Source organism: Denticeps clupeoides, chromosome 18 (genome assembly GCF_900700375.1).
Source record: "Denticeps clupeoides chromosome 18, fDenClu1.1, whole genome shotgun sequence".
Taxonomy (NCBI): Eukaryota; Metazoa; Chordata; class Actinopteri; order Clupeiformes; family Denticipitidae; genus Denticeps; species Denticeps clupeoides.
Window position 1 is genome coordinate 4990630 of NC_041724.1, and position 234159 is coordinate 5224788.

At 44.8% G+C, this 234159-nt stretch overlaps 19 protein-coding genes and 1 non-coding gene across 37 annotated transcripts; 9 read left to right on the plus strand and 11 right to left on the minus strand.

Moving 5' to 3' along the window:
* Window positions 1-26174: 26174 nt before the first annotated feature.
* tmem271 (transmembrane protein 271) lies at window positions 26175-27806 on the minus strand. Its single transcript, XM_028960679.1, has one exon. The coding sequence runs from the start codon at window positions 27702-27704 to the stop codon at window positions 26934-26936; it is 771 nt and encodes a 256-aa protein (XP_028816512.1). The 5' UTR covers window positions 27705-27806; the 3' UTR covers window positions 26175-26933.
* Window positions 27807-37018: 9212 nt separating this feature from the next.
* fnta (farnesyltransferase, CAAX box, subunit alpha) lies at window positions 37019-43484 on the minus strand. 2 transcript variants are annotated; one of them, XM_028960305.1, is made up of 9 exons: window positions 43212-43471; window positions 42459-42544; window positions 42224-42338; window positions 42045-42149; window positions 41342-41468; window positions 40602-40750; window positions 40410-40472; window positions 39653-39830; window positions 37019-37594 (listed from the first exon to the last, which is right to left on the minus strand). In XM_028960305.1, exons 1-9 carry the CDS (start codon window positions 43343-43345, stop codon window positions 37445-37447), a joined length of 1107 nt encoding a protein of 368 aa, XP_028816138.1. In that variant the 5' UTR covers window positions 43346-43471; the 3' UTR covers window positions 37019-37444. The 2 variants fall into 2 exon arrangements, with proteins under 2 accessions (XP_028816138.1, XP_028816137.1); XM_028960304.1 differs by lacking the exon at window positions 42459-42544 and having other exon boundaries at window positions 43212-43484.
* A 310-nt stretch (window positions 43485-43794) lies between these two features.
* Window positions 43795-46185, minus strand: gstp1.2 (glutathione S-transferase pi 1.2). The gene is made up of 7 exons (XM_028960242.1): window positions 46059-46185; window positions 45547-45582; window positions 45126-45232; window positions 44799-44886; window positions 44593-44696; window positions 44405-44506; window positions 43795-44324 (listed from the first exon to the last, which is right to left on the minus strand). Coding segments are annotated over exons 1-7 (627 nt in total). The 5' UTR covers window positions 46060-46185; the 3' UTR covers window positions 43795-44135.
* Window positions 46186-50113: 3928 nt separating this feature from the next.
* On the plus strand, window positions 50114-55110 carry cox18 (cytochrome c oxidase assembly factor COX18). Of its 2 annotated transcripts, none has more exons than XM_028960409.1 (7): window positions 50114-50248; window positions 50761-51172; window positions 51823-51923; window positions 52460-52626; window positions 52765-52877; window positions 53018-53125; window positions 54715-55110. In XM_028960409.1, the coding sequence occupies exons 2-7, from the start codon at window positions 50801-50803 to the stop codon at window positions 54880-54882; spliced, it is 1029 nt and encodes a 342-aa protein (XP_028816242.1). In that variant the 5' UTR covers window positions 50114-50248; window positions 50761-50800; the 3' UTR covers window positions 54883-55110. The 2 variants fall into 2 exon arrangements, with proteins under 2 accessions (XP_028816242.1, XP_028816243.1); XM_028960410.1 differs by having other exon boundaries at window positions 50119-50248; window positions 50800-51172.
* A 581-nt stretch (window positions 55111-55691) lies between these two features.
* On the plus strand, window positions 55692-61289 carry igfbp7 (insulin-like growth factor binding protein 7). Of its 4 annotated transcripts, none has more exons than XM_028960493.1 (5): window positions 55692-56121; window positions 58183-58292; window positions 59680-59781; window positions 60023-60158; window positions 60532-61289. In XM_028960493.1, exons 1-4 carry the CDS (start codon window positions 55707-55709, stop codon window positions 60155-60157), a joined length of 762 nt encoding a protein of 253 aa, XP_028816326.1. In that variant the 5' UTR covers window positions 55692-55706; the 3' UTR covers window position 60158; window positions 60532-61289. The 4 variants fall into 4 exon arrangements, with proteins under 4 accessions (XP_028816326.1, XP_028816327.1, XP_028816324.1 ...); XM_028960494.1 differs by having other exon boundaries at window positions 60535-61289; XM_028960491.1 differs by having other exon boundaries at window positions 60023-60149.
* A 323-nt stretch (window positions 61290-61612) lies between these two features.
* Window positions 61613-71435, minus strand: polr2b (RNA polymerase II subunit B). The gene is made up of 25 exons (XM_028960489.1): window positions 71300-71435; window positions 70757-70829; window positions 70496-70646; window positions 70155-70267; window positions 69779-69998; window positions 69483-69641; window positions 68322-68486; window positions 67659-67855; window positions 67439-67558; window positions 67140-67326; window positions 66847-66990; window positions 66251-66390; window positions 65941-66052; window positions 65688-65842; window positions 65278-65476; window positions 64958-65126; window positions 64669-64765; window positions 64488-64582; window positions 64057-64307; window positions 63866-63955; window positions 63466-63573; window positions 63150-63263; window positions 62744-62904; window positions 61962-62157; window positions 61613-61865 (listed from the first exon to the last, which is right to left on the minus strand). Exons 1-25 carry the CDS (start codon window positions 71316-71318, stop codon window positions 61776-61778), a joined length of 3525 nt encoding a protein of 1174 aa, XP_028816322.1. The 5' UTR covers window positions 71319-71435; the 3' UTR covers window positions 61613-61775.
* A 183-nt stretch (window positions 71436-71618) lies between these two features.
* On the plus strand, window positions 71619-76602 carry noa1 (nitric oxide associated 1). Its single transcript, XM_028960819.1, has 7 exons — window positions 71619-72877; window positions 74363-74515; window positions 74797-75005; window positions 75093-75224; window positions 75325-75441; window positions 75623-75740; window positions 75951-76602. Exons 1-7 carry the CDS (start codon window positions 71689-71691, stop codon window positions 76178-76180), a joined length of 2148 nt encoding a protein of 715 aa, XP_028816652.1. The 5' UTR covers window positions 71619-71688; the 3' UTR covers window positions 76181-76602.
* On the minus strand, window positions 76581-84435 carry rest (RE1-silencing transcription factor). Its single transcript, XM_028960818.1, has 4 exons — window positions 84308-84435; window positions 81162-82078; window positions 80965-81048; window positions 76581-80137 (listed from the first exon to the last, which is right to left on the minus strand). Exons 1-4 carry the CDS (start codon window positions 84409-84411, stop codon window positions 78186-78188), a joined length of 3057 nt encoding a protein of 1018 aa, XP_028816651.1. The 5' UTR covers window positions 84412-84435; the 3' UTR covers window positions 76581-78185.
* A 2812-nt stretch (window positions 84436-87247) lies between these two features.
* Window positions 87248-102680, plus strand: b4galt1l (DP-Gal:betaGlcNAc beta 1,4- galactosyltransferase, polypeptide 1, like). Its single transcript, XM_028960651.1, has 6 exons — window positions 87248-87548; window positions 89333-89568; window positions 95280-95467; window positions 97470-97592; window positions 98701-98805; window positions 100413-102680. Exons 1-6 carry the CDS (start codon window positions 87254-87256, stop codon window positions 100546-100548), a joined length of 1083 nt encoding a protein of 360 aa, XP_028816484.1. The 5' UTR covers window positions 87248-87253; the 3' UTR covers window positions 100549-102680.
* Window positions 102681-109615: 6935 nt separating this feature from the next.
* On the minus strand, window positions 109616-111486 carry exosc3 (exosome component 3). The gene is made up of 4 exons (XM_028960565.1): window positions 111071-111486; window positions 110517-110666; window positions 110196-110347; window positions 109616-110117 (listed from the first exon to the last, which is right to left on the minus strand). Exons 1-4 carry the CDS (start codon window positions 111284-111286, stop codon window positions 109910-109912), a joined length of 726 nt encoding a protein of 241 aa, XP_028816398.1. The 5' UTR covers window positions 111287-111486; the 3' UTR covers window positions 109616-109909.
* Window positions 111487-111671: 185 nt separating this feature from the next.
* LOC114767779 (probable pancreatic secretory proteinase inhibitor) lies at window positions 111672-112613 on the minus strand. The gene is made up of 4 exons (XM_028959492.1): window positions 112382-112613; window positions 112251-112282; window positions 112037-112149; window positions 111672-111881 (listed from the first exon to the last, which is right to left on the minus strand). The coding sequence occupies exons 1-4, from the start codon at window positions 112431-112433 to the stop codon at window positions 111836-111838; spliced, it is 243 nt and encodes an 80-aa protein (XP_028815325.1). The 5' UTR covers window positions 112434-112613; the 3' UTR covers window positions 111672-111835.
* Window positions 112614-113719: 1106 nt separating this feature from the next.
* Window positions 113720-118141, plus strand: nipsnap3a (nipsnap homolog 3A (C. elegans)). Its single transcript, XM_028959491.1, has 6 exons — window positions 113720-113856; window positions 114798-115005; window positions 115249-115410; window positions 116124-116273; window positions 116644-116730; window positions 116844-118141. Exons 1-6 carry the CDS (start codon window positions 113791-113793, stop codon window positions 116918-116920), a joined length of 750 nt encoding a protein of 249 aa, XP_028815324.1. The 5' UTR covers window positions 113720-113790; the 3' UTR covers window positions 116921-118141.
* On the plus strand, window positions 114526-114607 carry trnas-uga (transfer RNA serine (anticodon UGA)). Its single transcript has one exon. It is a non-coding gene; the product is annotated as a tRNA-Ser (tRNA).
* On the minus strand, window positions 117667-145797 carry abca1b (ATP-binding cassette, sub-family A (ABC1), member 1B). The gene is made up of 48 exons (XM_028959490.1): window positions 145593-145797; window positions 144530-144636; window positions 142558-142651; window positions 140631-140772; window positions 140245-140363; window positions 137188-137309; window positions 135938-136129; window positions 134491-134580; window positions 132017-132260; window positions 131790-131929; window positions 131577-131693; window positions 131291-131485; window positions 130740-130945; window positions 130477-130653; window positions 130171-130393; window positions 129822-130043; window positions 129401-129719; window positions 129027-129201; window positions 128401-128532; window positions 128171-128310; window positions 127931-128068; window positions 127635-127855; window positions 127445-127520; window positions 127092-127318; window positions 126958-127009; window positions 126751-126870; window positions 126262-126410; window positions 126051-126175; window positions 125871-125969; window positions 125581-125770; window positions 125388-125482; window positions 125257-125289; window positions 125063-125168; window positions 124893-124973; window positions 124635-124804; window positions 124298-124475; window positions 124064-124179; window positions 123833-123977; window positions 123595-123718; window positions 123380-123509; window positions 123169-123289; window positions 122530-122592; window positions 122321-122427; window positions 122051-122192; window positions 121668-121802; window positions 120778-120881; window positions 119396-119732; window positions 117667-119285 (listed from the first exon to the last, which is right to left on the minus strand). Exons 1-48 carry the CDS (start codon window positions 145720-145722, stop codon window positions 119130-119132), a joined length of 7026 nt encoding a protein of 2341 aa, XP_028815323.1. The 5' UTR covers window positions 145723-145797; the 3' UTR covers window positions 117667-119129.
* Window positions 145798-149269: 3472 nt separating this feature from the next.
* On the plus strand, window positions 149270-168666 carry slc44a1b (solute carrier family 44 member 1b). Of its 3 annotated transcripts, none has more exons than XM_028961073.1 (16): window positions 149270-149466; window positions 151890-151979; window positions 153455-153597; window positions 157023-157159; window positions 158145-158238; window positions 159047-159216; window positions 159362-159451; window positions 160086-160243; window positions 160566-160752; window positions 161022-161190; window positions 161605-161761; window positions 162714-162797; window positions 163632-163769; window positions 163874-164110; window positions 164352-164438; window positions 165257-168666. In XM_028961073.1, the coding sequence occupies exons 1-16, from the start codon at window positions 149410-149412 to the stop codon at window positions 165278-165280; spliced, it is 2022 nt and encodes a 673-aa protein (XP_028816906.1). In that variant the 5' UTR covers window positions 149270-149409; the 3' UTR covers window positions 165281-168666. The 3 variants fall into 3 exon arrangements, with proteins under 3 accessions (XP_028816906.1, XP_028816907.1, XP_028816908.1); XM_028961074.1 differs by lacking the exon at window positions 149270-149466 and adding an exon at window positions 150029-150316; XM_028961075.1 differs by lacking the exon at window positions 149270-149466 and adding an exon at window positions 150702-150857.
* tbc1d2 (TBC1 domain family, member 2) lies at window positions 167052-184340 on the minus strand. 2 transcript variants are annotated; one of them, XM_028961071.1, is made up of 15 exons: window positions 184256-184340; window positions 183498-183728; window positions 182469-182877; window positions 179946-180060; window positions 176912-177035; window positions 175397-175530; window positions 174972-175180; window positions 172945-173322; window positions 172062-172172; window positions 171740-171912; window positions 171153-171653; window positions 170007-170127; window positions 169719-169904; window positions 169398-169519; window positions 167052-169010 (listed from the first exon to the last, which is right to left on the minus strand). In XM_028961071.1, exons 3-15 carry the CDS (start codon window positions 182871-182873, stop codon window positions 168770-168772), a joined length of 2820 nt encoding a protein of 939 aa, XP_028816904.1. In that variant the 5' UTR covers window positions 182874-182877; window positions 183498-183728; window positions 184256-184340; the 3' UTR covers window positions 167052-168769. The 2 variants fall into 2 exon arrangements, with proteins under 2 accessions (XP_028816904.1, XP_028816905.1); XM_028961072.1 differs by lacking the exons at window positions 176912-177035; window positions 179946-180060; window positions 182469-182877; window positions 183498-183728; window positions 184256-184340 and adding an exon at window positions 176540-176869.
* Window positions 184341-184404: 64 nt separating this feature from the next.
* On the plus strand, window positions 184405-196879 carry elp1 (elongator acetyltransferase complex subunit 1). Of its 2 annotated transcripts, none has more exons than XM_028959858.1 (37): window positions 184405-184568; window positions 185410-185559; window positions 186225-186377; window positions 186898-186979; window positions 187064-187144; window positions 187282-187367; window positions 188164-188263; window positions 188527-188617; window positions 188775-188898; window positions 189019-189112; window positions 189200-189430; window positions 189765-189935; window positions 190124-190205; window positions 190300-190452; window positions 190878-190984; window positions 191083-191186; window positions 191282-191335; window positions 191414-191519; window positions 191590-191705; window positions 191815-191888; window positions 192344-192422; window positions 192497-192576; window positions 192856-192993; window positions 193140-193225; window positions 193430-193575; window positions 193663-193786; window positions 193865-193962; window positions 194063-194264; window positions 194534-194595; window positions 194678-194740; window positions 194820-194880; window positions 194982-195095; window positions 195179-195290; window positions 195609-195736; window positions 195911-196062; window positions 196431-196509; window positions 196647-196879. In XM_028959858.1, exons 2-37 carry the CDS (start codon window positions 185410-185412, stop codon window positions 196712-196714), a joined length of 3951 nt encoding a protein of 1316 aa, XP_028815691.1. In that variant the 5' UTR covers window positions 184405-184568; the 3' UTR covers window positions 196715-196879. The 2 variants fall into 2 exon arrangements, with proteins under 2 accessions (XP_028815691.1, XP_028815692.1); XM_028959859.1 differs by lacking the exon at window positions 184405-184568 and adding an exon at window positions 184654-184673.
* On the minus strand, window positions 196792-214221 carry jakmip1 (janus kinase and microtubule interacting protein 1). Of its 9 annotated transcripts, none has more exons than XM_028959863.1 (21): window positions 214016-214221; window positions 210761-211029; window positions 208586-209086; window positions 208321-208491; window positions 208120-208236; window positions 207504-207650; window positions 206762-206923; window positions 205677-205736; window positions 203560-203697; window positions 203326-203451; window positions 203157-203240; window positions 202100-202162; window positions 201473-201571; window positions 199909-200004; window positions 199231-199284; window positions 198800-198865; window positions 198303-198371; window positions 198155-198232; window positions 197759-197971; window positions 197260-197325; window positions 196792-197136 (listed from the first exon to the last, which is right to left on the minus strand). In XM_028959863.1, the coding sequence occupies exons 2-21, from the start codon at window positions 210902-210904 to the stop codon at window positions 197086-197088; spliced, it is 2505 nt and encodes an 834-aa protein (XP_028815696.1). In that variant the 5' UTR covers window positions 210905-211029; window positions 214016-214221; the 3' UTR covers window positions 196792-197085. The 9 variants fall into 9 exon arrangements, with proteins under 9 accessions (XP_028815696.1, XP_028815698.1, XP_028815695.1 ...); XM_028959865.1 differs by having other exon boundaries at window positions 203578-203697; window positions 208312-208491; window positions 214016-214220; XM_028959862.1 differs by having other exon boundaries at window positions 197759-197962; window positions 208312-208491; window positions 214016-214220.
* Window positions 214222-216202: 1981 nt separating this feature from the next.
* wfs1b (Wolfram syndrome 1b (wolframin)) lies at window positions 216203-221261 on the plus strand. The gene is given in 9 exon segments (XM_028960129.1): window positions 216203-216309; window positions 216768-216971; window positions 217062-217135; window positions 217485-217629; window positions 218020-218193; window positions 218303-218377; window positions 218459-218616; window positions 218967-220328; window positions 220330-221261. Coding segments are annotated over 9 exon segments (2709 nt in total). The 5' UTR covers window positions 216203-216305; the 3' UTR covers window positions 220843-221261.
* Window positions 221262-224226: 2965 nt separating this feature from the next.
* On the minus strand, window positions 224227-228513 carry rtn4rl2b (reticulon 4 receptor-like 2b). The gene is made up of 3 exons (XM_028960307.1): window positions 228382-228513; window positions 226695-226921; window positions 224227-226212 (listed from the first exon to the last, which is right to left on the minus strand). The coding sequence occupies exons 1-3, from the start codon at window positions 228428-228430 to the stop codon at window positions 225118-225120; spliced, it is 1371 nt and encodes a 456-aa protein (XP_028816140.1). The 5' UTR covers window positions 228431-228513; the 3' UTR covers window positions 224227-225117.
* Between the last annotated feature and the right edge of the window lie 5646 nt (window positions 228514-234159).

The following is a 234159-nucleotide window of genomic DNA, read 5'->3' on the forward strand; positions in this document are numbered from 1 at the left end:
CACCAATTTTCTCTGCATTGTCTGCATTGTCTGCAGTCCAATAATTCTGTCCCAGAGCTCATGGTGCTAATGCTACATCTCACTAATAGTAGCAGCTTTGTTTCCTTTAACCTTGAAATTGTGCAAAATGAATTAAAAAAAATAATAATTCTATGCAAAATTTGCTTATTCTATGCAAACTTTTTTTTTTAAACTTTACATTAATGACATTGCATATCATCGTTAAATGGAAGCATTGATGTTTCATATAAGGCATTTAGAAAACATAACTACTTTGAATTGGTAATGCACCCATAAACCAGAACAACCATATTCCCACCGGGCTTGACTGGTTTTTATTTTCAACTTTTGAACCCTAAAAAAACACCATTCCTTTTGTGCATTTTTGACTAGCTCTTTGTTTAACACAAGCATTTTCCTTTAGCTATAAGCTCCAGTTCTCTGCTGCAATCTGGACTTGCTGTACAACTTTGTCCAAATAATATGACTGCTCTCCCAACTATTGTTCTTTAAAGTAATTACTACTCAGTCAATACGGATGATATATAGATTGGAATACGCGGGCAGAGCGGGGCTCTTGTCTCACTGTTGTACGAGCGTCTGGCTGAAGGAGCAATTTGTCCTGTGAAGCCATTTAAAGACCAAGATGGATGAGATCCATTCAGATGTATTGTTCGGCGCAACAGTTTAACACGGGAGTAAGCCGAGGGGATTCACAAAGAGACATAAATCACAAGCAGGAATGGGGATCCAGGCAACACGAGTGTCACAATTACGCAGAGAGCTAAGAATAAGTGAAATTATTACTCAAAATGCTGACATTTGCAATTTAATTACACTTTCAAATGTTGCAAATGTTAATATCCAGTAAAAAATGGCACACCTTTTTCAGCCAGGATGTGGTAATAAATTTTGTTATTTTATCTTATAAAATTAAATTTTTTCTTCTATCTTGGCTTATAAATTTATGAAAAATGAATGACGAACACATCTATTTTGTTTTTGTTGCTGCATTCATTTTGTACGCCGCTGCAAAATGCTAAAAACTTTGAGGCTGACGATACAGCCTGTTTATTCTCAGGGTTTTCTTTTAACCCATCAGCATGGCATCTGCAATGATGAATACGCTGCTGAGGTACTTTCATGTACTTATTTATTTTTTTGCAGAAATGGTGTATATCTCATAGAAATTTGCTATAGGCCATGCATTAAGAATGTCCCTCCCCTGTTTCCATTCATTCTTGCACAACTAGATATCTCTTAATCCATGCCCGCTGTAAACCAAGCTGCAGTAGAGCCTTTGTCCTCTGTGTCCTCCGCTTTTAGCCATCACCCTTGGTGAGCACTGGGTGCATGGGGAGCAGTGTGTGGGGACGGTGATTTGCTCAGTGGTACCTTGGCAGGTCGGGATTCTAACAAGTAACCTTCTGATTACAGGGCCGCTTCCTTAACCGCTAGGCCACCACTGCCCCATTAATAGATGGCTGTGACAAAAAGAAGAAGCAACCTTTGGACACTTTCTTTACAATGAAGCAGATAAAAAAATGGATGTAAAAGTACTGGAATGGATGTAAAGTATTCTTGAGTCTATAAGGTAACAACAATATAACAATAAGATCATTTTAATAGGGAATATGAAATAGTGAGTTTTACTAACAGAAAATGTTGTTTTTGTCTATTCTCCTAGGTAGTAGTACTATATTGACTGAGTTCAATAGAATTGCATTGCAAAGAAAAGAGATTGAAATAAAAAAAACTATATTAGAATTAGTCATCCTTTTCATTGACTAAAACAAGACTAAAATAGTAATGGATAATTCTGAGTAAAATAAGACTAAAATGGTCAGATTTTTAGTCAACTGAAACCTGACTAAACCAGACTAGACTAGGCTGCCAAAAACAAGTATACTTCCTAGCAAGAGCGATGATGGCGCCTCATGACATGTTGGAGTACCTCTGTCTCCTGCAGGACCGGCATTGATGCTTGTTTGAAGCAGTACAGAATCTCTTGGTTATTGGATTAGGCCCCGCCGAGTGGACGCATGGGAGCCGTTCCGAACACTCTCACATCGGCGTCTCTGTGGACGCCGGCTCAGCGCTGGATTTGTGCAGCAACAACTAGCGGGGGCGTCCAATCCCAAATGGCCCTGCCCAAAGACAGAGGGGTCTTATTGAGTTACAGCAGCCAGGCAAAGTTAAATCTGATGGATTTAACTAAAGGGCCATCCTCTCCGACATGCCCACACCACCCACCCAATAAACCCAGAAGAGCCGAAAAGCTGTCAGATGGGATTTCCTTGTAGTGCGGAAAGCTCCATAAAGTGGACGTGGACAGACAGACATGCAGCGGTTACAAGGAAAACATGCAGCGGCGTGCGTTACTCAATGCTCCTGCATGCATTTCAACTAACTTTTCTATTCATGAGTCACAGCGAGATGACAAAACATTCCACCAATGTGCACCCACACCCAACAAGTGTTTGCTGAACAAAATAAAAAATGCAAAAAAAATTTTTAATTAACTGACTTATGTCTTCAGAAGTGCAACAAGGAGGGACTTAATAGAAAATATGGTAAAGACAACTTCATAAAAATTCATGTGTGAGATTGCATGAGCTTTTCAACCTTGCAAACCAGCTTTCTTTCTGCTATCAACCTCTACATCTGAGTACTATTCTTCAGTGTCTCCTTGCGGGACTGGTGGAATTCCATTGAGTTTTTTCTTCCTTTTACACACTTCTGTTTCAGTAGCTAAAACTGCTGCGCCACCCACAAACTATAAAAATAACTATATTTTCCCATAAAATGTTTTACAACGGACTCCCCTGGAGCAGCTTCGCTGTGAGATCATTTGCACCTCTGAAGAGCTCACCTACTTGTAGGACTAGGCATGCTGTCCTTTGAATGCTAAATAGCTACAGCAGCGTGTTCAGGAAAGTCTTTCAAGAAATCCGGGACCTGCTGAGTTATTCAAGAGGCCGCTCATAACCTTTTGCAGTGGCATTTAGTAGAGATGTGCGTCTTCATAGAGTTCACGATTCAATTAAGTTTCATGATTCTAAGGCTGCTGATTATTAGTTAAGAATTTTAACTTGTCAAATCATGTCAAATTTTATAATGTCAAATCTAGTCTAAAGAATGGCATGCATATAAAGAGAATCTAACCGTTTTGGAGCATTGAAGATATGCAGATAAATATACAGAAGGTTAGACTAGATTGCAGAGGGCTAACAGGGCTGCACGATTTCAGCTCTGTGCTAAGTGTACAGAATTTGCAGTGTTTGGTAATTATAATGGTGCATTTGCAAGGTTTAAGACAGCGGTGTCCTAATGGCTATGGAATTGGACTCGATACCAAAAGGGTCGCGGATTCAAATCCTGAACTATCAAGCTGCCACTGAGGTGCAACTGAGCAGGGTACTGTCCCCACACACTGCACATGGCTGCCCACGGCTCAGTAAGGGTGATGGGTTAATGCAGAGGACACATTTCGTTGTGTGTCACCATGCACTATGCATCACAATGGCAGAAAACAATCACTCACATTATTTAATTTAAAAATGCTGTTCTATCTTAAATTGATTATGTTAAATTATTTTCTTTTTCTGCATTCATATTGTAGCATCAAACCGTTTTGCAGTGCAATTCACCTCACCTTTTGCACTGTTGGTGTTGAGCGATATAAGCCTGACCAACAAGTGACTGCAATTGTTGGGTGTCATCATCGCCGATGCATCTGCCAGAGAGTGATGCCCATCGCAATCCCAAGCTCCAGCGCAGCTGGTTCATAGCCCCAGGCGACTCCCAGGCCGGCCGCCTCATTTCCCACCATGGATGCTGTCACGGGGCTGGTGGGGAGCTTCTGTCAGCTCGTTAAAAGGAAGATTGCCAGTGGCTCGTCTACAGCTGGCGCTCGTGCCAGGCCTGGTCCGATATGAAATTCAAACACGGGCCCGCAGCGGAGATCCAGTTGAGACCCAGGCACCGGCGTATTCAATGTTCTCTAGGAAGTTCCTTGGGGATGGGAACTGTGATTATGCACAGGTAAACACAAGAAGGGTCACATGCTCTTTCTTTTTTTAAAAATCCCACAGTGGCCCTTGCCCCTTTGTTAAAAAATCAAAATTTTTTATTCATTAATAGTCTCATAGGCTTTGTCTCAATTGAAAAGGCCACAAATCTATCAGAACGCATTCAAATAAATGTCTCCTGGCTCGGGCAGATCAGAACTGCAATGAAAGGGGGTGTTTCGCGTAAATCCGCCTGTGCCACCATGGTTGAGCCCATCTCCCGGAGGTCTCCCTCCCGTTTCTTTGATCCTCCAGGAATTGTCTCGCTGCCAAGTCGCTGGCAGCTGGAGCCAAGTCAAACAATTTCAGGGAGCTGGAGAGAGCGTTCTAAAAATACGGGGCGGCTGCAGGAGCTATTGATTAATAGGTGTCTAGTTTGGGGACTGCGGGGTGCCTCTCCGCAGGACTCGGAGCCGAGTCGGCTCTGTGCTCCGAGCTGTGAAGTGCACTAAGGAACCCACCTGGGACCCGACTCCGGCTCAGTTAGCTGTGAGTTAGAATCAGAGATGAGACCCCTGATTGGTGGCATGTGGCCGTCACCTGCCTGTGGTGGGGTCCGACCCTGCTGCCGGAGCCCCGGGGTGCTTAATGCTTCGCGTCAGGACGCGAACGCTGTGCTGTAGCCAGCCCGGCTCACACCAGATGCTGTCCACCCTGCGTCAGGTCAGAAGGTCCGCAGCTAACCGTGAACGGCCTTGCATGAGAGAAATGAGAATCAGTGTCACGAGACATGACGTCATCGCCATGGGCCAGGGTGCCATCTTGCTTGTGTTTATCAAAGCAATAAGCCACAAGAGGCCGAGATTTAATCACGGCGATGGTGATGATGTGATAAAATCTCTGCACCTTGCAGCCCCAGGCGGCTTATTGCTTTTAAGAAATGGTTTCAGCATAAGCACAATTAAATACAGTAATGCCCTATAAATCATATCCTTTATTAATAAAGCAGTGAGACATGAGATTTTATCATGGTTAGGAGACCGTGTTATGCAAACCATTACTAAAACTGTTCTAAGAACAGTGCAATCAAATGCATTTAATTGTAATAAATTCAACCAATTCCTCTCCTAGGCAGTTGCAGTTACAGTAACTCACACGTTATAATAATTTGTGGTATTATAAAAAATTATATAAAGACTTATATAAAGAAATCTATGGCATCTGTGTAATGCCACAGGGTGAGGGAGAAACACGTCAAATAACAGCTGACTTTAATAAAAGAAAAGAAAAGGGTCACGGTGGCCAAAACACAAAACCCAAACCAAAGCATGCAGCGTACTGGCAGTATGCAAACAACTACAACCAAATATGGCACACTATGCTGCACAACGTCTGTCATACGAAGGGTTCTAATCACCCACACCAAATGAGCAGAGCCATGGGAGACTAAAACCCATGCATGCCTGTGAATTGGTGCCATGGGCACCTAGACATCACAGTTTGAGGTACGGCGAATACCTTTTTTAGTATGTGGTTTCACAGACTCAATATCATTTTAGCTCCTGATAAGAAAGCATTTGCATAAACTAAATGAGCCTCATCACAAATATGGTGGTTGTTTTGTTATTCCGTTGACCTTTGCTTGACCAACCAGATTAAAAAATATATTTTTGATCACATTTAATAATTGCTTTGTTCATAATCTGTAAAACTTTTACTTTTACCATTGCATGTGGCCAATGGGGTCAGTGAGTGTTGTGCATTAAATCCAATTTCAGACAGTTATTTACAGACAGACAGTCTTTAACACCTCCAGTAGAGCACGAGTCGAACTGGAGCTCGGCGGGGGACTTTTCTGACCCTGGCAGCCACTGGACGATTCCGCCGTGCTCTTGCCATGGTGACCAATGTCACAACTACATGCCGCTCCCTCCCCAACCCCAGCACACACACATCTCAGGTGTTGTGCTTCTGATCAATATGCATGGCACTGCTCTGCGTGGCAGTTAGTGCCAGACACCGATGCACGATACAAAATAAAAAAAAAAAAAACACAGAACCAGAGGACTGACATTTCAGAGTCTGCAACCAAATCAATCGATGAGGAAAAAAAAACAATGGAATAAACATGCTGCCGAGGGGGGTTGCGTGAGAGCACGATAAGTATCAAGCCTGCCATGTCTGTAGACAGCTTTAGATGATCCATACAGCAATTCTGTCCATTTCTTTCAATCATAATTTCAGAAACTTTAGGCAGAACGGATTTTTTCTTTTTTACCTCTGTGTTCCATGGTCTGACACAGACGCCAGAAACGTTCACATCTGTACCGACTCCTCCTCTCCTGACGGTCGGTGTCGGTGTCTGCGTATCCTGTTGCTCGTAGCCGCGGGTTCCCTGGTTACCTCTCTCACACTTCCGGGTTGTGGGTTCCTGATCACGTTCCCTGCCCAGGTCCCATCGGCACAGATAGTGATCCTCCCCGGAGAAACAAGCGGCAGGTGCAGCTTGTCGTGACTAATCCACCACCCTTCATAAACCCTGTGTGATCCAGAGTCTGCAAAGCCGTTCTCCAACACGACTGCTGTGCTGTGCTGTGCTGTGCTGTGCTGTGCATGTCAAGGTCAGAGAAAGGCCTTCTCCACTGTTCAGCGTGTGACACAGTGACTTCGTTCTCATTATTTATAAACTCTGTTCCTATTGCACCCTTGGCATCCATCATTCCTCTCCCTCCCCCTCGGGCGTGACAGTGGCATCCTTTGGCCCGGCTTTTCACTTTCTCTTCTTCGTCATGTTTAACTCCCACCCACAGAAGGACTCAATCTCAGTGTCGTGTTCGCAGAGAACAACTCAGATCACTACCAAATATGCAAAACACTGACATGAAACCTGCCTAGAGGGACACGAATGAATTCATAATTGATGCTAAATATTTTGGGTTTTTTTTTGTTTCACTCGCGCTTCACCCGTTTCCTGTGTTCTGAGCAGCCCATTAAAATTCCGCTCTTATTTGCATGTTAAATGATCTTTCCATCATTTGATGTGGGAAGCGCAGCTGCCGCAGCCGACGCACACTTCGTCCTCCGACCCGGGCGCCACTTCCGCGCCCTGCAACTTTCATCTCCCGCCTTCACCCTCCACTTGAAAGGAGCGACGGCAACAGGCGGAGGGCCGGATGAAGCGGTGACGTTTCTTTCATGGCTGCCTTCGCAGAGTGGCGGGGTGTCGTTCCCGCGCTCATCAACGTGTGAATTTTTATTTGCTTTTTTTCCAGCCCAGGGAAGATCTCGGTTCTGTTTACCGTAGGATTTGCGGAAGCACGCAAACACACGGTGGCCGGCGGGTTGTAAATAAAGAGCGGTGCGTCGTTCCCACTCTGCCACCAGGTCTGGAGTGCAGCTATTAAATATGGCACTTCAGAGGCTTTTCAAGTTCCGAGCTTGTTTTCAAAGGCCTTGGAACGCCGTGGAATGCAGAACTCTCCAAAGGTGGACAGATCCCTCCAGAAACAACCCACCATGGTAAAAAAAAAAAGACAAAGATCTCATTTGAATCTGTTCTTTGCCGTTCCTTTTCTGTGCAACACATCTATGCTGTGATGAACGCAGTAACCATATGAAGGACCCACTCGAGTTCTACAGCCCTTCACCGCCATTGCTGTTGTTCCCATTCTCCTGCAGGCATTTCCACGCTCGGTCGGGGAGGTTCTCCGCTCACCGAGGCATAATCCCACCATGGAGATGAGACAGCGAGTGGGGGCCGGCAGTCGCATTAACGTTTGTCGCATGAAATGATTATTCGTCGGAGCACTTCACTGTGCCCGGCAGGGAGGGGGCTGTGAGCCGGTGACCCCTGTTACCCGTCTGCTTTACGGATCTGGTGGCCGCCGCAGAACTGTCATTTCGGAGGAGTAGTGAGACGTGGCTGCTTTGGAATTCTTGGTGAAATTGTCCGTGATGCAGGTAGGCGGTGTCACGGTGGTTGAGGCTGGTGTGCGGTGACGGAGGCCCGGTGCAGGCCTCGGAAAGACCGCTTTGATGTTCGCCAATCTTGCCTTCAGCCCCAGGCGGATGCATTATGCACGTGTCTCTGTCCTGACGGCAGTCCTGCTGACTCACGAACACTCTCATTTGGCCAGCGATTCCTTGGCATCCATAATTCACGGCAAAAGTCTTCATGGTGGCATTCCCTGCAGGCAGGAGTTGTGAATGAATGCGCCTCCCCGAGGCTTCTTAGGAGTGACTCCTCTCTCGCACCATAAATGAGTCTCCAGTTTCCTCCAAGCATCTTTAAGCAGAGCATTACGTATATGAGTAATGAGTAAAGTATGGAGTAATGAAATAATAGCATAATCACAAAACCACTGTCAGGCTTGACTGCAGCTGGGCTCATCACCTGTACCCAATCCTGACAGTGCATAAAAGCCAGAGATTTCCGCTCCTTCGGAAGGGACGGCATTTTCGTGAACTCTGTGCACGAACTTGACCTGTTTATGTTTCACGTGTGTTTTTGAGTTCTGGTAATCGCCACACACTGCGGGTTAGTTTAAGTTCTCCCCTTTGTTTAAATCGTTTTTGACCACCGTGGCATTGTTTTTTTGTATTTATTGTTTATTTTATAATAAAACCCCTTCCCAGCATGTCCTTCTTCTGCACTTCCCTTCCCCGTCAGCACGCAGCTGTGACAGAATGCCGGAGATTCCGAAGGGGGCAGAAATCTGCGGCTTTTATGCGCTGTCAGGATTGGGTACAGGTGATGAGCTCAGCTGCAGTCAATCCTGACAACCATCCATTCACAAAACTAGAAATGGCCTGCAGCAGACTAGTTGTTCTTCAAGATACAGATAACTATTAAGCAATTTTCTCTTGTTTTATGTAGTTATGTAAATCCTGAGGTCGACTTTCCTTACACTATTGAAAAAGCCCCACTCAGATCAAAAGCGATCAGTCCTAAAACCGTATTCTAATTTTAGTTTTCTGTTTGTGTTCTAATTAACTTACCTCCAAACTGTGAAAAAGAAAATGTTCACTCTCTTCCTTACAACTGATACACGACTAATGTATAGAGCTCATTCATACACACACACACACACACACACACACACAAGTCCATATTTAATTTATGGAGTGCCTCGCTGCCTGACAACATTTGAATTTATTTGCTTTCTAACCCAGGGTTCCTATACATAAGTCATGAGCTCTGACTTATTTTAAGGAGTTACGAGTAATTTGCAGATAAGCCTCATAAGGGTTTGCCTTGGATGCGGGGAGGTGTGAAAGCAGGGAGATTTGTGAGCTTTGTGACAGACGCTGTCCCCTATTAACAAACTGTCTGTTAAGAAGGGTGGATATTTGAAAAGCAGGGGAGGATATGAAGTCTGCCTAACAAAGAGAGCACGGCGGGATCTGCTCTGCATATTCCGCTGGTTAGAAGCACCCCGGTGCGGTGATAAGGAGGGACAGCTCTAACCTTTTAATATATGCGGCCCGGCAAACGTATCACTCTCGTGCAAAACAAGAAAAACCCTTCGAAATGTTGACACTCCATTAGAGGAGAGGCCAGCCGTTAATTCCCAGAAGGCCGCTCTCCAAACAGAGGGAGGTGTCCGATCTGATGGCTGATTCGCCGAAACAAATGTGGCAGAAACGCAGGAGACCAGATGCCTCCAATTTGTTTCGGCATGACTGTCCTCATCTTGGACACATTTTGAACTAAGACACAATGCTTTTCTTTGGTGGGTCGTGAAAAGAACTCCTTACCAGCTAACCATCTTCAGCAGCCATGACAGGCGCCCCGGGGAGCAGTGTGTGGGGACGGTGCTTTGCTCAGTGGCACCTTGGCGGATCGGGATTCGAACCGACAACCTTCTGATTACGGGGACCGCTTCCTTAACCGCTAGGCCACCGCTGCACCAGGAGTGCGAAGTGGGTCAGAGGCGATGATTTTAGATGTTTCAGATAGTCTATTAAATCAGTTTGAGCTCCTAGACAATCACATTTCCTGTGGCACAGAGGTAAAAATGTCAGTTTGTTCGCTTCTGACAACACCCGGCTGTCCTCTCTTTTCCCATTCAGCTTCGCAAAGAAGCCCAATGTCAGTGTTTGAAATGAATGATCTATGACTGTGCGTTCTCGCCGCCGACTCATTTTCCACCTAAAGACATCCTGAGCAAGGCTGCCTAGTTTCCTTCTGAGAGGCATTCTGCTAAAGAACAGAACAATGAATTATAGATTTTGTGTATAAAGAGTCGCTTGGAATAGTTAAACAGGCGGTGTCACGTCGATAAAGTCATAAGTGAGATCTCCCTCCTCTCGTTTTTCTCTCAGTCTAATGTTCTTCTCTGCCTTCTTTAAAAAGCCTGCGGTGGGGTTGACTTGGTTTTTTTGACTTGGGGTTTAATTCTCTCTGTGTGCCCCTCACCCCCTTCTACAAAACAGGCCAGCAGATTGTCACAGGTGCCGTTTGTGAGTTTTTTTTGTTTTTTTATGCAGTTGCTAGATTGCACTGCCACAGAATGTAGCTGAATATGATGTTACGTGGGCAATCAGTGAAATGGGCAGTGGAAGTTGTGTGTGTTCAGCATATATTACACGTGCATGCAGAGGGGTCCAAAAATTCCATGGAAGTAAGAGATTGCCACAAATTCCATGCTATTGATACTGTCTGTTAAATGAATGCATTATCACTGCAGTTCATTAAAAATATGTGACGTGTTAAATTAAATAATCACCACTAAGTGTTGTGCATTGTAAGCTACTGTAGGAGCTGTAAGTGGTGGCAGGGGCCTAGCGGTTAAGGAAGAGGCCATTGAGGTGCCACTGAGCAAAGCACCGTCCCCACACACTGCTCCCACTGATGGTTAAAAGCAGAGGACACATTTCGATGTGTCACCGTGAGCTGTGCTGCAGTGTTTCCCAATGACAATCAGTTCATTTTCACTTTTACTATGTATGTGTTGTGTCAACACTTCAGAAAGAAAGTGAAGTGATTGTCATTGTGATAGACAGCACAGCACACAGTGCACACAACAAAATGTGTCCTCCGCATTTAACCATCATCTTGGTGAGCAGTGGGCAGCCATGACAGGCGCCCGGGAAGCAGTGTGTGGGGACGGTGCTTTGCTCATTAACCTCATTTGGTGCCCATACTGTATGGATACATGACATGCGAATCAGAAATATCAAGACAGGAATAAATTGAATTAGCTAATGCAGTCACATGGATTCGGAATAGCATTGTGCTTCAGGATTTGCGGAGGTAGCCATGGCTACAGACCGAACAGATTTTTTTATTTCTTACCAGATGTTCCTTCTTCTTAATGGAGTAGCAGGTTTTTCACTTGGTAATGAACGTGTTGCTGTCCTGATGCTTTCATTGCCATAAATAAACCTGAAGATGACTGGCGAGAAAGTGCTTCTTTTGAAGTTGACATATTGTGGCATAAACACGGAGGATGAGGTTTTTACTTCCACACCCAAACACAAGTACTCGTGGTTTTATAAAGGTTTCCTAGAAACCATTTTCATCGCACTTCTTTGCTGGTGATGCTGGTGGTGATAAGTGCTGGTAAGCGGCTGCAGGAATGACGGATGACCATCCCTCCCCATCTGGCTCCAGAACGGTTTCCATCATTTACAAACTTCATCCAGTCTTGTTTAATATGACAGTCTTGATTCTAATGAAAGTGAAAGTAACGTGATTGTCATTGTGAAACACTGCAGCACAGCACATGGTGACACAATGCGTCCTCTGCTTTTAACCATCACCCTTGGTGAGCAGATGGCACCCATGAACAGTGGGTGGGGACAGTACTTTGCTCAGTGACCACTGATCCGTGCTAAAACCAGCATGTGTTTTTTGGACAATTGTTGTTAAAAAAAAAAGTTTAATACCACAGAATATATATATATAAAACTTGGATTTCTGCATTCAAATCGAACACAACATAACGCACAGTTTATTAGCACAGTTTATTAGTCTACTGCTTATTTGTTCTCATTATAGCACTGAAAAAATTGTACAACATCTCAGTCCGGACATGTTGCTAAATACAGTAAATACAAAAAAGGCAAATTGCCCATTTCTTCAGTGGATGGATTTGGAAGCCAGTTGTTGTTAGTTTGGTCCACAATCATCTATTTGTAACTTTCAGCTTTACCCAAGTACATGCCAGGGGCAACCCATCAGGTTCCAAGGGCTCCTCCGCTTGGAATAATACTTCAGTTCTTCTTGTCCTTTGACGGGTTTGTGTCCTTGTTTGAAATATTCATGCGGCTGTTTCACATGAATATTAGTGACACACATGACTAGAAAAGACTGGCCAATCAGCACACAGCAAGAACATCCAGCTCCTTTGTAGATTACAAATCCCATCCTACCTTAAAGTGTGCTCTCTGAAATGGATTTGGTGGCTAGCCCATTGAAGTTCTATTAGATAGTAGCTGGATTCGATCACCTCATCTGAATTTTGACCTTGTAAACCTTATTGCAAAAGTGTCTCACAGGTTTATATTATGTTTGCATTTGATTTCCCATTTTGGTCCAGGTCATTATCAGGCAAGATTTGCGGTTCTTACATGCTAATTAAACTGAGGTTGGCCAGATTAGAGTTGCAGTTTTGTCGGTGGGGCAGTAATTGAATGAACTTCCCTCGGCGAAGACTGAGGAATTAGTGATCCTGTGATTGCAGCCCACCGTGGTCCCAGTGCTGGATGAATTCAGATTAAAGGGGCTCTAAAAGGCGCCTTGTCATTACGAGCGGAGGTGACATAATCACCGGGGATAAAGAATCAATCTTTACCTGGAGGAGAGGGAGGGTGAAGTGTGACTGTGAAAGGAACAGTCAACAGAAAGGGGGATTTTATTCAGAAATGTGGGATGCGGTAGCTGTGAAGAAAAAGCAGGAACGAAAAACCGTGTGAAGCTGTGAGCCTGAGGAAGAAAGAAAAACAGCTAAATCTAACATTCAAAAGAGTAATATTCATAACACAATGATGAGACGGCGTGATGCGCTCATGATGAAATCATTCGGCACGATCGTTGTGATTTCAGTGATAACCCTGATTACGGATGCACAGAACCACAGATCTGAGGCGAAGCAAGCTGCATGGCAGCCAAGGCTGGGAGGGATGATTGCGGCGGGATGATATCAGGCCCAGCCAGCCATTTCAGCCAAACCTCACTTATTTCAATTTCCAAAATGCCGACTGGACATCTCACATATATTCTACATTCCATTGTTTTCCCTCAAACACTTTACTTTACTACTTCTTTCCTAGTTAATAATTAATTATGTTACATCAGCTTGTAAATTGTTTAACATTATGAATATAAAGCGTATTACATAATCTCCTACTGGGTGACAACGACTGGTTTTGTTTGTAACTTCATTGTAAACAGGGTTTGGTGAAATGCCCTTGATATAAAATTATTATTTTACATTTACATTCATGGCATTTACCAGACGCCCTTATCCAGAGCGACTTACAGTCAGTAGTTACAGGGACAGTCTCCCCCCTGGAGACACTCTGGGTTAAGTGTCTTGCTCAGGGACACAATGGTAGTAAGTGGGATTTGAACCTCGGTCTTCTGGTTCATACGCAAGTGTGTTACCCACTAGGCTACTACCATGCTCATCAAAATGCTCATCAAAAATTTTAAGACAATTTGGCAGCAGATGATCAGTCATACCTACTGATGTTTACACTGCTACTGGCAATAAAGATGTTTTACCCTGCAGTTTATGACAGAACATACAATTTTAATACTGAAATAATTTGTGCCGTTAATATGGATCCCTACTGTGTGTGGGATAAAATGGTGTCAGACTTCACGCAAAAAATATGTAACTCCCTACTGTAGTATACCGTGTTCGTATGTTGTTGTTGTTGAGGTGCAATCAGGAAAGAGCAATGGTTCCGTCTGAAGTGGCAGCAGGGTCAGCGGGATCATGGCTCGGGGCTGCTCATCACCGGAGTCGGGAGGCTCGGCAAAGCTCCGATGCCACTAACCTTTACTGCTGCTTTGTATTCAGGGGGAGTCCGTTCGGCGCGGGCCGCTCAGGTGCTGCTGAATGCATAATCCGGGCCGTGTTGTTATTTACAAGGCAAGATCCGCTCATTTGTAAAGTCGATGGGAGGACTGTTTGCTACCGAGGCTTGTTCAGGGTAATTCAGCTGTCACAAATCCCACTTTAAATGGCTTTGTTCCTGCCTGCACCTTTTTCTTTCTTTTTAAAAAAACTGCCTTCAGTGGGTATAAAGTTGTAATACTTATGTCGAATTGATAGAGAGATAGATTATTGATTTGAGCTTCTACCCGCTCTGTTTATGTTAAAATCTTCATATTTGCCTCATATAAAACAAATACATGGCATCACGGCGCCAGGAGACGTTGCTGATGCCGATGCGCCCCACTGTGAGGCCTGCAGCAGGATGCAGTCGGAAGTGATGCCGTGCCAGTCCTCCATTCACCATCTAGAGTGCGGATCTGGCCCGGTGCTGCAGTCTACCAGCCAGCTCCACGGCAAAAAGATCCACATCTTTTCAGCAGACAGATGTGGTTTGGCCACAGCTACAGATAATGCCTTTGACAGCATTTCTCATTACATCATTCATACACACTGTGTGTATGATGTGTTTTTTTTTTTCTCAACGTAACCATTTGGAATTGGAAATTCTTCGTTTCAACCCCAGGCTTCCGCTGGACAGTGTTTGGAGAGCTGGATGTGGCCCCTTAGCTATTTAATCACACCGTATTATTGTACAAGAATTCCCATGAATAGTAATAAAAGGGGAAAGACAGAAGAAATGCAAGTATGATCCTTTCTTCAAAGAAGTTTAAGGTCAGAGCTCTGACAGGCAGGCGCATTGAGAGGTTTAACTCAAGCAGGAAGTGCCATCACTTCTTCCATCTCTGATTTTTAAAAAGCCAGCACTGCGTATGCCAACCTGCTAGATTGATTTCCAGACAAGTTTATATTTATGAATTTACACTCATTAGATGCTGCGGATGTAAAAATTTCTCCTCGTGCTTCTGAGTTGAGCAGGGCTTTCTTGAGGGAACTGACATGCATTTAAAAAGTAATGATTGCTCTTGGATAATTGGGGAGCCAAGGCCTCATCTTTGCCTCATCTTTAATTGAGTTGAATGTACTGCATGACAGATCAGTCTAAAGACTTTACCTGCCAGGAAAAAGCCCAGAATTACAAGCTGCCACATGATCTTTCTCATTATTAGCTCCTTCTCTTGCTCGTCCTTTCAGTCCTTGATGTTAAATTTGATGACTTGCAATAATGTTTTACGTCTTAATATGTTACATAGAACCATACCATGTCCAGTACACCACACTGTGGGATAGTAGTATAATAACAGTGTTTAATCATTATACCTTCAGTAAAATCTGTGGCTTAGTGAAGTGTAGGGGAATAATAAAAGTATGTAATACATTAAAATAATCTGCATTTCATTTAGCTCCTTTATATGGTCTGACGCAGATTCATCCCAGAGGTGGACAGTGAAGGAGTTACGTGGAATTATCTTTTGAATTTGGGGGTCCTCATCCATATTGAATCTTCCAAATCTGTTGCAGGTTAATGTTCCACATTTGTGTCTCGATGTCCCTCAAGGTTCCTTTTCTTCTCTGGGTGTTTTGAGAAAAGAAGATCCTGTGAAGCTGCATTTTGATGATGGCCATTCTCAGATACACAATACCAAAATGAAACGAAATGTGAAATCGTGCGATCTCTACTGTTAATTAAGATCCGAGTTTGAGGAGAAGTGCCCTCTGCAGCGGCCACTTGCTGTCTTGCCGCCCACAAAACCCCCCCGTCATCAAGAGGTCCGCTCAAATTAAGACTTCATTTGAACTGTCGTCGGGAGAGATAAGCACATTTGATCTGAGTGCGGCTTCAGCCGAGGGCCGTGAGATACAGTGGTGCTGAGTCAGAGCGCAGCTGAAAGTCATTATTGTTTGTTGCGGATATTTCTGCCACAGCGGCGGCCCACTTCGCTCTAACCCGTGGTCACACTTTGATTGCGTTTTACAGCTAATTAGAAATGCAAATTATAACATAATGAACACCTTCATCTCAGCAAAATCACTGTTTAATTGCAAAACTGGCATAAATTTGACCCTTTTCATGTGGAAGGGGGGCTGCCTGGCCTAAAAAAAAACTGTACTGTTTTAACTGTACAGTTTCAGAATAATAAGTGATAATCAGTGATTGTGCTTCGCAGTTGAGAGTAGCAACAGGTGCGTGATATACGCACTGGGCCATGATCAGCACAAAAAAGTGTATTTAAATTGATCTACTTTTCCCCCAAAGGAGTCAATCCTTTTGATGATACGAATGATACCTTTGTTGTAAGATCTTGACAGTCCTAGGGTTTCTCACCACTGGTCAGAATACTGCAGCTTACTCTGATAATACAAAAAAAAAAAAAGAACTAACTCTAACCTGGATGATGGATGGATGATTTACCTTGTTCCCACTTTGTTATTTCCAGCAGCCAGTTCGTCGCAATGAAGGCCGGCTGTCAGCTAAACGGAGGGAAATCATTTAAGGCTCACGTGGTCCCCGGCGAACCCCTCTCCAAAGTGGTAAAATGTGATTTTCTGTCCCCGCACCCGTGTGTAAAAGGGGCTGGCAGAGGGAAGTGGCAGGCTGCCTGTCTGTGGCACATTTACACCAGGGTGACATACCTGCCTGTTCAACATGCTGTCGCCTAGCAACCTATTGTCTCTCCGCAGCTGTCACTTATTACAGAGAATTGCTTATCACTGCAGAGGCACCGGCCACGCCGCAGAGGAGCAGACACGCTTTTCAAAATTAGAATAATAATTAGAAAGAAAGAGTACATCTTGGGTGGTTTGGGTTTTTGCAATGCATTGCTACATATTACCTGCAGCTGGTAATTTTCAAATATTAGATATTTTGGCGTTAGATATTGCACACCGCCAGGTCAGCTGACCTCTTATTTCCTGTTTATATTCTATGGGCACACGTGCACAATAACTTGTGTTAGTCATGTAAATAAATATTATAATAAAGGAGGGCGATACTAGTCATGGACAGTATTTTTCTCCATTTCTCCTCAGTTTATGTGATATAATTTTTTTTACAATTAACAATAATTAAAATAACAGGACAAACATTTGTGCCAATATTGCCTACCACTAGGTAAGGCTATATCAAAAAGATTTAACAAAAAAAAAAAAGTGAAAGTCTCATGAGGGGAAGCTAGCATTCACTAAAGAAGCCTGGAGGAGGTGTGATCCAGGTATAAAAGACTCCAGCTGGCTGCTCACCCAAAAGGTTGTTTTAACATTTGTTCCAGTTAAAAAATTGTACATGAGAAAGCACTTCCTTTCGCAGCGTGTAGTTAGAGCATGGAACTGTCATCCTGAAGATGTAACACGAGCCAAACCCCCAGACTCCTTTTAATCAGAACTTGACAATTTCTAGCTCTAATACTCTGAAGTATTACATTTATCCCTCCATGGGATGGCCCAATGCTCTTCTCTCTTATGTTTTAATCAAGTACATGTTTTCTTACTTCAGATATTTGTCTTGACCACTGAAAGAATAAAAAAAAAAAGGAAAGGAAGACAAGGGTGGAGAAAGTGCTCCTTTTTCTGTAATATCCTGTTGACTCAGGTACCTGATTGTCACTGGCAAGATCTTGAGATAAAACAATCCAGCTCTGAGAATCACACCAGGTATAATTGGCATATAGCTCACAGTAGGCCACCGCTCCCCACTGGCTCTACCAGGAAAAGTGGCTGCTTGACGAGACTCTGGCTTAATCCGCCCCAGATAAGTGGCAGAGGAGGGCCGCCCCTGATGGGAACGCTCTAATTGCTGAGTAAGGGCTGGTCTTCTGTAGGCTCGCCTTGAACCCCCTGCTGCAGTGATGAATGTTCTGGGCCATTCTGGGACAGGGGACCAGCAGAGGAAGAGGAGGATGTGGGTCCTGTACTACGCCACTAGGACATGGCTGGATTTAGATCTGCACAGCGGGAAGAGCTCCGAGGTTCTAGAGCACAGAAATAGGATCATAGGCACCATGCCATCCGTTGAGGTTCTTCATTCAGCTATTCAGTTCACCCTGGCTGTGGAAAAAAAGTGTTGAATGACTAGTGTACCATCTTCATCATCAAATCTTCTTCATCCTCATCATTACCCACATTAGGGATTCTGTGTAAAAGAGCCTGACATCTGGCTAAATGATCTGATGGAGAAAAGTGCTTCGCTGCCTTTCAGCCCTGCGCAAGGGTCTCATGAGCTATCTCTTAACAGCTATAAATAATAAATTCTGGGAGTGTTTCACTTCTGGAAAAAAATTCGGTCTTCATGGTGCCGGGGCCCACAGATCCTCCAATTGCCCTCCTGACTGGCCCCACAAATGCAATTTCCATTGGAGGGTTTCCAGTTCATCTAATACAGAAGCGCACCGTCTGCAGCCTGCAAAAGGATAAATCGAACGTGCAGCACTACACAAGGAAGCTGTGTGTGTGTGTGTGTGTGTGTATATATATATAGATATAGATATATATAGATAGATAATTAGATATGTATGTGTGTGTATATGTGTATATACACACACATTGGGTCCCCAACCACTTACACGTATGAAAGATTAAACAGCGCAAATGGGAGTTAAAGTGCCGGAAAGACGCCGGCAGTTTGTTTTGGGCCCTGCAGGGAATGTAATGAATGCTACACTGGCGCTGGTGTCGTGTGCAGATGGTGGAGAAGATGATTTTTTTTTTCCGTTGTTGTTCTTGCTGTAATTGGTGATGGGATTCAATTCATCTATCTCAGGAGAACCTTCCAAATGTTTTTATTTCCTTGCATTTAATCAGCGCCTTCAAAATTGCATTATGAGATCTGGCTGACCCTTTTTCATTATTCTATTTTGTCTAAATAAACTCTTGGTGCCTTTTTTTTATTTTGCTTCCCTGTAATGAAATGAAAATGAGGGAATGTCATACAGTATTTTTTCTGGGTGCTACACTCTGGCTCGGGCTGGTGCATATGCCGCTGCAGCTGCCAGGTTAATTATTTCCAACGACTTCATCAAATAGAGTCACCATGTGATTTGCCAGCATGCTGAGCGCGCTGTCCATGTGTTTGTCTTGCGTCTGACCGTCTGTCAGCTGTGCAGGCAAAATGTAGCTGATTTTGCACCAACCATCGGAGTTTCAAAATCAACCAAAAAAAGTTGTAGGAAGACACATGTAGATGGAGGCATGCCATTTTGGGATGGCAAACCACATCCGAGTTTCAGCATAAAACATCAAACTCTGTTGCAGTAACTGGTGTGGCTCCCAGCCATGCTCGGAGTATGAAAAAAGAAAAAATTGATCAATTTTGGTCTATTACTAATGGGGTTTTTATCTTTCAGGACAACGACGGGGCTTCAAAAATAGCAGAAGTAGTATATATGGTCTTGGTGAGACCACCTCTCATGAAACATAAAAAGCTCTATGCACTCCAACGCAATTAATATACAGCTATATGTCCTCAGTTCTTTTTTTGTATATGGGGCAGTGGTGGCCTAGCGGTTAAGGAAGCGGCCCCGTAATCAGAAGGTTACCGGTTCGAATCCTGATCCGCCAAGGTGCCACTGAGGTGCCACTGAGCAAAAGCACCGTCCCCACACACTGCTCCCCGGGCGCCTGTCATGGCTGCCCACTGCTCACTCAGGGTGACGGGTTAAATGCAGAGGACAAATTTCACTGTGTGCACCGTGTGCTGTGCTGCTGAGTATCACATGTGACAATAACTTGAATTTAAAAAAAAAGTGTAAATAGGCAAATATAGCCTGTATGATACACTTGTGTATGATTTGCTTGGAGATTTGCTTGGATTTACTTCAAATACAAGCTTTGCTTTATGCGGGTAGGCAGCGAAGCATTAGCATTAGCAGTAATCAGGATGATGCCAGTTCAAGGTGCCACTGAGTTCCATGCCAACACACTGCTCCCCAGGCTCCCCAACCTTTCATGGCTGCCCACTGCTCACTAAGGTGATGAGTCAAATGCAGAGGACACATTGTGTGCTAATCGTTTTCATAAAACATACTGAGCCATTCATCTCATCTGTGGCAGGCAAGATGTTGTACATATTTTACATATTTTAGCTGATACCCATTACAAGTGTGATGTACAAACATTAATTAAGTCAAGTCAACTTTATTGTCAATTCTGCCACATGTACAGGAGCAATTCACTGTGTTAATTACCAAGGTTACCAACCAGGCTTCCAGTACCCTTGTTTTTCAGTCTAAGGATCGACACAGTATTATTAGGCCATACATGACATTTAATTGTGTTGCCATTATTTGATTATTACATTGCATCTTTGACAAGGCCTGTCACAAAATTTGTGAACTGCATTTCCTGGACCAGTTTTCCAAGTGATCCGTCATCCGATCAATCAGGAAAATAAAAGGTTAATTGTTTCCTAGGACGGACCGAGCTAATCCACAGTTAGCGGCACTAATTGCTTTAATAAAGGTAATTACGGGCCGCTGTATGAGTGGGATTAATGAAGTCTCGCTTGCACTGCAGTGCTCCACAGGCCTCTGCTGTTCCTTGCGGCTTTATTCGCTTTCAACAAAGCGCTCTCCTGCCGTCAGTTCTCTTTCCTCGTATTCAGCAAGAAAACCCCTCCTGTGAAATCACTCCAACTCTTCGACGTCGGCGGACAGGTGAGGAAACCTTGTTTTTTCTGGAAGCTTACAGATATGAAACGGGTCTCAAATGCACAATACACACAGCATGTGTTAAAAGGCATAATGGTCTGGATCAATATTTAAAGAGGACAGATGAATCTGAGCTGAAAGCTCAAAGTCCTTGACTTGAAACTCTGACACACGTTGGAGTCCCACGAATCCTTTGTGACGGCGGCGCAACAGAAGGAAAAGCAGAGTGAGCCTTTCGTGATGAAGCAATGCGGATCAGCTAAGAAAGCACTTATAGAGAGAGCTGCTGACACAGACGGAGACCCTCAGAGCACGGAGGAAGAGGTGGGTGGGGGTCCCACCACGCTGCGTGCGTCACCGTTATTCAATTAAGCTCTGCATTAAACTTGCTGTTTACATGCAGGTCCTTATAAATTCCAGCCATGACCCGCAGTCCTGCCTGTTTTATTACTGAGATGGACGGCTTGTACATCAATTTCTCGCTCTCTCTGGCTGACGACCACTGAAACATCCTCTCAGTTCTCTCTTTCCATCCCAGATTTAAAAGCCGATGCGAGAGTGCAGGAAGTGCTGGAGTCTCCCTGGTCATCCCTTCCAGCACCCCCATCCCTGTCATTTACAGCATTTACAGCATTTACAGCGCTGTCACTCACCATGACCTCATCTCCCTCAGTAGGTACCACATACTGTAAACTCTCCCAGCGGATCAGAAGCTCCAGGCTCGCCGATATGGGAAGAGAGCAGGACTGTACTTGAATGATGTCGTGGTAAATCCGGAAATGCCAGCTGAACCCTATAATCTGGTCCACAACACTCATTAAGACACAACACCCTCCTGCTGTCTCACAGCTGATGCACTTATTCCATTACGGTCATTACCGAACGAAGAGCCTGAATATGGAAGGCGAAGGCCTTCATGGACAGGTTGCTAAAAAGGCTTTTATGGGTCCTGGGAAGAAAACCACTGTGACAGGAATTCAATTAAACCTCTTCCAGAGTCACGTAAAGACCAGAAACAATTTCTTATAAAACAGAGCTGGACGAATGCCCTTCTGTAAATACCAGCCAGTCCCAGCATTTGATCAGTATTAAGGCTCCTTTTGGGATGCACTCGATAGGGACATGTTCTGCTCTGTTTTTGGACATTTCTGCCAGCTTTGGAGTACGTGGGGCTTTGCTGCGGTGTGTTGACCTTTCGCTCATTCACACTGTGGCACTAATGATGCTACCAGCAGATACCAGCAGTAACATGGTCTGTTTGGCCAGTGAGGAAGGCCAGTGTGAACCGACGGTGTGGCTTTTTATTCCCTTCCTGTTATTCAGGTGACTACGGGAGGAGTGCATTCCCACAGCTTCTGGAAGAACTTCACTGCTGGACTCAGAGAGGATGGAAGAGATTTTTTTTTTCATCTGTCATCTTTTTGATCTGATCCGTGAACAGCATTTTCATTTTCAGAATCTGACCAGGAAAAAAAGAATAAAACAGTTGTCAGAGTCCTCAGGTCTGATGCTGCGGCCCCCAGATATGACGCTGGCTCCTCGTCAGATATTTATAAATGGCTTTACATCGGCGTTATTCTGCATGTTTCATGTTCGCGAGGGAAACGTTGGTTTCGGCGCACGCCTTTGGTTCACTGAAGCCATGAATTTAGGATTCAAACAGCATGCTGTACCTGCAAAATCAAAGAAAACCGATTTGTTGTTTTGTTGGCCTTTGTTCTCCGACTTTACCACCTGCCTGGAGAAATCTTCCGATTATTTCAAGCAGGTCAGTGGAGGATTTAAGAATAGAAAGTACTTTGTAGAAAGTTTGTTAGAGCTGAGCAATTTTAAACGGTTATCAAACACAAATGGGACTCAGAGGGAGCTTCTGCTTACGCACTTTTTGCAGACAGTCAACAGATGCTCCACGGGTATTTTCTACGGCTGATGGCATGTTTTACTGAGATTTCCCGCACTGATGCGTGTTATATTACATATTATATCAGCAAAACCAGGTTTACTAAAATGAAATGAAATTAAACAACCAACAAAGCTAAATAGGGAAGCTACCAAGAGACCAAGGGCAACATTATTGGAACATTATAAGGGTGGTAGTAGCCAAATGGGTAACGCACTCGCCTATGAACCTGAAGACCCAGGTTCGAATCCCACTACCATCGGGGCAGTGGTGGCCTAGTGGTTAAGGAAGCGGCCCCGTAATCAGAAGGTTGCCGGTTCGAATCCCGATCCGCCTAGGTGCCACTGAGGTGCCACACACTGCTCCCCGGGCGCCTGTCATGGCTGCCCACTGCTCACTCAGGGTGATGGGTTAAATGCAGAGGACAAATTTCACTGTGTGCACCGTGTGCTGTGCTGCTGTGTATCACATCTGACAATCACTTCACTTTTATGATGTTATGTTATGAACACTGATGACTGATCATACAGAGCAGGTCTTCAGCAGAATGGAAGAGGAGCTTTCATTCAGACACACCTAACAGCTAAAACATTTTCTGTTCCACGAGCAGGGGGCACCGGAAATACTTCACACCAGATCACGAGCAGAACAACAGATCACGAGCCCATCACCTCTATCACACAAACAAGCCACGAAAAACACCCGGACTCCTGTCACGGTCACCAGGTCCTCCTGTCCATCCTTGTTTAGAGAGAAGCTGGCAGGAGGTGTACTTCCTACGCACAACATGACTGAGGAGATTGTTATCCGTGTCGTGCTTCCAACTGATGCAACCCAGAGATGTCTGGACCAGCGCACCAGTAAGGATGCGGGCGCATGTCAAACACTGAGACTGCAGTGAGCATGAGGTTCTCAGATTTCACCTGTGTACCACATCACAGACCTTTTGCCATTCATTCCTAAGCTATGTGACAACAGGCAGTGGTGGCCAAGCGAGTCAGGAAGCAGACTCAAACTTTCCACTGAGGTCCCCTTGATCAAAGCACCGTCCCCACACGCTGCTCCCCGGGCGCCTTTCATGGTGCCCACTGCTCACTAAGGCTGATGGTTAAATGCAGAGGACACATTTCGTTGTGTCACCGTGTGCTGTGCTTGCTCTGTATCACAATGACAATCACTTCACTTTCACTTAAATAATACATCAAACACTGCTCAAATATCTGAGGCAGGAATATAAAAAAAGGCACAACAAACAAGAGTTCAGAGCCAGGCCTGCTACTCTCTAACAGAAAGCCGAAATTAAAGACTTGAACAGTTCAGTTCAGCGATATGAAGCACAGCGCCAGCTCAACCAAGAAATGGCTTAAGAAAAGATCGAAGTCCCGGAATGACCCTCTCAAAGCTTTATTAAAACCCAGGGAACGGATTAAAGGCGTTCAATCTTGAGTTGGGAGAAACTACAAAATGCACTGGAGAATGTTTTTTTTTTTTTAAATGAGTTTTTTTTCAGTCTTTAATTGATGCCAGTCTTTCATTTCAATTAAAGCTGATGTTTCTACACGGCTCTATAGGCTGCGTTCGATTTGCTGAATCTATCGTCTCCCACGCATCTTGAGATTCTGAGCACCTTTCCACGCTCCCGCTGCAGGCAGCCAATCGCTCGTCCTCTCAGCAGATCACACAGATAACAGAGGCCGGGCTCCTGCTCATCCGGCTCCGAAGCGCGTTCCCACACTCCGAGGCCTGGAGCAGGCTGTCTGTCACCCGGCGACATGCGGCAGCCGCAGCGCAAGTGTCAGGAACGCTGGACAGGGGCCACGGCTGTCGGGAGGGCTCCGCGCACGTCAGTGCCGAGCCACAGGCCTTTGTCAGGAACAGTTTCGAATGTGAAGTGCCCAAAAATTCAACAAACAGCGAGGCAGTGGGGACAGCCGCATTAAATTATTACACTGCTGTCTCCCACTGAAACGCTGACAGCCTCTATAAAATAGCAGTTCCCCTGGACAGGGTGACGGGTTGTGGTCCTGCATTTGCTGGAGAGTGCTCTCTGTTTTGACCCTATTGGCCGCACTTCACTTCAGTGGAAGAAAACATTATGTCCTTGTAGAACTCCCCGTGGGTGCCTTTCCAACGAAAAAAAGTTTCCCTTGACATGCACTAACACGTAGGGAACTGTTATGGGTGAGGAATGTGTAACCATCCACTGAACACAAATGTCCTAACACCCCTATTATTTATAGGCTGAAAACGAGGCCCGGGTACAGCGAAGCCATCCGTACAGATATTGCTGAAGAAGGTCGCAGTATTTGCATATATTACATTTTGGAAAAGTTCGTGAAGAGCCAACCTCATTGCTACATACAGATTGCACACAAAATGCTGCAGTGTTGCCAGATATGTGATTGTTTCAAAACCAGAATCCTGCAAGAAATGCACGCAACACAGTCGAAATAATCTGATACGTTTTGTACCTTTCACAACTAGTTAATGTAGCATACTTCGATAGGGAAGGGGGTTTCCAAATACATATTCTTGACAAGATAGTTTTCCTGAGACATCGAACGAAAACCACCCAATCTGGCAATGGTGCTCAGCCTGAAAACACAGTCATGTCGGTAATTTTTTGGGGTTTGATGTGATCCTTGCAAAGTAGAATACATTTAAGTTCAGGCAAACGTTTAACCATACAAAATGACTTAAAGCATGTTTGAAGAAAAACAAAGTATGCTAAAAGAACACCTATTATCATATGAAATAATATGGATGCATACTAGAAGGTGAACACGTTTGATTCGCAGTTTGCTAGCCTCTGGTCATGACCCTTTAGAGCGTTAATTGAAGAGCGAACCGAGAGTTTGCTTAAGTGCCACATAATGACTGGGGGAGACCCGGTTTCAGAATGAAGGATCCTTCAATCGCCTGGAATTCAATTGCTCTCCATTAGCGAAATGAAGCACGGTGTCATATGTGCATAAAGACAAAGTGTAAAGTCAACAGGACAACAGCACGCAGGGCCCCAGCTCTCCGTTCCTTATCAATCAAGCCGCAGCATTTACTGCGTTCTCCTTCCCTCCACAGCATCATCATGCAGAGTGCCTCAGCAAAATGTTGGCGTGCTGTGTGACCCAAAAGAAGGATAATACGGCCCTCAGTTGAATTGGATGCCACGGAACAAAAAAAAAATGATCGTGCCAAAGTGTGACAGAGATAAGGACATTGCTGGGAAAAGAGCACGGAATGTGAACAAGAGCAATCCAACAAACGCTTAATGGATTAAGAGCCACGACTTGTATGTAGCATGTCTAGATTGTTCACTTTCATCTGTTTAGTGTGAATTTTGCTGAAATTAAAAAAAAAAAAGCAAGAGCACCGGTGGCCTTGTATCCCCACAGGCCCAGTCTTTCATCCCAATCTCTACCCCTGGTACACACAACAACAGACAGAATGAAGGCCAAAAACCACACAGCTCCGCCAAAGTCATGATGAAGCAAAGCTGAAATTGATTTTTTATTTAATTTTTTATTTTTTTTTAAAGGGAGCCGTGGCGAAAGGCCAGAACGCATTAGATAATGAATGTGGTGCTGAGGGGAGGCGTAGTCTGAGCTCAGGCAACACCGGAAGAGGAAGCCGCACTCAGTTCTGCTGCAAACATCATACCAGCGCCTTTCTGTTCCAGGAGATTTGTTTCAAAAATAATTTAAATAATTTATGTGTACATTGGTTATATTTACAGATATAATGTTGGACTCAGGGTACAGTTAAGGCCATTTGGTGCAAAACAACTAAAAAGAGCGTGTCATCATCATCCCAGCTTTTTTTTTCACATGCATCATTTTAAGTTTTCCGGTCGGCGTTGTTTTTTTTGTTTTTTTCAATTGAATCTGTGTGCTTCACTTCAGAGTAAAGTCTTTTTTTTTATTCATTTGCTGCATGAAGGCAATGTTTCAGGGAACATTAAAAGGACAACAGACTACATGGGCATGAGACGAGATAAGACACAGTCTTTCCGTGTGAAAAACAGTTGCATCGTTCATAGTTCAAGTCCCTCTTAGGCAATTTTTTTTATTGTGCTGGAGTAACGCCAGTGCCACTTTGCTGGCAGCTTGTCGTCAAATTTAATACGCATCCTGCCAGGGGACAAAAATAAAGATATAGATATATAGATATAGATATATGGATGATATTGGTGAATTGACTGTAAGAATAGTTGCACGGTCGCCCCAGCAAGTTCAGTGATTGTCACTGCAGGATTTAGAGAACCACGTTTAAGTTTTTTCTGTTTCTGACCCCCCCACTCCCCCACTCCCCCCAGAGACTATTTGCTACTTGCTTCTCCGGGGAAAATGTCCTCGTAGGCGGGCGGCAGCTCGTTGGGGAGCGGGTAGGAGAACGGGTACGAGTGGTTGAGCTCCGGGTCCGAGGGCGAGTAGCCCGGCAGCTCGACGGACGGGTGGCCCCCGCACTGCACCTCCACGCCGGCCTCGTCGAACACGTGGAATACTCCCAGGTTGATGTAGGACACCGGCTGGAAGTCGGCCGCGGCGAAGTCGCGCTCCTCGCGGAAGAGGTGCCGCCGCCGCCGCCGGTAAAACTGCGCCGCCTTATAGCGCTTGATGACCACCAAGTTGACCAGACCCAGCAGGCACTCCAGGGTGTTGAGCACGGTGGAGACGACCAGAGCCCGCTGATAATCCCTCAGCCGCTCGCACGCCGGGTTTACATCCACCGAGCCCTGGCAGTAGCGGGAGTACTTCCTGTCCACCAGGGACACGGCGTCTCCGTCCACCACCGCGCCCGAGAAGGCGGTGAGGACGCCCAGCAGGAACACCAGGATCCCCAGGAGGAAGAAATTCCTGCAGCCGGGCTTCCCCTTGCAGCAGAGCAGCGCCAGCCCGAGCAGCGCCTGCCCGAGTCCCACCAGGATCCCCGAGTAGAAGGCGCCGGCCGCCGCGCCGAGGTGGAAGTGCGCCTTCACCCCGGCGCCCAGCGCGACGCATCGGAGTCCGGCGACGGCGGCGCCGACGGCGCAGGCGAAGAGCAGGCAGCTGGAGACCACGGTGCACAGTCCTTTCCCGCTCAACTTCATTATATCCCTCCTCTGCCTCGCCCGCTCCCTCGCCCTCCTTCATCCTCCTTGGTCCTCCTCGGCAGCCCTTCTCCAAGTGCTGTCAGGCTGGGACATGATTCACCGATGATTGCTCCTCAAAAACGCGAGGATCTCCGGAGCCACCACCCCCCTCCCCAGCCCACCCTGCCCTACCCCCCCCACCACCACCACCACCACTTTCCCGCGGCTTCGGAAATGGATTAATTATTGATGGGCAGCGCGAGCCCAGGCAGATCCACCTTCGCGACCCTCGCCGCCCATCCGAAGCCCCGATCGAGGAGGAGGAACTCCGCGAAGCCGACCGCAGAGAGACCATGTGGCCGCTGGCGAGGACGAGGTCGCGTTATTTACTCACCGTAACTTTTCCAGCAAAGTTCAGCACAACACACACACACACACACACACACACACTCCGTGTCCACAGTGGCCATTCTGTTAAAAGGAAACTCCCGTCAACTCCAGTGCATTGCTCTCCAAACTCAGAAGCTCAACCCATCTCTAAATCTAACATCATGTATGCATCATATGTAGTTTGGCAGCTCTGACACCATAAGTAGAAGTTGGAGTGAACTGTCCATGGTGCTGATGTGATTCCCGTTAACCAGTAGTAGAAGTTAACCAGAAGTAGGAGTTGGAGTGAACTGTCCATGGTGCTGATGTGATTCCCGTTAACCAGTAGTAGAAGTTAACCAGAAGTAGGAGTTGGAGTGAACTGTCCATGGTGATGCTGCGGTTCCCGTTAACCAGAAGTAGAAGTTGCAGTGAACTGTCCATGGTGCTGCTGCGGTCATATTGTTCCGGAACAATATAAGTTATAAATATCATGTTCACAAACATGGCAAATGTTATAAATAATATTGTTTTTCCAGTTTTTGTTAAATGGGTTTGAATATAGGAAAAAAAATTATCACTGACAAAGTTCAGTGATACCACTGGGGTGGTAGTAGCCTAGTGGGTAATACACATGCCTATGAACCAGAAGACCCGGATTCAAATCCCACTTACTACCATTGTGTCCCTGAGCAAGACACTTAACCCTGAGTGTCTCCAGGGGGGACTGTCCCTGTAACTACTGATTGTAAGTCGCTCTGGATAAGAGCGTCTGATAAATGCTGTAAATGAAATAAGGATGCATTACAGTGAATTTGGTCCGTTTTATTGGTGTTTTTTTTTTTTTTTATAAATGTTGTAATTATATTTGGTTTTGAACAGTAGAGCCTGATTAATTTTTGTGACAAGGTTGTGCAGGATGGACTTTCCCTTAAAACAGCTCGTGGTGCTGAACGTCACCGTGAGAGACTGAACAAGAAGGATGGAGGCTTCAGAAAGTTTTACTGAAAGAAGGCAAAATGTTGGTGACGGGAACATCCATAACAAATAAATCAACCCCCGAATAATTATATTAAGAAGAATTATTCTGCGCGCCGAGTGACGCCAAAAAGGAAGTCGATCAGCAACAAATTTCCGAGCTCACTGATGGAATATGGGGCCAGGACTGGCAGCACAAACAGCATTTGGATTCATATAAATATTCCTGGTGGTGGTAGATGGTGAACGAAGTCCCTGGTTCAGACCCCTCTTCCTACCATTGCGTGCCTGAGCAAGACACTTAACCCTGACTGTCTCCACAGGGGGGGGGACTGTCCCTGTAACTACTGATTGTAAGTCCCGTATCTAGACTTCAATGGGCAGGGTCACAGAGTATATAAGGAGTGGCCTTTTCTATGAATGTATAGAAGCCAATGACACGAAGAATGTTTAATCGCCCCAGACAAGGCGTTATGTGAACCCCTGTGCTAACACAACTTAAAACCAAGGTTTGAAAATCATTAAACACTAAATATTAAAAAAAATAATAATTCATGTTGACCAATCAGATGTCATGGCTGGCCGGTGTTAATAAATGCCAGAAAATGTAAAGTAAAGGGTAATCCGGACTTGTAAACATATGCTGGGGTAACACCTTGTGATGTTCATTCCACTTTGAATTTTTCTTTTCACTCTGTTCAGCTGAACGAACTGCATGGAGAGTGAGGCAGATCAGATCAGATCAGGCTCCTTCAGACTCCGCAGAAGGTGTCACAAATCATACGAAGAGTCCCTAGAAGAGATCATTGTAATCTGAAGTAGGAGCTGTTTTCTCGTTTCAGATCAGGATATTTTGATGTGTTTTTATATTTCCAGCCTGTGAAACCATCAATTATCTCCCACACGCAGATAAGAGCTGCAATTCTCTTTTGCAGTACATACCAAGTCGGCCTGTTTGCAGCCTGGGTCAGGTGGCATGTTGGCACTAATGTCCTAAAGATTACATACTGTAGAATGTAGAATGTATACTGTATAATATTTATTAATCTAATTTATTGGACGTATCATGCTCCCACTCAAGAACAAGAGTTTTTCTTTTGTTTATTGTAACAACATGCAAACTTAATGCATAACAAAAAAATTAACTTTATTTGTTTTAAGGTCTCATTTACCATTTATTGGTTAACATAAATTAACATGCCAAATAGGGGCAGTGGTGGCCTAACGGGTAAGAAAGCGGACCTGTAATTGTAAGGTTGCCGGTTCAATTCCTGAACTGCCAAGGTGCCCACTGCTCACCAAGGGTGATGGGTTAAAAAAAAAAAGAGGACACATTTTGCTGTGTGTAGTGTGTGCTGTGTTTCACAATGACAATCACTTAACTTTTCAAATGCCATAATTTCTGTCAATCTGGCAACACTAGCTCCAACTATTGTATTGGATGCGGTCTTTGCCTAGACCCTGAATGAATGATGACACCCCTTTTAAATAAAGGATATGTTCAGTCCAGTGCAGTACATTGTTTAAACTTCGTTCAGATTCTCCTGTTAAGAGTCCCCAAAGGCAAATCAACCAGTCAGGTTCTCCACATAATCGTTCCTGACGCAACCCTCCCTAGCGGTTAAGGAAGCGGCCCCGTAATCAGAAGGTTGCCGGTTCGAATCCTGATCCGCCGAGGTGCCATTGAGGTGCCACTGAGCAAAGCACCGTCCCCACACACTGCTCCCCGGGTGCCTGTCATGGCTGCCCACTGCTCACTCAGGGTGATGGGATAAATGCAGAGGACAAGTTTCACAGTGTGCACCGTGTGCTGTGCTGCTGTGTATCACATGTGACAATCACTTCACTTTATTTCCCCGGGCTTGATACTGGCATGGTCACGTGCATCTCCAGTGGCTGGGCTAGCGCGTTGCTCAGTGCTAAATAAATTAAATAATTCAGAGGTATTATGCTTGAATTAGATTAAATCTTACAATTGCTATGGTTATGAATTGTTTATTTTCTGGGGGTGAAAGAAAACTACCATCTGCACTGTTTGTGTTATTTTTCTACACTCCTGGCCTGAAAACTCAGCCTTGCCACAGATGAGATGGGACCATCTCAGAAACTAACACTGCCTCAGGAGATTTGGCTTGCTACCATCAGGATGTTTGACTGCGGAGAACAAGTGTCTTGCTACAGCAGAGGGCGATACGGATGGAGCAGGATAGGCCGAGGCGCTGCGGGAGAACCCGTTAAGCCTCTTGAAAAAAATTGCTCACTGTTCAGCAGGGGCCGAGGCCAACGCTGGAACGGCCCCTGCCTCCGCCCAGTAGGAGCAGACCTCAAATAACATTAAAAAGCTGTGGCCTTTTTTCGAAAGCTGGCTGATCCACTGCCCAAAACAATGCGTGCACAGATGGAAGATACATCAAAAGCTAAAAGCTTATACTGTGGCCCAAATGCCTCTCGCAAATACTGATGCATTTGTAATTAGCTATCCATGCAAACAGAATATGAGATAAAAACATGAAAATGTAATAATTTCTTTATTTCCACTATCAGTGCTGTGGGATGAAAGGACAGAACTAAATTAGTAATTTCTTATATAGACTAATGAGCATTGATCAGGCTGTTGCTGGATGCTGTTTCTCAGTTTTATCTGAACAATAACAACAAAACACAGAACATAAGAAACACACTGTCGTTTCTGCTATCGTATTTTATTCATTGTGGGGCTTATCTCCTCATTATGCCTGGGGTAATATGGCAAAGTGGTGAGAAGCTGTAACTTCGTGGATCCAGCAGACACGGGCACAACTCTGTCACGTTCTCCACCAGTGACGCTAATTAGAGCAAAACCAGACAGGAATCTGAGAGTCTGTGTGGTGTTAAAAAAAAAATTTAATAACTTGACTGCAGATTTCACACCGATCACAGTGACGGTTTGTAAAAGCACATATGGGCTGTATGACGTGATGCTGCACCGTCTGTAAACAGTTCGCTTCTGCTGATGGATGTTTCTGAACCAATCATCCTTTCCCAAATACAAAGTACTGCAAGGAAAGGAACTGTTTTTGAAATAAACATGAAAGAACGGCAACTGTTCACATATTGCAAAGGTCATAATGCCAAAAAAAATGAAATATCAGCTAACATGGCAGCATCACACTCACCTCACACACACAAGAATCTGGTTAAATGAGGCACTGCACAGATGGAAAGTTCACGCCTTGCAGCGCTGAAAATCCTGAACGCGGCCAGAATTTGCTCACAAAATTCCAGAATTGTATTTGCAAGACAGAGCATGTCGCAGGATCATTCAGACACATTGCAGACATTGGAATAACAGATCAATAGGCATCTCTAAGTGTCCTTCAGTTTGCACCTTGAGAATAAGCCATCTCCACCTAGTGGTGCTTTCCTATATCACACAAAAAAAAAAACATAAGCATTGGCAGTACAGCCTGAAAATTGCATTTTATCAGAAGCACAGAAAACGCACACGTCTTTCAGACATATATTCTGCTAACTAAAATCTGTGCAACTTGACCCGTACATATACTCAGACAAATTTAATGCAAAAAAAAAAAAAGTGTGCAGTTAATTTTGTGTGCTCCTAAAGCAGGAGGGGGCTGTCAGCCTGTAACAGAGTTGGCACGTCTCAGCTGAGTAAAATATTGAAGCTGGTTTGAATGACTGCCGGCTGAGAAAGTTTCAGCTGCACAGGGGAGCTCAGCCGCCTGAATCCGTCTTCTTTTACAAACTGGCCCGCACACCAGCACCATCACAGAACCGTGTGATCCACATGTTACCCCAGCATCACTTAGCAACAGCCACCCCGGTTACATTGTTCCCATATGCGCAAATGTGGGCTACTATGATGTTGTGGAAGGGTATTTATAACCCATGCGCAGTGGTACACTGGCCACACACTGCCTGGATTGAAGAGGAGAGAACATTTATTTTTTTTAAAAGAGCTACTCTCAGTTTTCACCTGTAGTCAAAAGCACAAAAAGCAGGAAGCAACGGCGACCCACATTTACGTCATCTGTGGAAAGGTCTGAAGAAACCCAATAACATGCGGCCGCAGTGTACAGAGAAGGCACATCTGAAGTACACTCTTCTCCAGTGAGTTAATGCACCATCCAGTTTCGTGATTTGGACATAATTGCTGCGGGTCTATATAAACCTCTGAAGCACACCTCTGTAAATGCACATATGAATCAAGGCAAGGTTCAAAAAAAAAAAAGAAAGAAAATATCTGGACTGGATGAACTTTGTAAAACTGGTCTGGTTGAGAATTTCCCTTTTTGACATTTAATTTCAAGTATTAGCAGGATGAGGTACATATCTTTAATTAAAGCATGCACATTTAATGGGTCAGTGCTCTTTGCAGACTTGCAACACAGCATTCATAAAATTGTCTTAATGATAAATGGTTGCATACACCTGAAACAAAGGTTCTGTGTCACTACCCAGATCCTGATTGATTATCTATTTAAGCCGACATTGACAAAATGTCTTTAAAGCTGATCTGAGATTAAAGTAGATAAAGTACTTACTTCATCCAGATAAAGCACACCGAACAGTCTGAAATTTTGACAGATTTCTCCTATCGGGTTCCTGCCCATACAAACGTCTATCTATTTCCCATTGGGTTCTCAGTTCCCATACAAACATCTGAGCCAAAGAGTCGATCCCAGATTCCCCCCCACATGCAAGCAGAGGCATCACACAATTAACAAGGCCTTTCTACTGGCCTGACATGTTGTTAAACAGAGGCTAAATGGAGAATGCAGGCCAGTACCTTGCGGGCCGGCCGGCTGGCGAGTCGGACAGGGGTTATGGGTAATGAAGAGATACCGGGAAGGCTGGAACTGGGGGGCTGATTGTGTGCTTGTCGCTCAGTTGAAGAGAAAATTACTCTTCTCTTCAGCCTCCATAAGCCTCTGAGGCTGCGGTTTCCAGTTCATTGTGATCTCAGCAGCATTGTGTTGGGCCGTCTCCCGTCCGGGAAACCAGAGCACGGGCATTCAGATCTAGAACCTGCTGGCATTCTGCAGACAGGTAGCTCAATCACATTCAGACACAAAGGCACAGGGCAGCAGCACCAGCAGCATGAAATCCTCAATAAACCAAGAGCTCACAGTGTGGCATCTGCCAGCACTAGTTAATGATGAATGATGGCGCCTATAGATTATTCATGTAAATACACAGCATAGGAGCCATGCCAGAACAGGAGAGCCAGATTCTTTTTGGATCCATTTAGATCCTTCATAGATCCATGTTTACGTTGTTTATATTTTTCTCATTTCAGGTTTGGGCCCCTGTTGCTTCACCCATTCACTCCCACAAAAGGATTTAGCAAAATTGTTGTAGATTCCCTGACAGTTTGAGATCTAGCCAACATATTTCTATTGTGTTTAGGTTGGGGGACCAAAACCTTTGGTATTCCATTTTCATTTTGAGAGGTTTTTCTGACATTTTCTGACACGTTTTTCCTCAGTTTAATTTTATACACAATCTGTGATGTTTGCTTCCAGAATTTTCAGAACTACTGATTGTAAGGCATTCTTTTAATTAAATGTCACAAATGTAAATGTTTCCTCATAATCTGCTGGTGATTATTTGAATCTATTTTACCCTCTGTCTGTGAAATTATCTCCTGCTACTTGCTGCCATTTTGAACATTGTCAGTCAGCCATTAGACGTTCATTTGCAAATGAAGGTCAAATTTGTCCAGGTGTCGCTGCACAGGAGCGAGGTATTGAATGGAAACTAAGTCTTCTTAATTAGAAATGCTACTGGGACATCCCAGCACATTCCCCTCCAAGGAAATGGGAGAGGGTCTCTTTTAATTAAGTGTATGCCTAAAGGCACTTCAACAAGGTTTCGCGTTGGAGGTTGCATTTTCTTTTTTACTTTACACATGCTCTCCTTGGTCTCTATTGGCATAGGCATCAGTCATAAATGTATCTAAAATTTTAATTTTAAAAAGTATCTGACATATCGTACTGCGAGTTTTTCCCCGAGACTGGTCAGATCGTGAACCGATTGGCCACAGGAGTGTCCCCCGATTTTATCAGGCCCATATTTCTCCTAATGAAAGCGGTTGGTTCTGCACCTCTCGCTTGGCCTCAGACTAGAAACGGGGCCGTTTACGAGCTCTGATTAGAGCGAGCATAAATTAGTTCAACGGTATAAATTCACAGAGCTATGCTCCCCATAAAAACTAATGAATGAACGCAGGGATGAATTATCTCCCGCACAGGCAACAATATATAAATAAATAAATGAAACCTCATCCGAGCAGGGAGACATTGCATGAATTCACTGATCGTCACTTTTACAGGGGTGACAAACTCAATTCCGGAAGGGACAGCAAGTGTCATTTCCCGCTCCAGACCAATTCCCCTCATACCAATTTATCCCATTAGTCACTTCCCAAATAATATCCAGCTCGGCGTAACAGGGGAAGATTGCATTAGACACCCAACGCTGAGGTCAAGTGACAATGACACTCTGAAGCTGAAATAAACAAATAAATCCAAACCAAATCAACCCAGAGTGGACTTGTCATATGGTGGTGAGACAGAACAAGCACACCCCTCAAGAGCATCTCCAAGAACATCTCTTCACTGCCGCACCAGTAAATAGTAAGCACAGGTAAATACATGTCTACGGTTACCATGGCAAGGTGTCTACAGATCTCCAAGACAGAAATGTAACTTCATCTCTGACTAAAATACCCTTTTAAAAAAGAACAAAAATTGGCCTGTTAGCTTGTTACAAAGCTACATTTCCATGTAATGAATGATCGGCTGCATGGAAATATTTCATTCTTTGTGCCCGACCACCTCTTTTAAGAGGGTAATTTAGTCTAATTTATTCCAAGAGGCAGCCCCTTCCTATCTGCAGTTGAGCGTCTGAAGAACGCTCTGTAGAATTTTCCCTGGTAGCTCAGGAATGTGTGCTTCTGGACGTCTACTCACTTGTTGTCATCAATGCCCTCTGCAAAGATCAAATCTTTAGTATAAGAAGGTGGTGGGTGAAAGACATTTCAGGTTTGGAGGAGTTGGAAGGTATGATACAAGGTATGATATAATGGAAGCACTGGTTTTATTCTTATTTGAACATGTTAAAGTTACAAAATTCAAATCTGATACATAAAAGGTATACATTTTTGTGTTTGTGTTGTCTTTTTCACTTTTCATTGCACACTTTCAGCACAATTTCTCAAGCCATCAAAAGGTTTGTACACAAGGTGGATTCATGACTGTGGTGTGTACACTCTTGTGTAGTTGATAGTGAGTTAGTGAGCATATAATTCTATAATGTATAATGTACTTGTCGTCTTGGCAATAACTTCAATCCACCTGAAATGGCTTATTCCCTGCTGTCTTCATCGATTGCATGCTGTTCATTTTAATCACGCTGTCCTGTACTCTCTATAATCTCTGCAATTCAGTCTCTCTGTACTTCTCCTAGCTGAGAAGTCTTTGACTATATATTTGTGGAAATTAATTTCAGGCTGTGATTTTCCTCCCAGACTTTATTTTATCTATGGTCAAAATCGGATCAGACAACCGTCTATCCTTATAATAACCTACAGCTCTCTGCACACGTAATGTGCTTCACATGAACCAGCAGATCAGCTGGCAGCGTGGCATCTTCTGAGGTGAGCGCAATACAGCAGGAGATTTAATTACTCATACTTGCCTCTGATCGTCCCACCTCGCCCCCGAAACTCGCCCAGCGGCACTATTGGGGGAGACGTTTCATTACAGGATGCGATCTGCAGCGGCTGGGCCGAGACGGTAGGCTTCCGCCGTTTTTACAAACATTAATATGAGGTGGCAGGTCCATACCAATCGATTCCAGTCAACTGATGCCTGGAGTTAGGGTGTGTGTGTGTATGCAAAAAAAAAAAAAAAAAAACACTCAAAGACCTGGGAGGGTAGATACCACATTTGTTTAGTCTTGAATTTTATAATACAAAAAAAAAAAAAAAACTACATTGATGCCAGTTCACGAACACGCTGCAACCTACAGTACATTTTTCAGAGCCATAAAGGAGGGAAGAAAATGTTAGCTGTGTGGTTTAGCCAATCCTTTTGATTGCTGTAACATTTTAGGTTGACATGTAGGGTAATTATTTATATTGAGCATTTAAAATGCATGTGAAAATGGCTCCTGCAAATTAGAGAATCACAACAGCAGCAGACCTGATCCACAATTCAGGCATCACTATGCTCCTTCCATGTTTAGATATTAATGTTTTATTTTAGATTGTCTCTTTGCATGTAAGCACTAGCACTGGGCATTGCCCATGCAGAATCTATGGCTTCGCCAGGGACGTCCGTTGTCCTCGGGGCTTATCGGTGTCGTCCCCCGATAATCGGATCAATCTGTGGGCAGGCCAGTTGAGGTCAGTCGCTGGCGGGTGTCGTCTGTGGCTCCGTCTCGACTGTTGGGACACTGGGGTCTCCAGAGCCGAACCTGGTCTGCAGCGAGCGTGCCACGTATCGCCAGTACTCCTTCCTGATGGTGTCCGTCTCCCGAGCCAGCAGCTCACACAGCTGAGAGAAGGATGCAGACAAGAAGAGAGGCTGGGAATGTTATATTCAAAGTATGCTTGAGTGAAAGTCACTGTGAAACACTGCACAGCACAAGGAAACATGTCCTCTGCTTTGAGTGATCACCTTAGTGAGCAGTGGACAACCATGAAAGTTGCCCGGGGAGCAGCGTGTGGGGACGGTACTTTGCTCAGTGGCACCTAGGCAGTTCGGGATTCGAACCGGCAACCTTCCGATTACAGCTCCGTATCCAGAAGCGCTAGGCCACCACCGCCCCTGAATGCTACATACTATAAATGTATGAAGATGGACAAAATATTTTGGAAAAAATTGGGTTGGCTGGCAATATCGGCATAAATGTACTCTGTAACGAAATTATTCAGAATACATGTTAAAATGTGTGTGGAAAACAGTTGTGCTGCATCGTTGTTTGCAAATTTGTCATTTTAAAGGGTCCACAAGACTACCTGATTCAGCATTAACATTTGAGTGACCATGCTTTTTCACACCAGATGTATTATTAAGTACTGTGTTCCAAATTCTGCATTTGAAAATAATATAGTAATAGTTTAGTAACTAAGTGAGAGGAGGAAAAAAAAAAACCTTACATATAAAAAGGAAAAAAGGAAGGGTGAAGCATGCGAAAATAAATAAATTAATAATAAATAAAGTCTTCGTCACGCTGTACGTCCTGAAGCACAGAATAAAATTCACAGGAGCACCAATAATAAAAAGTATTACTTTTTACCAGCATGGAGAAATTAGATCTTCATGTCAATCTTACAGCCTCATAAAGTCTCAATTTGCACTATTTCGGTTTTCATTTATTGCTTTCACAGTTCCTCACTCCACAGTTCGAGAAGAAAATGAACTTTTCGAATGAGTCTGTCCTCCACACATCTATAAAAAGAGATTTTTTTATTAGCATAGAAAGAAAACCCTACATGCAGGTCGTGCACACCGACAAAAACCTTTAAAAAATAAATGAACAGGAAACAGTGAAGTCAGACAGCTCCACAACAGCTGAAATATGCATCAGGGCAGCTACATCGCCGCTTCCTGCTGCTGAAGATTAGATGCACAGGCCAGCCTCAACCAGACAAACTCAGGCGGTGAAAGGTCTCTCTCCCAAGAAAGCTCATTAACTTCAACACAGGCGGCGCACCACAGTATTTAGCAGCTGAAAAGCACGGAAGCATATGGTCTGCCACTCATCTGTCAACGTGGCAGCCATTGGTGAGCGAGCATGTGCGCAAAAACAAATCAGCCAAGAGAAGATGAGAGGGAAAGAGCATGCAAGCATCTCAGAATGTGAACGAACCGCCCTGTAACGGCTCCCTATTGACGAACCATTCCAAATGCATTCAGGAAAATGGAAATTAGCGCAGCCTTCCTCCTTAAGTCCACTCCACAGGTATCAACATCAGTTTTAAAAGAGGAGGACAAGCAAAAAACAAACAAGACAAGTGCAAAACTGGAAAAACCGAACACATAAAACAATATAGAAGGAGAAACGTAGTGAGATCAAGGTTGCTGTTTGGGGGACGGGAATTACAGAAAAATCCCAATTTATGATTAAAATATTGATATGTTGTCCAGCATAATAATAATTTAACAGTAGTGTCAATTCTGCCATACTTGATCAATGGCAGAATAGTTTCATAATGCAAAAACCCGAATGTGATACATCATGTCATACATCGCCGTATTCCTTATTGTGTCTGGCGGGTTCCTCTCATCAATAGAGGATAGAAGCATATTGATATCACCAAAGGAAATATGACAATATTCTGCCATTTTAATTTTTGGTCCAATACCTGGCTGTTATGAGTCTGTTAGAAGTGTCAGCACATTCATATGAATTAGAAACAGAAAATGAATTCCCATCATCCTAAAGACAGCTACCAATCAACGGCTCAATGTCAGGACCATAAATTAGTGAATGTTTATAACCTTGTGAGTGGGGGGAAAAAAAATTCTCAAAGCTCAAGTGATTAGAGGAGTATGCATTAATATGTGCATATTAGTGAGTCAGTGAGAGTGTGTGCATGTCTTCCTCACCACTAGGGCTTTGCTCAGAGGCTCTTCTTGACCCTGGCCCCCGTCCATGCTTTCCAGCATGTCCTCATAGAGATCCACCAGGAAAGCAATGAGGTAAGGAGAGCAGTGGGTCTCCTTCAGCTCCAGCACCTGCTCCAGAAGTCCCGGGTGGGAGGACAGACCCCGATCCTGAAGGATCCTGAAAGGCAGAGGAGAAAAAATTCCTGACATTCTGGATTTAAATATAAATCAAATCCATTCCAGTCTCTTGAGCTTTGACGCCTTTGACTGCAACATGTGTCTTATGTGAACGTGATTGAACACATTTTTGAATTGCCACTACACAGCAGCCAAGTGATAATTAGAAAATTAAGCACTAGTGAGACAGATGACTTCATCAATACATGAGTTACATGAGAATGGGCTCCAAGAAAAGATAAATGAGCCATGATAGAAATGTTTAAGGAAGTCACATGGCCTAATTATGTTATGATTTGAAGAGTGAAAGGCCCATTAGAGAGTACAGACAATGTCAAAGTCTTACAACGCGACGTGGACAGACGCTGCCCTCTGCTGGGCAGACCAGCACTGCTATAGATTTGTTACAGAGCATCCTAAGCATGGTTCTTCAACTCAGTGCCCTCGAGGCCCATGTACTACAGATATTTTAGCTTTCCTCAACCTGCGAGTCTCCCTGTATGAGTAACTACCTGGGAGAACTGAAAACAGCCGTTTTCAAAAAGTTGAGCGTATGAAAACCTGAATAAGAGAAACAAACCCTTTTAAGTAGTTCCAAGCACTTTCATTGTGTGGAGCTTTTTTGATCTGCTTCAGAGTGTACCTAAAACGTAACAAAAAAAAACACTTAAGAGTTCAATGATCCAAGCAAGTCATTCCAGAGACCAATAAGGAATATCAGGACCGACTATATAAAACATCCGACAGTCTGGTGCAGCGAACAGCCACTCACTGGACTTCCTGTTCCAACACCGACGGGTCAGAGTACCCAGAGGTGTGAGAGACAACAAAATGCCTCTGGTTCCAGGCGGAGTTGTTCCTGACATCCTCCTCCAACAGCTCCTCAACATAGTCCAGCTCCCCATCCCACAGTTTATACTCCTGGGATTAAAGCATATGTGCACAAAAATTATTTAAACTTTTGAGTTTATTGTCAAAATTGTATTTGGAATTGAGGGCATGCTTTAGTTCTAAAAGGCTATAAGCAAAAAGATGTCCTCTGACAATCATGTTCTAGTAAATAAAAATACCAATAAAAGGCAGAAGTATTATTGTATAGCCTGTGGCGGCGAGCTGGGAATACTTTCCCCGGCAGAATGTAAATGAACATATGCAAATTGCTCCGAATCATTTTCATCGTGGCAAATCTGGAGTTGATAATGGACTCAAAATGAGTCACTGAGCCTAATGTACTGTAATCTTTATGCGATTGAGCTGTCAATCACGCCGTGGACCGGCCATGTGTGCTGCTGAAGCTGCTGCGACATGGAGATAGGAGCAAACACAATATGACAATGGAGCAATGAGAAAGTCGGTTAATAAAACAGACTTCAAATAAAACTATTTGGCAAGAACGTCTGCTGCCTTCCATAAAAGTAATACACCTCTCATAAAAATAACAAGGTTTTATTACATAGCAGATTTGTGGTGAAAAAAAAAAAAAAAAAACAGAAGATGCCAAAATCTTTTTACCTGGATGACCCACTGCCGGTGTTGCCAGGCGTGGTAATTTTTATTATCCTGGCTGAGAATTTCAGCAATGAAGTCCAGCTCTTCTGAGGGGTCGTTCAGCCACTCCACCACCATGCGCCTGTGATGCCTACAGTCACAACCACGACTTATTTTCATACAGAACCATCCTGTCGGTCAACTAAACAAGCATTTAACGTTTCATTTGTTTTAATTATCGCTATAAAGTTCGATTGCTGGGTTTCTACTGGGTGCTACGGTTGGGACAATAAGTGCAAATGGGTTTGTGAACACATACGGTTTCTAGCCACCAAATTATTGTACCAGCTTACAATCTGCACTCTGTTGTACTTGAAAGTGATACAAAATGAAATCACACAATGCACACGACAATGCGTCCTGCGCATTTAACCCATCGCCCTTGGTCAGCAGTGGGCAGCCATGAAAGGCGCCTGGGGAGCAGTGTGCTCAAAGGGAACCTTGTGCTTTCTGATTTGATTTACTGACATGCCTTGTTTTATAAAAAAAACAAATGAAGCAAACAAAGCCACAGGCAGCATATATTTGCAAATCATTGTTACCCAGATCTCTGTGCACATAGATTGAGCAATACCCCAAGATGTTGGACAAAGTCAAGTAGAATCTGACCCAATATCAAAATTTCTGCAATCAAAAAGGACATTTTAGGATGTCAGCAGCCGTTTACCAGACTTGGTAGTTCTTGGGTTGGTCCTCGATGATCGCAGTGATGTATCTCATCTCCTCTCTCAAATCCTTCTGCAGGGCCTGCAGTAACACCCTCCGATAGTGCCTTCACACAGAGGAGGTATTAATGCGAAACTGGTATGTGTTTTGGAATCAGGGCCGGAAATATGGGGTTCTTACCACACTGTGTAGTTGGCAGCATTCAGTTCAATGGCTTCAGTAGTCAGCGCGAGCGCCCGTTCGCTTTTCTCATCTTTCTTCAGCAGCGCTCGGAAGTAGTCGAACACGTCTGTGACTGTTGGGAGGGCAAATTTACATCGGCGTGAACAAACAAAAAAAAAATATATGACAGAAGACAAGATCTTAACAAAAAAAAAAAAAAGTGTATTTATAAAAAGATTTGGAAGGCCCTTACACTTATCAGAGTAAGCTATTTTGACTACGGGGTTGGGCCCATCATCCTGCGGAACAGGTTCGAGATCGGCCCACTCCTTCCGGTCCCTAAAACCACAGTACGCCGGATTACTAACCAAGTCAGTCAGCACAGACATGAAACCGCCTTTTGCACTTTTGGATGTGCTTTACCAACCCTAAGCACCTAATATTTTGTTCAGGATACAACTGTTCAATGTTGGAAATGACTCTCTAGCTAAAAATTACTTAATGGTGGAATATCTGCATACATTTGTTTTTGGAAAAACCTTTTCAATTAGTTTAGTACAACTGATGAATGCTGCAGTGATTAAAGAAGCAACAAGACTGGTCAGTGCATCAGCAGACACCATTTACATTTAAGTGTCTTGCCCAGGGACACAATGATAGTAAGTGGGGTTTGGAGCTGTGACTTTGAGGCCTTCCGGTTTCATATTCATATGTTCATGGATTAATTTCTAATCAAACCGCATTTCATGTTCTCCACCCCACCTAAAGTTTTGAATGGTAGTGAACATGTAGACGTTATTTAAGGTGTTCCTGGAGCAATGAAGTGATTCATATATAGAATGAATCACACTTACAGTACTACTGTACTTACGTAATATTTCAAATTGACTGTGTGTGCACATCTACTTTTTTCGTAATACACATTTTGAGGGGCGTCCACGTTCGTCTACACATATAAAGTAATTGTATCATTAAACAAAAAACTAACTACATGTGAAGTAGCTACCGGTAAAACACGTAACGCCCCTGGACGGACTCCTCGAAGCCCATCTCCGGCTCGCCGTCCACCTCCTGCTCCTCCTCTCCTTCCTCCTGCCGCGCGTCCAGCCGCGGCCCGGGGATCTCCTCCAGTCCGGACATCGTGGGGGTGAGAAGCGGACCGCTGGGGCAGATCTGGCGGAGGAGGCTTCGCAAGTTTCACCTGTCGCAGCGGCGATAAACCTTAAGTCGGTTGTGGCCGAGCAGTCACCCCAGTCGCGCCGTTTAGACGTCATTTCCGGTAGAGGGAAACACGTCATTAAACAGAGACGCGCTCATGCTGACCAACTTTATTTTTCTAAATGAATAATTATGCTCCTAATCAACTTTTATTAATAACCTGCATCTATTATAAACTTTTTAAATAGCTGATTAACAGACTAACATAATCAATGTATAAATAAATGTTTAAAAAATGTATAGCTATAATGTTGAGTTCACTTATTGTATTCAAATCAAATGCAAAAAGGTTTTGCTAGGAATGTAAATGCACTTGTGTCTAGATTCAATTATATTTTGTGATGGTCACCAAAACCAATAAAAGAACAAGGTAGTCTGCTGCTTTTTTATTTTTACCCATTGTACAGGTTTACAATTGCAGTTCCATTGAAATCACTTCTAGGACCACAAATTCAAAACCCACATGGCAGAAGTATGAAATACATTTAAATCAGAGAGTAAAAGCATCTGCAAAAGTAACTGCTACTAGCCATATACAATATCCTGAAACAAATCATGATATTATAAATGTGAAGACGCCATTACAAAAATATTACAAGTTGTTAAAAATACCTTCTTTTGTCTTGAGCATAATGTAAAAAGCTAGAAAAGTACAAGATGTCAGTATGGAAGTACTACATATTCAGATCTTCACAGTACAGAAAAATCTTTCCTACTGCTTTCCGTTGCCATTGATGGGCAATTTTTTGTAATCATCGGAGTCAAGGAAGGCCTTGATTTTTGGACGGGCGGACATCGTATCTACAAAGCTCTTAAGAGCTGGGAAGGAGTCCAGACAGGAGGAGCACAGGACCCGATGGTTTAACAGAAGGTCGAAGAGATTGTAGTCAGCGAATGAAATCTGCATGAGCAAAAATGATCATTAAAACAAAATAATCAAATATATAAAAGAAGAAAAAAAAATGTATGTATGTACTGCACCTTATTTCCAACAAGGAAACCAGATTTGTTTTTCGCAAACACAGCCTCAAACTTTGAGAGGTGGTTGGGCAGATCTTTAATGTACTGCTCCTTGCCAGTATCCTATGAAAAAAAACAAATATATAAGATATTGTGGCAAACAAAAAAAGAAACAGCTGCACATTCATATGTATTTATATAATACATACATATTCCTGGTAGATCAGTTTTAAGTATTTGAGACGAAGATCTTCCACTCCATCATTCATCATGTCAATGAGAGAAGCTTGAGTGTCATTGCTGCCATAGGCACCTTTACAAAATAAAATAAAAAAAGAATTATACAACTATAGCATAAAAAGGTAGCACTTTAAATGATTAAAGCATTATCCTTGAAAATGCAAAGAGGACTCACCAAACTTCCGACCCAGGTGTCTCAGCATGGCATTCGACTGGTACAGGACAATGTCACCATCTTCAAACTTGGGAAGTTGATCAAAAACCTAGAAAGAATATGGTCCCATGGAAAGCTGTAAACAGTGTTTTCACTAGAATACCCAAACACATGCTTGGTCTGTACCTCACAATGAACCCCCCCCTATTATTTACATTTTAAAATGCAACAGGCATCTGCTCCCTACACAGGTAACAGATGGATTAACTGAGTACAATAAATAATAATAATAATAAAAATAAAAAATAAAAAAAATCACAATTTTCCACATAATCCCGAACTACTCACACAAGTGGCCTTCAGGTCCCCTTTCATCCAGTCTTCAAAGTTCATCACGATCTCCTTCCACTCCTGGCCCTGGTCTGACAGCATGATCCTCAAGGCCCCACATCGTCCTGTCTCAAAAAATAAATTAACATTAGACACAGTATTACAAGACAATAAATAAAGCAAAACAATAAAAAAAATAAATAAATAAAATAAAAATCACAGTGAAGGAAACTGGAAATGGTTTTAGGACAAGCCAGGGCTTCGGTATTTAGATCTGGCATGGCTACAATGAGTCCATTTTCTCATGCAAAAAAAAAAAAAAAAAAAAAAAAAAAAGTTTGGTGAAGGGCTGCCAGAGGACCATTTTATTTCCATCAGCTGAACAGACAATGCAGTCAGATGCATGAAACGTACATGAGATGCAAACATGTGTACATACCCCGGACTGCGAAGTAAGTGATGGTGAAGGGAGCCACTACAAAAAAAAAATACACAAATAAAAAAGGTTAAGTATATTACGCGCGATATGAAGAGATAACACCCTGGTGAACAAAAGGGCGGCCGTGTCGAGGACCGCTGTAACAGTTCCCCTTAGATACGATAACGCCTGTGCACACGGACTGCGGCATTGTTCACATGCAATGATTTAAAAAAAAAAAAAAAAAAAAAAAAAAACTAGAAAAGTTGTGCAATAACGTGGCACGACGCCGAACTGCCGTCGAAGACGCTCGGTCTAAGCCGCTAGGCGGTCGGAAATTAAGGAATTTGCTCGATCAAAACCGCGAAGTGCAGCGGAATTTTTAGCGCGTTGTTGTTGTATTTTTGTAAGCGGCTGTGCACGCAACGCGCGTATAACGCTGCGTGCTGCGCGTATAACGCTGCGTGCTGCGCGTATAACGCTGCGTGCTGCGCGTATAACGCTGCGTGCTGCGCGTAAAGAGCGATACTCACTCTCGGTGGAGGGCGCGGTGCTGTCGGTGGTCGGTGGTCGGGAGTCGGTACGGACGGACGGAGCGAGTGCTCGTGTCCCCGGCGCGGCCGCGATTTATAGCGCGCTGCGCGTTTTTTGATGAGTCATTCTGACGCCCGCGTCGGTCGCGTCGCGCCGCGTCCGCGCGTCTCGTTATTTTTTTCCGAGGAGGCATCAAAAGAAAAAGAAAAAAAACCTGCGTGTGATGTTTTTGTAAAATAGCTAAAATAGCGACGGAGCACTTTGATCTGCCAAAAAAAAAGAACTCTTTTGTTTGTTGGGGTTTTTTTTTTTTATTTAAACGGACGCATCACATGACAACGTTTTGCTAAAAGCAGTGTACTGTTGCACATCATGCCCGCCGTGCAACGTGATGCTGGCTTCCGTCCTCGGGTGCCAGGTGTCGTGAGGGGGGATGCAGGTGTCGCGTCGGCATCAATAATTTGTCGCGATGACCCAGGAATGCTGCCCTCGATTCGGGGACCACTCGACACGCAGCTTATAAAGGGGCTTTAATCTGGCGGTCACATGAGCCAGGGGTCGGGGGGTCACGGTGACCAAGAGGGCACCTCCAGCTTTTGTATTGGTTGTGGTTGCTGCGCTCCTCGGTTTAACGGTGGCCAGGAACCGGTCTGTCCTGTTGCACCGACTTTGCGCAACGAGTGTTCACATAAAGTTAACCTGACTGCAGCAGTCCATTAAAATTTAACCCGTAGTAATTTTATTGGCTGAAAGGGTAGGATATCAGAGATAAGAATTGTGCGTTCAAGCTGTCTAACTGGAACGGCCTGCTCCCCTGTAAAGAAGCACTGCCCTTCTCTCACTTTATTCAGACGTATAAGCTGTCAGTCTCCCTTCAATGCAATAAGTAGGTAAATACAGTAGATAAACGTCGTTTGCATTCATTGCAATGCTTTGCATGCTCTGGTGTCTCCATGAAACCGTCTTTATTCTCCCCTGGGCTCTTATTAGGATGCTTCCCCTATGAGAGTTTGCAGACTTTTTTTTTTTTCCAGAGCCACAATGCTGTTCCCCCACCCTTCTCGCCCTTCTTTTGTGTCACTGACGAAGTGCCAAATGATTTCTGGCACAAGAAGACGCGCGTTTGTAATTTGTAAATTAATGAGAGGAAACTTGTTTTCTGGGGCACGAACCCACAGACCAAGATGCTGTGCTTAGTTTTAAATTGTCCCTTTTCATGCTGCTAAAAGTGACTGATGTGGATATTGGCGTCTGTATCATGGCCCGGTATGGTGTATGGTAAATAATTCAGGCCTATACGTGCCACTGAACAAGAACATGCCTGAATAGGAGGAGCAAAGCACCCTGTTCATTTGTACTTCTTTTAACAGTCTCCCCTTGTTAACACGACTTTGTGTCCATGGGACACTTGCATGTAAGCACCTGTAGGAACCCGGTCCCCTCCCATGACAGGTTTACACCTTCTCTACCTCCAACCAGCATACGGTCCCTATCTTGAGTACCTATATGCTTATGAAGATTGATTGATAGTTCGGAATCACAGGGTGCCAAGCTTGTCTCCTCTCCTTGTGCACATTAAATGTAGGTGATTATCAGTCCCTGATAAGAGTCTGCTGTTTGGTGTCACAATCTACACTTCTGTTGCCAATTTTGTGCTTTTGAGCTGCTGCAACCATGATCTTCAGCACGTTGCGCGACAAATGCTGCATTGAGGGAGCCACGGGGCCACATGATGAAGTTGTAGTCACTGATGTGGCAACACCCGCCACATGCTTTCGGCTTCCCAACAACAGTCCCTCAGTCTCCCCTGCTCCCAGGCCGTTCTGTCTAGGGATTAACAATGTCTGCATTTCACAGACATTAACATCCACAGGAAAAATTTTGGAGGCCACTGGCTGCTCTAGTTTCTGACCTCATCTTTCCACTTTGCGCTGCAATACATGCAACAAAAGGCGGTGGCTCACCCAGTTTGCCCACTTTGTCTTGCCGACTGTTTGGATTGAGATAATAATGGGTCCTGCTTTGTGGCAGATGCACACATTGTTATACAGCTCAGCTCTCATATCTGAGCTCATATCTCATATATTTGTGATTTGGGACAGTGCTTATATGATAAAGTGAGGATTTTAGGTGTAAAACCAACAAAACCTCTTCTACCTGTGGGCAGTCAAAACTCTCAATGCATCAGATCACTGACATTGTCCCATATAGACATCCCACTGGCAAATGTGCAATCGGCAGTTTACTCAATAGTGTCACTCATTCTTACTAACCACAGGCCTACCCTCCTTATATATTATATATATTTTATTATATTTATAATGCCCTTGTAGATACACGCCCCAATGTCTCCTGTACTGACTGTCTGTACTTGTACTCTTGTATTGTATTTTCGAGGGATATGTTACATTCCAGCCAGGGAACAGCAATCTGGTTTAATCAGCATTTATCGTCTTATACCTCGTCTCTCATCATTGTCAGGAAATGCAAATGTCAAAATGTATTGGAGCGCTGGAGGGTGCATCCACCCCAAAGTGCGTCACAATGACATGGAGCTATGTTGCCAAGCCACGGTGACTGAGCAGAATGAAAATGTGCTGAAAAGAATGGAAAGATAAACCATTCAAAATGATATTACTTACATTATGTAATTTAGCAATCCAGTACATAAAAAGAGAGCTTAGAGATTCAGAAGAAAAAAAATGAATTTGATGAAAATAGTCCAGCTGTAGCTTTGGACAAAACACTAGTTCACATCTGCACAGTTCAATACATATGCAGAGCATAACATACGAACATTCAACACCATGTTTAGCCAAGTCTCATCACCAAACATGACTCTGTGTCTGAGGGTCTGAGTCATGTGCTCGCCAGGCCTGAAGTCCTGTTCACTGGCCAGTCTTGTTCTTACCCCATGTGATGGCAGCACTGCCTACTAGCAGTACGTAGTTGCTGGTACTGTGTAACGCTCGCCAGTTGCATTCATATAAGCTGGGTTCTGACACAATCTTTACAGTCTGCACTGATTTACTGTGATAGTGACACTGCCACAGACCTGTTAGGTGGAATGTGTCACACCACGCATGCCTCCCAACCTCCCCCTATTTTTCTTTCTGCTCACACAATAGATAGACCGTTCAGGGCTGAAATATCTGACCTTTTTAGTTGAAAGTATTCATAGAAAGTGTACTCCATGAAATGGTCCTATGAGAAACACACTAGATGAATTTACATATGCAGTATAAAATATTTGTTTGCACAAATATTTTGCACAAATATTCTGATATTGGACACTATTACCAATGGTGCCAGACACAGAGAATGCAAAATCACAACAGACTTTGCATTCTGCATTCTCTGTGTCTGGTGCCATTAGTAATAGTGTCCAAGTTAATGTGAAAGTTAAATGAATAAAATCCTATAATCTCTATAATCTCTAACTAGGATAAGAAAACTAATTGTCAGAGACTTGTCTAGCCATCGGCGTTCACATGCATTCACATGCCAAACAAATCTCGGTCGTGTCAGGAACCGCATGCTTTCCATGCAGTTTAAATTAATCGTTCCTCCCACTCTCTCACGGGCGTGATTCAGACGAACATTCATCCACAAGATGGCGCTACAGATAACAGTGTATTATTTTAAAATATCGGAATTGTCAATGTTAAAAGATTTTCTTTTTACAGCTTTTCATATAAACGACGTGCAACACGCTTCCTGGTTGTGTCACGTGATATACACGAAGCCTCTGATTGGACAAGAAGCTGAGAAGCCGTTCGAACAAGCAAAGTGTATTTCTGCGTAGTCTTTAAATGAACATGAGGGTAAATAATGTATAAAAAAATACTCTGATGCAGATGTGTGTCTCATTAACTATGCAATACCTATTCTAACAGTGTTTACCGATACCGAGCTGACTTTTTGATTTTTACACATGATCTTGGCTCTTATTTTGGTTTGGTTGGAGTTAATACGGAGTCGTCAGACTCGACCCGGAAGCTTCTTTGTCTAAACATAGCCTACGTCGCAGGGTGATGTCGTCATATTTAATCGACTTTCATTTTTTATAGAGTCGAGGTATTGGAAATATATCGTCCGGCCTTCATTTACGTTGGCTGGTGTTTAGATGCTTTAATTTTCTTTCTAATATGTAGTTTCGTTTGGGCCTGATCCTGACAGTGTTCACAAGGTGAGATTTTTAAATGTTCTTTAAAAAGGGTGAGATGTATTATCTTATTACCATGTATCCTTAAAGGTCAGTGATACTAATTATAGCTATATAATTATAGCAACTATAGCTCAAATAAAATGTAAGTAAAACAGAACAGAAGACGGTAGCTATGCGTTCTATTCTCTAGTGTAGTACAGTAAGCTGCCTGTAGGCTTCCTGCTGAGATCAGGCTCTCCCGCTAGGTGTCGCCACACCGTCACCAAGAAACACGCTGTCACTTTCGTCCTCAGTTGCGGGGTCGATGCAGTGGGAGTCATTTTCACTAACATGAACCACAGCAGTTCATAATTTTTTTTAATCATTAAGAGTATAATGACCTTGGATCAGCACTTTGCTAAACAACCTGCCTGTTGCATTGCTTACATTTACATTACATTTAAACCTTAATATATTCATATATATTAGAACAAGCCTAGAATCTAATGCATGAATAAAGGTGATTTCTGTAATGAAGTTGTACTGGTTACCAGTGTGCAAGGGTCTGAACTGTGCTGCGGTTCTTTCGAGAGGATGCTGTGGTGCAGACTGGCCGTGTCCGCTGAGACACTGTTCATGCGAGGGCACCACCAAACCAGCAAGATCACGAGGCCACTGACGGCGGGCGCGCCATGGCCACCTCTCAGCAGGCGTCAAGCAATGTGCCCCACCCCTCTGTTGCCAGGGGCGACGTTGGTGCCCCGACGGAGCGTAACCACGGGGACAGCGGGCTGGTATGAGGGCCTGGCGGATTCCTCAGCCGTGCACCTGACTGAAGGACTGCTAGTGTCTGCGCAGAGCGCCACGGGCCTGCCATGGTGGGCCAGCATCGCCGTCACAACAGTCGCACTGAGGACGGTTATAACACTGCCACTTGGGGTGTACCAGTCCCTAATCATTGCAAAGGTCTGAACCGTCTTGTCTGTGAACCACAATATCTTTATATCATTACATTATACACAAACATACACGTAAATGTCTGCATAATCACATCTTCTTCAAGAAAAAAATCATTAGTGCAGCCCGCAGCAAATTATAAGAGAATGCAGCTCGGGGAGTAGGAGTGAAGTCCATGAGGAACTGAAGGCTAATTAATACTCCCTCTTTTAACACACAAACACACACCTAGCGGGAGAGCCTGCCGAAGAGGCAGAAAAGCAGATTTCCTTCCCTGGAACAGTTTTATTTTTACTGCCACAAGGTGATTGCACTTTTATAAAATAGTGAATTTTGAGTTTGAGCACTTTGAGCCTGTGGTGATATCAGTTGCAAAGCATGCTAAGGGTTAGCTTCTTTGTCATTTGCAGTATGTTAACAGTTTCATCGGTGCTCCTGCTGTCAAACATTGTATGAGTTTCATGCAGAGATGTCTGATGACACAGCACTGACCTGTCACCAGCAGATAAAAAGTATAAAGAGCCCAGAAACTTAGCAATAATGCACACACACACACACACAGGCACTTGTTTTTTCTCACATGGATTCGTGTAAGCACACACACACACACAGACACACACACACTATTGTCATCCCTTGCTCCTCTTGCTCCCAGCTAGGTTGAAGCTTTGCAGGTGGAGATCGCACAGCTGGCCAAGCGCCTTCACTATGAGGTTTCAGTCCGAACAAAAGAGAAGGGCTGGACACAGAAAACTGCACGGTAAATGTCAAAAGACACACACACACTTTGACACTTTCTGCACACAAGGGAAAAACTACTTAAAAAAGCTGCGAGAAACCCTGTGAAGGGACCCCCTTCCAGGATAGGGTAGCATTAGGGTACCATGAGGGGTTGGTGTGGATTTGGTCAAGAAAACAGTGCACTAGGTGTAAGGACCCTCCATGTTTCATATCTGATGTCATGAATTACGGCACAATGTCCCTGTCACAGTACACAGTCGGTCATGCCAACCTGTCAGAATCCTACGGTGTACCTGTAGAATCCACACCTCAACTGGATAAGTAGCCTTAAGAAGATGGATGGATGTAAAAAGCCGCCTTCAAACAGACAGCTGGGGGGGGGTCCTTGACTGTGGATTTCAGGGAGTACATCACCGACACATTTAAACTGTGATTTTAGGAAGAATAAACTGAACCATTGACCCACTCACTGTCTATTATAGTAAAATAATAATAATAATGTTGTCTTTATTTGTTGAACGGTTCATCATTATAAAACAGGGACGTGTGTAACAGGTACCAGTTTAAGAAGAATCTGCGTCGGATCGTGTCGGAGCTTTATGTCAGAGAGAACTGCCACCCGTTCAAGGCCAGCCTGCTGGTATGGGTGCAGCTGCCCATGTGGGTGTGTGTGACACTGGCGCTTCGCAACCTCAGCCTAGGAGCAGCGCACTCACCTCCAGGTGTGTGCGCACACACACAAACACTCTCACTCATACAAGCGCACAATTTCAACACTAATTTATTGCGTTTCTGCAGTATACGAACCTTTGGTTTTGTAATGTGTGTGTGTGTGTGTGTGTGTGTGTTTGTGTGTGTAGTATATGAGGATCTGGCAGTAGGGGGCGCTCTATGGTTCTCTGATCTGACACTACCAGACTCCACCTGGCTCTTGCCCATCAGCCTGGGGCTGGTCAACCTCCTTATCACAGAGGTAAGATATACACACACATACACTGAATTTGCATGCTTTCTTATCATTGCAAGAACAAATTAAGCTGTCTAGGCAAGAACATGGCCCTCGCTTCAAATGCAATCCCACGCTTTCCTGTTTCCATTCTCCCGGTTCCTCAGATATTTGCTCTAAGGAGAATACAGGCCTCGAAGTTCCAGCGGTACGTCACCCATTTCATCAGAGGGATCTCACTGCTTATGGTCCCCATCGCTGCTACTGTACCATCAGTGAGTCTCTCTCTCTCTCATACACACACACACACCAAGACAGTGTTTTTATTTCAAATTTCAATTTTATTTGTCATGTACAGTCATACAAAGTATGATATGCAGTGAAATGCTTTTTAACCATCTATGAACTTACATAGAGGGTTACATTAGGTTTAGGAAGCAGCTCCGTAATCAGAAGGCTGCCGGTTCGAATCCGGATTCGCCAAGGTGCCACTGAGGTGCCACTGAGCAAAGCGCCGTCACCACACACTGCTCCCCGGGCGCATGTCATGGCTGCCCTCTGCTCACCAAGTGTGATGTTTAAAAACAGAGGACACATTTCATTGTGTCACTGTGTGCTGTGCTGCAGTGTTTCACAATGACGATCACTTCACATCTTTTGGCTGTTACATAAAACAGTGTAAATATTCATATGAATAGATGCTGAATCAATCTGCAGAACAATATTTAATATATAACGGCTTGCTCTACACACTTCTGCTTTCTGAACATGCACAACTACATTTATGTTTGTGTGTATGTGTGTGTTTGCCTAGGGCACATAAGCACTTCTCTATTGCCACAAATCTGAAGATACATACTTCTACTGTAATGTTCAGCAGGTCCTGTGCTATGAAAATAGTTCTCTCTCTTTTCCCTGTTTCTCTGTCTATCTCTCCCTGTTTCTCTCTCTTTCTCTGTCTCCCTCCCTGTTTCTCTGTCTCCCTCCCTGTTTCTCTGTCTCCCTCCCTGTTTCTTTCTTTTTTCTGTCTCTCCCTCCCTGATTCTCTCTTTTTGTGTCTCACTCTGCCTGTTTCTCTGTCTCCCTCCCTGATTCTCTCTTTTTCTGTCTCACTCTCCTTGTTTCTCTGTCTCCCTCCCTGTTTTTCTCTTTTTTCTGTCTCACTGTCCCTGTTTCTCTGTCTCCCTCCCTGTTTCTTTCTCTTTTTTCTGTCTCTCCCTCCCTGATTCTCTCTTTTTATGTCTCACTCTCCCTGTTTCTCTGTCTCTCTCCCTGTTTCTCTCTTTTTTTTTCTGTCTCTCCCTCCCTGTTTCTCTCCGTGTTCCTCTCCCTCCCTCCCTGTTTCTCTCTTTTTCTGTCTTTCTCTCCCTGTTTTTGTCTCTCTCGCCCTGTCTCTGTCTTTGTCTCTTTTTCTGTCTCTCTCCGTTTCTCTGTTTCTCTCTCGTTTTCTGTCTCTCCCTCCCTGTTTCTCTCTCTGTTTCTGTTCCCTGTTTCCTATGTGAGTTCCCCCATCACCCCTCTGCTCCGTCTCAGCGTGTTATCTGCTGAGGGCAGTGGGGTGGACGGGATGATGGCGGAGATGTGAGACATCAGAAGCTTGCCATCTCCGGATAAGCTGCCACAGTGTAAACAAACCCACTGCTCCCATCATTCACACGAGAACCTGTGGCACAGAGAAGCCTTTCACTCCGTATTTTGACACGTGTTGGCATTGAAATGTCAGGTCTCATTTTCATTTGGATTCAAATAAAAAAATTCTTGCAATAAATAAAAAAACGTTTTTTCCCTGTTGTGGAATCGCTGATATTGTGCGGTTGTACAGATTTGTGCTTGATCCTCCGTTTTCCATTCCTCCTCCCCCCAGTCTATGGCTGTATACTGGCTGAGCTCCAGCGTGATAGGACTGGGCCACAACCTCCTGGTGTGCTCCCCCCGGTTCCGCCGGCTCTGCCGACTGCCCCCGACCCGCGTCGACTCAGACACGCCCTACAGAGACCTGGCCGCTGCATTCGTCAGCAAATACCTCAAGTAGGCCGGGCAGACGCGGTCAGGAGGCCCGGTCCACAGCGGCCTCCGACTCTCGGGGTGACCGGGGTGACCGGTGTCACCATGTCTACGGTTTTGTTCGTAAAGTGTTTCCTTCCTAATCTCTGTTGAAAAGTGAAATAAATATTTGGAAAAATCCGAGGCCTTCTATTATTGCTCCTGGAGAATTATGTCAGTCTGTCACTGATAAGGGGGTCAAGACCTGGAGAACAAATATCTCCATTTCTATATTTAAATTATGATGAAAAACCTGCCTCCTGCTGCGGTTAGGATGTGGCGGCCTATAAACATGGGTGTTAGTAGCCTAGCGGGTAACACACTCGCCTGTGAACCAGAAGACCCAGGTTCAAATCCCACTTACTACCATTGTGTCCCTGAGCAAGACACTTAACCCTGAGTTTAACCCTGAGGGGCAGTGGTGGCCTAGCGCGGGGCAGTGGTGGCCAAACGGTTTACGAAGCGGCCCCATAATCAGAAGGTTGCCGGTTCGAATCCCGATCTGCCAAGGTGCCACTGAGGTGCCACTGAGCAAAGCAGTGTGCTCCCCGGGCGCCTGTCATGGCTGGGTAAGGGTGGTAGGGTGGTAATGGGTTAAATGGGTAAGGGTGATGGGTTAAATGCCGAGGACAAATTTCACTGTGTGCACCGTGTGCTGTGTATCACATGTGACGATCACTTCACTTTGAGTGTCACTTTCATATCAGTCCAGCTTTACTGGGAGAAGCGTGGAGTGAAGGCGGAGTCTGACTCCATCCCACCCCGACGCCGCAGGACGCCTTCATAGCGCCTCTCGGTCCCCCGGGTGTCACCATGCTCCTGCTCTGCGCGCTCCTGTCCTCGGCCGCGCTGCTGCCGGTGTCCCCGGTGCGCGTCCCGCGCAGCTGCGGCGCCTGCGAGCCGGGCAGCTGCGCGCCGCTGCCGGACGGCGGCTGCCCGCTGGGCGCCGTGCGGGACGCGTGCGGCTGCTGCGACGTGTGCGCCGCCGGCGAGGGCGAGCCGTGCGGCGGCCGCGGCTCCGAGGCCGGCCGCTGCGCCGCCGGGCTGGAGTGCGTCAAGGAGAAGCGGAGCAGACACGGCGTGTGCGGCTGCAAGGGCGACCAGGAGGTGTGCGGCACCGACGGCGTGACGTACGGCCGCGGGTGCGACCTGCAGCTGGCCAGCGCCAGGGCGGTGAGCGCCGGGAAGCCGGAGATCGCGGTCCGGAAGAAAGGCAAATGCGAGCACGGTGAGCAGATTCTACTGAGATGGATTCAGGCAACTTATTTCCAATATTCCTGTGAACCTCAGACTGTTGCGAAAATATATAAATACAGTACAGGCCAAAAGTCTGGACACCTTCTCATTCAATGTGGTTTCTTTATCTTCATGACCATTTACGTTGGTAGATTCTCACTGAAGGCATCAAAACTATGAATGGACACATGTGGAGTTATGTACTTAACAAAAAAAGGTGAAATAAGTGAAAACATGTTTTATAGTCTAGTTTCTTTGCTCTGATTTCTGCTTTGCACACTCTTGGCATTCTCTCGATGAGCTTCAAGAGGTCGTCACCTGAAATGCTTCTCCAACAGTCTTGAAGGAGTTCCCAGAGGTGTTTAGCACTTGTTGGTCCAGCTCACCCCAAACCATCTGGATTGGGTTCAGGTCCGGTGACTGTGGAGGCCAGGTCTCCACTTTCTGTTAAGTACATAACTCCACATGTGTTCATTCATAGTTTTGATGCCTTCAGTGATAATCTACCAACGTAAATGGTCATGAAAATAAAGAAAACACATTGAATGTTTTTTTATGTAAACTAATGATACTAGAATTAAGATGAAATTTAACATGGCCTATACAATACAACCTGCAAAGTTCAATAAAGAAGCAAAGAAATCTGTTAGAGTATAAAAAAACAGTTCACACCCTTATTTGAATGCCTTGTTATTAGCATCTTTTCATTTAATTATATTCGGTCTTCTTGCCATCAATTAATGAAACTCTGGTTATTGGCAAATTCAACATTCAAGAGAGGTTTATTATCAATACAACAGTATACAGTGTCTTGAAATGCTGTTTCACACAGACCCCCCCATAGTGCAATTACTGAATATATAGATTACACATAATATGAATTTTTAACATAGCATTGAAGTTAAACTAAACTTGCTATAGAGACATAAAAATTATTTTTGTACTCTAAACAAGATCATATAAGACGTTCAAATGAAAATGGGATTTCTGCAGATTTTTTTACATCACAAAATCCTGACATTTTAACAGGGGTGTGTACACTTTTTGTTGTATCCACAGTACATTTACTGTGTCCATTGAAGTGCTGTGCTCCTTATGATTAATTTAAAGTCTATTCTGATTGCGGGGATGCTTCCTTAACCGCTAGGCCACCTTTATTTTTAAAGGGAATACACCAGGATACCAGTAAAGTTAAGTCATATTATTTTTCTTAGAATCATTCAAGTTGAGCAGAATAGTTACTAGCACCTGTATTTACAGTCTCACACACAATATTGAACACATCCATGTTATCTCTGGAGAAGGGCATCTCTCGCTCTAAAGGGTTGAGGGTCTTGGCGAGATACCTGATGGAGGCAAGTTGGAGTGGGCTTTTTTTTTTCTTTTTTTTTTTTTTTTTAGAGTAAATTGAAAACCAGACACCGACGGCCTGGGATTCCAAAATCTGAACGAAGACGGAATGCTCTTGTTCTGACATCAGGGTCCATGAAAGGGCATGTAGGAATTCCAGCCTGGCAAAGGGATTTGACTGTGAAAGGGCGGCTGAGGCTGATCAGCTCTTTCTCATGCTCGTGCACACAGGCCCTGTTTGAACAGCCGAGCCGTCATGTCCACTCCACTGAACCTTCTCATGGACACTTTTATGCCTGTGGCCCAGCGGAGATTAGAGAGGAGAGCAGTCTGCAGAGAATTAAAAAAAAAAAATGTCTGGCTGCAGTGCCAGCTCTGCCAGCTCTGGGACAGCTTCCAGTACCAACTTCCCCCTTGACATAGCTTTAAACCCCAGAGAGGGCAAAGGTCACAGGAGCCCCTTTGATGAAGCAAATCACATGGTGTTTCCCTCAAGGAGGGAATGCGGCAAAAAGTGCCCATTAGTGTGATTCTTTTAAAGATGTTTAAAGGGATTTTTAATTATTTGCGTGGAACCTCCGGCTCATAATTTCAAATTCCTTTTCCAAATGAACCACATCAGGCTGTCTGTAGATTCTCAGCTTTAGATATTAAGCCCAATCATTTAGTCTTTTTTAACCCCTTCACTCTCCTCCCTCAACAGCTCCCGTCATTGTGACGGCGCCAGGCGAGGTGTGGAACGTGACCGGGTCCCAGGTGTTCCTGAGCTGTGAGGCCACTGGAGTCCCAACCCCTGTGGTCACTTGGAAGAAGGTAAGTGTAGGAGGAGCTTGTAATATCCTGTATTCTAATATCTCTGGAAGAGATTGAAAAAGACTAGGTGCCTATTTAGCATCATCTTATGATCTAATATTAAGAATAAAGCGTTTGGACTTTTGCAGACCAGTGCAGGCATGAGAATTCTGCAGTGAACAGAAGGAATTTGGCTCTATAAATACCCCAAGACAAAACACAATAGTGGAGGAAATCTGAAGCCAGTAATGACAGGAAGTGCCATCAGCCGAGGCTCACATGGCCTACATTTCACTCCCTCTCAATTTTTATGGATCAACAGTGAAATAAGAGTGTAGAGTCACAAAACCACAAAACCAGCATGGATGTTACACTTTCACTCTGCGTGAGACATGGAAAGGTTCTACACAAATGAAATAGAATTGGATTTAACCGGAAAAGAGTTTTGAGGGGAGAGCCAACAACATCCTGCAGGAAGAATGACGTCAGCTCCCAGCAAAGTAAGAAATTCGCCTCTAACGCTGACCAGCATAACAGGAAACGTGGAGGTGAAAGAGATCAGTGGTGGAACAGAGCCGTTGTGTTGGATAAGTCCACGTTAAAGGGTTTGACTCTTAGGTCCAAATCAGTAGGTCAGTAATGTTTATCCACTGGGTTGTCCATGGACTTTGAAAAAATTCCAGAAAATTTGGGCCACTGCAACATGAGGCCCATTGACATGGCTTCATATCTCCAAGTTTGTGAGTTTGAATCCTGGCTCGGACCTTGTATGGGAGGAGTTTACATGCCCTCCCCAGCACTGAGAAAACCTATACTAGGTGGACTGGCGACTCTAAATTGTCCATAGGTGTGTGTGTGCCCTGCCCTGTCCCCTGTGCTTCTGCTGTGACCCTGAGTAACAGGGTAGTGAGAGAGTTTCAGCAGAAAATTATTTTGCCGTATTGAATGCACATGCACCAGTTGTATGTTGTTTTTCATGCTACATCACAGGAACATGATTTAAATTTTTTTTTTTTCTTCACATCACATTCACATTACAAATATTTATAACATATGTTTTTGACTGGTCTTCTATATGTTATAGTCTGACAGTATTTAGCCACACAACCATGCATTTTTAATTAAGACATATCAGGCATGGTATTAGTAGACTGAGGTTTGCTTTGCACTGCTCCCAGTTTGGACAAAAGTTATTTCCAATAATTGCTGGAAAAGTTTTGCGTTCATCTGCTTCATAGGACTACACCTCCCAGAATCCCTCCTTCCAATTAAAATGAGCTATTAATCTTGGCAACCAAATAAGAAGTGTTGCTAATGGTGCACAAATGATGTTCACTTTTTAGGCATGTACAAGCCCATTTAACTTTTAAATCAGATAAATCTGTAAATGCACATTTCTACCTTGCAGCTTGTGGGTGACACACCAGAGCTGCTACCTGGCGACAAAGAGAACATGGCCATCCAGACCCGCGGGGGTCCAGAGAAGCATGAAGTCACAGGCTGGGTCCTGGTAAGACTCACGGTTTAACAAAAATGATCAGGAAATAGATCAGGCTTATCAGATCTTTGAATCACGTCGTTGTGAAGGAACTGTAATGTTGCATGAACGTGGGCAAACTTTTGATCTAGAAAGCAATTACGCACAGAACCATGAATGGCACAATTACACTGAAAGAAACAAAATATGTAGCTAGATATGATGCCAGTCAAAACAACGTCAGAAAAATGCACGTTCCCCTCAACATCCCCAGATCTCCCCCGTCACTAGAGAGGAAGCAGGCACGTACGAGTGCCACGCCAGCAACCCCATGGGTGAAGTGTCTGCATCGGGCAAGATCCACGTGGTCGATTCCATCAAAGACATCCCTGGTTACAAAGGTGAGTGAGGTGAGTCCTTATCGAGACAAAGGGGTGGAATTTGGGCATGCAGACGGCATGCTCCTGTCCCAGCATGCCTTGCGTGACTGGTGTTGGGTGCGGTGAGGGGGCAGGGGAACACACAAAAAGGCCAAAAGGCCTGGATGTCTTCAGACGTCTTAAGACGAACTCTGCTGATGTTGTTATAGATTTGGGAGCTGTAGAACTATGTTGTTGAGCTCCACAGACAGGTCCGGGGTTCCATAAAACACGCACCACTGCTATACAATGCAATCCATAAAGTAAATGGCACAATAATGGCAAAAAATTTGACTGAAATGCAAACTTCGAAAATGTCAAGCTGATTTTTCTTTCTCTGTCTCATTCGTTTTCTTCTCTTCAGAAGATATGAAGGACGGTGAACTGTGACAACCAGACGTGACTCGACAGGATCAAAAGAAAAACCTGCGTCCACATACAAACACACACACAGGCTTCATATCAATCTCATCTAAAATATGAATATACACACACAAACATTGTTTCTCCACTCTCCCCTTGAACACTGTATAAAGATTCTATGGCACATGTCTGAACTACACACACACACACCTGTATACAATGTAATACATACAACACATATCAGCATCTTAAACACGTGTAGGGTGTGTCACGTACATCAGGTAAGGTATGCAGGCACCTATAGACCAAATATAACGCATTTCATAAAGCATACAGGAAGATGGCTGAAGGTGCAGCGTTACTGAGGCGTACAGCTGGAGGAAAAAGGATGTTGGATTTGTGAGGAAACACTAGAACCAATTCCTTGGCACACAAACAGCAAGCTTTACCCTCTCTCCGTGTAGAGACTCGCATGTACACACAGGTGTGTTTGGGATAGAGGATTTGTGTCGGAATGCGGTTATTTCTTTCACAGTGTGTGTAGAGCTGCACTTTTGTTCCGTTCTCTGCTTCTGGATTGAAGAGTCTTATGTTGCTTTTCTGACTCACAAGAGCACCACCTGACCGCAGGTCTGGCCAGCAGCGTGTAGTGTTAGCTGTACTAGCGTGTTAAGTATTTACTCTGCTGTTTTCTGCTCCCTTTAAAACTTTTGACGTAAACTTTGTATCTGATATCACATAATAAAGAGAATTGATTAATCAGTGTGTGTGTGTGTGTGTAAACTGTAATTTTAATAGGCTGTTTAGTTCCTGTAATAAACTAAATCAATTTTAAAATCATAACAACTTGAAACTGTATTACAGTATTAATTGGAAAAATGAATAAAAACTAAATTTATTAAAATAATATTAACAAATCGACCACTGTATGGCTTTGAATTATTAAACGTATGTAGTAATTAGTTTACATACTCCTAGTTTACATAAATCCTAAGCCACTAATGCGGTCACATGACCATGGGTGTTTACATGAGTGTATACATCCTTAGATGTAAGTATAGAAACAAGCTTGGAAGCACAAGTACAAAAATGGCTTTATTTAAGTAGATGAGGGTAAAACATTCACAACACAAACTTTCAGACTAACAAATTCAGAGCAACGCTCCCTCACACACACACACAAAATGAAAATTACTGAAACCCATCTCTTCATTAGTCTTGAAATACAAATTTTTCTCTGCATGCTCAGGTGGTCATCATGCGCGGTGCAATGCTCATGGACATAAGCTCCTGGAAGAGCAGCTTGCACGCGTAGGGCAGCCGCACCAGCGAGATCTGTCAACACACACACACACACACAGTCTTAATTATCTGTGATTGGAACATTTATGTGTTTCAAGTCCAAATAGAGCAGAAGGTGTGTTTTCGCACCTGTGTTTTGTTGCGACAGCCTCTGCACTCGTAGGTGTGAGTGCGTGTGTTGGCAATAGCCATAAGGCCACAGAGGTTGCACACGTGGACCTGGTACGGGTCGGACGCCTCAAACAAGCGCTCTCGCAAGAATTGCGCAGCTCCATGAGCAATCTGACAATCTCGCTCCATCTCACCGAAACGCAGACCACCATCACTGTCAAATGCAAAAAAAAAAAAAAAAAAAAAAAAAAAGCGTAAAAAATCTCTAGAACCTGACATGTAATAAAATCTGATGCGATCATAGTCTATTAATCTTCATAATCTTTTTCACCATTGTACAATATCACTGAAAAGTTTGAATGCACCTACTCTGTTTTTTTTTTTTACCTTCATGGCTGCTTTGTTCACTTTTGTAATCATCAAAATCTGCTTGATGACATGCTCACTAACATGAGTGAATGATAAGAAAGTGTTCATTATAAACATCCAGGGCTGTTGGAAACCGTCCCCGTTGTCTAACTTCAGGTGGTGGAGAGTGTCACACAAGAGTGTGAAATTCTGCCATCACAGCAAAAGTTCCCTGATTTGGAGAGATTCAAATCTTCCAACTTTTTGCGTTTTGTTTGTATTACATAAACTCACATGTGCTATTTCATAATCTTGTGACAAAAAATGACCATTAAATGAGTAGGTGTGTCAAGAAATGGTAGTGTACTCTCACATACAACAGTTGAAATATAAACTCCACACCACACCCACTACTCAGTTATCTTGAAATTAAATTAATATAGACACCTTACCGTGACCTGCCCTCCATGGGCTGTCTGTTGAGGATCTGGACCGGCCCACGGGCTCTGGAGTGGATCTTGTCGTCCACCATGTGCTTCAGACGTTGGTAGTAGGTGGGTCCAATGAAGATCTGAGATGTCAGCTTACGGCCAGTGAAACCATTATACAACACCTACACAACGCAGATGAAACAGGTCGCACACATCCAGCAATACCCGCCTACTGTACTCCTGGGTTGCTAAAGACAACATAGTTGGGCAGTAAAATGAACCTATATCTCAAAAGCACAGAAGATTACATGACCAAGGCCTCTCCAGAAATTAAATCTAAATAGACGCTAAGAAAATGCAGAAGAAGGCCCTGCAACACAGCTGCTGCCAAATCCAAATCAGAGATGAGCGAGAATGGGGACGTTACCTCATTTCCTCTCAGGTGGTATCCATATTCAGCCAGCAAGTTGGACACCTTCTGTACATTCACTGCATCGTTAAACGGCGTGGCGTCGCCAATTTCACCTTTATTTGCAGACACCTGAGCAGAGAAGGCAGCATTCTTGTTAATTTCCATTTACAGCATTTGGCAGACACTCTTGTCAAGAGTTATTTATTTATTTATTTTCAAATTTGAATTTAATTTAATTTTGGCTGGATATTGAAATTATATATAAAAACACCCTGGAATATTGTTTATGAAGCTATAAAAGAAGAACATTGGCAGGCATTTCCAACTGTACCTTGCCTTGCAGGCACTCGATCAGATGGCCAACTGTCATTCTGGAGGGGATGGCATGAGGGTTGATGATGATGTCAGGAGTGATGCCCTCACATGTGAAAGGCATGTCCTACACACACACAAAAAAAAAAATTACATCTACTGATTAGATGTTCTCACTCACACACACACGCTGTGCTTATCTCCAGCCAACCCTCACACACACACATCACACGAGTACAAACTGAAGGATGTCATGTTTACTAAACACCTCCTATCCAGCTTCTTTGCTGTGAACTCATGCAGACCTCCAGCCTAAACACAATCTGTCAGGAGGGTTAACAGTGCATTCCTGCACAGGCTCACATTACAAACCAAGGCCATGAGAAACCAGAAAGCGACAACTGATGGGGCTCCCATACCTCCTGTCTGTACTGGATGCCACAAGTTCCTTTCTGTCCATGTCGACTGGCAAATTTATCACCAATCTGAGGGATCCGCACTGAACGAACCTGAAAGTTAGAAGAGCTCCAGTTTAGCTATTCTATGCTAAATCCATATTTATACACCAGAAAAAAAAAAAAAAAAAAAAAAAAGACAGACCAAAACCCACCCTGATTTTGCAGAACTTGTACCCCTCCTGGTTCAGTGTAACCATGACCTGGTCAACGATGCCGGTTTCGCTGGTCCTGAGGAAGGTGCTGCAGTCTCTCTTGGTGTAACGGCGGTTTGTGCTGTCCATTTCATCGTCGTTTTCTGGCAGAGTCACAGTTTTCCCGATGATGACGTCTTCTCCAGACACACGCACGCCTGGAGCTATCAGCCCATCGTCGTCCAGCTTTTCATAGATCGCATGACGCATTCCTACACAGGGGAACATATGGAACACAGAATTTATTCTAGATGTGTTTACAGCTAAAATTAGTTCTTTGGGAAAACTAATTCCACTTTTGCCTAATGTTACATAATTTTTTCAGAATTCTGCAATCATTGTGTTGTACGACCTGAGACTGAACCCTGTCTGGCAGATGGAAGGAGACCCACCTTGACATGTCTCTCTTGAGGGTTTCTCAAAAATCTCCTCCTGATCGAAACCCTTCTTAGACTCCTGTTCTTTATAAGACCGATAGAATACAGACCTGTGATACATAATATAAAAAAGATAGTTACAATCTGAAACCAGTCTGATTAAAATTACTTAATAATAACGGAATAATGAAAATACCGGAAGAATCCACGGTCTACCGCTGAACGGTTCATGATTACAGAATCTTCTTGATTGTAGCCGGTGTACGACGCAATGGCCACAATGGAGTTAATTCCTGAAATCAATTTCACGAATGAATTCAGGACTAACAATTAGACATTAGATGTATTATACAAAAATGAATAGTCACTATTAAACTACATAGTCAAATGTCCAACAAGGTGAATTATGTACATAATAAATACCTGGTAAATGCTGGAAGTCAATAAAAGTACAATGTTCTAGCTGTAAACATCAGTACATGTACCTGCCGGAAGCTCTCGGAAACGCAGGTACTCCATGGATCGTGTGGTTACCAGTGGTTTCTGGGGATAGTACAGCACATGTGCCAGTGTGTCCATTCGCACATGGAAGTTGGTGATGTACACCCCCATAGCCTGCTTCCCCATAGCAGACTGGTATGTGTTCCTGGGAGACTGGAGAAGAAAGTGCAAAGTGGCGTGAGTGTAAAGTGCAATTTGTAAGAATAGACATCATGCCTGCCTAAAATACATGCATTGAAACCATTATAAATAAAAATGTACAAATGAATGTGATTGAAGTGGATGGAGTATTTTTGTATGCTACCTGGTTGTGGTCAGGGAAAGGAATAATGGAGGCACAGACTCCCAGGATCATGGATGGGTGGATTTCACAGTGCGTGTAAGTGGAGCAATAAGCCACGCCCTTCTCCTGAAGGTCATCAGGGGTCATGGCCAACATTACTGTCTCCTCCTCCAGCGTGTCAATGTATTCCACTACACCACTGGCTACTAGGTCCTGCCAACTACACACAAACACAAAAAAATATGTCTTTGTAAATCAAATACAAAGCATGCAACAACATGTTTGTTACACCAATGTGTACATGTACACAGAAAGACACTAATATATTTCTGAGTGGGTGTATTCCCTATTTCCTCCGTACAATTTGGACACTGAATCAAAATGGGAAAAAACTATTATATTTATGCTGTCAAATCGCTGTTATAACTCACCTGTAGTTGTTGTACTCTCGCTCTTTGAGCTGGTCAATGTGGCGCTTCTTCAGCAGCAGCTTCTGTTTCTCCACAATGAGCAGAGGCCGGCAGATGCGCCCTGCATCTGTGTAGATACGGATCTCCCGCTCTCTAATGTCTCTGATCATGGACACCTACGGAGAAAATCAGAAGTTGTGTGAAGTATATTACTGTGATTACTAAACGACTGTATCAAGGTAAAGTCTGTGTAATGAACTGTTGGGTGTCAGACCTCAGACACAATGATGTCCATCTGTCGCCTCAGCTTGCGCAGCGTGTTCATCAGCTGTTCAGGGTCTTTGTGTATGCCCACCCAGCAGCCGTTTACAAAGATCTTTGTGGCACTAAGCACACAAAACAAAACAAAAACATATATTTTATTTATATTTATATTTATATCACACACACACACACACACACATATATAATAAAATTATTTTTAAAGTACCCATGAGGAAAAAGCATTTTTTGACAAAAATTCATTATTTCATGACATTTTTGTTACAAATCCTGCCCCCATGTGGGTAAAGAGGAAAACTCACTCTGCGATGGCTGCAGGAGATATTTCCTCAAGATTCTCCATACTCCACTCCTCCAAAAACTCCAGGATCGGAGAGGGCTGGGAGCCCACGGAGATGTACGCCATCAATGCCAGATTCTTTACCAGACCTACAGCATGACCCTGTAGACCCAAAAACACAGTCAGTACCAAGAAACAAGGAAAATCCAAAACACTATCCTTTTCGAAGACTATGGGTACCTATAAAACTACAATTAATTGTTTTAAAGTTTGATAAAATCAAGTTCACAAAGTCTGGCAACTTGTTACTAAACAGCCACTGGTTTTTATTGAAGTATACTTCAAAACAAATGATTACATTTTTTATGGACATTTTATTGACCATAACACATCAGTAGACCAGACATTAAACGTTTTCAGGAGAAATTCCAGTCTACTGCCTTTGAAATTTGAATTCAAATTTTATTTGTCATATACACAGTCATGCATGGTATGATATGCAGTGAAATGCTTTTTGTGACCTGTTTCAGTTTAATTCCAAGTCTGTGTCCAGACTAACAAAAATATTTTCTCTTCAGATCTCCCCATGTACAAAATGATGAATCACATTTGACTCACCTCAGGGGTCTCGGCAGGACACACCATCCCCCAGAGTGTATTGTGCAGCTGTCTGGGTTTTGCCAGTTTACCATCACGGCCGATTGGCGAGTTCACTCGCCGTAAATGAGACAAGGTGGAGGCAAAGGTCAGACGGTTCAGCACCTGCATCAGGCAGAAAAATAAAATAAAATGTAAAGAGCAGCAAATAAATAAATAAATACAGGGCCACTTCCTTAACTTCTAGGCCGCCACCACCACCACAGTTTGAGCTGCCTTTAAAGTTCCATTAATGTTTACTAGTGGAGTGTTACCTGAGACACTCCCGCTCTGGCCTGGTGGGCTTTCTTCACGTCGCCCCAGTTGCCTGTGGCCAAGGAGTACTTAAGGCCATCTGAGATGATGCGCGTCTTGATGGCCAGCTCCAGATTGAAGTCTTTCCCCCGATCAATGAACTTCTGAGCGTAGATCCTGATTTCTTTCAGAAGGTTCTTGAACATTCTAAATGGGCAGATGAGTTGTTATAACAAAGTTCTGAAGCTGTTAATGGATATGCAGCCATTTATATAACTTTAATTATTGATTGAACGCATAATGATAAATAACGTTTTACCCTCTGAAGAGAAAAGCCAGCAGGGGACCGGCAAGGTCCAGTCGCTTGTTGCCATAGTGATCTCGGTCATCAAGTTCACGTCTGCCCAAGGCAGCCAGCAGTAGTCTGTGAACCATGTACCTATAAACAATAAACACACGATTGTATACCCCACCACAGCATACGGAGAAAATAAAAGGAAATCCACTGAAAATAAAAGGGCACTGTGGGGTGCTCTTACCCCAAAAAGTAGGCTTTCTTGGTCTCACAAAAGTCGCTGACACCCACATGGGGCAGCACCTCTTTCTGCAGCACTTCTTTTGCATACTTGATCCTCCTCTCCTTGGTGACACCTGGTTTGGCTCCTCTGGAGCCAATGAAGTTGAGAGCCACGTTTTGCTCTTGGATCACAAAGGCTTCATCCAGAGATGGCTTCACCTGGAAAGGGTCAAACAATTGTCAGGCCATTAAATATACAAAAGCTATATAAAAGCACATTAGGGCAGTGGTGGCCTAATGGTTAAGGAAGCAGCCCCTTAATAAGAAGGTTGCCAGTTTGAATCCTGATCCGCGAAGGTGCCACTGAGCTAAGGACCGTCCCCACACACTGCTCCCCGGGCGCCTGTCATGGCTGCCCACTGCTCACCAAGGGTGGTGGTTAAAAGCAGGGGACACATTCCGTTGTGTCACCGTGTGCTGTGCTGCAGTGTTTCAGAATGACGATCACTTTCACTTTACTTTCACAATAAGGATGCTATTTTAAACAGTTTTTAAGACCTAATCTGAATTAAATGTATAAATTCACCACATGAACGAGAGTTCTAAATGATAGTTCTAAGCAGATAACAGCATAAAATGGATTGAGTGAAATAAGTCGGATAAACCAAAATGGTTTTCTCATTACCATCTCCATCATCTCAGGATCATCAAAGTCATAGATGATGTGCTCCAGAATGTCTCTGTCAGACACAAAGCCAAGGGCTCTGAACACTATGATGATGGGCACTTCCTGTCTGATGTAAGGTAGTGTGGAGACAATCCTCTGACCAATCGCACTCTTCTTTACACCCTGAAAAGGCAAACATGCATATTTAAGCATAAAAAAAAAAACTGTTTACATATCCATTGTTATAAACATGAAATGGAAGCGAACCATGAACCATTTGGGGTTTATTGCTAGTATCAAAAAAAGCAACAAAGGCATTTCTTTCATTGAATGTACAAGTTTGAGGTCAAGCTGCAGTGTTTGCTGTAGACGTGTGAACCTTCACTGGTCTCACAATTGATTTAATGAATCCCAGAAATTTTTCAACATTACTTCACATGATGTTTGATTTGCTCTAAAGAGAAGAAAAAAAAAAAAAAAAAAGGTCAGCGTGCTCACCTGACGCCCCAAACGCCAGAAAAGCGCCGGGTTCAGACATCTGTGGTGTCAGGTGAAAGTGGACTGATTTTTTGCTCTTTGGAGCGTGGACCTTATTTTTCTGCTCTTTGGAGCAAATCTCACTTACCACAAGTCGCGAGTTTGCGCTTCTTCTTTAAAGAGGAACACAGCACTCAACACAGTGCTCAGTGCAAAAAAAATTGCCATGGTTTTCTAATAATGTCATGTTGTAGATCAGCATTTCCTCCATTCCCACTTTGTGTGCGTGTTTCGAAGGGGCAGACCCAACACTAGCCCGCAGTGGTTCCATTGGTTGCGTAAAAACCTACATTGTTTATGTGGTTTGCACTCTCCACCATGTGCCCTTACTTGTATATTGTGTTTTTAAATTTTAGATATTATGCTTATTTTTATACCTTTGTATTTAATGTTACTGTTGTATTTAATGTTACTGTTTGTATTTTAATGTTACTTGTAAGCACCATGGGTCTGAGAGTAACGCAATTTCAATTCTCTGTATGTCCTGTACATGTGGCAGAATTGACAATAAAGTTGACTTTGACTGAAAAATGAGTCACAGAGCACAGCGGTGCACACACAAGACCACTGAGTGGTGTGCCACGCAGCACATCCGCTTCACAATGCATCGATTATTCAACACCCCTAGTTGGCTGGTCATACCTGTCCGCCCCTGGCCATCATGCTGACCCAGATGGTACTGGTGGGTCGAGAGGAATTCTCCAAACAGGAGCGGCACTCCCCGGTGTACGCATACTTCGAGTCCTTCTTAGCAAAGACGTACACTGTGTTGGTGGCCATCTTTTCTTGAGCGATCAGTACCTGCTCAAAATGAGAAAATGCTTGTGGTAAAAATCATTCTGTCAGACAGTACAAAAAACTACTGCCTTACTCCTCTCATCTAACCAATCATGGCTCCACATTATGCTAGACACCAAATGTGGCCCTGAAACACGCACCTTCTCAGAACCGTTGATGATGAAATAGCCGCCAGGATCAAGCGGGCACTCATTCAGCTCACAAAGGTCACGATCAGTCAGGCCACTCAGCAAGCAGTAGGTTGAACGAAGCATGATAGGAATCTTCCCAATGAAGGTTTTCTGGTGCTGCGTCTGAAGCTGCTCCTCCCCCTCTTTGATGATTGTCTTGGTGATGTCAACATAAAGGGGGGCAGAGTACCTGTGAAACAAGGAATTTATGAGCAAGACAAACGCGACCAAACACTCTGAAATGCTCTATTATTCGAACAAAACTCTAAATCTGGTCTGACAAACAAAACAATATTTCAGTCATTAAAATTAACATGAACGCATGAATATGGGCTGTGGGACTCACGTAAGGTTTCGCAGTCGAGCTTCATTGGGCATCATGGGCGACGGGGCACCGTCTCGCTCCCAGTGAGTCGGTTTGGACAAGTAGATCTGCTCAAACTTCAACAGGTACCTTGGCTACAAGCATACACAGAAAACCATTCAAGATTGTAGTAGCCCTGCTGTCAGCAAAATCAACAATCAATAATTATTATAACACTAAACACTCAAAATAGTGTCACTCAAACCCCAACCTGTTGTAAAGTGTAAATGGCTCAATTTTAACCAGTAAAAAGCTATAATAAATATAATTATTATAATATTTTTTCCCACCTAACCCCTTGCCTACCCTTTCCCACTTCTTACCGGATCCTCCACCTCTCCAGAGGTGTGCTGGGCTTCTGCCTGCAAATCAATGGGTGGAGCATCTTCTACAATCCTCTGCACTGACATTTGGATGAATTCATCAAAAGAGTCCAACTGCTGACGCACCAGACCTTTCTCGTCAAAGTACGAGCTGTGAAAGAGTAAGGTTACAGCGTAAGTGTTTTAATGAAGAAAATGCTTGCCCAATACTTAACAAATTACTTAATAAAACTTAATATTACTTAAAAAAAAACATATCACCTGATGACAATCCAGCAGGCTTCCTGCCACAAATCTGGGGTAATTTCATCATCATCTTCATCATACTGAATATCTAGTATAGACATAAGCATGAAACACAATATAATGAATAAATAAGTATTATGGGATCACTGGTTTTGTTTTTGTATGCATTTGTATCCCCAACCACTTTACTGTACATACAAACGGTGGTGATAGTAGCCTAGAGGGTAACACACTCGCCTATGAACCAGAAGACCCAGGTTCAAATCCCACTTACTACCATTGTGTCCCTGAGCAAGGCACTTAACCCTGAGTGTCTCCAGGAGGGGACTGTCCCTGTAACTACTGATTGTAAGTAGCTCTGGATAAATGCTGTAAATGTAAACGGAAGCACCTTAATTTTCTGTTATGTATTTTGTTTGTATATTGCACTCTACAGTGGTTTTAGCATGTGAAGAGATCAGGAGATATGAAAATCGCAGTCGGTGTCGCCATAAGCGGACAGCGCGCCTCTTTTACTACAAGCACCTCGACCAAAGTGAGGCGAGAATTCGATCTTACCTTCATCTTGGTCATACATTATTACGCGGGTGAGAAGTCTTCAAAAGACAGAAAAAAAAACCCAAAACGAATATGACGGCCACAGAGCGGCTCTTTATTTTCGTGCCGCGTTTCCCTTTCTCTGTCCAAAAATGTCGCGCGAGACCAACGTCACTTCCGTGTCAAGTGTGTATTATTTGTTTTGGTTGTAAATAACAATATTTTTGTATATAAATCTAGCATATGTTGTGAAAGTTGAACTGTAACATAGAAAACTCGCTTTTTAATAAGTTTGATTAGTTAAAAAAAATGAATCCAAAGTCATTTCCGGTGACGTAAACAGGCGCGGAAGTGTGTGTGGACTTCACGTGTGCCCGTGTTTAGTCCTGCGAGGTAACTGGGGTTTTAAAATGAACAGGCTGTTGCAGCTGCCTTTATGGCATTTCGCCCCCTGCGGGTGTTCCAGACGCCTGCCCTTGGCTGTGTGGAGGTTTACCCCCGTCGCCCCGGTGAAGCGACTCTGTCCGACATCGGGACGTCACGCGTCAGAGGTAACGTGGGCTTTGCAAAACAGAACTTTCAGGGGTTCTCCCGGGTCGGAGGAACGGGAACCGGCGTACTCGCAAATTGAGCCGGGAAAAGAAGAGGAGTTCGTGTTCCTGGACCACTATGCGCCCGAAGCGAAGGAGCTTCCCGAGCGCCTTCGCTTTAATCAGGCGATCCAGGAGAACGAGGCGGAGAACTCGTCGCGAAGACCACAGGCGGAGAAGCACCGGGTCACCCTGCAGCATCAGCTGCGGGTCCTGGAGGGCATGGCCGCAAGGTCAGCGATGGAGTCGGCAGTGGATTTTCACGATGTCGGATTTCCGACCGAACACGTGGTTAAATCGGAGAAGAAGAAGCACAAGAGGCCGCACAAAGTCTTCGGCACGCCGGATGCAGAGGTGCCGGTCAGTGACGTGTGTTGCTCGGGCTGTGGGGCCTTGATGCACTGCACCGTCCCTGACCTGCCGGGTTACCTGCCCAGTGAAAAGTACAAGAGTTTGTTAGAGGAGGACAGGCTGAAGGCGTCGACGTGTCAGCGGTGTTTTTTAATAACGCACCACCAGAAGGCCCTGGACATCACCATGTCCAAAGAGGAGTACCGGGACATCGTGCGCCAGGTGAAGTCCCAGAAAGCCTTGGTGCTGCTGATTGTCGACCTGCTGGACATGCCGGACTCTGTCGTCCCAGACCTCCCTGAGCTCGTGGGGAGAAATAAGCACGTTGTGGTTTTGGGAAACAAGGTCGATCTCCTGCCCGGCGACGGTGCAAACTACCTGCAGCGCGTCCGACGCCAGCTGGTGCAGCACTGCGCCGAGGCCGGGATCACCGGCACCGACCCCAAAGACGTGCACCTAATCAGTGCCAAAACGGGCTACGGGGTCGAGCACCTCATCAGCACCCTGCAGAGCTCCTGGAGGTACAAGGGAGACGTGTATCTGGTGGGAACCACCAACTCTGGGAAGTCCACCTTGTTCAACACCCTGCTGGAGTCGGACTACTGCAAGTCCAGAGCGGCCGATGCCATCCACAAAGCCACTATTTCCCCGTGGCCTGGTGAGATGTTCCTCACAAAGCACTGTAATAGATGATCCGCTACTGATACTTTAACCAAAGACAAAATATGATTGGAAAGTCGAACTAAATTCTGGGGGAGGGCTTTCTACCAGCATGTTTATATTCAGTTGGAATGTGGTACAGAAATAAAGCGTGAAAATATCAATACCATTGTGCTGGTAGCAATCCAATACTGATCCCAACTTTGTATCGATCCGCACATCCCTATTAACCATGTCTTCAGGGCTTTACAGAAATAAACAGATAGAAGCAAGACTAGATGCTAGTTATGGGTATGTGGAAAGGCGGAACTAACCACCCATCCAACCACATTTCCTCATTCTACATTTACAATTACGGCATTTATCAGACGCCCTTATCCAGAGCGACTTACAATCAGTAGTTACAGGGACAGTCCCCCCCTGGAGCAGCTTAGGGTTAAGTGTCTTTCTCAGGGACACAATGGTAGTAAGCGGGATTTGAACCCGGGTCTTCTGGTTCATAGGCGAATGTGTTACCCACTAGGCTACTACCACCCTCATTCTGGATCATTTAAACGGATTAAACTAAAAGAAGGTTCCTTTTTTTTTTTTTTATTCCCTTTTTCTTCCAATTGCCCAAGTCGAAAACGTCTCCGTTATCTTGACGTTGGACCACTTCTGCTGCCAAACCAAACATGCAGATAGATTATCATTTTATATTTAAGAATTCCGATTGGCAAACTAGTCAGTCTGACTTTCCCTGACATGATGAGAACATCCCAACGTGTCACTCTGCTGAAAAGTGGAGAAACAAGAATCTGTTGTTGACTGACATGGGACTAGAATTCAGAGCTGAATTGGAATGTCTGCGTTCTGAAAACAATAAAGCACTCTGTGGTTTTCTTTACACTTAACAACAGTGGTACTATTTATTACACTTGCTATGCGCCGTGAACATCTGCAGCCGGCTGAATGCAGGCATCATATCTCCTCAAGTAGCCTGGTGACTGTCAAACAAAGAGCTGTTCTTCTGTGAGAGATTCTCACCAAAGCCTGGCTAAGAATTCAGGAGATCATCACACTGTTATAGCCCACACAACACTGAGCAGTTTATTCTAATATTAGTATTATGTAGAATATTATTATGATATTGTGCTATACATAAATTCATATATATCATGTTGGGGATGAGAGGGATGGTCCATGGTTTAGTTCTCTTCCACTAACATGGAATTGTATGGGTTTTGACTTTCTAATCTATTGTTCGTGGGTCTGTGCCCTACGTGTGCAGTGGGCAGCCATGACAGGCGGCCGGGGAGCAGTGTGTGGCGATGGTACTTTGCTCAGTGGCACCACCGCAACCTGATTACAGGGCCACATCCTTACCCGCTAGGCCACCACTGCCCCATTTATTATATATTTATATTAGGATGGTGCAACTTCTTAATGAAAACTAAAATCTCATCTCCAGAAATGGCTTTAAAACCTAGTGTAATCTGCACAGGAACCACACTAAACCTGCTGAAGTTTCCCATCATCAACCCAACACCGTACCGAATGCTCAGAAGGATGGAGCGCCTAAAGCATGCAGAGGAGGAGCTCAGCCCAGAGGAGCTCAAGAGAATTCGGCATTTAAGCAAACAGGGCTACTTAGTGGGTGAGGAACGCGTTCAAATCCAATGTTTAAATGATTCATTCTGTTCTATTAAGTGTACAACAGATTTTATATATGCATGTATAGACATGACCCAAAGGATGTATCAATAATATATTGATATATTGCTGTGTGTAATGTTTTTATATATATATATATATATATATATATATATATATATATATATATAGAGAGAGAGAGAGACACACACACACACCCAAATTAGGCTTATTTATATAATATTTGTGCACTGGTTCTGACAGTTGTCCCAAACTGTACAACAGGTTCTGTTGGGAGAACATTTAGGACAAAGACAGCAGGCAGGAATTTGGTGGAGTTTGACCCCGGCAGCCTAAGCATTGGCGAGGATCTGGAGGAGGACCACAGCAGAAAGTGGGCCAAAGAGCCGACGCCAGAGGTGGAGCTGACACACAACGAGCTTAAAGACGCCCGCTGGTTTTACGACACACCGGGTATCATGAAGGAGAAAGATGTGAGTCTTCTCTATTAACTTTTTATCCACAATCTGAAAATAAACTGCTGGATCATATTTAAATTTGGTCACACCCTCTGTTGGCAGATTTTGAGTTTGTTGACAGAGTCAGAAGTAAAGATGGTGCTGCCCACCCTTGCCATCACCCCTCGCACATTCATCCTGCAGCCAGGCATGGTGCTGTTCCTAGGTGCTCTGGCACGATTTGATTATCTGGAGGTAAAGGCAACAGCCCATTTCTGACTGAACCCATTGGTACTATTTGAGAATATATTAATATTTTATTATATGTCTTTTTGTGTGGATCTTTATGTGTCAGGGAAGTCACTCATGCTGGTTCTCAGTCCTGGCATCGTCGCGGGTGCCAGTGCACATCACAAGCCTGGAGAAGGCCAATGCCATTTATGAGAAGCATGCTGGAGATATACTACTCGGGGTATGTTAAGCCTTCTTATTTGGATGGACTAATTTGAATGTTAAATTTCTTTAGAATAAATAAACCTTGATGATGAAATGAATGGTGTTGGTGGGTTTCTAGTATATTATCAGTACATATGTATAATTTCTCCTTTTTTTACACACAGTATAATATATCTAAATTTTTTTCCTCTATACAGGTACCTGCTGGTGGTGTAGAGCGCATGAAGGATTTCCCCCCACTTTTGCCCCAAGACTTTAATCTGATTGGTCAAGGCCAAAATACAGCAATATGTGACATTAAACTGTCCTCTGCAGGTAAAACTCTTATTATTAGCTCTTGTTATCCCAAACACCTACTATACAGATCTTAGCCCCCCCCCCCCCCCCCCCCCCCCTCCCCTCTTAATTACAACACTGCTTCTATAATAATCATCTGGTATTAATTTGTGTGCGTCCTGTTCAGGGTCTTTATTCTGAAACATAGCAGGAAGTGCAGACATCATATGCAAATGCTGTCGTTCACAGGGTGGGTATCGGTTACAGCAATGGAGGGAGATCACGTCCACGTGCGAGGTCACGCCCCAGAGGCTGCTGGGATGTGTGTACGGGCCCCACCACTACTCCCGCACATTGCCACAGTGAGGGGAGAGCGCGTTAGGAAGTCCCCTGTATACACGCCCAAGAAACCCCAGGCACTGGTGAATGCCAAACTCTCCGAACAGACTGCAAACAAGCTGAAAGTGAAGAGGAAGTGACCCTTCTTGGCTGTATGCAAGAGAGAAAGATGTAAATTGCTTGTATGAACATTTTCTGGAACTCAGCAGTGTGGCATTTTTTTGTTCACGCCACAACCCAATTTTTCTGCATTTAGGTAATAATTCACAGGAATGTGTGCTGTTGCAGCGGTGAGCATTGTGTTTAGCAATGCATAATAATAACTCTTGTGCAATAGTCAGTCCGTATTTATGAAGCCAGCAGATGTTGGCCTGACCAATTAAAAAAAAAATGTGGTTGGACCATTCTGAGTGAACGACATGTAAAGTCTGTCAAAACATGACTAGATGCATCAACTTACTGCTAAAGGGGTGGGGGATGACATTTTCCCATCTTTTTAAATGTTTTTTGCACTTTTAAATATTGGAACCATGCCAGAAATAGATTATAAGACTTTTATTGAGTTGTGTTCTTTTTACTACAGATAAACTTAATGTGTCATAGAAAAGTTTTATCACAGCCAATACATGGTAAATTAACTACATAAGAATGTTGGCAAACACAAAAAGTGATTGATTAAACCAATGTGTAGTAGAGAGACAGTATTATCCTACTAATTACTTCAGGAAAAATTAATCATGGATTACGTTTTCTAAACAATAAAAGATTTACATTTACAGTGATAGAGATCAACCGTCCAATGAGTGCATATACAGAAGAGGCTTAGAGTCTCCTGATAATCTGCCAGACCTTTCCTGGAAGGGGCGGGGAAGAAGGGGCGGGACTCCAGAATTCACTTTGGTATGACAAAGAAAATATTGCACAAAACATACTATATGAATGTGTGTAAGTGCATGTATGTGGCACTTTTCATTTCATGGCACAGGGACATATCAGTATGCAGGTGTTTTGTAGCTGCACTGAAAAGGTAAAAATAAAAATGTACAGAAGATATGCAAACTTTGGAACAACATAAGTATATCATCTAGTAACAAGGGGATAGCAGTTTAGAATAAAAGTAGCAGGTAAACCACAAAAAAATAAAAATCAAATTCCAAAAACTGGGGAAAAAAGAAGAAAATATTTAATGCTGCATTAGCTGGAGCTTATAATCACGGGACAGCCATTCTCTAACCACCTTGGAAAGATTCAATTGGTTAATATAACATGATGGATATAGAAAAAAATTGATTGTCAGAAGCAAAAAAAAAAAAAAAAAAGTATAAACAACGCAAAGAAAAAGTCTTTGGATTTTTTTTTTTTTTTTAGACAAAGTAATAAAAAGCATCCAAATGTGTTCTGAGCTGTAACGACTTTGCATGCCCTACCTAGATTTTTCCTTAGCCACACCGCTGAACTCAATCGGGGCGGGGTTGGAACCTCCAACACTACCACTTTAAGAGTCACAATACAGCAAGTGAACTGAATAGTCGGCAAGTGCTCCTGTAACGCTTTGTTGGGAACAAAGCGACACGGACAACCCCTACTTGCCGGTCGACTCTGAACGTGCCTCCTCACGCTCTTTTACAAAACCTTCTCTCTCCCCCCCCTCGCCGGCTCCTCGCTCGAGCGCAGCGCGGAAATGAAAAGACCAGAGGGGCCTAAACTCTCATCGGCATTGTTGCAGCCCAGACCACCTGGGCGTGTGTAATCTAGTGTCCCGGCAGGGGGGCGGGCTCCAGCGCCAACCCCCCCTCCTCCCGACTTGCGCTCTTTTGACTGTGACGCGAGAACCGGGGGTTTTTAGTCTCCACGCATCGCGCTGCTCAGCCAATGCGCTCCTATTTACACTCTAAAAGTAAAAAAAAAAAAACTTTCTTACGAATCTCTGCTACACTCAACTTAAGGCCCTAGATACTGATTTCATTTTACACACAAAAGTAAAACATTAGTCTGTGAAAGTTTTCGATACAGATCAGTCTGAATAAACTAATATTCCTGATAGGGGGAAAGTATAAATCATTGAAAAAGGTTGTACTGCATGCAATCTACAGTTATAAAAAAAACAAACAAAAACAATGGTGGGAGTGCCACCTGCCACTCCCTTCACTCGCTTGGTGCAGTGCCCTCCAGGAAGTACACGTTGACCAGGTGACGGTTGAGGTGACGCCGGTAGTCCACCTCCTGCGAGAAGGTGCGATCACAGAATATGCAGGTGTGACTCTGCAGTTTGGAGGTAGAGGGGGTGGTGGGAGACGGGAGCTCCTCGGTTGGGGTCTCTGGCTCCGCTACTTTGCCCCGCCCACGCAAGCCCGAGTCGTCGCTTCGCTCAGAGGCGCTGTCGCTAATGTCGCTGCCTCCATCGTGGCTGTGGATACCCTCGTCTTCCTCTGCGTCTGAGGGCTTCTGCACACTGCGTGGCAGCACCAGGGTGGGTGTCTGAAGGCCATCTGAAGGGGTAGGTGGCTCAGACATGCCACTGTCCCGCTCGGGACTTCTCTCAGGTAGAGAGATGGCCTTCTTAAGAACCTCCTCCTCTTCCTGCTCCAGACTCGCCCCCTTCTCCACAGTCAGCTCTGGTTCCTCAAGGATCTCGGGTTGTGGTGCCTGATGAGGTTCTTCCACACCTTGTCCAGGCACAAGAACTGGAGCACAGGCCACAGATGGAGACTGGGGTGGAGGCTCAGGGTCTGTACTAGGCCTCTCCTGGGTTAACTGGCTGCATTGTGGAGCCTCCTCAACGAAGCTTTCTTTCTCAGACACTGCGACCACGTGGTCTTTATCAACCATAGTCTGGTCCAGCTCCTTGCTCGCCCCTTTGCACATTTTCTCGGGCTTGTTGGGCGTGACAGCAGAGCGGGATTTTTTGCTTGGCTTGGTCTTACTAGTAGAGGGCTTGGGCTGGTCTGGAGTGGAGACCTTTTTTGTGAAGTTGCTGGTCCTGCGTTTGGCTTTCCCGGGAGAGCAGGGCTTCTCCAGCTCGCCCGTGTCAATCACGTCTGCCTTCCTCTTCACCCCTCTGTTTTTGGCTTTGACCTCATTTGCTTGAGCAAGCGTCGGTTCTGGGGTGTTCAGCTTCTTGGGTGTCCTCTTGGGTGGAGGTTTGCCAGAAGCTTTTTTGTTCTCTTTGTCTTGTTTCTCCAGCCCAGCCAATCGCTCCTTCTCTTTCCTCTGCTGCTCTTCAAGCTCCTTCCGTTGTCTCTCCTTTTCCTCCTTCTCTTTAGCCTTTCTTTCAAGTATCTCTTTCTCCCTTGTCTGCTTCTCAGCAAGTTCCTTCTCCTTCTGAATGACTGGATCTATGATAGGTTCTTTCACCTGTTCAGCATTTGTAGTTATACTTGTTGCCTTCTTCCTGGTGCAGCGCTTTGGTTTCACGCTCTCCTCATACTTCTGCGCTTTTACCGTTCTTTTCGATCCTTTGTCTTTTTTGGCCTCCACCTCATCCATTCTTCTCTGTTTTTCGTTCGCGTTCTTCACCAAATCTCTCCCCTTGGCCTTTTTGTTAGCTGCCTCCTTGTCCTTTTTTGGCATGGTCTTCTTATGGGAAGGTTCCTCAGGTTTCTTTGGGCTCTTCTCCTTTTGGGTGCCCACCGTGATGACTGAAAGAGCGTGCTTGCTACTAGTCTTGGTGGACAGATTAATTGGTCCCTGGTTTGAGTCGCCATCCACCACTTCTGGAACTTCTCTGATTCTGGGCAGTACTGGGGGGGTGTTTGTCCTGGTAGGAGACAAGTCCTCCACTCCCGGCTTCTTTACACGAAGCTTGACCTTCGACACGTCCATGGTTATATCGGAGCAGCCAGGATGCCGGGATTTGATGTGGTACTGCAGGTTGCACTTCTTGGAGGCGGCGTACTTGCAGACAGGGCAGAGGAACTGCCGTGGGTTCACATGGAGCTCCACGTGCTTCTTGAAGTTGCTGCGGTCGGCAGTCTTGTACTCGCAGTAGGGGCAGCTCAGGGGCTTCGGCCCGTTGTGCACCTGACGGGCGTGGCGCGTCACCTCGTGCTGATTGGCTGCTAGGTAGCTGCAGCTGTCACATTTGAAAGGCCTCTCACCTGGACATGGCACAGGGAGAAGAAAAAAATGAGCGAGCATGTCCTCGCAACTGTCTTCAGTCACATTTTTACATGCATGCAGGGGAGCAACTTAAATTAAAAAAAAGGGCTGGGTGGCAATTTTTTTGGCTGTCCCATCAATACAATATAAGGCCTATTAAATAATAAAATATTATGTATTATGTATTTATTCAAGTGGTATTATGTCATACTGTATATGTCAATATTTTCTAGGAAGTGTAACAGAGACACGAATTACAAGGCCAAATTACAAAAAACTTCAATTGTAAAGCTAATGATTTTTTTGATTCATCCAATCTTACTGCAGGTTAGGAAACTCATCTTTTTTATCATTATTATTATTATTATTGTGAACCTAGTCATGCTAGTGAGGCTACAAACATTTCACTTTAATAAGTTTCCTGATTCAATGCAACCTTCACGTAGGAGTATGTTTGCTTTCAACAGCAATGCCTTTGAATGTGAGGGTGGGTGCGGGTTTTAACAGAAAATACAATTGAGGACAGAGAGGAAAGTTTTGCTTTTAAAGACGAAACATGCTATTTCAACATCATACTATACTGGTGAATATATATATATATATATATATTGAAAATACACACATAACACAGAAAAAAAAAAACACATAGCTCAGGGGATGACCACAAACCATCTTACCATTTCCATCATCCAAACACCTTTCCTCCATTGAAGGCAACAAATGAGAGAGACACATACATATTTACCCATAATGCTGTGACAGTTTCCCTCAGAAATCCTTTATGCACTTTGGTTCAAGGCCCCGCTGTATTCTGCAGCCAACTCACCGGAGTGTGTTCTCATGTGACGGGTCAGATGGGTCTTCTGGGAGCTGGAGTAGTCGCAGTAAAGACACCGGAAAGGTCGCTCGCCTGGAAAGACATGTCGCACGCCCTTCAACATTCTTTTCATGGCAATAAAATGTATTTAATGGGTAAAGCATGGGTTTGCTCCAGATTTTAAAAAGAGTTAGTAACGCACGTACCAGTGTGTGTGCGAATGTGCTGGATGTAGTTGTTCTTGCGGTCAGAGAAGTAGCAGCACTGGCTGCACGTGAAGAGCTTGCTGGGGAAGTGGTTCCTCAGGTGTTTCTTCCAGTGGTACTGGCTAATGGTGGTGTAGGTGCAGATGGTGCACTTGTAAACGCGCTGGTCCTTCCCTTCTTTGCTGTGGTGCTTCAGGTGGGCCATGTAGTGATCGTAGCGGTTGGTGTTGTAGCCGCAGCGCTCGCAGCGGATCACGCCCTTCCCGCCGTCCGCGCCTTCCGCGCCGTTCGTGGACCCGGCCCGGGCCACTGAGGACGGCAGGGCGGGCGCGGCCTCGCCGCTGGTCTCCTCCGAGCCGCCCTTGACTATAATCAGCTTCTTGGCGCTGTGCATGCGGATGTGCTGCACGAACTCCTCCTCGCACTGCGCCTGGTACTGGCACGGCTTGCAGTGGAACGGCTTCTTCTTCTTTGTCGTCTCCACTACGGCCACCTGCGGGACGCACTTGCGCTTGACCCTTGCCCCCCTCTGAGGGGACGGCGGGAGAGGCGGGGCTTTGGTCGACAGGTCCTCGGCACTTTGCTGCGACTTGCTCTCCTCTTCCTGTGTGCCGACATCGAGGTCGGCCAAGTCCTGGGTCGCGTAGCCTGAGGCGTATTCGCCGGTCTCGGCGGCGGCGGCGGAGTCCGGTTCGTAGCTGTAGCGCACCACCGTCTCGTCCTCGCTGTCCGAGTAGCTGTTGCTGCCGACAGGCTGCAGCTCGGCCATCTGCTTGTCCTCGGACAGGTAGTCGCTGGAACTGCCCTCCGCTGTCAGCGCCACGTTGGCCAGCATCACCAGCTGAGGGGCAGGCAGCTCAGGGTTGTTGCCCTCCATGCCCGCCAGAAATGAAGTCTTGGTGGTCATTTGGGATAACCTTGGGACAACGCCAAACAGAAGGTGTTACACACATACATACACACAAGTTTATTTTAAAAAAAAATCAATAATTTTACATTTGCCATTGGTTTCATGGGGATGTTTTTATTTTTTAACAAAAGAAAAAGACTAAGATTCTTCAGGACGGCCTGTCATGTGAAGGAAATTGTGACATGGAGTGTTCCATGTCCATTGAAAAAACTTTAGAAGTATGAGAGATGCAAAGACCTTTTTTCTATGCTACGCCTTTTGTACTATTTCATAGATTCGAGTTTTTCGTTTTGTTCAAAATTCTCAGAAAAAGTCAAAACTTTGTGTAATTCTGCTCTTGTATGTAACGTCAGGATTTCCAACTCTGATATAAGAACAAAGTCAACGTTGCTTCTAATGACCCAGTACTTTGGCCAGAGACAAGTACAATAAGACATCTTATCAGACAAGTCCCAGTTCAAAATCCCCAAAACTCTGGAAACGGATCATTGCGCTGCTCACCGGCTTGGGAACGACGAGGCTTAAGCCAAGACCATTTGATTAGGGATCCTAAAATTTCCGAGTATAAAAGCAGTGAGACATTAACCACGGGTTACTGGCCTTCACCCCATTCCTGACAGCTGACACGACCCGCCCAGGGAACCACACTGCACCCCCACCTCCCGACCATTTGGTTGATTTTTTTCCCCCAGGAAACTGCTCATCCTCCCACCTGCACTACTCTGCTCCCGAGTTGTCACTGGTGACTTGAACTGAAAATGTACAGTACAGGCCAAAAGTTTGGACACACCTTCTCATTCAATGTGTTTTCTTTATGTTCATGACCATTTACGTTGGTAGATTCTCACTGAAGGCATCAAAACTATGAATGAACACATGTGGAGTTATGTACTTAACAAAAAAAGGTGAAATAAGTGAAAACATGTTTTATATTCTAGTTTCTTTGCTCTGATTCCTGCTTTGCACACTCTTGCCATTCTCTCGATGAGCTTCAAGAGGTCGTCACCTGAGATGGTTTTCCGACAGTCTTGAAGGAGTTCCCATAGGGGTTTAGCACTTGTTGGTCCAGCTCACCCCAAACCATCTCGACTGGGTTCAGGTCCGGTGACTGTGGAGGTCGGGTCTCCACTTTTTGTTAAGTACAGAACTCCACATGTGTTCATTCATAGTTTTGATGCCTTCAGTGAGAATCTAACAATGTAAATGGTCATGAAAATAAAGAAAACACATTGAATGAGAAGGTGTGTCCAAACTTTTGACCTGTACTGTGCATCGAACAAATTTTAATGTGTGTGTGTTCGATTTAAAAAAAAAAAACGCAGGAAATGTGTTTTTTTTTTTCTGTGTAGAAGTCAGGGCGGTCGGTAAGGATCAGGCGCCGCATCCCTCCGACAAAAGCAGCCGGGGAGTGTGCAGGAGTGCGGCCATTTTAAAACAGCACCGCCGAGTCCGGGTCACTCAAATCCGCCAAACGTTCTCACCGGGAGGTAAAGGTGACACACGAGCAGCGGCGCGGCGTCGCAGAAATGCGCAGTAAAAAAAACACAACAACAAAAAAAAAAGGTGAAGAAAGGCGAAAGGAAAAAACTTTTTTAAAAAAATGACTTTTTGACCTCGCAAATGGTTTTCACCTCGGTGGCCGTGGTTCTTTTTTCTCCTTTGCAGGCCCAACTTAAAACTTTGTTCGTGGAAACTTTTTACGCTCCCAACTTTTCATCTCGGTACATGCACGAAAGCTTAAAATATATATATATATATATATATACCGGAGAAACAAACAAAGCGCCTCCGAGAGTAGCGTCGCTGTCCAGCTACAACAAAATATCAACTTTCCGGAAGCAGAACTCTCGGCCGAGTTGACTATTTTCGCCAAATCCTTCCGCAAAAAAAAAAAAACGCAAACGCGCGCAAACCCACCCCCACGCGTGCGCGTCGCCGTTCGTTACACGACGAAAACACCCCCCGCCGACGCCAAAAAAAACGACACGCGCGAACCGAGTCGGGGCGAAAAGTTCGCCGCTGGGGCGCGTTTCGGTGTGTTAGCCGTGGTCCTGATCCTCCCCGCGCCGATCAGCCCTGGACAGCGCCTCTCCCTCTCAGCCAACCCCCACGCCGCCACCATGTTCCACAAACTCTCGCCGCAACTTCGGCCCGCTCGCCCGCCCGCCCCGCGCAACCGAAGCCGAAGACACCCGGCCGCCCGCGGCGCCGAAGTTGCGGCCGGACGCGCACCTACCGCGAGAGTCCGTCCGTCCGCACTTTCGCGGCGTCCGCCGACGCCTTCCCGAACTTTTCGTCGCGGCGGGCCGTTCGTTCGAGGACGCGCGAGGCTCCGCGCATTCCAGCACAGCGGCGCAGCTCCGGACGGGGCGTGACGTCAGCGCGCTGCGCGCGCACGCTGGCTGGCTGGCCGGCTCGCGCCCCGGCCTGGCAACTACCGAAAACAAACAATTCGAACCGAGCGAATGAACAGGGGCCGCCGCCCGGCACCAGTGTTCGTAATTTTTTAACGTTTTATTGTCAAAGAAAGATGCGAATGTGATGGTCCTTCTCACCACCACACCCCTGAGCACAAACATTAGACAATATACTGATTTACATTTACAGCATTTATCAGACGCCCTTATCCAGAGCGACTTACAATCAGTATTTACAGGGACAGTCTCCCTGGAGCAATTTAGGGTTAAGTGTCTTGCTCAGGGATACAATGGTAGTAAGTGGGATTCGATCCCGGGTCTTCTGGTTCATAGGCGAGTGTGTTACCCACTAGGCTACTGCCTAGGCTACATGTCTTTGATCAGAGACATGTTTAAAGATGGACAAAGTCTGAGGCTGCTGTTACAGAATCACCAGGATGTCGCTGTGGTGGCCTAGCGGTTAAGGAAGAGTCCCCGTGATCAGGAGTCCCGATCCGCCAAGGTGCCACTGAGATGCCACCGAGCAAAGCACTGTCCCCATGGGTGTTGGTTAAATGCAGAGGACATGTTTCCTTGTGTCACCTTGTGTTGTGCTGCACATTGTGCTTTCACATTGACAATCACTTCACTTAACGCAGGTTCTGATTTCAGAATAATACATGTTGTTAAATTGGAGGTTTCCCTCATCAAGCAATTGCAGTTTGGGTCCTTCTTGCAGTGAGTATTTATGTGAAATATATTGTACACATTTGTTTAACTAATAATATTTGTTTAAATGAATAATATTTATTCAAAAAGTGATAGTGGCAATAATTTCATAGATAGATAGATATTTTATTAATCCCTGGGGGAAATTCACTGTTTCCAGCAGTTTAAACTTAAAAACGAAGTTCACACCAGACAAAGCAGACATGGTACACACATTGCAGACAAAGGCTAATCTCAAGACATCACGTTGCCGTCTAAAGATGTGCTAGAAAAACCGGCTGTTGGTGTCTCCCAGTTCTGTAAACTAAGAAATGATCTCCTACAAGCAAACGTCTGCATATGGAGAACAAAATTGTATTGCTGCCCAGAGAACACTATGATAAAAGAGTCTTTCTTGATACACATAATGGCATTGTTTCATGAAAATAAGACAATTCTGCATTAAATGCTTAAGATAAATCAAAATAGCCATGCTTTAAAACATGCTTTTGACATACAAAGCTCAAACACAAGATATGGGTGGTAGTGGTTAACACACTCGCCTATGAATCAGAAGACCCAGGTTCAAATCCCACTCACTACCATTGTGTCCCTGAGCAAGACACTTAACCCTGAGTGTCTCCGGGGGGGAGCTGTCCCTGTAACTACCGATTGTAAGTCGCTCTGGATAAGGGCGTCTGATAAATGCTGTAAATGTAAATGTCTGATAAATGCATGAGATTGTAGTGCTCACAAGATCTAGGAGTAGTATTGATCCTTGGTCCTTGTTTCTATGTGTTCTTGTGACCCATCTCCACTAGTCTTATCACCAAACACCCTCTTCCCTACATACGATAAAAACAATGGCCACAATGACATTGTTAAGTGATGAAAAGGTCTTTGTGGAGCTGATGAAGGGATCTTTGTGGATATCATCATGGCGAACAAGAACAATTTCCGAGTCTTTTATTAATTTTTGAGAGATAGATGGCGCTGTACATCACGTTATGGCCAAAAATTCTGGACGATACAGTTTAATTGTTTTTTTTTCAGTATTCTTTAAAATGTAATTCATATAATACTGAAAAGACTGTAAAGAGACCGAGGACAATTAAGTTAAGAGCAACAACATTGCTAACGTGACTGACATTCCCATACGCTTGTGATTTTTATTTCTTCAGGCTTTCTGCCATATTCCACTTTTACTGACACGCTAAGGTTAGGTTCTACGTTTGGGGTATTTGCATATATATTTATCTATTTATGTATAAATATTTCTACATTTGCATGTTTGTATTTACAGGTATTCTGCACAACCCACACATGTGGCAGCCTCGGGGACTTTCTCCTTCTGGACGTTTTTTTTGGGACCTGATGAACCAGCTGGTTTACATGGTGGGGGACGTTTGTGCCCCAGCGGGGCCCCGTGTCCCCCGTGTGGGACCCCGTGATGACTGGGCTGACGGCAACGCAAGGGCCACGTGTGGCCACCAGGGGGCGCGCACAAGTCACTTTTGGGTTCGCGTTTTGACTCTTTTTGTTTGCGAAAGTTGTTCCTGTCCGAGCGCGGACGTGGCGGGTAACATTACTGTGCAGAACGGTGTTTATTTTACAAGAATAAGAGTCCGTAACTCGCCGCCGCCTCGTCGTGTTCCGCGTGCGTCCGCGTCTCCGAGAGCCGCGCGCGCTCCCGCGACCGCCCGCCCGAGCGCGCGCGCGCGCCCCCGTGTAGCGGATGTGCGGGACGCCGTTACTCGGCGCGGAGCGTTAGCGGCGCGGCTAACTTCACGCCGCCTGCGGGGATCCGCTTCTCCTTCTTCTTCTTCTTTCATTTTTTTTTTTTTTTTTTGGCGGTCGGAGTTCTGCGCGTCGGGGTCGCGGTACGATGCGCGTGATTGACGTCTTTTGAGTTTGTGCGAAGGGAGGCGTCGGTTTCCGGCAACAGGCTGCCGGAGCTGCCCGAGAGGTCCCAGTCTCTGGGTTCGCTTTTCGTATCGAACAGCCCCGTGTTTTTTTTTTTTTGTTGTTGTAGTTGTTTTTTTTTTTTTTTTTTTTTTTTTTGGAAGCGTCCCTTCACAATGCGCGACACGACGGTGAACTTCAGCGTCCTGAACAGGGTCTGCAAGCTGGTCGTGCTGTTCTGCCTGCTGCACATCTCCGTCACCCTCTTCTACTACGTGAAGTCCATGGACCTGCGACACAAGTTCCTGCAGGTCCACAGCCAAGGCCGCCTGGGGAGGGACGAGCAGGTCTCACCCACCGCGCCGGGAGTCACGCAGGTCGCCGAGGGGAGGAATGACAGCGCGACGGCCGGCCGCGTCGCGGAGTCGCCCCGAGTGGCGAGGAAGTGTCCCGACCCGTCGCCCATTCTCGGTCAGTGCCGTGTAATCAAGCACAACTTTGCTGTTTTGTCATAAACTGTTTCAATTGTTTTTAGTCTCTTGATAGAGTTGTCGTGTGTAAAGTACTCAACTTCCCCACGAGATCGGTATGGAGTAGACCAGGGTGTAAAAAACAGCATATTTTCACCATGTTCTTCAGGAAGGAAGGAAGGAAGGAAGGACTACAGTTTTCTGGACCTGACAACATTATCTTTTTCCGTTGTGAATTCAGCGGCCGTTCCCACCGCTTATTTTTGGTGGTTTTCGTAAAGTTGTCCTGCTCGCCCCTATATATATATATATATATGTTTGTCAAAAAAAAAAAAACATTTCTGGAACACATCAGACTGTTCTGTAAGTTACGTTTTGTCCGTTCTGTGGTGGAGTTATGAGATCATGACTTGCACAATTGGCCAGGATATCATATATTATAAATAAATGTAATGTGTAATTTGCAATTGTTGCCAGTGAAAATGAAAATATATTGTTGATATGAAACATGTTATGATAAACTTCATATGATCTTTAAAAACCCTTTGAGGCCACTTTGTATTCTGAACCAACAATAATTATGCTGTAATTACTACAATTGTATTCAAATATAAAAAGCTTGTTTTAGGAATCCACCTAAGGAGTACATCTCCACGTTGTGGAAATCGTGAGGACTCGTGTCATTTCCGTTCCCTTCCTGAAATAGCAATGGCCTTGATTTCAATATTTTTGTCCTCAGCTGTCATTTTGGAATGGAATTTACATTTACAGCATTTATCAGACGCCCTTATCCAGAGCGACTTACAATCAGTAGTTACAGGGACAGCCCCCCCCTGGAGCAACTTAGGGTTAAGTGTCTTGCTCAGGGACACAATGGTAGTAAGTGGGATTTGAACCTGGGTCTCCTGGTTCACAGGCGAGTGTGTTACCCACTAGGCGTGTGCACGTGTTACACGCCAAGGAGGATTTTGACCGCTGGCGTTAACTGTCACATATCTTGCTTTTAAAAACAACAGAACAGCTGTGCCATTTAGACCATGTGGCCTGGGCCAAGCGCTGCTTTCACCAGCCGTTTGTTCGCAACAATTCCGGACCCCTGCGGCAGCGGCTCCCAGCTCCGTTCCTGCTTTGAATCTGGCCCGTCTATAAAAATGATCGCTTGATCCCAATTGAAGGTTCCCTATTTTGAATTATTTTTGCTTTTTCATCGTCCTTCGTAATGCTGCATCTGAAGTCTCTTTCCGAAATTCAGCCTCGGTGCAGAATTACAGTCACTTTTGACCAGACCCACAACGAGATTTCCCCGTTTTGGTGTCTGTAGCTTTAAATGCTGAGGAGGAGGAGAGCGGCCAAAAGAAGTTGAGCGGGCATTCGTGGAAATTGCGTCATCACAATTCACCAACCACAATGTTTGGCACAGACGGGAAGTCGTGTCAGCGTTTTTCCAGAAAAAAAAAATGTAATTAACCCACTGGTTCTTCAGAGTCTCGTGCGTTGGAACAAAAATAAAATAAATTTGTGCCCATTTGACCATCTGAGCTGCTCTCTGAACGGTGAAACAGAGTGACCAAAGCACTCTATACACCTATCGCCATTTCTAGCCACTGCAGGACCATAGAACTCGTATTAATATTAAATGATTTCAGAATAGGGGACGTTTTAGAAATGAAAATGTTTATGTGATGTGCTTAATTAAAATAAATCCATTAGATATGATCTTTCATTTTTATTGTTATTAATGTTATTGAGCAGTTATTAGCTTCTTTCTCCCTCCTGCCGCCACAGTGGGTCCATTAAGGATCGAATTTTCGACGGCAGTGAGTCTTGACCAGGTCCGGAGGGAGAATCCGCAGTTGAAGCCTGGAGGGCGCTACCAGCCTCCTGACTGCATCGCTTTGCAAAAGGTGGCTATTATAATTCCCTTCCGGAACAGGGACGAGCACCTGAAGTTCTGGCTCTATTACCTGCATCCTATCCTGAGAAGACAGCAGCTCGACTACGGCGTCTACATCATCAACCAGGTCTGTAGCGGCACGCGGTCTGTCGCTCATTTCTCTTGTCAGTGTCGAGAACGTGTTTTAGTTACACATGTATTTATGGATTTACTACGTTTATTAGAGCACCTTACAATCGGTCTCCCCCTGGAGACACTCAGAATTAAGTGTCTTGCACAGGGACACAATGGTAGTTAGTGGGGTTTGACACATGCTTGTCTTGTCTTGTCTTGTGTGTTCTGTTTGAAATATTCAACTTAACCAGTTACAAGCATCCCACATGATGTTGTCCAGTTGTCCATGTCCTGTTCGACCTGTTCACTGTTCAGAGAAGTTAGAGATAACCTGTACAGTATTTAAGTTTTAGTTTTAGTTAGTATGGTTTAGTTTTGGTGTGTATAATACATATATATTTTTCTTTTATGATTGCACCATGGGGGGGGGGCAATACAATACACCGACAATCTTGAATCTCGAAGCTGTGACTTTGAAGTCTTTTGCTTCATCGGTGAGTGTGTTACTCCCACCAGGAGTGTATTTTGGTGTGTGTCGAATTTTCCTTTGTTTGCGTATTTATTTTATTTTTTGGGGGGGTGCTTGACCGCTCAGCGTAATGGATGAATTTCAAACACTGTTGACAGCATACCTGGACAAATTATTCCCACAGCGCACACTCCCGTTGAGCAAGCCAATCACGCAGAAACAGTTATATAAACAGGAGCCTGGTGTTTTCCTCTCAGTCCTCGTCTCATGCGGGCCTGTGCCCACAGTAAAATGGCAGTCGTACGTTTTCGCTCGCGCCCGAAGCGCCAGGTCTGTGCTAGGCTTCGAAATCAAGGCCGCGTCGTCTGATCCGTTCATGAGGTGTTCGTCATTTACAATTTACATTTATGGCTTTTATCAGACACCCTTATTTCGCAATCAGTAGGTCTTCTGGTTCATAGATGAGTGTTACTCACTAGGCTACTCCCACCAGGCCACGAGGTCACGTCAACTAATACCGGGATTAGATACTCGTTCGTGACTGTGTTGACACACACACCCGCACAAAAACCACAGGCTGATGGCGGACATTCACGTTTCAAGCCAGCTGTGTGCGTTCGTGCGGTGTGTTTTTGCTGTTGTTACCTTTTCTTTGTTTAAACAGTGTTAATTACTGTTAACTACTCAGAGTTTATACTGGCTGCCACGAACGTGCTGGAGCAGCGCGCAGTACGTATGCTAACAAAAAGCACAAGGGTCCCCGCGCTATCTGATACGTAAGAATGCCGCGCTCGTTGTGTCCTGCATGCTGGCACTTGCAGCGTCATGTCACAGGTTTCCTGCCCGGCAACTGTTGAGAGGATGTGTGTGTGTGTCCTGGATGTGGAGCTAGAGTGTGATTTATGATCTTCCGGTGCTGTAACACTTGCATTCTCGTTCATTCGGCGTTTGTCCGAGCGGGTGTTTATGGAGTTCGTTCCTTTATCTTATCTCGATGGCCAATGACCTTTGATACTGGTTCCAACAACGTACTTTTGGAACTTTATGTCAGACAGCAGCTATCTGTTGACTCTACAGCAGTTACTTAAGCTAAAAAAAATTGTGCTCATTTAGGGCAAACGTACCTATTTGGTTTCCCCAAAATGTTTAAAACCCAGAAAGGCATTGGTTTTGGTTGGAATTAAAAAAAAAAAATGAAAAGATAATGTCCTATTTTAAAACATTAATTTAAACATTTAATATAAAACCCATTTAACTATCTTTTAAAGGTAAAAGGGATTCTTTTGCTCTCTCTACCCTCTGTGGAACCCCGCCCACACTACTTGTTTGTTCTGACTCCTCTCGATAACTAACTGTGTACTTATCACTGACCGCGGTGGGGCTGCATGGTCCCCACAAGTTTTTTGTAACATGGCCTCCAATCGGCAACAAAATCCTGATACAACGCCTGCCATTTATTTGGATTATTTAAAAAAAATAAATGGATCTCAGATGACTAGATAAGACTAATACACTCTACCGATCAAAGGTTTAGGGTAGTTTAGAAATGTTCTAATTCCAGTCAACTCCAGTCCAGACACTTTTCATGTTGTAAATGAATCCAAGCTTAAAACTCATCTATACTCTTTAGCTTTCCCAGACTTTTAAAGTTTTCTGAAAGTGAAAGTGAAGTGACTGTCATTGTGAAACAACAAAATGCATCCTCTGCTTTTTAACCATCTCGGGAATCGGCCACTTCCTTACCGCTAGGCCACCACTGCCACTGTCTGTTCCCTCTATGTGTTTAGTTTGTCCTATTCAGCCCTCCCTAACTTTTCACATTTTTTTTTTACTTTTTTAATCCTATTATAATCCTATTTTTTTTTTTTTTTTTTTATTATTCTTTTATGTAACTTTCTTATATATATTTTTTTAATTTATCTACTGTGATTTGTGTTTTACTGTATTCCTCTTATGTATATCTGTGTGTCCTTTCATGCCTGTACAGCACTGGAACTGCTGTTAAAGTGCTTTAGAAATAAAGTTGACTTGACTTGGTAGCTGGATATGTCTGTTTAAGATTGAACAGGCCAGTGGTTGACATAGCGAGTAAGGAAACGGACTCAAAATCTGAAGGTTGCGGTATCAAGTTGCCACTGTGGCCCTAAGCTATAGGCAGTGTATATTTTATTCTGGTATTCCAAGTCTTATGAAGTGTTCGTTTTTTTTCATCCATTACCAGCCCTAAGGACAACCTGCTGCATTTCTGTAATCACACAGAAATGCAAGCCACGGCTTTACTTTAATCAGACTACAGCACTTAGTAGTCGGTATTCATGCACCAGTGGGGAATCAATTGATTAACTAACCGATTCCCCGACAACAGGTGCCAATATGTTGCCATTGGTTACCATAGTGCTTCTTCAGACTGACCATTTACATTTAAATCTGATGCCCTTATCCAGAGCAACTTGCAATCAGTGATTAAGTGCACCTCAGGGGTTAAGTGTCATGCTCAGTTTAAAACATCTTGTATACTCATTTGTTGTGGAGCATTTTTTTTTAACATTACCTTCTATAAACCATAAATAATTGGGTGAAGTCTTAACTGTTTTTACCAAGCTTAATTGGTCCGGCCACGATTGAATTTTCGGCACGGTTTGTCTGCTTGTTTTTGGCTTTGTGGACTGCCTAGTTGTTATGTTATGTTATGGTTATGAAGTATACCTGTTAATGGGTACCTCAGATTACAAGATATGATTACCAGACTTTTACTTTTGAAAAGTAAACCCATATTACCACGGTCACTGGGGAAGATTTAATGGAATATGAAATACAGTTTACAAAAGAGTCCAAACACACTTGAAGTCTCAGCGGCTTGCTTCTCCTGGTGCCAGGTCCAGCTGCCAGACTGGCTCTGTGATGACTCCTTTTCTTCCAGACACGTGAGGAGCCAAGCCAGTGGTGTTAGCCAGGCGGGCAGAGCCAGGGGTCTTACGGGAATTGGTTGCACTGGGTTACCTAGAAGCATGCGCTCCACCCTGAATGCAGCTCAAGTGCTGTGCACACTGTCCAGGCTGGTACTGCTGTGGTGGAAGGTGGGGTAGGGGGCAGGCTTTGCCACGTGAGGGAATTTCACCGCCACTTCCTGTCATCACTAGTCAAAATGCAGTGTGAATTCTCCATAACCTCCATAACCGTTATTATATACATTCGCTCCTGAAGTTTGACTGGCAGAGAAACAAATGTGAATCAGCAAATCTCTAAAACCACGTACATAGGGGTCAAAGGTGCCTTACTTTATTCTTTTTTTTTTTTTTTTTTTTTTTTTTTTTTACTGTATCGGTGTGTTTTCTGTGATCACCAACCTCTGAATACAGCATGAAATCAGCGAGTGTTTTTTTTTATAAAGTGTGTGTCCCTCTTTCTCAGCGTATCTCTCTCTTCCTCTGCTGCAATTTATAAATGGCACTCCAGCATCAAAGTGTGAAATTTTACTACTTAATCACTTTTTTTTCTGCCCTTTGTTCCTACTGCCCTTTTTCTCTGTGACTTTCTTTCTTTCTTCTCCGTCCTCCGTCCTTTTCTCATTCCTGTGTGATGGGCCGCCCCTCTGCATGTCAGGTGTGTGTGGGCCGTGTTGCTTTGCTGGGAGGCGACCCTGCAGCTCTCTACTTTTCCAAAGCTCCAGACCCTATGGCTGCCGCTCTGCAATGGTAATATGGGTTCTCTCTCTCTCTTTCTTTTAATTTTTTATTTTTTTCCTTCTCCCTCTACAAATATGTAACTGCTGTTCTTTTCTTGCTGTTTGTCTTCTCTTGTATATGCCTGAATTGTATCTACTCACGTGGGTGGCAGCAAAATTTTGTTTGCAGTGCAGTACAAGTCGTGTCAGAAAAACATTTAGCCCAATTTGATTAAAGGACAGAACACAAATAACACAAATACGTTTCAGTTATAATGCATTTTAACAAACATTTAATCTGTTCTTGCCATATGCTTGTTGAAAATGACCTTTAACACACTTCTTGGGCCTGATCCTCCTTGGGTTCAGAATCGACTTAGTCTGCTAACCAGCAGTACCTGTTCAGGCTTATTTTAAATGTAAGGGGGTCTTCGAATGACTCTTTTGAGTATGTGGATCAGATTAGGCTGGTGTAACATGATCTGCTCGCTTTGTGTGGTGTGAACGGATGCTGGGTCCAAATAGGTCTGATGGCCTTTGAGGCTCAGCTGAGGATCTCCCCTTAAACAAACACCAGCATCTCACAGCTGCATAGTCCAAGTGTTCTCTGAACCACACACACACACATCAGAAGAAGGGGGACAATGCTCAGCAGGCTGGTCCCTATCACTTACAGCACATAAACCCAGCCTCAACTCTCTCCACGAAAGGAGTTGCTGGGCTGGAGACAAACTCATCCATTAGTCATGACCTTGAAAGAGGCGAATGACAGAGGAAGTGGGTGGGCAGCAAAGGAAAGCACAAAGAGAGAGTCGGGGAGGGGAGGCCCAGCAGGAGAAACTGGGCCTTCTGGGAGCTTCAGCTCAACCTAAAAGCCTAAGACGGTTTCCAGAGCTCAGAAAGTGGCTGCCTTTTGTCTGTCCCATCTTCACGGTCTACATCACCATCTGTGTTGTAGCCTGAAATATATATTTGAATAGTATATATTCTGTACGACTATTCAAAAAACATTTTTTAATACAAAGTTTAGTTTTACTCCTTTATACCAATGCCAAGTGTTGTTCCATTCAGTTAAACTGATGCCAAAAAGTTGTTCTTCATGTTTGAAAACGCTCAACACCTCCCAAAAGTCTCAAAAAGCTCCTGCCTTGTGTAATATGAAGTTGCTCATACTTATTTAAAATGGTTTTGTTGCTTACACATGCCATGCATGTACGTTCTTTCTTTGGGTGTTTTCGGATTTTTCAGTCTAGATCATGTCTCACATAACTCTAGATTTGTTTTCTTACATTTTTCTTCATCTGAAGTTGCCTCACTTATTCCTCTCATCATGTGAACAGGTCGATGGTTCCAAACAACAGGTTTTTTTCTGGTACTTGCAGCTGTTTTTTTTTTTTTTTTTTTTTTTTATTTCACCATATTCGCACAGGCACCAGTCTTAAAGGTGTAATTCACAATCTGGCAAGTTAATTACTTGACCCAAATTGTGAAATGTATTAAAACATTTGGTTAGTAATTTGATTTGTATAGAATAACCTGTAGTGATGGGTCAGTGTTGAGTGTAGAGGCTCTAACTTCTGTCTCCCGGCAGGACGGCAGTGCGACCTTCAACCGTGCGAAGCTGCTGAACGTGGGCTATATGGAAGCCCTGAAGGAGTACGACTACGACTGCTTCGTGTTCAGTGATGTCGACCTCATCCCAATGGATGACCGCAACACGTACCGCTGCTTCAGCCAGCCCCGGCACCTCTCAGTGTCCATGGACAAGTTTGGATTCAGGTACTGGTTTTTACTTATGGCCCGTCTGCCTAGTGTAGAGGTTTTTGGGGGTTTCACACATAATAATACGGCTTGGATTTCTGTTTCTGTTTCTGTAAATATGTTTTTCAGTCATGCTTTTGTGACTCATGTCAAAAAGAAACTATAATGAGAGGAGGGCAGAGTAGCCAGTATGCATAGTGTTACTCCAAAATAATAATACTCAATTACAAATAAAAAGTAGTCATCCAAAAAATTTGTGAGAGTACTAAATTATCTAGTGATGAAACTACTCAAGTACTGAGTAGCTTTGGGATTGTAATATCTCTTTTTTTTTTTTTTTTTTTTTTTTTTATTAGACGTGATTTATTCAGACAGAAAAAATATAAATGTACTAATTCTAGTATTTTTGAATAACAATAGTATTAAAAGTATTAATAAAGTACGAATTGCCGTAGATAATCGACTAATTCTGAGCATACAACCAGTCTTATATATGCCAACTATATGTGTTATCATTGATATATTAAGTAAAACAGCCAAACGATAACGCTAATTCCTTTCACTACAGACAATTTATAGCTTAGATTATGGCGCCATTTAAGAAAATTCTTTCTGTAACATTTGGTTTTATCACTGAAGACAGTCGCGTGTGGTCATGTGACTGCATGGCTACGTCTGATTGTTAGATGTTAGATGTTAGAGCTACTGGCAGCATCTGTTACCCAATCTAGTGACGTAAGAGTAGACATCACAAATGTACTCAAGAAAAAGTATTTCAAAACGTTACTCAAGTGAGTGTAACTGAGTATCTAACTCGTTACCACCATCTTCTGATCATAATGAATGTCTAGTGACAAAGAATTAGCAATATGAATGGGCGTGTTTGTATTGCAAATGAAGTTTAAATTATTAAAGAGTATCTGTAGTAATCTTTGTTAGTATATGTATATGTGGTTCCTCTTTGTTACGAATTGTGTAATCTGATAGGGACTAATCACTATCGGTTAAGAAGGTTTGTGAATATATCTAAGCATTTTGACACGCACGTAACACATTTACATTCAACTGTTGATTGTAGGCTCTGTTTCTTTTTTTTTTTAAATACCTAGATGGTCCTCCACCGCCACAGAGCAGGAACATTTCTATTCTGTTCTGGAAACCGTTTACTGGAATAAAGCATTGGCAGCTGCTGCAAATAAAACATGAGAGTCTCACTCATTACCAAATTCTATGTCATGTTCTCCTCCCTTCCGGGTGAAGGCGGGTCGAAGGTCATCGTGCCCAGCTTATCGCTGCATCCACTCTGTGTGTGTGCTGTGTCAGTTGCATTTTTCTGAGGTTTTGTGTTCTTTCCTTTTTGCTGTTAGGTAGCTGCTTCAGACATGTGACCTTGTACAGGTCTGTGTTTGATGGAGATGGATGAACATATGAAGTAATTTACGGAACCGTAAATGCTAAGACTTCCTCTGGAGACGTAGGCAGAGTATTTACAGCTGGCATTAAATGCATGTGCATGGCACAGTTTAGTAGCAAGAGCCTCGGTCGCATCTGGTTGTGATTTTCTGAGATTTTAGTCGGAAAGTTTCTGACCGTGTGAGACCTCACAGGGCTTTGAATGATCATTTGTCTACTCATTAGCCCAGGAGAAGTACATTTGATTCTCATGACACATTTTCTAACATTTTGTATTTTGCGCTTTGTACGTTCCGAACATGGTGTAAGGGGTAATAAGGGCAAATGACGTACGGACATGAATAGACAGTCTGTGGGAAAGTGCTGATAACCAGTGGCGGTGGTGAGTTGAGCTTTATGTAAGCTGATAGACGGCTGGAATGCATTCTCCAGCCAGAGCATTTTCTGGCCTCTGAACCAGGCACTGAGACCAGCTCAGTTTTAAACGATGGCGCTCTTTGAATGGACATGTTCAGCTATTTAAATTAGTTTAGGCTACTGCGTCATAATTCCAGTTGGGATGTAATCCTATACAATTTGTTTCGTCTCTCTTTTTGCCAACTCACAGGCTGCCATACAATCAGTACTTTGGTGGAGTTTCATCAATGGGTAAAGAGCAGTTCCTCAAAATCAACGGCTTTCCCAACAACTACTGGGGCTGGGGTGGAGAGGACGACGATATCTACAACAGGTTGGTGTTATGCTTTTTACACAAGCTACCAGTTAAAATTAATCATGTCATTCCCACTGAGTCATCTGTAGGGTGTGGCGTATTCCTGCCTGACTGAATTTAAGCAGATTGCAGTGAAGCGTGAGGCTCCCATGAGATGTGCGAGCATTAAAAAACCAGTCAAGAGGTACAGTTCGCAAGCCAGCAGGACCATGTTTGCGAAAAGCCTCCATCCGGTTAGTTAGCTAGCAGCTGCATCTGTTAATGATTTCTTTCCTGGTGGTTTGCACTGAAGCTTGACGCCTTCTGATCATTTCCACCCAGTTCATATGTTCAGTGAACAGAGAAAGAGCAAAACTGTCCGGTTCAGGTGTTCGAGACCCCTGGTGTCATGTCATTGGCGAATCCACTTGAACACAAACCAGCAGCAGTCAAATTGTGGGAAAACTCCTAGCTTTCCGTGTGGATGGGAATTGGGTGTATGACACAGGTGTTTATATCAGATCAGACCGAATAAACAGTCTGATGAATCTGAACATCTTGCAGACTCTCGACTCTGCTGCCAATCATATGACCGCAGTTGTGAGTAAATAAATCGGTCTGTAGCTAGACCTAGAAAACTGCCTTGCACCACTGAAAAAAAGTATTTTAGATCCACCACGGCTTCGTCTTAATGTTTCTCAAAACAAAACCCTTGTGGTTTCTGGTCTGAATGAAATGGAGGCGCATTTTTAGGTTCACAATAATGTTCCACAGCGGAGGGTTTAGCGTTCGAGTTGTTTTAATGCTTATTTCCCCAGAACAGCTTAGTTTCATATTACACGTGTTTTTGTTCCATTTACTAGAACCTTGCAAGGTTCCTTTACTAAGGAATACAAAAGAATTTCAGCATGCTTCATTCAAGTGGGATTTTCAGCCTCTCAATTCAGGCACCCGGTCCACGATTATAATCCTATTACATGGGAGGTACATTCCCACCGCTGTGATCTGAGCCGCAAACCATGGTTGTTGCGTGCTGTGTCTTAGGTTGTGTCTCCTGTTAAAAACTTTAGTCAAACACCCTGATGGAGCCAAACCCTAAGTTCCTAACTGTCAGCTAATGTGCTGTTAATGTGTTGTCTCTTCAAAGGCTGAGCTCCAAAGGAATGTCCATCTCACGACCAAGTGGAGCGATTGGGAAATGCAGGATGATTCGGCATGACCGAGACAAGCAGAACGACCCCAACCCTCAGAGGTGTGTGGTTTTATTTCTTCAGCGTAAACCCCACCACACAGTCACAGCGTTTCACCTCTAAATTACATGTTGCAGAAGGGCTGTTAAAAACAAAAAAAAAAGCCTGAACAACGTCCGGTTCTGTTGTCATCACTGGTTCTGGTGAAAAGATGCTGCACCTTCTAACAGTGGTTTTGCTGCGGCAAAGCGTTCTTCAAGGTGTCCCCTAAACCACTAGAAACAATCATTCAAATTCATTCTAGCAACAGGCAAAGCAGACCGGCATTAGATTTGAAACTGATAATTTGAAAAATAGCGCTGTGTGTGACTGGCTGAGTCAAACGGCAACCAGAGGCCACGACCAGCTGAATAAAACATCTAAATAGCCAAGGTTTTGTCCGACATCACACCATAAAATTTTTTTTTTTAGATGATCAGATAAAGCTCAGACGTATCAGGTCACTGACCACAAAAGGCTCAGCCACAAAGGAGGATTTCAGTAGCCCCCCTGTATTTAAAGGATTTGGGTGCTTTTTTCAAGTGGCATGTGATCTGCCCGGAGCACTGCAATTTACCCCTTCAATATATATTTTAAACATGAAAAGGAAAGCAGAAATTCGGTCTGGTCAGGTTAGTTTTACCTTCGGCCTTCACATGGAAACCAATGACATGATCATTGCAGCTGCTGCTGAGAAACAACATGAGGTGGCGAGAAAGGGGCTCGGAGGGGTGTAAACCTCACCCAGCACATGATTCGTTGGACATGTGATTTCAAGATGAATCCAACTATTTCACATCTATAGAAGTCAGAACTGGGTCTTGGACTGTGAAGGCTCTTTCTTTGAAGCCATCTTGGGCACATTTATTTAAAGAAGGGTAATTTCATAGAGAATATGTTTTGGGGAAAAGGCATTGAGAGACAAAAGTATAAGGTGTGCAAATGTGTAAAGTGAAAATCTGTGCAAAATTCTGTGGGTATAGTCCAGAAGTGATTGAAAGTGGAGTGTGTGTGTGTGTGTGTGAAAGAGATTGGTATATTTTTGATATATTGGTTTTGATATATTGGTTAACATGACAGAAATGAGATCGATGCCTGATCGTGTAATAATGAGAATCAATTTTAATTGATTTGGGACTGGACAGCCTACATTTTTCATCTCTTTAGTCCCACCCACCCCAGTGCCTCTTTGTAATGGCAGTAGCCTGGAGGTCATTGACTTCAGTGATTTAACCAGCCATCCCCAGTCAGCCACGCTCTCAAGACACAAATAGATCACACTAATGCAGGGGGACTGACCCTGTAATTAGTGTAAGGAAGTGGCTTTTGGTGACTGCATTAGGTAAATGGCTGCCATATTAGAAACAGGATGCTGTTCATTTGTCGATACATGTGGCAATAAAAATCCTTTTAAAACACGCCACTATTTCCAGAAATGTATTCTAACGCACACACCCGCAAACTACACAGAGATGTTTATACAGACTCAATATACTGTTCAAAGCTGTGCTTTATCTAGGCTGATATGTGACCTCCCACATAACCTTGACTCTGCATTATGGGGTTACTCATTAACTTGAGACACACACACACACAAAGCTGTTTCTAAGACCTCTGTTTCCTGTTTCAGGTTTGATCGTATTGCACACACACGAGAGACTATGCACAAGGATGGCATAAACTCGCTGTCCTACAACGTGGTCCGGATCGAGAAGGATCAGCTCTACACCAAAATCACAGTGGATGTGGGGACGCCCCCAAAATGACACAGAGACCCCGTACACATTGGCTGACTATACACACACACACGTACCAACGCAACGTACCTTACGAACCTTGTGTCTTTCACTGTGGACACTGAAACCAAAAAGTGCCTTGCCAGCGTGAGATCAAAGTGCCATGGATGATATATTTTAGACCACTGAAAAAAAAAAAAAATTATATACACACATACATACATACATACATACATACACATTGATGAGCTCTTATAAAACAGTGTTCAAAATGTTTCTTCTTAACCTTTGCACATAACATGGTGACTTGAAAGAAAGGGATTTTCTCCTTTTTCCTTTCCTCCACCTGCGTGGAGGGGGTGATACTCTGGGGTTGTGAGGCAGACAGGTGTGTTTCTGATGCATGTTTTATTGTTGTTTTTATTTTGTGGTCTCAGCCCGACCCCCCAACTGCTGCTGAGCTATGAAAAAGCAGTCTTGAGCCATGTGTGATAATGTAGTCTGTGGCGAATGTTGTGTGAACTTTGTGCCTCGTATGCGGGGGAACATGTGTGTGTGCACACATCCCCGTGTTTGAAACTGAGAGGAAGATTGTAAAATGATTGTGTTTTTAACAAGGTAAAATGGAAAAGTAACTGTACATGCAAAAACACTTTCAGCCATGTCATGATTGCCAAAACACATCAGTGGTGCTGAGAATCAGCTCTCCCAGCAGGGACCACACTCATCCCGCAGAAGAGCAGGGAAACTGCAGGAATCCACTGCCTCCATCTCTCTCTCTCCCACCTCTGGGATTGATGGATAGAAATATTTCAGGTGTATGAGCGTTTTCCTATTTGTTGGACTTATTCCATTCATCCAGTTCTCTGTTCATTTATGGTACACTTTATTTTGTTTTTTGTTTTTTGGCCACATCATGCCAAATAGGAATCTGATGGAGGTCTAAAGGCATAAAATCATTAGTTGTGTGTTGTTTTGCTCTCTGGAGAGGTCAAGGATCACTTGATGCTCAAAATGCATCATTATTGTGTTTATTTTTGATGCATCTTGTCTATAGAAATATGTCAATGTATGTGCATACAACAGTGCCAGTCGTTTCGTTACGATCAAAGTTTATCTATGCACATTCCACATGACCACACAACTCCCAGCAAACCCAAACACCACCAATGGGCCCGTGTGAACAATGTTCACTGTTACTGATTGCAGGCATTCGTTTTAAAAATGAAAATGTACATTGAGGGATTTTTTTTTTCTTTTGTCTGTGTGCAAATGTGCTTCTGGATATATCTTGACCGTGTGTGTAATGCAGACCAAACACCTGTCAGATTGAAGTTTCAAACAGTATGGCATGAAATCAAAATTTGAATGGGCCAGTCCTGAAACCTTTCAACTTAAGAGCTAAACTTCGGGTTCTATTGTACTTGAGAAGAATATCAACTATACTATAAGCTGTAGTGTGATTTCTATGTACATGCTGTTTTGTGTGCACCTTACCAAATATGTACTTCGTCTGATATTGAAATCATCTTAATCATTAATGCCAACAGGTTTTGATCACACTGCTTGGCCCTGGGTGGCCGTTAAGGTCGCAAACCCTCCAAGCAAACGGAGCAGCACAAGCTATGCCTCCCCTTCGGCCAGTGAAAATGCAGTAGCTACTTGGTCAGCTAACCAAAAAATAAAAGCGAGCTATTGGAGTATGAGTCAACACTGCCACCCAGAAATAAGCAGTGAGATCCCGGTAAGTCCCAGAAATTTAGTGAAGCCATTGTTTTATATTATTATATACAACTGAGCTAAATAAAAGCATTGTTTCAAGGTGGCATTAATTACCAACCTACAGCCTCTTTTTTTTTTTTTTTTTGGTAGACTCTGATTGGCTTATGCATCTTGACAATGGCTTCTGTCATCAAGTGCCAGCACTGGTGTAATAAATAGTTGAGAATTGGCTCACTAGCAAAGCGAAGATAGCTGGCTTATCTGTCAAAATGTCAGGATTCCCACTCACCTCTGATGTGCCTGATGTTGGGATTTTGTATGCATGTATTGTTGTTTTGGTGTTTTAAATTGGTCTTTCTTTCTTTCTGCAACTGTCTTGCCTGTATTCTTTATATTCAGATCATTTATAAAAAAAATATTAAATTGTTGAATGATTGTCAGCTGCTGTTCTAATTTTTTTTTCCTCACCTGGTTGAAAAAAATGAATTGCTTTTTGTTAAGTCTACAAACAGAACCAGTAGGCACTTGTCTTTGTCCTCTCGCTGTTTAAATGAGACGACAAAATGAATGGTGAAAATGAGGTGTTCTTGCAAACAAGGACCACAGGGAACCAATTAAAGGCAGTTATTCATGTTGATTAAACCGATGTCTTGCCACCATGGACCATTTTTTACCGCGCCTCCAGTCCTGTTTATTATAGTTTCCAGGGCACACGGTACAGGGATGTTCCTCATAATGAGAGTGTTATGCATCTAAAGGACTGCAACTGCAGGACGAGAAAGATGCTAAGTGAAGTCCTGTGACAACAGGATCGCATAAGGAGATCTTTTCCTTATGCCTATTATTAAAATCCCCGTACAATAGATGTCGTTTCCTGCCTTCTTGTTTGCTTTCCCATTTCTCATCCATCCAAAAGGCGTGACCAGCGGCTACAGGTGAAGTAATATGAAGCTTGTTTGATTTAGGCTCAAATAAACTCCTGATTGTAAGTATTTGCGGATAAGGGCGTCTGATAAATTATGTAAATGTAAACTCTCAGCTGCAGAAACCAGGCATGTTCCCACACACACACACACACACACACACACATACACACAGCGTTAATACATCTGCATACGTCCTTTATACTGTGAACAGTTCAGCTGAAATCCTGAGGTTGAGACAACAGTGTAATAATAATAATTTCTTGAGATTTTTAGCTCTGGTGTGACCAAACCCTCATCAACATCAATCAGGATACATTCTCACATTTGCTGTTAAGTCGTTGTTTCATGTCATTTATTTTTTTTATTATGGTTGTTTTAAGTCATTTGGTTCTGTACAATTCTCAGCTACAGTGCCTTCGGGATTACACGGTGAAACTGCTGTATTCCTCATCTTTGTTCTTTGACACGCGTCAGCAGGGCCAACTTCATTTGCCGGCTCCTTTATAACTGCACTGACATTTTCTGTTTGCTTTGCCTTGGTGGCAAATGTTTGGTCAAGGTACAATCTTTAGTCCTTAAACGTGATTACAAACAGTGGAGTCTGAGCTGGCTTCTTTAGAAGAATGAGGGGGATTACGTTTCTCGAAGAAAGGATCTACAATTCTGCACACACACACCTCTTAACAAGGATATAGCTGTGAATAGTGAGTATTGAAGAAATAAAGAAAACCTTTTCAGACCTTTCTTAGTGTCTTGGCCAATAGCCTGCTCACAATCATTGAATGTCCAGCTTGAGAAATTAAAAAGTCACATGCCCCGTCCTCCATCCTGCCACCTGGCAGATGGTTCTGTGGCATCAGAACTGTGACGGCCAGACACTGCAAGAGCTTCTTCACACAAGCAAAGCAGTCAGGGCCCTCAACTCACTGCCAGCACTAAAGGATTGATAAAACCACACAACAATATACTTTAACCCTCATGGAACATTTAGCAGTTGTTCGGGAATTTCCTTTTACGTTATCCTTTATTCAGTTATATCCATTTAACCAGTTATTAATTTACTGTTGTCTGGAATATACTATTCCACTATAGTCATCTATATTTTTAACTAGCCTATTATCATATTTCACCATCGTTCATATATGAGTGTCACATTAATCGTATCTGGGTCTGTCTGAACTTTCAGGACTGTATCATGTAAGACACGTGACGCTGAAAGGTCACTCGTAGATACAACGGAACTTGGTGACGAACACTAACACCTTCGAGAAACACTGACACATAATGGAGAGTTCCACTCTCACTTTTCTAATACTGCCTTTTAACACCTACTGTATAATAGGAAGAGACCTCCTGGTCCACTGGAGACAATGCTGCTCCGCTGTGCTGACTTGACTCCATGTACAAGAATAAAAGAATAAAACTGGTTTCATGTTAAGGAGAAAATTTCCGTAAAACGACAATCTCTGCACAAATTCAGTTGTTTACCTCATGGCCATGTTCATTTGCTCATTTGACATTTTACATATGCTGTCTTGTCATGTTTGAAATATCCTGAATATAACCTGTAACGGTAATCTCTACACCCCATCTGTACAACTTTGAAGTGTCTTGTGTCCCCTTGAGGTCCCTTGTTTACTATACAGATTTTGTTTGATTTTACAGCTATTTATTTTATGTGTAATTCAGCGTGTAATTTATGTGTAAATCTTTTTTTATTTCTTTGTGTAAATGCACTAAATAAAACTTCAACACACTGTTTACTGTGAATATTGCTGTATTGATGACAGACCTCTCTTGAATCTTGAGATTGTAATGTTATTAAAAATGGAAGACCAAGAAACCCTCCTGACCGAACTGCTCATTGGTTTGCTAGAAAAGCACCAAAAAGCAGCAGTTTGACCTCAAAACAACCTCCATGAAGCTTTAGCAGACACTGGACTGGTGCAACAATGTCCTACTGTGCAGTGACACCTGAACAAACATGACCTTCCTGGTAGAGTAAGCAGAATAAGCATCCTTGTTCTGAATTTGACTTGGACAGATGAACCCACAGTGAAAGTTACAGTGAAAATGAAAGTCTTTCCATGGACGCTACGCAATGAGAACTTAGAGGACAACGATTAGCACAATTGAGGGGAAAGGCCATGCGCTCTGATGAGTCCAGATTGACCCTGTTGCAGGGTACATTTACATTTATGGCCGTAAGCAGTAATGGTTAAAAGCAGAGGACACATTTCACAATCACAAGCGCTTCACTTTCATTATGTCGCCTTGTGCTGTGCTTCTCTTTCACTTAATAATTAAAGGGGGTGTTTCTGACCATGCTGGGAGCCTTTTTCACTTCTTTGGGATTTCATACCTGTAAATGATGGAAATGTGGGGTAATTAAATTTGTCAGTCTTTCACATGCCACCATGACTGTGTGTTTTTTTAAGTGTGTGGGAGTTTAGCAACTTTGCCCTGTGATGATGGGAGTGGCCATATCCACATTGAAACATTATGATATGGGTTCCTGGTGACAGGACAAACTGACGGCTGTTTAACAGGATGGGAATCCTTGAGATTGTGATGTGAAAACAGTATTCAAGTGAACTCCTGGAACTGTAGAAGAACCCGTTACCCCCACGGACACTAGAAGTGTGTGTCAGATACAGTAAATAAGTAAAATAAGTATGTTTACTTTTACATTTACTTTAGCATGTCTTACAATAGTAAAGCATACTAAAGTAGTACATACTAAAGTACTCAAATTTAATTCTGGCTCAGTAGTTTGTATGTGTGACCTTAAGCAAGAACCTGTTAACTGTATTAACCTGGGAACCACGCCTCAGAGCAAACAACAGGTTTCAACTTGCATTTGCATTTTACCCGAGAGTTTCCATTCATTAGTCAGGGCTCCACAATGACGCCTTTTCGGTTTATAGGCCGGAGAACTTATGATTCAGTGCCTCTTAAAAAAAAAAAAAAAAAAAAAAAAAAAAAAGATTAACTACCAGTTAATACAGGGAGTGCAGAATTATTAGGCAAGTTGTATTTTTGAGGAATAATTTTATTATTGAACAACCATGTTCTCAATGAACCCAAAAAAACTCATTAATATCAAAGCTGAATGTTTTTGGAAGTAGTTTTTAGTTTGTTTTTATTTTTAGCTATTTTAGGGGGATATCTGTGTGTGCAGGTGACTATTACTGTGCATAAACTGTTGCAGCTCTGAAATATGGCCAAACTGGTGGCAAGTGGCATCTTGGCAGCTGCACGCTTGACTTTTCTCAGTTCATGGGCAGTTATTTTGCGCCTTGGTTTTTCCACACGCTTCTTGCGACCCTGTTGACTATTTTGAATGAAACGCTTGATTGTTCGATGATCACGCTTCAGAAGCTTTGCAATTTTAAGAGTTCTGCATCCCTCTGCAAGATATCTCACTATTTTTGACTTTTCTGAGCCTGTCAAGTCCTTCTTTTGACCCATTTTGCCAAAGGAAAGGAAGTTGCCTAATAATTATGCACACCTGATATAGGGTGTTGATGTCATTAGACCACACCCCTTCTCATTACAGAGATGCACATCACCTAATATGCTTAATTGGTAGTAGGCTTTCGAGCCTATACAGCTTGGAGTAAGACAACATGCATGAAGAGGATGATGTGGACACAATACTCATTTGCCTAATAATTCTGCACTCCCTGTAGAAAGATATTTTATACATACATACATACATGTATGTATATATATATATATATGTGTGTGTGTGTGTGTGTGTATGTACACACACACACACACACACACATATATATATATAAATAAAATAGGAAGCAATACAGTGCTGAGTTTAAAGGCCAAACATGAAGCTGTTTTGTTAACTGTTTTGTTGGGAGCCGAGACGACTGCAGCCGTCTGCTTCTCAGACCGTCTGAAAACAGTCTGGTTTCCTGCCATAAAGCCAGGCCTGCATCCAAAACAATAAATCTGCATGTGAAATAGAACAAAATGTCCAACTTTAGGCATTTAAAGAGATTTAAACCCCTCACCTGGGGCCGGATGCTCTCCAAACGCCTGCTGCATGCGCACAGCGAAAGACGAAGGGCATTTTAAAAGATGTGTGGAGTTTGGTCTCATGGTGCTTCATGGTTGACGTCGCCTGATTCATCGTTGGCGCTCTGAGGGACGCAGGGCTTCACGCTTAAGAACGTTGGGCCAACACCACATGGTCCTCAGACTGTTTGCTTTGGCAGAGATTGTTTTACAAGTGAGGCCGCGCCATTTTATGATCCGATTCCCCACACAGTCGTAAACACGCTGAACGCTCCACCATGAGCAGAGACGTGGCTGGAATTATGGTGGGCCGTCTTAAATTCTCCCTGTTCTCTCTTTATTCTCTCACGTTTTCAGAGAACTTCTCCTGCGGAGAACTGTGGAGGAGCGTGGAGATGTTCCAGGGGAGGTCTGCGCTGCCAACGTGGCAGATTCCCCTGGAACATCTATACTGTACGTCCACGTCAGCACATCAGTGTTGTCCATAGACTTTTCTCCATCATCAGTTCATAATTTGTCATCGTGGTGTTCCGGTAGCTCATAGCAAGATGCCGATTGGCTGCCTTGGATAAGTTACTGAAAAAGTGCAGTATTTTCGAGCAATATTCCTAGCAACGCGTGGGCCTTGTCAGGTCCGGCGAACACAATCTTTAATTATGTTTTCAATGATTGACAGCTCACACACGCCACTTCCTTATTCTGGGTTGTTTAAACCTGCACCCGTCATGTCACACGTGTAAACATTATTAAAGCTCATGTGCCTCTCTTCATTTAACTATTTAAATCCAGAGGAGCGTAGGCTGATGTAGGGCCCTGTGTCTTATAGCACTGATCATCAACAAATCTCAACATTATGTCAAGGGACAGTGGTGACCTAACAACCAAGGAAGCAGACCCATAATCGGAAGGTTCCTGATCGTCCAGGTTGCCACTGAGGTCCCCTTGATCAAGGTACCATCCCCACACGCTGCTCCTGCTCACCAAGGGTGATGGGTTACTTTTACAGCCCATATCCAGTTACTTAGTGAACAGTGAACGAGAAGTAATTGCCATTGTGGTACACTGCAGCGCAGCACATGGTGCACACAAAATGTTTATGCTGAACATTTTATCATCTGCTTTTTACCCATTACGCCTTGGTGAGTGGGCACCCATGACAGACCCAGGCGGATCAAGATTTGAACCGGCAACCTTCTGAATATAACCTGATTCAAAATGCAATAACTTCACTTGCCCGACAAGATTCAAATTCATGGAAATTCACATCAGTCCACGTGCTGTCAAATAGTACACTAGATTTGATATGGTAATTTTCTTCCTCGATTCCTTTAACCGCAGATTTTTTTCCGTAATCCTGTCAAGGGATTATTTATGTACATAATATTAAGAGGTAAGGGCACATTTTCCTCAAGTTGATGCTTTGTGACCAATAAAAATGGGCCAAACTGCTCCAAACCGGAAGCTCTTGTGGGATGGCCTCGGTCTGCAGTGGTCCAAGGAAGGAACCCTGGTCAAGGGCAGCCAAGCTGGGTCACAGTGTGCCAGTGACTGAGGTCTGTGTACTTATCCTCCAGCCACTCCCACACACACGCCGCTTTTATATCGATCAGTTCACAGAGCGTGTGTTCAGGAGGACGAGAAAAATGCTCAGTGCGTGTCTTCAGCTTAGCTGCACAACACATCTTTAACAAGGTGTTGCTTAACATTCACTCTTTTTAAATTGAGGCTCTTACTTCACCGTTTCTTGCTCCCAGTAGCCAAAAAAAATGGCACAGACAACACTGCAGTATTCATTTAAGGGCATTAGACCGAACACTTCGACTGAAGCAAGCCTGTGCAGAAAAGCCGGACTGATTTCTGAGCTCACAAGTGTCCTTTTCAACAGGGAACTGACTTTTTAGTTTTTTTTATATATATGACAAAATTAATAGTCTGCACTAATAATCTTGCCTGTGTTCTATTAGCCAAAGTTTTATGTACATTAAAATGTGGAGGACCAAAATAATCTCTATCTACGGAAACTGGACCATTTGATCCAGAGGATCCTGCCTGGGTTCTTCTTATGAAACATTGAACTCCCAGTCCAAACTTAATCTTATGCCGTTTGTTGGAGTCCAAACACATCTTTTCCCCCCATAAACAACTCCAACTCCCCTCATTTTCATGGTGGTGTTTGTTATGTGGCTTTTGTGTGTGCCAAGAAGCAGTCTGGAAGATGTCAGCTCAGACAAGAGAAAGAGATGAAGTTGCTGCCTTGTTACTACGCCGCCTGCTGGTGACCACTGTAAAAGTCTATATCTAGGTTTCACCTAGATACAGAGAAAATAGAGCAGAACAAAAGCTGACCGCTGTTCACAAAACCAGTGGAGACTGTTCAAATAACCTAAAGAACCAAATAAAAAATTAAAAGGTGACCAAGAAGGGAAAACTTATTTTATACCAAAAAAATAGATTTCCTACCAATGAAGTGTTCATATGCCTTTTTCTTGTCAGTAAATGAGGAAAATACCTAATTCTCTTGTAAATAGTGACAAATTCCAGATATTCAATAACCTCCACAGAGAAGATTTGTACTACATATACACTTTCCAGACTTTTCAATACAAGCAGACACCAGTGTCGCAGAACAGACTTTCGTATTGGCTGGTCCGTAACAGATCTTCATAACCTCGTCTCCGGTACAGTATGCAGTGGCAGGCGCCACAGGTTTACAGGTTGCCCTCTGCCACCCTCTGGAAGAGAGTCTGGCGCTGCTGGGCGGTCATGTTCTCACAGCTCTCCAGGAGGTTGGTGACTATCAGCGTCTGCTGGATGCTCTTGGCCTTGACCCACACACGGCCGTTCAAGCCCACCACCATCTCAAATGGGAAGAGCTTCTCCAGGTCTTTTACGATCATGCTCTGAGGAGCCAGTAACCTGAAAAAAAAAAAAATTGTTGTTAAGACGCCAACAAGACCAAGTACGTGTGTGAGCAAGTTGGGGGTGAGCACACACCTGCGGACCAGTCCCAGTGACAAGCGGAACATCAGCCCTCCTTCACCAAACACTCCCATGCCGTTAGCGTGGCCACAACTGTCGATGCAGGCCAGCTCGGGTTCCATGTCTTTATTAGCGATGATGAAATGGGCATAAACTAGGTCCCCCACCTGCAATCCAGCAGATGGCACAGATTACAGAACGACTCAGTTCACGTGAACACATATGGGTATAAAAGGTGAGTAAAGAAAGTTGTATTTGAAATAGTCTCCATGATGACACTTCTAGGCCTAAACAGTTCACTACGGTCACAGAAATCAGTGGTCCGTTGACACTGGCCTGAACATTGGGTCGGTTCCTCTTGGTGGCTCCCTCGAAAGCCAGGAAAGACAAGGAGGCCGGCTCGCTCCCACCCACGTCCACCTTAAACACGTCTCCAGATCTAGCGGTGATGATGCCAATCACGCGCTCACCCTTGGCTGGAACATACTGGGGGAGGGAATACTAATAAACTTCTAAAGCAGAGATCTCTCACAGAACCAACATGGCTTGAGGAGGAGGTCAGACTGTCCAGGCAGGAACTAGTCCACGTCAGAAGGTTCTTTTACCACCTTCCAGTTCTGGTCTTACACTGGTGACCGCAGCATGGCACACGAAGCCAGAGCTTAAACACAAAGGCAGCTTGTCTACGGTCCTTTTATTTGATTTTATCACGAAGCTTCTACTTAACTATGCACAGTCTGAACAGTGTGGTCCAGGATGGCTTTCACTGCGTGTTGTACTCCTGTAACTGTGCATGCATCTTGAACTCACGACGCTGAGTTTATTAATACAGAGTATAGTGGGCCTTACCAGACGCTTTATAATGAATATAAGTAACATATAAAACGTACCCGTTTCTGCTGCGAGTCAATCCAGTAAACGTTCGGCGCTTTGTGCCGCAAAACGCCGCTTTTGCACACGAGGACTTGGTCTCCGTTTCGACGGAGGCCGGGCCCGCACACCGCCTTCTCGGCCTTAACGTCGCTGCCGAATTCCGGTAGCCGAAGCGAGAAAACGTCTCCCGGCAGCAAAACCTCGTCTACTTTCTCTCTGAAGCTGACCGGCATGGTGCGACGCCTCGGCAACGTGCTGCCGCGCCAGGTTTTCACCCGGAAGTGGCGTTGCCAGATCTCGCGAGAACAACGAGCAGCTGGTCTCGGAGGCGAGACGACGTCGAATCTTCTCAAACAAGCTGCCCGTGGTGGTTTTATTTTAACGCGAAGACGGGCGTCGGGCGCAGCGCTGGGGCCGTGTAGATTAGCCGCATCCAGTGGCGGTCGCGTATAAAGCGTTTGGTAACACTGAGCGCACAAGAGCGCCCCCTAGTGATCATTTTAATTAAGTCACCAAAAAAAACTTCATACTGCTTTATAATGAATGCTGACACTATTGAGTGGTGTTAAATGTTATAACATTTATGGATCTTGGAACGTAAAATAACAACACAAGAGCTTTAGGTTTTGAATACACTTTTAATATCTTAAATAAATCTGCATTTATTTTTACACATGCATTCTGTCTCTCTATATATATATAAAACAACAAATCTGAATATGTGATGAAACAACTTTATATGATGGCAATAGTAGGGAGTAAATGTGGCTCCTCTGAACATCTCAGCAGCGGCCCTCTTTCACTATCAGAACATCGGCGTTGGTTTCCCTGGAAAAAAAAGCAGGCAAGGCGCTGCGTTAAAACAAGTGACAGAGTTTCAGAGTCTCATGTAGTCGGTAACAAGTCACATTTAAGCACAATGCATGACAGCACATAGCTTGAGACAGCTTTTTTATAGAATGAAGGCAGCGGAATTGACATACATCCTGTGGACGCACAGGGCGCACTCGTTGGGGTAGGTATTCCCATCGTTTCCACAAAGTGGAGAGTAGTTGAGGGGACATGCCTGAGTGATACTTATATCCCCACAGGCAGGCTGGACACACACACACACACACACACACAGAGATACAGTTTGAATGTGCAGGATTAAAGCGGTTTATGGCATTCTTAAAAGTAATACATCTTAAATCGTACCCTCCTATAGAATCTTGACTTGTCCTCTGCCTCTGAAAAAAAAGTTGCATGATAGTTATCATGAGCCCTTGCCTCGGGTAAAATAAATATCCATGCAAATTTGACTGCAGCGTTGTGAGGAATGGCCTTACCTGCGAGGCAGAAGAGGACCAGTGAGATCAGCAGGATCCCTCGCCGGATCATGGCTCTGGATTATCGGTATTCTGCTGTTCTTTTTATGCCACAAACTGTATCAGCTGTCTTCCCCTGCTTCTCTTCCAGGTCTCTGCTGTCTGCCACACGTCTGTCTGACTGTAAAATAACGTGACACCCCTCGCCTATGTTTTGACGCAGGTTCTCCCCCCCAATCTGATGGATGCAGACAGTTGGGACCATCCCCTCTATTGTCCTCTCTTTATTAAGGGATGAACATTCCGACTGGACGAATATTGCTGAGCTCACCCTAAAACACAGCGAGCGTTATATCACTAAAAGCTCTTTGTTACAGGAGGGGGGTGTGCTGATTTGTTTGTGTTCTTGTGACAGCACACGTGCCTTTGCAGACATCATTTTAAAGCAATGCCAATAACTATGTATTAAAATATCTGTCTGATGACGGCGCCTCTAAACTATGAGTTACTGTTTAAAAGAATGTCACGTTTTTATCATTTTTATAATTTGCTGGTATGGTATTTCATTTGTGCAACGCACAATGAAGACATGCCGAAGGTACATGTTTTATATTCTAGTTTCTTTAAAATAGCAACCTTTTGCTCTGATGACTGCTTTGCACACTCTTGGCATTCTCTCGATGAATTTCAAGAGGTCGTCACCTGAAATGGTTCTCCAACAGTCTTGAAGGAGTTCCCAGAGGTGTTTAGCACTTGTTGGGGTCCAGCTCACCCCAAACCATCTCGATTAGGTTCAGGTCCAGTGACTGTGGAGGTCAGGTCTCCACTTTTTGTTAAGTACAAAACTCCACATGTTGTTCATTCATAGTTTTGATGCCTTCAGTGAGAATCTACCAACGTAAATGGTTATGAAAATAAAGAAAACACATTGAATGAGAAGGTGTGTCCAAACTTTTGGCCTGTACTGTGTATAAGTAATTGTATAATGAACACTGCCTTGTAAATTATTGAGTGAAATGGTGACTGAATCCAGATTGTACATTTTAATGAGATTCATGAATCACCAACTTTTTCCCTCATTCATTTTATGTCCCACAACTGATTAGATAACATACCAGAAGATAACTGAGCACGTGTCCATGTTATGTCATTCAGCATTCATTTGCTTCCATATGCTTAGATTAATTATTTAGACTAAACCATAAGCATAAACGCGTTCATTTTGTGAAATTGTTGACTTATAGGCAAATAATCAAGCTAAACGCGTGTTGCTGTTCAGTGGTGGCTCGCAATGAAACGAATATTAAAACCGGTGAACGGCGGGCTGGATTCGGTGCCGCGTCGGCCTCCGTAGTTCGCGTTTTCGAACTCGAAGTTTGCGGGCGTGCGTGGATCCGGCGCTGCTCGACTTTCGGAGGAACGCGAACAAGATGCTGGCGCTGCGAGCGACGCCGAGGCTCGCAAACAAGTCACTCGTTCCAAAAAGCATTTACGTGGTGAGTTATGGCTTTGCAGTTTAGAAAATAAATGAATAAATAATTTAGGGCCTTGCCTGCAGGCCCCTCGCCGTCTGAACTTCGTCGCTTTCGGCCCCCCAAAAAAGTGCGCTTCCAAAAAGGTGAAGTTTGTCCCATTTCGCACCTTCAGATCAGTGTGAGGACAACTTGCACAACTAAACCGAGTTGAACAATATATAACGCAACGAATATATAACTTGACAATTGTAATTAATAAAAAAACAATACAAATAACAACACAAAAGCAATACCAATTACGAAGGCGTGCGTGTAATTGCAATGCACTTTTAAATATTCGTACATTTTAGACATGTGTTACTGTAACTGATCTCTTGCCTGTGAAAGTCAGAACTTTGCTCGGAAAAGCAGAGTTTGGCTTATTATTAACATGCCGGCACTGTGGTCTTCACTCACGCACCCTCGTGTTAACCGGCCCTGAAGCGCCTGCTATATTACCACCAAAAATCCAGCTAACGTTGGAGGAGAAATGTAATAATAATAATAAAAAGTAAGTATTCTAGTAAGCGTATTATATATATATATATATATATATATATGTGTGTGTGTGTGTGTGTGTACGTGTGTACACACATACACACACGTTGTTTTTCGTGCGAGTGTGAAGTGTGCGCGTGTGTGTGTGTGTCAGCTGCGATGGCCGAGTGGTTAAGGCGTTGGACTTGAAATCCAATGGGGTCTCCCCGCGCAGGTTCGAACCCTGCTCGCAGCGCTAAGTAGGGACTTAATTTTTAAAGGCTTCTAGTGGCCTAGTGTATAAAACACTCGCCTATGAAACAGACAACCATAAAGTCATGTCATTCATATACGCACACACACACACACACACACACACACATATATATATATATAATGTTTGTGTGCATTTCTGCCGCTGGGTGTCAGTGTTTCTCTTTGTTCAGCCCAAGGTCTGCGTCTCCACCGGACCGCAGCAGCAGCACGGGACTTTCTTCGAGTTCCGCACCTACTGCATCCACCCCTGCCAGAATGCCGCCTTCCTGAGCCTGACCAATGAGAAGATTCACCTGCGCACCGCCCACTCGGAGCTCGTCGGATACTGGAGCGTGGAGTATGGTGGTCTGAATCAGGTCTTCCATATCTGGAAGTATGGTGAGGTGCATCACCAAAAAGAATTAAAATAACTATACAGTACATACAAATTTGTTAAGTTTCAGCTCATCAAGCTTTTGCATTATTATTAAATAAATGCTTCAGAAAACAGTCTTCAGTTGCTTAAGTAATGCTCAAGCCACACGGAGTTAGACCTATTTCATTAGGAAAGATTATGCTGTGGGTTGTGTGTGTGTGTGTGTGTGTGTGTTGATGAGGCCGACGTGTTTGTTGTTCCCTCAGACAGCTACTCTCAGCGGGCGGGAGTTCGCGCAGCGCTTGCTCGGGATTCAGACTGGATGGAGCAGTACATTTCCAAGGCCATGGCCATGCTGACTTCACAGAATAACGAGGTCACCTACGTAGTCCCATGGAGCAAGATTCAGCAGCCACCGAAGGAAGGCGGTACGAACCGCGATCTTCCTGTCCAAGTTTATATTGCGCTAAATTGCAAATGGTTCTGCTAATTAGACATCAGTGTCAGAGTAATTAATGATATTATATTAAAAGATTGCTTAAAATGAGTTGATAATGCAATAATTCTTTTACAGAAAAAGGATAATAGAATATTAGAACCATATTAAATAAGTTTATGGGGAGGAATTATGCCTTTAAACTTTAAACATTAAAGTGGCACTTTTTATGTCCTGGATCACCTTGATTTCCCATTCTAATTTTTGACATTCATTAAAGAAAATCTCTCATTTGATCCCAGCAGGCACATAGACATTAATGGTGACATTAATCTGGGCTTCATTGCAACAAACAGCCATCAGGCTCCTTTTTCGGGTTTATATCGCCACTGTGTCGTTACACCGTGACTGTGGTGTTACAGGCTCCGAATCTCTGACTGGGCTTGTTGTGATCCGGCCGGGGCAACGTGGGTTAGCTGTGCTCGGCGTGAATGGGAGAGATTACGCCTAAGCTCGTTTTGGCGGCTGTTTACGAGTGGAAAACTGAGCTGGAAAACAGGCGGGGTGGACATGAGGTCATTTACTCTTCTGCACGGTGTTATGCCAAGAGGATTACTGGTGCTGGTGCAGGAAGCATAAAAAGAAGCACCAAACTTTCGCCTGGGAGTGTGTCGACCTCGCATGTTTTATGTGCGTGTGTTTCAGGGGTCTATGAACTTGCCACGTTCCAGATGAAGCCAGGTGGTCCAGCGGTTTGGGGTGCGGCCTTTAAGGCCGCCGTGAGTGTTCATGGTAAAACGGGCTACGCCCTCCCTGTGGGGGTCTTCCATAACGAGTTTGGTCCTCTGAATCGAGGTGAGTATATGCGCAAACTCAAGATGGGAAAAAAAAAAATTGTAAAAATCCATGCATTAACTGTTAAAACACTGAGGGTCAGTTTCCTGATCAGGGATCAAGTCTGGTCTTCAATGAAGTTCTCCATTCAGGCTTAATCCATGACCTGGAAACTTAAATATAATTTGCATGCATGTGTGTTTGTAGTTCACCTCCCATTGTTAAATGTGGGAGGATTTTGAAGCGTGCACAACGAAACAATTGAAAAGTAAGTTGTGTGAAACTAGGCACGGATCAAAACGCATCACGCTTCATTACGGCAGTTTCTGACGTCTGCTTTTGGAATGCCCTCTTTGTGTGACTGCGGTTTGTTTGTGCGTGTGCGGGTCAGTGCATGTTTTGTGGTGGTATGAAGGGGCGGATCAAAGAGCTGCAGCCAGACACAAGGCCCACGGAGACCCTCGAGTGGTGGCTGCTGGTATGTTTTGCATTCGCGTCAATCCAAACGAACCTCTGAGATCCAAAGAATCGATTGGCCGCATCTGTTATCGATGATCAGGTGCCTGATTCCTTTTTTTCTTGTGTCCACAGTGAGAGAGAGCGTGACCTATCTGGACTCTCAGCAGAGCAAACTCATGTTCCCCACACCCTTTTCCCCTCTGAATTGAGGGCGCTGAACAGACACTGGACGGACCCACACACACACACACACACACACACACACACATACATGCATACATACATACATGATGGTTGAGTTAGCCATTGCCAGTAGTCTAACTCAGATGAAAAAGGTTCACCTGGGCCTCAGACATCCATCCATGTTGTTATTCCGTGCCACGCCCTGCTCGCCAGTCCATATTATCATACTGGCTAACGTTTTTAATTAGTTCCTACAGTGATGTGTTAGTGCACAATTACCGCCTGTGCTCATTTTACTAACGGCAGTGACCAGCCCTTTAATCAAAGGTCAAGCATGTGAGTGTGACTTTTTTTCTTTCTTTTTTTTTTTTTTTTAACTGTGTTTTAGCCTCAAATTATGTAGACAACATGTTTACAACCATAAATGTTGCACTTGAATCCCATCTCATACATTCCAGGTCAGAGAATGTGTCTGCATGTAATGAACAAGTCAGCACTTACAGCAGGAATGGCATTTGAGAACCAGTCCTGTTTTTTTTTTCTTCTATTTGTAATGTGGAAAAAAATTAAGATTCTGAGTAGTATTCTACATCAAAATAAAACTTGAGTGTAATATTAATAATTTGCCAAGCTATGTACCTAAATATGTTTAATAATGATCTGTTATATGGTGCAGTAATTATAAGGGTTAATAATGTTTTTAGACAAAGGGTCTAATAGATGTACTGAGTATGTAAAACATTGTATGTGAAGGAAGAAATAGACACAATAATAAAAGATTTGTGGTATTTTTATTATGTAAATAACTTGTACAGGTTGAGTAACAGTTATTCCTACAGCCTCTAGCAATACTGCATAAAATGTAAACATGTTAAATATGGAAAATGTCTACAGCAAAATAATCTGTCCATAGTTAAAAAAAAAAAAAGAAACTGAATGATTTGATAATGTTTGGATATTCCAGTGCAACACAATTCCAATCATCCCCTATTATGAAATGCTGGGAATTCTGACCGCTTTCCTGGCTCAAGCCATGGAGAAACGCTGATCCGGGTAAAATAAAATAAAAATACTGATGGATAATCACATTACGCCAACGTATAAACTGGGAATGGGAATACCACTGACTTAACCGAGGGGGAGGCTGCTCATTCAAGTAATGGAGTTTGCTTGGTTTAGGCCTCATTCTTTCAGTCATTTCCTTCTCTTGAGTGCTAATAATTAAAAGAAAAATGGAAGTACAGGCACAAGAATGGCTGGTTGAGATGTCTTTGATGTAATTGTACAGATATACAAGGGCTTTTCTAACCCAGGCTGTCTTGGACTGTAAGATTGTGAGACTCTGTTGAGGTATTCTTAACCCACCAAGCAAATCTCTTTACACTTTTATTAAAAAATAGCTATAAAATCAATGCCACTTCCAGAATTGTTTAGAGTAATGAAATGCCTCACTTGACTAAAATCCTAAAGCAATTTAATTCCAAGATTGAAATATTTACATACATTATATAAATAGAAACTGACATAAACAAAAATTTAGTTCGATTTTTTTTTTTTTTTTTTTTTACATTTCAGCCCTTGGCCCTGACAATAATTGTAATTCTTCATTGCTGTTATTCAATGTCTGTGATTAGTGGATCCCATAGAAATAAAAGGACAGAGTGGGCATTACTGCTCAGCCATTACTGATTGGCTGCACTGCTACTGACTTTATTTAGTAATGATATGAGCCAAATGATTTGTTTCAATTCACCTACAAGGAGTCCTCAAACATCACTTCAGTAGTCTTCAAAATCCTGTCGAATTTTACGTTTTTAAAGGAGTCAATTAAATTTGCTGTACTCTGAACGTGGCAACCGTTGCTTCCCTGTTGCTGTTAATGGGAATGTCCATTCCATCCTTTTTTCCTATGTTGCATCCGAGCCACAGATCTACAGGCGAGCCAGGACTCACAGCACGTATTCAAGTTTACAACACACTCACACACATGGCTCAGGTGGCCATAAAGGGGCGGGGCTTCTGCCTAAAGGCTCCTGGCCTTTTCCAGATCCCTCAGCCCCACCCTGAGTACACACACATTGCATTGACTTGCATCGAGTTTCTCAGTCCGGTGGCACCACTACAGTGTCACCTACAGGGGGCGCCTCTGGCTAGAATAGAAACCAAGGCACTTCCACCAGGGGAGCAGCTTGTTCATCTGTCTTTGTCGGCATTTTCGTCAGTTGGGGGCATCCATCACACTATGCTCTCCATTGCTTTGTCTTTCTGCTCCTGCTTGAGCGGGGACGTGAGGGGGGACAGGGCCACCACTGCCTCCTTACGACGCAGAGAAATGTCTTTGGAGTGCTCAGATGGGTCGTCACTTTGGTCCTTGGCAAAGTTGACAAAGACCTGCATAACAGAAGGATGGCGAGGGGAACATGAGCTCGTCTGATGACAACACGGAGGCTTTAGAATAAAAGTGAGCCTGCTGCTTCCTTCCGCATGACATCATGCCTCACCTGATCAAGTGTCGTCTGGGAGACCGAGTAGTCCTCGATCCTGAGCCGGTCCTTGTTTTTGGCGAGGATGCTGAATATCCGGGCGAGCGAGGTGAGGGACGAGGGCAGCTGGTACTGCAGCATGTTCCTGTGCTTCTCCTTCATGATGCTGCCGGGCAGCTCGCTCTCGATGAAGCACATCACCGGCTCCAGCCGAGGCTCCGGCCCGGCCACACGCAGGATGATGGTGTAGCCGTCGCCGAAGCGGTTCTTCAGGTGCTGCACGCTGCCCAGGCAGCGGAAACGACCATTCACCATGATGGCCATCCTGGTGCATAGCGCCTCACACTCCTCCATGCTGTGCAGAAATGGAATTTTCACTGTCTTTCCACCACAAATTACAGGAGGCAAACACAACTAGTAAAAATCTAAAAATTTAAAGTAAAAATCGCTTGCTTCAGATTTTGTGTGCAAAAATGAACTATGTCTGTTGGCAAAGTAACCTTGACCTCACGCCATTATTAGAAGCGCTTATTTGCTATTACCTTCATTATATACATAAACAGGGTGGTAGTAGCCCAGTGGTTAACACACTCGCCTATGAACCAGAAGACCCAGGTTCAAATCCCACTTACTACCATTGTGTCCCTGAGCAAGACACTTAACCCTAAGTTGCTCCAGGGGGGGACTGTCCCTGTAACTACTGATTGTAAGTTGCTCTGGATAAGGGCGTCTGCCAAATGCCTTAAATGTAAATGTAAATGTAAACATTCATATATTTTATATACTCTCATTCAATGTGTGTAGGCAATCCTCCAATGGGATTCTCTATTCTGTGTGTGTGTTTTATGTGTTTCTAAACCTCATCCAATAAAGTCTTGATAGTCCACAATGATACAAAAAAATAGATCAGGATAACACGTGAGACTTCTTTTAAAATGAAGAAGGTAGTAGAAGAGAACAAAGTACAGATACTCATGTTAAACAATTATGTAGTACAAGAAAACACTAGTTCAGTAACAAATTACTTCACCTCTGAAAACAAAAATGAACTCCCTTGGATCGATTGCAAATTATATAAAAAAAAAAAAGGGAAACAGACATCACCGAGTGCTATTTCAGATCGTGGGATGATTAGCGTGACACAAGTGGTGGCCTAGTGGGTAGGGACGTGGACTTGCGGGTTCAAATAGAGCAAAATACCGTCCCCACACACTGCCCCCCGGGCACCTTTCATGGCTGTCCACTGCTCACCAAGGGTGATGTTTAAAACATTTCGTTGTGCCACCGTGTGCTGTGCTTGCTGTGTATCACATGACCAAGCTGGGTTTCACTATATCTCACTGATCAATAGATCCCACGCTCCAGAGTGTAATTCTGTATTCTGTAAGTGGATTCCTTACCTGTGTGAGGTGAGTACGACAGACCGGCCCTCCTTTATGACGCTGTGGATGCAGTTCCACAGAGCCCGCCTGGCTTTGGGGTCCATGCCTGTTGTGGGCTCATCCTGTGAACAACACCACGCATGAAAGTTTGAGTTTGTGTGCCTGTTGTTGTTTTAGCCACTTCGGAAACTCTTCTTCCACACGAGGGACTGGACTGGACTGGACTGGCAGGCTGCCGCAGTGCTTCAAGGCTCGATTTCCCATGGAGAAGAATGTGGCACTACTGAGGATGAGATCAAACGTTTCCCCTGCTGTCTGCTGACCACCTTTGCAGCCGGGATTCATAGACAATGGGACAATGGGCTTTGATCAAGTTATGCAACCACGTTTTGATGCACACATTGGATTGAGCTGTGCAGGCAAGACGGAAATGAGCACTTTTACAAATTAAATTAGTTTTACTAAAACCCAGATCTGATCGAAAAGACATTCGCCGAGCCTATGCTGACTGTGGCCAGATATCTAGCATGCTACGTATCTGGTCGAGTTGCTGACAAGTTATAGCCAATGAGAGCGCATGACGGAAAGGGGCGGAGACCCACAACTCTCTCTGCGATAGGGACAAACCATATCGCCACTCCATTTCTTTAGTTATCTAGTTACTTTTCTTTCAGAAATGCTAATTGTGCCAACGACTCATAGCAATTAATATTTAAAACCTCCAATGTCCCACGTGAGGGTTGTGTCATTTGCCTGGACACTTATCATACAACATTTAATGACACTTTTAGTGGCAACGGAACCGTCAAATGTGAAAGATCGTGATCCCCCAATTCAACAATGTAGTCTGAACCATGCCTTATTCATGTCATCTTTTATTTAAAAATCATTTTTTTGTGTTTACGCACCAGAAAAACGACGGGTGGGCCGCCAATGAGCGCCATGGCCGTGGAGAGTTTGCGCATGTTGCCCCCGCTGTAACTCCCCGCTGCTTTGTCTGCGTACTTCACAAGTCCCAGCTTACGAATGCCCCAGTCTGCAACCTGCACACACACACACACACACACACACACACAACTCATCACATTTTTGTGGGAGAAAACACTCCTCAAATGCTCACAGAAAAAACAACCGGCACATCATGCAACGGTGGCATTTTACCACCTATGCAAACATTCCAAATCTGCACACTATGTACAGTAAATTCACAGCGAGCCACTTCCCCGCACGTGAGGTTAAATAGCAATAATAATGGCCATTGTTCTTTGTGCTTGCGCTGCATCTCACTCACATCGCAGACTTCCTTCTCTGGAACGCCACGCAGCACGGCATAGAACTCCAAGTGTTCTCTGCCCGTCAGCAGATCATTAATGGCGTCGAACTGTGGACAGTAGCCCATGTTCTGGTGCACCTCATCAATCTCCCGTAGGATGCTGCCAGTCAAACAAAGCCAAGAGTCACTTCTGTCCCTGTGTGTGTGTGTGTGTGCGTGTGTGTGTGTGTGTGTGCGTGTGTGTGTGTGGCTGCTTCATTATGCGGTTATAACAACTGAGGTTATCACCTCTTCCCAGCCAGGAAGGCCTCTCCGCTGGTGACGATGGAGTCTCCGGTCAGCATTTTAAAGGTGCTGGTTTTTCCTGCCCCGTTCACTCCCAGCAAACCGAAGCACTGGGTGAAGGAGCCATAAATTTCATCATTTCCATAATTTCACTGACGTTCAAAACAGCAACCTTTTCAAAAGAGAGCGGCGATGACAAAATTCCAGCCTACCTCTCCAGGAGGAATTCCCACACACAGCCGATCCACGGCAGGCTTCTGCTTCCTTTTGTACACCTGCAGGACCAGCAGAACAATTCACATTACATCATAACATGTAACAAGTATGATTTACTATACCCCTTCTGTATGGACAGGACCAAAAAAACATCTACATCTAATATCCTGTGTGAAGCCAGTTGTTGTCATAATTAACATAATTATATATGGATGCAGATAGTTATATTTCCATAGCCAGTGATTTTGATGTGGTTCTTTATCCCCAGTGTATGTAAACGTATAGCCTCAAAACTACACTTGAGGTTGCGGTGCTTTGACTTGTTGAATATCGCCATTCAGGAGTTTATGCAAATCAATGGATGTGCACAGTGCATGATGACCCTATGTTGTGGGCCCTCTTGATGGGCCCGCTTGATTGCCCTGCTGTTATACATGTCAATGTTGTCAGTTTTAACAAAAATAATAAAAGAACAATAATATTATTCACTGGTTACATAGGATTAAAAATCCCATTTTTCCATCCCATTTTTCAATTCCGAAAATTATATTTTTTCATTTCGTTTGAACCATTTTTAATTCCTACATTCAACTAATTTCAACTAAAGCCACATGTGACCTCGTCATTATGCGGACCTTGGTAAGTTGTCGTAGCTCCAGAATGTCTCCCTGTCCAGCCCCACCGACGATCCTATGCCTCTCACGGGCAACATCTTCATCCTCATCTTTGATTGGTCTCAGCTTGGTGTTCAGTGGCCTGCAAACGTACAACAGAGTTCTGCTCATGAAAGAGTCTCTATTGATCAGCTATTTATGCTAAAGATGACGTTAATGGCAATTTTCTTACCTGGGTGTAAAGAAGAACCTGTACTGGATAAGCACGGTAATTATGAAAAAGACCACACCCTCTATTGCCATGGCGAAGAGGTTCTTGCCAACCATGTCCCAGTCGAGTGGTGAGCGGAACCGGTTCTCACCTGATCAGAATGACAGTTTACACACACAGTCTTATACTTCTGTTATGGGAGAGGGTGGAGGTAGTGGCCATGCGGCTCTTCTTACCAAATCTCTCCAGAGCATCTGCCATGGCCTGGTTCTTCACCATGTCAATAAGCCCACGCCCCAGACAAAAATGGGGGAAGATCAGGAACACATTCTTCAGAATATCATTGATTCCACCGATCTCCTGCAGATAGAGGACATTTTCATCCCTGTGTTTTTTATTCCTGTAACATGTCTGGTATTCCAATGTCCAGTACTTTATTATGCATCATGTATATAACATGACCCAGAATCTTACATTGTTTCCAAACAGCTCCATTACAAAGGTGGAGATGCTTCCATTGATGCCAATGAGGATGTTGACACTGGTCAGCACCACATACGCTGTGCTGGGGATGGTGAAGAAGAAGGATGCTGGGTACATCAGGGGTGTGATGGACCACCTGACGGAAATACACGTAGCGTTAGAATGTTCAGGAAAGGTCTGACTTTACCAAGTTTACCAAGAGGGGAAAAGAGACGCCCTCACCCATAGAGCAACAGCAGAAGGGCCAGCGCAGGGAGGTTGGTGGAGGAGACGTAGGCCTTTTGTTGGAAGCAAAGGAAGATGAGGACGACCAGCGTAGCTGGCACAACGTAGTTACACTGCAAGAGAGAAGCACATCAGGTCAAATTCATCCCGAATCCGAGACATGTCCAACAGAACCCTCCAGGTGCTTTCAGCAGTAGTGCTTTCAGAGTAGAACAGGAGAACATCACGCACCATATCCCATGTGAAGTTGGCCACCCAGTACAGGAGGGGCTGCACCCCACTGATGAACTGCATGTGCTTGGCCTTACTGACACGCTCATGGATGAGGAAGACTACGAAGCTCGCTGGGACGAAGGACATGGCAAAGATTACGCAGATGGAGACCAGAACATCCACGGATGTCGTCATTCTGGAACAGGTAAAAGTTAAAGACTGAGTAACAGTTAAATAGATTGTTCCACAATTGCTCTGCCCTAAAATGTACTCTTAATACATGACTTTGTGGCTATTGGTGACAAATGGCTTGTTAACAACAGGTAAATGACAGTGTAAAAAGTTTAAAACTCACAGAGCAACTTGGGACAGCTGCTCTTTAGTGAGGTTCAGTGGATGGTTGTGGACTGAGATGCCAAACTCGCTGGGGTCAGCGCCCGCTGGCAGGTTGGCCCGCAGGATACCATTGTGAATCACGTTCAGGAAGGCACCAATGCTGTGCCAGCCCTTGTTGTTAAACCACACCTGGATACGGTGCAAAGAAAGAAGCCGTAATGAGTTTCGATTGAACACGTTGTGATTAATTGACTTATTCCATTTAATGATTCTTGACCTTGACGTTGTTCTTGGTGTCCAGGCCATTTATGAACGCTGAGAGACTATGTAGGAAGCGGTCGGCAGCAGTGCCAGAGTCCTTGAGATGGGAGAACCACAAAATGATCGCATGCAGCACAATCATCATTAATTGATATGTGACAGCATTGCCACGGAACTCCTGCACACCTTTTGGAGGTTGAAGATCTCCCGCACGCGAGCGATTGCATCATCAATCTCTTCAGCTGGAGGGAGAACCTGAGTGCTCCTAGCGCCCAGTGAAAATCCACCATATCTGCACAGAGAACATTTTGCGTGAATGGGTGAACCGGATTGCACCGCGATTTAGGAGGGTTTTAGATTTTCTGTGGTCAGAAACGTACCTGAACTCATTGACCCCAACTTTGTTCTTAAGACTTTAAATGGAAAAAAAAACAGAAGCACAAAAAATCATTGGTTTATTGCATTACTTGTGAACAGTACAGTAACATAGTTTGTTTGAATATGATTCTACCTTTTTCCTATAATCTGAGCATAGGTCTTCACCAGATAATCTGAGATGTTCCTGCCAGTGAGGTTCTGCAGGGTGTCCATATCGCTCAGTTTCATCTGATCCCAAAAAAAAAACAAAAAACCAGAGACAATGTTTAGACATTACCACAAATCCCAAGATATTTAATTACTTCCGGTGGCTCACTTCCTGTTACCTGTGGTGGGGGCAGCCCCCCGGCTCCGGCAGGGCATTCTGGGAGCATCTTCTTGCGTCCGTCGCAGCTGCACTGACATGCAGGTGAGGGATCCTCCATTGTCCAGTTGTGTGAATGGAAAAGTTCTGCGACGCTCTCCGGAACCTCTGGCACTGACCAGTCCTCATCACCCATAGTACATGGTGCATCACTGCCACCCAAAGAAGAGGCATAACATTGGGACTGTCAGGTTTGTGCTTCATGACTGATCATATCTCTGATTTCATTCACGGTATGGGGTCACGACTCACGGTATGGGGTCACCGTCCATGCAGCGAGTTCCGAACCCGGGCCCATCCATCAGAGCATCCAGCAGCTTCTGCATGCTGGCATCTTCAGGGGCGTCATTGCTATTAAAACACATTGACAAGATAAACTTTTGCATGCATTTTATGCTTTTTTTTTTTTATTCAATTTGCATTTTTTAGTACCTGATGAAAGTGAACTGCTCTTTGTACATCCAGGGCTGGAGGCTAAGGCTGGGGTACTTTCCGAATGGAGGGACTATAAGACTGAAGACCAGAGCAATGCACACGAAAACAGCAGGGAGAACAATCTGCAAGGAGATCAGACATTAGCTGCAACCTTCCAATGAATCTTCTGAGTACAGCGTTTATTCTGAAGGAGCGGTATGCATTTTACCTGAGCGAAGAAACCTTTCCGCGAGCGCCGTGCATAGAGGAACCTCTTCCACAGCAGGGCCACAAACTGCTGCCTCTTCAGGCTCCAGCCCTTAATCTGGAATGAGCCTTTGCCATCCAGGCCATTCAGCCAGTCCGTCTCTCTGGATTCTAAGATGAATCACACGCATCACAGAGAGGAGATTTTTAATGGAATAATAACAACTCAATCATTTCAACTGGTTAGTGGTTTCCCAGGACAATATGGTTAAAGATTTTTTGTGTTTTGGTGGTTGTGATGTCATGTAATGTACAAAAAGTGGGAGTGTGCAAGAAGAAATAATAATTAAATTATATACACACATATCTATATGATTAAAACCAATTAACCACATCCTCACTTAAAATGAATTAGAACTAGTATAAAAATATATTTGATATGTATTCTAAAAATATTCTATGATATTTTATGCTATGTAATGGAATTCATCATGGCTATATATATATATACCAGGATCAACATCTGAGTCGTTACAGTCGTCATTGTCATCTTCCATCCGTGGTTTAAGGCAGCTCTGGTGGTCAGCTCCAAAGGCATGCCTGCGGTGTCTGCGCACAGGTAGGGTTCCATCTGCCGAGGAAACATCGCAAAATCACTAAAGTTCTGAGGGATCTGCTCTGGACTTTCAAGACCAGAACACAACTAGCAGGCCCGTACCTGAGATGATTTCAGTATCAACTCCGTTGTCTTCTGCCACTTTCAGGAAAATCTGGAAAATGAGGAATACAGTTTAGACAAGTCTCACCAACATGCATGCTGGTGAAAAGATACATCTGTGAACTGAAACGTACCTCCTCGAGTGTCGTGTCGGACACGCCATAGCTGGAAATTCCCAGGTCTGCTAGACGGTCATCCATTTCATGGAATAACTCAACAAATGCTCCATCTTTGGCCGACTCATAGGGAAGGATGTAGGTGATCTCATGGCCCAGGTCCTCCACCATTCGGGCGGCAGGGACATGCTTCAAGATTGTGCTGGAAATGAGGGACACGTCCGCAGGGGCAATGGGAGATTCCACTGCAGGAAAGAAAAGATATTTATTAATAAGCCACATAAACCCTACAGTATAGACTATAGACAGCTATTATCATCAGGTGGAGAGATGAAAGGGGGTGCGAGGAGTTGGAAAGGTCACACACTCACCCACTGCAGCAGCAGCTTCACTCTCCTGGTCGCTGCCCAGTCCGGCATCTGAACTGCTGTCAGACCCATCGTCTTCCTGAGAACGCAGACACACACCTTCATATTTCACAAGTCTCTTATGAAGGAGCGTATGTATGGCTGTGTGGTAGATAAACCTTTATTAGTCCAACTAATGGGAGGTGGGACGTACCTTTTTGATGAAGGAGACGGTGCTGCTGGAGTTTCGGCAGGAGCTGAGTGAAGGATCTGGATTCTTCTTGACCAGCGTGAGGTAGTAGCCCGTGCCCAACTGTGTCTTGAGGAAAAGGGAGGAGCCAACACAGCAGAGACGGCCATGGGAAATGATAGCAATGCGGTCACCCAGGATGTCGGCTTCATCCATGTGGTGGGTGGAGAGAATGATGGTGCGGCCTGACAGAGGAAAATGTCAGAAGAGTGTTCCGCTGTTTCGCATTAAAACATTAATTTGAGCTACTTGATCTCTACCTGCACGGTACTTGAGTAAGAGGTCCCAGATGCCCCTGCGAGCATAGGGATCGACTCCAGCTGTAGGCTCATCCAGGATTACGACCTTTGACCCTCCAACAAATGCCAGGGCAACTGACAACTTTCTCTGCATGCCTCCTGCAAATGCAATCCAACCAATGCAAAGAAGGTAACTTACATTATCACCTTAAGCAGCCTTAACACGACTGCCAGTGAAAAGACTGTCTCATGAGATCCTACCTGAGAGCTGACAGGTGCGGGAGGTCCGTTTGTGTGGAAGGCCAGTGTCAGACAAAATCTGCTTCATTTCGGCCTTAACACTTTCCTCAGGAAGGCCTTTCAGACGTGCATAGAACCAGATGTGTTCCTCTACAGTCAGCCTGAAAAATGGACACATCGGAAAAATTAAAAACATAAACAAAATGCAGATGGTCGCACTTTTTTAAAATGTTCTTCTTCTGAGATCTTACATGCTGAAGAGAACGTTATGCTGAGGACAGACGCCCAGGCTTTGTCTGATGGCACTGAGCTCTGAGCGGATGTCTTTCCCCATGATGTATGCAGTACCAGAGGTGGGCGGGAACAGACCGGTAAGAATTGACCTGGAACAATCAATAAGATTGGTGAAAACCAAGGTCACTGTTGGCATAGAATAGCATCCTAATGTAAGAATATCATGCAGTGTTGCCAGATTGGGCAGATTTCTGCCCAGGTGTATGGTTTTGATTTCTTCTTCACTGGCAAAAAAACTGCTTGACTGATCAGTATTTTTTGCTAAATTGAAAGCAAACAATGTACAAAATCATCTGATATCAGATAAGATGCAAAAAAAGTGGTCTAAGCCAGTGTTTCCCAACCCTGGTGCTGGAGGGACGTCTGCCAAAGAATCCTCAGTCCAGCACTACCGTAATTAGGCTCAGGTGTTACTTAATGGCCTAATAATGAGTGGGGCACATTGTGAAGATATGTGGGTTGGAACAAAGACCTCCTGGCAGATGTTCCTCCAGGACCAGTAAACACGGCTCAAAGCAATAATGACAGAAGAAAATGCCGTGTTTTCAAAAATTTCCAACAGTTATTGGGCTGAAGCTCTTACATGGTGGTGGTTTTTCCGGCTCCATTGTGACCAAGGAATGAAGTTATCTGACCCTCATAAAAACCCAGCGTCAGTCCATCCACTGCCAACTTCTTGCCATGTCGGTAAACCTTCACAAGGTTCTCGATGTACACACCTGGCTCCAGGTGTGCAGGTTCCTCCTCCATACAAACAGCTGCAAATTCAGAAGAAATTAACCCCTAAAGTCAGGTAACCTCTGACTCCCTAACCACAGTTTGGGGGGTCAAAAAAATTATTCCTCTAATTAATAAGCTGATTAAGCAAACATTTCCATTTTTGAAAATACAATACCCTATTTTGGCCACCAATAACAACACTAAAGGGTGTTTTCAGGCTTGGGGAATATTCATCACCTCCACTGTTTCCTGCCTTTCTCAGCAGAACTGTTGTTTTTCTGTCCTCTTCTTCTCCACACCAGTAGGACCTGGTGAACGGGAAGTACCAGGGTCGGGGGATGCCGTACTGGCCAGGGAACACCGCTTCAATGTACCAAGTCATGACACCGTAGAGGAAGGCATCAAAATACATGAGCAGCAGGGCGGTGTTAAGGCTGTAGTCGTCGCCCTGGTGGGGGCTGGAGAACAGGTTGCTCCACTGGATCCCCACACCCTGCTCCTCGAACAGGGCAAAGTACTCGCAGCCAAAGCCAAAGCACACTGGGGACAGCAGGCTCTAAATATTGAAGCATAAATATACACATATGGTAAAGCGATTAAACAGAAAAACAAGATAACGGTCCAAGGTAGCTTCCAAAAACAGCAGTGGAAAACTCACAGCGATGACTTTGGCGGTCATGCCAATGTAGTCTTCCCAGGCGACACACAGCACGTAGGGCAGATAGAGGGTGAAATAAATGATGCCCCCACAGGCTGCTGCCAGGTTGGCACGGGCAAAGGCCGTGCTGATCAGGAAACACTGCATGATGGTAACCACCCCGAAGGAAGCCAGAAAAAGGAACACCACTCCTGGGTCACTATATGGCAAGAGATTACCCATCTTTTGCAAGATTGGAGGAGAAGTAAGCAGATGAAGGAATGTTAGAAGCCATTTCTGGGCATTTGTCAATGTTTAATATGTTTAAGATGAATGATTGATTTAATAAGTGGACATTTGAAAGGGTCACCTTCAGCAGAAGCACCAGTAGACCTGCACTGATGAGGAGTGGGATCAGGCTGCTGATGAACCAGCTCAGCCACAGGATGCCATTGTCCAATCCCATGATCCTCATGGTCTCCTTCAGACGGGCCTCCTTTTCATAGACAACGCTCTTGATAATAATGGCCACTGAGTACATCCAGGCCAGGGTCATGAAGAGAGGCATGGAACGGCTCATCACACGCAGGAAGCTACAAAGGGGTCAGGGGTCAAAGTAACGGGTGAGAATCTCAACAATTTTGTTTAACCATGAACAAAGTCTAACAAGACTCACATGTCGTCCACGTAACAGGGGTAGGGCATCTGCTGGATGTAGACCCCCATCTTCTCCTTGGTTTTGGTCAGTGCTCTGATTATGCTGTGCTCAATCACATCCTGCAGGTAGGAGAAACCTCCCCAGACATAACGGAGGTCCTCAAATGGGTCTGCTCGAGGACCAGGGTCCCAGTACCTGCAAAACAACGCAAAACAAATAATTGCACATAAAATTTCAGTGTTGCAACCTAAGCTTTGTGGACAATACTGAAGGCTCCTTACGCGTCTTTGATCTTGTTGGTGCGCTCCACGTTGTCGATGTCCATACGGATCTTGAAGTCCACATGGGGCGGCAGCTCTGAACTGTTTGAGCTAATGTTCAAAAACACAATACCTGCCCAGAATTTGCGGTTGTCAAGCAGACCCATGGACTCGTTCACCAGCTTCTCCTCTGTGCTTACTGGCTCCAGCTTATCCAGGTTCACACACTGGAGAACACACACATACAGGACATGCACTGTGTTACTGGAAATTCACTTCCATACGTCTCTGCCCCTTTGCTGATCTATTGGTGTATTGAAGGGCTTTGTGAATTCATAATGTGGTTCAACACGTGGCATGGGGCACCACCATCTGGTCAAACTGTGTAAGTGCAGAACACATCCAGTGATTCAGGTTCTATATCTCTTTTCTTCTGTTCACTTCCTTATTTAATTTTCACTTCTGCTTCAGTTATGTCTCAGACTTGGGTAATGCATGTTGTAATACAGCAATACATGGTTTATCTGGGGACGAAATGTCCTTTCTGAGGGTAAAAGATGGTGCAATCTAACCTCCATGAAGCGTGAGATGCTGGTGATGGCCTGGTCAGTCTCATTAAAGACGTCCCTCCAGGTGAAGGCCGTTCCTGCAGGCCGTGTGTCTTCTGAGTGTTTGGATAGGAAACTGGCTATGTCCTCCACACTCCACTGGGTGCCTGACAGCTGGGCGCTGAAGATCATGGCACTGACGTTGTTCCTCAGCAGGGCCTGTGCAGAGGGAAGAGCTGGTAAGCCACCTACTTAAATAGACTATGATGGCTCACGTTGTGCGTGAGAAAGCTGTAAGGCTCTACCATACCCTGACAAGATCCATCTCTTCACTGTTCTCCATGAAATTCCAAACTTTTGGCCTCATTTCCAGCCACATCCCACCCAATTCTCTCAGCACCCCCAGCTCCTGAAAAGTCTTGTTCACCTGAAGAAGAAGAAGAAGAAGAAGCGTACAGAGTCAGAATGAATGGGACAAGAGGCCAGGCATGGGATAAGAGTTCAGGAACGGGAAGGCTGGTACCTCAGTGATGATCTTCTGAGTGGCAAGCGTGTTGGGAGTGAAGAGGATCTTGCCCATCAGTAGCGGTTTCAGGGCCTTCCAGATCATCCGAGACACCGGGCTGGTCTCCATGTTCTTTATCAGGCTGTTGCAGTACGGAGCTGAAATGCACAGATAACGTCATTTGTCACACCCGTGACCATTGCTGGACCATGGCAGGATATCAGCACACTAGTTTGGTTGCTTACTGGTGGTGTTGTCGTAGAGAGTCACGGATTCATCCTCGCTGCTGTTACCATGGTTGGCAAATAACGCCTGGTAGTTCTCATCCTCGTACCAGTTGAGCGACTTGATCTTCAGCCCACCGCCCTCGGGGTGCCCGCAGACGATGCGCGAGACGGCCTGGTACATTTGTGCAGGCGAGTCCGTGGCGTTCTCCATCAGAAACTGGATCTCGTTGCGCAAATCACTCCAGCTGCGCATGCTGGCCAGCTGCGGTGGCAGAGAAGAGATGGTGGGGAGTCAATACACGTGGAAGTGACGGACCTTCACGGACCAGAAACTACAAGTCCAGACCAGAATTTGGATTCAACCCAGCAGTAGGGCGGCTGGGTCCACAAAGTAAAGTGAAGTGATTGTCACTTGTGATACGCGGCAGCACAGCACACGGTGCACACAGTGAAATTTGTCCTCTGCATTTAACCCATCAGCCTGAGTGAGCAGTGGGCAGCCATGACAGATGCTCTGCTCTGCTCTGCTCAGTGGCACCTTGGCAGATCGGCAACCTTCTGATTACGGGGCCACTTCCTTAGGCCACCTCTGACCCAACTGAACTCATTTGGTTGGTTTTGTAGTATCTAATTCCTGAATGCCTCAATGCACGGGCAAAGTCCTTCAGAGAATGCATCTGAAGACCCTTCCCATGATGCACTGTGTGGATTTTTTTTTTCCAGAGCTTTGCTGCTGTGGCAAAGGAAAGTCAGCTGAGGGAAACAGCGTTGAGGTGCAGAATCACAGAAATAGTTGTTGCATGACTCATTCGTAGCAAACACAACAAACACAGACATTGATCTGAACCTGAATAACATGCTCAGACCTCAGATTACACCCCGCTTTGATCAGGACAAGTGGAGCGCCTTTTGTCCTAAAAATCTCTGGCCACAAACAACAGGCATGTGCAGAGAGGCAGCATTGCCACTGGGGGTGATAAGAAGGTCCCCTTTTCCCTAAAAACCCTTCACCTCGTCCTTCCCTCCTCCGCCACTCCCCGTGTTTTCCACTCCGCTTCAGACGAGCGGAAAATGCCAAAAGGAGGAAAACAACTGGGCACCGGGTGAAGGTTACTGGCGGTCATGAGAAAAAGAGAGGGAGAGAGGGAGGGAGGTTCAGCCACATCAGCAGTTTGGTGTGTCACATGCTCCCAGCTCAGAACTGGCAGAACCGGGAGGGAGGGACAGAAGGAGTGGAAGGATGGAGACTGAGGCCCGAACAGAGAGAGAGGGGGAAACAGCTGTGTGCCGCCACTGCTCGGGCCTGGCATACTGACGCTTTACAACAGAGGGAGGATAAAGGGGTGAAGAATGGAGGAGCAATGGGGGAGTGCTGTACAGAGGAGGGGTGTTGAAAGTGAAAGTGAAGCCATTGTCATTGTGAAACACTGCAGCACAGCGCACGGTGACACAATGAAATGTGTCCTCTGCTTTTAACCAGCAACCTTGGTGAGCAGTGGGCAGCCATGACAGGCGCCTGGGGAGCAGCGTGTGGGGACGGTGCTTTGCTCAGTTGCACCTCAGTGGCATCTTGGCGAATTAACCACTAGGCCACCACTGCTTAGGTGTGAAACACCTAAAAAACTATTAAAATTGTTAGGATATATGAACTGACATATGAATTGCTGAGAATGTAGCTTAGATGCCTTCAAAATATATTTTTCTCCACTTTTGGAACAAATGTTATTTTATCTATATTATCTTACTGTTTTAAGTATTTGTACTTTATTCGTTTTAATATTCCCACAATTTTATGTATTTTATTTTGTTATATTGTGCTATAGTTATAGTTTCTAGTTATCATTTCTAATGTAAAGCACTCTGAGCTTTGTATGTATGCTACATAAAAAAAGTTTTTTCTGCTTCTACTATAGACAATGATTTGATGCTGTAGGTTTTTCTTATTTATTATGGCATAGTTATGACACACACACACACACACACACACACACACAGTCATGTCATCAGAGATCAGAAAAGCAAAAGACTGGAGATATATTGGCCTCATGGCACATGAAACCACAGATGGTGAAACACTGAAATATTCTACATAAAAACCTCTTCCTTCTGGGTGGTGCGTCCAGTTCATGACACACCCCCTCCTAAAAAACTATCTCTAAATAGATGTCCATATATGTCTACACACACAGTTTCCGTCAGTTTTTTGAAAATGTTGTCTATGCTTTGGCCTCATCACCCTCCACTGTTCTTTCAATCTCTTTGTTGTTTCAGATGTGCCACAAAACCCAAACTTCATCTCAAATCTCAGCACCCCTCTACGAAACACTGAGATGTTTATGGATGCTTCAGAATGCAGCTGGTGTGGCAGTTATTATCCTAACACAATCACATACACATAAAAGCACATAAGTAACAGACTAATCTAACCTGTGTAGTGTCGATGGTAATAAATGATGTAGGTACGTGTGTGAGAGAGCGAGAGCAAGACTTACCTCAACAGCTAAAGCCCCCAGACTTTCCAGGAGATTATCTGTTGCCCTGACAACTTCTTTAATATAACGGGGGTTAGTCTTCGAATTGGTCTGTGACAGAAAGAAAAAGACAAAAGAAAAGAAGGAGAAACATCGTCAGAGGCTTTTTGAAGACTGTGGACTCCTGAACAGTCTTCACCCACACAGCTCCTATGCCAGGGTTGAGTAAAATGACAAATATGATATTAACCTTCTCTCTGAATGAATATTATGAGTTACTTAAGCTATGAGCTATTTGAACGTTAATTCCTGCTAATAAAAAATGCCAAGTATCTTTGTTTTGGTCACTTCTGCACATGTTATAACCTAGTGTATGGAAAAAGGTGCTGCATTTGACCCTGACTCAGGGAGGTTGCAGAGTTCAGCAATGATGACTTTAATCTGCCATCTCTATTTAAATGTTCATATTCTTCAGTCATAAACTGGTCATAAAATCCGAGTGATTTGAAGCCCTTGCGGCTGATAATTCCTGGAAATGACTTAACATGGATTACAGCAGCAAAAGTTACACAAGCACCTAACAAATCCCATTTCCCATTGGCATTGCAATCTAACCAGAAATGTGGAACTTTGGTCCGACTTAACCTGCAGCGAAAGTCCCTGAATCACGGGCTAAACTGGCACGAGCTCCAGAAACGTGACTTAATTGACCTCATATCGGCTCACAGAGCAGGATGAAAAAAGACAGCGCAGCTGTCCCGACAAGTTCTCACTTACAAACATGCCTGCAGGCTACATGTTCATGTAGGTGTGTCCGAGACAAGACTTAACACGCTCCCCGCCACCTACGTCCTTTTAAATATGCCTTTCTCCATTGGCTTCCTTTCTGTTTCGTTTGCCAGAGCTGGCACAGGGTCCATGAATGATTCAGTATCTTGGCTGTGCCGGTGTCTGCCGGAAGACACTGCTTGATATGGCCAACTGCATTTTACGGATGGGAGGGCCCATACTGAGGGGGGTGAAGGGGACTCGAGCGGCAATTTAAACCTGATTAGGTGAAAAACGTGTGTGGAGAAGACATTTATTAGGAATTTAAACCAGCATAACCCTTCAGGGACAGGATTGGTCTAATAAAAACCAAGCTAGAAAATCCAAGAACTAAGCTACACTTTAGTCCCAGACTATATAATGGACTAACAACGAAATAACAACAAGAAAAAAAAGATCAATAGTCTGTCCTTCTTGATTAGAAAAGAAATCCGACAGAAGAGCCAGCAGTGTAAGAGATAGCAGTAGGATGGACTCTTTGATCTACTTCACAAGTTCTTTTCGTGTGTTGACTGGTTGGTTTTCTTGACTGAAATACGCATGCCGTTGTGTAGGACTAGTAGAAGCTGACCAATCAGCACACAGCTAAAAATACAGGTGCATTCAACCAAAATGGCCGTTCACCAATTCGTTCTCTCACCCAGATAGGTTTGAAGAAGTCCAGGTTTTCTTTAAAGAGGCCCTCAGCTTGGTTGAGCCACCAGCGAGGGGCTCGACAGATAATGTCCTGGGCCAGCTGAGACACTCGCGCGTCTGAGATGTTCACAAAGTCCTCCAGTCTGGACCCGTTGCACATGTCCCTCAGATGTACACCCGAACCTTTGGTCAGGACCTGCAACAAGAAGGCCCCCAGTGATAAGATTGTGCACATCAGGCGCACGCACTCTGTAAACTAAAGGGAAGAGCAACAGCACAGAGCAAAGAGCTTCACACGGTGCCCAGATAATGGAGGTTAAATTTGCCTAAATTCTTAAAAACACTTTATATTCCTAGATCCATACACAAACACACACATATATAAGTGGTCAAAAATGTGTGGTGATAAACATAACTTGACTGAAACTAAAATTATGACCACCAAAACAACAACTGTGTGTGTGTGTGTGTGTATATATATATATATACACACCACACACACACACACACACACACACACATACATACACAAATATACACACACACACACATACACACACCACACACACACATATAAACAGTACAGGCCAAAAGTTTGGACACCTTCTCATTCAATGTGTTTTATTTATTTTCATGACCATTTACGTTGGTAGATTCTCACTGAAGACATCAAAACTGTGAATGAACACATGTGGAGTTATGTACTTCACAAAAAGTGGAGACCTGGTCTCCACAGTCACCGGACCTGAACCCAATCCAGATGGTTTGGGGTGAGCTGGACCGCAGAGTGAAGGCAAAGGGGCCAACAAGTGCTAAACACCTCTGGGAACTCCTTCAAGACTGTTGGACAACCATTTCAGGTGACGACCTCTTGAAGCTCATCGAGAGAATGCCAAGAGTGTGTAAAGCAGTAATCAGAGCAAAGGGCGGCTATTTTGAAGAAACTAGAATATTAAACAAGTTTTCAGTTATTTCACCTTTTTTTGTTAGGTACATAACAATCAATGTGAGTGGTCATGAAAATAAAGAAAACACATTGAATGAGAAGGTGTGTCCAAACTTTTGGCCTGTACTGTATATATAGTTCTTTTTTGCTGACCTGTCTTTAATTTTTGTTTTAGTCTAGTCTTTTACATATACAGACACATACACACTCACATAAATACATACATACATGTTTATGTATCTATGTATATACCAGACAAATCAAATTTCTACATGACTGCTGTGTGCTGTGTTTTCATCCATGCTCACCTTCTCAAGGTTCACTTTGGCATCAACAACCTCCCGTATCGCCTTCTCTGAAAAAGAGGCATTTCGTGCCAGGAACGTGGACAGTGTCTCGTTGTCATGTAGAAAGTCCCTCAGTTTGAATCCTGAATGAAAGAACAGGACATTATGAGTCTACTGGCTCCACACAAACACACACACGCATTGCACTTATAATCACCTTGTCATTCTACATGAACAGAACGGGACAGTAAATGACAAGTGTACTGACAGACAGGGCCCTTAATTTTCAGCTTATTTTGCCTAATAATGTTACTGGGCTTGTGTTCTGTGACACTCGATTGTGCATTTGTGCATGTGCTCACTCGCTCCAGGCCGCCCCGCAAACTATTCATTCATCCCGGCGTCTCCATCCGTGCAGACGTGAGCTGAGTTTTCTGCTCAGCTGGATTAAGTTACTTTTCTCTGGGAAACTTCAGAGACGTGTCTGAACAGGAGCCGAGGGGAGAGCCTTCCGCGAGGCGCGTCACCTGACTGATACGCCGCCCCGCCCGTAATCCACCTCCGCTTTGTGTCGATGGACTTGTCGGGACCCCGATCCACTGAGAGAGAACATTCCAGAGCACCTCCAATGCGCATAGCTCACAGTCATGTATTTTCCTTCCATCTATGCCACAGTAAAAATGCCTTTTGTAATCAAACTAATATTGCCTCCCCTAATCAGAGGGGGCAAAAGTCGATTCTCCACTCGAGTAGAAGTATAGAAAGTATCGGTACAACACAAGAGTTGACTCAAACAGGCTTAATGGTAAAAAAAACAAAGAGAACAAGCGGAGATGTTCCTCCTTTGTGGGTGTTGATGCTTCTAACACTAAAACCATTGCCTTTTTCCTTTGATTTTATGGCTTTCATGTTGATGTGCATTATATGAAAAGACAGATCCACCAATGGGATTGTCTTGTCTGTGTGCGAGTTTATGAGCCCCATTAAAAATGCACAGCCCAGAACAGTAACGATATCTGTGGACCAGCATGATAAATGGTCACGTAGAGTAATAAAGTGTTTATACTCCGTCGTTTCCCACCTCTGCTCCTAATGATTGACTGATTGATGGTAATGAAAGACTACTCTGATCCCGAGTATGAGCTCTTCTGAGCTGAACTTCTGAGCCCTTCTCCAACCCAGGGAAGGCTCTGCGTGTCCAGACCTGACGCCAGATTGCATCTGCGTTCAGCTTCCTCTCTTTTCCCATGTTTAATAAGCCTTTGTTTGAAGGTTTTGGGACATTGACCCCCGTAGACGGGAGCAAAGAAGAGAACCTGGACAGTGTTCCTCTTCACGCCTTTAACCCCACTTCCAAGGGACCCCACTGTTCTACACACCTCCACACACCCCCAGGCCTCTCAGGTAGTGTATTCAGTGAAGGTGTGTGGGGGAGGGAGAAGGAAGCAAACATCTGAAGGCGATGGATTCCAAAGACGTCACTCTGTCACCATTCAAAAAGCAAAGGAGGTTAAGTGTGGAGGTAGCAGAGAGGGGTCCACTGGTTTTTTGGCTGGAGGGAGGGGAGGGTGTTAAAATTATGAGTGACCTTTCCCCCAGTAGCCTAATTCAAATCCAGTACAGGCCGAGGGCCAGCTTCCCAGTATCACCGGAACATCTGGACTCATCAGAGTTAAAAATAACGCAAGATTTTCAAAGGCGTAAATTACTGTGCACTAATCAGAGTGCTATGTGATGTGGTATTTATTAAAACCATTATTAAAGGGCAATAAATAAATAAAAGCTGGTCTATATTACTGAGAAGCCTCACAATCTTATTTCTCATCTGTGTGTGTGCAAAAAGGAAGCATTTGCATGGTCTTTGCACGTCAAAGAGCCTGAACTACTCACATCTCAACTGATATCGATTGATTTGATCCAAACCGGTAGGGTTCTTTTGTGTAGAACGCCCTAAATGAAAACTATCAATGCCAAAGCCTAATCTTCATCTGAATAATCGCTGGCGCTAAAAAAAACCCGATGTACATTCCATCAGAGAGCCAAAGTCAACAGCCGATGCTTTCATCTTGAAGTCCAGATGGACCAGAGGAGGGAAGCTGGCCCTGACTGATGTATAGGACATACAGAAGGACCGAAGGTGTCATTGGGTGCACGATGAAACCCTTGACCACAAACCCGCTGACCCCCCGGGAACACTTTCATGTTAAGTACAGTCCACCTGAACACAAGGGAAGGGAACACGGACCAGGAAGCCATAAGAAGCTTCACAATGGCTTGGAAACGCTTTCAAAGCCATTTTCTTTAGATAAAAAGTAAGACTACTGCAGCCTCATTCACCCCAACCCAATAACCTCTTCACAATAGGACCACTTTCAGATGGTTTTCTAATGAAATTATATCATTTTAAAAGCATATATTAATAAATAATAACTTCAATGTTGAGAGTGGACTACGGTGAGCAGCAGGTCAAATTGAAAGGTTTGGGTAAGTAAGAGTGACGCTGATTTCATCAAAATGTTTGCTCGCAGTCGGCCCTTAATATGACTGTAAATAGGCCACACCATCCTCAAACACAAAACCCACACAAACATCAGCTCTGGGGAACAGCCCGCTGCTCCTCAAACAATACCAGGCGACTGGTATTATTTTGGCCCCATTTTTGATTTCCCATATTTCAATATGAGCGTCTCATCTCTCTTACTGACGCCAGGGGACGGCACAGCAAGGTCACAGACAGACATTCGCTTTCTACAAATACCGCGATGAAGTAAACTTTTTTTGGGGGACTTTTGAAGTCATTATTAGAACAGAAGGACGTCTGTGTGTGCGTGCGTCCTGATGGGTGTGTATGTATTCCTCAATGGCACGGGATCTAGAGCTGCGAGCCAAAGCTTGCCGCCGCCTTGCCCTCTCCGCTTCCATTGAAGAACCCATCCCACACAAAACTCACCCCATAGGCTCAAATTTGAATACGCCGCTCTCATTGGACACCAGAGGCTGCAATGGACTATTCTTTTGTCCAAGCAGTATTACCCTGAAATCCACATAAAAACTGTGATGAAGCAGGACAAGGCCTACCTCCAGTGTGGTTCTGCATGGTCTTGAGGGCCTTGATTAAGTCCTTAAAGCTCTCCAGGCTTCTGTCCTGCTGACCGTACAGCAGGATTTTCTTGGCGTCTGTGAACAGACGTGATATTCTGCAAACACAAATTGTGCATTAGTGGGTAAAAAACATCATTAACACTTGTGTAAAGCAGCTCTAGGGGGAAATATATAGAATTTTTCATCCAGTCCAGGCTGAGTGTCTCACCCAAACATCTGGACTTATAACTAAAACAAAACTTTCAAAGGACAAAATTACTGTTCTCTAATCAAATGGTTCTATGTTCTATACATTTCAGGAACCATGATTGCTCAGGGGGGGAAAACTGACTGTGAATTCCCTCCCATTTAGACTGGCTTACATCGAATCGTTGAAGTTGCCCACCACTCCAGGTGACTCTCCAGGCGTTGGGTGCCGGAAGCAGGGGTTGTTGGCGTTGCAGATGATACCCTGTATCCATGGCAACGTGCCTGCCGAGGGCATGGCTTTATTCGGAAAATGACCTGAGACATACAAACACAATCCAGCTGTTTAGACATTGCCTAGAGCCCTAAATTACTTCAAACACATCTGGGCCTACGGGCCACCAGACCTGTACCCTGGCCACCAAACGGCAAACAATCTGCCTTATTTGGAATGGCAGTCTCGGCCCATGCATCTAACTCAAGAGGCAGGCATGCCTCGGGTGGCCTCTTCTGACATCAGCGTCCCACCCGGTGACACAACTCCCTTAGTGCCACACGGTCACAGCGCAGACCTGCGCTCTCCCACAGATTATCTTATCTCAGCAATAGGACAAGAGCTAGCTAGCCTCGGCTCATCTCCGTGCGCGGGACCTTATCATAATGCCTGCGCAGTGATTGCCAAAGAAGCTAAAAAAGAACTTTGTCCCACCCAATGCAACCTGTTCTCCCACTGGACGATCCTCGCTTATTTACGTGCCGAGTCAAAGAAGGAGCCCTGCTATCAGTCAACCTTAAGACTGCCAACTGGCCCATTGCTCAGCATAGGCCAGATAAGATAAAAGTCGCAGAAAAGCATGAAGTCTGCAGTTTTGAGACCGCCATGTTGGGATGAAAAGTGAAAACACTCACATTTATGCACTATACACGTGATGAACCCAAAAAAAAGCATGATTTTCTGCGACAGAGCCATTTGCTCTGGAGGACGCGCAGGTTCCCGTCTCATGACCGAACCTTCAACTATTCCCCTTCTCACCTAAGGCAGCAAATTTAGAGAAATGAAAGATATTTTTGCCACTTCCTATTTCCTGTAACTTGCTGGTTTACTGCAGTACAGCTGGGAGAAGCTTCAGCACCCCAATTCACAATATGGAAGAATTCCTATAGAAAAGTGCATCAGATATTAAATAAATAATTACACAGATCATTCCTTGAGGGTTGTCATGTCTTTTTTTTCTTTCTGGGACTTTGGTAATGAGGCCATAAAACACTTATCCCTACAGGTATTCAGAAGTAGGAAAAAAAATCTCTCAATCTGTGTACGTACGGACATCAACATGGTTCTTAATGGAACCAAAAATGGTTCTGTTGTTGCTTCACACGTAGTGACATTTTGAGTTTCTTCTAAAACGCTAATAGTTTTGTAATATTGGCTGGAAAAAAAAAACACTGTGTGATTGCTGCAATACTGCCATTTTCTTTTGGATATCTGGATATATGATTTAATCAAAAACAGAACAGCAATCACATGCACACCGGACTGAACTCTAATGTGGGTCCGGGACAGCCTGCACCTGATAAAGCCACAGCTATCATAGTGATCTTGATAACACCCTGATTACGAGAATAAAACAGACTCTGTATATGACATAGATGGCAGAGCCACGTGTTGCTGGATGAAATATTGATGAGAATTCTCAAGCACATTCATATTCATCATATAGACAGTGGGTCACTTTTTTTTTTAGCTATATGAGGACACAAAATAGCCAACTGCTTACTGATAAAGGTGCATGCATTCAGACAATAGAGCTTGCTATCGGACGTGCAAATATTTAATGCAATAGTTCAGACTGATAATTGAATTGGCTGCATCGTTGCACTATATCATTGATTAGCTGCTGATATTCTTTGGTTTATACGTCAGGATGGAAGTCTGAGTTTGCTCTTTATCTTCATGAACCGTCAAAGATGCACAACTAGCCCTACTTTTAATTTCTGTCACTTTAATCGTGTTTTTTCTTTTTTTTTTTGGAAAGAAATGCGGTTCAGAAATTGCGTTCGTATCAAAGCTGATGCCACGCGACTTGTATCAGGCGTACTCACATTCATGCTGCTCATATGGTGGATAGTTCAGTCTCACGGCGATGAGGATGAAGAAGATGAAGAGTGGCCACACAATCTCAATCAGCAGCTGGAGCTGGAACACACAGACACACACAGTAAGCTTTTTCAACAGTGTCCTTTTGCAGAATCCATTAAGACATTTTCCCATGAGAACTGTTACTATCCACTCACGGAGCTTTCAGGACTGGACACCCATCTCTATCTCTGCTTAGGAATAAGTCTGTTGACCAGAATGTCCCAACTCTGCTTTAAAACCACATAGTCCTTTGGCGTCAACTCTTACCACAGTTACTGGTTAAAAGGCCACAGATGCAGACGCAGTCAGCACTAAAGTTTGTGTGGGAACAAGCTGAGACTGTAGAACGTGCTAATAATAGCATGGAAAAATAAAGTCAAATGAAACAAAAGAAGACTTGAACCCATCACCCAGAAGCAACACGCGTTTCGCATAAGGGCCGCATCCTCTCCACCTGGTTCCTTGCGGTAGAGGTGGCTGCTACTGAACCAAAAGCCCCCCGCTGTGCGTCAGAACACAACCTGGCAGAGATTCAGCTCCGCTCGTCTCTCGTCGGCAGGCCCGGCCCTAACAAATTTGGAGCCCTAGGCAAGGTTTCACACGGCGCCCCCTCATGTCGCAGTAAATTGAACAGCTTTAAGCAGTCTTAGGCATTCTTTTATTTAAATAAACCAATTGCAAATTTAAAATACAAAAGAAAATGTATGAACTTGAGCTTGTTGAACGTGTGTTGTCAGTGAACAGGCTGTAAAACGTTTCGGCTCCAGACACTCAGCATTGACAAACTGATGCTGACTATCTGGGCAACGTTCTCTAACGGCAGTCAAGTTGCCATTGTTTGTGTCAAACAAGTTGTGAATTTGTTGTGACACTGAAACTCTATGCTCTATGCTTGAAGCTCCTGTCCATCAACGTGTACTTTGTTACAAGTAGCAGAACAATGTGAATAATTCCAGGATGCCTTTTCATTGGTTGTGTTGTATTTTGCCCAGATACAACACTGCTTTTTCTGATTGGCTGTTGTACGGGCCCTTTGTTTTCTTCTTTTTTTGATTGGCTGGTAAATGACAGGTTCTAGGACCCCAGCGGAGGCGCTGTGGGCATACAGTACAGGCCAAAAGTTTATTTTCATGACCATTCAAATTGGTAGATTCTCACTGAAGGCATCAAAACTATGAATGAACACATGTGGAGTTATGTACTTAACAAAAAAAGGCTGAAATAACTGAAAACACGTTTTATATTCTAGTTTCTTCAAAATAGCCGTCCTTTGCTCTGATTACTGCTTTGCACACTCTTGGCATTCTCTCGATGAGCTTCAAGAGGTCGTCACCTGAAATGCTTTTCCAACAGTCTTGAAGGAGTTCCCAGAGGTGTTTAGCACTTGTTGGTCCAGCTCACCCCAAACCATCTGGATTGGGGTTCAGGTCCGGTGACTGTGGAGGCCAGGTCTCCACTTTTTGTTAAGTACAGAACATCACATTCATAGTTTTGATGCCTTCAGTGAGAATCTACCAATGTAAATGGTCATGAAAATAAAAAAACACACTGAATGGTGTGTCCAAACTTTTGGCCTGTACTGTATTAGCCTACAATTTTTTTTTGTTTCAGAAATACAATGCGTGGTGGTAGTGCGTGACAAAAGACTTAAAAAAGAATGACTGTCCCGCTCAATGCGTGACACTTGAGAACCTTTATAGGAAAGTTATGCATCAGTATGTTTATTACTATTACTACAACTTAATAGGTTTTGCTAAGCATGTGGGCTTGTTCATTTCACATAAAGACATTAATACGAACTAGTTTTAAGAACAGTGGTACAATGTCCCCCCCCTCCGTTTGTCCATTTGCCTATATTGGCAACTCTGCAGAAAATGACAACCGTCATAATTACGTTTGAAAATAAAAATAAAGCAATGAATGTGGCCCGCTCACAGTTTGTCGTCGTCTGTAGGTGAAGTTCTTCCACAGCAGCAAGCCCAGCTGAGTGGAGACGGACATCTCGACCCGGGCGCGGCGACCGTCCCCGTCTTCTGCGGCGCCTGCGACGCAGGCACAGGGGTTTAGAAAGGCGGCCCGGAGCGGCCAGCGGGCGGCTCAAAGGTTCGGGGACAAAGTGCGCCCGCCAATCGGACTCCTCGGGCCCGGCGCGTTCTCCTTCCCTCCTGTTATTTCTGTTTCTTTCGCAAGTCTCTGCCTGGCTCCGGTTTCCCAGAATTCCGCGGCACAATGGCCCCCGGGGGTGGCGGGCGTATCGTGTTATACCGAGAGGCCATTAGCACGTTGCGAGCGTCGGGACGTCGACTGTTCTCGCTGATCAAGGCGAGGGGGGGGCGGCCGTGATTACATCAGAGCCCCGATCCACTCACGCCGCTTCCAGAACGGAACTCACAACTTACGATGCACATTTACACTTTTTTATTTATTTTTTTTACATCAGACGCCCCGATCCAGAGCGACTTACACCCTGGAGTCAAGTGTCGTGCTCGGGGACACGGTGGCAGCAAGTGGGGTTTGAACCCGGGTCGTCATGTCCGATAGCGGCCAATTACAGGCCACGTGACCCGCGAAGCGCCCGACGGACCGAGGCGAACACGACACGATCGCGGTCGTCTTTTTCTTCAGCTTTCATGTCACAAAACAACGACGAAGGAGCGGACTGCAAACTGTTATCGGTTCAGAACCATCTATAGCCAAGCAGCAATCGTCGTGTTGTAGTAATCAATTACGCGTATTTATTCAATTAGTCCATCTTTACCTTTTTAGAAAATGACGACTTTTTTTTTTTTTTGCCCGCATTTTTACCAGTTTATAACAGTATTATTCACCTAACGCGGCTTCCGTCCACAAAACTTTTCACGAAACTGCAGGACTTAAGCCGCCCCCCCCCCCCCCCCCCCCCCCCCCCCCCCCCCCGCTCTCAACAGACGGAATAAAATCTGGATGAGGGGATGAATTGATGAATGGATGGATGGATGGATGGATGAACGAATCTCACCTATCAGTCCGGCGGCGGACCCCCGGCTCACTCCTCCACCGCAGCAACACCCCTCTCTCTCTCTCTCTCTCTCTCTCTCTCTCTCTCCCTCTCTCTCTCTCTGCTCCGTCTTCCTCTCGGAAAAGCGCATCTGCCGCCACAGGTCGCTTTATAGCCGCTGCCGTCGGGGTTACTGTCGGTCACGGAGACGGTTCCCATTATCGGGCGCCGACGCCTGCGCAGCCGGCGCCTCGAACCGGCGCGGTGTTGCCACTACCGGGGATCAGAGGAACGAGGCTGTTTCTGAACCCTCCTGGTTTCCTGGCTTGGATTTTAAGACCGACGTTTGTGCTCAGTGTTCCATGCCATACATCAAAAATCTTTAACCGGCCAAGTGAGCTGAAATAATTTATTTTATAAGGTATTTATAGGGTCACGTTTGAGGTATAATAGTGTGTTTTCATATACAGTACAGGCCTGAAGTTTGGATTCTCACTGAAGGCATCAAAACTACGAATGAACACATGTGGAGTTATGTACTTAACAAAAAGTGGAGACCTGACCCCCACAGTCCCAATCCAGATGGTTTGGGGTGAGCTGGACTGTAGAGTGAAGGCAAAGGGGCCAACAAGTGCTAAACACCTCTGGGAACTCCTTCAAGACTGTTGGAAAAGCATTTCAGGTGACGACCTCTTGAAGCTCATCGAGAGAATGCCAAGAGTGTGCAAAGCAGTAATCAGAGCAAAGAAACTAGAATATAAAACATGTTTTCAGTTATTTCACCTTTTTTTGTTAAGTACATAACTCCACATGTGTTCATTCGTAGTTTTGATGCCTTCAGTGAGAATCTACCAATGTAAATGGTCATGACAATAAAGAAAACACATTGAATGAGAAGGTGTGTCCAGACTTTTGGCCTGTGCTGTAAGTGAATACATAATATGAACTAAGCAAATATAAAAACACATAACCCCTATATTGGGCTTTTTTTCTTTGGCGGTGATTATTTGGCAACACAGGTCCAACAACATCTGGACTTGATAACAAAACCCTTCACTCCTTATGGTTCCGTTTGTGTTTGGAGTATCTAAGTTTAAGAGGCACTTGAGTCTAGACCGCTTATCCAACAAGCAGGCACCTTTGTTGGGATATGTATTATTCATATAGTAATGCAGTAACTCCTACAGTGGTGTGCAGGCCATTCATTACTGTATGTCTGCATAGGATTGATGGAATACGTCGCACGTCCAAAACCACAAGCAGACCATTTGCAGGCTTAAAGCCACGTCTGTCCATCGTTGTCGTGATGTTATTTGACGCGCCCTATTTTTGGAGGAAGGCAACACACTTCTTGGCCTTTGGTGTTTCGGCAGGTCATTATAAAAGATTCACTCCTGAATAATCCCCACTGAATACAGCGCCATCGGCTTCATGTGATAAGGCCGCTGATGAGGTCAGTGACTTGTTGCCACTCCTGTGGCTGTGGACGGAGTGATCCATCGCATTTCCCTCTGCATGAGTAAAATCTTCTGTCCTTACAGCGTCAGATGTTTCATAATTTAACTCAATAAACATTAATGATAAATAACAATTAGTATAGCAATTAGGTGATGAGCAACAACCATGATATTGTGAAAAGTGAAATAGTAATAAATATGTAAACAAAAAATTAAATAGCAATGTATACACATATTAACATTGGCATATAAAAGTGAGGGATTAAACAACAAAATGTTAATTCTTTATGATTGAGTAGGTTCATCTAAGTCTAAAGTGATATTGTGTGGGATGCAGCCCAAGACCGACCAACAATGACCTGCTCCTGCTCAGGGAATCTGGGGAAGAGTTCAGCTGACGTCATCACCCAGAGGTCCAGTGTCAGTTGATGGGCTGTATTGACTCGCTCTGAAACGGGAAGTGGAGAAACCGGAGAGACACAGAATGATGAAAGAGTGGATAAACCCTGGCAGCGTGATGGTGGTGGACCGGCCTGGATCATCTCAGAGATCAGAGGAACGTTTTTTTTTTCCACCGGGCTTCACCAGCTACAGGAAAAAGCCGAGTCGTCTTTGGCCCATTGTGGATATCTTGTCAGAGGTTTCTGTTCTCCAACAAATTACAAAACAACACGGACAAACGTCTTTACAGAGTAATTTATCACATGACCATGTTGTTCTGGTGACCTGGACTCCACCTGTTTAAACCTAAACCCACTGAATAGCAAAATGCATGGCAATCATCTGGTCCTCTGGGACCAGAACAAACACGCCTATTAGAGAAAATGATCTTTCTCCATGAAAGCCTCCCAATGCCTCCTGAGATGCTGGAGGTTTATAGTGAAGAAGACATTTCTTAATAAATAATGGAGGCCTGGTATTTTTGGGAAGGCTTCAGAATCCCTGGGGAAAAGTATTGATTGTTCCTTTCCTGTGAAGTGTACCGAGACATTGATTTTCTGTTTGGGTGTGTCTCATACTATGTTGAGTCTACGTTTGTGTGTAATTGTAGATTGTTTTAAGTGTGTGTGTGTATAGCATCTTTTTATACACACACACACACACACACACACACACACACACACACACACACACACACACACACACACACACACACAGTACAGGCCAAAAGTCTGGACACACCTTCTCATTCAATGTGGTTTCTTTATTTTCATGACCATTTACGTTGGTAGATTCTCACTGAAGGCATCAAAACTATGAATGAACACATGTGGAGTTATGTATGTATTCCCACCTATGCAGCATTAGATGGGAACTTCAGAGATCTCCCAGCACAGATGAGTCGGTCAAATATTAACAGCTAAGTGAATTTAAATAAGATAAAAAAAACAGCATACTTGTAATATTTTTAGCATTATGATTAAAACCCATAGAACACGGAAAAATATTTTAGCATCGCCGTAATGTGAATAAACCAGGTAACGGCAGGTTTGATACATTACGCCAATGCTAAAATATTAGGTGTGACAGATGACATTTTTTTATGTTTAGCCTGTGTTGACTTTTTTCAGCGTAACCTTTGAATTTTCCAGCCTTTGGAATGCTCAATTTTCTAACTTTTGTGCCTTTTCCTCCACCAACCCCTACTCTTGAGGATTCTTTAGCCATTTATCAGAGGCTAAAACCACCATGAAACAAAAGACATTGTGGACAACATCTTGTCGAGGTGACAAAGGAACACACCGTAAAGAGTAAACGTTGGCTAAATACACCTAATAATTTAAAATAATTTTTAAAGTTTAGCCAGTCAAGAACAATTAATAGTAAAGTAAAACATAGGTGGGGGTATTCTGTGTGCCTTTTTCTTTGGTTGGTTGGTTGGAAATTAATTTAGGATGTGAGCGGATAGTGATGCGAGTAGCCTAGTGGGTAACACACAGGTTCGAATCCCACTTACTACCATCGTGTCCCTGAGCAAGACACTTAACTTAAGTGTCTCCAGGGGGGAGACTGTCCCTGTAACTACTGATTGTAAGTCGCTCTGGATAAGGGCGCCTGATAGATGCTCTAAATGTAAATTCATAACTCAGCTTTACAAAAACCTGCGACGTCTGCGACACCTGCCGGTCATTTGTTGAACTACAGGCTGGAGCCACACTGTAAAAACAACAAGCGTAAGTTAGAAAAATTATAATTTGGTTCACCGAGTTGTGCGTCCCTCACACACACACACACACACACACACGCACGCAATTCCTCACCACGTTCCCTCTCCCTGGTACAACAGAGAACAATGGAACAATGGCCGTCTCTGTCGCTCCCGCTGGCATCTCCGTGCACCGGGACTGTCGCCGCACACAGGCCGGTGCTGCAGGGCAGACATGATTGACCAGAGGAGGACAACCCCGGATCCATATCTGGCCAGGCGCTGGAAAAAGGTGACAGCTTTATTCCCTTTTTAATTTCCTTTAACAGGAAACTCAGGGGAGTTGGTTTAAATGCAATGCTTGTTGTGCTCGTTGTTGTCTGTGATGGGTTGTGTAACATATAAGGCATTGTGCAAAAGTCTTAGGCACCAGCACAAACCACTGTCAGTAACGTAAAAACATATGTCAAGCTTTGATTGAGTATTGACGTGTGCAGAGAAAGAGACTCGGTTATCCTACTGTTCTCTCAGCAGAAATACAATTTTGTTCTATATCTGTAGACTCTTGCATGTTGGAGATCATGAATGAAATCACTTTATAATCGTCATTATTTGTCTGCTTTTGCACTTTTAGATACTCCCCTTCCTAAACTATTTCAGAGTTACTGATGGGACGATGCGTTTATTTCTTGCATGTGTGTGTGTGTGTGTGTGTGTGTGTATATATATATATATATATATATATATATATATAATTTTTTTTTAATCTTTATCGTCGTCGTCACGTTCCCAGTAAATGTAAGCCGACATTTCGAACTTTCGCGCCCCTCCCAACATGCCCCGTGCCGGGGTCCTCCGCCCGGCCGCGGCGTGACCGGACGGAAGCGGCGCCTTTCCGGCAGCACCTGCGCTCCCCGCCAGGAAATGTGTCGCGCTAAAGCCCCGGAGTAGTAATCCCGTTCGCCCGGGCCGCGACGAGGGCCGAGCCGGTCATGCACCGTGTGCGCGGGCGTCGAAGCGATTTATGCCGCCGTCGCCTGCCTGCCAGTCGGGGGTCATTGTCGTCCTGCGGCGTGTAGCGTTCGGCCCTGCGGAAGTCTAGCTAAGCCTCGCCTGCAATGGGATGCTGCGGCAGCACGGAGGTAAGCCGCGCTCGACGCCCCGAAAAAAAAAATAAAAAAAAATACAATTATCGACGACGACGACGACGACAAAAACAAAAGAAAAACCGCGTGGAAACGAACCCGCGATGTCCGAGCGACGCGGTAGCCGCTTAGCCGAGCGCTTCCCGGCGATTAATCTTATTAATATGCAGCACGGAAGGCCGAATTGGCCAAAAATAAAAAAAAACAGGAGATTCGCAGCGCGTCGTTCTTTGTTGTCCCCCCCCCCCGCCGCCGCGACCTGGAAGGGACGGGACCGCGTCGAGACTTCCCCACCAAAACACGCCCTGCGCACCCCGTTTTACTTTGTCCGCACTTTCTTTCTTTCTTTCTTTCTTTCTTTCTTTCTTTTTTTCGCCGCCACAGTTCGCGCGATTCGGCGTCTGCGTGTTTGTTAATAAAGCGTTAACAAAGCGTTAATAACGCGACACAAAGCGGCGCGTCCGCGAACAAGAGAGGAACGTCGTGTCGGGAACGAGCGGGATCGATTTAATGTCCCGCTGTACAGATACAACACGGTGTAAGGAAGCATGTTTTTTTTAATGATCTATATATATATATATATATATATATATATATATATATATATATATATATATGTATATGTGTGTATGTGTGTATGTATGCATGTATAGCCTTCGCGTTCACATCATTCTGACCACAGTTAACGTTCACCCTGTTGTCCTCGGTCCTTGTGCCAGGGTCCCCTGGTAAGGAACGTGGACGTCAATTACAGCTGCAATTACGCTGCAGCGTTTATCAGAAGGCGACTTGCGATCGGTAGTGACAGGGACGGCCCCCGTCCCAGAGACGCTTCTGGGTTAAGTGTCTGGGTCGGGGGACGCGATGGCAGTAAGTGGGGTTTGCAACTGGGACTTTTTTTGCGGTGCTCCGCTTCATAGGCATTTACATTTACGGCGTTTTACCAGACGCTCTTATCCAGAGCGACTTACAATCAGTAGTGACAGGGACAGTCCCCACCCCCCACCCCCCGGAGACACGCAGGGTTAAGTGTCTTGCTCAGGGACACGATAGTAGTAAGTGGGATTTGAACCTGGGTCTTCTGGTTCATAGGCGTCCCTTTAAAAATAATAACAATAAGGAAGCAAACTCAGATGTTTTGTTGCCTTTTTTGGGGGGAGGGGGGGGGGGTGCTTTGACCCCAGGGACCTGCAGGGTTATTGGCCCTGTGCAAGGAGGCGCACGTCACCTTCACCACACTGTCGTTTTTTTTTTGGTTTATAAAGTTCCATGTCGTTCTGTTCTGCCACGGCGGCAGTCGCGGATCATTTCCGAACCGCGTGCGGCCGCGCTGGAACAATATCTTTTTTGGAAGGAAAAAAAAAAGGAGGCCGTTCGAGTTCGAATTTCATGCCCGACTCGTCCTCTGTTGAACCGCGGACGCTTTTGATTTTGCCGGCCGCGCGAACGGAGCGCCCGCGTTAGCCCGTTCGTGCATAAATCGGATGAGAGATCCCAGCAGGGTTTTGCACGGGGGCGCCGGGTCACCCCGCCAGCATGATTGACAGCCGTGATGATTTGTCTTTCGCAGCGGCCAAAGAGAGAATGGAAACCGCTGGAGGACCGAAGTTGCACGGATATGCCGTGGTTCCTGCTCTTCGTGGTTTTCTGCGTAGGCATGGTGAGTACAGCACGGCACCCCCCCCCACCCCCCACCAACGCCCCGTGACTCGGCGGCAATTACCGTGCGTCCACGGTTCAGCCTAACAGGCGCGGTGCTGTCAAGACGGGGTTCGTTTCACGCCTGTGCTGGGAATGGGGCCTTCTTTATTTTGGGGTTTAGGCCTGTCGACACCTGGTAACATAGGATGGACATGAGGGTACAACATCAGCCTGTCTCCATATACATTCAGATGCATCATTAATTCGTAAATTATACGAATTGATTATGTATTTATGTTAGGAGGGTTAGAAAATATTACATATATTACATTATTATTGTTTTATTTAATGACAAAACAGTATATACAGTACAGGCCAAAAGTTTGGACACACCTTCTCATTCAATGTGTTTTCTTTATTTTCATGACCATTTACGTTGGTAGATTCTCACTGAAGGCATCAAAACTATGAATGAACACATGTGGAGTTATGTACTTAATAAAAAAAGGGCAAATAAGTGAAAACATGTTTTATATTCTAGTTTCTTTGCTCTGATTACTGCTTTGCACACTCTTGGCATTCTCTCGATGAGCTTCAAGAGGTCGTCACCTGAAATGGTTCTCCAACAGTCTTGAAGGAGTTCCCAGAGGTGTTTAACACTTGTTGGCCCCTTTGTCTTCACTCTGCGGTCCAGCTCACCCCAAACCATCTCGATTGGGTTCAGGTCCAGTGACTGTGGGGGTCAGGTCTCCACTTTTTGTTAAGTACAGAACATCACATGTGTTCATTCATAGTTTTGATGCCTTCAGTGAGAATCTACCAACGTAAATGGTCATGAAAATAAAGAAAACGCATTAAATGAGAAGGTGTGTCCAGACTTTTGGCCTTTACTGTATACAAAAGAATTTAGGTTAGTCCCACAAGAGGGAAATGTACATGGCCATGGCAGAAAGTGGGCTGTACAAGATAAGAGCATAGAGAATATGCCGACTGTACAATATAAAAAGTACACTATACAAATAAATAGTCTTGGGGTAAAACTGTGGATGAGAATATTAAGAATATCTGTATATACATGTAATATACTTGTGGGACTAATAAAGGTTTATTTGAGATATTAGAGATATGTACACATCTTGCACATATTGAAAAACAGAAATGGTGCATTGGATGTGCCTGTTTGTCAGTACTTTTACAATATTTCAGTGTTCACCAAAAGAGAAATGATGCAAACGGTTAAAATTTAAACCTGGGATTCATTGACTTTTAGCTAAGAACATTTTCCAATTTCACCGTCAAGTGGACCTGCCAAATTAAGAGCACCGCGCAAAGATTTAAAGTATTACAGGTGCATGCAACGTGCTTGAATACTAATAAATGTATAGAAATTTGCCGGGCACGGTCTGCAGAGGTGTGAAATGTGAGTAGAAGTGTCCCTTTGACCTGGCGGAGCCCTGGACTTCATGACTGATGAGCGCACTCTTGTGTCGTCAGGGCGGCATCTGTGCGTTCACGGTGGTAACAGGCGGCGCGGCAAGGCTGGTGTTTGGGTACGACAGCTACGGGAACACGTGCGGCCAGCGCAACGAGCAGATAGAGGGCGTGCTACTCAGTGGCCTCGACCAGACCGACAAAAAGTGAGTGGGCAATTCTTGCAATTCTTTTTTTTTTTTTTTTTTGGGGGGGGGCCAAAAGCGAAATGGCATTTTAAAATATTTACAGCCGTCCCCTTCTTCTCCCTCTCCTCCTGCTCATCTGCCAATTTCTTATTCATCTCTCCTCCCCACTGCCACCAAGCGTCCCACAGCTCTGTGCTCCTTCAGGCCGGGCGTGAGAAGCGCGGCTGAAGTGCATTTGTCGTCGGGGCGTTTGTTCAGCGCCTCCCCGACTCCGGTTCAGACGGAATCAGCACCGCAGACAGCTCCTCCGCATGATTCACCAGCGACGTGTTATTAATGCAGCGATGCATAATAAATCCATGCACTGGGTGCACTGGGATTTAATCCATAATTACTGGTACAGGGGAAAATGTCAGGGTCTTGAGGGTTTGCTTTGAGGTTTTTTCCCTCCTGGTTCTCTCCTGTGTGTGTGCGTGTGTTGGAATCGCCCAGGCTGCACGAACAGGTGCCAGCGCAGAGATTTGGCGCCCGATCTACCACATGCATCACCCACAGTAACTACGGGTCCATGTAGGCTAATCTCGGCCTCGACTGGAGAGGGAACGGCTTTGTCATTGAAGGAACTGGAAGAGCACGCACAGTTTATTTATTTTAGTTTTTTACATTTCGGAGGCGGGAGGCACGGCCGTCCTCTCTCTTCCTCGTTCTCGGCATTATTACCCAGAGGGCCGGTGATATTCTCGGGTTTTGCAATAATTACTCCATTAGGCAGTAATTATGTGCAGCAGCGGCATGGTAGCTGCCTGAGCTCCATGGCTCGAATGGGCTGTCCTGCGTACACCCAGGGGTGTCTTAAATGCAGGGTCCCTCTGATCAGGATGTCATTAGCTGCTGCACCGGAGCACAGAATGCGATTCAGCACCGCCGCGGAAACAGGCCCTATTTTATCAGCAGAGCTCTGAATGAGGAGCCAGTGAACATCGTTCCAGAAATAAAGTTGTGACCGGGAATGTCCAAAAAGTTTCTCTGAAGGTGTCGGGGTCTCGAGTAAACACACAGGTCTTCAACAGAACCTCGGACCAACTCAGTACGAGTTCATAATGTGAATGATGGCTGATCCATGTGCACACAGAAGACGCAAACACAGGTTAATGACTCTGTCCTAATGGTTCTGTCTTGTTGCTGTGCACTATAATAATCCTTGACTCCTCTGCATTCCTGGTAGAATTGGGGGTCTTGCGGGTTTGGGGATCAAGCCAGTGGCAAATCCCAGATGGGCCCAGTCGTCCGTAAGTGGAGTAGATCTGGAACAAATAAGGAATGCCGGTTGATCCAGTTGTGGGCGGAGCTGAAACTGGTGTGCGGGAGTAACCTGAGCAGGCCAATGGTCACCTGGTTAATTGGCATTAGTGTCCGTCCCTTCATTAATCCCCTTAGTTCATTCAGAAAGTCTGTTCTCACCAGCCAGAAGTGATCTAATCTGTGGGATAACGGCGTTGTAATGGAATTGCATCAAGTTCTTTTGTAAACCCATCGTATGATTACATCGGTTCTTAATGATTTTAATGGCCATTTTAATGGCGAGGTTAGCGCTGCAGGTTTTATCCAAGGACATCCAGGCTAGGGTGGGGAGTGGGAATGCTAAATTGGTCCTGGCGTAAGTGTGTGTGTGTGATCCAGTGGGATCCGAGGCTTAACAGCTATGCATCTTGCTGGAATTTTCTTTTTTGTCAATATGCTGTCTACAAAAAGTTAAGCTAAAAGTTTGACTTTGCAAAGATGCAATACACGTTACTAGACTGTACAGGAAATAAATCAGCAGGAGACGAGAACTGTGACCAACAATGAACCAGTTTGGTGGTTCAGTTAATCCGTTTCTTGCTTCCTCCCTCAAGTTGCTCGTTGTTGTGGTCTCTGAGGTTTAATCCGTCAGGTCTTTCCTTGTATACCATAAGAATCGAATTGCACTTAGCGCTGTATCCGTTTTAGAAATATAGTCAACATGTCGTAATAATGTTCCAGGATTCATCATTCAGTTTTATTGCAGCGATTCATGTACTGTGAACTATGGTGGGTGCAAAAAAAACAAAAAAAAAAACATTTACATCAAGACAATAAGAACACAGAAAGGTTTTATTAAACCTGTGAGTTGGCGCTTGTGTATGCTTTGCGGTTGTGTTAGCTGCTGGTGTGGGCCGGCTGTGGTTGGTATCATGAATAGGACTTCTTTTCAGTTTGGTTGTGCATGTTGTGTGTGTGTGTGTGTGTGTGTGCGTCCCGATTTATTTCTGGCTTTAGCCTCCTGCTGGCATTTTATTGCTGACAGACTTAAGTGCAGGCTGGTGGGGTGTCCATGCATGCCTTTCTGCATCTGTCTGTGTGTGTGTGTGTGTGTGTGTGTGTGTGTGTGTGTGTGTGTGTGTGTGTGTGTGTTTGCGAGTGGCACACAGAACAATAGCCCTTGTGGTGTGCTGTGGGCACGGTGCCCATGCCAGCAAAGTGCGGGCAGCCTGGCGTAGGCATGGCACGTTGGCACTGCATGTCTATTTCCCTAATCCAGGCTTCTGGGATCGATGCTGCTGTACCAACAGTCTCTACGGGCCAATCAGAATCTTTTCAGATGTTCTATCGAAAGAAGAGATGTTGGCAGATGTGTATTTTTAAATGTCTCAGGTTTTTGGTTGAACAACTTGATGTTGGAATTATTTGACAGTGGGTAGAAGGATGGCTAAATTCTATTAAAATGTTTTTTTTTTTTTATTACATCTAAGGTCACGATGGGATGACCTCAGATGTTTGACTTGATATGATTTCTGATTTCGGACCACTGAGATGGTGTGTGTTTAGGTTGACGGCACTCTTTCTCATGTTAAGTGCAAAAATGTGCACAACATGGCTTTACTCTGCAAAAACACAGTATATTGTGTCCAAAATATTTGCTAAGCTAAGCTACTGCTAACCACATAACAAAATTGTAATCAAGTAAGTAAAACTGTTTTTACACAAGATGCATCACTAACATGTCAGAATTTACGTTTGTATATAATTTATGTTGTCTATTCCTTGCGTGACAGTGCACACAATGAAATGTGTCCTCTGCTTTAACCCTGCATCACCCTTGGTGACAGGCGCCAGGGGAGCAGGGAGTGGGGACGCTGCCCTGATCAAGGGGACCTCAGTGGCTCTTTGACGTTTCGGGATTTGATACCGTAACCCTTGTATGTGAAAATATTCTCTATTTATTTTTTTTTAATGTCTGTTTTGGGGCGATAGACTCTCCAAGTTCAGGGTTCTTTGTTTGACCTTCCTAAACCAGCAGCGCAAGCACATTGGGATTCTTGCGCAGCTTTTCATTAAGCGAGCTGAACGTCAGCGCAGTGCAGGAAAAGGGTTCATTTATTTTTTTGTAAATTTTTGTGTCGTGTGTTCTGTTGTGTCTTCAGGTTTGTTTTCTTCTTGGACCCGTGTAACATCGACATTGTGCAGCGAAAGATCAAGTCGATGGCACTTTGCGTGACTCAGTGCCCCGACGAGGAGCTGCGGACCTATGGAGACCTCAAGAGATTTGCCATGATCAACGGTTAGTTGTCAGTCTAATATTGATTGATTGAATTTTATATAGGTAGGTCCATGTAATATAAATGTAATTGCACTCAAATATTTGAAAAACCTGATTATTAGTGACTGGATTGCCTTACAGGTGTCACTATGCATGAACACATGTGGAGTTACATATTCATGATACATACATTCATGAATATACAGCCATATGTACATATATGTTTTTCAGTCCTCAAACTTGTGGCTTAAACAAAAATACAGTCCATTTCTTCCATTTCTCCTGACAGTGTTCTTCCTTAATTCTTTTTACATTTCGTTACACAAGGGGAATTAATTTCCGACAGTCCTGAAAGATATGTTAAATAAGCATAAAATCAGAATTGAAATGAATAGTGTTGTCTGCCATTCTTTTTTTTACACTCTTTGCATTGTTGTGCAGAGGTTTCAGTGTGCGTGTTTGTGTCCCGGGCACCTTACAATCACGTCACAAGTGGCATTCTGACGTAATCACTGATTCATGGACCATGCCAGTGTCCATCCCCTCAAAGGGACAGAGTGTTTCCTCACAAACGGAGACACGGGCGTGAGCCCCACAAACCTCTCTCTCTCTCTCACACACACCACACACAGAGCACCTAGGCACACGTGACATGTAAACCGAACAAAGGCTGCATTGATCCCATTGCTGCAAGGTCACCATTGTCTACATTGGGCGGCTCTGTTGTGTATTAGGCCCGTCTGCATGCTATTAAAAAAGCACACACACACACACACACATGGTCCCATCCAGCCCTGTCTCTGCTGGGTCAGGATCTCTGAATAGATTCACACAGTTGTGTGTGTCTGCAGGGTAGTTCTGGAGTGAACCCGATTGTTCTGTCCTGTCTTGAACTCCCTCCACGTGAAGTCAGATTAAATTTTTTATCTGTGTCGATTTTTAGAGACAAAATGGAATCCAGTCATCCTCCTCTAATGAAACAGTCTAAAATGACTTTAAATTCCAGACACTGAGCTGTGTTCTTATGAGCTGGCCGGCCACTTGTACCCAGGCCACCCCGAGCGCTTCACCAAGTGCCCCAAACTTCCTGTGCCACAGAGGTGAGTTCTGCACAGGTTAATAATATTTCCAAAGAGTCAATCGATCAATATTAACAAGCTATTTGCATGAATGACCACATGTAGACATGTTCCCAAAACAGTATGTACTTGACATGGTATTGTTGTAAAAAAAAAAAAAAAGATTCTCAGACACTTATTGATACAAAAATTTGGCATCGATACTAAAATGACAGTTTTGCGTCTGTCGGTTCACGGAAATCACCGGCAAACTACAACAATTTTCAGCAGGCGTTGTAGCCCCTCCCCCGGCTGCATTACTTTAAATTATACGAGTTTTGAGAGGGGAGTAAAGTGGTTGTTCAAACGTTTAATTGCCACGATCAAGCAATACTGACTATAATTAAGTTAACTATAAGAATGGCTGTGGCTTCGCTTCTCTCTCCGTGTTTTACAATAATGTAATTGAACAATGCGCATATATTTTTCATGTCCGCGGCATGAGAAGCGAAGGAGTGCTTGTTTTAGGTAGCCTCAAGAACATTAAAATAAATTTTTTTCATTTATTTGTCCATTTTTATCTGTTTATCAATCTATTTATTTATACATTTCTTTATGTAGCATACATATGTATACTTGTATATATTTATATATACATATAAAGTTGTGACTTTATGAAAAATGTTATAAGATATTGTGTTTGTTTTTCCTCCCCTGTAGTATTGAAAATAGTTTTGAGTATCGAGTGCCATCCTTATTATCGCTATTGAATGTCTAGCTTGTGGACACGCCCCATTTAATAGACTTGCTATAATTATTTGTCCATTTGTGTTTGTCTGTGTCTCCACAGTAAGCCCTTGCCAGTGTTCAACCGTTGCACGCCGGTGGACATCTCCTGCTATGCTAAGTTTGCGGAGGCGGTGGTGACGTTCGTGAGCGACAACAGCCTCCTGCATAGACTCATTGCAGGAGTGGCTGCCAGCAAAGAGATCATCATCGGCTTGTGCGTGCTAGCGCTAGGTGGTTAACCCTTTTTTGCAGCAGCACGTACTGCATGTCTGCCTGAGCACCAGGGAGATTTGATGATAAATTCACTCTTTTCGTAGAGAACTGGATGTGCTGTGTTGACCGTGTGTGTGTGTGTTTTTTTTTTTTTTTCGTTTAGTGTTGTCTATGCTGCTGATGGTGATCATTCGCTACATCTCTGCTCTGCTGGTCTGGATTCTCACTGCTCTTGTGGTCCTGGGCTCTCTGGGTGAGGGGTCAAATATTCCACTGCTCCCCACTCACACCAAACCAGTGGTTCTCAACCTAATTAATGGTTTTGCTTGGATTTTTTTATGCATTGATAGGCAATTATTTATTCATTTTTCAGAACTGTTATTTGGTAAATATCAGCGTTGTTCAAATAGATGGAGCAAATAAATGGAAAGACAACGAATAGGGAAACTTTCAAATTATGCATCTAATATTAAATTCAAACCCTATTATGCCTTAAAAATTGTGTTTCTGAAACCATGGTTAAAGAGTATTGTAGTGCTGGCATCGATTGCACATGTGTGGATTGTGTACCATCAGTGAGTTGAGAGGATAGAAGGTTTATCAGAAGGTTTGAGGACCACTATATTCTGCTAATTTCTTTAAAATTCCGAGTCATATTCTACTCAGCCTCTGGCTTTTTGCGTTGTGTAGCCTAGTGGTTAACACATTCGCCTACGAACCAGAAGACCCAGGTTCAAATCCCACTTACTACCATTGTGTCCCTGAGCAAGACACTTAACCCAGAGTGTCTCCAGGGGGGGACTGTCCCTGTAACTACTGATTGTAAGTCGCTCTGGATAAGGGCGTCTGGTAAATGCTGTAAATGTAATGGTTTCGTGTTCATGTAGGTGGCACCAGTGTTCTGTGGTGGCTCTACATTGACCACAGACTGAACCTGAACGACACGCTTCTGAAGAAGGCCGAGGAGGATCAGGAGGAGCAGGAGTCGTCGAGGGAGAACACGAAGGCTCTTCTGATCTATGCCACAGCTGCTACAGTATTCACAGTGAGTCTGAAGAGCAAGGGCGGGGGGGTTTTCAATTCCAGCATCTTCATCCGATCTCATCAGCTCTCCATTCACCGGGGCTCTGCAGGGGATATTACAGGGCCAGAAAAACAGCTTGAAAAATGTCCCAAAAAGTGGAAGAATGAGTGAATGGCAGTGAGACTTATGTCAAACATGGTGCCATTTCTTTTTCTGTTTTGCTGAGTGCAGCTTTTCTCTGGCTCTCCTTCCTGCATCACTCCGAGTCTTTTTTTCCCCCCTCTCTTTCTTACTGGCTCCTCTGTTTCCCGTCTCCCTTCCTCCCTCCTTCCCACCGTCGCAGGTGATTTTGTTGTTGCTGATGCTGTTCATGCGGAAGCGCGTGGCTCTCACCATCGCGCTGTTCCGCGTAGCGGGGAATGTCTTCATCCACCTGCCCTTGCTGGTGCTGCAGCCCTTCCTCACCTTCCTCTCACTCTTTATTTTCTGGGTGTACTGGGTCCTAGTGCTCCTCTTCCTTGGGACTTCGGGTGAGGGCAACTCTAAACCCCTTATTTATACATACAGAACTGTATTTATGTTTTCATTTGCAAATAAAAATGTATTTCCATGCTGCATGTGATTATCAAGGGAACTGAACGCATATGATTGAGTGGAATATAAAGATAATACCCCGATTTAATTCTGAACATTGTGATGAGCAATGTGATGCTAACATGCCTCGAATGATTTGAAATGCATTAAAATTATATTTCAGTCTTATGTGGCTCAGTGGTATTTGTATATTTCTCATTTGTAGGGAACCCTGTGCAGAACGAAGAAACTGGGCTCATAGAGTTTCGCTTGACGGGTGGGCTGCAGTATCTGACGTGGTACCATGCGCTGGGACTTGTGTGGATCAGCGAGTTCATCCTGGCATGTCAACAAATGACCATTGCTGGAGCGGTGGTCACCTACTACTTTACCAGGTCCACTGCAGTGGTTTTTCTTTACGCTTTTTGATAGCTGTGTTGTTTTATGTGTTAGTATTTAGGCATTTGGTTATTTTTTTAAGTTGTTATATGTACTGTGGGTTATGTTGATTTATTAATGTAATGTCATCGACACAGAACATGCATCTTGTATTTCAGCTCTGTTTTTACATCTTCTGTGAACAATCATGATATGTATCGTATCATGAGATTCTTGCCAAAACACACCCCTACTGTCCACCTGGTTTTATTTCACAGTGTTAAAATAATTTTGTATTGTTTTTTTACATTTAGGCATAATTGTTCTGCCCAGTACACCCATCATTAAAAAATTATTATTAGACAGTTAGCACATCAGTATGTTACAGTAATTAGCTTTTTAGTGACCAATGAACTGCCTGTCGCCATCAGGGATAAGGGTCGGCTCCCGGTCACACCCATCCTGTCATCTGTGTTACGCCTGGCACGGTATCATCTGGGCACAGTGGCCAAGGGGTCCTTCATCATCACACTGGTGAAGATCCCACGCCTCATCCTCATGTACATCCACAACCAACTCAAAGGCAAGGTGAGAAACAGCGCAGCTACTCAAATGCTAACATCGCTGACAAGTGTGTGTGTGTGTATTGCTGATGTTAAGTGTAGTACAAAATATGTAAAAGAGCAGCTGGGGCAGTGAAGGGAAGTCATTGTCATTGTGAACACACAGAGAACACTGCAACACAGCACATGGTGACACAATGAAATGTGCCCTCTGCTTTTAACCATCACCCTTGGTGAGCAGTGAGCAGATATTACAGGCGCCTGGGAAGCAGTGTGTGGGGACGGCGCTTCGCTCAGTGGCCCTTATCCAGAGCGACTTACAATCAGTAGTTACAGGGACAGTTCCCCCCTGGAGACACTTGAACCTGGGTCTTCTGGTTCATAGGCGAGTGTGTTACCCACTAGGCTACTACCACCAAGCACACTCTGCTGGTTGGCCCTACAGCTTTAAGAACGCTGTAGAACTTGGCCATCTAGGGATAGGTTTGAGCAGGTTGGTATATTTTCTTTTTCAGAACATCAGCTGAGGTATCAGGAGTCTTGATGCTGTTGTTCGTGAACTTTGGTCTTGACCTGAAGGCATATAGTATGTAGTGCCAGATATGTAGTACCAAAGATGTCAAATGAAACTTGAGGTCCCAGTTGGTATGAAAATTTTGAGGACCTTTGACCTTCAGGTTCCTCTCTGCAGTTTTCTTTTGACTGTTTGACCGTTAGGATGAGCTTGAGATACCGCTATTCTCCAATTTCAACTTTGCCAGTAGTTGGTTCATGGTGGATCAGAGGTTTAGGATCTTCCTACTGCTTTCATTTAAAAGTTCATCACCCTGAGAGTTTCAAGCACTGTTGGGCCAGACAGTTAGCTGGCTCGAGTTCCTTCGCCCAGGTCCTGTAGCAGATTTTCCAGAATGATGGTCACTCCTAAATCCGGTTAAAACCCAGGAGATTGTATTCATGAACGCTTTGTTCATCTTCAGGAGAATGCATGTGCGCGCTGCATGGTGAAGGCCTGTATATGCTGTCTCTGGTGTCTGGAGAAGTGCCTCAACTATCTGAACCAGGTGAGCAGCCAGACCGTCTTCACACCAACACAATTTCTAAAGGTCCCCTGACGTGATTTTTTATTTATATTTGCTTTTAAATAGGTCTTAGTGGTCCCCTTAATACTGTATCTGAAGTCTCTTTCCGAAATTCAGATTTGGTACAGAATTACAGCCACTTTGATCCAGTCCCACAATCAGATTTCCCCAGGACGCGCCGTTTTGGTGTCTGCAGCTTTAAATGTTAATGAGGGGGAAGGTGGAAATGACGTCATCAACACCAAAAATACATCTGTGCTCATTTTTACGTCCAACCGCTGAGCAACTGGAATTCTTCACACGTTTGGAAGCCATGACGGTCGGTGGAGATAATGATTTAGGGGAGGGGTGGGAGAGAGGGTTTCCTCTCTGCGGAAAAAGGCAGGAGAAACGGGAGGTAACAAATTCCAGATCTGACCGTCTGAGCTCTGAACGGCAAAACAGAATGGCCAAAGCACTCTGTATACATATCACCATTTCTGGACAAGAAATAATGTTACGTAATAAATAATGTTCATGATATGGGACCTTTAATTAGGCTAATAACGAATGATTATTCCTAGCAGCGGACTTTATAACCCAAAGGATCTAAAGAATATTTAGATTAAATTGCAACTTTCTTATTGTCGAACTTGTGTACAGAATCTACAACAGAGTGAATAAAAAGATTGTATTCATAGTTGGGGTCCTAGTGAACCGGAATTGATCTCTTCTTCGATGGTAACTTAAGCACGTTGTAAGTCACTCTGGATAAGGGCGTCTGCCAAATGCCGTAAATGTAAACTCTGCGCGGGTTTTTCTTTTTCACCCCTCTAGAACGCATATGCAGCGACAGCCATCAACAGCACGAGCTTCTGCACCTCAGCTCGGGATGCTTTTGTGATCCTGGTGGAGAACGCGCTTCGAGTGGCTGCCATCAACACCGTGGGCGACTTTGTGCTTTTCCTCGGCAAGGCAGGTTTTTCCCCCCAAAAAAAGCAAATATGCGATGTTAAAAATAACCCCGCTTGACCGATGGTGACACGACGTAGCTCACGAGCCACTCTGCACGTCTGTAGATCTTGATCGTGACCTCCACGGCTTTCGCGGGGGTGCTGGCACTGAACTACCAAAGGGATTACACCGAGTGGGTCCTTCCGCTGATCATCGTCTGCCTCTTCGCCTTCCTGGTGGCGCACTGTTTCCTGTCGGTCTTCGAGATCGTGGTGGACGTGCTCTTCCTCTGCTTCGCCATCGACACCAAATACAACGACGGCACACCGGGCAAGGAGTTCTACATGGACAAAGCCCTCATGGTCAGTCGTTGGGTCTTTGCCGCCTGTGCCCGTGGCATTTTTCCGTGTGCGATCGGCGCGCCTCGCGGAGATTATGGCTCTGAAAGGTCACTCTGTTCTTTTCCCGAGGTTTAATCAGCGGCTCCGAACAAAGCTTTTGTGTTCTGCTCAACAGTTGATGGGGTGCCCGAATCCCAAATCTGAGGTTATTATCAGGGAAGACGCGCAGACACTGAAAACCCCTTCTGTTTGCTCCCCGTAGGAGTTTGTGGAAAACAGCAGGAAGGCGGCGGCCGCCGTGGAGCGCGGCCGGGGTCGCGTCAAGGAAGAGGCGGAGCTTACTGCAATGGTGAGTGGGAGCTTGGTCGGCGCGGAGTGGGTGGACCTGCAGGAGTTCCAGCTCTACTACCTGCTGGTGTGTGTGCTGGTGGACTGGGCTCTGTCCGAGGACACGCTCCTGGTGTGCCTGGCACAGGACATGGTGCTTTTCATGTGTGTGTCTCTGCCCACCTCCACTCTGTTCCTGCTTTGCTCATTGCTTCAGCACACGCCCGTCACCGCATGCCAATTAACCTCCGACCCTGCCCTATGCTCCCAATGACGTTTAACCTCTGGGGTCACCTGACCGGCATGCCGGCTAACGTCAGACTTCCTTCTGTGGCCATTCTGCTCCTTTCTTTCTTTTTAATCATTTTTTGGATATTTTATTTTTTTTGCACTTTTCTCTCCCTGGCTGACTTGAAAGACTTTGCCTTATGTCCTTTCACCGGTGTCCTTAACGCAGAAGACAATTGCATGGAGTTACGTGTGTGAATGGAGAGAGAGAGAGGCAAAGAAGAGAGGTGACAAGGACCTTAGCGTTAGTTCCGCTAAAATGATCCAGTATGCAGCAGGTCTGTTTCTGTTCTAATTCAGTTCAACTTGAATATTCAGTGTGAGCCGTCAGGCAGGGTGTGTGTGTGTGTGTGTGTGTGTGTGCGTGTGTGAGTCAGCATCTGTCATCCACGCCCCTCTTCATTTCTCATTGCTCTGCATGGCTTCACTTCTTCTCACCCACCTCTTTGTGGGATTATTTCACCTGCCGCACTGCAAGTGGTCTCCTTCAGGTCCGACTGCGTGCTGCGGGGATCCCGCTGGTTTTTAAGTGGATTCTTGTTTTTTTTTCAGGCCCCAGGAACGTCTTCAGCTTGACCAAAATCTCCTAATGGGACTTAAAAAAAAAAAAAAAAAAAGACATTCCAAATGTTTATTTTTACCAACGTGTAACATGTTTACTGTGGTTTCACTCCAGGGAAAACAATATTTTAATAAGAAACTGTAAAAAAAACAAAAAAAAAAAACAAATAACAATGTAATGAAGCACTTTATATGGAAGCGCTGCATATTTTAAACGGCTGATGCATTTTTCGTAGTGATGTCCTTTTTTTATAAGACTAAAAAAAGAAAAAATCAAATGCCATGTGAAGCGCAGTATTAATGTTTAGCGCCATCTAGTGCAGCGCAGCAAAAATGGCAGGCAGCGCCACCTAGTGAAGCGCGGCGTTAATCACTCTAGAATCACTGTTTCTTTAAGGGACAAAACATGTTTTTTTATTTTATTTTTATTTTATTAAAACGTGTTGAATTTCTCACACTTTGTGTCCTGCAAGGATGAAGCACTTACAGCCTGTTTTTTTTTTTTCCTCTTAAGTCACTGACATTTAAAAAAATTTTTGGACCCAATCACCATTTCAGGTAGTATTACTAATCATTTGAGCATGAAATATTTTGCATATTTACTGAAAAATGTGAGGCCTGCACACAGTAACTGATTAATTTTTTTTTTTTTTTTTAACGGATGTTCAATTTTCTGGATGGTGTCTTGTATTTCTGTTTTTACTGTTTTCAGCTGAAAGTGTTCTTGATGATTTTTGTTTGTGAGGGCCGGCGAGTCAAAGGTGAGACGGTTGCCATGGTGACTCTGCAGAGACGTGACAGGGAGTTGAGGCAGTGAGCGAGGGAACTAGTGATCTGTGTCTTGTCGGCTTCGAACAGGGGCCATCTTCCCCTTCGAAATGCCTAATCGTTTATCTAAGCCTGGTGTGGCTGTGACCTCAGCCGGTGTTCTATCATTTTATCCTGCCCGTCAGACAATCCTACCAGCTGTCCTAGACCACTTTCTTTTTCTTTTTTGGTTAGACACACAAGGCCTTTGTAATATGGTGCATTCATGTGTTTAAATTGTTTGTGGGTTAAGCTGTGAATTGTCTGAAAATTCCACATCGGAATATTCCGGAAAATTCGTTGCACAAGGATGCTTTCATTCGTCAGTTGTGTGAGTGAAAAAGGTCAGTGAAAATCAGGACGAAATGGGTGGAAAAAATAGAGGACAAGGATTCTATAAACTGTTACTGCATGCATGTTTGTGTTCGTAACAAAGGACAAAATGGCACAACACCGGCACCGTTTTTTTCCAGAGGAAGGGCCGAGACTGTTAGAGAGCTGTCACAGCTGCTTTCTCCAAGGCACTGCGCAAGGCCTGACCTTTAACCCTTCTGCGTTTAGACTCATTATTCAGATTCACCGGGGGCACAGTTTGGCAGCTGATATGGATGATGCCTTCCAGTTATGAGTCCAAGCCTTAACTGTACTGGGTTTTACAATGAAAAGCGAAACTCATGTACAGCGTGCAGCTGTATAATCTTCCACTCATTCAGCCATCAAGCCTGGAAGGAAAATGAAAATGAGTTGCAAGTTTGCTTTAGCAATAATTTATGGCGAAAATGTGAGCTGGGCTAAAAGTATTTTCAGCCTCCGATTATATAAACGTTAACCCCAGGATGTGGATTATTTAGATGCACCGCCCAGCCGCAGGTTCGGATGAAGCCATCGCTGTGTTAGTTGTTAGCTGCGCTGCAGTGTCTGTGGAGAAACCAGGCCAAACAGAACCGATCTGAAACCAACTGAAGTCTTCCTACTTGCACTACATTTCTCCAGAGAACACTTTTTTTTTTTTTTTTTTTGCAAGGCATTTCTGCGATGTTGGGTCGGAAAGGAACGGAGGCACCAAACTCACATCTTTTGCCTTAACTGGGTCAGCAGGCTCTGCCTTCCGCTAGACCGGATTGGTTAGTAACAGTAAAGCCCTCTTGTCATTTTCGCCCAATAGGAACAGTGCTTGTAAGCCTTAACAAAACCATCCTGACTTTAGATTTTTTGGTTTTGTTTTATTTAATGCTGGTTTACTAAAAAAAAAAAAAAAAAATCAAATTGTTTTTCTATTACATGGATTACACTACACACTTGATATGTATGCAGTTTTCATTGTTTTTCCTATCAGTATTAATATACTATTAATATTAGATTGGAGCGTAGTCTTAAATTAAGAATCTGAAACGTCTTTTGAGACTGTTTTCGTCCACATACTTTATTCACTAAGCAAGAATTTGAGCGAAACTGGGTCGAGTAGACGGTGGTGGGACGAGGGGGCATAGTACCCATGTTCCAAAGGATCTCACAGGATTCTGAGGGAGCTTTGAAGGTGAGAAGCATGAATCAAGAATTTCAAAAAAAGGACAGGGCAAATTTTAATGGTTGCCACACAATTCTTATGCTTAAAGCATGTTCCGAATTGCACTACCAAGGCGGTATACATTTTAACACTCGTTACAAAATGACAAATGTGTAAAATATCTATAGGTGAGTTAAAAGCAGACTTTAGCGGATATAGACATGTTTTGTAAATGTTTTAGAGGGGAAAAAAAATAAAAATAAAAAAAAAATCTTACTCTTGTGAACTAATCTGAAACTGAACCAGTAGAGACTGTACAGATCACATGCATCTAAATGGAGAGGCTTAATTACAGGGAGGGTGGGGATCTGAACTGAAGTGTCTGTGTGTTTTGTGTCTGGGCGTGGGAGGGACTGTTCGCGATCACATTTATTTATTTATTTATTTATTTTTGCCAAAACTCATAAAAGGAAAGCAGCATACAGTATATTGGCTTTGTGTAGGCCTCTGTGTTTTGGCACCATCAATGGTGCATTTTGATTATTACTTTTCTATCGAATTCTGCTTCACGCACCCCGCCCCCGTGCTGCCGAGCCACGGTTGTGGGACGGCGGCATTCCAGGGAGCACCACGAAAAAAGAAAACTGCATGATTCCTGATCCTCGTTCATTTCCCGGCCATCAGCAAGCCACCTTGGTTAAGATGTGAACTGTTCGGCGTTAGATTCCTGTGACTTCAGCACCGACTTTAGCTGATAGGACAATAAGCTTTTTTTGGGGGGGTTTTTTAATGGTTATTTTAAAACGAATAACTTCTTCTGAGACGCTTCTCTGCTCCCCCCTTCGCCGCGGGAAGCGGGCGTCTGCCGGTGCCGCCGAGGCATATGCAGTTCGTCGCCAACTGTTCCAGAAACAGGCAATACATCAGTTTCCCCGTCTGGTGTAACACTAGCTCTTAGCTTTTACCTTGCTCTAAAGTCGTTTGTAATGTTGAACTAAGATTGTTCTTTTCCCCTCTGTCTGATTTTTTTTATATATATTATTTCATATGTATCGTGTTTTTTAAAGTAATAAAATGAAAGAAAATACTTTAAGGTCCTGGTGTGGGTGTGATTTAGCTGCAAAAAACATTTCAGGGTCCAATAACAGGCACCAGGGTTCAATCCCCACACCGTGTGTAGTGGCTTCATCTCACTTTACGGTCCCCTCCAGGTTCTTACAGGCGATCTCCTCATCGTCCTCGCTGGCTCCGTTGTCCAGCTCCTTGTCCTTGCGCTCAGACGGCTGCGAGCTCATGGACGCGTACTTCTCCTGCTCCGCCTCCAGCTCGCGCAGCCTCGCCAGCAGGCGCTCGCGGTGATGTGCCCTGCGGTTCTGCAGCTGCCTTCGGGAAAATGGGTTCATGTCGTTGAAGGCAATGTTCGTTAACTTCCTGTGGGGAGAAGTCACGGGGTGCATCGTGAGATACATATGATCCATGTAGGCCCCAAAATTACGCCACCACTTCAATTGTAACTACTGTCTGGGAACTTTACAGGAATTTTTAGGGAACACAAGCCTTTGGCGTAAAGTTGGCCGCACCGCTAGCCACAATTAATCCTTTTAACACCCCCAGAATCAGCACCGCAGACACATTCATTCAAATCAATGGATTGGTGTCATTGGGTTGAAAATAATGATGAAAATTTAAATGGGTGGAGAGCGAGCTCATTAAAAAGAATCCTCATTGCCCGTCAGCTGAAGAAACCGCAGCTCTTGGATGTCCAAAACGCATTTATTTCTGCATCTGCTCCAGACCATGAGACGGGGACCATCTCACCTGCTGTCAGTAATGGTTTTGGTGAAGAAGCGAAGGTAGTGGTAGATCTCCACCGTGTCGTGGATCTTCAGAATATCCTCCTCCTTGTACTTAAACAGCGCTAAAGCGTACCGGAAAATGACCTGCGTGGAGGTCAGATTTCAGTCTGACCCCAGCGTCTAAAAGCAGCACATCACTGATAATGAAACTTAACCAAAATGATGAAATTACGTCCATTCATATATTATTCATATGTTTGGAAAATAAAAAAAGTTCTAAAATCAGAATGCTTTATAACTAAGGGTCCGCAAGGGCTCAAAGTTGTATTAATTTAAGTGGTACCTTAGTGCCCTCATACAGAAATGCGTCCCACACCCGGAGCAGGATGTCACTTGGTAGGCTCTCCACAAACACCACCAGGAACCAGTTAAAAGTGGCCAGGGCGACGTCCACACTGTGCTCTTGCAGGTGCGCGTGCAGGCGTGGCAACTTTTCGGCCATAAAATCCTTAAGCACCCACTGGTCGGCCTGTTGCCGCAAAGTAAGGTGTGTTTTTGTTAGCAAGGAATGAAACATTCTTGATTTTGAATGATTTTTTTTCTCAGTTGTAGTAGTAACGCCATTAATTACCTGAGAATCCGTGAGTGTTTTGGTATAGTAGTCCTTAGGCATGATGGCATCTGCCACAGTCACCAAACACCAGAAAGCATCTTCCTCATCCCCCAAAACCACCAAGGCCAACGCCGCTATCCTGAGGACAGGAGCAGGGACAGTGTTGGTGCGGAATGCCGCAACACAGCAAGCAACCATTAGGGCGTTAACAGCCAGAACCAGAAGACAACAATGTTCCATGTTCAAACACCGCCTACTACCATTGTGTCCCTGAGCAAGACAGCAAGAGCAAGGCTGAGTGTCTCCAGGGGGACTGTCCCTGTAACTACAGGTTGTATAAAGTACAAATGTAATTGGATAAAGTAAATGTAAATTTGTTGACCAGAACAGGTACAGCAATCTACAGCAAACTACTGATTGTATGTCGCTCTGGATAAGGGCGCCTGGATAAGTAGTAGTAGGTGGTAGTAGCCTAGTGGGTAAGACACTGGCCTGTGAACCAGAAGACCCGGGTTCAAATCCCACTTACTACCATTGTGTCCCTTAGCAAGACACTTAACCTTAAGTTGCTCCAGGGAGACTGTCCCTGTAAATACTGATTGTAAGTCGCTCTGGATAAGGGCGTCTGATAAATGCTGTAAATGTAAAATGTAAATATCTTAAAATTCTTGTTATTTTTCTGCCACTTTGGTGTTTTATTGGGGCTGGTTAAGAGCACAGTTTAAAATTTTGGCCCAAAAGCCCCTTCACTCTGGGATGAGATCTGGTGGCTGACCAACATCATGCACAAACATGCCTCTTAACAGCATCTTCATCCATAATCATGTGGCTATGCAAAGCACATTACAGTTATACATGGAATCAAACTCTAGGTTATTATTGTACTGTAGTATTCATGTAATAATAAAAGCATGTATTTGATCTACTAAAATTGCAGAGGTTGGATTAGGCCACTAAAACCATGAAGCCCAGGAATAAAATTCAGCAGGAGGGGATTTTCAGTTAACTCCTCACACACACATGAAGGTATTCAGCACCTTTTAAATACATTTTAGAATAATGTATTAATGTTAAAATCATATGAATCATGACCAGCATCCAAACATGAGACATGTAAAGTCAAAAATATCTCTATGGGTGTGTGGATGGCTGAGAACACACTACCTGTTCAGACCCTGGCAGTATCCAATGTTATGGTTGTGCCAGGAAAATGCGAGCAGTATCCTGTGCAGCTTCTCTAGGGCGGGGCTTGAAGGCGAGCTAAAGTGCTGATTGGTTGTGAGTGTCCGGGGCAGGTCCAGCTGTATCTGGTGTGAAGCTGGGTGTGGGGACGTGTTGCTCTTCTGGCAAAGCATCCGGTACTTATCTGGGTGCCGCTCCCGGATAGAGCGGGTGCGTGTCCATGACAGCCAGCGCCACACACGTGCCCGATACTCGCGCGGCACGCCGCCCCGAAGCAGCGCCTTCAGCTCCGGGGAAGGCGAGAGCTCGTCAGAGGGGCGCCCAGCCATGTACTGGGCCCAGCGGGCCAGCAGGGGACGATCTCCTGCCTCCTGGTTCAGCAGGTTGTGGGATCGGATCTCCAAGGCCTGGATCTTGGACAGCAGCTTCATATCCTCCACCTCATAGTTGGCGATGAGTTTGAACCCGTACTCGTCGTACTCGCTGCGAACACACGGGGCGGCGCGTCAGAGAGGAGTGCGTACGACTTGGCTTGATTGTGAGAGTGTAATTGTGTGGTAAGGTGTTACCTGGCTGGTTTGATTGCCAGGACGTCCTTCTGCTCCCCTTGCAGGGCCTCCTCTATGAGGTTCCTGAGTTCGTTTCTGTGTGTGTCGCTTAAGGTTTTACTGTCCTGTAGCTCACGCAGTACGGCCAGATACTTGCTTTCTCTTTGGCAGCCTCTGGCCTCCAGGTATGCACACTGTAACACACACACACACACACACACACAGCTTACTGTCCTTAGTGTTTCTTCCGTCCCAGACAGAACAGTCTAATTATAATTATAATGATTAATTCTGCATGACAGCATACCAGACAGAAGTTACGATGACTACCAAGCATCCTCACCTTCATCATCAGACTCTTCTCCTGCTCAGAGCTGCTTCTCCACAACCTCGTCAGCTGGTAGATCTCAGAGTTCAGGAACCTGTTTTGTGTCTTGTAGGCATCAATGTCATCCTAGGTTAGGAGAAAGGTATAATGGGTATAAGGAAGATGGAGACACCTTGGATTATGGGTAAGATAATTCCTATATATGGATCCTGACTGCAGAACGTTGGTGCAGGACATTTACATTTACGGCATTTATGAGACGCGCTTATCCAGAGTGACTTACAATCAGTAGTTACAGGGACAGTCCCGCCCTGGAGCAACTTAGGGTTAAGTGTCTTTCTCAGGGACACAATGGTAGTAAGTGGGATTTGAACCTGGGTCTTCTGGTTCATAGGAGAGTATGTTACCCTCTAGGCTCCTGCCACCCTAGGCACCCATGACATTTCCTGGCACTGCATAAAGGTGCGTGGGACCATGCTAATTAATTCTACATGGATTTTGTCCACAGGGTTGGGTCCCTAAGCATGTCCTTTGCAGGAACAGGAGATTCTACATAAGGCATTTGCACTGTTTATTCTCTCAGTCATACATCATGAGGATGAGGGCTGCAACTGGAGCTGGTCCAAGAACATCCCATCGGTCAGAGATGGGCTCCAAGAACCCATTGGTGAGAGTTTACCGCATCAAGAGTATTGCAGGTTGTACAAGGCTCTGTCTGAAGGCCTTTGCTGGACAATTTGCAGACCTTGTTTAGATCCCGGCCAGGTCTCCCATGCTTCAAAAGATGTTCTGTAACCCTTAAATACAAAATTCTGGTTGTATTGTGAAATGCCTTGTGTTCTCCTCTGTTGGACTTCATTATTGGATACACCAAATGAGAGACATATCACACACACACCTTCAGATTCTGAACGTCTTGCATCAACCTTTTGAAAGCCTCCATGCTGATGGTGCACTGCTGGTCGGTCACGCAGTTGGCCATCTGCTCTGACAGTTTGAGAATGACCTCCTGTTTAGCCTGGTTCTTCTGTAGTAGCAGCTGAACATTCTCCTGGAGGTCGGAGGCGTTGGTGTCGCGCTGCTGCAGCGCGGCTCGCAGGTCCTCGTTCTCGCCTTGGAGACGGTCAACGCGGGCTTGCAGGTCTGCCGCTTGTCGCTCGCGGTGACGGAGCAGTTCCAAGCGTTCGCACTCGCCAGATGCCGCGAGGAACTCCACGCAGGAACGCTTCTCCAGCTGCGACGACTCGAGAGCCTTATGGAGCAGCAGCACCAGCTCCTAAAACGTGTACACAGACACAAACTCATGAATACACACTTGTCCGATTGATATATATCAATGGGCAGTGGTGGCCTAGCGGTTAAGGAAGTGGCCCGTAATCCGTAGGTTGCCGGTTCAAATCCCGATCCGCCAAGGTGCCACTGAGGTGCCACTGAGCAAAGCACCGTCCCCACACACTGCTCCCCGGGCGCCTGTCATGGCTGCCCACTGCTCACTCAGGGTGATGGGTTAAATGCAGAGGACAAATTTCACTGTGTGCACCGTGTGCTGTGCTGCTGTGTATCACATGTGACTATCACTTCACTTCACATATGCTAAAATATGGACTTTTTAACATTGTATGATAACCATTCAATTTTCACCCTCTCAAATTTCACCATGTGTTTAAACTCGGCAGTGTAAATGTAATACTTCATGGCCACTGGTGGTACTTTATGGTCCCAATAAATATGCCAAATGCTTTAATCAAATGCAATACTTCTTGGGATGCTTCAACAGATTCATCAGATATACTTCACTACCAGTCAAAAGTCTGGGCACCCCTACTCTGTGTTGGTTATGGAGACTAAGATGGAGCCATCTTGAAGAACCCAACGCAGGAAACATATTTAGCATTTTTGCATGAGGAGAAAGTGAAGTATGCTTGAATCTGCTTTTTCTACCTTCATCGCTGCTTTGTTGACTATTGTCAGTGGTGGCGGTGGATTCCTAGCAGTTAAGGAGGCGGCCATGCAATCAGAACGTTGTCGGTTTGAATCCCGAGCCGCCAAGGTGCCACTGAGGTGACACTGAGCAAAAGCATTTACATTTTACATTTTTACATTTACAGCATTTACCAGACGCCCTTATCCAGAGCGACTTACAATCAGTAGTTACAGGGACAGTCCCGCCCCGGAGCAACTTAGGGTTAAGTGTCTTGCTCAGGGACACAATGGTAGTAAGTGGGATTTGAACCTGGGTCTTCCGGTTCATAGGCAAGTGTGTTACCCACTAGACTACTACCATCCAAAAAAGGCAGTGAGGGTGTGTGGGGGACAACCACCCATCCCCACACACTGTCATGGGTGCCCACTGCTCACCAAGGGTTAATGGGTTAAAAGCAGATGAAAAGAATGTTCAGCATAAACCTTCAGGACAGTTGGTCCCCATTGTATAACTTAAGGTGGTCAAGAGAAGCTAAAAGTGTGAAATGCTGCCATCACAGCAAACGCTCCCTGATTTGGAGACACGCAAAATGTTAAAATATTTGCTTTTTTTTTGTTTGTTTATTACATAACCTCACGTGTGTTCTTTCAGTTTTGCTGGGAAAAAAAGCAAGACCCATAGGCGTCACACTTTTGTCATTTACATGTGTTTGTGTGTATATATGGTTCTTTTAATTACAGGTGACTTTTTCAGCTCATATTTCAGACTGCAACAGCCCTTGACTAAACCAGTGAATGTATTGAGTTCATTTTCGATAAAGTAGACCTGCTGCTGTTAGTCCACCTGCTGGTCTAATTTGTCACTTCCCCCTCCAAACTTCTGTTATATGTGTGTATTCTTGTCCCCGGTAAATACTGTCAAAGTCGTGTGTTCTAGTATTGTTAGCACAGTAGTGTAGTCTTAGTGTAGCGAATATGTATGGCATTGTCCGTGGTCTGTACCTTCTGGGCCTTGACCTCCTCTGTGAGTGTGAGCAGCTCAAGCTGCTGACGGGTGCTGTGTTCCTTGGAACGCCGGTCGATGGGCAGGGTCGCGTAAAGTCCCTTCTTCTTCCTGCGCCCGCTGCTTTCCTCGAACGGGTTCTCAGGGACGTCACTCAGAGCCACAGGAGAAAAGACACCAGGGGACTCGCAGGAGGGCGTCCGAGGGGCTTTGGAGAAGACAGATGTGATTACATTGCTTTCAAATGTATTTGTGTGCATGAAAAATAAACACTGTCTCCATGTCACCATGACCTCCAGCGTCTCTCCACAGTGCTCCTATCACATATTCTGTACATAATTTCAAATACTCCAAGAACTTATTTAAAATATGAAACCCAAATTGAGTGTTGAGAGGTGAGTGACCGTGTTAGAGCAGTACATACACGGTGTGTCGTTCTGGGAGGCTTGCATGTCCAGTGTGTGTAGGGCACGGGTGGGGGAAGGAGCTGGGGGGGTTACGTCCAAGTGAAACACGCTCCTGCTCTGGTCCTGAGAAGGACACCTCTGACGCAGATTTCTTGGAAACACACAAGTCACATGCAATTAAACAGATGCTGGATGTGAACCCCACACATAGTGTTGGTACCTGTGTTCAGAGTACTCACTCAACTACTTACGCGAGTTCTGGAACATACAAAAGTAATGTTTATAAAAGTAAGGACAAAAAGACCCATTTTTTCTTAAAGATAAAAACAAGACATTTACATCATTTACATTTATGACATTTATCAGAAGCCCTTATCCAGAGCGACTTACGATCAGTAGTGACAGGGACAGTCCCCCCTGGAGACAGTAGTAAGTGGGGTTTGAACGCGTGTCTTTGTGTTCTTCTGGTTCTGGTCTAACCCGCTAGACTACTACGCCCCCCTCCCAATTAGACCTCATTTCAAATGTCATTTCAAATACAGCTATGAGAGGAATAGGAGCTTCATTTAATAACAGGTAACACACTCGCCTGTGAACCAGAAGACCCAGGTTCAAATCCCACTTACTACCATTGTGTCCCTGAGCAAGACACTTAACCCTAAATTGCTCCAGGGGGGACTGTCCCTGTAACTACTGATTGTAAGTCGCTCTGGATAAGGGCGTCCGGTAAATGCTGTAAAATGTAAGTGTAATTAAATATAGATAACATGTATACATGATTTATTTTTACCTCCGATATACATAGCCTAAAACAGCTGCCCGTTTCATCTTGCTTTTACTTCTGTTGTCTTGTGTGTTGGATGGACACACCAATGGGACTGTCTTTTCCATGTGTGTCTAAACCCCATCCCATTAGACTAAATTCTGTCTTGATGTCTGGATGGTGCGCAGTGCCATTTAATAGGTTATAAATAGCTTGTCAATTAATTATGTCACTAAAATGAATTGATACTAGAGCAACAATTATTTTTTGACAGTGTAAGGAGTAGAAAGGACAGACAGTCAAAGGTAAAAGGTTTGGGCTTTTTTTTTTTGCGAACAGAAAAATATACAGAAATCAGAGACACAAGCAGCTCTGCTTAAGTGAAGAATGTTCTCACCTGTCGAAATCTTTCTTGCTGTCACACTACCTCACAATGCTCACAATGGACAAATTTACAATCCTTTCAGCAGCCGGACACCCCGGAATGCCACTTCCTCTCCAGCCGACCCCGCCGTTCTGATGCCCGCAAACACGTACAGTTCTGTACAGTTCCTGCACCCAACCCTCGACAGAACATGCCCGCGCGCCGAAAGAAGAACTGAGCAAATAAATAGATTTGGAATGGTTCTGACTTTTCTCTCACACACACTTTCTCAGATGGGAAAAAAATTGCTTCCGCACTTCCTCGTTTTTTAAATTTCCTGGTTAATGTTGCACCATCATCACACAGTGTGTGTGTGTGTGTGTGTGTGTGCGTGTGAGTACTCACTGAAACTCAATGAGAGGGTGTTTGATTGATATGTTGGTCAGTGAAGTCCGCCTTGGTCCAGGCTGATTGGCTGCCTCCTCTCCCACCAGCCCCTCTGGCATCTTCACCAGAGGCAGGAACTCCACTGCGGACGAGCACAACGCACGGACTAATTACATCTCGCACACGTGTAACATGCAGCTCGCATGCTTGAGAGGACGAGACCGGTCTCAGTTTGGGAGGCGGCAGCTGTACGGGCCTGTCAGAGCCCATTGGGACATGCTGAACGTGAAATAAATGTGGTTGTTGGGAGGAAGTAAAGGATGTGTGTGGTGTGACAGGTTTTGAAATGGCACGTTTTCTGCGGAGGCACGTGTGAGGTGGTTTGATTGTTTCTAAGCTCAGGTGTCCAACAGGAGAAAGCTGAGGTTAGAGCAGAAAAAGGTGTGTGTGTGTATCTGTTCAATGTTGTTACTAAATCTGTTTTTTTCACAAGCATAACTGAATTTAAATGGAAGCATTATGATAAGTAAATGTGATTGTTTTTGCCATTGTAATAAACAGCACACGCATGTGTCCACCTCTTTTAACCACCACCCTTGGTGTACAGCGGGCAGCCATGAAAGGTGCCACATTTACGGTGATTGTTCAAGGGGACCTCAGTGGCACCTTGGTGGCTCGGGATTCCAACCCGCAACCCTTCACTTACAAGTCCGGCTTCCTTATCCGGCAGGACCCCAGAATACCAGGTTATACAAGGAACACAAGATCCTTTTAACCAGTGCATGGAGTGACTCCTGCAATAATCTCACAACGATATGAAAAAATGAAGCTGCCGCTGCCACAGAGCTGCCACCTTACGAACTGAATGATGTTGCTTAGCAACACTTCCGGCCTTTGTTTGTCAGAGAAAATGTTGTGTTTCTAATTAAGATATAACAGCCATAATACACTATTTTCTGTTCAGTTTTACCACTGAATAATATTTCATGAATTATATTAAAACTGGCTCTGTTTTTTGGTTCTTTTTTTATCTGAGCGTGTATTTATTATCTGTTATGTGATGAAAATACATGAAAGTTAATGACTAAACATCATGGTAACACACACACACACACACAGTCGCTCTTGATTTACATTTACATTTACTGCATTTATCAGACGCCCTTATCCAGAGCGACTTACAATCAGTAGTTACAGGGACAGTCCCCCCTGGAGCAACTTAGGGTTAAGTTTCTTGCTCAGGGACACAATGGTAGTAAGTGGGATTTGAACCCGGGTCTTCTGGTTCATAGGCGAGTGTGTTACCCACTAGGCTACTACCACCCTAGTAGCCAGACGCCCTAGTAAACGTCTTGCAACAAGGCTACAGTTAAAGCACACAAGCCTTGCCCTCCTGCCACAGACATATCAGGGCAGGCTGGGAAAATACCAGAGAGCTTTTAAAACAAAAGCCAGACACCAACTTTTCCTGGCCTAATAAAGGTATTTATTTGCCTTCTAAAGAGGAGGGTGCTTCTCCTGGCTGAAGATCCGTACCGTTCCACTGGTACCACCATGTGGAGAACATCCACTGGATCCCACGAGACCCGAACAGTAAATAAACGCTTTGCCGGCATCATTACAGCGGCTGTAAGTGTTTATTTCCCTGATAAACAGGCCCAGTGCCTCGCAGGAAATGTTCTAGACACGCATCAAAAAGATCACCTCAAATTAAACCCTCCTGGGGGGGTTAAAGATCCGGCAGGCGGCAGATGGTTAAGAGAGGAAATCTAAAAACAGAACCGCACAGTGATCCCAGGGGGTTTACGGTCATTTTGCCAGCTTCCAGTAACACAACCCAGGATGCCAAAATCCCAACGTTAACCACGGAAATTCCTGGCTTTTCTGCATGTAGAATGATTGTAACATCGGAAATAAAAGGAATCGGTAGGGATAATCGGTGGTGGCTCTGGGACCAGAGTCCCGCCCTCCAGGGATTCCCTCCCCGGCAGCGAGGCGTGTGGGGTTCAAGGAGGCCGTGGGCGTCTCTGCGGGTCGGCTGGCCACGCTCTGCTCGGAACGCCATGAGCTCATGCGGCATTTCCCAATATTTCCCAACGCACCTCCTGGATGGAGCAACACACCCGCACCCCTCTCCCCGTCTGAGCATGCCCATGGACTCATGGCCTCGGAATTCCCCTCGAAGGCGGAGCTTCCGTTCTTACGCTGGTGCTAAGCGTTTTTCGTAATGAGCTGCCTCCTCAGGGAACATTCAGCTCCGAAAGGTACCGCAGTCATAACGAACGCATTTTATTCCCAATATGGATATTATTAATTTCTGACTTCATACCTGCGTAGCTTGACTTAAATCAACAACTGCTGTTCAACGGAAGCAGACCATCACAAGCCCTATTAAAGTATAAAGAGCATTACAAAAAAAAAAATCACACACACTGTGAATATCAAGGATGATCTCAGAGGGGAGAGAGAAAGCCGCAGTTTCCGTTTAAAAGGCCCCGCACAGAACCCTAAACCCGGCCCAGCATAATAAATCTGCTCCCATGTTCAGCTTTTTCGGAAGCTGCTACGGATTGTTGCGCATTCTACTGCGTTACTTACTGTCCTGAGAGACGAAGGGATCATTTCCACCCGTAAAGGCTCATCAAGCTGAGGACCTCGAGCTGGCAACCGACTCATGTTTCCATCGTCCATGAGTCAGCGGACAACTCCTGTCTAGAGAATTACTGACCTCCACAAACTCACTCCCTACACTCTCACACACACACACACACACACACACACACACGGCATATGGAATGAAGACCACGTTTTCCAGAGGACGAAGATCAGCTACACAGATCCTTCTCCAGCCGACATGCAGGGACATGAAGCATGGCTGGTCGGGGGTCACAGAGGGAATGTTGCTGAGCTTCTTCTGACCAAGAAAACTCATGGAACCCCTGACTACTGCTTACCAGATGAAAATACTGCACAATAAAAGTTTCCTTGTGAGTGTATTTGACTTTAAATATGCTTTTCGCAGCATATTTACGAGCGCGTGGCGGCGTTCTACCTGGGCCAGCGTTAGGACCCTCCGTCTGCAGGCTCTCTCCTCTCCGCGTCCGGTGCTGCCAGCGTTTCAGCTGCAGCTGCTGCAGCCAGTACAGCATTGCGTGTCGGTTCGCAGCCTGCAAAACACAACATGCTCCTATTAGCGTATGTCGGCATCATAATGGCAGCATTCCTGCCAGATTAGTACTTCTTAGCATATAATAGCATGTAATATTATACATTTAAATCTTTCTGTTGAAAGTATAAACTTTCTGTATAAACTTTTGCATGTTTTGTACATATTTAAGTACCTCAGATTGCGGCACCCTCGCAGTATAATCTACTCTTGAACACATTGTATTAGAAGACAGGTTAACCTTCCTGAAATCATTCAAATGCAATAGCACAATGCAATGTAACGTGTGAATAATCTGTTAATAACGTATATACCTGTTTTCATTGCACGGCTTCACTATCTTCTTACTTAAATGATATTTGAGCCACCAAACAGGTTTCGTGTCACAGTTTCTTATCATCAGATATTGCCACTCCCTAGTTTCATCTCAATCAAACTCCTGGCTGGAAACAAACTGTGCATATGACTGTCAGGAATGTGTGACGGTGGAAAAAAGGGAGTCCTGCAAACACACGACTCACATACCGGGTTTTCATAAATTAAAAAGGGCACGGTGGCCCTCGCGACAATGACAAATGACAGACAAAGGAAGGGACATTAAAAACCAGAGGAAACATGCAGGTAATCAGGAGCACAGACAACACAGACAACACAAAACTGCAGTCTGGGTAACAGGAAGTTGGAGGACCCGGGCACCTGTCATGGCTGCCCACTGCTCATCATATAAAGTATAAATAAAATGAAGTGATTGTCACATGTGATACACAGCAGCACAGCACACGGTGCACACAGTGAAATTTGTCCTCTGCATTTAACCCATCACCCTGATTCGAACCGGCAACCTTCTGATTACGGGCCCGCTTCCTTAACCGCTAGGCCACCACTGCCCCATCAAGGGTGATGGTTAAAAGCAGACGACACATTTCACTGTGTGCACCTCACACTTTCATGTGAGGTGATGTAATAAACCAAAAAATATCAAACAAGGCAAAAAGTTGAAGATTTGCGTCTCTCTCTAAATCAAGGATCTTTTGCTGCGTTTCACACTCACTGTTTTATATACACAATTTTAATAAGCATCTCATCATGTGAAAGTGAAGTGATTGTCATTGTGAAACACTGCAGCACAGCACACGGCGACACAACGAAATGTGTCCTCTGTTTTTAACCATCACCCTGAGTGAGCAGTGGGCGGCCATGACAGGCGCCCGGGGAGCAGTGTGTGGGGACGGTGCTTTGCTCAGTGGCACCTCAGTGGCACCTTGGTATCTCAGGATTCGAACTGGCAACCTTCTGATTATGGGGCCGCTTCCTTAACCGCCCCATTTTGATTTAGTGATGACAATAGGATTCTTCAAAATGGCTCCATCTTAGCCTAGGTGCATCCAAACGTTTGACTGGTCATCATGCCGCTCTCTAATGTAAGTCTGAACGGAGCAGACTAATGTGCTGAAGCGCCGGCCCTCCCTGAACTCACATTTCCCATAATGTTCCATTAACAGTCACCTATTGATTATTCTGCTGCTACAATGAGGCACTGTTCCATAATGCCCACTGGACGTGTACATCTGTCTTCACGGCCCTCTGACCCATCGTCCCCTTCTGTCTGCAAGTGTCTGTATTTCGTCCCATTCTAACAACCAGCACAGTGGCTGCTTGCTCAATTGAGCAAGAGAGAGAAGCAAATCGGCTCTTCGGGGTCTGAATCGGTCATAAATTTCGTTGATGAAAACAACACTACTAGCAGCAGTCACGTCCGTGGCCTGACGGGTAGAGGAAGCGCAGAAGCAGGACATACTGGGAACAATGATTTATTAATAATAACACAAAGGAACACGGCACGAGGGCCAGAACAAAGGGAACAAACGAAAACCCGCAGGCGTGTGGTGATTGCCAGAACTGAAAACGACTACACGCACGAGCCGCATGGTCCACGCATGGTGTCGCGGCGGGACAACAGGTCCTTGTAACAGGGCTCCAGCCATGAACGCCTGATCAGCTGCACCTGTCCATGGCTGGAGCCCAGCGGGTAAGACACTCGCCTATGAACCAGAAGACCGGAAGACCACAAAGTCACAGGTTCAAACAGGTTGTCTGGGGCCAAGCGGGTAAGGAAGCGGAACCCTGTAATCAGAAGGTTGCCGGTTCGAATCCCGGTCCGCCAAGGTGCAACTGAGGTGCCACTGAGCAAAGCACCGTCCCCACACACTGCTCCCCGGGCGCCTGTCATGGCTGCCCACTGCTCACTCAGGGTGATGGTTAAAAGCAATTTCGGGATTAATAAAGTATAAATAAAAACAAATAAATAAATATATTGTGTCTCCAGGGGGACTGCCCTCCCGGGGGACAAGTTGCTGTGGATATTGGCGTCTCATAAATGCCGCAAATGTAAATGAACGAGGAGCTCACCTTGAGGATGACGGTGCGCTCGGGTGTTTGGATGAGGAAGGATCCCTCCTCTCCCTGCAGCGGGTAGCTGAAGGTGGCGCTGGTGAGCCCCACGCACCCCAGGGGGGCCACGTCCTGCGCGGTGCGGTAGTAGTACAGCTGGCTCTTCTGCTCCTCGTAGGTGAACCATCGGCTCTTCCAGATCTTCAGCGGGCCCCCCTGCTTGCACAGGTACCCGCAGAGCTTGGCCCCAGGATCGGGCGGGGCGTGGCTGTTGCCCGTTGGCATCTCCGCCTGCTGGCTACCTCCATCACACTGGCCGCCATTTGGCTGGGCCGTGATAGCATCACACGGTCCCGGGGGATGTGGGTCTGACGTTTCCTCCCTTCCCTCGCTGGGATTTCCTCCCTGGTCGCCTCCCTCCATCGCACTGGCGAGGGGAAGCCCCAAAAAACGAACACAAAGAACTGAAACAATGCCGCACGGCAAAATAACGAGGATCTTCGTCCGGAACTGGAAGGCGATGTAATAGGAAGCATGTTACGCATCGATTATAAACCATGAACAAGCCATGTGTGGGATAACGTCATGGTCGTGTGGTAATAGCCACCCCGCCTATACGAACCAGGTGACCCCCAAAGTTCAAGCCCCACTTACGAGCACTGAGTGAGAAACCATGAGTCGCTCCGCTTTAGGGCGTCGGCCAAATGCCATGAATGCAAATTTAAACAACTTCCATACATTTAATTTTTATACAGTACTGTACAAAAGGTACAAAACCAAGCAATTTTGTTAACATAACCCCTCTCTGGGCAGCAGCACAATTTTGCTCTCCATCTGTAGGCTTTTTGCTTGCAGGAGATCATTCATTAGTTTAAAAAGTTACACCCAGTTCTTCTACCACTTTTCACCTTTAATTCGTTTCACTGCTGCCTAAAACTTTTGCGCAGTGCTGTGCCAAAATCGCAACCAATCGAGAGCCGACCCGAAAAACCCGATCCTCCGGAACAATGACATGAAACCCGGACAGAGACGCGAGCGGGACCTCACCCCCGAGTTCCCGGCAAAACCGGGTCCCGTTCCCGCGCCGCGGCTGCCGCTTTCGCGGGAGCGCACTTCCTCCTCCCGCCGAGCCACCCAGCGAGGTGACAGCGCGTAGGGGCGCCCGTCCCTCGGCCACCCAGCGAGGTGACGGCGCCCGTCCTCCGGAGTCCCGGGCTCTGGTTGCTCAAGCGCTGACGCCGAACGCGCGAATCAGGTTCCGGCGTCAGCCGACCAGCCCTGGGCAGTTTATGCATTCAAATCACTCTCATAATCGCATTATTATATCGACAGTTTTATTTTCAATGCCATTTGACTAAAGTATTTTCACAAATACACAAACAGATATATAGCACATTATAGCAACAAAAAAAAGTTATAGCAAAAAAAAAGGTTATAGCAAAAAAATAATAATAATAATTTTTTTGTCCAAAATAAACAAAACTGCGTGTGTGTCTGTGTGTGTGAGACACAGTTTTATTTATTGGAGAAAAAGGCCACACACACGTATACTTTTTTTGCCAAAATAAATAAAACTGTGCCTATTTGTTTCTGAAGGGTGCACGTCCTACATTCTAATAAGTGCAATTTATCCACAGTAAAATATTTGAAGGAAACCAGCGTTTTATTCAACTGCATGCTCAGAATAGCAGCCTGCCGTGTTTATATATTTTTTTCATTGTAAAGTTTGCACGATTAAATGTAAAATTTACACTTTTAATTGCCTTGGCTGCGGATCAACGATTAAGTAATAATTTTTACCGCACCTTGTACCCTGCACCTCCAGCTCGAATTCACGTCGTGGGGTCGGAATGTGCGGAGATCCCGACTTTTTATTATCATTTTATTTCTAACCCTCCTCCTCCTGTACGACAGGGGGCGCTGACGTTTCTCGTTTTGCGTCGGTCGGGTCAGAGGTCAGCGGGAGGGCGGCGCTGACGGCGCGCGTGTTGTGTGCAGCTCTGGCGTGAGCTCATGGGCGCCAGACGTTGTTTTTCTTTTGGATTCTATATATATTTCTATACATATATATATATATATATATTTTTTTTTTTGCCCAGGTTGGAGGGATAATTTAAGGTACCGCTGAACGTGAATGCGACTGCGTGGCAGCTCTAACTTCCCCGTGAACTAGATGGCCGTTGTTGTTCACATACGATCGTTCTCCCGACGTGCTGCACCTGAGTATTCCACTCATTATTTACATTTTACATTTACAGCGTTTTACCAGACGCCCTTATGCAGGGCGACTTACAATCAGTAGTTACAGGGACAAGTCCCCCCTGGAGACACTTGAGAGTTAATTGTCTTGCTCAGGGACACGATGGTAGTAAACGGGATTTGAACCTGGGTCTTCTGGTTCATGGGCGAGTGAGTAGAATAATCCGGCAACGCTTTTTAAAAGTCAGCGTGTCTGATTCCTGCTGCTGAAATGTCCGGTGGATGTTAGTGGGAGCGTCAGCTGTAATAAGTGAGGCTGCCGACTTCTCCAGAAATCTTGGGAATGAAAGTTTGGGGTTCGAGGCGTTTTCACGCCACAGAACAGGGGAGGTTAGCGGAACTTTTTACATAAAAAAGCAAACGATGTTTTTAAACAGTAAGCAGAATGAAGAAACTACATTAGTTACAGCGTTTGAACAATATGTCCATAAAATAAAGGCAGAGAATTTCTTAAGTTCGATTGATGGTCATTTAAAATGCAGCAGGAGACCGATTTTAAGGTAGATTTCCGGCTGCTGTTTATGTTCTGTCAGGCCACGACCATGCTTCTAAAATGAAATCCGCCTTCTGTGTGGTGATGCCTTGTCCGTTCGCCCCCATCCACACCTCTCTCTGTCTTGTATAAATAACCTTAGTATTAAATTTAAGTGTCATATTGTCTGACCCTGCCTGAAATTGACCCTGACTCCTGTTGCTGTAGATGAGGAACCTAAAGTTGCTGAAGCATCTGCACTCCTCTGGGATACAGGGGCCGGGTTCCCCTCAGTGTTTCTCGGTCCGCACAGATTCCGGCACCGTACTCGCGTCCACCGAGTGCTGCGTCATCGAGTACGACCCAAGGACCGGACAGGTATGCCGCACAGGGATTCTATCAACCGCAGTGAAGTTCGCAACGAGTTCGACAGGAACTCTACTGGAACCTAGAAATCTCAGCTTTCTCAAAATTATGTATGTCTGTGGATTTACACACACACACACACACGTTGGTTTTTCAATTGCTACAGCCAATAAATAGTGAAAAAGAATCTTGGTGCGCTTTTGACAATGCAATGTTTCAAAATAAAAGCCTAACCCTGTTATGTAACTGTGAAAGTGCATGATGTACAGGCATTTACACATGTAGTTTGACCCCAAGCTGAAAGGCATGATATTAATGTAAATTAAATTATTCCATGCTTTTCCATTTGGAACTTTCATTTTGAATCGTTACATACCATCAAAAGCGCAACAAGTGCTTTAAATTGGAAGAGCGGATTATTTAGCATTTTCCCAATTTATCGGCTGCAGCTTTTGAAAAAACGTGTGTGTGTATAAGTTCACAGACATACGTGGCTTTGTGAAAGTGGAGAGTTCTAGGTTTTGGTTTAGTGAGTAAGAGGAAAAAAAGGTTTGTGAATATCGGTTGAATACAGAACTCACTGCTAACTTTACTGAGGTATTGTGAGGTGCAGGACCAGTTGCAGTGCTCCAGAGTGCTTGTATGATGAGCAGTGAGCCGAGTGTGATTCTTATCAGGTGGTGACTGAGGTACCACTCACAGCAGAAGGTTATCTTCCCGAGGATGGCAGCGGGCTTGTGGTGGGCATTCAGGACTTACCGGACCAGGAGTCCGCCTGCGTGGCCACTTCCAGCGGCGACGTCATTCTGTATAACTTCAACACACACCAGGTAAAATCTGATCATGCTCAAAGAAGTATATCCAGGGTTGCCAGGTGTGGACAGTTGGATGGTGTTAGATTCTCAATTTTTAAGCCTCTCTGAACTTCTCTCAACTTTCCCCACTCAATTGATTCAGTGGACGTGAAGGTTTTCAGCCAATCAGCAAGAAAACATTGCTGATAACATTGTAACATACTGGCCTGATGTTATCTGCAGTTGGTCTAGTAAGAGCCCATCTACAGTCGGTTTCTTGTGTGAGTTGGCAACCCCGTAAATTTACATTAACGGCATTATCAGACGCCCTTAATCAGATTGACTTACAATCAGTAGTTACAGGGACAGCCCCCCACAGTGTTGGGGGGCTGTCAGGGTTAAGTGTCTTGCTCAGGGACACAATGGTAGTAAGTGCGGTTTGAAACTGAATTTGTGGTCTTCTGCTTCATAGGCGAGTGTAATATATGTCTATCAAGGTGATCTGGCTGCGACGTTACAATAAAGAAAGAAATAATCTGTCTGTGCCCTGTGCTAGTTGGAGTGTGTGGGTAGTGTAGACAGTGGCCTCACCAGCATGAACTGGAGTCCTGATCAGGAGCTGGTCATTTTAACTACAGGTTAGTTTATTTTGTCCAATATCAGTACCTAAATATCTCTATGTCAGCAGCTCATGAACGACTTTGCTGCATCGTCTCTTCTAGGCCAGGACAGCATCATCATGATGACCAAAGACTTTGATCCAATCACCGAAGTTCAAATCCACCAAGATCACTTTGGGGAAGGTAATTGTGGTTTTGATGGTGTTGACGTTAACACTTCCATTAAAAATCTTGCCATATATACAGCATGATCCCGTCTGCGTTCAGTAAGCAGAGTGCGTCTGTCCCAGTGTGTTTATGGACATCTTTTGCTTCTGTAGGAAAATTTATCACAGTTGGTTGGGGGAAAAAGGAAACACAGTTCCATGGCTCAGAGGGTAAACAGGCAGCCCAGAAAAAGAATATTGTGAGTATTTGTGATGTGAGAGCACTATTATGCACTTGTTTTATGGCACGTTGTATTCTGGACCTTAAAGGTTCCATATCAAGAAATTTTCACTTTGTGAGATTATTTAACATTAATTCGAGTTCCTCTAGCCTGTCTATAGTCCTGCAGTGGCTAGAAATGACTATACGTGTAAAGAGCGTTTTGATCATTGTGCTTCACAGCTCAGATGGTCGGATCTGGAATTTTTTTTACTTATGTCGTCGTAAGGGAAAGGTTACCTCACGTTTTTCATGCTTTTTTCGCCTCCCCTAAAACATTATCTCCACCAACTGTCATGGCTTGTAAATGTGCAAAGCATTTCAGTTGGTCATGATTGGATGTAAAAATGAGCACACAAGTATATATTTATTTATTTTAGCTTTGCCTCACGAGACTCTGAAGATCCAGTGGGTTAATTTTATTTTCTCTGTAAAAAATGGCAACACGACCGTGTCCTGTCTGTGCCAATGTGGTTGGTGAATGGTGTTGATCATGTAATTTCAGCAAATGTCCCCTCACTTTCATTGGCCGATCTCTTCCTTGTTCCGCCTCTCTCCTCCTCATTAGCATTTAAAGCTACAGAGACCAAAACGGCGCATCCTGGTGAAATCTCATTGAGGGACTGGTTAAAAGTGACTGTAATTCTGCATCACGGCTGATGTAGTATTAGGGGACCACTAAGACCGATATAAGCAAAAAAAAAAATATATATATTAATGTCAGGGAGCCTTTAATTTCCCTTGCTGACTTTTCCTTCTCTGTCTGTCTCTCACAGGAAGTGCAGCCAGCGGTTGCATGGGATGACCGCAAACCTCGTGTCACGTGGCGGGGCGATGGGCAGCTGTTTGCTGTGAGTGCCATCTGCCCTATGAGCGGTATGGATCGAACACTCTCTCACACACACAGTTTACATACAACCACTCATGAGTGGTGCAAAGTCAGACGCAGAGACACAATAACCCATGTTGTGCACTGAGACAGTGTACAAATTAAACAGTTACATGCAGAGCCAAAACAGGATCACTGAATGAATTTTTTTTTCACTTTTATTATAACCCTGAAATACGATAACCCTGAAAACCCCATTCTTACGATTGACCTTCATAGTCGTCGCTGTGCTTTTTTTGTGTGTATTCAGGTGCAAGGAAGGTGCGTGTTTGGAACAGAGAGTGCGTGCTGCAGGCCACAAGTGAGGCTGTGAATGGACTTGAGCAGGCTCTCTGCTGGAAGTGAGACAACACACACACACACAATATCTATTGTGAGGGCACACATTCTAACACCAGTGAGAAGATACTCAACTGGTTAAAGATCAAACCCGGACATTGTTTACCAGAAAGTGAAAGTTTATTAAGTCGAAAGGGGACCTTGTCTTTTATTTCTCAGGCCATCTGGTAGCCTGATCGCCTCCACCCAGCGACATCTTAACAAGCACAGTGTTGTCTTCATGGAAAAAAATGGGCTCCTCCATGGAGATTTTACTCTCCCACTCGCCAAAGACCAGGCCAAGGTCTGTAATGCAGGTTCAGACATTTTTTTTGTGACAATGAGGAAAATTTGTACATGCTACAAGTGCAAATTGTAGTATGTGCTAATAGTGTGTTGTGTGTGTGTGTGTGTGTGTGTAAAGGTAAAAGATCTCTTATGGAACTCTGACTCCACTGTTCTGGCTGTTTGGCTGGAAGACCTGAATGCTGGAGAGGACGGCCTCATCAGCACACACAGTGAGCTAATAAACACACACACAAACCCTGAGCGCCACCCCCGCCAGCATCTACTGAATTCTTATTCATAGCTTCTTTTGCCTTCAGTCCAGCTGTGGAGCGTAGGAAACTACCACTGGTATCTGAAGCAGAGCATGTCGTTTGGCCGGGGGCCACAGGCGGCGCCTGCATGTGTGAGTTGGGACCCGGAGCGTCCCCTGCGACTGCACCTGCTCACCAGCGGCTGGACAAGCCACACCTACGACTGGTGTTTGACCACCGACCGCAGCCAGGGAGATGATCCCCATGACAACGCTAACGTAGCGGTGATCGATGGAGGTGCGGACCAGTCAGACGGGATGCCACCTGTTCTGCTCAACTTCATAATTGTGCAATTAACACAATTAAAATAACAAAATTGTTAGATTGCTATTGATGGTATTAAACGCATTAAACAAAGGGATCATTTACCCCCCCTCCCCCAATTTGATGGTGGGGATCAGTTTAAAACAGGCAGATGGGGCCTAGTGGGTAACCAAAAAGTTGCTAGTTCAAATCCCGAACCACCAAAGTGCCACTGAGGTTCCCTTGATCAAGGTACCGTCCCCACACAGCAAATGACTCTAACATCCGGTCCATTGAGTTTGAGTGTCTGATTGTCTGTCTCAAACAGACAAGGTTCTGGTCACCGCTTTCCGGCAGTGTGTTGTGCCTCCACCGATGTGCGCTTTTGAGTTGAAGCTGCCAGCTCCGGTCAACCTGGTTACCTTCTGCTCTGAGCCCGGCAGGACCAATGATTTGGCTGCACTGACTGCAGATGGACGTGTCTTCATCTACTTCCAAGGTGGGGGGTCACAAGAGGCAACAAATTTAGTAGTGTTCTTACAGACAAACATTCTGAATGGATTTTGCAAAGTAAACGTTCGACTGTCCAGAAAAAGAATGTTTAAGGAAAATATATTGCAGAAATATATTGCTTTTAGATTCTAAAGTTATTTGATTGACTCCATTGTTTTGCTTTGGTCTCTACAGACACAGAAGCGCAGAAGCGTACAACTGATGCAGCTGGTTTTAGAGTCATCACATGCGCTCCAGAACTGAAGCACACTTACCGGTACACCCACTTACGCGTGCTTTTGTTGACCCTGCTATACATAAGGAACAGTGTGGTGGTGTTAATGAAATTATGTGTGTGTTTGTTTGTGCAGCATTACGCAGGCCCACTCAGAGCCCCTTGCCCTGCGATTGGTGCTTTGGCTCAAAGACCAGACATTCCTGTGCGTGTGCAGTGACGAGAAGCCCGGTCATTCAGAGCTGCTCTTACTGAAGCCCTCAGAGTCTGACAGCATGCTGGAGATCAGGTAAAAGCCTGTTCACTAGTGACATAAACAGATAGAACCAATAAGGGATTGCTTGCTAGTTGTCTAATCTTGGAGAGGAGGAGCTAACTACCAACCCAATTCTTTTTGTTGGTATGTAATTATTTCTGACACCTAGGGGATGAATTTGAGAAGCAGTGGGCATCTAAATGTTCTCACTTGGATATCCTGTCAGTGTGGTGTTTGGAAAATCAGCATTTTGCCATATTTTAATACTCCATTTAAGGTCAGGTACAGCTGGAATGTCTTGCTGTGTGATGCTGACTTAATGGAAACGTCTGTTTCCGAAATATTGCCCAGTGAGAATGTACAGTGGCATGTTAATGGAAGATCGGTGTTGTGGAAATGGGCGTGTGTTGCCTGCAGCCTGCTAGAAACCACCTCACTGAGACTGCTTCTCTCTGCAGCACCCGAGTCTGTGTGGAGGGTCATGTGACCAGCATGTGCCGCAGCAGGCAGAGCAACCTGGTAGCACTTCAGCTGGAGGAGGGACAGATAAGGAGGGTTCTCTGGGGTTGGTTGATAGTCTCTCTCATTTTTTTTTGTCTGTCATCTATATATCTATCAGTCAGTTGTTTTAAATTATTATTATTTTTTATTTGAATTTCCCAGACTCACCAGAGCTGGCTGTAATACACTGGCTTGACAGTAGGGGCAGCAGTGTGAACTTCCCTCAGCCGTGTGTACATACAGCCCTGTGCTCCATTTCAGGAGAGGTAATGTGGCCACTTATGGTCTCATGCAGCACCCGTCACTCTCTGCCATCCACTCACATTTTCTGTCCCTACTCTACCATCCAATTTTTCACCAGGAGCATCTGCTGGGTCTAACTAAAAGGTCTCGTCTATATCTAGGTGACACCGAGGTGAGTGCTACTGCAGTTACTTTTAAAAATGTGAAATAAGGCATCTCAGGTCTAATTTAGCATTTTCTCCATTTGTAGCTGGCCTCTAATGTGTCATCTTTTGTGGTTTATGATGACTTCCTGCTGCTCACTACGCACTCGCACACGTGCAGGTGTCTGCGTCTGAGCACACTGTCCATCAAAGGTGAGTGTGCATTGGTTTGTGGTCGAAGGGCTGAGTGTGACCTCCTCACGCTGTCATCCTTCATTCACAGGGCTGGTGGCAGCACTAAGTTCGGATGGGGGTCAGAACGACGAGACTGTACGCAGGGTGGAGAGGGGCTCCCGCATCGTTACCGTGGTTCCCCACGACACTCGCCTCATTCTGCAGGTCAGACCCTGTCTCCCTGTTGCTATGTTGTGCATGTTCTAATTATACTCTGACGCTGTTGTGCTGATATTGCATGTTTATATTGTGTGTGTGCTTTTGTGTTATTCAGATGCCTCGTGGAAATCTAGAGACCATCAGTCACAGGGCCCTTGTGCTTGCACAACTACGAAAGTGGCTTGACGGGTAGAAAAGTACACACACAGCGCTCTCTCTCACACTCATACTCACTCTACACACAATACTGGGGCAGTGGTGGCCTAGTGGTTAAGGAAGCGGCCCCGTAATCATAAGGTTGCCGGTCCACCCGATCCACCATGGTGCCACTGAGCAAAGCACCGTCCCCACACACTGCTCCCCGGGCGCCTATCATGGCTGCCCACTGCTCACCAAGGGTGATGGTTAAAAGCAGAGGACACATTTCGTTGTGTCATCGTGTGCTGTGCTGCAGTGTCTCACAAAGACAATCACTTCACTTTCACTACAGGCACCATATTTGTCTTGAAAATAGTTCAAGTTATGTGAGGTTATTTAGTCTCCACTAACATATAAATGCAGAAACACACACACCAGGATTCCTGTATCTCTTACGCTAATTGCTGACATTAATTCCAGTAAGATGCTGCTTTTCTCATCCCCAGGCTGAGATTCAAGGAAGCATTTGAGTGCATGAGGAAACTCCGGATCAATCTCAATCTCATCTATGACCACAACCCTAAAGTGAGTGTGTGTGTGTGTGTGTTTGTGTGTGTGTGTACGCTTACATCTGCTGATTCTTTGCTTTGTCTTATTAGCTTTTTCTGGAGAACGTGGAGGTTTTTCTGCAGCAGGTCAATTCCATCAATCACATCAACCTGTTCCTCACAGAGCTTAAGTGAGTCTTGAGTTGGCACATCACCCATGTTTCACTTTCCTTAGATGCAGGATTGTAGAAGCCTAGCGGCTAACACACTTGCCTGTATGAACCAGACAATTACAAAATCACAGGTTTAAACCCCACTTGCTACCATTGTGTCCCTGAGCAAGACACTTAACCCTGAGTGTCTCTTGGGGGGGACTGTCCCTGTTAATACTGATTGTAAGTCGATCTGGATAAATTTGAGAGGTGTTTGGACTGTAATATGAATATGTTGTGATTATTTGTTAATTTCAGAGAAGATGACACCACGCAGACAATGTACCCCTGTACATCAAAGCCAGCCTCTCACTCTGGCCCTGGTGTTTCTGGGAAAAAAGTGGATATTGTGTGCAATGCATTGCGCACAACCATGGAGATCCTGGATGCACAGAAGTACGTTTCACGCAAGTCAACTGCGACTTCATATATTAGCATTTTATTTAAAATGTATTTATTTGGCTGAATAACACATATACTGTGATTTATAATTACATGTTATATATCACTATGCAAAAGCTAATGTCATATACCCTTTGTAGGTACTGCTTATGTATTCTTACAGCCCATGTGAAGAAAACTGTCCCAGAACTGGAGATAGCCCTGCAAAAGGTCCACGATCTGAGAGGTAAGAAAGACCTAGACCTAGCATTCATATTTTTATAAATTAGTCACGGGTCTATCATTAATTATATAGATATTATTAGACAAGTGACATTTCTTTGTAACATCGAGATCAGAGGAATTCCCATTCAGACATTTCAATAACTGAAGTCCATACATCCTTTGGAAAAAAAATATTATAAAAGTAGATAATTCTGTGTCCCACCAGTAAACCCTCCAAGTTCAGCTGGTGTCAGTGCAGAAGAGGCACTGAAGTATTTGGTGTTCCTGGTGAACGTTAATGAGCTTTATGAACACTCTTTGGGCACCTACGACTTTGACCTTGTGCTCATGGTGGCTGAAAAATCGCAGAAGGTGAGTTTGCCTCATAATTCCAGTTGATGCTCTTTAGTTGTTGATGTTCTTATTCTCACTTTTTAAAAAAAATTGTATCCTCTCCAGGACCCAAAGGAATACTTGCCCTTTCTAAATATGCTGAAGGCCCTGGAGACAAACTACCAGCGCTACACTATCGACAAATACCTCAAGAGGTACAAGAAGGCCCTGCATCACCTGAGCAAGTGTGGTGAGTGAATATACACCATCAAAAATTAAAACATGCCTGTCTGTGTTTAAACTTTGTTTTCCCGGTTCTCCTTTACAGGGGAGGAGCACTTCACAGAGGTGCTGAACCTGGTGAGGGACCAGCGCTTGTTCAGCGAGGCTTTGGATCTCTACCCATCAGACAGCTCCCAGTACAAGGTCTGTGAACAGTTCTGATTTTATTTGGTTCATGAAGTTTGGTTTATTATATAAATCAGTGCTTCCCTTTTGTAATTATTCTCTGTATATCTTGCTGAAGCTTCTGAGTGTGGCATATGCGGAGCACCTGGTGGAACAATCACAGCCTGAACAGGCGGGACTGTTGCTATGGCGATGTGGAGAGCTGCCTCGTGCCCTGCAGGCCTTTGTGGGCGGGGCCAGCTGGAGATATGCGCTCTCGGTGGCAACGCAGATTCCCGTTCCCCCAGATCAGCTGGCTTTGCTCGCCAGGGACCTTGCAGGTGCTGACCACACCCACACTTCCCAGTGTTCCAGGGAGGAGTTTACAGTCTGGTTCTGTAGATAAAGTATCACATGTGATACACAGCAGCTCAGTACACGGTGCACCCAGTGAAATTTGTCCTCTGCATTTAACCCATCACCCTGAGTGAGCAGTGGGCAACCATAACAGTTGTTCTGGCAGTGAACAACATCGTGCATGAAAAATGTGTAACAGTGCCTACCTTTAAATTTGTGTATTTTGAGTTTTTTTTATTATTATTATTATTAGATAAGCTTATTGAGCAGAGGAGACACACAGAAGCCTCTGTCTTGTTGGAACAGTACGGAAAGGTAGGACACTGTTCTGCACTGTATCAAGAACTGCATTTGTTTGCATGTGTCCAGTTCAGGTCCCGCTCTGTTTGTCCCACAGGACTGCGAGGAGGCCATCTCTACTCTCATCACAGGAGCCGCCTGGGATGAAGCGCTCAGACTGGTTAGCCCGACATCATCCTCTTCCACTCCTCTACTGTCTCATCTGCAGCATCTCATTTATTTTTCACCCTTTCAAACAGGTGTATCTGTATAACAGGCAGGACATCATTGAGACCAACCTGAAGCCTGCGCTGCTGGAAGGTAATTTACAAGCTCAGTGCCTGTGGAATGTGGATCGTCTTTCATCTTTTCTCTTCTTAAAGGGTAACTTTTGAGGTTTTCTTTGTGCGTCTTGTATTCAGCCCACAGCACCCAGACCTCGTTTCTGGAAGCTCAGAAGGCTTTGTTCTCCCGCCACCAGGTGCGACTGGCAGTTGTTCGTGAGCTGAAGGAAAAAGCCAGACTAGAGATGCTGGGTACTTTGGTGCTGTTTTATTATTCATTTAAAAAAATTTTAATAGCTTGTTTAAGTTTTTTCATGTTGTCTTTTTCTGTGTAGATGAAGATGGGCCTGACTGCGGGGATGCAGAGTTGTATTCCGAGGCCAGCAGTGCTCTGACCGGCAGCAGGCTGGGCTCCAGATACTCCCACAGCAACTCACGTATTTCCTCGTAAGTCACATGGTGGCCGAAATGAAAATCAGCAGAAAATAATGGAATACACACTAATGGTTTATCAAAAAAGAATTCATTTGTAAGTTTGTTTTTACCCCTTAAAACACAAAAAATAGTGTTTACACACATATGGAGAGGGTTGTAAGATTCTGACCAGTGTGAACAGCAACAGCTCTGATGGTCAGGGTTAGCCTGGCCGTGGGAGGACTGACTGGCTGTGGGTCAGCAGATTTGGCTACTCTATATTGTAATAGCATATGCAGCTTTTGAATTAGAGGAGATCAATTACTGCCTAACAACGTTTTGTGCTCCTAGGCGCTCGTCCAAAAACCGACGAAAGGCGGAGGGGAAGAAACTGAGTCTGAAGGAGGGCAGTCCATTCGAGGACGTGGCGTTACTGCACGCACTTTCACAGATCATACAGATCTCAGACAAGATGAGGGGTCAGTTTCACACGTACACATACAGATCCTACCGCACACAGGGGATGCCGTGCTTCAGTGGTGTCTGTGTTGAGAGGTGTACTTACTGTGCTTTACATGATTGCTGTAGTGTGTGTGTGTGTGTGTATGTGTGTGTATTTCTGATTGAGGTGTATCGGGCTTGTGTCCCAACAGAGGAGGTCCACAGCCTGCTGGAGGCCCTGGTGCTCTTTCACTACGATGCCCAGGCTGGAGCCCTGCAGAGGGAGTACAGTGAGCTGCTGCAGCTCATGGAGACTTCAGTTCCACTCATTTGGCACGAGGGGCTACAGCAGGGCCACACACCAGTGAGTGGGGGTGGAGAAAGGGGAAAAAAAGAAAGCCAAACTTAACAATAAAATGTAACAATAACACTAAACTCTGTCCTCATTCACTGGCACATATTGTTAATATTTCCATGTATGGCATTTATCAAACGCTCTTACAATCAGTAATTACAGGGACAGTCCCCCTGGTGATACTCAGGGTTTTGTTCAGAGACACAATGCTAGTAAGTGGGGTTTGAACCTGTGACTTTCAGGCTACAAACATCCCCTAGGTGGTATTAGCAAGTAATAAGTTCACAAATCTGAACAGATATCTGTAATGAGTGTCGAACCTCTCAGCAAGCAATGGAGCGAGCGGTAATGTGTCTTTATTGCATTGTACCCTGCAGATCACAGGTCCCAACTCTACAGCCAACAGCATCACAGCCTCATTTCAGCAACAGCGAGGGTCTTCAGCACCACAGCAAGGTTTGCGCCCTTCTTACCTGGGCATTGCCCACTACCATATTATTACTCACCCCACTAATGACGTGCAGAAATATTGTCCATATTAATTCTTTTGTGTAGAATATTCTGGGTTCATTTATCATCTGTTTTAATTTCAGATGCAGAATTCTTCACTCCTCCCAAAATGAGAAGCGCAGTAAAGTGGAAACTCTGGGTTCTCAAGTAGAATGTTCCCTGTCCTCTTTTCTGAATGTAAGATTAGTTCTATTTCAGCAGTTGCTGATGAATTAATAAAAACCACCATGAAGAAAATACAATTTATTTTTATTTGAAACTAAATAGGACAAGTGTTGTGTAAACAATATAAACCAATAAAAAGGACAGAATTACATTCGGTTACAGTTCAGAACGTTGCATTGCCATCGTGATGAGGTTTCAAAACTGAGGGAGCCCTGGTGCTGAGCCAAAACGCAAGAACCAGCTCAATGCAGGAGAAACGTCGGGGGGTCACCGACGCTCGGCAGATTTTGGGATGTGGGTGGTCAGTGTGTTTTGTGAGACCCAGAAGAAGTTTTGTGGCTGTGGGTTTCTGTGTTTTTAAGGCCAGAGGATGAAAGCTAGAGAGAAAACCAAAAAGAGGAACAACAACTGCAAATAAAGAAGGAAAATAAGGGATGGGAAGGTAGAAAAGGGAAAAGAAGAAATGGTTACCATCCTTGAGGCATTTCAGACCAATTTGAGTTCAATTTAACATCTTACTGAAATATGTACCTTTTCCTCTATTTCCTTGATTTGTTGTCTCTGAATATCAATCTTGTCCTCCAGCTCTCTGATTCTCTGTAAAAGTAAAACAGATTCGAAATGAAACATCTCATAAATTCAGTAGGTGGGTTTTGAAGCCCGATGTGTTTTGTCTTATAACAGACTTTGTATTTAAGGTTTTCCATTCATTTTTTCATCACACTGTCTGATTAACTTCATTTTAGTTGTGAATTTGGACAAATATAACAACAGCAATTTAAAAAAAAAAAAGTCAAAGAAAGGGGGCATAGGTGGCCTACGCGGGTAAGGAAGTGGAATCATAATTGACATGCTTTGTGCCAGTTTTCACAATTACAATCACTTTCATAATGCATCCCAGCCCATCTGCCCACATAGGCCCAGCCCCTTTCTACTTTTTAACCAATGTGGAGTCCCAACTGTTCTGTTTTTGTGAAGACATTTGGTCCTCACAAGCATCACACACACACACACACACACACACACTGGCCTGCTGAGCGCTGTGTAACAGCTCCATGCGCTGCTGCAGAATGAGACTGTCGGCCTGGCGACTCTGCCGGAGGATCTGCCGCCGCACTGACTCCATCGCCTCCTCCAGCTCCGCCCGCTGCCTGTCGTTCAGCGTCTCGCCCTGTCGACTGTCAGGGTTCTGCTGTAGCACCGCGTACAGTGTGGCCTCGAGCTCCTGAACCCTCTGGATACGCTCATGCACGCAAACACGCACGCAACAGAGAAAAAAAACACATTTGTCCTGTTGCAATTTTTGCTTGGATGTGTGTGTTTGGTGAAGGGGTTCTCATCACATTTCTGAAGGACTTCAGAATGCTTTCATGCCAACCCCACTTCCTTGAAACTCAAATGGATGTTGCAGGTCACAAGTTCTCACCAGGTGGGCGTGGTCCAGCGCCTGTTTCCTGTAGTCCAGCTCCTCCTCCAGGAACCCTTTCTGCTTACTGAAAAGCTCCTGGGGAAAAAAACATTCAAAATGTGACATTACTGTGACCCGCAGAACAGACTGACTGGACTCTCATCACCTTCTCATTCTCCAGGTCCATCATCTTCTGGGTCAGAGCCGCCTCTGTGCTGTCGATCTGTTTAAGCCACTGATGAGCAGTACAGAGAGAAAGAAGTTAGATGCATCCTCAGGATTTCGTTGTGAACATTAGGTTACACATGCGATCACAAAGTCCCAGGTTCAAATCCCACTTACTACCATTGTGTCCCTGAGCAAGACACATTTACATTTATGCCATTTATCAGACGCCCTTATCCAGAGCGACTTACAATCAGTAGTTACAGGGACAGTCCCCTCCTGGAGCAACTTAGGGTTAAGTGTCTTGCTTAGACACAATGGTAGTAAGTGGGATTTGAACCTGGGTCTTCTGGTTCATAGGCGAGTGTGTTACCCACTAGGCTACTACTACACTGAGTGTCTCCAGGGGGACTGACCCTGTAACTGCTATGTGTAAGTTGCTGTGGGCATCTGATAAATGCCATAAATGTTGATAATATGTTGTTAGTAGTAGTGTACCTTCTCACACATCGAGAGAACATTGCACGCCTGGATCACAGTGACCTGCTCCTCATTACGCAGGTTCTGAAAATAAAAAGGAGAATGGAATAGACCATTCAAAAAAGCAAGGAAGAATGGAAAAAAATTCTGAATGACCCACTGTTGCCACGGTTATAAAGAGTAAACAATGATCCCAGAATACTGTTTAATACTGAGGTGGAAATGACAGTCATCCCAAGGGAAGTTCCCTTTATAAAAAAACAAACATAATATTTCAACTTAATTTAATTAAATCCCATTTTCTCATCTGTATTTGAGCTCCAGACTATCTAACTGTTATTAGTTTTATATTAGTTCAAGTGTGACAAAAAAAAAAAACATTTCATCCAGGGACAGAAAGTAAAAAAGTTAATAGATAACAGATAGTAAAGAAGCGCTGGTCCACTGACCCCATTGTCTCCAAGAATATCCAGTTTCTTCACCAGCTCAGGGATGATGACATCCTACATATTGAATACACAGAATAGATTTATTTATGTTTATATTATATATATACAGTACAGGCCAAAAGTTTGGACACACCTTCTCATTTAATGTGTTTTCTTTATTTTATGACCATTTACATCTGGGAATTGCTTCAAGACTGTTCATTTCAGGTGACGACCTCTTGAAGCTCACCGAGAGAATGCCAAGAGTGTGCAAAGCAGTAATCAGAGCAAAGAAACTAGAATATAAAACATGTTTTCAGTTATTTCAGCTTTTTTTGTTAAGTACATAACTCCACATGTGTTCATTCATAGTTTTGTTGCCTTCAGTGAGAATCTACCAACGTAAATGGCCATGAAAATAAAGAAAACACATTGAATGAGAAGGTGTGTCCAAACTTTTGGCCTGTACTGTATTTGTTTGTAATATATGTTTGTATTTTGATTAACATTCACCAGCAGAGGCAATGGCCACTGTACACTATGTTTCCTGTTGGTGTTTCAGTCTTCTCAAGACTAAATCATCACAAATCGCGAATGATTTCATGTTATCTTATTGCCACAAAACAAAGGGTTCAACATGTGGTTATATCAGATCCTTTTACACAACAGTGTGTCTCTGTTTGTGTATGGTTTTGTTACCTGAACCCCCTCCTGGTGGCAGTGTAATTGAAGGCTGCTGGTTTTTTCAGTGGCAGAAATTTGCAGGTTGAAAGCTGGAGAGCGCCGCTCCCTTTCCTATTGGTCAGAACACAGTTATGGCCACACCCTACCCTCTCCCACCCATTTATTAACAATTTGCTGAAAGCACAGGTAGATAATTACATGAAGTGTGTGAGAGACTGCTGTGTTGTAAAGAAATTGTGGGACATAACAAAGTAAAAAGAAATGTAACAGTATATCAATATATCACTTACATTATCATTACACTGGCCTCCAGTATCAATATTTGATGTTTAACTACAGAAAGGAAGCCATTTTCAACAGTGATGTCAAAATGTTTTCTCCATTGTAACAGTAGTGTAGTGTATAAAATTCTACTTTAAATTCTGTCTGCTTTCACACAATATACTGCATGTAGTTCCTGCCATATTCGTGACATAATTTATTCACCAGTTTGTGTGTGTATGTGTGTGTGTGTGTGTGTGTGTGTGACTGAATGATACAGTGGGTGAGATGACAACAACTGGATGTAAGTGACTGCTAATGCATTATCATATAATATAATATGGTAGTCAAATAAAAATGTGCAGCTGTGCACACAGATACCAACAGAAATGTGTAAAAACACATTTCACACTCTAGACACACAACAAAAAGTTTTCAGACAGACTGAACAGATGACACACATGCAGAGGAAGAATGCTTTGTACTTTATAAGTATATATGCCATTTTCAAGATGAATTATTGTTAAGCTCATTTAAGTTCGACATCCTTTTAAATGAAACGCTAGCATTTGTATTTATTGTAAAATTGCGGGTGCCGTCCTGCTGCCCATGTGACTATTTACAAACCTGCAACATGCAGGAATACAGGTTGCATATATGTAATGTACAAAATGCACATTTGTCACACACACAAGCATGCACATGCGTCGCCACACATAAACATTACATACATATATAGACAGTCACATGCTCAAACAAAATTCTTAAAATGAAAATTTTATTCCATTCAAAACACAAAGTCAACTTAGTAAACTTACAGAAAATGTACACTTCTTATATATATATAAAAAAAAAAACATTAAGAATGATTGTGGGGGGATGGGGGGGGGGATGAAACATGGATGCAAAAATAAAAGAACATGCTGTATGTCACACAAAATTCAATAGAAATGTGTGAGAGGATGTATGTCTGGAACCTGTATACTTCAGTGTTGAATGATATTTAACAAAATTCATTTAGCCTTTTTTTGAAGATCTGAAATTATGAACAGGACCTAATAATATTAGCCAGATTTTATAAATAAGAAAAACATCTGTATTATTACAGTGTGTGCAATGAACAATTGTTCCTTTTTAGGGTGTAAATGTGTACAATATCGTTCCCAGCCAGTTTACACATGTTTTCGGTGGTGATCTGATGAATGTGTGCGTTGTACAGTCTGTGTCTGCTTCACTGGATGTATGCAGGGCGTTTGGACTGCAGCTGAGCCTCGCCCTCTGTAGGTGGCAGTCGTGGTAACAGGAAGGAATCTCTTACTTCCAGTTCCAGAACTCGGAATTCCAGCAGTTCATTCTGGTCCTTGGAATCCTGAACCTCGGCGTGCAGCCTCAACTCATTCTGCTTCAGTATCACGATCTAGGGAGGGATGTGACGTGTTATTTCCCACATTATGCCGCTTTCAAAATTTCACTTAGTTACCAAAAAAACCTCATACTGAATGATACTGACCCTGCATTACACATGTAATAACATGTAATAGTAACATTTGTTATATAGTATCTTGACACACCTAGCCTGCAACAACCAGCTAGATATTATAGTACAACTACAGTACAACTAGCAAATCAATACAGAGCACACATTGCTGATATTAACTGAAATCTGATGTTGGTGATATTCCAGAGAGGTTTGTGCAATGATGTTACTGAACCACCAGGCATATTCTGAGGTTAGAATAAAAAAAAATGTGCTAGATGAGACAAATGAACTTTATTTATGGCTTATTGTGGCTAGGAGTATGATTAAACTGTAATTACCTGTGTATTATAAGCATATACATCAGCCAGGTATAATGGAGTATTTTCTCTGATCTGACTATGACAGAGATCAAGAAACCTACAGATATCTAACAACAAATTACCATATTGTAGAAATAAGAGCTACCTCATCTCTGAGCTCCTGGTTGGATTTGATCAGCTTCTGTTTCTCCTCCACCCACTTAGCATCCTGCATCACACATACCTAATTAATCACACACACACACACACACACACACACAAGCAGCAATCACACAGATCTGACTTAAGACATAAACACGAAAATCTGCCATACAAACTTAATTAAATCTATATCATAAAACTCACACACACACCTAGAGTCAGATGAGGCTGAAAACTGTATTTTGTAAGATTTATTCAGGACTAAAAGTCTGTAAGTGGCATCTTTATACACACAGAAATACTGTTGCACCACAAATACACACACTCGCCCCTACTACACACAACCAGTCTAAATTCACACAAAGTGCCACATAAAGTGTCATAAAAAGTCACAGCAATGCATTGGTTTTATTAGGCAGAAGAGCCACAAACCATCAGTACAGGAAACAGTAAATAATAATAATAATCAAGCAGCTGTAAAAAATGAAGGCAGGCAAGAAGCTGTCCAATGCAAGACATGTAAAGGAAAATCAACAGCAGTAAAATAAGCTTCAAATGACAAATCAGTGCCCTGAATAATATTGTTTAAGTTTACAGTACACTTCTATATCATTTTATAACATTTAATCTTTTTTAAAATACATATTTCACATTAATGAATAAATACTCATCTGAACTTGCATCCAACTGCAATACTCTAAAGTTAGTTTAAAATGTAATAAAAATAGTGTCCTAGATATAAAATCATTTGCACTTTGATTATTTTCATTGTAATCTCCAATAATATCAAATATTAAAAGAATTTCAATATTATTATTGCTCTATTTCTTATCTTTCTGTACTTTTTATTAAGGGCACTTTATTACCGGCATCATAACAAGTGTAGAGCATGCAAATACAAGGTTGTGATTGGCCGGAAGAGTGATTGCAAATCACACAAAACGTTTGCACATGCTGTCAGCGAAGCCGTAGCACAGAGTAACAGCCACCAGACAGACAAGCAGCGCGGCCAATAAGAGCGGAGATGCAGAACTCCTGTCCCCGCCCCCTGTCAGCGTTACCTGCCCCTGCTCAGCCAGGCTTTTCTCCAGGTCGGCGATCCTCGCCTGGCAGCCGGTCAGTTCCGTCTGCAGGTGCTCACGCGTCTGACGAAGAGCAGGCACAACCAGACAATGCACCTTATACACCTCGAACGTGGCAAATGCTTCGTCGACAGACTTTTCCCCTCACCCTGCAGTGTCTCTCGGGGTCCAGAGGGCCGGCGGTCTCCTGCAGGAGGGCGTATGCACGCTGGAGGGCCTGATACTCCCGCGTCAGCTGGCGAAAACGCAGCTCCGCCTCCTCGCGGCAAAAACTCTGACCAGCCACATCAGTCCGACGTTAATGGAAATGGACGTGAACAAACACACGTGCACCAATAAAAATAAAACAGAATGAAAAGGTTAATAAGAGGTCACCAATGACCTCATCAGAGTTATTTACTTCCTCCGGCTCTTCATCCGGCGTGGCAGGGGTGTGATCAGTGTTGAATGATGTCAGAGAGGATGTTTCCGAATCAACAGACTCTTCATCAAATCCAAAATATGTCTCCACAACATGCCTCTGAAAGAAAGAAAAAAAGAGAACGTGAGAATGAGAGAGATGAGAAGCAAGAAGAAGGGTGGAATAGAGGCATAACTAGGCAATAAACACACACACACCACAATAAAACAGGTTTAAGAACCACTCTGAGTATCAGTCAATTAATTGTTACTCATAAAGTTCAAATCTTTGTGGTCATATAAATGTTCATAAAAAAGGGCAACTACAGACAATAAACTGCTTTGAAGTTGAACAAAGCAATGAGTTCTTTACACTCAGACACAGTAAAAAAAAATTCTGAATTGTCATAATAGTACGTATAAGAAAAAAAATACTGAATCTTCAATAGTGAACGCCGCTTACGTGACAAGCATAAAAAAAAGAAGTAAAAAAAAAAAAAAATCAAAATATTGAGCCAGATCATTGTGGGAAATGTGAAGAAATGGAATTTGAGCATTCACTTAATCTTCACTCCTCATGTGAAGTGTGGTGGGCCGACAACACAAAGCAGAGAGTCTTAAACTCAGAAAGGTCAAGGTCATCTGATTCAAAGGGGTTCTTCATCCCACAACACGAATTATGTATTATGCCATATTTATAAGAGTAGAACATATTATTATTATCAATTACTACGGTCCTTGTTCAGAAATGTTCTCTGATTTTTTTTTATAATGAGCTTCAGGCTATTTAAAAAACCGAAATGCAAGTTTTTTTAAATACACTTGTAATACTATTTTATAAACGTGAAGTTTAACAGTTTTTCAGTCGAGCTGAGGTCTCTTACCATCGTTCTTATAGGTCATCTCCTGACAGCCAGAAAAGTAGAGACAGACGAGCGCGCACAGACAGATGAAGGAGGACAAGTAGAGGATGAGAAGCAGGTACTCAGTCATTCTCGACGCTAAATGAGGGCGAGTCTATGCATCCGAGGCTTCAGAATTACGAGTTGTGTGAGATCCGCGCTGCGTTACTAAGCGCCCATATTGGTGTGGCTTTTTGTGCCAGTTTATAAGAACCTCGGCTGACTCCTCCTCCAACAACAGTGCAATTGCAGAGAACAACAGACCAAGACCACACCTGATAATATACACACACAAACACCTTGGAAACTTTCTCCTGTGAACAATGGATCAGTCAAAACAAAAAAAAACGAGGGAGAAAAACTCATATTTGCGACATTTCATTTTGTAATATTAGGCAGGTACAGGGTGAGAGAGAGAATGATGATGAAATTAGGAGAGAAAGAGAGAGAGGCAGGGACTCGAGAGACCTATTAATTTGGGTGTGTGTACACACACTGGTCTCATGGAGAGGGCTGTTGCTTAGTGAGAGCAAATCAAGTGACACCCAAGTCACCCATCCAAGCACATAAACTCACTCACACACACACACACACACACACACACACACACCCAAACAACTCCAACTTTTTTCAATGTTTAAAAAATCTGTTGTACCTTTTTTTGGCATCACATCAAATCACATTTGAGGTTCTGTCAAAAGCTAATGTAAAACATCGCTGACTACAGATTGGTCAGAGAACAGACCCTGTCACTGCACTGTGATAAGACACGCCATGAACACTCATTACATTACAATTACATATAGCATTTATCAGACACCCTTATCCAGAGCGCCTTACAATCAGTAGTTACAGGGACAGTCCCCCCCGGAGACACTCGGGGTTAAAGGACACAACGGTATTAAGTGGGGTTCGAACCTGTGACTTTGTGGTCTTCTGGTTCATAGGCGAGTGTGTCATTAATTATACCATAATATATACATACAAAATTGTGTTATTTTTACATTTTAGTCACTATTTATTATTCACGTGATCTAATCTAATTTGTGTATTTCATACTTAATTTTCATAATTTTTGTGTATTTTTGTACTTAAGATGCGAAAAGTGAAAAAAATGTAACAACATAGATTACATTACAATAATAATAAATGAATGGACTACATAAATGTGATCTAAAATTAATGAACATAATCTCACCTTGGGTAGTTTGAGGCCTTTCCTCCTGTTTTTCCTGTTCATCAGCAGTCTGTCCCTCTCCTGCAAAACAAAACAAAAAAACCACACAGATCAATGAAAAAATGAAAACCCCAGAGCTGTTCAGTTATTAAGGCAGCACCCATTGCCTCAACTGACTTGGCGGGGCCAATTCTGCACCGAAATGACAGATCACATTAAATAAAATAAATATTATTAAGTTATTACGGCAAATATATGTCTTATACACACACATCTGAGGAGACATTTGGTGATGTGCTAAGATGCATTTCTGCATTATAACACCACTTATCTTTCCCCCCCAAAATATTAACCAAATGCTTTTATTTTTTCATGGACAATCAATAATAATTCTATACAATGAGTGACCCTCTCAGATTAAATCTGATCACTCAGTGATCAATATTTGGTAATTTGTCAATTCCTGGAAATTCTGAGCAACGAGTGCAAATACGGTTAATATATTACAAGCGTCAAAACACACAAATGCACAGCCGCACCCCAAACACACGGATGAGTGTGTTCCGAGTTGGAAATATAATTGGGAGAGAGAGAGAGAGAACAGGTTAGTGAGCGGAAAGTAAAGCGATGAAGAGGGTGAACTGCAATTACGCCCTGATCCAACAGCGTAAACAAGGTAATCACCATCGCAGCACGAATGACCCAATCAGCTGCCTGATTACTCAACACAGTAATTACTGTACATCTGTACTGTACATTAAAAACGTAAAACAGAGATTACTAGTTTATTATCAGAATATAAATCACAGATGTGTGTGTAGTAAAAGTGAGTTTATTTTATTTTTTTTTGTCATTGTGATACACAGCAGACCACAGCACATGGTGACAATGAAACGTGTCCTCTGCATTTAACCATCACCCTTAGTGAGCAGTGTGATCAAGGGGACCTTAGTGGCACCATGGTGGTTCAGTACCCGCAACCCTTCGTTTAAAAGTTTGTTTCCTTACATGCTAGGCCACCACTGCCTATGCATTAACATTTAATTGAGCAGTTACAGTGGAATGACATGTTCTAACAAAAGGGTTAAAAAAAAATAGGGACTGACATGGTGACAGACCTGAACGAGCTCATCTATGACGCTGCGCTGCTCTGTCACCTGCAGGCGCAAAAACTCCACCTCCTGCTGCTCGTGGGCGTGGCTTAGGTCTGTTAATGAGCTTGGACGCTGTAGAATGGCATGCTGGGGATTAGACTGGGACCTTTCTTTCTGCAAGATAGATAGATAGATAGAAAGACATTGAAAGTGATTGAGCGAGATGGGGCGAGGGAGAGTGGGAGGGAGGTTAGAGTGTCCCCCCCCCCGGTGCCTGCCGTTATAACACAAGAGTTCATATATTTACATTTATGGCATTTATCAGATGCTCTTAGCCAGAGTGGCTTAAATCAAAAGTTACAGGGACAGTCCCCCTTGCTCAGGGACACAATGGGGTGGGGTTTCAACCTGTGGGTTTCAACTTTGTTGGCATCTGGTTCAAAGGCAAGTGTGTTACGTACTAGGCTAGTACCACCAAGGAAGAACAATTTTTCCATGTTTTTGTCCCAGTGTTCAAGACTGTTGATTTTGAATTGTAACAAAACACTTGGTAGCAATTACAGTTCAAAGCCAGTACCAGCACCTTGAGACAGGCTTTACTGTCTAGTCCTCTCAGTATAAAAGCCCAAGATGGATCCATTGGATGGGAACAGTGACTTTAAGTTGGCACTTCATGGAAATTATAGCAGGTGGGTGAATGAAAATGAGAGAGAGTGTGTGTTTGTATGGGCGTGCATGTGTTTGAAATAATCACCAGCTCTGCATTCTCTCGACTCAGGTTCTTGAGTTTGTCCTCCATTCGCTGCAGCGTCTGCAGCAGGTCCTCATTTTTTTTGCTCATCCGCCTGTTCTTCTCCAGCAGTTGCTTCATCTGTCCGTCTGCTTCACGCACTCGCTTCAACTGGTGAACAGAGGTTGCCAGTAACTGATTATTTCAGGCCAGAAAAAAAACTGGAACGCACACGAAACAGCAGAAATATCCTTTCACTGCTGGACTGACTGCACAATAAAGAACTACTAAAGAAATGAGAAACTTCCATATTGATTCTGCACAAACAGCTTTTTTTATGAACATTTACAGCTTTTGACAGACACTCTTAACCACACAATCTGGCAACACAGCGTTTGGACGCATTTGTGCTGTTGTGTTGATAATGTTTATGGTTATGCATGCTTTTACATATTATTATTGCTATTTCTAATAAAAAACATACACAGATAAAGACGAACATGCAAAACGTGACCGCCACAAATTTCAATAAATCTGCAGCCAAAACATATGGATACAGATACAAACACAGTGAGATCTGTGCACCTCCCTACTGTAAATGTGTGTGTGTGTGTGTGTGTGTGTGTGCGTGCATGTTTACCAGCTCATTTCGCTCATCAGACAACAACGTGTTTCTGTCCTCCAGCTTCCTGATAACAGCCTGCAGTTCAGCAATCTTCAGCTGAAATCTTCGACTGTCCCTCTCATCCACACACTCCTGCCGGGGGACAGAGACAGACAGTCAGACAGAGAAACACAGACAGAGAGAGAGAGAGAGAGCGACAGAGAGAACCTGGCTGACGGGGCATTCGGGGCTGTCACCGAGGTTGGGCGCGATCTCGCGCTTCGGGCTCCCATGATGCCTCTCTGCTTCTTCCCTTCGCAGCAGCAACCTCTGGGTCTGACCTGCTTGCACCCCCAAATCCTTCTCAAGAGTCTGAATCACTCTGTCCCTGCCACGCAGCTCCTCCATCTAAACATGGACAAAGAGGACACAGACACATGCCAGCCACGAAAACAAAATCCACTTCTCCGTGTCATCCCTCCCTCCTCTTCATCCCCCTCACCAGTCTGCGAATGTCTCTCTCGCTCTCGCGTTTTATTCGCTGGATCTCATCCTGGTGAGCCTGGTGTGCCACTCTGAGATCAGCTGCTTTGGTCTTGTCGGCCTGCAGGGCATTGGCCAGGGCTTCTTCTGCTTGTCGCCGCGACGACCTGGCCTCCTGCAGCTCCTGGGTGAGGCGGAGCTTCTCGGCCTCGTGGCTCCGCCTCGCCTCCTCCCGCCCCTCCTCTCTGATCGCGCTCCGTAGCTCGCCGTTGACGCCCCCTCCGTCGCGCAGGGCAGACACTTGCACCTGCAGCCGGGCAAGCTCCGCCTCTCGCACCCGAGCCAGGCGGCCCAGCTCCGCCTCATGTTGCCGCGACAATGCCTCCTTGGCGACGGCCACCTCTCGCTGGCGCTCCTCGTGCAGTTTGACCCGGAGTTCCGTCAGTGCCACTGAGTGCTTGTGCTGTTCGCAGTCCCGCTGCGATCGCAGCTCCTGCACGCGCTCCCGCAGCTTACCCACCTGCAGAGACCAAACACACAATGCAGGCACCCATTCTGATATAAAAAGAAGAATAATGCCTTTTGGTTTTTGCTGAATTCAATCATAGAGATTTAAGACATTACATTAACTTTATGTAAACAGTATTTCATTAATAAAGTATCCAAAAGTACAAAAATTAACATGAATAAATAACTACTGAATGTAAGTCCCTCTTGATAAATGCTGTTAATATACAGTACAGGCCAAAAGTTTGGACCCACCTTCTCATTCAATGTTTTTCCTTTATGACCATTTACGTTGGTAGATTCTCACTGAAGGCATCAAAACTATGAATGAACACATGTGGAGTTATGTACTTCACAGAAAGTGGAGACCTGGCCTCCACAGTCACCGGACCTGAACCCAGTCAAGATGGTTTGGGGTGAGCTGGACCCCAACAAGTGCTAAACACCTCTGGGAACTCCTTCAAGACTGTTGGAAAACCATTTCAGGTGACGACCTCTTGAAGCTCATCGAGAGAATGCCAAGAGTGTGCAAAGCAGTAATCAGAGCAAAGAAACTAGAATATAAAACATGTTTTCAGTTATTTCACCTTTTTTTGTTAAGTACATAACTCCACATTTGCTTATTCATAGTTTTGATGCCTTCAGTGAGAATCTACCAACGTAAATGGTCATGAAAATATAGAAAACAGTTTGAATGAGAGGGTTGATTAGCTGCTGATTAGCAGCGGTTGTGCTTGTGTGCACTTTTGTGGCAGGAAGGTAAATGGTCAAATTTCTGCACATTCTACACTAATGACTATGAGGAAGCGAACCCATAACCGAAGGGTTGCGGGTTCAAATCCTGAACCGCCAAGGGGCCACTGAGGTCCCCTTGATCAAAGCACCATCCCCACACGCTGCTCCCCGGGTGCCTGTTACGGCTGCCCTCTGCTCACCAAGGGTGATGGTTAAATGCACACCGCAAACACTTTCACTTTCAAGAAGAAGTGTAGTTACTTGTGCTGAAAAGCGAGAGCGTAACCAAGCTGCCAGGTAACAGCCTGTACAAGGTTTCAATAAATGTTTCCTGGCCAGCCAGCAAATCCTCTCTCAGCATTTTACACACTCCGAACCGCTTGCTGGCATTCATTCACAGCAGTTATTACCACATCTCAAATCAGATCAACACACTATAGACAATGCCCTACTGTACAGACACACACACACACACACACACACACTATCCTGTATTGCCCTGAATCCGACCCTGCAAGAATGGTACATGCGAACCCAATTCTAACCCATGTCACATGCACATCCATACACAGATTTTCACAAATTACATTTAAATGCCATCAAATACTGATGCAAAATCCTGATCGCTCCTAATCAACTATATTTAGTTAACAAACACTGATTCTATTAATAATGGCTGCATGCTTAGGTTATCTCAGCAGGACAAGGCAAACTTGCACAATGATTGGGATGCGATGGCTGGACCTGCCAATGCACAAAGTAAAGCAGAATAAAGGGAACGATAAATGCAACTCGCAATAATAATTATACAAGCGCTCCACCCATCTTACTCAACAGGACAACAGGCACAAAAGAAGGGAGCCATGAATAAAGTGCAATAAAATCTAATAACACAGAGATCACAGTCATTTGTAAAAAATTGATTTGATTAGATTAGGGTAGCGAAGTTTACCTTTGCCCTCTCCAGCTGTAGCTCATTTTGAATGTCGCTCAACTTGCTTTTCAGCTCCTCATTGGCCGCCTGAAGAGACTCCGCCTCTTGCTTCCCGCGGCTCTTTTTGGAGGGTGGGCCCGTGGGGGGTGTGGTTGCCGACATCACTTGCCTTTCCTCTTAGGATCCTCCCACACAACACAGTCCCTCACCCGGAGTCGGTCGTTTCCATGGTCACCACCTTCGCCATCAGAATCGTCTTTGGCATCTTCAGCGGCCGAGCCTTCAACCTGCAGGCGCACACCATCCTCCTCTGTGACCGATTTTATTATTCCCGCACACTCACCACCCTGAATCAGGGGTGTACTCAGGGGCGCGGCACGCCACTAGGCGAGGACTCAGCCAGGATGGGGCACCAGCCAACCAAAGGGCACACACACATTCACACACACGCGCACACACACACCTGCAGACAACTCAGAGTTACCAGAGTTAAAGTAAAAGAGAAAGTGTAGTGATTGTCACATGTGATACACAGCAGCACAGCACACGGTGCACACAGTGAAATTTGTCCTCTGCATTTAACCCATCACCCTTGGTGAGCAGTGGGCAGCCATGACAGGCGCCCGGGGAGCAGTGTGTGGGGACGGTGCTTTGCTCAGTGGCACCTCGGGATTCAAACCGGCAACCTTCTGATTACGGGGGCGCTTCCTTAACCGCTAGACCACCACTGCCCAGCTAGACCACCACTGCCCAAGAGTTACCAATCCACATGGCGTATATGTCTTTAGATGGTGGAAGCTGCCAACACGGGGAGAGCATGCAAACTCCACCCATTTCTAACTAGTTTGCCAATCAGAATGTGCGAATTGACGGCAATGACAATCGATCTTGACCAATCGCCACACTGAACTACTGTAGCTCAGTCCTGGCCGGCGCTACCCGACCCCTCCAGCTGACCCAGAACGCCGCCGCACGACTTGCTTTCAACCCGCCACTCCACTGCTGCGTTCCCTCCACGGGCTGCCCGGATCAGATTCGTCTGAGAGAACCTGGCTGACAGAGCATTCTCGCCTCTTCTCAGTCTTGGCTCCCAGGAGGTGGAATCAACTTCCACCAGAGGTCCGAATAACAGAGTCACTAAAGATCTTTAAACGCAAGTTAAAATCCTTCCTTTTGAGGACATTTTATTATGTATATTTATTGGTATATACTGTAGTGGTTGGGTACTGAGTTACTAAGATACTAGTATTGGTTCCTAGTCAACCAAATGAGGGATTTCAATGATGGACATTTTAAAGCACTCATGTAAGTCGCTCTGGACAAGAATTTGAAGGATTACAACCCAGACCACGTCTGTGACGTACACTGACGGAACGGAGGAGACAGCAGGCAGTTTAAATAATCCAGGACGAGCTGCCAGTCACACGCGCTCCTCCCTGGTCAAACCTTGTTCTTTTTATCAACACAAAATGCAGAAGACGGAATCGACATTGGCGAACGCACCTCATGCCACGAAAATCTGGCCCATGACCTCTCGCTGACACAGGCTCGATATGAAAAAATAAACAGGCTCACCAAGGGTGATGGTTAAAAGCAGAGGACACATTTAGATGTGTCACCGTGTGCTGTGCTGTGTATCACTTATTAATGATGACATGTTCACATGTACAGTTTGGATGGACCTACTCATTTATGGGTCTTGCTTTTTTTATGTATTATAGAACAAAACTGAAGACACTAGATTATGAAATAAAACATGAGAGGTTATTTAATAATTAAACATATAGCAAAAAAAAAGGCAAACAATTTTGCGTATCTCCAAATCAGGGAGCTTTTGCTGTGATGGCAGCGTTTCAGTCTCGTCTTCTCTCCACCACCTTAAGTTAGTCAACAGGGATCATTTCCAGCAGCCCTGAAGGTTTATGCTGAACACTTTCTCATCATTCACTCATGTTAATGAGCATCTCATGAAGAGGCTTTTGACAATAGTGATAAAAGAAGCCATGAAGGTAAAAAGATTCATCAAGCATACTTCACTAAATATGTCTCCTTTATTTGATTCTTCAAAACGGCTCCATCTTAGTCTCCATAACCAACACAGAGTAGGTGCGTCCAAACTTTTGACCAAAAGTTCTTAACCAACTCCACACACACACACACACACACACACACACACACACACACACACACACACACACACACCATTTGGCTTCCAGATGTCAGCTCATTAAAAGAAATTTACTGGCCGACGTAATATGGAATAAAACCAGACATGACGGAACAAAACTCATCATGCACACACACACGCACACACACACACACACACACACACACACACACAGTGGGTACAAGTCTACACACTGACTGGCCTCCCAGTTCACGCAGCACAGATTTTTACATCACAAATAACGAGGAATTAAAGAAAAAAAGTGCAACTTAGCTTCCAAAAAGAAGCTTTCGTTGTGTCTCAAGAACATGTATGAGAAGGTTAAAAGCTGCACAAAGGCTCCAGTCACATATGGCTACCCTGACCAAAAAAAAACTTTTATCGGGGTGGTAGTAGCCTAGTGTGTGACACACTCATCTAGGAACCAGAAGACCCGGGTTCGAACCCCACTTAATACGATTGTGTCCCTGAGCAGGACACTTAACCCTGAGTGTCTCTAGGGGGGGGGGGCTGTCCCTGTAACTACTGATTGTAAGTCGCTCTGGATAAGGGCGATAAATGCCTCAAATGTAAATCAGGTAACCATGGGAGGTCAAAGGTCACTCGACATGTCGACAGGAGAACACACGTAGGACTCAGAGCCCATTCTCGGCTCAGGTCCTCGTCTGGACCTGCGCGGCCCTGATGTGAAGAACCCGGTTCGATGGTCACGTGACGCTGTAAGCGGACCGGTGCGGTACCGCCAAGGCGACACCGCGTGGCTCGTGTCACCGAACGGCGCGCATCCGGCAGAACCGCACCCATTCATCTGAGGGGGGAACCGGCGTCCTCCTCCGGCGGCAGCGCGGTAACGCACGACGTATAATAATAATAGTAATAATAATAATAAACGAGACCTAGCGAACGAAACACACGCACAGAGGTCTCGGAACCGACAAACCAGAACCCACCAGAACCTCGCAGTCGTTACAACGTCGTGCAAGGCATCTGCTCACGGAGCCCGATTCTCGAATCCGTCGCCGGAACCCTGCGTGCGCGTTCCGTCTGCAGGTAACGGGAGCCCCGGTCCGGTCCGGTCCGGTCCTGCCTGCGCGTCCGGTACTCACCGCGTCTCCGGGGCGAGCCGGTCCGCTTCGTGCGTCTGTCACCGGCGCAGCGTCACGTGGGAGAATCGGGGCGTCGCCGGGAGGCTGGCGGCACGTGCCACCCGACGGTGAGTAGCGGGGGGAGTCGGGCGTTCTTACCAACTCCGACGTTCCACTGAGGCGCCACCGAGCGAAGCACCGTCCCCACACACTGCTCCCCGGGCGCCTGTCATGGTGCCCACTGCTCACCAAGGGTGATGCTTAAAAGCAGAGGACACATTTCGTTGTGTCACCGTGTGCTGCGCTGCAGGGCTTCACAATAACTTCAGAATGGCATACATTCTATCTGAATGTAAGGTTGCAAAAATGAAAAATACCGAGCCCAGGAGTTAATAATAATAGTAATAATTGTTATTATGCGTTTTATTTATAGGCACCTTTTACAGCAGCAAATTAGACCAAACAATATGAATGTGAACTTCAGTCACATCTCAGGGGAGAACTACAGGAAACATCTTTCATATTTTCATGCATGCCCGTGTGTGTGTGTGTGTGTGTGTGTGTGTATTGTAGGACTGCATGCGTGTGTGTGTGACAGAGAGGGCGAGAGAAATGAAGGGGAAAAATATGTCTCAGAACAAGGCATTACTGGGACCTGTACTTCCTACACACTCACCCCCATACCCCCGTGCCACAGACATTACAGCACGCTGAATTACTTCCACATGCAGGACTTCCCCCAAAAGTCAGACACACACACTTACACACTAGCAAAACCATACAGTGTAAACTTGCAACAGATACATGTAATGAAGCATTTCCAGCAGGTTGAATCATATTTAATTATTATCATTTTCTCATCTTTTACAGGATTACCAAGTGTGGCTTGCATGTTTTCAGAAAGTAAGGAATTAAATTTTACATAGACGACGCACAGATGCTTTTGCTGTATGGCGCCCCTCGACCTCACCGGGGAAATTGATGGTGAGCATTGTGCAGCACGTGTTCAGATGGCCAGAATGTTCGTTTGAATGGTCCCTGCTGATCCCCGCCGGCAACCTTCCAACAAACACAACGCACAGTCCACCAAGGTTCAATGCCATTTTTATCATTTTTGATCTTTAATGCTGGTCTCAACCAGACCAAGACGCATCATGTCAGGGAAAGGGGTATTTTATTCCACATTTTACTGCTTTGACACATGTAAATGAATGAACATGAACGACTGAATAATTTACAGTCTGAAAATATATAGCAACAACTATGAATAAAAGCCAACAACTATGGAAAATCCTAATTCACATCATAAATAAAATGTAAATCACAACGTCACCATGTCACATGCAGCTCTGGACAAGTAGAGTTTACAGTGATGCATTCTATAACACAACATATTAAAGAAAAGGGTCTTGATTCCGGTGTGATTCCTGACCCCACCTTAGGATAAAACCTTTTCACACAATTCTAAACACAGAATGCTGTGGCACACCCAGCAAACATTGTGGTTTGGTGACTCCTGCAAAAGCACATTTTTTAAAAGCAGTTGAAGACACTCAACGTTTCCATTGTTTTCATTTAAAAAGAAGTGTGATTTAATTACGTGATTAATTGCACTTAGTGGCACTGTTTTCATTGGAATAGAACTGCAATTGATCACTTAGTTAAATCACACATTCTGAATGAATTGTGCAATATAGTACCCACCCCCCTAATAGTTTAATCTCACACCATCATATCTTAATCTCACACTATGTTCAGATGTGTCCTCGATGATCCAGAGATGCCACATTGTTCAGAAATGAGTACTGAAGTACTGCTGATTGTCCACTAGAGGGAAGCACCACAGAAAAAAACAAAACACGATATTAAAAAATACATATATGTTATTGGACCAGTTTCCCCTTCGTGGACTGTTATATCTTCGATTCAAAAACACTTTTAGTCTTGATTCAGCAACCGTATTATGCTTGGAATAGATTTAGACAGATTATAATTGGTTAGAATGGATAACAAGGGAGAAAAGAATTGCTCGTTTACGCGTTCAGTAATTACATGTTAATTACGTCTAATTACGATCTCTTCGTAGAGCACTTTTGTCACATTTGTGTTGGCGACGTCTGGCTGCTGCTTTTGCTGACCTCAACTTCCGGTACGTTCGACCAATCAGGTGGCGGGAGCCTGGCAGCGTCCAATGGGAAGCGCGGCTGTGGGAACGGGCACGGAGGAGTTCAGTCTCGGCCGGGTTCACGTCAACGCAGCTGCTCTCCGGCTCCCGGACGCGGGGATTCTGTGCCCAGGCGAGCGAGGCGCGATGAGTTAGTTTTTTTTATTTTTTTATTCCGGCCGACCGAGACACCGAGAGACCGGGCGGTGAGTCACGTTCCGGTCGGGCCGCGAACCGCCGGAATCAGAACGCGCTGCTTTCCCCACCTGACAACTTTCATTGCTCTTCTGACGACGTGTTGTCGTGTTCCTGTGGTGGTGAGCTTAAGACGAATGACGAGGGACAAATTCCAACTAATTCCAGTGCTTCTGGCTCTAATGTCATCTCTTGTTTTTGTGCTGAAGTCACAAAAACAAGGGAGGGGGGGGGGGGGGGGGGTGGACAATAAGAGGACACCATGACCGTGTCCTTTGTCCCTCTTACTCGCTTTGCAAGGACTCATTGTTACTAAAAATAAAAGGGGCGTGCTGTGACCCTGTGAGTCCTCATCATGGAGGAGGAATGTCCTCTGGAGAGTCACATGCCCTTGTGTTCCTTTGCTGATTCCAGGGATGGATTTCGCTTATGGAGCCCCGCTCACGCCTCCAAAAAGTCCCGTCCCAGTGCACGCCGGACTGTCCCGCGCCGCGGCGGGCCATGCGCCCCTGTCCAGGCGCTCTGAGCTCAACGCGGCGAGGGCTCCTGCAAACGCAGCAGAGGAGGAGGCGGCGACTCCCAGCCGCTCCCCGCGCCACACGCCTCCGCCCGCCGCAGGTACGTGGTACCGAGCAGCAGCGTGGACGCGCACGTCCAGACCCCGAGTGTGAACAGGTGTGTGTGTGTATACTGTGTGGTTCACTTCAGGTGAGCCTGGCGGAGAGACCTTACAGGAGCTGGAGGAGAGAGCGAGGGGTGGAGACGGCAAAGCTCAGACCGAGGTCGTGGCACACACACACACACACACACACACACAAATACACAAATACAAAATTTGCAAAGCAGTATTTTGCATCGCTGATCTGTGGCCAGCGCTGTACTGGCTGCCTTTACAGGAGCCTTGATTCATTTCTTTACAGTTTGATTTTTTGCCTTTTTTATTCCATCTCCTATTTACATGCTAATTCCGTCAAATGGGATTTTTGCGCAGTCTTTTGTTAAACATATTTAACTCGTGCTTCCTGAGCTTCTTGAATGCGACTGGTGTGATCTGACCATGCGCTGAGAAGGGCGATGGGCCGAGGGGACGCTTTCTTGGGTTCGGTCTGTGATTAACCTGTTGCTTGCCAGATTGGGAAGTATTACCTGCGACTGGGTGAGCAGGAGGAGGAGGAGCTGAACAGCGTTACCGCGGTAACGTGGCTTCTGCAGGCCGCAAAAAATGGGAGAAGAGATGCAGTCAAGCTTCTGCAGCACTGCCTGCATGAGAGGCGGGGTGAGTCCGAGGCGGTGGTTGTCCTGAAAGCTTGTGTCCAGCTTGGTTTTCTTAAACCTATGAGTTTGTGACCACAATCATGTTTCTTAGGAAAAAAAGAAACAAAAACACCCATAAGCATGCATCATGTGGTCTGATTTACAGTTTATCAAATATCTTATCAATTGTATCATCGTATTAAATATCAGTTGAGAGCAAGTGGGTCAGTTCCGGTCCTCAGGTGTTGGAAAGTTCAGGTGTTGGAATCGTTCCTCTAGTGTCGGGTGAGACTCTACTGCGTGCCTGGCCCTCTGATGCATGTGCAGACTGGTCACACGTGGGTCTTACTCAGGCCACGTGCGGGAACCGCCCTAACCCACCTCTCCTTCTGTTTGTGCCCGTGCGAGAAAGGCATTACTTCTGAGAACATCGAGGAAGTCCGGGCCCTGGCTCTGGAGTCGCGTTTCGAGCGCAGCGTGCGCAAGGCGGCGCTGCTCGTGTACTGGAAACTCAACCCCGCGAGGAAGAAAAGCATCACCGCATCGGAGCTGCTGGAGAGCGCGGCACACATTAACGCCGAAACAGGTACACAGGGCGCAGCACAGGGTGCATCAACTCCGAAGGCCATGGCCATATACAGTAGGCATTGCTTCACAGCTTCGAATATAACACAGCACATTTAATTTCTTTGCAGATGTTCCTCAGAGTTCTCCCTCCAGCTCAGTGCTCAAACAGAGGAAGGTGCTGGAGGGACTAGTTTCCAGTGAAGGTAATTGTTTTCTGTGTGTGTGTTCACGTCCACTTGCAGCACGCAGCATTGAATGTGTGTCGACTTGTGGTTTCGCATCAGGTCAGTGTGTGAGCGCAGAGGAATTCGTGGAGAACACCAAACGCTACGCTTTGGGCATTGCCCCCACACGGGAATTAGAAGGTGCTGCTGGAGACGACGACGACGACGACGATGAAAACGCAGTAAAAAATCCAGACGAGTTGCCACTGCATCAGAAGGTAAAAGTTGAATTTCACCCACTGTCACAATCAGAAACATTACAATCTGTTTTTAATTTGCTTGCAAATTAAATACCAGCGGTCCAAGCACGGATCCCTGAGGGACTGCCTACTCCATTTAAGTAGGCTCCAGAGTAAGGATGGAAAATATTGACTAAATTGGTGCATCTAGGTGTGGGCTGGCACATAATCCTGGTTGGAGGTGGTGAAGGTGAAGTTAAAAGTGAGAAGGCTGCATTATTATTCCATTTTAAAAGAGGGACACACGGCCTTTCTGCAAAAAAATGTTTGGCCCTGGCCTTGTGTTTAAAGTTGAATATTAAAGACCAAGTCTCTCTCTTCCTCTGCAGGTGTTGAAGTTTCCCCTGCATGCAGTGTTGGAGGTGAAGGAGGTGCTAATTGATTGGGCGTCGCGAGCAGGCATGCAGTGGTTGAGCGCTCTCATTCCCACACACCACGTCAACACCCTCATCTTCTTCTTCATCATCTCCAATCTCACCCTCGAGTTCTTCTTCCTTTTCATTCCCCTACTTGTCTTCTACCTCTCTTTCATCTCCATGGTGATCTGCACCTTGAGAGCGTTCCAGAACAGCAAAGCTTGGGAGAACTTCCGCGTGCTGACGTCGCTCCTGGCTCACTTCGAGCCGGGCCTGGACGTGGATCAGGCCGAGTCCAACTTCACCTGGAACCACCTGGAGCCGCACTTCTACTTCCTGGTCTCCTCGTCCTTCCTCATCCTGGCCTTCCCGTTGGCAGACACCTCGTGGGTGCCATGCTCCGAGCTGGCGGCCGTGGCGCTTTTTTTCACCGTCAGCAGTTTCCTGAGCCTCCGGCCGGCCGCGCAGCCCCTCGCCAAACACGCCTTGCTCGCCCGGGCCGCCGTGGCCTTCTGCGCGCTCGCCCGGCGGCTGCTGGGAGGCCTCGCCGGCGAGCTTTTGGGCGGGGCCTGGCTGAGCGTCCCGCTGGGCGAGAGGGTGTCTCTGAACGTGGGCGTGCCGTGCCTGCTGTACGCCTACCTGCTGTGCGCGTGCGCGCGCATGGCCTCCTCGCGCGGGTTCCGGGGCGCGTACTGCGCGCTGCTGCCCTACCTGGTGTGCTTCGTGTGGGGCGAGCTCTCTGCCACCCTCCTGGAACACTCCACCGCCATCGGGCTGATGCGCACGGGCGTCGGCTACCTCCTCTTCCTCTTCGCGCTGCCCGTGCTCGCCTTGGGGCTGGTCGCCGTGCTGCTGGTCCGGGCGGCGCAGTGGTTCCTGGCCCTCGACCTGGCGAAGATGTGCGCCACGCTGTGCGCGTGCGCGTGTCCCGTGCTGCTGCGCGGGTGGACGCGCTTCAGCGTGTCCCCGCTGAGCGTGCTGCGGTCGCTGCAGCGCAGCAGCGTCGTGAAGCTCGTCCTGGTGTGGATCAGCGCCCTGGTGCTCTTCTGCTGGCTCTACGTGTTCCGCTCCGAGGGCATGAAGGTCTACAACTCCACCCTCACCTGGCACCAGTACAGCGAGCTGTGCGGCCCGCGGGCGTGGCGCGAGTCCAACATGGCGCACGCGCAGATCCTCTGCAGCCACTTGGAGGGCCACCGCGTCACCTGGACGGGCCACTTCAGGTACGTCCGCGTGACCGAGATCGAGAATGGCGCCCAAACGCTGATCAACATGCTGCCGGGACAGGTCGGCGATTGGCTGCGCTGCTTCTACGGCGAGGAGTACCCGCCATGCGACGACCCCCCCCCGCCCCCAGCCCGCGCCAGCCGACTCCCCGCCCCCTGACCCGCTCTGCCGGCTCAAGCAGCTGGCGAAGCACCGGTGCCACGTCAAACGCTTCGACCGCTACAAGCTAGAGGTCACGATGGGAATGCCGCTGGAGAGAGTGGGGCGGGACGGGACCGTGGTGGAGGACGAGGACGCCACAAAGGACATCGTCTTGCGCGCCAGCAGCGAGTTCCGCGGCGTGCTGCTGGCACTGAGCTCGGGCAGCCTGGTGGAGTTCAGCACGGTGCTGGAGGGCCGCCTGGGCAGCAAGTGGCCCGTGTTCGAGCTGAAGGCGCTCACCTGTCTGAACTGCGCCGGTCCGCTGGTGCCGACCGGCCGCCAGGTGAAGATCGAGCAGGACTGGCGCGCCCGCGTCCGCCACGCTTTCGCGTTCGCCTTCAACTTCCTCTTCTACCCACTGCTGGCAGCCAGGCCGGATGATGAGGCGCTGGGTGCCGTGACAACCGATCTGCAGGTCTGAGAGAGGGGGTGATGGCTTCATCACACTACGGTTTTATACTACAGTGTTAGTGTGCCGAGTAGTGGCACGTGTCTGCTGAAAGCCTTATTCTGGATGAATGTCTCTGTAAAACGAGTGGTTTGAAGGAATGAATGAATGAACGAATATTTTCTTTTTAGCCAAATATTTATTGTACCCCGACCCTGATGACTACGGCTTGGTTTTGGAATGGTGGTTTGTTTGTTTGGCCTTTCTGCCCCATTGCATTTCATTTTACGTGGGACCTGAGCACTTACTGCCATTGATTTACTCCTGAGCTGGACTACAGTACGGTGGTCCTGAGTCTGTCCTGATAATGTCCCGCTTCAGATGACGACCTCATCAACGTTGCACTTCAATAAAAAAAAAAAAAAAACCTTGAGGAAATCTTCTATTTTGCCGTGTGGTGTGTTTGTTTTGCCGCAAGGTGGCGCACACAAATCACTTCATTTTCCAATAGGAACCCGGACGCATAAAGTATATTTGATATGATTTATATAGGTTTATTTGATACTATAGCGCTTTATTAGTGGACCCTCATGTTTATCACGTATAATGCAGAAATTATTTCTCAATTTATGAAGAGTGCGTGATTCATAGCCGACGTGCAGTTTGCGGTAATGAGGCTGCAGTTCGAACTACAATACAATGACACCGAAAAGCCATATGAATCACAACACATGATCTTAGAGCAATATAGATCATCTCCACAGTAGTGGACGTCCTACTCACAGGCTGCATGTCACTGTGAGTATTATCAGTATTTGAGAGCTGTCGTTGGCGTCGCGTTTGGAGTTCGGCCACGTTTGATAACTACGACGTGATCCAGAAGCTCCGTCTCCAGGACGACCTCATCTGTGCATGTGATCATTTGATGGGCCGAGGGAGATGGAAGGCTCGCATCTCGAGCAAATATCGGCCCCGCTGCCAGACACGCAGTGGCCGAGTTCGTGTTGCCAAGTCCGCTTCTTATAAGCGACTTACTAATACGGCTGGGCTGGAGTTGCGTGTCTGGTTTCTGAAGTGCAGTCGCTCATTTGCTCCTGTCGCACTCCTCAGTCTCTGACCAATAAGCAGTTCCTGATGCAGGGTTTCGCTCCCTGCACCATTCAAGCCGAAAGCAGGGTTGCCATATCTGCTTATATTAAACAAATGTGAATCAGCTTTCTGTGGTTGCTTATAACTTGGTTGCAAAGTTCATCTTTGCTTTTGGCCAGATAATAAATGTGTTTAAAATAGCTTTTTAGATTTAGATTTGCTGCCAATTCCCATTTATTTCCACAAAAACAGATGCTTGTTTTTAACGCTAGCTTCTGCACTAAAGAGAGGGACCTTCACTTTATACCACCCATGGTAATGGGTAACCAACAAAAGCCACAAAGCCTGCTCTCCACTGTGGAAAAACTGAATTTGGTTCATGCACCCCCTCTGTGTGTTAAAAATAAAACAAATCTATGAACTAACTTTGTATATAACCATTGATCTGAAGAGCTTATGTGAATCTTGTGTCATAAACCCTGTGTAAACAGAATACGGAAAAATAGAAACTTGGAGATGGAGAAAGAAGGAAACCGGATTTGGGTTAATCACTGTGATTAAAGTACTGAAAGCAGACGGCAACTTCTGAAAACCAGAGGAACTGAAAGAGATGAGAAAGAAGTGAAGAACTGGGCTGAAGTGTAGCAGAGTGGTAGCGGTGATGGTGATGGTGATGGCGTTGGCGGATGCTGAGCCACACAGACGTCCAGTGAGACCTTAAAACCGTACATGAGTTCAATATATCATCGCTGATTCCTGATCACACACACACACTGATCCTGAATGAGTCTGCGCCGTCTGTCAGAGGGTATTCTTAGCTTGGAGCAGAATGGCACAGACCCCCACGCTGATGACGCAAACGGCACAAAACCGAGCGCACTTTCCCTCACGGGAACATATACAGTTTCTCACACACACTTATACACACACACTTATTTTCTAGTTTCCATTTTTACACGTCACGTTTTCTGCCTTTTCATCCGCATGTCAGAGTTTTCCCTTCAAATGTTTCCCGTGCACATGCACTGGCTTCTCACATCCACACACTCATTAACACAGCTTAGCAGTCACACAACACAAACACCGTTTCTTGGCTCCTCGTGGAAACACGTCACTAGCACGCCAACACGGGCGCACACACACACACATGCACATGCACTCAGACCAACAAAACCATCTGGGTGGATGGGAGGAAGGCGAGGGTGGTGTGATAACTAATCTCTCTCACCTGAGAGTGAGGAGATTTGCAAAGCGGAGCGTGAAATATGGTCCTTCACAGACACACAGATTGGGCCAAACCAACAGTCATGTCTCCAGGAATAGGTGTGTGTAAAGGATTCATTGAGATTTTTATAAACTTCTTCATCACAGTTTCATTGGTCCTGTATGGGGCCAGAAAGTGGGAGAAGCATATTCTTGTCTCTTTAACACACACACACACACACACACACACACACACACACACACACATTGGTTCATAAGAGTCTGAGAGATTTAAAAAGAGTGGAGCTGTTCCACTTTTACAAGCCCCCTGACTTTCAGACAGTTTTTTTGTTGTTGGTGGTGTAGTTTTATGTTTTTGTGCTTTGCATCTTTCCGGTGCTTCACAGTCATGTGCTCCTTCACATTGTAAGGAGTCTAAAACTCACTAGGGTGGTAGTAGCCTAGTGGGTAACACACTCACTTATGAGCCAGAAGACCCAGGTTCAAATCCCACTTACCACCAATGTGTCCCTGAGCAAGACACTTGACCCTGAGTTGCTCCAGGGGGGGGACTGTCCCTGTAACTACTGATTGTAACTCGCTGTAAATACTAATTGTAAGTAATTTACATTTACATTTAGAGCATTTACCAGACGCCCTTATCCAGAGCGATTTACAATCAGTAGTTACAGGGACAGTCCCCCCCTGGAGCAACTTAGGGTTAAGTGTCTTGCTCAGGGACACAATGGTAGTAAGTGGGATTTGAACCTGGGTCTTCTGGTTCATAGGCGAGTACGTTACCCACTAGGCTACTACCACCCTAAGTCGCTCTGGATAAGGGCGTCTGATAAATGTCAGGGTTTAGACAGATGAGGGTGTACTTGTAGATCTGAACAAGTGTAGTATTTTGTAGCTATGTAATTTTATTCATTTTTTTAATTAAATGTGACAAATCATGTCTGAATATGAATGGAATAGATTAAGTAATTTAATTAATATTATGTTGAACATGGATGGATGGATGGACTCAACGAATGGATTCAGACACCGTTTCTTTTTTTAAAATAAAACATTTATTTTTCATAATTCACAGTTTTATTAAAACAAGAAATGAAAATGACACCTATCACAGAGTCATTATGCATACTGGGCTGCTTCGGCCCGTTGTAACGCCATGGCAGCGGCGTGGGGCGGCGGCATTCTCCCGCTCAGAGTTTCGTCCTCTGCCAGTGAGCCCCAGTACTCAGCATACAGTAATAAACACATACCGTCCAACAGACAGAACACGTTACACACCTCCTCCACACACACACACACACACCTTTCTATCCTTTAAACACAGAATCTCAAAAGCTCAAAGTCGCACACAAACTGGCACAGACGAAGGTCAGCCAGCATAAATACATTTATAGTTACGTCCTTCTGTGTTTGCGAGTGTGTGTCTGAATGTAAGTGTGTTTTTGTAGAGTTACATATACACAATGCCTGATGCTGTTCTGCTTCTTGCTTCTTCTCGTCCTCTGACAGCAGAATCTATAACCTGCACAGCACAGTTTAAGATGTGTGTGTGTGTGTGTGTCTCTGCGCGTACGCTCCTCTCTGGCCAGGTCTCCTGCTCTTCCTGTGTGTGTGTGTGTGTGTGTGTGTATGTGTGTGTGTGTGTCTCTGCGCGTACGCTCCTCTCTGGCCAGGTTTCCTGGCTCACAGCTGCTCTTCCTGGGTTTGTGTGTGTGTGAGTGTGTGTGTGTGTGTGTGCGCGTACGCTCCTCTCTGGCCAGGTCTCCTGCTCTTCCTGTGTGTGTGTGTGTGTGTGTGTGTATGTGTGTCTCTGCGCGTACGCTCCTCTCTGGCCAGGTTTCCTGGCTCACAGCTGCTCTTCCTGGGTTTGTGTGTGTGTGCGTGTGTGTGTGCATGTGTGTGTGTCTGTGCGTGTGTGTGTGAGAACACATCGGCCGGTGCAGGAAAGAGCCGTCATGACGGTCATTCAGGAGTACAGACAGAGTGACAAGAAGAGACTCAGCCAAAAAGGAGGAGAAGAAGAGACAGGGTCAGGGCAGAGGAGAGGAAGGAGAGGAGGGGGGGCGAGGGGGCAGACGAAGGCAGGACGGGGGTGTCGTAGTTGGGGGGGCACTCCATCTCAAAGCACCGCACGGACGCGTCCTCGTTGCCGTAGTTGGACCAGTACTCTTCGGGCTCGACTTTGGGCAGAGCCGCCTCCTCGGGCAACAGTGCGTACTTGGAGGAGGAAGACGAGGAAGAGGAAGGCGGGTGGTGGCCCTTGGCCGAATTGTAGGGGAGGCCCCGCACGTTCTCGCCGCTCTTCTGGAACATTCCTTTGGACGAAGCCGCCGGCTTGTGCTTGGAGAACCACCAGCGGGTCTTGGTGCTGAAGGTGGTGGTGGTGGTGCCGGCCAGGGTGCCCGGGTCAGGGAGCGGGCACTGGGCGAAGTCCATCTCGCGCAGGAAGCGCAGGTCCTGGTCTCGGCGCGGCGGCGGCGACGCGCACCGCAGCTCGGAGCTGGACACCCGCGCCTTGCGGAACCACTCCCACAGGCCGCGCGCCTCGCAGCCGCACGCCCACGGGTTCCCGTTGAGGCGGAGGAACTGCAGCGAGGCGGCGTCGCGCATGGCCTGGCCCGGCAGCTCGGCCAGCGTGTTGTTGAACAGGTAGAGGATGGTCAGGCGGCCCAGGTCGCGGAACGCCCTGCGGTGCACCTGCCGCACGCGGTTGTCGTGGAGGAGCAGGCGGTCCAGGTTGACCAGGCCGCGGAAGGCGCTCTCTCCCAGCGCGCGGATGCGGTTGCCGTGCAGGAAGAGGTGCGTGAGATTGACGAGGTCGGAGAAGAGGCCGTCGCTCAGGTGGCTGAGCAGGTTCTCCTGCAGGTAGAGGAACTGGAGGCTGTAGAGCTTGAGGAAGAGGTCGGCCGGCAGCGACGTCAGGCCGCAGCGGTGCATATGCAGGCTCTGCAGCTTCTCCAGGCCGCGGAACGCACCGCCGTCCAGCCGGTGCAGGCTCGGGTTGTCCCCGAGGTCCAGCTCCTCCAGAACACGCAAGGAGCTAAATGCGCCTCCCTCGATCCACGAGATGTTGTTAGAGTAGAGCCACAACACCTAGATGGAGAGAGAGACAGAAATACTTTTACAGCATTTATCAGGCGCCCTTAACCAGAGCGACTTACAATCAGTAGTTACAGGGACAGTCCCCCCCTGGAGACACTCAGGGACACAATGGTAGTAAGCGGGATTTGAACCTGGGTCTTCTGGTTCACAGGCGAGTGTGTTACCCACTAGGCAACTACCACCCATATATACAGAATATATACAGGCTATATCTGTATGTCCCTGTATAAAACTTTAACTTTATATTGAATTAAATAGGCATTATATAATTGAAAAATTCGGAATAGTTTGTGTAATACAGTGGTCAACTTACAGTGGTTATATAACTGAGATTTTGTGATATTTATCTCATGGAATTTTGCCGGTGCAGCTGTCACAAGAGCCGGTATAATTTATTAACGCCGGTATGAATTATGTATAGTACTAAACGAATTAGCTCCGTTTGCATGTCCCATGCATGTGTAAGAACAGACCTGCGTCTCAAAGCCGAAGGAGTCCGATCTCAGCTCGGTGATGCGGTTGTTCTGCAGGAAGACGCGCTGCGAGTCGTACGGCACGCCGCTGGGCACCGTGTTGAAGTTCTGCGACTGGCAGCTGACGGTCATGGGTGAAGGGTAGCACACACACAGCCGCGGGCACGCCTGCCCCGGCATGCACCGACCCACCAGCAGCCACAGCACCAACCACAGACACAAGCCGCCTGGCGACACACACCCAGAGAAGGAGGGAGAGAGAGAGAGAGAGAGAGAGAGCATGTAGTTACCACACGGATCTGTGGCAAAGTTTTAGGCAGTAGTGAACTTATTAAAGTAGCTGTGACATTATAAAAACATTTATATTTACAGCATTTAAAAGTGTAAAACACACAAATGATGATCATTAAAAAGCTAGAGATGCGCTACAAGAACTCTTCACATGAATAGCAACATAGTGTCTTTAATAACAGTGTAGTCTCTTTCTCTACACACATCATGTCGTCGCTTCATAAAACTAAGGAAACTCTGATTTTGGCTAAATCAGTATTTGATCAATTTTTTTTTCACTTTGACAACATTGGTTTCTGCTCAGATGGGGGGTTTTGTCTTCACTGGATTGTCAGAACCTTGCGCAAGTGCGACGAGTGTAACGGATGCTTAAAGCAAGCCAGCCTCCACTGTTGCCAGATCGGTGGAAATTACTTTTGATTTTGCGTATTCGTGAAATGCATCGAATATATCGATTCTGCATGTGATTTAAATCAAAACGGACACAATATCTTGGCAACGCGTTTTTCGGCGCTGTCCAGGGTCGTGGTGCTGATCGTCCTGCTCCTTCCTCGTATTACATTTACATTTACAGCATTTATCAGACGCCCTTATCCAGAGCGACTTACAGTTACAGGGACACAATGGGGGACTCAGGGTTAAGTGTCTTGCTCAGGGACACAGTGGTACTAAGCGGGATTTGAACCCGGGTCTTCTGGTTCATAGGCGAGTGTGTCACCCACTAGGCTACTACCATCCCGTCTGACCTGACCGGCACCAGCCGTTCTCCCGTCCGTCGTGAACACGGGACGTGTGCGCGCCAGTTAGGCTCTCCAAACTCCACCCCCCGCGCGCATTTACGCGCCAAGGAGGTAAAGCGCGCGTAAAAGGCTCCCGCGGCCGCGCAAGAGCAGCCGGCTCGTTTTACCCGCGCCTGCATTATTCACGCCGGCGGCCGCGGCGTCCGGTAACGCGGACAATGGCGCGATGTTCCAGCGGCCGCGCGTCCTGAATAAGTAAAAAGGTTCCGCGCATTCGTCCGATTTGCGCAAGATTTTCCGACAACCGCTGACCTGGTCAGCCGGGGGCAGGGCAGGAAATATCTGGACGTCGCAACCAGAGAAGGTGGAAGAGCTGCAAAGGTTGCCGAGCAGTGAACCGGCGCCGATGATTTTTTTATGACACGCCAAATAAAACATATCTAAACTCGTGATTAGAATGAATAAAAGTTTTTGATGGGATTACGTGCACACCCAATATTAACCGAAATGATATGTAATAATTCACAGTTCAGATCTTCAGTATATATTTTTAAATAATTTGTAAGGTAACAGACATACATGCAAAAAAAAAAAAAAATCCCATCTGCATCGAAACGTTACGTGAATAAAACGAATTACGCGAACGCGAAACTCACTCTTGCAGCTGAGCTGGCCGGATCCGCGGAGCCCCGAGCGACTTTCCATCCCGAATCGACGCCGACAGCGAGTTAGCCTGAGCCGGTACGTGGCCGCTATCTCCGCTGACGGCCGGATCTGGACGGTGGGCGCGGCCGAGTGACGGCGCGAGATCCCGGCGGCGCGTTTATACGCGCGCCGCGTGAGCTGACGCCGGCGGGTCCTCGCGCGCGTCAGCGGCGCGGGCGGGACGAGGGAGGGGGGGAGGGGGCACCGAGGGGATGACGGATGATGCGCACCGAGAAGGAAGCGTGTGCGTATTTGGCAGGAGAGAGACGTTCCCGGCTTCAAGTTAAAATGAACTTCGTACGATCCACCCATCCATCCTTCCATCAACATTCTTCCATCCATCCACAATCCATCCATCCATACCATGCAGTATCCCACTAAATGAATAACTTATTTCATGTTCTATCCAGTCATTCTTCATCCATCCATCCTTCCATCAGCATTCTTCCATCCATCCACAATCCATCCATCCATGTGTCAGTATCCCACTAAATGAATAACTTATTTCATGTTCTATCCAGTCATTCTTCATCCATCCATCCTTCCATCAGCATTCTTCCATCCATCCACAATCCATCCATCCATGTGTCAGTATCCCACTAAATGAATAACTTATTTCATGTTCTATCCAGTCATTCTTCATCCATCCATCCTTCCATCAGCATTCTTCCATCCATCCACAATCCATCCATCCATGTGTCAGTATCCCACAAAATGAATAACTTATTTCATGTTCTATCCAGTCATTCTTCATCCATCCATCCTTCCATCAGCATTCTTCCATCCATCCACAATCCATCCATCCATGTGTCAGTATCCCACTAAATGAATAACTTATTTCATGTTCTATCCAGTCATTCTTCATCCATCCATCCTTCCATCAGCATTCTTCCATCCATCCACAATCCATCCATCCATGTGTCAGTATCCCACAAAATGAATAACTTTTTTCATGTTCTATCCTTCATCCATCCATCCTTCCATCAACATTCTCCCATCCATCCACAATCCATCCATCTATCCATCCATCCATCCATGTGTCAGAATCCTGCTAAATTAATAACTTTTTTCATGTTCTATCCTTCACCCATCCATCCTTCCATCAGCATTCTTCCATCCAGCCATAATCCATTCATCTATCCATCCATCCCCCTGTCAGTTAAATTGTGTCTAGCAGTGGTCTTAATTCATGAACGGTGAACTAAGTGTGTTCAGTGAATGAACTTCTATTGACCAATCTTATTTCATACTTGAATAGTCCACAAGTATGTCATAACACCGAGTGGTGTTTCTGCATGAGCCCAACCCGAGTAAGTGATACTTTTAATCTGAACGAAGGTGTAGATTTCAGATTATGGGTGTGGACATGTAACCTAAAGAATTTACTGCTTGTTGTTGTTGATGTTATTAGTCAGTTTATTGTATCAGTTAATTTTTTCAGATTTTGCTTTTGTGTGTTTGTGTGTATGTGTGTATGTGTGTGTGATAGCAAGAATGAGGGGGATGTGTTGAATCATGAGTTTGTGTCCCAGTCATGACTTTGGTCGCTGTATACTAATCTCTGTATTATGATGCACACAATCTGTTGCACACACAAACACACACACACACACACACACACACACACCATTCTGCCATTAAAACCAGAGCTCCTCTGAATTGTCACTGCAAGTAAGTCCTGTAAGTTTTTTCACAGATACCTGCTTTTGGTGGTGGGTAGGTTGCCGGTTCGAATCCCAATCCGCCAAGGTGCCGATGAGGTGCCACTGAACAAAGAACCGTCCCCACACACTGCTCCCCGGGCGCCTGTCATGGCTGCCCACTGCTCACCAAGGGTGATGGTTAAAAGCAGAGGACACATTTCGTTGTGTCACCGCGTGCTGTGCTGCAGTGTTTCACAATGACAGTCACTTCACTTTCACTTGTTCTGTGACCTGTGATTATCCAGCTAAAATATGCAGTTCCACACCATGAACAATGACACTGATAACATTGCCTCAAGTGCATTTACTACGCATATTTAACAAATGCTTTCAAACTCAAATTGAAAGAAATGCTGGTGTTTTTTTTCTCAACCTACCACTTCACTGATCAGTTCACTGCAGGAGTGGGGGAAGACCATCACAAGTGCTGCACACCGCAGGAGCGAAATAAGGCAGCTGACCACACACCCCCTCACCAGTCGGGGCCACTGACATGCTCCCCGAGGTGCAACAGACGGCACGGGGCGCGTGAGTCAAGCGTACAGCATGTTCCGGAGCCTCCTCTGCGCCTCGCGTGTTGAACATGACCTCTGAACGTGTTCTGCAGCCCACCCGCACACCAAGCGGGAACATGCTAAACACGACCACAACTTCACGATCACATGTCGACTCCGCAGGGAGGAGTGGTTGCCCTCGTAGCACACAGCGGTGGACTAGCGGGTAAGGAAGCGGGCTTGCAATTGGATTACGAGTCCGGGTTGGGTTCAAATCCACCTGAGCCAGGCACCGTCCCCGCACGCTGCTCCCCGGGCCCTGAGCAGCCATTAAAGGGTCATGGGTTAAATGCAGGGGACACGTTTTCTGTTGACCACATCACACTGACAATCACTTCACTATTGACTAAGTATGGGGTTTTGTTCATTAGATACCCAATCTTTAATGACATGCGGAGTATGAATGGGTGTGGGTTTAAAACATCCAGAACGATGAAGTTCTACCAATGATCAAGCTCCTCCCATTTTAAACTCATGTTCTGGGGCAGTTTGTTCCTCTTCTTTGAGATCTTTTCATCTGTTTCTGTAAATCCTGCGGATTCCCGGTTTAAAAACAGCCACCATTCACATGCAAAACCCTGCTCACCGTCTTCACACGATACATGTGCACACACACACACACACATTGACACAGATGCACATTCACACGCCACTCGTGCACCTGAGAGAGTCACAGCTACACGTTGTCTGTCACTCATCTGATACTTTGTGCAGACACGCAACACGTCTCTAAGCACACCGGGGTCAGCGGGGTAAAGGGTGGCGGGGTGTGTGGCACGTCAGCCAGGAGGCCGATATCTTTAGCCCGGGTGTGAGATGGAAATGTTTTATCACTTTGCTCCGTTTCCCTCCCTCGTGTTCACTTCTTTTTGCACATATGTTGTTCACATGTACAAGTGATGGGACTCTCTCTCTCTCTCTCTCTCTCTTTCACACAAATAAATTCACTCACTTCCTGATTGTCAGTCTGACTCACGTTTTTTTTTCCCAGCCTTCATACTTCGCCTCCATGATCAGCCCTTTTTTTTTTTTATTCATTTTTTATTTTGAACAGTGACATCCAGATGGATGACGAATTCGCTTGGCGAGCAAAAAACTTGAATGAGTGACAGAAAACCGAGACTCCCTCTTAATCGAAGTTGACGTCTATAGAACAAATAAGGAGGTGGCACGACGGGGAAAAGAATCTTTAGGAAAAAAGACGTCTTTTTTTTTTTTTTTTTGCCTTGACGAGGTTTTCTCCATATTTAGCGCCCGCGACGTCCCACTCGGCGTGGAAGCTTCCGGAATCCCACAATTTCGAATGAAAGGATCCCGGAGCGTCACTGCAGTCGGCTATTTCAGCTTTCAGCCTTGAGCACAACACCATTTTTAGAGCCAATGACAGCTTTGTCGACCCTTCTTTCTCTTGTTTTCTTATTTTGTGAGAAGAAACAACTGTGACTGAACATTTCTGCCACTTTATTTGTTTTACACACAAAAGTTTTAACTTCGGTCATATATATATTTACACACACACAGACACACACAGTGGGTATGGAAGTTATTCAGACCCCTTTAAAATTTTCACTCTTTGTTATATTGCAGCCATTTGTTAAAACAGGGTGGTAGTAGCCTAGGCGGTAACACACTGGCCTATGAACCAGAAGATCCCCATTAGAGGTGTGAACCATCACAACCTCACTATTCGATTGCGGTTTTCAACATCGTTCAGTATCGATGCATTATGATGCATGTCATGCATTTTTCTACATTGCCACATGATGTTTCAATTACATTAAAGAGTTAAGGTCTCAAACTGCCGGCGTTCAGTCCGCGCTTACCTCGTAACAGTCAAGCAGACTTTTCCAAACTTCTGTGGTCCCTTTATTATTTAATTTTGTATCATTTTGTGTCACGTGTGTTCCCAGTTACTGATAAACTATAATAAGGTCTGTATAGTAATTTTAATAATACTGATTATAATACAGATTATAATGATGAACTATAATAATTTTCACAGTGCTTTTTAGTTAGTGGGTACAAATGTTCTGCTCTTGGTCTCAAATTTTTTCAACAACAAACAGCTGTTGACCAATATCCACCCACCACCCTCAGTCCCACCCGTCAAACAGCAAGAAGAGAAATACATAAATAAGAACAGCAAAAAAACAAACAAAAAACGAAATAAAAAAAAGGGAATTGAAGGGAAGCAGTCTCCTCTCAGTGTTGTAGTATTTTACTTTGTATATGCATTAAGAAATGACATGTCTATGCTGGACTTAAACTGGATGATTTAACATAATCAATAAATGGTGACCATATCTCCTTGAACTTTTCCTGACGATTAGCTTGATTGCATCGCAGTTTTTCCAACTGCAACATGGAGAGCATTTCCTTAATCCAACTATTGAAAGAGAGGGGCTTGTCTGATTTCCACAACAGAAGAATAAGTCTTCTGGCCATTAATGAGGCGAAAGCTACCACCTTGGCTTGAGATTTCATAAGAATTATATCTGGAGGGGGGATCCCAAAAATAGAAATGTATGGTGTACGTTCAATCGTTCTATTACATAAAGATGACAAGACTATGCAAATATTTGTACAATGACTGGCAGTTCCAGAACATGTGGCCTAAAGTAGCTGGCCCTTGGTGACATCGTAGGCACTCCGAGCTGGTATTAGGAAACATTTTTGCTAGTTTATCTAATGAGTAGTGTAGGCGATGTAGTACTTTAAACTGGATCAAACATTGTCTAATACAGACCGAGGAGGTATGAATAGCTTCTAGGCACTGTTGCCAGCTCTCACCCGGAACTACAATGTTAAGATCCTGTTCCCATGCCACTTTAGTTTTCTCCCATGAGGGTGAATAAATGTTCTGGATCAGAGTATATAATTTTGATATATTGCCTCTCATAAAGGGGTCCAGAGCAAGAATTTCATCTGCAGCATTTCTAGCTGGTGAATGTAAAGATCTAAAGTGTTTGCTCACAAAACTTCTAATCTGTAGGAATCTATATAAATGATATTTGGGAATATCACTTTATTGCAATGTTTCGAATGTCATGAGTGTTCCTTCAGCGAAGAGGTCTTTGATAAAGATCAAGCCATTGTTGTGCCAGGTATGAAATGCTGCATCCGTTTGGGATGGTGGGAAAAGATCGTTATTCAAAAGGGGAGAAAATAAGCTTAGTTGCTTTAAACGAAAATGTTTCCTAAAATGGAGCCAAATCTTAAGTGAGTGTTTTACTACAGGATTAAGGAGGCGTGAGTACGGCTGCATAGATGTAGGAGCACTCATTATGGAAATAGGACAAAGGCCTGAATCACCGCGCAATTCCATGTCGGCCCAAGCAGGGCCAGGATTATCACGCCACGCAAAGATCCAGTATATTAATTTACTTATGTTTGCTGCCCAATAGTAATACATGAAGTTTGGCAAACCCATACCACCTGCTGCTTTAGGCATTTCAAGGAAAATATTTATTCC

Bases quoted from the DNA above. Each gene is read 5' to 3' on its own strand.
- tmem271 (XM_028960679.1), bottom strand. From the start codon at position 27,704: ATGAAGTTGAGCGGGAAAGGACTGTGCACCGTGGTCTCCAGCTGCCTG.
- fnta (XM_028960304.1), bottom strand. From the start codon at position 43,479: ATGACGTCTAAACGGCGCGACTGGGGTGACTGCTCGGCCACAACCGAC. The intron at 42,150-42,223 runs GTAAGAACCCCA...CTCTGTGTGAAG, and splicing joins GCTGCCAACTACACAGTGTG to GCACTATCGGAGGGTGTTAC. The intron at 40,751-41,341 runs GTAAAAAGATTT...CTTTAATCCCAG, and splicing joins ACCGGCAGTGGGTCATCCAG to GAGTATAAACTGTGGGATGG.
- gstp1.2 (XM_028960242.1), bottom strand. The intron at 44,697-44,798 runs GTGAGTCCTCTT...TATTTTGTAAAG, and splicing joins ACACCTGGGTCGGAAGTTTG to GTGCCTATGGCAGCAATGAC. The intron at 44,507-44,592 runs GTATGTATTATA...TTTTTTTCATAG, and splicing joins AACTGATCTACCAGGAATAT to GATACTGGCAAGGAGCAGTA.
- cox18 (XM_028960409.1), top strand. From the start codon at position 50,801: ATGCTGTGGTGCAGACTGGCCGTGTCCGCTGAGACACTGTTCATGCGA. The intron at 51,173-51,822 runs GTCTGAACCGTC...GCTCCCAGCTAG, and splicing joins AGTCCCTAATCATTGCAAAG to GTTGAAGCTTTGCAGGTGGA. The intron at 52,627-52,764 runs GTGTGTGCGCAC...TTGTGTGTGTAG, and splicing joins AGCAGCGCACTCACCTCCAG to TATATGAGGATCTGGCAGTA.
- igfbp7 (XM_028960491.1), top strand. From the start codon at position 55,707: ATGCTCCTGCTCTGCGCGCTCCTGTCCTCGGCCGCGCTGCTGCCGGTG. The intron at 56,122-58,182 runs GTGAGCAGATTC...CTCCCTCAACAG, and splicing joins GAAAGGCAAATGCGAGCACG to CTCCCGTCATTGTGACGGCG. The intron at 60,150-60,531 runs GTGAGTGAGGTG...TCTTCTCTTCAG, and splicing joins AGACATCCCTGGTTACAAAG to AAGATATGAAGGACGGTGAA.
- polr2b (XM_028960489.1), bottom strand. The intron at 65,477-65,687 runs GTGAGTTATAAC...GTTTGTGTGTAG, and splicing joins CGAGAGTACAACAACTACAG to TTGGCAGGACCTAGTAGCCA. The intron at 63,264-63,465 runs GTACAGTTGGAA...TTCTCTGCTCAG, and splicing joins TCGAGTGCCTGCAAGGCAAG to GTGTCTGCAAATAAAGGTGA.
- noa1 (XM_028960819.1), top strand. From the start codon at position 71,689: ATGAACAGGCTGTTGCAGCTGCCTTTATGGCATTTCGCCCCCTGCGGG. The intron at 75,442-75,622 runs GTATGTTAAGCC...TCCTCTATACAG, and splicing joins CTGGAGATATACTACTCGGG to GTACCTGCTGGTGGTGTAGA. The intron at 75,741-75,950 runs GTAAAACTCTTA...TGTCGTTCACAG, and splicing joins CATTAAACTGTCCTCTGCAG to GGTGGGTATCGGTTACAGCA.
- rest (XM_028960818.1), bottom strand. From the start codon at position 84,411: ATGCGCGGAGCCTCGCGCGTCCTCGAACGAACGGCCCGCCGCGACGAA. The intron at 81,049-81,161 runs GTACGTGCGTTA...ATGTCTTTCCAG, and splicing joins GCACATTCGCACACACACTG to GCGAGCGACCTTTCCGGTGT. The intron at 80,138-80,964 runs GTGAGTTGGCTG...TGCCATGTCCAG, and splicing joins TCACATGAGAACACACTCCG to GTGAGAGGCCTTTCAAATGT.
- b4galt1l (XM_028960651.1), top strand. From the start codon at position 87,254: ATGCGCGACACGACGGTGAACTTCAGCGTCCTGAACAGGGTCTGCAAG. The intron at 95,468-97,469 runs GTACTGGTTTTT...GCCAACTCACAG, and splicing joins ATGGACAAGTTTGGATTCAG to GCTGCCATACAATCAGTACT. The intron at 98,806-100,412 runs GTGTGTGGTTTT...TTCCTGTTTCAG, and splicing joins AACGACCCCAACCCTCAGAG to GTTTGATCGTATTGCACACA.
- exosc3 (XM_028960565.1), bottom strand. From the start codon at position 111,286: ATGCCGGTCAGCTTCAGAGAGAAAGTAGACGAGGTTTTGCTGCCGGGA. The intron at 110,667-111,070 runs GTACGTTTTATA...TCCCTCCCCCAG, and splicing joins TTGACTCGCAGCAGAAACGG to TATGTTCCAGCCAAGGGTGA. The intron at 110,118-110,195 runs GTGTGTGCTCAC...TTTTTTTTTCAG, and splicing joins TCACTGGGACTGGTCCGCAG to GTTACTGGCTCCTCAGAGCA.
- LOC114767779 (XM_028959492.1), bottom strand. From the start codon at position 112,433: ATGATCCGGCGAGGGATCCTGCTGATCTCACTGGTCCTCTTCTGCCTC. The intron at 112,150-112,250 runs GTACGATTTAAG...GTGTGTGTCCAG, and splicing joins AGTCAAGATTCTATAGGAGG to CCTGCCTGTGGGGATATAAG. The intron at 111,882-112,036 runs GTATGTCAATTC...TTTTTTTTCCAG, and splicing joins GCCCTGTGCGTCCACAGGAT to GGAAACCAACGCCGATGTTC.
- nipsnap3a (XM_028959491.1), top strand. From the start codon at position 113,791: ATGCTGGCGCTGCGAGCGACGCCGAGGCTCGCAAACAAGTCACTCGTT. The intron at 113,857-114,797 runs GTGAGTTATGGC...CTCTTTGTTCAG, and splicing joins TTCCAAAAAGCATTTACGTG to CCCAAGGTCTGCGTCTCCAC. The intron at 115,411-116,123 runs GTACGAACCGCG...CGTGTGTTTCAG, and splicing joins GCAGCCACCGAAGGAAGGCG to GGGTCTATGAACTTGCCACG.
- abca1b (XM_028959490.1), bottom strand. From the start codon at position 145,722: ATGCGCTTTTCCGAGAGGAAGACGGAGCAGAGAGAGAGAGAGGGAGAG. The intron at 137,310-140,244 runs GTAGGCCTTGTC...TCTTTCATTCAG, and splicing joins CATGCAGAACCACACTGGAG to GATTCAAACTGAGGGACTTT. The intron at 122,428-122,529 runs GTAGGCTGGAAT...TCCTTCACCCAG, and splicing joins TGGGAATTCCTCCTGGAGAG to TGCTTCGGTTTGCTGGGAGT.
- slc44a1b (XM_028961073.1), top strand. From the start codon at position 149,410: ATGATTGACCAGAGGAGGACAACCCCGGATCCATATCTGGCCAGGCGC. The intron at 159,452-160,085 runs GTGAGGGGTCAA...GTGTTCATGTAG, and splicing joins TGTGGTCCTGGGCTCTCTGG to GTGGCACCAGTGTTCTGTGG. The intron at 162,798-163,631 runs GTGAGCAGCCAG...TCACCCCTCTAG, and splicing joins GCCTCAACTATCTGAACCAG to AACGCATATGCAGCGACAGC.
- tbc1d2 (XM_028961071.1), bottom strand. From the start codon at position 182,873: ATGGAGGGAGGCGACCAGGGAGGAAATCCCAGCGAGGGAAGGGAGGAA. The intron at 177,036-179,945 runs GTAGAACGCCGC...GCTCGTCCGCAG, and splicing joins GGGTCCTAACGCTGGCCCAG to TGGAGTTCCTGCCTCTGGTG. The intron at 169,520-169,718 runs GTACCACTTAAA...ACCTCCACGCAG, and splicing joins TTCTGTATGAGGGCACTAAG to GTCATTTTCCGGTACGCTTT.
- elp1 (XM_028959858.1), top strand. From the start codon at position 185,410: ATGAGGAACCTAAAGTTGCTGAAGCATCTGCACTCCTCTGGGATACAG. The intron at 189,113-189,199 runs GTGAGCTAATAA...TTTTGCCTTCAG, and splicing joins CGGCCTCATCAGCACACACA to TCCAGCTGTGGAGCGTAGGA. The intron at 190,453-190,877 runs GTAAAAGCCTGT...TTCTCTCTGCAG, and splicing joins GACAGCATGCTGGAGATCAG to CACCCGAGTCTGTGTGGAGG.
- jakmip1 (XM_028959860.1), bottom strand. From the start codon at position 210,904: ATGTCGGCAACCACACCCCCCACGGGCCCACCCTCCAAAAAGAGCCGC. The intron at 205,737-206,761 runs GTCAGTCCCTAT...TTTGTTTTGCAG, and splicing joins TCGTTCAGGTCTGTCACCAT to GAGAGGGACAGACTGCTGAT. The intron at 198,372-198,799 runs GTACACTACTAC...ACTGCTCATCAG, and splicing joins TTCTCTCGATGTGTGAGAAG to TGGCTTAAACAGATCGACAG.
- rtn4rl2b (XM_028960307.1), bottom strand. From the start codon at position 228,430: ATGGAAAGTCGCTCGGGGCTCCGCGGATCCGGCCAGCTCAGCTGCAAG. The intron at 226,922-228,381 runs GTGAGTTTCGCG...GTGTGTCGCCAG, and splicing joins CGGCCAGCTCAGCTGCAAGA to GCGGCTTGTGTCTGTGGTTG. The intron at 226,213-226,694 runs GTCTGTTCTTAC...CTCTCCATCTAG, and splicing joins CCTTCGGCTTTGAGACGCAG to GTGTTGTGGCTCTACTCTAA.